Here is a 288358-nt window from a genome sequence, read left to right as displayed (position 1 = left end):
AAGAAAAAATCTCATAGAATGGTGAGCCCACAGAGATAAGGGGGAAGCTGATAACTAGCACTGAGGAGGTAAAGAACACCCTTGGAAAATTTTATAAAAATCTGGGTATCGCAGAGTAATACTCAAGTCAATAATAGAATAGCAAAGAAAATTACTACCTCAAAGACATATCTTTTCTTTATTCAAAAACAGAAGATAGATAAATCCTGCATAGTTTGTACCGTAGATAAGAAAAGCAAGGTTTTTACAGGGTTTTTTATGCACACATTCATTTATTTATTTAACAAAATCAAACAATGAGAAGTATCTCAAGTCTTCTTCAAGCAGCTTGATGCCTAAAGAGAAGGGTTGGATGCCTAAAGAGTAGGTTCAGATGCTTAGAGAGGAGGGAAACTAGACTAGCTGCTTTCAGCATGAGCTGATTTTATTAATAAATGTTGACACAGATTCTTGCCCATATGTTTGGCAAATAAAGTGAGTATATCAGGGTTATGTGCAGCCAGAGAAACCCAGGATTTGTAAGTTGCTGACTTTCTGTGGAGTGCAGTAAGAAGACCCTTGAGCAATACTTAATTTTCAGGAAAAAAATTTTCAGGGTATTTTAGGCTCTGTCTGCATGACTACTTACCCTGTTCTTATGCACTGAGAAGAGGGTGATAAGCTGTCTTCATGGTGTTTGATCCCAGGCATTCAAAAGTATATTGGTACATGCATAGTAAACACAAACTCATTCTTGCCTAAAGCAGAAAAAACATCTTTTGACCAAGCAGAACCAGCAGTGAAGTACATAGACAGCAAAAAACAGCATTGTTGAGGATTTTAATTTCTGCCTTACTTAAGGATTCCAGAACTTCTCTTTTAGAGAGTGAAATTATCTCAAATAAATTTAAGTTAATAAAAAGTACCTGGCAGAGTGCTTTCTGTCCCCCTTTGGGGCATATATCTGAACCATGAAAACTCTTGCTGTAGTCATACCCTAGACCCTACCACATGAGGAATAAATATTGGATCAGACCCAGATCACAGTTTTATGCAAATAATTGCTACTTTTTGTACAAGACCCTTGTTCTTCTTGAAAGCAGTAACAACCTTGTTAGCTCTTAGTTTTGGTTCAATTCCTATTTCACTGCAGATCCCCCAGTCATCCACACTACCCACAGTGGTAGGTCACTCAAATCTGCCTGTAAACTAGGCAGTACTCGGCAGGGAAACTTGGTGTTTGAGAATGAATCACATCATGTTTCACTCCTGCCACCTGAGACTTGTCCTCCAGCAACATCCCAGGAAGTCCTCTAACCCATTGATCTCCTTGCTATTGGCCAGCATACAATTAGCATAACAGGATTTTTTGGAAGTGAAACAAGAATTATGACCAGATCAATTTTGAAATCTAAAGGTGACTTACCAATGAAAATATTTACACCACAGAACACCAGTAAAATGGTGTTCTTATTTAAGTCATGTTAGGTAGTAATCCAAAGAATGTGAAGTCCTTCTATGTCTCCATGTAATTAATGTGTCTGATATTTTCATAGAATCATAGAATCGTTTAGGTTGGAAAACACCTTTAAGATCATTGAGTCCAACCGTAATAGTTCATTGAATGATATTATGCTTTACAGCATTATGCTTACTGACAATTAATCTGCATTCACTACTAATACTGAAGTTACACAACCTAAAATAAGGTGAGAAGTTCTCAAAAATCAGGTTATTTGAATGAACACACTAAGGCTTACATTATAGTGGTCGTTAGTCCAAGGCATAGTAGCCCAGACTTCACTGAAATAGGTAAAATTGTTATCTCTAATAAAAAGCCTTATGAGATATATGAAAAAAAAAAGGTTTTCATAGAAATAATTTCAGGTCTGCTACAACTGAATCACTCTGGATTCTTGCAGAGCTAAGAAGAATTGGTTCTTCCTTCATTATGTCATTTGATTTGTTCATACAAGTAAATTAACCAAATCATTATATGTGAATGAGTAATATGATGTTTTGGAAAAAAGCTATTCCAACAAGAAAGAAGGGTGTTCTTTCTGCCCTAACTTTCTCATGCATGAGAAACAGGCTCAGCCACTATTCATTTGCTTTACTATTCCCGAATATGCCCCTACCAGCAATGCAAAAAAGGTAAAATCTATTGACTTAGCGGATTGTTAGTGAAAATTACTATTGTTTATTCCATTTTTTGTAATAATTTATTCTGTGACAAAGACAGTCATTAATATCTTCTTCTGACAGGCGATGGTTACAAGCACAAGAGTTTGTTTAATGATCTGATCTTCCCCTGTGAATATCACAGCCATTACAATTCTAGTCAGAGCTAGCAAGTACTTTTGACAAAATCATTGTATCCACAAACAGCTTATTAAATTCTGTTAAAATGACATTTGACATTACCAAAATGTGTTGCTTTCCTTTAAACAATTGTGCAGGCCAGGTTCTTTGAGAACAGCGCTCTGTTACTGCATCTATCATTCAAACACCACCCTATAGAGAGACTCTCTGCTCTGTATGCAGCGCACAAAAGTCCCCATCAAGACAAAGGGTAGGGCATGTCTACTCAGTTGGACCTGAGAAAGATGATCTGACACATTGGGAGCACCGCACTAAGATGGCAGAACTATGTCCACCTGTAGCGCTTGGCTGTGGAAGCTCACATGAACGAGACAGTCAAGAAGTGCGGCTTAAACACAGCACTGCGAGTGCAGGGAACTTGCCAGCTCAGGTGAGCATGACCCCATTGCATGGTGTGCAGGCAATGGGCAGTGCTGGTGATTCACCCAAGCCCATGCTGGAAATCAGGAACAGGGGAAAAAAGCTGAAGTACGTAACAGTTGGAAAAGCTTAACCTACCAGCCCATACTTCCTCTTTCAAATGAGAATCCCAGGTTTAGGGTGTCATAAACTTTTTATCATGAAAGTTGGCAGGTAGTGCAGGACTTCATAAAGAAGGCAATATTGTCTTTTTTGGGCTGGGCTGTCCAAAGCCACTTGGTGAGGCTTTCATTTAGTGGGAGAACTCAGCAACTGCAGGAGTAAGATTAGGCCAATGCTGAGCATTTACAGAAATTTCACTGAGGTTTTTAAAGCAAAGATTCATTCGCAGTCAAGGGTATTTAGAAAAATTACAGTCTTTGCATGGTGAGGCCATTTCCGAAGCTGTCACAGACTGACCCAAGCCTCCCCGACTGAGGTTTTGCTCCCATTTGCACAGAGATGCTCTGGTTGCTGCATTATTTCACCAAAAGTTTCTATATGCTTCAACCATATTTTCAAGTCAAATTTTAATGTTACTTGAAATGAAAACACAGATTTGACAAACAACTGATGAGGTCGCTGTACTAAATGAAGCCAGTTAAGGTTTCTCCCAGTTTTTTTAAAAAAATGCTGAAGCCTGCTGTCTAAGCATAAGCAAAGAAATTTCACCACTGTGTCTGGAGAACATTTAGTTCTTTTATGAGCTTCTGGTCTTCCATTTAGTTTATCCAGCTCCATCTACCCTTTTTTACTGCTGTATTCCGAGGCATTACAAATGCCTGAGGAGTATCATCTTTAGCAATAGAATAACAGATAAAAGTTTGTGTAATTTTGTCTTTTTTTCAGTGAGTAAATGTGTATGATCCTTTGCTTTTCAGTGAAGATTTCTTCTCTCATTTTAGAAATGTTCCCTTACTTCATTTTAAATCATATTCAGACTGCATAAAATACAGCCCTGAAAGCTTCAGTTAAAACAGCTGTCCTCATCTGAAGCATTTGCTTTGATCATGACCAATGGCAATAACGAAATTAAGGAAAATTCTTTATAAGTTGGCATTGTTTGTAAAATGATGATTCCTACAATACTAATGCAGAGCAGCAGATCCTTCTGCTTCCCTTCCCTGCCCAACAGTGTTATTCCTAAGGTAGAAGGTGTGAAGCATTTTTTTACTATTCTTTCCAGTTACATTGAGAGGAGGTAATAAAAAATAAATGGCACTTTCATGATCTTATTATTCTTGCTTCATGTTCCAAGAAAGAAACTTAGAAAATTCCTCAGCCTAGGCTATGTATGAATAAATAATATACATAAGATATATGAGAAACACCAGAAACAAGCCCGAGCTGTTTTGTCTCAGAACATTTTTATTAACATGACGTACAAACGGTGCTCTTTCCCATCATGGTTTCACATCATTCCAATATTATAAAGCAACACATTAAAATGACTATCAGAAAGAAACACTGGGGGAATAAAACCTTTTTGGGATGACATCCTACCTACTCCACCAACCTCCTTTCTCCGGGTTTGGTGTGGTATGTGTGGCATGTGAGCAAAGGAATCTCTTTTTTCCAGTGCTACTCTGGGAGGGGTGTCAGGCGGTGATAAATCTGCGCAGGGTCAGAGCAGGAGGCCCACCTCTGGTATGGACCAAGGGAGGGGGTGTGCAGCTGGGTTCAGGAGTCACCAGGACCTGCTGCACCAGCTTCCTCCTCCAGAGAGGGCTGCATCTGCTGGAGTGGGCCAACAAGGAGAGGGAAGACCTCAATCATTTTTCTGACAGTGGCTTTTTCATCAGCCTGCAGGACCTCTATTCTTTCCCCCAGAAATGTGTATAGATGGAATGACTGGCACTGTGCAGGTGCCACCCTGAAAACACATCCTTGCTCTCTAGTGAGGAGACCATCCTGTGGAATAAAACCCATTGAGTCTGAAAAGACACCAATGGTTGAGCATGATAATTAAATGTGAAGTCTGGGTGAAGACTTTCATCACATGTGCACAACAGGATCAACCTCTCTGCAACAGCTCAAAGCAAAGTAATCATTTGGACCAATTATTGTTGAGGATTAGAAGAAAGAAGCTCTGAATTTCAATAATTTCGTCATCCATCTAGGTTTGCAGGCAGGTAAAACAACACACTTAGTTCACCCAACATCAGAAGGACTCTGTTTTTCACCAAGGGAATTATATAGTCATCACTCATAAAAACGTTACATTCGAGAACTAGCCCAGTCCAGGATTGGCTGTGGGCACACTGGAATTCGCTGCTGTTTATTTTAGTTTTAGTATGCACAATAACCAAGAAAAACATTAAATTAATTCACTGGGGAGGAAATGAAGGAATTGTTATATTTCAAGATATTTCCACCTCTAAGAATATGTTAATAGAACAGAAGACCTCTTCACCATCTTGCACATTTATCCTTGATATGGCATAGTGACCTGTTCAGATATAAAAAAATTTCCATGGGCTCAGTACACAGTTTTGTATAGAATGTTCTGAAGTACCAAAAGTTATTTAGGACCTGTTTCTCAAGAGCAACTCCAGTAATTTCCACAGTGTAATTGCTTTAAGCTGGTATTTTGCTGAAAACACGATCTATCCATGTAATGAATGGGACTATTTATGTATGGAGAGTAGTATTTGGTTTCAAAAGTGGTCTTGAGCAATGAACAAACTGTTTTAGTTACAATTAACGAGTAGCTTTGGAACAGAAAAGGAGCAGGTAACAAAACAAAAGCAAAAACGATGGTACATATAATAAAATATCAAGTTGTGGGACTGCAGAACAAACATTTTTAAAGTGTTTTCTGTAATATTTTTACTGGGATGATATTACACTAAGGATTAAAAAACCCCTTAAGATTTCACCATTAAAAAGTTTATGTAGTCACCCGATTGAAAAGCTGTGCAAGAGCCTGTAATGATCACCATCTGGGAAACAGATGCAGATAATTAAGGAAAATAATTCCTTGAGTTTTATGTTGCCATTCATTAGAAATTAAGTTTACTTAAGATGATTAAAGCACAAAATAATTTTCAGCAGTAGAGCATCCTGTAAATTGTAATCATGCAGTAATGCACCCTGTTTCTGACTAGGTCTGGAAGTTTTTCTTGGGAGAGAAATCCCCAACCCTTTCAATAGAGAATGGAGAGGAGAGGGCTGTTCAACCAAATATGGTGAATAAATGTTAAGTAAGAGGAGCTTATTTAATGTGAAATAGAAGGTGGCACTACTAGGTCAGCAAGAAGATAATATAAAGATCAGACTGTCTTTATGTTTCTTAGCCAGACGGTCACCATAAAAGGAATTGATCTAGCAAGTATCTAGTGCAGCTGTTTTTTGATTCCAGTTCAGCAAAGCATCAAATTCATCCTTATATTTAAACACAGGCTTTAATACTTTGCTGTGTTGTAGCTATTTGGATTCATATTTTGTCCTGCAGTTTCTAGTTTTGCGAATATAAGCATGCAAGACCATCTGTATGCTGACACCTATGCCACAGTTGTTCCAAACCAATCCACAATCAAATCTGAAATAACCAGTTTTGTTTATATGTGTAATAACCACAGAGGTAGTTTTGTAGTCAGCTCCATGTTTGGATATAAATACCATCAAGAGGCAGAAAAAGGAGTAAAGGTTTTAAGAAGCCGTAGATGTCATGAAAAAGGGCAGAAAAACAGTGAAATGGAATAGTAAAAGAGTTTCTAGTTCAGAAGAGGATGTACATAAGTGCTTAGCTGTATGTGCTTAAGTGGGGCTATGCAAGTGCTTAAATTTAGGCATATTGTGTAATGTATTTCTGGATATGTCAGAATGGGGACTTTTTCTACATGAAAGCTAAATTTCAGACACTTATATAAAAATATTATCACCCATAAGCTGCTAGATATTGTGACTTAATGTTTTCTCTTTCTTTGAAATACAGCTAATGGGTCTCATGTCTAGACACTCTGTGCAGAATCCGACTCTTTGATAAGGATCATCTTGTGTAAATCACATCCCCAGGACCAAGCTCGATGCTGCAAAAGTGAAATGCGCTTGCTAGAGCTTCTGTGCAAAGGCACAACTAGAACCCAGATGTTTATTTCAAAATTTGATTTTACAGCATTGAATCTTAATTCTGATTTATAGCAAAGTCATTCTTTTTACTATCAAATCAATAATTCACAAGGTAGTACAGATACCAGTTCATGCTACAGTTTTCATTGGATTATTCATGGCACTGTTTCAGGGGCTACTCTGAAAAGCTTTTTGTTGCTGCTCCAGCTTATATATGAAAATACCACTTAAGATTACTTTGATCACCCACCCTAAGAAGCCTCCTTATGAAAAAGAACAGTAGGATCTTAGTATAGTTAACAGTAAGGACAAGCAGATCCACTATAATTAACTGACCCATGTAATCAATGAAGAAAAGATAATTAAAAAAACAAGTGTAATATGCAGGAAGTATATTCTCTTCAATCACTTTGACATGATTTTCTTAATCATAATACAGCAGAGTGTAAAGGGGAATATTTAAGTTTATATTTATATGGGTATTTAAAATTGAATCTAAAGAGTAATAACCAATTAATATGTTGTTCTTAGGGGATAACCAGCAGCAATATATTCCACTGCAAATCCAAAAGAATCCATGAAAACACAGTGTCAGACTGGGCTGCTGTTGACAGGCAATTCTGTGGGTCTGGCACCCATCCCTCTCACTTCTGGAGATCCTTTGGGGTGGACAGGGACCAGGAACAAAATGCAAATGTTGTTGGGTAGCAGACACCTCTCCCCAACTACCCTCCCTCCCCAGTGCAGCCAGTGCAGAAGAAAACTATACTGTAAAACCAACCTTCCAGGTAGCATCTGTCTTGCTGCACCGGCCCAGGGCTCCCAGGCCAGACTGGGCAGCTGCCCAGCACCCCAGGGAAGGGAGGCAGCCCTGCTCCCCTGGAGCCAGTGAGCCCCTCTGTGGGGGGGCCCTGCTCCTGCCACACTGGGGACTGCAGAGAGGCACATGGCTCTTTTCAGCCACTTAAAAACATTGATACTTTCCTGGCCAAAATGCTGGCCACCACAGACCTTGAGCATTTTCCACTGATGCATGTAAAACATGCTGCTGAAATTCCCAGCTTGCTATCAACAAATATTAATCATTGATTATCTCTTTATAAACCATTTATAACCTTAATAACCCATGATCCATGCCACCAAAGGACGAGAATCTGCTTTGGCTGTAATGCACAGGAGAAAAAAAGTGAAGCCTTACCTAGAACTTGGTAAACTTGGCCATCATCATCATCATCCTCTTTGTGCTGGGGCCAGACTGTCTTTTCAATAATATTTGCAAAGTCAATACATGTACAGGCTGTTACCGATTATATGGCATTGCTACAATGCCACTCCTCTACTACAGCTCTTATTTTGGGGGGAGGTAAAACATATGAAATAGAAAGGGTAGATTATTTAGACAAATGAGAAATCTTTCTATTATAGAAGTTACTGTGGATGATCAGCTCTGTGAGATTCCGCAGGTTTTTTTATTGAACCATCCTTGCAACAAAATAGTAATAAATATCGTTTACCAGTTAAAATGTTTGAAGACCTTGTAAAGGAGGGTGAAGGTAGTTTGCAAGAAATATCACTAAGATCAATGACTATTTTTAGAAACAGTCATTTGTAATGTTACTCGATTCTCTTTCAATCAGCCCTGAAGCACAGACAGTGTTCTTAAGATTTGCTATGTCTAAATATAAATGTTTCTTATACTACTCTATACTTCATTAAAAATAAGGGTAGAAAATACTTTCAATGCTCAACATGAACCCTCTCATGTAAAACATCTGGTCAGTTCTGTTTGTAATAAACAAAAAATCTCTATCTTCAAATGCAAATAACCCTGGTTTGTTTGGCATAAGTGGAGTATATGCCTTGTATGTACCCTGACCAATTCCTGCAAGTAATACTAAAGTCATAAAACCTTCCATGTCCCCTCCTTAATTTCTATATCACCCATCTAGTTTTCACAACAAAATTTCTGTCGGAGTACCTTCAATCCCACCACCAAATTAATCTCTTTATAACTAACTTTAACCTCTGGCTCACATCTCTTACAAAACAGCAGCAGTGTTATTCTTTCGGTTCACAGACATGCACATATAAACCTTCTGAGGCTTTCTGTAACAACCACTTACATTAAAATACACTAAAAAGAAAAATAACACAACTTTTTGGAACCATCATTTGGACCAGTTGTGCCACAATGTGATACCCAAAGGAATCAAACATTCATTACTTTTAAACAAGTTCTTGAAGCTCAGTTATAAGTTATAAAAGAAGTAATAGTATTAGAGTACTTGCTGCATGCAGGGACTGTCTTAACCTTTTTTTGACTGCTGAATTCTATATTGTGTGGTGGTCAATAAATTTGATTACTACATTCTGATTTCTTCTGAGTTTGGACAGAATTGATGAGAAAATAGCTACTGACCGGCTGCCTGTGATGCTCTTAAGTATTCTTCTGAGGGGAGAAAATGACAAATTAAGAACTTGGAGATTTCAGTAGCAGCAAAAATACATATTAAACTGTGTGTAATTTTGCCAAAAAGTAATCTGCCTGGGGTCACTGCCAGTATAACAGCTCCATGTCTGAGCTGCGAATGAACATCTCTGCCACGCTGGTGCTGTATGCGGGGTGCTGCGTTCAGTAGTCGGATGCCCCCATGGCCACCTGGCCTCTGCAGCATGGGGAGCAGAGCCCACTGCCCAACAAAGCTGCACCCCAGGGGCACATACTGATGGCAATAGCGCAGGGCTTTCTGGAGCAAGCTTACTGTCCTCTGACAAAAGTAAGGAGCAGTTATGGTGAAAACCCTTGCAAAGTCAGTGGAGAAGCCATACTGCTCCATGAAGAGGGTAGAAACCAAACGGTGTTACAGCAGTGACAGTTTGCTTCCCTACTCAGCATGAGGAAGAACTTCCTCACCTCTTTCCTCACTTTCTTTGCTTTCATCTCTCCCATCTCAGCTGAGTCAGGTGGTGCACTGCCCAGTGAAGGCTCAACCATTTACACCTTGGAAAGAGTAATTACCTATGAGTTGCTGTCTTCTTTACACAGGAATACAACACAGGGCTATGTAAGGTCTGGCAATGCATGCGTCCCAACGGGAGTGAAAATTATTCAGAAAATGTTCTGAAAAATTAAAATCCAATTACTTTCTCAGTATCTGCAGGATTCTTTATTGCAGAGCTCCTGCTTATGGCTCAGCAACACAATTAAACAATAGAGATCATTCATTATCATAACCAAAAAGCATTTGCTGAGCGGAGACGAGGTATTTGAAGCGTGTTCCTGAGCCACACAGGTGAGGACTGATCCTGCTTCATTCTCAGACTGCCACCATGGGTTGCAGGTCCCCCAACAGTCCAAAGCAAATTGAATTCTGAAAATTCTGATGACAGAAATACCTTAAACTTTGTAATTGCCTTGTTCAGTCTTTTGCCTTAATAAAAAATGTTGAACTTTTCATTCATTGGCATAAAAATCATCTCATTTACTGAATGCAAGCCAAACTGGTGACATGGTCATACTTCTAAAGACCATGTCAGAATGTGTGTGTCTTGGAGAATCAAAAACTGGGGTACATGTCTCTGAAGGGCTTACATGCCTTAACAGAAAGTGATATGAGACCTCTGCAGTTTGTCCAGAAATTTTTAGAATCCAAAATCAGTTAAAAGACCAGTATGCCAATACTCTTCCCAATACAAATTTTTCCTGATCAAAATATGAAAATAATTTTTAAGTCTGAAGTTGAAACTGTTATTTTTAATCAAAGGGGTTTGCATTGGTATCCATAATTATAACAGATATACCCTTTTTTCAGTGGATCATTTATTTTATAAATAGATCTTTTAGAAAACTAATAACGTCATTATAATGCTGTTAATCTCTCAGGTTGACAGCTATAATGCCCTCAGCCCTGGCATTAGAAGGAAAATACTTCTGAACTCCTAGCTATAAGCCATCTTATCTTTATTTTCAAATTGTATTAAAACTAAGAAAAGGTTACTCTGTTTATTTTGGAAATATTACACCCAAAGGAGAAGTTTAAGCAGCAAGAACAAAACCACCAGGGTGCAACCTAAACAAAATTATTCTTAAAAGCAGATGATGTATTATTTTACTGTGAGCAAAATGTTATGCAATAGTAATTTGTGTCTACAAGTAAGGTCATAGGGCAAAAATATCAGTCAGACTGTGAGTCATGAAGTGAAAACTGAGCAAAATTACTATAGGGACTTCTTCTGAATTAACTTGGATAAAGTAGTTCTTAGGAAACTCATTAACTTACTTTCAAGAAAACAGCAGTAAAAGTGATATTAAGTAACTGCTTCATGTCGTTGATCCTGGATCATGTGCAGAGGGCCAAAGCAAATATTTTAATGAATAAGATACAGTACAGTGGTAGAGCCTGTTTGGCTCAGTGGCCTGCAGAGCAGCAGCCCCCATGGCCAAAAACATCCCTCTCCCGTCAGGGCCGTGCAAGCCAAGGGCAGGCCAATCTGGCAAGATGTTTGCTGGCGCAGACACAGTGATAAACAAAGCAACATTAGCAGGTGTCTAAAGAAACCTCAGAGGAAATGGAAAGAAAAAAATTATTATTGCTTCTATGAAGAGAACTTCTCTCAACAAATCAACTGCAGATGAACTGGTTGGCAGTCAGTGAACAGGTCACCATGTTTGCTTCTCTCCAGGCAGTGGGCCAGTCGTTCCCATTGTAGCCCAGAAAACCATGGTCTCTCCAGATATCACCCTCACAGAGCAAATGAAAAAGCAGTTTTATTCCACAGAGTCATGGTAAACACATCGAGAGTCTCATTGGCACAGTTGCACAATAGATTTTCTTGGTACATTAAGGTTCCTCTGCATTCGGTCATTGAGACAGTGATAGCTTAAGCTCTGCAGAAGTTAGTCACTGAACTGTTATAACATTTTACTACCTATATATTCCTACATTCAATATTATTTTGAGATAAACACTTCTTGCTTTTAATTACTTATGTAGATTTAATTATTGAATTCAATTTATTATACATATTTATATAGCTACTCATTAAGAAGAAAGGGCTTCTTCACATGAAGACATGCCATGAAATTGATCAGAATTACTTTTTAGAATGGGCTGATTAAACTGAACCAAACCTCTTGGGAAATTGTGCTTTTATAGGGAATTAAGGTGAATTGAAATAATTCGGGTTTTGCATTGGAAATAAAATATAGCCATTTCATTTCTCTATGACATACAAAACATAGTGCAGCTTTCCTGATCCACTATAAATTCTTACTGTTACTTGGTACAGGGAAATTTTCCTATGTTACACCCAAAGTACCTACTCCTTGTGCCATCAGTCACCAAAAAGCTGTGTAGTACTAAACAGTCAATACACAGGCAGTTTGTCAATATACCACCTTTTCTTTTTAAAAAGGCAGTAAGTAGTACTAAAAAGACTAACATTTTCTTTTCACTCATTGATTTGTCTAAAAAATTATGAGAAGGGTCACACTGAGCAGCAAGATTATTGTATCTTGCAGCATTGTGCAACAGAAGGCATTTAAAAGTGTATATTCTTCTCGCCCCTTAATTATGCAGCCTAAATTTTGCCCAATTACCCATCTGTAATTAATGGGAATGGTTGTTAGAGACTGTAACTTATATCTTTTCAGGGTATCACAGCAGCGCTGGGATGGATGATCTTTGCGCCCTTGGCTGTGATTCAGCTGAGTTTCAATTATGAGCATTGTCCCTCTTTTTCTTGGTCACGGTGATAAAGACAGGTGCTGACAGTCATGTTCAGAGTCCTTTCTCCTTCTGTGGTCAGCAAAGTAACTAATTTCTTTTGTAGAGCCCGAGGTGCTTTTCCTGAACTTCTGATATTGTGTGCAACTTGTTGAACCCTTCAGAAACTGCCTTTATTTCTCTAGTAACTGTAGCTGTAGAGGCTTAGGTTTTCAGTGACTATACAAGTCAACAAATACTGGCTGCACACAGTTATTCTGTATGATAACTCAAAATCTAAGCCTTACTGATTTTTATAGTCACTAGCCCATTAATTCCATTCAATCTAACTACCTAGCTGTATAAAATTTAAAAAGACAGTATTTCCTAATTATTGCTACTTATACTTGTATGTCAGGCATTATGGTTGTTTTCTTGCCTAATTATAGAGAGAAACCCTACCATATTCCACACATATTTAGAATTTTGAGTAAATATTAATATTTGCGAAATTGATACTGTATATCCAACTGACTGGTTTGTTAACCTGGGCTAAGCTATTTATAGTAAATACAAATAATGGGGTTGGCGTTTTCCATTTTCTTATTGATTTATCATATTAGTAAGTCCTTGTGGGAAGATAAGCTATCACCCTTTGAATGTCAGAAACAAATGCAGCAAATAGCCAAATGACATACTGTGTCTCACATCAATACTCTGACTCCCTTGTGTCCATGCTTCAATCAAATCAAACTTCAATTTGTATACTAAATTTTGTATCCAGTCAGACTATGCTCACAGGACAGCCACTTGACCTTTCTGTTATGAATGTCAGAGTGAAACACATCTCTCAAAGGAAAGGAGCCAGAAGATCCACTAGACCACTGGGCATTCATGGCAGTCCACATAAACCTAAGATTGTTTCTGTCTTAGTGACTGATTTAAAATACCACGGCAGAACCAAATCATTATGGAAGGCTCTTATGAATGTATGGGACCTCAACTAATTTTAAATCTTTTTTGAGTAATTAGAGTCCAAGGTTAATTGCAATCACCCTTTCTTGCAACTGGGGAGACTGAACAAAATCAAAAGATCCTTCCAGTGGAGACAATGCCTGCAGGCAGGGACATGCAGACCTGCACCCTGCCTAGAGGTAACAGTGAAAATATTTATTGGAAAGGTGCTTGTTCTCATGTGGCACAGTTTAAAAAGTCCTTCATATCAAGAAATTTGTCCAAACCTTCAGCTGCCAGCCCCCACCTTGTGTTTCTCTCCAGAACTAGCCACGTAACAGCATGCTTGCTGCAGGGAACGGGCTGTCAGCATTCACTTTGTGTTTTTAATTGGAAGCTGCTTTAAACCCATGATACAGCCCAGCTAAAGGGCTTTAAGGCAGTATTTAATTGATTTGATATATCAATTAACAAGCCTCCTCTTGAATGTTCAGATATAATTTAGTCCCTTTGTCCTCAATTTTCCATAGCTGGAGAAAGGATACGGATCAGGCTGTAAAGTCCCAACAGCAAAGGAACTGTAAGATGATTTTGTACATCTTGTGGCCTTTCTTGAAATTTCCACCATTCTTGCCTAACAGTATTGTTTGATAAGCTCAAAAACGACCAGCAAGCTCTTTGTTCAAAAACAGAGTTGGCCTTCTGGTTCTTCTTTGGCAGTGCTTGGTACTGTGCAGCCAGGGGTAGCTGGGAGAGTTGCTGTTAGATCAGAGGTGATGAAGAACAAATATTAATGGTGTTACTAGAGGATTTTCTACATTTCACCTCATGGATTGCTCTAAATTGCCATCTAACCTATGTTACGTCCTATGGTACCTGGCAGGAGCCAGGAAGCATCACTGACAAATTGTCTGAACTCTCCACTGTCTCCTCTGCTCCACTAAAGCAGCTTAGAGATAGTTTCTGTCCTCATAACTGCACCCAAAATAAAAATGATCCTTTTTTTTTTTTTTTTTTTCTCTCAAGAAAGCCTTCAGGTCATGAACTTTTTTTGGATGGGAGGGATCAGACTGGTACTACCACCTACTCACATTTATTTCACTTAAAAAGCTTCCATTTCCTTAGTTATTTTTTCCATTTTCTATTGGGAGATTATAACTGGATACCTATGAAGAGCCTCTACAGTTAGGAGACAAGTTCTCCCCTTAGAAATAGCAAGCCGTGAGCACAAGGAAAATGGGTACTTCATGATTTCAAGATGTGTTTCAGCTAATGCACACCAAGAAACCTTCTGGTCTCACAAAATGAGGGCCTAGAGAGAGTCAGAAAAGAAGAAATGGTCTACAATATCCCTTACTGACTGTTATTTTATTTATGCCTGGACAATTTCCAATACTGGGAGCATTAAGTTTGTAACAATCTGTTGCAGGGACAAGGACAACAGCACAATGCTTTCTTAATATCTTGAGAAAATTGAAAACAGAAAACCCCATTCCTCTAAAGAAATTTCTGAACATGGAGGAATATATAGCCGCAGCTTGATTTCAGTCTCTGTAGATTTTCTAAGCAGAGTTTCTCAATCACCAGGCTGGTTGAAAGAGTGTATTCTGGTTTTGGTTTTGTCCTGCTGTTCTTGCTTTATTTATCTTGTACATCTAATGGTTTGTGTCTCCAATTCTGAGTTGCTGAGCCTTTCTTCAGAAGAAAAATAGACTGAACTTTCCCAGAGGTGTCATCACAATATAAAAGCAGAGAAGCTCCAGAGACAGCAACATCTATGGTACAGCTGGCAGTAGGAGGATGGAGTTCAACCCGACATTTTTGTTGTATTCCTTGCCACAGGGAGGACCTTCCAGGGCCTCATGCTCTCCTTCAGCTGACTCCCAGATGTTGAGCGTCTGTCCAGTAAGATGTGGCCACAGCACCTAGCCTCAAGCATGATCTTCCCAACCCACTGTTCTCACTTTACCTCCCTTAGGGAAACAAAGTTGCCTGTTCTGAGACGACTGTTTCTTCCTTGTTGAGTATGTTGAGTGGGTATGTACCCACCAACCCAGATGGATCCATCCTTGCTTACAAAAATTGGTCTCTGCCAGATTTGCTGGAGAAGGGAAACCTGTGTAGGCAGGCTGTGGAACACCTAGAGCACCTGAACTGCCCTTCCACCATCTGGGATGGAAGTGCAAATACTTTCCTCTTTTGCTTTAGCTTTCATCAGCCTGGCTGTCTCCCTAGAGGTTTTTATGACCTTTGTCAACACAAACTCCTCATGGAGAAGAAGCAAAGAGAGCTCTGCGAGGACAACTTTTTTAAAAATGTCCTGCAGTTTCAAGATTTGGCTAGCATTAAACAAAATCTTGAACTCAGTATTAATCTAAATATTAGTAAAAGTGCTTGGCATTTTCCTCAGAAAGCCTATGTAGCAGTGAAGATAGATGAAGCTGGTAGCCACAGTGGAGGCAGGAGGCAATGACTCAGTTACAATGACTGCCAGGTTTGGTTTTCATCCCAAGCTGCAAACAGACTGAAGAATCCTAATTAATGGCCTTGTAGACCTTAGCACAAAGCACAATGATAATGTCTCTGTCACTAAAATATTCCTTTTCATTATAATCATCTAAGCTTAAAAATACCTCAAACATTAATTTTCTTTCTATCCTATTTATGCTGAGTTTTTTCAAAATCCCGTTCAAATTGGTGGGATTATTATTATGTGATTTTAAGGCCAAGATCTTAACACTGACTCAGAAACTAACAGCCACCCTGATGCTCAGATAACTCGTAGTGTACCCAAATAGTTGCCTTGCTGCAACAACCTTTATGTTGTATTAGTACTGATAACTCCACATGTTAATGGAGGGTATACTCCAATGATGAATATCTGTAGGGACATGAGGATTTAAGGCATTGGAAACACCTAAGTCCTGCTTTTTTCCTATGTCACAGTATTCTGAGTTTCCTTTGGTCTTCGGTACTAATGTACTAAAGTACAAATTTCTACGTATACAAAAGTACCTCATAAGATGTAAGAGAAGTAAGTGGCATAGTAGTCTGTAGTTCTCCTTTGAGGTGAGGACAGAGCAGATGTCCTGCATTTCACATCTGTGTTGACTTCCAGAAGACATTTGTCTTTAATCACAGAAATCTCAATTTTATGGTCCTCTGCTTTCATGTTTCTATTCTATCCTCTTGTTATGTGTTTGCATATGATAGTATCTTTGCATCTGTATCCCATTCCATCTGCTGTATAAGGACCGCAATCTGCAAAGGAAAAGTTATGCAAGAGTTCCAGCACACAGCAAGAGCGATTTACGTGCTTATCGAGGATAAGGGTCTCTCAGTACTCATGCATGCTATGTTTTCATCCTTTATAACTAACCCTACCAATCAGATTGGACTGAGTGACTTCAAAGACCACAAAACACTGCCTTAAAACTGCAAGGTACTGTCTTTAGATACTGCATTTCAGCTGTCAGGAGAACTGCAAATTCATCCAAACAGTAACATTTTGAAGACTTTTCTTCCACTTTTCTTTTAATTTTTTTCTTTATTTCAAAAACAGATCAAGTGAACAGAAGATGGTGCAGAAGAAGGATGCCAGAACTGGGGCTGAAGGATCTATAACTTTGAAGTTCAATGCCTTTGAAGTAGTACTAAATAGCACTAGTTCATGGCAGTAACTAAAAAAATCACAGTTTTTAACTGTTTATGTGGAATTCTACTTTTACTAGCAAGAATAAGAATACAGGCTGTCAGGAAACATTCCTGTAAATCTGTGTTGCTAAATACTGTTTTCCATTTTTTGTCCCATCTCAATTCTCATTAATTTCTCTTCTAAAACTTGAAATTATTCTATCTTTTTCTTGCAGCTGTAATCTTCTCATGTGGCAAAAATATTTTTTTTCTTTTGACTTCAGAAAAGGTACACAAATTTCTGGTTTACACATTTCCTGGTTTGTCCATCAGTATTTTGAAGAGAACGTATTTTTTACAGCCAGGATTTTCAAAGTAAACTTGGACTGATAGATGTGTGAGTTCTGATGAAAGTCTTTAAGGAATATTGACTATCCTCACCTAAGCGTCAAAGCAGGCCGAACACTGATTATTGGATTTTTTGTGGCAAAAGAGCAAATATAATTTTGTGATGCATTGGACTTCTAATCACTGTTAGCATAGGGGAGAATAAAAACTACAATGGGTAGATAGCTACCCTAGAGTTACAATATTTTATTCCTAGTATAAACATAGAACTAGGCAAAAGCAGATCATACTCAATTACTATTGTGGGGGTTTTAATTATTATTATTTTTATATATAACAATAACTATTATTTCTATTATATAATTATTATACAATTATTATTATTTCTAAGAACTCATTGTTGAAGGTAGCATCTTTACTCTTTCAACAATATCGTGTAGTCTTCATAAAGTCCCAGCTGTTGAATAAAGAGACTGCCTGAGGATCTTTGTTTTCAGAGTCTCCAGGAAAGACTACGAGTTCTATTTTGTGAAGATCATAGTATTTGAATGGGGTAATTTGCTAATATTACCATATAATACAGAAACCCAAGCAAACAGAATTAACCCATCAGTATTTTGCTGTTTCAGTCTTAATTTTTATGTAGAAGTCTTGATTTAGGGGCTTTACTTATGATTTTTCAACTTCTAGGGTTAAAAAACCCATATAAATATGACTTTACACCTCACTGTTTAGTCCACCTTTAATGTTCCCTTCTGTTATTGAGAAGATAGATGACACTTGTACCAGAACATGGATCTGTATCTGTGTCTTTTGAACTTAGTAATATACCATGTTTATTTAATTCTGCATTAAACAAATTGTGTACAGTTCTTTCAGCTTCTTAACTTGATTGAAATATGCCTTTAAGAAAAATGTAGCAGGCTATGCTTGAAAAATATGATGTAAAATTTCTTTGAACATGAAAATGCCTCATTAGCTCTGAAATGTGTTTCTGAGTAATAACAATTAAACAATAAATCACTGTTTGAAGTCAGTTGATTCTCAAAGATACTAATTAAATACAATCTGTTTTCCTTTGTGAAGAAAATTAGATATATTTGAACATAACCATTACATTAGAAATTATCCACATCTCAGTAGGGTATATAAGACCTAAATCTTGCTCCATTTAAATTTGTAGCTAAACTTCATTAAACTTCACAAGTGCAAAACTGGCTTTACAACATATTATAATGTTTGATTCTTCTCTTTTTAGTATTTTTATGCATGTGACTGGATTTGCTCCATAAAAATATAAAAAGGTATTCTAAGCAACTGAATAGCTTACTTCTACTTAGAACCACTGCTTCACTTCAACAATACTGTTGCTAGTTGGAGGAAGGTTTTGCATATATTTTTTTTGTGCAACAGGTACAAGTTTTTGTAAAGGATGAAAGTCATCAGGCTTAATTTGATTAGCTTGGCACCTCCCCTAGTGTGTCCATTTATTTCCCTGGTTTCACTGAAAAGACAATTCAATTGAAGTCCTCATCATTCAGAACACATAATGAAACATTAATAACTATAGCATGAAGGAAAAGTCATGTCTCTTCCCCAACTAAGGCTCTCTGAAGCAAGGAAAGTGTTAATTAAGATGTCCCAAAGCTCATTTCTGATGCTTGACCACAAACTGTCTGCAACTCAGATTCCAAAAGAGGTTGATGTCCACCAGACCAGCTCCTTGGCAGCCACCAGTGATGGTTCCTGACAATTTGACCTTTGATTGACTCTTTCTGCCCAGGAAAAACATCTGGAGATAAATCCCCACCATGGATTATCTGAACCTGTATCTACATTAGACACCTAACCCTCCTCCAGGACAACTTGCAAGTGTTTCTCAGTGTCAAGGAACTGTGACAATGTGAACGACAACTCCAAAAATAAGACAGTGTCTGCAAGCATGCAAATGTTGAATATTTCTTATAAGCAGAATGGCAAAATATGACGGTTCTGTACAGTTGTGGGTTTATTTGTTGAGTTGGGTTTTTTAAATAGTTTTTAAAAACACGCATGGTGCATTGTTTGAGCTTCTTCACTAAAAATCACCTGGAGTTGAGGCTGAGGAAATGGGGAAGTTATTTTGTTGCTGGAAACAGAGAGAAGAGGAAAGATCCTACTCTTACCAGTACCTAAGGAACATCTCCAGATTAATCAGCCAGACTCAGGAGTAATTGGAGGAAATTGGTCAAAACAGTCAAAGTTGGAAAAATATGTGGGTTGTGACTGACAAAAGTCCTGGGTGTCTGCCCTCGTGATTTGCAAAGCCCCTCCAGCTGCTTCCCCTCTGTGGACAGTGCCAGTGATGGGGAAATTTCCAGTGTTACCCAGCACCTACAAATCCCTCTGACCACAGATGTTTCTCCCTCTTGCCTATCAGGTCTTTCCCTTGCAGGCCCACATCCCCAGCAGGGAGCCCAAAACTCCAGTTTCATCTCTCCTCTCCTTTGCCTCCTCAGCACAGTTACCCAGTTATCAGGGAGCCTCTCTGGGCTTCAGCTGCAGGCTGGACATGAACTCCAGGTTTACAAAAAACTAAGCAAGTTTAGTAAACAGAAGAGATTATTTATACCATCTGCACCTTAAACGCCATTTTGAGTGTTTCAGGAAAGGTCATCTAAAACTGTCAGACCAACACCAGCTCTATATTTACTGGGGATTTTAGTGCATTTAATCACAGAGTGCATAAAATTTACACCATCCTAATTCATATGTGCAAGATTTTTTTTCACTGGTCTCCACTTAGCATGAGACTTCCAGTATTTTAAAATCAAATTACTTTTATCATTGACCTGTAGAATAAATGCTAACCAGTGGTTCCTCAAAGCTAGCATGTTTCATTACCAACCTTTTGCCAGTGTTAGCTTTGAGAAAGTCAGATCCAAAGGGCAAATCCAAATATGCTGTATGTTCTCTTTGGGAGAGGTAATTTTCAAAATGGACTGTAAAACTGGACAGAGTTTTACTGTTAAAGTAAATATTTTCATGCTTTAAAAATATTTCTATACTATCTTACATATATATATAAACCCCAAAATATTAGTATACACTTGGTTTTCACAATCTGTCCCTGTAAAATGTTTCCTACTAACTTTCTGACGTTACAGAAAAATGCACAAAGTTGAAGGTTGTGATGTTTCTTTATTCGGGTGTATTTTTAGAAGGTAAAAGGTATGGAGTGTTTGGGGGCTTTTTTTGCGTAGTGGGTTAATGTTGAAATATGTATGTGTAATCCCTTCTCTATAAAAAATATATGTATAATGTCTAGTCTGCACACTGTCCAGTCTATCATTAACTGATGACACCTGATGGGAAGCACAGTGCAACAAAAACTGTATTTTGAAATTTTATTTTTTTTATTTTGACATGTGGTCCACAGGGATACTTCTTTTTGTGTAGGTTTATTGATCATAATCTGGTACAAAGAAGAATCCAACCACAAGAAGATGAAATAGGACATTCAAATGGAAATGAGAAACATAATTTTAATTTGTGAAGGGCACAATTAGCATATTTTATCAGGCAATAACATGTTTAATCTGTTTCAACCTAAAGCTATTAGGCTCATGTCATTTACTTTCAGAGCACAGCAGAATGATTTCAGCTGTTGCATGTGCTCCTGTTGGAAATTTCATTGTCCCTTAACACTTACACTTGCTGGATGACAAAGTGATCTTCTGGGGCTTTGAAATCAATGCATGTAGGCTCTTCAGTGCCATCCTAATCATCAATGAGACCATTAGGTCTTACCTTTATATAAAAAAATACTTACGGAAAATATACAGAACAATATCACTCTAAGAAAGATCTCAAAGAAATATCCAAGAGGGACTGGAGGAAATAGTTCCAGATATGAAATCTCTGATCTAACACCTATTGAACAAAATAAAAAGTAGGGAAAATAATATGTATATAAAAGGCAATTAACTAAACCACCCTAGTCTCTACATGCAACATTGTATCTTTATAATTTCCCAGTGGAGTTGTGAAAGCATGACTGGCAGAGTTTGCTATTTAGGTGTTCTCCCAAACTCAAGAGAGTTAGCATCATGGAGTATGACAAGCAAAGGAAGTAGAGAGATTTCTTTCCTTTCCCCCATTTTTAAAGAAAAATTTGCTAAATTTCAATCCTAGGCACATATCACCACTTCGTACATTTTTCTTCATACTGCAGTCAGTGCCTGAGCAATGTTAAGAAATCAAATGAAAGTAAGAAGGAAATCAGCGTAAGTAGAGCCAATATATCAACATAATTACTGATAACAATGACACCATGTATACCACACTGGTTATCACCAAAAAACAGTGTTCTGAACCATGTCATCTAGAGCACAGTAGATAAATTGTTCTTTTATTCTTATAATTAGGGAAAAAAAGAGAAAATAGCATTCCCACTATCGGAAGTTTTCCAAAATAGTGTACTTTATTCCTCAATGTACAAAAGAAATCTTTAGCAAGAGTTGCTAAATATCCCATCCCTTGCACAGTATCAGGGCACCAGTTATACACACTCTTAGGCTTTTAAGTCTGCATGTAGATGAAACATTCTGAAACATCTGCCGTATGGAGGGACCAACCTTCATCTTGGATGCTGTCTCACAGTCCCTACTACCCCACAGACAAAAAAATAGTATCCTAGAAATTACAGTCAAAAAAAGTAAGGGAAGAGCACTGTGTGATTAACCTTTAATGGTGAAGGAATAACACCTCTAGAAGACCTGCTATCAGAGTTTTACCATAAATATGCACAGGGAGAGACATGTTGGTAGGAGAAATCAGGGAGGCAGCAGCAGCTCCTTCTCAGCTGCTGGGCAGGGCATTCAGCTTCACAAGGTTTGAGAGGGATTTCTGTGCTGATTGCTTTTCTCAGAGCTACTCAGGCAACTCGTCTAACCCAGTCTCAGCTGCAACTTCACTCAGCTGAGAGAAGGATTCCCAGGACAAGTCCCTCAGCTGACCTTGGGACCAGCAGCTGCTTGCCCAGGTAACCACAGCAGTACCCAGAAATGAGGTGAGGGTGTGGGGGAGAGGATTTTAAGAACAAAGAAACTGAAGAAAATTTAACACATTTTTTTTGTAAATATCTTCTGCCCAAGTTTGTGTCAGAGGTAACTAGACTGACCTTTGCTGTGAATGGAATAATAAGGAAAGACTTTTTAAAATAAATATAATTAAATACGATCAACCCCAGATAAACTTTCACCCAGCATCAAACAAATACACTTGTCCTTCCATGATGGGACCACACATAGCAACCCAGGACCATATCTGTGACCGTTCATTCTTCATCTTACCTTTCCTCACGCTCCTTCTTTAGGCTCTCAGTAGTGCCTTCCCATATATAATCAATTCCATTGTGCCGAATTAATATTGGGAAGAATATGCCTTCCTTCTTCTCTCAGAAAAATTGATGTGGTGTCATAAAGATGAGTCCCCAAGCTGAAAATCCTGTATAGTTCAATATTAGGGGCTCTCACCTTGAACTCAGCTGGAGGCCTGCATCTTCCTTCAGTGTAAAGTGACAGTGCTCTGAAAAGCCACAGAGCTCTGTTGTTAGCATCACATACTAGCTGCATTAGTTTGCATTTTATTTCCTAGCATGATTCTCTCAGAAATGCTGTATGAAATTACTCATGCTAAGGTTTTACTTCCAATAATGGATGTAAATAAAGACATTAGTAATTCAGAAATAGGTATGGAGGAATTTGGCTAAGAAAGTCAGAACCAGTAATAACATTTATAGTCCAGTACTGGAAATGTATCCTTTATACACTAAAATGCATCCATTTTAAATATGACAATGAATAGAAAATCATTTCAGGGACTAGTATTTTATGAGCCTTTCAAAAAGAGTTGGTGAAGAGCTCCACTGGGTTCATTCTGAAGAAGAAGCAAAACAGCTGTTAATTGATGTCCAGGGACCACCTAGCAAAAGGAGGAGAGGTTCATTCTCAGTAAATCTGGGACAATCCAGAACACTTCACGGCACAGCATTATTCACTGCGTGTGTTTGTTTGAACAGGGTTCATTGCAGATAAATACATTAAATCCACAACTTTCAGCCCAAAACCATTCACTTAAATTTAATGTGCTCTTGCCAAAAATACAGCAAGGCAGGCAAAGGGAAATTTTTTTTGTTTGGAAGTTGTGCGGATTGCAAGGGGGGTAGCAGGTCTTTCTTTTTATCCTCCCTGATAACAATTATATGAGGGTTAGAGGCACTTTATAAATAGCAACAGAAAAGCATTTAATCATGGTATCAACTAACTAAAATGCCAGTTTATTTGTCTTGGGTGATGACAAGATCATCCTTTTCAAAGCACAAGATTTAATTATTCAGTTGCAAAACAGTCAATTTTAGTGAACGTCTCCTGACACTCTCCAAAGAAATCCATATGCTGTGAAGCTGCATTTATGGACCAATTATTTCTAATAGAAACAGCCTGCATTTGACAAGACAGCTTGAAATCATCTGAAACAAACCCAGCAAACCAGTGGAGAAAGCATCCCCTTGCTTTTAACGCTCCCATGAAATATATCCAGCAGTGGAGTATGAGGCTGTGTTCTTTAAATATGTTAGAGTACATATTTCATACGTTATATATATATTTTTAGAAAATAAGTTGTTCTTTCCTTAGGGCCACAACAAAACTTAGGAAAAGTCAAGTGAAAAAGCACTCATAGGCCAAAAGTTCATCTTTTTCATCCAGCTGTATAAGACAACTTAATAAAAGCTATTACTTCTCCTTGCAACCTAAACCCCACTAAACATACAATAAACACACTTTTTGAAAAGGGGTAGCAACCTCCACCTGCAATAAATCTTTACAGTTTACACATAACAGAATATGTTAGGGCTATTTGTGAGGGTATTTGTATCCTTCTGGCTGGTATCTTTAACAGGCAAAATAAACAGGAAAGAGGAGGACAAACTCCTCCTGGTTCCTAACAGTCATCTAGGGAGCCGTGCAAACACCTTGTCATTTCTGGATGTCAGTCTGGCATACACAGCCATGAGCTGATTATTGAGTTAATTATTCTACAGCCAGACGGTACAGTATGTGAAGGCTGTTGTGCCGATTGCTTTTAAGCATTATTTTTTGAGACAATCCCCCACTCCCAAATTCATTTGAAGAATCACTTCAAATATTCGGGGTGGTTTTGACAGCAAGTCTGCAGGGGAAGTGCCCTTTACAGGCTGTAAAGTTAAGTAAAATCATCAAACCCAAACAATTAAATCAAGTCTGTTTCTATGCACAACTGGCAACAACTCATTTCTAAACATTTTTCACTGAGATAGAGGCAAGAAATTTATATATTTATTAATAATGCTGGATGAATGACATCCTTATTCTTTTCTCCATGCTGTGTTTCTTCACTGGCTGCAGAAGAGGGAAGCAGCGTGCAGAGAAGTGCAGCCCCCCCAGTACAGTCTGATGCTTTCTATACCCAGCATGGGCACCAGCAGAGAGAACGTAACATTCCATTGTATTTTAAAAGAGTGTTTTCGGCAAGAGTCTCTGCACCACATACCCTAGTTCTGTGCCATGCTGATGAGCATTGCAGGAGCTGGAAACCCAGTTAGGATGGTGGTGTGCACTTCTTACAAAGTTAGAAAAGCTTCAAAATGTGCATGTTGCCATCAGGCTCAGAAGGCCCCAGTTGTGGGTCTTGCAAGCATCACAATTCAAACTTCCATTTTTTAGTTTAATTTTCACTGTTTTCTGTTTATACCACAATGGAAGCTGTCATCCAGGGAATTAGTATAACTGAGGAATCAATTAATTGAACACTGATAGCAGTATAATCTTCAAAGTGTACTTCTAAACTGTTACGAATCTGAAGACCTTACTCATACAGAAGAAATTGATAACTGAAGTCTTCTCAGTTGGTTTGGAGTCTGACGCAGGGGCTGTCCTTTCCCTCCTTTGCCCCAAAATCACCCCCGCGGAATTAACTGAGGGTCACTGCCATGCTAGATGCTGCTCTGTGCTGCTCTGGCAGCCCTGTGCTTGTCTGAACTGGCAAGAGAGCCAGCCAGCCTCCAGCTTTTTGTGTTGCCAAAACAAAGTAAATTAACTACAGTGAACAGTTTTCCTTGCTCTGTATTTTTTGTATATATATATGTAGTCCAAGGAGTCAAGAGTTTTGCAATATTCATATTCTTTTGCATGTATATATTCAATGAATTGACTAGTTTTCCTTGATTCATTGTGTGTGTGTGTGTATGTATATATATGCCATAAAAAGTCATCCCTGCTTGTCCCGCCATTTAGGCAGCAGACTCCTGCTGAGGTGAATCACTTGCATTGAAATCAAGCAGCATAGATAACGAGTGGGACTTAGACACCTGTATGCCAGGAAGATCTTGGTTAAAGCTGCTGAATTAAGTTGCTAAGCACTGTTCTGGTTAATAACTGACTAGTAAAATGAAAAGGGAAACAGCAAGTTTTGGCAGACTTTCACAAGCTGGGTAAATCAAGCACTGAGTACACAGAGGGCTTTTAGACCATGCCAGATGCTCACAGCCAGGTCCCCCCAGCCTGATAGCCCTGTTAATGGATTAAACTGTCACGATGTGGCCAGATATAAATACCATGCAAACAGCAGAGCCTTAAACAGCTGGTGCCCAGGGTTCAAAGACCCTGAAGTCCTAGGGGTGACAAGGAAGACACTGAGCCCAGCTGTGCCACCCTCCTGCTGCTGGGTGATGACCCCTCAGGCATCCCATGCCAGAACCCCTGGAGGGACAGGGGCCAGGGAGGGTCAGTCCAGGCCCCCCACTGCCCTGGCATGGGGGGGATTGCTCTACTCCCTTCTCTAACCCAGCAGATAGCTTCATCTCAGCCCCATTAACATTAACAGTAGCATTATTAGCACCATTGGTATCCACCTGTATAAAACTGAACAGACTATTTGCTACCTTTGTTCTTCCAGTTGCTGGCCCTCTTCTGAGGACAGAAGCCCATCAGTCCATTTCCTTACCCAGTAGTCAGAAACCTGCTGAGCGACAGCACACATCAAATCTTATTACAGGGAAGCAGAACCGATGCATGTTCTCCTCAAATGCAGTAAAAGCCAAGCATTGTTTCTTCTGGGTGTTAGGGAAGGCAATTGATGGTAGCCTTTGACTGCAGGGCTCCATCTTCTGGTCTTAGGAAGATATTGTAGGGCATAAGGAAACAGCTCATTTTTAAAATACCTAAGAAATTAGGACATTATTCATATATACTGGAGACATACTGATTCATTAGGTTAAAAACCTATGTTATTCTTTATTTCTGAAGTAGTGCAAACATTAGCAAAATTTTATGATATTATATGCTGCTCTGTGTAGCTTCAAACTTGCTTCCTTGAGATGAACTGAAAATCCTTTGACCGCGTAGGATATTCCTGCTGTCACTGAAGCAGTGTGCTAAGCTGGAGGGGAATTCTCTTCCACCTTAGCCTTTGACTAGTTTCTGTAGCTGATCTTCAAAGGTCTCTTCCAACCCAAATTATGGGTTCTATGATTCTATGAAATCATAGAATTCTATGATTCTATGAAAACATTGCAAAGAGGCATTTTGCTATGTTTTCCTTTTTCTAGGACAAGGTTGTGGGGGATACCACCTCAGATGTGGGGAGTGGAACGACTCCTCTAGGACATACAACTTTCCAGACCTCCATCTCACAAGCACCCCCAGCTCTGTCCAGACATGCTGGAAATACTGACCTTTAGCACGGTTGTCCTCACAAGCTCTCACTCACCAAATAATTTTGAAATGCACTCATTCATTGGGGTTTTGTCTCAATCAAATGAAAAGAATGGGAGAACCCTTTCTTGTATTTAACACCCGCACACTACTCAGAGACAGATAAATAGCAGTGCATTCAGGTCACAGACCCAAAGCTGGCTACCAGTGTACAGATTGCCACGTTTCCCTGAGCTGCTTCGGTGCAAAGGCCAAACAACTCCAAAAAAATAATCACATCAGAGCATAGAATTTGGGCCAATCACTCTAACAACAATCCTTCTGTAAGAAGCGAGACACAGCTTTACTCCCAAATACCATAGTTCAAAAGCAGTTTTACACATACATAAAACATACCTAGAAGGTGGGATGAAGGTCAAACCTTGAGGTGATCTGCAAAGGAAATGTCAGTGGAGGAAACGTAGCATTTGCAGTGAAATGAGTAAGACAACCTCATATATAAGAAAGTGGAGATCACCCAATGTAAAATTCCTGCCCATTATTTTTAATTATTGATGAGAAAGATTTTTTATTTCAAACTATGTATTATTAATGATGAATCACAGTGCAGTATCAGAAGAGGCACTCAGAAAAGCCAGCATTCGTCACAGTCATTATTTACAGTTAATATTTGATCATCAGCTTAAAAGGCAAATCATGTCAAGGAAATACCAGATCCCTACATCACAGACTTGAGGTCTGAGTTTCTCTCTTCTTATCTGTCATTCACACAGCCAGAAAATTCATAGAATCATAGAATGGTTTTGATTGGAAGGGATGTTAAAGATCATCTAGTTCCAACCCCCCTGCCATGGGCCGGGACACCTTTCACTAGACCAGGTTGCTCAAAGCCCCGTTCAACCTGGCCTTGAACACTTCCAGGGAGGGGGCATCCACAGCTTCTCTGGGCAACCTGTTCCAGTGTCTCACCACCCTCCCAGTAAAGAATTTCTTCCTTATATATAATCTAAATCTACCCTCTTTCAGTTTAAAACCATTAGCCCTTGTCCTATCCCTACAGTCACTGATAAAGAGTCCCTCCTCATCTTCTCTGGAGACCCCTTTCAAGTACTGGAAGGCTGCTATAAGGTGTTCCCGCAGCCTTCTCTTCTCTGGGCTGAACAACCCCAACTCTCTCAGCCTGTCCTCATAATGAAGGTGCTCCAGACCCCTGACCATCTTTGTGGCCTCCTCTAGACCCACTTGAGCAGGTCCCTGTCCTTCTTATGCTCTGGGGGCCCCAAAGCTGGACACAGTACTGCAGGTGGGGTCTCATGAGAGTGGAGTAGAGAGAGAGAGACAGTCACCTCCCTTGACCTGCTGGCCACACTTCTCTTGATGCAGCCCAGGATATGGTTGGTTTTCTGGGCTGTGAGTGCACACTGCTGGCCAATAGTCAGTTTTCCATCCACTAAGGTCTTTTCCAACCTAGATGATTCTGTGGTTCTGTAATACCCCCAGATCCTTCGTTGCAGGCCGTCTCTCAGTCCACTCATTGCCTAGCCTGTATTTGTGCTTGGGATTGCCCCAACCCATGTGCAGGACCTTGCACTTGGTCTTGCTGAACTTCATGAGGTTTGCACAGTCCCACCTCTCAAGCCTGGCAAGGTCCCTCTGGATGGCATCCCTTCCCTCCAGCATGTCGACCACACCACACAGCTTGGTGTCGATGGCAAACTTGCTGAGGGTGCACTCAATCCCACTGTCCATGACTCCAACAAAGATGTTAAACAGTGCCGGTCCCAACAACAACCCCTGAGGAACACCACTTGTCCCTGCTTTCCACTTGGACATTGAGCCATTGACCGCAACTCTTAGAGTGAAACCATTCAGCCAATTCCTTATCCACCAAGTGGTCCATCTGTCAAATCCATGTCTCTCCAATTGAGAGACAAGGATGTTGTGTGGGACAGTGTCAAATGCTTTGCACAAGTCCAGGTAGCTGATGTCAGTTGTTCTTCCCTTATCCACCAACGCTGTGACCCCATCAGAGAAGGCCACCAAACTTGTCAGACATGGTTTGCTCTTAGTGAAGCCATGTTGGTTGTCATCAGTCACCTCCTTATTTTCCATGTGCCCTAGCAGAGTTTCTAGGAGGATCCACTCCATGATCTTGCCAGGCACAGAGGTGAGACTGACTGGCCGGTAGTTCCCCAGGTCTTCCTTTTTCTCCTTTTTAAAAATGGGGGTTATGTTTCTCCTTTTCCAGTCAGCAGGAACCTCACCAGACTGCCACAACTTCTCAAATATGATGGATAGTGGCTTAGCGGCTTCATCCGCCAGTTCCCTCAGGACTCACGGATGCATCTCATCAGGTCTCATGGACTTGTGCACCTTCAGGTTCCTTAGAAGGTCTCAAACCTGATCTTCTCCTACAGTGGGCATTTCTTCAATCTCCCAGTCCCTGCCTTTGCCTTCTGCATCTTGGGCAGTGTGGCTGGAGCACTTACTGGTGAAGACTGAGGCAAAAAAGTCATTGAGTACCTCAGCCTTCTCTGTATCCTGGGTAACCAGGTCTCCTGTTTCCTTTCAGAGAGGCCCCACCTTTTCCTTAGTCTTCCTTTTATTACAGATGTACCTATAGAAGCTTTTCTTGTTGTTCTTGCATCCATGGCCAGATTTAATTCTATCAGGGCTTTGGCCTTCCTAACCTGATCCCTGGCTGCTCAGACAATTTCTCTGTCTTCCTCCTAGTCTACCTGTCCTTGCTTCCACTCTCTGTAGATTTTCTTTTTGTGTTTCAGCTTGTCCAGGAGCTCCTTGTTCATCCATGCAGGCTTCCTGGCATTTTCACCTGACTTCCTCTTCGCTGGGATGCATAGAGGAAGTTCAGTTCTTCCTGCACAATATTCTAAGGGGCCTCTCCTTTTCTTCCCACTCTCCCTGACGTCAGTGGAAATTTCCTTCTTAGCAGTGGTGATGCATTTAGTCCCATCTCTTTAAAAGTACCACTACCAGCAGGAATGATTCCTCTTCACAACAGATAATACTCCACATGGATCTGACATTTTCAAAGGCTGGGGAGGTAGACAAGGCAGGACTTAAAGACCTTTGATGGAAATTTAATTTTGCCCTGTCCTTCTCACAGTCTCCCTGAACATCACACATTTATCATACAACCATGGATGCAAAAAATTTTAATTTTCTGTCATGAGGTGGTGTTTTCACTATGTTGCCAGGCATCTGTTTTCCCCAAATAATATTTTGCCTGTCAATGGATGACATAAATATAACCAATGGTGTGGTGTTGAAAGGCAATTTCAATGTAAATGAGCTACATGAGAACAAAAAGATTTTACATGTAGCAGCTTTACTGCATCTGTAATAAATGACAGGTTAGTCTGCCCAGTGATCTCAGTATATGTTGAGGAGTATTGTGGCAGTTAAGTATGTCCAGATTTCAGGCATTTTGCAATGCAGTAAAGTGACCATTAACAAATACTTCAACAAACCCTTCTGATCAGGCTCTGGTACGCTTGATCAGGCCATGCAGTGTTTTCTGCTGCATCGTTCGCATTGAAATATGAAAAAAAGCAAGGGAATGAGTCAACATATTGTACTTTTTTATATTTTCTCTTTTTTTTGGAGGATGGTACTTATGCACAATCAGGTTACAAAATATTATTTCATATCACCAATATTTGAAAAAAAAATTTTTTTCAAATTTTGTTAAAATAACTTAGGCATAAGGCAAATGGAGGCAAGAGCTTGATAATATCTTGAAATTAGACCAGTCTCAGATTTGCCTACATTTAAAATGGCAAATGAGCCCCTGGGAACCAAATCCTCCCAACTTTACAAAGGCAAAATTTTCATTAACTTCACCCCCTACACAGCTTCCAGATATTACCATGAGGGTATTGCACATGACTACCATGTTCCTCTAACTTACGGCTTTAATTGTTGCCTAGGGTGGTGGCTAGTGGTTCCATGCTTTTGTGACTCTCTGGAAACTGTGGCAGGGCTGGCTTCAGCAAGGCTATGGCTGAGAACATGGGTGTAGGGCACTGTGCTCCCTTGCACACCATTCAGGATGTGCCCTGCACAGACTATGATAATGGTAAAATGAGGGGAGAAAGGCTCTACAGGCATGGTGGGTTAACCTTGTCTGGCCACCAGGTGCCCACCAAGCCACTTTCTCACTCCTCCTCCTCAGCAGGATGGGGGAGAAAATATGATGAAAAGCTCACAGGTCGAGATACGGACAGTGAGATTGCTCACCAATTACTGTCATGGGCAAAACAGACTTGACTTGGGGAAGATAAATTTAATTTATTGCCAGTTAATGACAGAGTAGGATACTGAAAAATAAAAATAAATCTAAAAACACCTTCACCCCACCCCTCCCTTCTTCTCAGACTCAACTTCACTCCTGATTACCTCCTCCACACCAGCAGTGCAGGAGAATGGGGAATGGGGGTCAATACCGGTTCGTAACACATGGTGTCTGCTGCTCCAACATGGGGTCCCTCCCACCAGATACAGTCCTGCATGAGATACTCCAGTTTGGGCCCTTCCTGCAGGTGGTAGTTCTTCAAGAACAGCTCCAGCGTGGGTCTCTTCCATGGGGTGCAGTCCTTCAGGAACAGACTGCTCTGGTGTGGATCCCCCACAGGGCCACAGATCCTGCCAGCAAACCTGCTCCAGTGTGGGCTCCTCCCTCCATGGAGTCACAGGTCCTGCCAGCTTCCTCCAGGGCATATCTACCGGCTCTGGTGTGGGGTCCTCCATAGGCTGCAGGGGCACAGCCTGCCTCACCATGGTCTTCACCACGGGCTGCAGGGGAATCTCTGCTCCAGTGCCTGTAGCACCTCCTCCCCCTCCTTCTTCACTGACCTTGCCATTTGCAGAGTTGTTTCTCTCATGGTTTTCTCACTCTCCATCATAGCTGCTGCTCAACATTTTTCACCCTTTCTTGAATATGTAATCACAGAGGTGCTACCAACATTGTTGACGGGCTCAGCTTTGGACAGCAGTGGGTCTGTTGCAGAGCTGGCTGCCGCTGGCTCTGTCCAACATGGGGGCAGCTCCTGGTGACTTCTTACAGAAGCCACTTCTGCAGCCCCCCACTGCCAAAACCTTGCCAAAGAAACCAAATACAACAAGCAACCCCTTCAGCAGTCCACCCTCATGATGAATTTCAGTCAAGCCCAGACCTACCATATTTAAAATCTAGTTATGGGAATTAGTATCAGCTTTTGGTCAATGTTCTTAATGAAAAGGAGCTGCTGCTGTATGAATACACAGCTGATGTTAGGAACAGCACCATCACTAGATACTGTGAAGAAAAAGGGAGTCAGCTGAACAGAAAGCTGGAGACTGAATCCTAAATTTTAGGAAAGCAGGTAGTCCATGCTTCAAGCCAGTAGAAATCAAATGTGTTAACTGCCATGAATTTTCCCACTTCATTCCCTAATTATATTTCTGACCCATTTAAAGCTGAATTCTGAAAATGATTACAGCAATGTATGATGCTTAATGCTTCATGTAGCCTACACAAAATACTATGCTGCTTCTTTTGTGGTATGTGTTTCTTTGTTTAATTTTTTCCCTTTCTTTTTGCACACATTTTTGTATGCATCTTTTTCTGTACGGTTTTGAAATGCATAATGAGATGCCAAAGTGCAGTGAGGTCACAGAATTATAACCTCAATTTTCCTGATTTTATTTACTATTGAATTTCAGAATCCACATTTTCTACTGCTCTGGGAATAATGAAATTCAACAGAACTATTTAAAAAAGATGGGGAAATCTATACAGTGTTCTGGTTTGTTCTAAGGAAAGCTGCATCTATGAATCACTACATTTCCATTATGTCCCCAGACTATCATTACTTGTCTTTCCTCTCTACCATGTATTCTTCTCTGACTTCTTGGGTGTACTATAAGGATCAGTACCTGTTTCTTGAAGGCAGGCAAGAATTTTTTTATCCTCCAGTTGAAAAGGGTGGTGTATCATCCATGCCTGCATTGTCTAAAACAGTGTTTCTCAAACAAGGGACGGGGGCTGATAAGGATGTGTGTCAGTCTCCAGTAGTTGAGGCCTTTGGTAGTTGAAGCCTTTAAGTAGGTCACTGAAGATTTCGAGGCAGATACCAGCCTGCTTTTCCAGGTATAATCCCCAGCACATCAGCTGTGGCTTTCTTACATGTAAAGGTATGGATCAAGCTCACTATTTTTGTCCCCCCTTCCCAATAGCTATGTTACTATTAAGAGGAGTGGGACATGTTGTGCAAGTTACATCCTATTTGTATTTGGTGCTTGCTAAAGGAACAGCTCCATTACCTACAAGCAGCTAATTCCACATCTAATATGGTTACAAATTTCCCGCAAGCAAGTTTTCCTTCATCATCATTATCATGTAGCTATGGACAGTCCCCACCATGCAGATCCACTTCATGACACAGGCAGGAGGAAGGGGGTGTCTCAGAGAGGGTGACATGAGAGGCTAGCATGAGGCTATGTGGCAAGTGTGTGGAGCAGGTCTTGCTGTGAATCCCTGTGCCTCTTCACAAGCGCTCACCGGCACCGGAGAAGCACACCAGGGGGGGATTGGGGAGGACCTGCTGGAGAAGATGGGGGAGAGAAAGTCAGGCTGAGGAAGTATGTGGCTCTTATCTGCTCTTGTCTGCATTCATAAAAAATGTTGATCCTGTTTCTGTCACATACCTTTGACACAGGAATTATCTTAGAGGGATTTTTGCTGCTTTTCATTAGACACCACCTTTGCCTGATGTACACCTAATTAATTTGTTTTGCTTCCTAGTGAATACAAAATGTTCAATCGATAAGGATGAATATTCTGAGGCCACTTTTTGTGTCTAGATCCACGTAAACTAGTTTTAGTGTACTCAGGGCTCTGGCTCTGAGGTCTATTCCCCCAGTCAATCATAGGGCTTATGGAAGGAGCATGTAACTCATGGCCTGAAGCCAGGTCTTTTTAACATCACCCCCTTAAGAGCTCAGTTTGTTGGTGGTGAGTAAACTTTTAATTCATAGTTCATTTCCAGCATAGTGCAGAGTTAAAACAAGCCAGAAATTGCTATTTTACTTTTATGAGACCAAAAACTTGCTGCTTTAACAACAGATGATTTGGGCTATTTCATTATACCACCATAATTTACATAACTGCTATTGAAACTGATTCACACAAATACCTTAGGTATGCAGGTAAGTTCTCATATCCCTTCCAACAAAGAAAAAAATTATTACCCTGAAGTGTGTAGAAGGGTAATTTTGCTCAGTTCACTACGAGACTTGCTTGAGCTTAAAGATGCAAATGTGAAAATAAACAAAACTTTTTTTTTTTTTTTTCTGATTCTGCATGACTCTTGAAGTTTCCAAGAGGTTCCATTGCTTTGCTCAGATAATTTTGCCTCTGGGAGAAAAGGATGAGACCACTGAGAGTTGATGGTTCAAGACAGGTGGGAATCTCTCATAAATGGCTGTGTATTTCCAGCCTCCTGCAAAGAGATGATTCCAGTCCTCTCTGTGTGTCATTCAAATGCCAGAAACAACAGAGGTAGGCAGTAGACACTGAAGACATCAGAAGGACTTTTATGAGGCAGGGTAGCATCCCTTAAATGCCACAGTAGCTATGATGAGAGACAGAACATAGCATACACAAACATAATTGAGTTCCAGTTTTACCACATGACATGTTTTATTCATAGGGTATGCTACATATTTTTTAAATTGCTCCTTGTCATTTAAGCAGGTTTTTCAGGGAGAGACCTTATGTTTTTTTAAATAGTTGATGGAGTTGGAAAAAGTGAGCAAGTTTTCTTGTTTGGATTTCCTTCATTAGCCCTGACAAGTTGCAAGTCCCTGCTATTGCTTGTCCAAATTACTTTCCTTGACAGTGAGGGGGAGGAGAGAAGAACATGAGGAAAGAGAAAGAAGGGTCATGGAAAGGTGGCACACAGAAACACACTGTCTGCATTTCTATTGTGAAACCTTCTCATTTCTTGTTATCTACCTACCAGAAACTGTCTTTCCCAAATTTTATATATATATATGTTTATTTCAGAACCCTCAGTGGAGTATTCTCATTTGATTAGAGCTGCAGTTAGTTATATAGTGTATATAAGAGTTATATACAAGTGTACAAAAACACTTATATAAAAATATGAACAGATCTCCTGTCAGTCACTACTAGTTCACCCCAAAACTCAAGTTCTCAGGAAAATGTAGAAAATGCTGTGTCTGAGTTAAACATGATACATTTCTGAATGCTCAACCCTTCTCAGACTTCAGAGAAATATACTGACTGTGAGCCTGCATCATTGCTGCTAGCCATTTGAGGACATCTGAGTTCATGCACTGCCATTAAGCTTTGAGAATTATTGCTTCAGCTTCGTTACTCAGTCATTGGTCTACAGTGTTATGCTACAGTTTTAGGCAAATCACACAGAAAAAAAGTGAACTTCTTAGTTTCATGCTAAGATCTCTACTTCTTCTCCAGCCCTTCATGATACAAAAGAAGGATGCAGATCATAAAGGAGCCTTCAGGGACCGTGGCAGTGCCATGGCATGAGGCACTGCAAAATGTTGAGTATTGCTGCGAGACAAAGGGAGCAACATAGCTCACACCAGGACTCTGTTCAGCCACAGCTTGACAGCAGAGAGGCTAACGGGCCCCTCATCTACCAGGGCTGTGGATCAGGGCTGCACACTCACCCAGAGTATTTCCAAATGTTAGTGTCCTGTACATTGTCCAAACAAATATGAAAGGTTTGCATCCTGTGTGTGATGCAGAATTTGCAGAACAAAGAGAAAAGACAGGGTTTTTTACTTCAGTCCATTTCAAGGCAATTACTATATCTGAAGGCATTTCCCTTCCATACGTGACATGCTGTGATTGACATTTTCTTGAATTCAGTGACTAGAACAAGCACAGCTTTCTCCCCAAATGTAAGCTGTCTTTTCCTCAGACAACCATATGAAATTCCTCAGGGAGCGAGTGCCTCTTTGCTAAGGGAAATGAACCACTGGCCAGGATGAACCAGACACCAGATCTCACCTGGCTACACCACTCTCCCAGGTACTGCACGAATTCAGCTTCCTGGATGGGGCTTCAGTGTGCAACAGCAAAAACTGAGGAGCCAATGTGCAGAAGACAAACCCGGTCACAGAGAACAGCTTTACACAAGTTGCTGTCATTTTCCAAGCCTGACTTTGTGAAAGTCATCTCACAGGACAAAGCTTGTTCTTCTTCGTATTTAAATCCCTAGATGAATTCCTATTGAATTCCTAGATGAATTCCTACTCAGCAGGAGCAAAATCTAGTCACTGCTGTACACATGTACTCACTGGCCTCAGCAAAGAGTTGTACATGGTTCTCTATTTGTAGTAGTCCTAAAAGGTAGCATTTGAGGGAGAGGCACCACAGCCTCAGAGCTCCTGTATCTCCCAGCAATATCATTAGGACTATGAATAGCAATTTAATGCTGATGAGCAGAGCCCTCAAATTTGAGTGTATTTAAGTAGAGGAGAGAACCTATATTATTGTGAAGCTTACTTCAGTGAGGTCTCTTATTTTTGCCCATCACACTACAGGAACCTGGAAGTAGAATTAGCCTTCAGTTACGGCATACAAATGTAAATGTTAACTTAAAGGTCTTAAAATGTCCAACATACTCCATGAGGATCTCGTCAGTGGAGGTCAGAAGGTGATTCAGCCCTGCCTGGGGCTCGACTCTGCTGCCCATGCAGAGCCATCACCTGCTGTTTGAGATGCCCGGAGGTTTCTGAGACAAGTGCTTAGGCCTTGTAAATCTAAGGCACAACCTACACAAGACCTATGCTGCTGCAGGGTATCTGCCGGTTGTCATGGTCCACTCAGTGGACTCGTGATGGTTCATTTGCTATGATCTCAAAAGTGCAAAATTAAGGTGACCAACACCAAAGGGGATAGCAGTAATCAAATAGTAAAACTTTATTGTGTTGCCTGTGAAGCGACATGCGATAGTTAAAGATGGGTGAAAGAAAGGAGAAAAGTAAAGTTAAGTTTAGAGAGAGAAGGAAGAGAAGTTATAGCTATCACCGCTGATCTCAAGACGTCCTAACAGTCCCGGGTCCAGCTGATGCTGCGTCGTCGATCGTCATGATCCTTGGTGGGGAAGCTTCAAGTTTTCGTGGCCAAGAAGTCATCTTTTATGCTTAGTAACACACCTTGCTCCACCTCTGCCTCAGGGGTCTCCGGCCTTCTCAGAATTCAATTATCATATCTCCGCCCTTCTCGAGCAAGGTTATCATGCATGCACAGGGGGGAGTGTCCGAGGCGTGGTCAGTCTTGGAGGCAGGTAGCCTTCAACCAGGACGTGTGTTTTGGTATTATAACGAAGGAAAGTTCGTCTAAAGTTCATGATTTCTTCATCAATGTTATGGCAACAGTTCGATCCATCTTTTCTGACAGTAGCTATCTCTAACAGCTCCGGCTAGGCCCAGGTACCGAACAATAGTACTCTTTGTACTATACGGCTCAGGCACCGAAGAACAGCACTGCACTGCCTGTACCACACGGTTCAGTACTCAGGAGAACAGCACAGCACTCACTGTGCCACACAGATCTGCATTCAGGAGCCTTTGAACCACATTCCACTCCAGGGATTGGCAACTGTCTTCCAAACAGGCCGTTGTCGGGTACCTTACTATCCATGTCCCTGATGACAATGTTGAGACAATGCTGATCTTCTGACCGACTCTTACACTGGTGGCCACTCAGGTGCGCTCACACCCTTTCAGGGGCACTAGATGCTCATGTGTTGGCTGGATCTCACAGACTCTGCTGGGAGCTTCGATACCCACATACCATCTCCTATGTTTAGGTGTGTGAGTCCCACTCCAAATCCTGCTTTGGCAGTTTTTATGGACTGTTTGCCATGTCTCCCTTTGCATGACTGCAGCTCTCCTTGAAGGGGGATTTTCAGTTTTGATTATTTTGTTAATTCCTCTTCACTTTACCTGGATTCATGAGGATTTATGAGGTATATCAGGCATCACTGTTTCATTCATCTTTTTATGATGTAAAAGTACTATAAAATATTCCTGTCATGTTATCACATGTTATCCTGTCAGTATGTTATCACATACTGACTTACTGCTTAATGCAGCACAAAATTCAAATTATAAAATGAAATTAAAATATACTGTTGTAGGCCCAGAAGGGAGACAGTATTGTCAGAACTAAGCTGACATCAGGAAATACAGATGTAGTGCGTTTCTGTCACATGGCAGGTAGCACATCAGCTGCATATCCAAAACTCCAGTCACAAACTTATACAGTAACAGCTTTTTTCCGTTTCTCTGCCATCCTGTTTATGAAAGTGAGCAAGCAAGGGGAAGTCTACTCAGAACCTTTGCTTGTATAATCTGCTAACAGAGCAACAACACAGTGGTGGTCCAAGTGGGAGCGTGGTATTGTGGAACAAAGCACCAGCAGCCAGTACAAGAGGGCTTTGCTCTACTCATCTGGCCAGCCCGTAGGCTGTCAGTGGGTAGCCACAGAAAGACTACTGGGTAGGAATGGTGGTCTTGAAAGAGTTTCCGTGCTCCAGAGGAGTATTTGTAAATTATTTCATGGCCAAAAGAGCACCAGATGAGTTTCAAAAGAAGAGACAAGTGTTTGAGGGAGTGCTGCCCTCCTATAACACTGTAAGTGCAGCAAGAACTTGTACTTTTTGGCAACTGGTGACATTACAAGATCAAACCCTCATTTTTGTTATAAAATGCCTTGTCTGGGTAATACTTCAAAATGAAAAAAAGGGTCATAAAAGACACTTGCTTCTATCCTTGTTACCTTTTATGGTATTAAAAGGGTATTTTATCATATTATGTGCGTACCATATTAATTCCTGTTACTTTAACATAGGACACTGCATTTTTATTGAAAAATAACCGAGGTTTAATAAAATGAAAAAACCCCAAAATCTTCAAAAGTAAATAAAACTGAAAACACCATTATAGCTGTTATGGTTTGCAGAAGCTGAATAAACAAATAACACGCACTTCTATGCTGAAAATAACCCAATTGCTGCTATAAAGATATTGTCAGTGCTTTCTGTTTCACAAAGAAACCAATGCTTTATTTAAAGATATTTCAGGCATTTTCTTCTTCACTGCATCAACAGTGGCTAGGCATGCATTAGTTAAAATGTAAATAACCTTTTCCCACAGTCTGTATTAACTTTGTGGGAGAACCCTGATGAGACCAATGCATTTCTGCACTGGAGCGTTACACATGGTACATGTATGCAGTGATGCAAAAATCATCTCTGATAGAAAATGAGAAAATCTCAGAATTAATGAGCAGCTGAATTTTGTCTGTATCTGAGCTTTTGACATGTAAGATGTTTGCATCCAGGATTTCAGCTCATTCAGAGAGAGGGATGAATGCGAGGCATGTACCTCAACTGCCAGAGTATTCAGGAGTGATGAGATCCAGTGTTTTGACCTCAACCCAAGTTTAATTTGCCAGTGGCTGCCAGGTCTTTTATACAAGATTGGACCTCAGGTGGTGAGCCTCAGAGGTCACAGAGGAGCTACTCATTTCAGTGAAGACAGGTTGTCCTCACCATGGGGCAGGCTGCAGAGGTAAAGTTTGGTCACTAATGAGCCATGTGCAATTTAATTTATTTGATGAATCTTAATCTATACCTGTTTCTATTTTGACTTTATTCACGACTTGAGCTCTTTCTTCTGAAGTCTGTCCAGTGAACTTCCAAACAGCAAACTCTCAGGGCATCCTGATGGCATATAGTACATACCACTGTAAGCATCTCAGGATCAGCTGCTAGGATCGTTCTAGTATAAGCAAAATATTGAGACTTTAAATCAGAAACAAATGATCACAATATCAAAGATTTAATGTAACTCCTCCACATTCCCTGTCAAGTCTTGAAAATGATAGCTTTCTTTCTCTTGTGTTCATGAAAATGAAAAGTTTGTTGAAAGCAAGTACCCTCACTCCTACTGCCTGCCTTATCTAAACATAAGAATGGAAAAGTCAGAGACATGTTCACAGACCTCCACATCATAAACACTGTTATCTTCCTCATGTCATTTCTAGACTGTGTATGTGATTAGAAGATTATTATTTCTAAGAATGTGTACACTAGCAATAGCTGAGGTGAAGAAACTTTCCTATCCAAAGTGAAAGAGAAAAGAACCTGTGAAGTTCCAAAAAGTTTAGCAAAGTTCTTTTTCACTTCATTTTCTCTGGTCAAATTTAATCTGAATCTTAATGTATTAAGTGCTATTAGCATTAATCTCCAGGCATGTGAGACAGATGAGGCCTAATCAGTTTCTATGCCATATCATCTAGCATTCATATGCAAATGTGGCCGGGATCATTTCATCACATAAGATATTGTTCCTTAATCAAGCTACTGAAAACAGGAACCCTGCTAGAGGAAGGAAATTATCCCCACAGATCAGACAAAGAGAGATATTTTCTATTTCAAATTTTTTTTTTTTAAATTTTCACTCAAGAATTCTTATGAGTTATTTTAGAAAACAGGAGAGCACATATCCTATGACCTTTAGATATTTTTCCTAAACTGTCTTTTAAACTGGTCACTCTTTTCCTTTGTCCCAAGTTCCTGAATGATCAAAGGGAGCTGGAGCTCTACAGACACACCTCTGTTTGCTGTGGGCCCTGGGGCTATACAGCATGAGAGGGAGGTTATCAGAAACATCCTAACTCTGTAGTTAAAATGAATGATGTTTAATTAGCCAATCCACAGTCCTACATCCTAAACTCAGAAATGATAGTTTACTTTGACCTCCACTGTAGCACAGGTCAGTTCTTCCCTGAATTAATTTTCATTTAACTAGAACATCGTTTCTGAAAGATAGAAAATCTCAATTCAAATATTTGCAGTATGAAGAACCTATCATTATTTTTGTTAAATTATTGATGTGATTAATTTTCATAATACTAATACATGTAATTTATATTTCTGAATGTCTCTATTTTCAACTTCCAGGCACTTGATCTTGTTATGTTTGTGCTTTTGAGACTGAAGAGCCTTCAATTATCAAATTTCTATTCCTCCTAGAGGTAATTAGAAACTGTGATCAAGGCACACTTTATCCTTTTCGTTAAGGTAAACAGACTGAACTTCAGTTTTCCACTAAGGCGAGTTTTCCAATTCTTTAATCTTTCTCCTGGTTCATCTCTGAACCAGAGATCCAATTTATTTCTTTTTAAGCTGTGAGCGCTAGTACTGTGCAGAGCATCTCAGAAGAAGACTTGCCAGTGGCATGTTGCATAACCTTTCTAACCCTTTTTGGTGTTATTTTGCTCATTTATCCCAGGACTGGTTTTTTGTTTTGCTGTTATTCCCCTTGCATAATGCACAAGGAGCTGATCTCCAGCTGAATGACATGATGCCCCAATCATTTCAGTTACTGTTCCCAAGATAGTTTCTCATTATCTCTATAATTCCTGAATATTGTTGAATTACAATTATCTGAATTGATTCACATGTCATTTGCTTGCAGCAGCTTATCAACTCATTTGTTTCAGTGTACCCTCTTCATGTGTCACATGTACACTTTAATCAGTAAGGATTCTCTCATTTCTTCCATATCATTAATAAAAATGTAAAGGCCAAGAACTGACCTCAGTGTGGCCTTAAGGATACACACCCTTAATGAGGCCTCACTGTTTACAAGTGTATTTTGAGACCTGTCAACAGATTTTAAAAAATAATTTTCTGTGTACCACATTGCTTTTGTTTTAATTATCAAAATGTTGCACAGTGCCAAGTTATAAAGGATTCTGACTATTCCATATAATGTCTGTTCCCTTTCTCAGTCACTGAATGAGAGTTCATTAATTGTGCAAGGAGTGAAGAAGGCACCTGGTGGGAAAAAAGGATGTGATCCTGTAACTAAAGACTATCACAATGCACTGATGTAAAACAGGTGAATTAAAGATGCTCAAGCCATCATAATCCCCACATACCTAAATTTTTTGTATGTTGGATTTTAGGTCCTAAATTTTCTAATATAAAGGGCTTCTGTGTATGAGAGAGAGAGAGAGGAGAGTTGATATACACAAAAAAGGGGGGAGGTGCATCTCACCAGCTTTAAATATTTACAGATGAGCTCGTCATGCAGTCTCCCACTTTACCTAATTGAGGGAAATAGGCATTTCCAGAATATGGCTCACTCATTCAAATGTAAATGTATAGAATAGATTGCATGAACTGCATTCCCCAAGTGCATATTTTTTGCTGCTCACTAGAGAAAGACACTGTATAACCAACTCAGATGTAAATGCTGATGTGACAGCCAAGGTTAGATAAGATGGATCCCAAAGCGCATGGACTTCCATCATGATTCTTGGTTTTCCGTTTTGATAATGAAGTCTATAAGCAAATTCAGTTTTATGAAAACTAAAAAAGAATTCTAAATGTTTTGCTTTACTAAACAGCATTTTATTTATTAATCCAGTGGCTATTTACTTGCTGATTGGGGGACCCATGTCTTATTTACAGTACATTATTCAAAACCTCATATGGTTACAAAATATTCTTTTTTCATGGAATTTCTTTTACTGTATTGTTAGGGTGCTGCACCAACATTAATCTGTACAGCAAGCCAGTTCAAGATGGAGGAGTGGAATCACTGGTATTGTAGGGAAAGAGCACCAATGTGAGATTAAATTTGAAAGCACCCATTAATTGTGGATGCACAGTTTGAAAGGCTTGTACCTGATCTTTCAAAATAACTTGAGCTTCTGAGTACTTCACGTATTTAAAACACAGCTCCTACCAGCATCAGTCATGGCTCTGAAAGCTTAGTACTTCTGCAAATCAAGCCCTAGCAATTCACATGGAAACTCAGAAATGAAGATCACACGGTTAATGACCACTTCGGGATGAAAAATTATTTCAAATGATTCCTGCAGTAGAGAACTGCAGGAACTCAGTGTCCAAACCCAGTTCTACAGGGCAATGTTCAAAGATTTAATTCTGAGATCAGTCCTTCCTATTCTGGAATCTCCTCCTTCGATCAGTACAGACCTTTTTGGTTCTGTAATGTAGGAGACAGGGATAATTAATAACAGTCCCCTTCACTGCACAACTCGAGTTCATCCTTAGAATATATCCTGCCACCACAGTCAGTCTCGTAAAGGTCCTATGAGGAAATGATGCACAATGAGGAAGTAAAGGTACAATATAAAGAATATCCATGAGGTTGTAGAGAATTTTTCTGCAATTCTGGTACTTCCTAGTTATCAAGAATCTGAATTTGCAATCTTGGTGCTTTTTCTAACAGTTTCTATTTTAAATGTGTCAATTCCTGGGTTCTTTTATCTTTTGAGAAGAAAAAGTATCATTGCCATTTTACCACCTGATTCCTCAATGGAGTAAAAATATTTAGACCCAGCATGAAGAATTGTGCTGTACAAGCTAGATGAGGAATGAGCTCACACTAGGCAGCTGCCATCCTTCTCTATCCTCACACACTTTCTCAGTGGTTTTCCTACATGATCGTCAGAGAGCTCACAAATCACTCACCCTCGTACCTCAGCATGCCCATCCCTCCCAACATATCGCTGGCCTAGACTCTTCATGGTTTCTCCCATGGCTTCCTATCCATCCCTGTGCATGCACATGGGTAGAGATGTAACTGTGAGCTCTTGCAAGTGTAGAACTAAGGGAAGGATCTTCTTGGCATGTATGTGTCTGTGTGCAAGGAAGGTAGGAAACCAAGAGGAAGTCCACAAAAAGATGGAGGAGCATATTCCTTAGGCTGCTAAGCCCTTAGGGTTGCACTGGGTGCATGGAGCAAGCTGAAGGCCACAAAGAGCTGGCAGGGGCCACCAGCAGGCAGACACCAGGCAAGGCTGCTGCAAGCCAGGCTCTGCACAGCCTCTGCAAGGCAAGCAACAAACGCTTCCCAAAGTGGGCTGAGACATGTGTGCTCTATCGGTGTGCATGGTCGAAACATGCATCGGCAGCACTACAACAAGGGGACACAAGGCTGTTCTGCCATCCTGGCCTGACTCACCAGATATGCTTTCTTAATTTAACTACTTTGTATAGTGCCTAATTTGTTTTAATAGCGTGGAGGTGCCTGGGAGGAAGAGACTTTCTCTAATATGCAGGGAGTATATTGTGCCTGACTAATTTTATGGGTCCCTATTGACAAAAGGCTTTATCTGTGCTTTCTATCCATTTAACTATAAATCTCTGTATTTGTGAGTTTTGACTCATGAGGACCTGTATAATTTAGTTTGATGAATGATTCTGTGGTTTATGATACTGCAATGAAATCTTTTGGTTAGATGTAGAAATTCATTTTCTCATAATTAATGGGTGACAGACAACACAGTATAGAAATAACAGATTGTTGAATCAACAGACCTATCAAGGTGAGCCAAAGCCTACACAAGCTGCCAGTTAAGAATTAGACAGTGCCTTTGTAACAGTATAAAGTCCAACACAAGGTGTAAAACTCAATTGTAAACACATGCAGTGTTGGTCCAAATATCTGCTGCCTGTGGCATCCCTCTGGGACACCTTTCCCTCCTCCTGTGCCTTGTGTACACTGTGGTGCTGCACACTGTATGCACATATCTTGCTTTTCCCAACTACAGTAACATGATCTTTCCATCATATAATAATCCTCTTACATCTCCTGAATATTGAAATATTATGAAAAAGACACAAGCCTTCCAAACCACTTTAACTTCCAAGAGTTAACTTCTGAGATGAAGTTGAATAATGGAAACATTACCAGTAGGTATCCATTTATGGGATTTAAGGTCTTTAAAAAATAAAAAAAACTTTTTTTGTTGCTTTTTAATCAGGATTTCTCCATCATCTATCCCGGGACATTTCCTACTAGAAAAGGCAGAGGCTTGAGAGGAATACTGATGATTTGCAACTACAGCAGTAAGCCTACTGCAAACTGTGAGGGATCTGAAGTTGGCAGGCTGTCCATTTTCAGCAAGGAACTGTAATCAGCGATCAACGCCTTCACAGTCAAGATTAATTACAGGGCTCTGCATCACTGTAATACATTAGCAAAGCACAACCTGCAAGGGGGCCTTTTGTAAGTCTTTCCACAAGAAGTGTGCCCCTGAAATTGCCGATAGTGTTGCAAGCCTGTTCTTGCAAGACATCTTGCGTTGGGCTGGTGCATGTAAGTATTTACCATTTCCCTTTTTGTCTAATGTTGCTAAATGTGTGTGGCAGGTTGGAGGAGATGGGGTTTACAGAGGGTGTGAAGACAGAAAACAGAGAACAGAAATTTGGTACAAAATCCTCCATATCAGCCTTGACAAAAGCAAGGGAAATCTACCCCTTTGACAGTGCAGTTTCTCAGAGGGTAGTAATGGAAATGGCAGGTAGCACTTCTGCGGTGGAGGCACTGACCCCTTGGCAGCAGCATGCAGCTTTGCCCAAGCAACCAGTGGAAGAGCTTCTGGTTACCAGTAATGCTTCTGCTCCATCAACACCCAACCTCATAGACCGGGGGGCTGGATTTGCTTCAACTTGTCCTCTCCTTCATCATCACCTCATATGCAGAGGTGCTGTGTCTGCAGCCAGCTTGGTGATTTCTAAGGACCTTTCAAGTGGTCAGTATTGACCAGAGGATCATGGGGATAGCTTTGTTTGCAATAGAGAAGCAGTCTGTCATGAGGGCAAATGCTCCACCCCAGAAACATTCCTGTGGCATTTGCCATCTAATTAATATGCCATTTGGGTCCTTACATGTTCAGGATTTCTAGAACCTTATATTTCAATCAACACTTAATGACTGTGAATATCAGTCTCATGGTTTATAATCAAAAGCTCTTTATTGTCTACATAGAGGCTCTCAGAGTGTTTCTTCGTCTTATTTCTGGAAAGGTCATCTATTTGGAAAAAGAAAAACTATAGACCACGGCTGACAGGCTAGACAGGATAACAGATGTTGATACCTGTAAATAGAACAAGCCCTCCATAATCATATCTTATTCAATTGTGAAAATCTATTTAAAAATACCAATGTTGCCTGTTTTCCACTCAGTAGCCCATGGTAGTGCTCCTACAGTTTATTAACAACACAAGCAAAAAGAATAAGCAATTTAGAAGCTTTTCTTGCTGCTAGAATATCTACACAGAGAGTCTCCTTATGATCAGAATAATGATTTGAAATTTGTACATAGCTTTCATCTGCAAAGATTTTGTCTGACCTGTCTTACATATTAACAGATGCTTCCCACTACAAGTGCTTGGCCCCTGTGCCCTGTCAGCTGGGACAGCTGCCACTTGTATTCTGAATATAATGGAAGATGGTGGTTTTAACACTTAAACCAGCCCACAACTTCCACAGCTTGGTGGTGCACAAAGGAGGTAAGCTCACATGCCTGATGTACAGGGAAAGCTGTAAACTCTACATTGCTAAGTTAGACACAGATAAATTCTGCTTACCTGTGTTTATCCTTGATGACATGCTGGCGGTGCGTGTCTGCCTGCCTCCTTGCAGGATGTGCTGGCAGCTGCAGCCACTGCGGCTGCTGATGCCATCTGTCTCTGGTACAGCAATGAAGATGGTGGCATGTGGGCATTTTATGCTGCAAGGTTAATGAGTTTTGCCACCTTGGATCATGCAGCTACAACCACTCTGCTGTGAGGAACAGCCAGCCCCACATACGGCCTCAGAGCCAAACTAGCTGCTGCTGTCAATTGTCTGTTGCAGGGTATGTCATGACATGGCAACAATGGAGAGGGAATTTGAGAATATTCTCTATAGTACTTCTAGGGTTTCCTTACTTGCCCTATATGTGTCTGATGCTCAATGCAGTGGCTGCCTGTCCTGGAGGTGACAACATCAGATAGTCCAGTGACACAGGGTCCTTCCACGAAAGTCCCTGGCCACTCCTGTTGGAAGGGCTATAATTTACAGGCAGTCTGGGCTGAGGCTGAATTCAGGAAGAACTTGTGTGGTTTTGTGCTCAGGAAGAAGCTAAGGTGCATAGTGCTCTTCAGGGTGGTCTGTTTAGCGCTGCAGACAACTTGATAGAGGTCTTACAATGTCTCAGCTACTGACCTTCATCACTGGCAGGATACTTGACAAGGTGAATCTTTTGTCTGATCCATACATGGGCAACCTTGTCTTTGGACATATTGAGCTTTACAATGTACTGCAAGAGAGGCCTTCCCAAAATTTTATAAAGGAATGGAGGAATCTGTGAACGAAATTTGGAAGTAGAGGTCATATATTAATGTAAATTCCTTCAGTGTAAGGGCAGGACATGTGGTATAAGGGAGATATTGGGAAGTTAAATTTTAAATCCCATTCATTACATTAAAATTACTTTTACAATCTGCTTAGAATAGTATCAAGACACAATAAAGACTATTTTTAAGTAGAATAAATAAATGAGCTGTAAGATAACTATTTTGGGAAGTTCACCGTAGGACTATCATACAAGGGAAGTGAATGTCTGTGGTGGGGTTTCAGTATCTGATTAAGAAACCTATCAACAGTCACTAAGTCTCGGTCTTTCCTCCCAAGACTAGCAGCTCCTGCTGCTGTGGACTCTATCCTCAGTCTTTCTTGGAAGAAGAAAGCCTGAAAGAACAGGTCAGCCCCTAGATAGGAGTGTCTGAGGGAAACCCCAAAGCTTCGGTCTGATTCTGGGGTCTCTTACAAAACAGACTGCCTCAAGTCAACTTCCCCATTTTTTTCTCAATGAACAAATTAGGCAGGTCCCAGTCTCAAAGCTACTCTTGTCACAGGCAATATTTATAAATGCTTTTTAGCAAACAGAAATTTCCTTTAATAGAAGCATCAACAAGCAAATCTTTACCTACAATCATGTTGGTCTGTGCAAGTGGTCTCAGCATTAACCATGGAAAAATTTTCTGCAAAAGTTTTTTGCAAACACCCTAGGTTTGACTACTTATGAGCACTACACGATTAAAATCAATATATTTTAGAGGTTCATAATCCACTTCAAAAGTTACATTGCGTCTACAGCCACCAACAGCCAAACCAGACAATTTGCTACTCTGAAATTAGTCAGCCAGGCTCCTGTAGCAGTCAGAGGTAGCCAATATCTATTTGGCTTCTGTGTCTCTACAGAACAGTTTCTCTCTTGTGAAACTGTGAAGCTTCATTCAACACTCCAAACACATGTACATTATCCTTGTTGTATTATGATTCCTGCAGGGGGGTGACACTAAACAAGAGTCTGAAAATGATGTTGATAAAAAGGCTAGTGGATGCCCAGAGAGGAATTGTGGTAGGTTCCTAGTCACATATTTTTTACCATTAACAGTTCAATTGGACAGATTCATTCCTGTGAAAGTACCATGTATTTATTCAGAGGCAAACTGATAGTAGTGTTTTGTTTTCTACTTCTTCCCTAATGATCTCTAATGTGAGGCCTTTTTGAAGTTCTCTGAGCATTACATTGATGATTTTAGAGCACTAGCTGCAATAACTGAGATCTTTTCTCCATGAATCATAACAACTTATCGGAGTCAATTACTATGCATCCCTAGAGAGATTCTTTCTTTATTTCAAGCCAAAAGCATTAACTGCCCTTATTGGTACTGAAATTCATCTGCCATATTGCTGTACAGTTATTCAGATGCGGTCTTCTCTACCTTAAATGAAGCATATTGTAAGACATACAGCAAACAAGCAATACTATGTAACTTCATTGTACAGACATCATGTAAAACAGCAGAACCAAAGTCAATGTTAACATAATCTCCCTCTGCTTTCTATCTTGGCTGCCTAGCTTGTATATTTGCTATCCAATTTTCTTGATTTTTGACCATTTAATTTCTTATGACAACCACTGAGCTGATCTTTTACCAAATTTGCAACTATACTGTTCTCAGAAGTCCCAAGGACATCCAAATCAGGAAGTACTGGAAAAAACTCCCTAAATATTGTATCAGATTCATCCACTTCTTCCTCAACAGCAGCGCTTCTCTCTGGACCACTTCCCTGTAGAGGCCTATGGACTAGAGGCACTGACATCAGGAACCTGTCAGCATGCAATCTCCTTAAACATTTGCCCAAGCCAGCAGAGGTTATGGATATTCCTGCCAAGACTAACACAGTCTCTGGCTGAATTAATCTCTCAGAAAATGGCAAGTGAATTAGTGCAAGCACCCCAATGTCAGCCATATTGACACGGCAACACCCACATGCAATTGAAATCAAACTCTGTAACCAATAACTATAAATCTGTATTCAAATGTGGGTATTTCAATATGTATGGGGTCCATTAAGTCAACAGGAAATATCTTTATGTTAACAATCTACTTCCCTGAACAGTGGACATGTTCATCTGAAGGTTTTTTTTAAATGGAGCGAATACATACAAGTGAATCAAATCTCCGTCACAGCGATGTAGCAAAAACTTCTCTTTAAGCTGCTAGAAATGTGGTAGATGGCTTAATTCAAACAGATCTTCTTCTTGTCAATGAAGCCTGAGTGACAAGTCACACAGCAGCATCCATAAGGTCTTTGCAGAGAAGAGATCCTATTACCTCTGACCTGTACAAAAGATGCAGTGTTAAAAAATCAGTATCTTCATCATGCCAGGATGCCTAAGCAGGCTCAACAGGAGAACAGATTTGGCCTACTTTTAGAGCATGCCCCACCCTATGGACAGAGAAGACAGGCAGAGCCCCCATATTAAAAGAGAAACATTCTGTTCTGGTTTAAATAGTTTCACTTCCCCCCTAACTTACTTAATCATTAGGGAACTGTGAGATTGCATAAATAGATGCCATTCAGAATATAAACACTGGAGTCACTTCGATTTGTGATTTGTTCCCTTGTGGCAGAGTACATCTGAAAGGAAGATAAGCAAAGATAACATATCTTGAAATTCCATCCTAACAAACAATAAATTACCCTGCTGAAAGCAGGCTTCCAAAGTACGATTCATGCAATCTCTCAGCCCAGCACACAGCCAGATGCCTTGAGGACAAGTAAGCCACTTTAGAAGCAACAGTAGATGGCAGGTCATGTAAATGGCCAATAATAAGAGAATCACACAAATCTCTGAAAATAGGAGCAAATGAATTTCTTTACAGAGTCATATTCAAAGTTTTAGAAGAGTAGGAGTTCTGAACCTAAAAAGCAGTTTTAATAGTCTTCCATTTACTATCTGTCCAAGGACTCTAAAAGAATTTGCCATATAATTAAAACCGTTCAGTCAGATGAAAGAGCTCAACAGGAAAAATCAGATGCTCAAAAATAAAAAGGTGGCTTCTAAATATAAAATCATACTACTTGTTACAGCTTTCATAATTAGCTTCTTTTTTAGTTCTTTTAACACACTTCCTACTGGGATATATTCAGAAATCCTAGGGCTTCCATTATTTCCATGTCTAGCAGGAAAAAAATGTAAAAATTAGGAAGATAAAATAGACACAAAGGATTTGATTTAGACTGCATACATAAGAAGAAGGGCACAGCTGCACTTCCTTAGGTAATTCTGGTATAAATAACTGAAAGCAATGCTCACAATCACAAAAAAGATGAGTTAGTGTTTCAAAAAATGATCTTTCTTCCGCTGAAAGTTGCTGCATCTCAGCTAAGAAGCAGTAACTAACTGATTTTCTGTGTCTTCTTAAGACTTATACAATGGGAAGTAAACAAGATTCACTTAAACCACCTTCAGGCTGACCACTAACATGAAACCCAAACAGAGCTGTAACAGTAACTCTTTTTGGTAGCTAGCCCAACTAACGCATGGAGGAGTGAAGGAAGAAGAGAAGTTTATTTTGGTTTCTCTCAGAGTATTTCCCTCTGTTTTCTCACTACAGATTAAAAAAAAAAAGAAACCACAAATAAATACCTTCTCTTCAAAATGAATTTTTGAGCACAGCATAAAGCAAGCTCATTCCAGAAGGTAACTTATTTCTTTGCACTGTTATTTTGAAATGATAAACTAATCTGTTAATTTAAAACATGTCAAAACGTCCACAATATTCCACCATTTTAAAAGTTGTTAAAGTATTCATAGATAGTTTCAGATTCATGAACAGATTTAATTAATTGACATGTGCCATTCTCAGTAAAATATTTGAGTGAAAGATTATCCATGTGCAATATCTTCTTGATTGTTCAAATGGCACGAAAAAGGGTTGGAAGAGAGCATGCACAGCAATAATTCATGCTGTGGTGGGCAGCAGAAGATGAAAGAGGGGATGAAACCTGATAAACAGTCATTGTATGGAAGCACTCAGAGAAGTCATAAATGATAGGAAAGCCCAGTCCTTCCTGTTCGATACAAAAGTCTATGAGCTGGAAAAGAATATGGTTCCTGTCTCCTTCTTGGAGAGGAAAAAATTCTGAGAAAGAGGTCAGGGACTAAAGAGACATTCACAGGTGAGAAGCACAGCCTCCTGGGCTTTAAAGAGGAGTGTGAGCCTTTGTACCCTGAGAAGAGAAAGACTGTGAACCTTTCTGGCAGAAAAGGTCAAAGGGAACAGCAGGAGTGTTATGATCACAAACAGTCATGGAGGCACTACACTTCCTGAGCCTTTGACAGATTATAATAGGTGAAGTTTCATCCTGTTGAATCATAATATCTAGATCTACCCTTTATGATCCTTTCATGGGTGTCTGCTGCTTATTAAGCATATAAACGTCCTTCTTCATCGATCTACAGGTTATAAGTCATTACCTCTATGTTCTGATCTCGTTCTTTGGTCATCTTCCATTCTGTTTCTACTTATATGATGCATTATTATTTTCTTTGGGATAGTCCTCTGTGTAAAGATTGTTTTCTGCTTGTCATGGAAGTTACTTATCTATTGATTGTATCACAATTTAGTATCATATTTTTAAAATAACAAGATTATGACTGCTTTCACCCAAAAAGGAGAAGTACCTTATCGCAGTAATTGTATATGGGTATTACAACAAGCTTTTTCTAACCTCCTAAAGAAAGCAGGCATGAAATGGTTTATATGTACTTTATGATACTACAGTAGTGTAAATAGGCTGAATATGTGATACACCTTGTCCATGAGAACTTCTGCACTTCAGCTAGAATACCGATGAATTTACAGCTGCATGTTACATACCCAGCCATTTGACAGCATGGGAGCAGAGGACCAAGCCAGGCATCAGGTACAGCCAAAGCCAACACCCAAGTGGTGAAGCCACATTCTCAAGTGTACTGCCAAGCACACAGCAGCAACGAGTCTCAATATGTCAGCAACGCTGACATGTAATGTAACATAATGGCTATGTGCCTGCCTAACATTAACTCAGTGAAGGAGCAGCTTCTTCTGACACCATCATTTCTAATCAGTTGATGAGACAAAGCGTGGACAGCTATCTGCATCAGGCTGTGCTCTAGTCCAGGGAGAGACTGAGCAGAGAGTAACCTGCTCCAGAGGTGAAGAAGGAATAAGGTGCCCAATCATTCTTCTTTTTATTTCCCCTCCCACCAGCTAGCAGGATGCCACCCTTTTGCCAAATAGTATTGGCAAGGGCAAGGCACACAAAAAGTGGGACCATTACTGGGGGCCAAAGAGTACATTTGAGTTGGTACCTGGGTCTGTTTTGGGAGACTGGTATAGGAGCCATACTGCTGCCAATGAGAAGTTGAACTGGTTTGTTAATTTGTTCTCTTCCTGGGGTCAGCAAAACTAAGTTCTGCCTACATCCAGAGCTGGCTCTGTAAAGGTTAGGAGTGACAGAACTGCTGTACCAGCACTGGGTACCAGAATTTCCCTTAAGCTCTAAGGTGATTGTCTTAACTTCAAGTTGCTGTAAATCACATGGGGACAAGCTGATGCTTGGATATCTTTTTCATTCCTTGCTCAAACATGAACTAAATCATCACTTTCCCATCCTTCCTGATGAAGGAAGTGAAGTTTGACCTCTGCTGCAGATCCAGTCCAAGGTGCTCAGTACTCCCAAAAGCCTTTATTCTAATTGCATCTGTTGAAAGGTTCATTGCACAGTGAACAGGCACTGGTGAGAACATCAGTGTTGGGGAATAATCACACTTCATTCTCAGAATGTGGTTGCATTCAGACACATCTATAGTTACATTTGAAACTATATTCTTTCAGACATAGGAAAGGTCATTTCAAGGATAATATTTCTTCCTGAAATTAATTCACCAACATGGTCTTTAAAAGCAGACTGCTTTTATATCTTTCATATCAATCAGGAAGAATATGCATTTGTTATAGCACATCATCCCTCAAATCATAGCAGCATGATAGCACTCCTTGATGTTGTGCTCTTTGTCATGTTTTAGAGAGGTGATGGTTGTCTGAGCACTTCCACATTGGCTGATAAAGGATTATCTCCTGAAAAGATAATACATAGTGGGTTTGGATTTATGTGCAACCACATAAAACATTACTCATAAACTGTCCAGCATGAAGAACCCAAAATAATAGCTCTGATCTTTGAACGCACATGAGGAGAGATGGAGCAGAAGTAGCAAAATGGATTGGCAGTCACAGGACTGCTCACATCCCAGGAAAGGTCTCCAGCCTCTGCTACTGCTGTCCTTTGGAGAAAACCCAAATGAGACAAACAGTAATCCGAGCTCCTAGGTAAGTAAGCAAGATTTGGAAGAAGCCTAAGGAAGGCTCAGATCAGATCTGTTTCAGAAGATCTTGATTTAAATGTAGAGATGGCAGCTTAAAGAGAATGTTTAAAATAAAGAGACAGGGAGCCCTTGAACACCTAAGTTCTTCCATTGTATTTTTTTCCAGTCAGAGGCCAGGTATACTGAAATCAAGATGAGTGAAATGAAATCTCTAGCCCTGTGCTCAGCATTGAGACTAGCAAAACTACAACTTGTGTTAGCCTGTCTTCAAGTCCCAATAGAATTTAATTCATGCAACTTTTGGCAATGAGGTTTTGGGTAAGACACAGTGCCATATATGCAATCCTTGTGTCTGTTTTCATGAGAGTGAAATCAGATTTCAGCAACAACAGATTCTAACAAATTAGCAACAGCTGATTCTTCCTCTTCCTCCAAACTGCAAAACTGTCATTACTGATGCCATTAGAGAAATGTTAAATCAGAAGTCACCATGTAAGAATGACCAGCTACTACAGGGATGAGGGGATGCTATCTAAAATTTAAGCTGTATTTAATAAGAATTTAATATGACTCACTATCTCAGAGCCCTCCTCCAAATATCTGTGTCCTCTATATAACGTATCTGGAGGTCCGGATTTTAAGATTAACAAAAACTGAATCTTAGGTATTCCCTACGTGCTTCACCTCAAAATAATTAGAAGCTCATGGAAAGAATCATAGAAATCTTGGTAGGAAAATACCTCTGGATTTCTCTAGTCCTATCTCCATCTTACAGCAGGACTATAGCCAACACAAGATCAGTCATGGCTTCGCCCAGTTGAGTCTTGAAAATTTCCAAGGATGAAGATTCACAACTTCTCTGGGTAAACTGTTCCAGTGCTATACTACCCTTCTAATGAAATGGTTTATCTTAATGTCCAGCTTGGACCTCCTATGCTGCAGTCTTTGGCTTTCTCACCTTCTCTGAGTAATCTGCCAGTACCAAGAACATTCTAGCTGCAGCATCTTTGTAACTGCCCTTCAAGTAGTTGTAGGCTGCTATTAAATCTCCCTTTACACTCCTTTTTGCAAAACTAAACAATTTCAGCTCCCTAACCTCTCCTCATTTTTTGTGGGCTTATGTGCTGACCTCTTTGCAGCCCTCCACTGGACCCTTCAGTTTCTCCACATCCTTCCTGAGCTCAGGGTCTGTGGCTTCCTCAATGTCAAGAAAATGTATGACTTCCCTGGATCTGCTGGTCACACTTCCCCTAGAGCTGTCAAGTATGCAGTTCATCTCATTTGTAAGGAAAACATTCAGTTGAGTGATAGTCAGTTTGGCATCTACTGTAACACCCATGTTCTTCTGGCAGGGTTCCTGACAGCACATACTGACACACAGGACTACTCAATCCCAGGTGTGAAACTTTTCACTTCTCTTTATTAAACTTTACATGATTTCTGTTGGCCGAATTCTCAATTTTCTCAAGATCTATCCAGACTGAAAGTTCAGCATGCCTGCCACCCACCCTCCTCCCCAGATTAGTAGCATCTGCAAACTTGCTATCTCATCATTCAGGTCATTAATGAAGAAATTGAACAGTATAGTCCTTGTTATGGATCCCTGTGTAATTTTGCTTATTATCAAACACTAACTGGGCACAGAATCACTGATTAGTACTTCTTGAATACTCCTTCTTTGATTTTTACTTCATTATAAATCTACTTTTTAGGCAAGAAGGTCCTCTGTTGAATTTTAGTCTACCTGCACAAGAGGATAGTTTGTTTCTGAGCGCTTAGTATGTTTTCCTTAAAAATTAGCCTGCCATAGTGAGGGACCTTTCCACATTATGGCGGCTTCCCAGGTGATTCTCTCTAGCAATATACAAACAGAATTCTGCTCTCCTAAAGACCAGAGTCCAAACTCCACTGCTTACCATTCTAGCCTTCCTCCAGCTTTTAAGTAATTCATTGCCCTAAATAATTTTAGAAAGACATTTTTTAAAATAACTTGAGATTAAGAATAGGCAAAATTCTTCAGTACTGAAGTCATCAGCCAAAGAAGTGTTGAGTCCCAAAATCCAGAAACTTTGACCAAGTTCCAAACCAGATATGGATGCAATTTCACAAATTCACATATTTCATGAAATATTTCTCCACTTACAGCTAACTGCAATTTCCAAACCTACACTGAATGAAGCCTACTGCAAATCCTTGATACCCAGCCTATAAGTCTTTGAGCCAGAACAACTTTCACACAGACCTGCCCTGTCTCCTGGTAAATCCCCAGATACAGGCAGTGAATAAACTGCGGTTCATATGAATTGTTCAGACAGGTCACACACTGCTGCTCTTTGCCAAGTGATCTACATTCCTTCTCTTATCACCTGTGTAACTGCCATGTAAATGAGGCACATACATGAATATCACAGGAGAAAGTCTAATCAAGTGCCAGAAGCACAACTGTTCATGTGCCAGAGGGAACCACAAACTACAGCTTTAGAATTCCTCCATGAGAGATTACATTGCTTGTGTTCCAGAAATTAATTTTTAAAGAAATTGCAGTTTCAAGTGATTTTTAAGTGGCACAGCAACCACCTCCATTAACACTGTAGACTTTAAATGATCCCTTCTTTCCCATGTAAGCCATGTGATACAGAAACTCAGAGTGACTCACACCACAGTGTGAGGTGCGAATATAGTTTTATTTTAAAATACGGCCAACATTCCTGCTAGTATAAAACCTATTTGTTCTTCCTATAAGAACAAATTCTTTCCCTTGGAATCTGTTAGATGAATGTGATACACAAATATGTCCCTTTATGCTACTCAAAGCAAGAATGGGGGGAGGAGAGATTATAATCCCATCTATCCACAAAGCAATCATTTATGTTATTGAAAAACCTTGAAGATTTATGCAAAAGGCCAATGTAATGGTGCTGGTTTTATAAATATATTTATCTGTCTTAGATTTGTACTTAAGATTGTAAAACCAATGTTTTTTAAGAGGGTTTTCTTTACCCTATTACAATAGCAAATGAGCCATAAGGCTTTTATCTGGGTCAAAACATCCAAAGAAATCTTAAAGGAGCAGAGAACTGACTTTACTGCCTTCCTTCATTATACACTAACTTAACAAAAATACTGGTGATGTGACAGTTATGGGAACAAGGGGAAGCATGGTTGAAGGTAGGCATGGCTAACATCAAACCCATTTGGGTTGTTGGAAAAGTCTAACCTAGCCCTGATACAGACATTAAAAAAGGTGTAAGACATGAAACAGTCTTGGAAAGAGCAGCTGTAAGTCCTTTCTTTGTGTTACAGGAGGAGTCACAGTGTTTTGAATGGCTTTATGCTTTGAGAATAGAATAGAATAGAATAGAATAGAATAGAATAGAATAGAATAGAATAGAATAGAATAGAATAGAATAGAATAGAATAGAATAGAATAGTCTATACAGACAACAGCCTGGAGATACTCTAAATGTAACACATGCCACATGGGAGGAGAACCCTTTGATATCTAAAGAAGTCTTCAGATAGGTATGTCTTGTACCTGAAAGAAACACAGAACTAAATACAGCAGTTGGTTTTCTCATTTCATTAGGCTTAAAAAAAACACTTTATTTTGACACTCCTGCAGTGCATTGATTTCTCAGGAAGAGGCTGTTCTCATTTAAACCAAGAAGCTGCAAGACCACAGGTGGACACCCTCTTCTTTGATCCAGCTGTACCAAAAAAAGAGGTCATTGTCCTTAATTTTTTACCATTTTCAGCAGTTCCTTACCATCACCTCTCTGCCTCAGGCAATCACCCCACTGAGGTGACAGTTCAGCCACTGTAAATTAGTTTCAGGTAAAAGTGAAGTTAACCTGAGCCTGATTCTGCCTGAGGGACAATGTCAGGGTGTATGTGTAGGAACCAGAGCCAGAAGGAAGAAGTATTTCTATTAATCAAGTGGTAACGAGCAGGGGCCGTTACCTTTCTCGTCACAAGAGACCTATCCAGCGAGCAACCTCTGCCAAAGCCCAGGGAAGGGCACTGTCATCTGTGGCCAGCAGAGAGGCCTCTCCCTGGCTTCATATCTTTAATTGCCTCCTGCAGACCTCTCCCTTTCATTCAGCCTTGTATGGTGCAGCCTACCAGGAGACTCAGGCTTTTGTAGAAGAAAAATTGTAACAGCAGCTGCGTACTACGTTCTGCAGGTGGCAGTAGAAAACTCTGCAAACTTCTTAATGAAAACGGGACTAATACGAACAGTAATTATACCTCAGAACCTTTCTGCAGGCATTCTGGCAAAAACTGTCCTCATTCCTAGAAGTCTAACCAATGCTTTCTTTCATTCCTAGCTGTGCTTAAATCCTTGCTCAGGTCTGCATATATTACATGTTGGTCAACACAGTTTTTTAGAACTTCCCAGTGATGTCTGTCAATCAATTCCAACCCAACAGCCAATGAGCAGAGACTAAGATAAGACAAGTAATGCCACAGAATTTAACAACAGGTTTGGTTGGAAGGGAGAAACAGAGACCAAAGAATGATTTATTGTAGGCAGTCATGAGTAGCAAAAACAAGTTTCAGAAAGTGTTGTTTTAAGCATATGTGCAGAAATAATTACTTCTCACAGAGAAAAAAAGCTTTCTTTTACGGCTACTTACTCAAATTACCTGATGTACAGAAGAATGTATTTTGACTTAGGCTTTCAGCCACACTCACAATCTTAATTTTGAAACTCCAGGTTAATTTTCATTTGTTGCAATGAACTCTTGAACAGAATAGGCATTTGTTGAATGTACTTGACGCTTTTGTGCTTTTTTTGTTCTTTTTCCTATCTCTAAATACAGATATTGAACCTGATGATACATCTTTCCCCTGTATCTTTCAATTTACAATGCCTTATAATGGAAAGAACTTGTAATGTTTGTTTGCTGCTCAAAGTCCTTGTAATTAAATAGATTTTCCTTTTTGTTACAACTCTTCCTGTCTTTATTGAGTACCTGTCATTCAAAGAAAACTTTAACTATTTTGTATCAGCTAGGATTCATAACAGTCCCAGAAGTTCAGTTACGAACATTTTATGAGGAGTCAGATGGAGCGCCATAAGACAAGATAATTTGCCACAAGATCATACAGCAAGCTGTCTCAGAGCTAAGAAAGAATCTGTCTCCTGATTTACCAGATATGGGTTCAGGATTTTTTCATGTTCAGCTGCTGCTGTTGGGCTTTTCACCCTCGTCTACACTGTAGGACACGTTTGCTTCTTAATATAAACTAGTAGATATAATTATCTTGTTTGCACAGAGGTCTGAGACATCAATGATGCTCTTGATGTCTCCCCCCTTCTTGTGACATATCACTTGGCTTTTGGTCTTCTACAACACATCAGAAGTTTGTTACAGAGTACTAGGAAGTAGTACTTGCTAGGCCTTTGTAAGCCCCCACAGACACTGTGTATAAAGTACAGGCATTTCCTCAATTCGGTACCTGCTGCATGGTTTTCCATGATTTCAGGGTACTCCATGGTTAAGGTGGTTCCTTCCAGTTTTATGTTCCTATAAATTTTACCTCTGTAGTCCCTAGACAAAGCTCCTACTCTAAGATCTTAATTCATGTAGGCATTCTGTTAAGTCCATCCCCTCACACCCTCTTAGTATATTCTTATCATTAAATATATTCTTAAATCCCACTAGTTTCTATGGGACTTGAGTTTGCATTATAGGAAAACCATTTATCTGAGTCTGTCCTGAACTGGCTGGATATTTTGAACAGGAGCCAAAGCTCTTTTTATAAAATGAATATGCTTTTTTACATTACATACAGCTTTTTCCATCCTGTTTTGCCCATGAAATGAGCCAATGCAACTTGCAATATATACAAGGAATTAACATGAGTAGGAAACGTAAGATTAAGAAGTTATGCTCAGAAAGTATATGCTATTCCTTCTCACACATTTTCACTTCTGCATTTGAATTTCTTTGCATTTGAATTTCTTTCCAAATGATCAAACATTGACATCTACTACAGTTGTTCTAAGACTTTGATTGATATTGCCTGTTTACCACTTCAGTTGGTATGCCTTTCTCCTCTGCTGTAAATAAGACAACTGTATCATCACTATTGTGAAAGTCCCACTGAGCAATGATCACCACTGTTCCAAATCCTGTTCGCTTTCTGCATTTTTTATTGAAATGCATTCAAATGCAGACTTTCAAAACACTATATTTATGAAATGGTCTATAATCCAAACTCTTCTTAGATTAATCCTTCTTGACTTTTTCTTTTCAAGCCTCTTCTGTCATTTTTATAAGAAATTAACTGCAACTGTGTGGGGAGAAGAGAGAACGTTCTAATCATCTTTCAAAGCAGTGCAATAGGAAACCTGTGTTCCCAAATGATTTAACATTTACTTTCTTCTTTGCCCTTAATTCATTTCTATTACCCTCTTCTTTCCTTTTGGCTTTATGTTTATCATACTTTCATTATCATATTCTGTTTTAAATTAAAGTGTTTGTACAAAGGTTTTCTATGAATTTTTGCAACTCAGCACACAGATCCAGTTACTGATACAGTCTAGAAAACAGACTGCAGTTAGAGCTGAAAACAAGTTTAATATCAACAACTATAGACATCATGTCTCTGATGTTCCTGAAGTTTGTGACTGTACCACTTCACTGTGCATTCATACAGACACACTAAGCTAGACAGGGAGGAGAGAAGCTCAGTCTTCATTTCAAAAGCATTTATCTGGTGCACTTTTTCTATAAAATTATAAATCACTATAACCAAAGCAAAGTGGCCATGATGCCTAACAGGAACAAGTGCATTGACCTGCAATTCTACAACAGGTTACTGCTAGTACTGACAAGAGTCATCTGCATTATATGCAAGTTTTAAATGAGTAGGATTTCAATATATAAAGGGGGCTTATAAGAAAGATGAAGAAAAACTTTTCACCAGGGCCCATAGTGACAGGACAAGGGGCAACAGTTTTAAACTGAAAGACATTGGATGTAAGGAAGAAATTTTTTACAATGAGGGTAGTGAGGCACTGGAACAGATTGTCCAGAGAAGTTGTGGATGGCCCATCCCTGGAAGTGTTCAAGGCCAGGTTGGATGGGGCTGTGAGGAACCTGATCTAATGAAAGAAGTTCCTGCCCATGGCTGGGAGGTTGGAACTAGAGGATCTTTAAAGGTCCCTTCCAAATCTTCCAATCCAAACCATTGTATAATTCTATGGTTCTATGAAATCAGGGTTACATTCAGAATTAAGAGCTGGGCTGGAAGAAAGTGGTGACTCAGGCTAATGCAGCCAATCAGAAAGGGATGTCAAAATAAAGGACTCATTGCTGCCACTGTGGGTCATCAGGCTAGATTTCTAGTTCAGTGAGTGTGTAAATCATTAAATTAGATTTAGGACTTGGCAGTGGGATGACCGTAAATTTATTTCAGAAGGGCTGCTATGGCAACTAGTTACATTTTGGTTTGGAGCAAACAGAGGTCCATCAAATAAATTTTAGGTCAGGGATAGAACAAAGTTTTGTGTTTATAAAGGTAAAAAAATTGATCAAGAAAGAATTGCTCCAGTCCAGAGCAGACTGCAGGGTTGTGTTGTGTTATAATCTATACTGTTCTAGACTCTCTGCTTTGGATAGGTGAAGGTCACTGTGACTTGCGGAAACACGACTCCACAACCTATAAGGTTATAAAGTAGGTATGTTTATTCAGCGCTGAGACACACGGGGGATCGCTCCACCACAAACGTGTGTACCTCTCATGGCACCTTGTCTTGGCTTTATGCTACAAAGCATCACATATTCATAATACGCCTATACATATGCATGACCTATCCCCGCTTCGTATTATAATGACCTGAAAGTCTTTTTCATATGTTCCGCCCCGGTCTCCTCCTAGTCGCATCTGTGCAGTGTGTCCCGGTGGTCATGGGCTGGGGTCGCAGAGATGAAGTAGCTCCTCTTCCTCACTGTTGAACTTTTTACCTCGGTTTCTTGCGCAGTCTCTGTAGCCTCCTGGACTCAGGCCGGACCATATGGTTGGTTTTGACCAGTTTTTAGGGCTGTCTTCCTACTCCATCAGGAAGCGTTCCCTCACAGCTTCCATTAATCAAGGTTTCCATATTGTTCTGCTCTCTGGCCCATAGACTGTGATCTATTATCCTATTCAATCTTAGTTATCTTTTAACTAATGGGCCTCTAGCCCCTAGCCTGATCTCTAAGTCTTCCATCTTCATCTCTAAACTAAGTTATACCTTCATTTCTTGAGTGCCTAATTTCTATATTCTATTTTAATTTCCTAGCTCCTCGTCTCAGCTGTGCTTTTGGCTACATTAGGATCACAGTGTTTGAAAACTGGCTGGTAGAGGCTTTACAGAAGTTGTAACATCTAGCCTTAAAAAGGGCTCAAGGATAGCCTAAAATGAACTTCAACATTCTTACTTTGTGACATAACTCGGCTCAGTCAGTCCACAGCTCTCCTCGTTATACAGAGCTCCCACGACTCGAGAGTGCTGTTCACCCATCCATTTACAACCCGGTTACAGACCGCCAGCACACAGCTGCGGGCAGAAGGCGGCAGCTGCTCAGGACCCCCCTGCCTCCCGTGCCCCCCGAGGCACCAACCCACCGGGCACGGATCACAGGAGCTTCCGCCCATGCCGGGACCGTACATCCCGAACGCTAAAGGCAACGGGCGTTTAGGTACATTGGGCAGCCGGAGGTTGTCTGGCACTCCTGAACCGATCTCCCGTGCCTCTGGATCCTGTGCTGCCGACAGCCGTGCGCAGCCCCCAGGAGGAGAGCACACCGCGGCTGCGGGCCGCTCCGCGCCGCTGGGGCAGCCCCCGGCACCGCCCTAACACCCCGCGCCAGCACGACCGGGAAGGACGAGGCCGGCAGTACCGGGCTCTCGGCGCCCAGCCGCCACGGGACAAGTGTCCTCCTGCTTTCGCCGCGTACCTGAGGCTGTAACGGCGGCGCTCGGGGGAACGGGGTGGGGGGCGCTGTGGGGCAGCGGCAGGTCACGTTACGAGGGCTCCAAGCCTCGTCAGCTGGGGACGATGCCCAGGGCCGCGGGCGGAGGCCCCTCCCGTCCCAGCGGGCGCGGCTCCCGCCGCCGCCTCACGGCGCCCCCCGCCGGGGCCTCCGCCCGCGCCGGGCGGCATGCGGGGCACTCGCAAGCGGCTGTGCTCCGCCTTGATCGTCGCTTACGGCCTCTTCTCCCTGTACGCGGCCTACACCGTCTTCCTGCGGCCCCGCCGCCCGGCCGCCCCCCGTCCGCCGCACCGGGACCGCCGCGGCCCGCGAGGTGAGAGCGGAGGCGGGGCCGCTCCGAGCCGCCCTGCCGCGGGCGGGCGGGCTGGCCGGGCAGCTGCGGGGACGGGGGGGCGGGCTGGTGCGGGGCCGACGCCCTTTGTCAGCTCCTGACTGCACCGGAGAGGCCTGGGCGCCCCCGGAGCCGGGGGAGCGGCGGCGCCACCCCGCGCTGTTGTCCCCGGCCTGGAAAGCCCGGGCCAGGCCGAGAGCAGCGCCTCGTCTCCCAGCGCCTCTGCTCGGCAGCGCCGCGGCGGGCGGCGCCCGGAAGCAGCTCCTGAGGGAGAGCGGGGCCACGGCCGTAGCCGGGGTCCCCTTCGCCGCTGCCGGGGCCCCGTTCGCCGCTGCCGGGCCTGCGCTGTCGGCGGCTATTTCCCCAGCGCTTCGTGAGGCACCGGGCCGCGGGGTAGGCGGTGTGCCCGGCCCGGGGCGGCGGGAGCGTTGTCAGGTGCTGCTTGAAACGGAACTCAAGAAAATCGGTCATTTTTCTAAACTCGGAAATCTGTTCTTTTTTTATGTAAATTACGCTTTTGGTTTCTTAGATCATGTTGCCTTGGGAAATGAAGAGTGGAATCCGTGGGAAGGGGACGAGAAAAATGAACTGGTTGCTTCCCAGCAAAGATATGAAGCTAATCTTAAGATGATAAAAAATGCAAGATCTCACCAAGAACAAACCAGGCTTAGAGTGCAGATTTGGGGCAAAGCAGCAATTGGTAAGCAGATGTAATCAATGTCTATCTATCACAACCTTTCTGATACAGTACTTTTCTCTGCTTTTTTTTTAATGACTAAAAGCTATGTATATGATTAAATAATATGGGTATCTGTACATGAAGATCGTGAAAGAAGTGGTAGCTGTTACTCCAGATTTATGTTGATACCAGTATAGGAGCAGTTAGACTCCAGCTTCTTTGTATCAATTCTTTCCAAGGCTGTTTTTCACATCTGTCAAAGAAAATGGCTCAAATGGCAGAGAAATACAGTTACTTTTTGAATCCAATCTAGCTGACAGTACTTGGCTAAACCAGAATATTTGTTTTTGTCACATTTACACTTTGTAAAATAAAGCATCGCACAGTGAGAAACAAGGCATTTTCTATACTGCAGTACTACTGCCACTGATGGACTTGGAAATTCTTCTGTTGTAGAATACACTGAGTTTCCACTCTACATAAACAGGGGGCCAAGGTCCTCTCAGGTTCTTTAACTACTGCTGAAGACATACCATTGTTCTTATTTTAGCTTTTTTGAAAATGTAAAATTTTCAGCTGCAGTTGAACTTTCATGTAGCATTGTAGAACACATTGGTATGTTACATGGTGACGCAGTCTATCACAAAAATTGAATGTGTTTCACAAAAGCTTCAGATAAGTATGCTTGTCCTTAAAATGCTGATTAATATTTGCTCATTTTTAAGTGGTATGTGTATGAAAAGAGATGATAACAGAAGTGGTAATGTGTTATATTGTCATCGACTGATGCTTTGACAGCCAAAGAATCTTTTTAAATGCCCCAATGTGTGAAAAATTCATCCTAACTAATTTGAAGTCATACAGAATTTGGGAAGCAATGAACATACTATATAAAAAGTTCTGACATTTCTTTCCCAAGTTCTTATGTTGTTATGCTTTTTTATCTCCCAGAAATACTTTTATGTGCTAGGAGAGTAGAGTAGGCAAGATCCGTGCGTTCAAATTCTCCATTGTATCTTCATTTATAGGTCTTTACCTTTGGCAACATGTTTTTGAAGGGCATCTTGAGCCAGCTAATGTGACTGCACAGTGGAGAGAAGGAAGCCAAAAAGCAGGAAAAACGTATTTCAGGTACTAGCTGCATGATGTTGACTTCAATTGTGTTAACTTTAGCAAACAATGCATTGGAAAGCTAAAGAACATGGTAAGATGCACTGGTGCATTATTTTGTGTATCTCAAAGTTGCAGTTATTTTAATATCAGTTGCAAATACTTCAATTTTGTCATGTTTTGATAACTATGGAGTATGCACACAACTTCTCATTCAAAATTATCATATATTCATGGAAACACATACTTGATAAAACCAGCAAATTCTAGCCCAAACGTATCATTATTAAAAATAGAAAACTAGGGAGCAATTTCATCTGATGTTTTATGAAGATTGGTGTATTTGAAAGAAGTGTGGGAAGACTTACCAATGCTGAGAGGGAGGGCAGCCAAGAGACCTCAGGGGGGGAGGGGGAATACAACCCTGATAAAAGTCTTAAGAACTGGGGTTTGGAGCTGACAGTTGATTGGAAGACGCTTGGGGTTTTGAGGCAAGAAGATGTCTCCTGCTATTTGGTTTCTGTTGTATTCAGGGAAGAGGGACTTCACTCATTCATTCATAAACAGGATTGTATCAAAGCAATAATTTGTTTCTATTTATAACAAAAACAATCTGTGAGACCTAGCATCTAGTTAACTACTTGATTTGCAAAGCAAAATTTTATATGTAAAGGAAGATTACATTTGAAGCCTTGTTTGCTTTAAAAATGTATTTTGATCTGTGATCATGCATGTTTTAAAACTATTGTCAAACATCTATATTATTTAGTGAATGATACAGAACTTTTCTCTAACATCCTATTTAATACCATTTTTAAGGCTTTCTGATAAGATACAGTGAAAGCTGAAGGATTTTTCATCTATTTGGCCAGTCTGCCAGTCCTACAACATTTAATCACTTGCACCAGGACCCATCTGTTTAAGTTTTCTTTTAAAGCATAAATGACACACTTAAGTGAATTTAAATTCTGAAAAATGTGATGCTTCAGTTTTTTCCTTGCACAATAAGACAGGGTGTTCTAGATGAAATTTGCAGATAATGTTTGAAGTCAATATGTGATTGTGAATTGAAAGGGTTTTTTTAAGAGATCACAGAAGTTATCACTTCGAATTGTTTATCAAGGTATCTGACTGTGTACATGGTACTGGCCATAGAATCTTTCCAGTAATGCCTGCATCACATTCATAAGTGATTTTAAAACATGTGTTCTAGAAAGACACATAGACTTGATTTAAACATAGTAATTATTAAAGAGTCTGTCTTACATCTAAGAAAATAGAGGTAATGACATACTGTTTAAAAAAAGTAGCTGTATTCCTTGTCTGCAAATACAACCTGATCCTACAAGATTAGGGAATCAACTATGAATGATGCTACTGCATCTTGGTAGTCTTCCTGACAGAGAAATAGAGCTTTCCATTCACGGATTTGGAGAAAGGATACAATACTTTCTTTGAATAGAGAGCAGTGCCTGTAGTGTTATCTTGATGGGAAGAGACATTTTTGTTTCCAGAATTAGAATCTCAGAAGCTGTAGAAATCAATGACACTCTACCAGATAGATTGTCTCCTTGGTAAGGACATGAGGATTTTTTTCAAGCCCTTGCTTTTCATGTTTATAATATGAAAATAATTTGCTGCACTTAATGAGTCTGTCACTTGACTGATTATGGTCATTTTCTCTCTGGTGTGCCTGTTTCAGATGAATAATAACCTCACATGGTTCCTTAGGGTAAGCACGTCTCAAAGAAAAACTTCTATACTAAGCATTTAAATATCTTCTTGTTATGTTTAGAGGAACCAGGGAAAATAGAGTCTTTGTTTTAACTTCAACTTGGATGCTAGATCCCATAAAAATATAAAGTTTTAAGTTTGGTACCTACAGAACAGAGGTTAAAATTTGACAGACTGGTAGGAACTTGTGCAAAGTGTAGAAAATATGCAAATATAACTGTTATTTTAATCATTAGGATTCTGAAATTAAATAGCTGAAGTTCGACTTCTTACTGAAATTAGAAATGTTATTTTGTATTTTTGTGTGAGGAAGAATTAGTACATGATTTTGGCTGCTCACTGGTTATAAGATTGTCTAGAATTGTTGACTTCTTTGTTGCCTGGCTGAGGTGAATTATCTCCATTTGATTACTAGATGAGGCTAGAGGGAACTAGCTGAGGTGACATATTTGGAGAATATGTGCTGCTGTGCAGTTTTTTTGTGGTAGGTTTAATGATTGTTAAAACACAGAACTCCCATGAATATTTTTAAAGACTATCAAACCTAAAGACACAAAAATGCCAAAATATCACTTGAACACAGTTGCATGAATAAACCCGGTTTGTATATTTATGATGGAGAATACATATTTAATATAGATTTTGATGGCTTTGACTTTTTACTGAAGAACTTACATAAAGAATACTAGAAGTATCAACTTCTACATGAAATGCAGGGACATTTTTTTAAAAACATGGGTGAAGGAACTGCATAGCTGTGGATTTCAGTGACGTGCTGGTAATTCATACAAGAAGTAGGAGAGCAGAGTTTAGCACTTTTCTTGACCTGAAGCAATTCATATCCTTCTCTCCTGTCATCTAGGAGGATGTTGTAGAGCAGGGAGTTTCAAACTTGTTACCTCTTCTCAGTAAGTTAGAACATTCCTAAATTTCTGTTCCACTGAGAGTCACACCCTCCCTGTTTTAACATTCAGTGCTGCCTTCCCCCAGTCCCTGTTAGCCCCAGTTGTTCAACAGTTCTTCAGTCCCATTCTCCTGTCCTTCTTTCGCAAATTGCAACCATCTTGATTCATGCCAGAATGAAACCATGTTGGTCAACAAAGTTAACGAGCGAAGGTTTCTTTACTTGTCAGAGGATTCTGCCAAGGATAGCTTGTGGCAATTTAGTTTCCTTAATAGCCTTTGGTGAAGCATTTTGAAAATCTAAATACGCTGTGTCTACTGGATCCCCTTTATCTGTATTCTTACTGACCCACTCACAGGTTGCCATCAGATCAGTGAGACAGGATTACTCATTTCCAGCATTGTTTATCCACATATGTGATCAGTGATCTTACCTTTCGGTAAGACCTAGTGGTCTTACTGTTTATTACAGACTCTTCCAGAGAGGGAGTTCATACTGACTGGTCTGCTCCAGAGTCCTCTCAAGTTGTTTTTGTAGGCGGGAGTGACACTGGTGGAGCCTTTCTCATCAGTCATAGTGGCTCTTCATAATGATAGCTGCACACCTTTGGCAGTAGTTCTGCAATTTTGTTCCTTTAGAACTCTCAAGTGAATGCCATCCAGGTCCAAATCCTTCAGTCAGATTAATACTTGTGGTGTTTTCTTGCTGAAGAGAATGAGTTAGGTGCAGGCATCTTTTCTGCTATGGCTTTGTCATCCCATTTTAAACACTTTTTAAACTGTTGTCCCCCTGGTTCTGTAGCTGTCTTTTTGGTATACTTTCTATATATTTTGGTTTTCATATATTAAAAGAATCTTTACCTGTCAGCCAGAACATCCTTTTACAAGGTGTTTTTCAAATTGCTTTTAGCCTTAATTTTCTGTTTGCATTTCATAAGCAGTATTTTATGAGCTTGGTGTCCTCCTTGTTTGGGCAAGCTTTTCATTGTTTTCAATGCTGACTTTTGCCCTTTGACAGTCTCCCTAACTTTTCTGTTAAGCCATACAGGTTTTGGGGGGACTGTTTCCTTTTTGGATTGAGGCACACAGCATGCCTGGGCTTCTAAAACACTGGTTTTGAACAGCCTACAAGTTCTTTGCAAGCTTCTTGTTGGGCTACTCCTTTCAGAGTTCTCTTCTTGATTCTCTCATTTTTAAATAATTTCTTTACTGCATATGGAATATCTCTACTCTGGATGTATTTGGTATGTTCTCTCCTCTGCCGTGTTAAACTTAATCATATTGCTATTACAGAATGGCTGTCTGACTAACACCTTTGGAATTAGGTCTGGAAGACCCAGTCTGGAATAGCTTCTTTTCATATGGGTTCTACGACTAGAAAGGAAAAACAAGGACTTTATAGGAAGCAAGTCATTTATTGAGTCCAAAAATATGTAATCTCCCCATACCATCCTTGATCTAGCCTTCATGTGAGTAGTGAAAATCTCTTATTACTACTGCCTTAATTTGACAGTTTCTCTAATCTCCCTTACGTTTCCCAGTCCCAACTGTGTTCTGATGGGGAGTTAATAGTACAACCTTAGCACTGTGTTTTTATTATTCAAGTATGGGGTTTCCATAGTGTTTCTTTTTTTCCCCACTGTAATTTTATGCCGTTAAACTTTCCTACACACAGGTTATTACACATCCTGTTATTCCTATAAAGTTGATAGCCTCGCAACACTGTGTCCATAGATAAAAACTCTTTTCCTCCAGGTGTCTTTTAACAAGGTGGTCACTGGATTGACTATGTATCCTATTTACTATTTTAGGCATTCTGATGCTCTCTTATGAATCCCAGTGATTCTTTTGTCTGTTAAACCGAGTGGAGTCTTTTATCATTGTCTGTTAAACTTTGGTTTTAAGTTTTAACCTGACTTACATTTAATCTCTTAGAAGTCCTGATTCCAAATCATGATTCTCATGAATCTTGGCTCCAAAATATCCCACTGCCACCAAGTGAGCAGCATGTTGGTTTGACTCAGATTTAGAATATGCTTGCCTAAGGTCAGTCTGCTTCAGATAACCTCGCTGGAGTAGTTTTTACAGCTTTTGCTGTGAATTTCCTCAATAAGCCCACTTGAACTGGAACTAGCTGTCAATCTCAGCACTTCATGAGTTAAAACTCATGGTTATTCTAAATTAGTTAAAACTCATGCTCATTCTAAATTAAGTTTTGCTGGTAGCCAAAAACCTGTAGTAATGCAGCACACCTAGAAAACTAACACTTAATTGACTCCTGGGGAAAAAAAAAAAAGCTTTTTTTCCTCTCCCCTCTTTCCCAAGCTGTGTAATCACTAACGGTTTGAGTTCAGTCAAAAGTCTGTTAACACAGCAGTTAACTGAAGAGCAGGAGCTGGCAAATGTTGGCTTGTTTCATTGCAGTCACAAATGGTTGTTGTCAGATACTTGTAAATGATTAGTGATTTAATGATTTTGCTACATGATTGAAATTTCTGTGTTAAATACATTGTGAAAGATCTAGAAATGCAGTTTTCTACCTAAAATGTTTGTGCTTATTAGCTTCTATCAGAGCCTCAAGTTTTGACCTGGGTCACACAAGCAACATAATTTTCCATTGAGATTAATACCTCTTGTGTTAGAAATTCTACTCGGTATCAGATGACGCAGTGGTTTTTTGGTCTAACCTAAAAGTAGTATGCCAGACCAGCTAACTGTCCCTCATAATGATACCTGGTTTTAACTCTTACAGGTTTTTGGGAGGGCCCCTCTCTTGTTCTAACACAGTATTCGTTGGTTATTACTGGAATTAAGAAAAAGTTTGAGCTTTAGTGAACATCAGAGTACATCCTTTTTTTAAAGTTGATTGATTTACCCATATTTTGATGTTTGAATATGGTAGTAGTTCTGATTTATTGACAGAATATCTTATTTTCATTTAAGTCTAAATCCCCTTTTTCCTAAATAAAGATGAAGTCAGCTTCATTCCTGTGTTAAACTGTAGATACTATCAACAGAAATGGTTACAGTTGCACAGTTACTTTGCAGTATATTGCATTCACTTTATTGAAGAAAAAAAAAATATCTGGAGTACAGATTGTATAGTAAGGATGTTTAGAGGATTATGGTCAATAATTTTCTTAAGGGTGTTTACTGTTTGTATTTTGGTTTTCACAGCTTCATCACTGGTCCGTCTGTAGTTCCTGGCTACTTCTCAGTTGAAACTGAAAATGTTGTGCTAGTTCTGAATGGAAGAGAAAAAGCAAAGATCACTTACGCCACTCAGTGGTTGCATTATGCACAAACATTAATTCAGACTCACAAAATACAGCATGTAGCAGTTGTGCTGCTTGGAAATGAGCAGTGCAGCAACGAATGGATTCAACCATACCTGAAAAGAAATGGAGGATTTGTAAATCTACTCTTTGTAACATATGACTATGCGTTCGTAAATGAAGAAGATATTTTCCAGTGGCCTTTAGGAGTGGCTACGTAAGTGCTATAAACACAAATTACAATTGAAACTTAATTGTTATGCATGAGGTATGGAAAAATATATCTGAATGTTAGTGCTGATACCCAAAACAATTCTAGTAAGTAAACTGTAGAACATGATCCTATTAATGATTTTCTAAGTGAAGTGTGGGAATCTTTGGGAATTGCATTTAGCAATAAAAATGATAACAGGAAAAGAATGCTAGGATTTAGGGAGCTTTAAAAAAATGAACCTGTGTCTGGTGGGGTTTTCTGTTGTTTATTGTTCCTTGAGTAGATTTGCTCCTGAGATTTATAATAAATGCTGATGTAATATGTACCAATGACATGGGAATTTAAAAGATATTTATGTAATTAAGTTCCAACAACTGCTTGTTTAGGAAAGGAAAGGGATGGTACTGGTGGTACATTTTTTAACCCCTGTTATGACTCTCAAAAGGAAATTGTATGCCTCCCATTTGTAATTAGTATACTCCAGTATCACAGTAACATAACCTGGCTTAACTGGTTACTCACAAACCATTTTTGTTATACTTACTGCTCAAATTATTTATGTGGAGTAGATAAAGGTTTGGTTCAGTCAGATGCATTTTTACTCCTTACAGAGTTAATACTGTTTTAGCTACTTATCAGAATACAGAATTATTTTCATATTTTATGTTGAATTTGAATTCAATATCCTGTATTGAGCCAGTTGGCAAATGGATGGAGTTTTTATACATAGCTTGAACTTGCTCACAGTGTCATTGAAATACACTAAATTTTGATTCCTGATGGTGTCAGAAAATTGATGGCATTGTAAGTTCCTAAGCAAAAAGAACTTGAGTTTTGAGATGCACAGATTAAGGTGACAGATAACAGAAAGCAACAACAGTTACAACAGTATACCAGGGTGCGAAGCTGTGTGGAGAAAGATAGATCAGATATCAATCAGAATGGGGGTTTTCAGCCCGTGATCACCAACAGTTTTAAAAATTGTGATTAAAGGTATGCAAATGTGCCAGATTTTCAAGTGAAGAGGGAAAATAAAGGTGTTGAATCCTGCAGAAATATTTGGCATGAAGAAGAAAACGGTTTTCTGAAAGTTAATTAACATTCATCACACAGGAGGAGAACAAGGAAAGGACTCTTCCATCAAAATTTGGGAAGGTGAAGAAATTGAATATGTCTTCAGAACTATTAAAGGCAATGAAGAAATTACTGAGATGAAGTAGAGACTGCCTTTGAAAGCAGTAAAGAATTGGGATCAGGGTATAGTTTTTCTTACAAAAAAGAAACAACAGGGAAGTATAACAGTGATCCATCAAAAATAGTGACATCAGAAGGAATATGTATGTTAATTTGACAATGCAAAGGAGCAGAAACTTTCTTAATATTCATCTGTTCCAGAAAAAATACTAACTTTATGTAATGAGAAAGTTAGTGTCAACTCTTCAGCTGAAACAGTGTTTCACTGGTGACTAAAGTAAGTGGTGTAAGATTTGAGGAACCAGTCAAAAAAAAGAAAAATGCCTGATGTGATGAAACATGTCTAAAAGGATGGCATACAGCTTACATTGGATCTCAGAATGTTAAATTGGTTTTGTTGAATCCAAAAAGGCAAGTTAAATAGCTTGTATGATAAGCTTATTTAGTAACCAGAAGGTTAGATTAATGAAGTCCACCCAGATCAAAGTGAGATTTTCCTTTGAGAGGTTACCAGTGGTATTTTCAGTTAAGTGTGCCTAGAGATTAACATAGCTGAGACTTAAACTCCATAGTTACCATTAGCCTGGCCGTTTCAGTCAAAACTAGTGGTTGCGTCAAGAACAGCTGCTTTTGAAAAAGCATGTTTCTGAAGGACATTTTATAACATGCACGCATAATATCTCTGATGTTGAAAGCAGACATAAGTATTCTGGAAAGCCTCTGAGAGAGTGGAGGGGCTCAGTGGAGAGAGTAAAGGGAATAAAAACCTTTAGGACAGGACTTGCACTGGTTTGCTTTTGGGTCTGTCTGTTTTTCTAGATGTGGATTGGCAACAAATAGGTGGCTTTAGTCTTAGAATCTCCTGCAGTAAAGATGAAATGGTGCAAACTATTTTTTCTTCGACATAAAAGCATACAGTCTAATGGTACATTGTTTTTACAGGTACAGAAATTTTCCAGTTATAGAACCCAGCTGGTCAATGCTACATGATCCAAGATCATATATATGTAATTTCTTAGGAACAGTTTATAAGAACTCTTCTAGAGAGGCTCTAATGGAAATTCTGAAGCAGGATGGGCTTGACAAACTTTGCTGGATTGCAGCCAGAGAACAGTAAGACTATGATTTACTTCATGAAAATACTCAGACTTTTTTGCCTGGTTCATTATTACCAATCCTTTCTTGAGTGTTAAAAAATGCTACAAATAAAGGTACCCAGTCATAATTAAAACAGAGAACATTGCTGAGACTCTTTGTGTAGGTCTTCATAACGCAATGGACTTTCTGTTGCTATATTTTACCTAAAGTGTATTTTTAAATACATAGAAAAATGTCCTATGTATACTACATATAAGGACCATCTTTTTTTTTCTTACATACGTTTGATTATGGTGGGTGAAGAAATATTTGTCTTGCACCTTGTGTGTATTAATATCTTAGTAGAAGAAAAAGCTGTGTTTTGTTGGGTTCCATATAAGAGTGGATTTAATCTGTACAGTGCGGCTCTTTTATTTCAAGTAGGTAGAACAGATCTTTTGACCAACAGTAATAGGGTTCTGATTGTATTTCTTAATTTTGCCAAGCAACACCTATAAAATGTTTGATAGCAGACACAGTAGTGCTTAGGAAGACCTCAGCTACCCTGATAAAGAATCTCAAGAGACAGATTGTATCTGTGACATAAACTCTTATTTCACAGATGTTCTGAGGCACTTCAGGCAGATGGATTCAGGTTAATGGATTGTTTTACATCCTAACTTTTGAAGAGACAACCTCTACTGACTTAAAGTATTTGAGGCCAAAAACTTCATTAAAAAGTCCATCAAGTGTCTCCCTGTATGTCTATTTCTGAACTGTGCTGTGAAGTAAATTGACATATGCATCATTCAAGTCATGCAAAAGATGTAAAGTGGTGTTTGTTTGCCTCTTACACTTCTAAGTATTAATAATTTCCTAAAGGGACCATATGTAAAAAGTGTTACAATCTATTTTTAATAGTGACATTGTCAATACATCTTTAGAAGACTCTTTAAGACTAGTTAGGACTAGAAGTAAAAGCCTATTGATTATGTGTGTAATATAAAATTCTTGCATTTTCAGTTTTATAAATAATTGAAATTAAAGCATATCTCTACTTTTTCATTGCAGTGCCTGAGAAGAATGTTAATTTTGAACCCCTTTACTTTCCTAGGTGGCAGCCTCAAGAGACAAATGAAAGTTTCAAAAACTATCAAGATGCCTTGCTGCAGAGTGATTTGACATTGTGCCCAGTGGGAATAAATACAGAATGCTATAGAATTTATGAAGCTTGTTCGTATGGATCTCTGCCTGTTATAGAAGATGTAATGACACCGGGTGATTGCGGAAATTCATCAATGTACCACAGTGCTCCATTACAATTATTAAAAACCATGGGGGCTCCATTTATCTTTATTAAAAACTGGAAAGAGCTTCCTGCTCTTCTAGAGAAAGAAAAAAAAATGAGCTTACGAGAAAAGATTCAAAGGAGAAAAAAGCTTATAGAATGGTATCGAAACTTCAAAGCATGGATGAGACAGAAATTCATTAATACTTTGGAAAATTCATTTCTGTCCAGTGATAAAGGATAAATTGTCCCTTTTGAAAATCTAGAATAGATTGAAAGCTTAATTTCCATTAACCTTCCAAGGAAGCTTTTATACAAAAGAAATCTCACAGGGCAGATGCATTCCTTTTGAAGTCAACAGAATTGCTCTAGCTTGGCCAGAGAGCTATGTTTGGCCCTCCATCCTTAGCAATTTTCAGAGAGATTGTTGACTTAGCAGGATGGTAGTCTGTAAGGATGACAACGATTTTATGACTGTTTTTACAATTTTCATATTGGTGTGTGACCTGATAAATTTTTTTTTAGGAGAGTATCTTTGAACATGTGAACTTGTTAAAATCCAACATAAGTACAACAGTTGTGTTTGAAGAAAAGAGAAGAATGAAAGCTGTATGGTACAGAGTAATTTATTATGTAGATTAAAGAAGAAAAGTATGATTATAGCCAGAGTGCAGGTTTAGCACAGTCATTAAGATATATCCTGGTAAGTGCTTGTTTTGAAAATTAACTGTTTCCTTGATTGACATTTCATTTCCAAGGAAGTGGTCATAAAGCTAATTAAACACTGTGGAATAAAAATATGTATTTCAAGGTAAAAATCGAGGACTCTTTCTTAAAAATGTTTCATAGCAGTGTGTTTCTCCTTTAATGACAGATACCGAAGTTTCCTTCTACCATTTCCATTTAGTCTTGGGACATAACTTTTTGAAGTGCCGCTGCGGGAGCATTCGTTACCTGCAGTTACAGCTGCACATTCTGAACACCGGGCCTTAAACATGAATCTGTAGCTTCTCTGATTTGTCAAAATCTGCTGAAACTTGTCAGCTCCAAAAGATGGCAGAAGTATAATATTGCGTGTTTGTGATACTACACGTACAACAAAGTTTCAACAGTTTTCGTTAAATGTAGCCAAAGGGATCTGCTACTGTCCTTGTACATGAGAAATGAGTGTGTGCTATTATCTCCAGTGTGTTTGGCTGGTCAGGGTTACTGCATACACAACACTGGTGTACCGAAGGGGGAGGTAATAACCAGTCTTCTGTCTTTGAATATCAGCGTGCCATGTGGGTTCATTCTCATGCAGGAATTCAAAAGCCAGTGCAACTGTACTGCTAAGTAATACTAATTTGTGTCAGGATACTATCTAGTTCTGGAATATGTATCATACAAGAGCACTTCTGTGGGGTGGTTTTTCAGTTTTCTTGCATCCCTTCTGTGTAAAAAAAAAAAAAAAAAAAAAACAAAACCACAAAAAAAACCCAAAACATATAAAAACACTGGGATTTAGTTTGCTAACAGTGGATGATATTCCTGGTGGCCGCTCTAGATCTGGAATAAGGTATGTTTCAGAACACCTGGATTTTTAGGAGCTTGCATTCCATATGCTTAGAAGTTGCTTTCAGAAAACAATCTAAATCCAAATAATCTGAATTTTTGTGTCTTACATGAATTTTCTCTGATTATCATCCACCCACTTTATCTGAAGCATAATGCAGTTGCAATACAATGCAAACATACTCGTCCAGCTGAGACTGGAAGTACAGCTGTCACAACTCGGCATCAAGTTGATGAGCCCTACTTAGAGGTGAACCTTGCTAGTCACATTTACAATAAATTTCCATACTGAGGATCTGAAGTAGCCATCTGCACAGTAGTACACAACACTTGGAGGGTTAGAGGAAGCTCGAGTATCTGCAGTAGTGTGGTGTCATTGCTGTAATTCCCCTCTAGGAGAATCTACGCAGGCTACAAAGCTGTAGAGCAATGATCTAGAGCAGTGTTTTTTCAACCCGTAGTCAGCAGATCCTTCAGCACTCCTGCAGGATTTCAGGGAACTGCAAAAAACAGCTGAGAAACGAGTCTTTACCAGTCAGCCTAGATTCTTATAAGAGAGGCTGCAGCTCCCAAAAAATGTTAATAGTATGCAAGTCAAAGACTGAAAAACAGTTCAGTGTGTTACTTGATCATCAATAGAAGAAACATGCTGCTATTCATGTGTTTATTTCTAAGTAAATGTATGAATATTTCCAAACTCATGTGGCAATTATATCTTAAGGGAGGCCAAGACACGCACCGAAGTTTTATCAGAATTTCACATTGCAGCTCTTTGCTTGCTCTTGGAGTTCAAAGGGAAGTAATTTGCATTTTATCTATATTTAACCAATTCTTGACACTTTAATTTCACCTGCTTCAGTCCAACAGGAATTAGCCCTAGAAGTTTTTTTCTGTGTTCTATTTCTAGTGCTAATGGAGCAAAGAGAGCAAAACATCTTTAAGTTAAGGAAGGGTTCCTAACACATTAGGCAGGTTTCATTATTTCCTTGTTCCACTGTCCAGTATGTGGGAGAGATTGTAGTTCTCCTGTTTTTACTTCCTAATATTTTCTCATTTGGAAAAATTGTGCCCTGTTTGGATCCAGAGATGAACAAGACAACAAAAGGGACCTTGGCAAAAAAAGCATGAGACCGAGGGAAGAAAGACAGTGAGGGGTGCAAGAAATCAGAGAGGAGGTCTTATCAGGGGTAGAGGAAACTGGGTTAAAAGAAGGGAAGCAGTTAAGCCACTGGCAAAAAAGATAGTTTATCCCCTGCATGATGCATCCAGGCAGGAGGAGTTAGTGTCTACTGTCAGTGAGAAGATGAAGAATCAATTGAGTTGTTTAATACTGAGAGGAGAATGCATGCTCTGTTTTTGTGGTTAGCCCTCTGGTTTGAGACTGGGATGCTGAAGTACGGTTTTCCAGAGCACAAAACAAGGACTTGAGGCCTCTTATAACCACACATGCTGTGTCCATCGGAGAGGGAGTTGTGCATAGAACCAAGCCTGTCTTGAGTCACGAATGCCAGCTGTAACATCAAATGTTATACAGATTGCTAATTATGCAGTATTTTGCATCATACTTAGTTTTGTATGCGGAATACATAACTACCAGTTTCATTATCAGAGGTGTTTCCTGCTGATGAAGACTTCACAAATTAAGCTGGATTGCCTTGCTGAAAGAAGAAACAGATCTGGCTTCTCACAGTGTAGTGTAACTCTATCTCTCCTACAGATTTCTGAACCATTAAGAGTGGCTGTGAACACATGGTGTAAACTGTTTAAAAGATCAACTTCTAGAGAGCAGTATGGTTCCAAAGAAATGTAACCAGTCTTTATAACTGTTGGTGATCCTGTAGATAATGAAGTGGCTTGCAAAGGATCCAGCTGCCAGTAGCTTACCATTTTTGGACATTTCAGTTGTGATAGTGTATTTCAATAGGTTTTTTTTATATTTTAGTATTTTTAGATACTGTCTTTCAATGAGTGAAACTTATACAAGGAGTGATAGAACTAGGAGTTTTGTAGACGCCTTTCTCACAGCAGTTATTAAGTATGAATTAGAATTGCTATGTGCTGGAATCACCAATTTCTGTCCTGGCTTATTGCCCTCACCAAAACACTTGCAAAACCACAGAAATAAAATCCTGTTACTTCTTGGCAAACTTTGCATGTTAATAATAACCTCTAAGAGCTGGACAAGCTCAGAAGCAGCTTTCATGCTAGAGAGTCCTAAAATATTTCCAGGAATTCTTCCTACTGGGATGGGAGAATTGAATGACGGTTGATCAAGAATATGCTTATTTTGGCATGTTCATACTGACTGACGTTGGGAGAGACAAAAGTATTTCAAATGCAATTCCAACCGTGCCTAAGAACTGTTGCTTCCAAGAAAATTGCTGCCATAATGCATGTTGGGACTGCCATCTTCTGGTAGCTAAGAAGGAGTTTAATGCTTATGTAGTGCTGTGAATCCTACACAAAGGGTGCGATGAAAAAACAAAAAAGCTGAGCTGATGAAAATGTGCCTGAAAGGATGACGCATAATTTACAATGGATCCCAGGACTTTGTGGTTTGGGTTTTTTTGCTTTCTGAGTCCACAAAGATAAGTTAAATAGTTTGTACAATAAGCCCTTCTGGGATCAGTCCAAGGTGATGTTATGAAAACCATGCTGTGCAGCAAAAGCGGCAGTGGTTCTAAACTCTTCATCTCATCCCAGCAGCTTGTGCAGTTACAAAGAATTGCATAGATTTCTTACTAATTACCAGTCCATAAATCATGACTGATAATCCTCTTGATAAAGAAACAGCTTGCAAAAGGTGACGTTACCAGTTGATACTTATGGGTGAGTCAAATTTCAGGATTTCTTCAGTGTCTCCTGAACAAGAAAAACCACTAAGTGGGTATGTATTTATATCTTGTAAGTATAAATTCTTTTCACGTCTTTACTACTAATCTGAGCATGGAAGACTGCTTTGAGTGTTAAAATCTCTCCATGTGACTCTAGTTTTAAAGAATGTAAAAGCTGAAAATGTACTAGAGGTGAAATCCGAGGGCTAAGAGGAATGCTAATGAGAAAAAGATGAATGCCTGTGTACATTTCTGATGTATTTAATTCAAAGTGTTTAAGAAAAAATGCATCTGAGAACTGGAACTGCACAGCAGTAAAATGGTGAGCCAAAGAACTTCAAAACAGGCTCTGTAACGTAAGTCCCCTAGGGTCTGGTGTTTGTGTGTGGCTAGTATTTTAAGTGTCTCTGATTCATATGGGATCTTCTGATTCAAGATCCCATAAAGAGGCCTCAGTCTTTAGAAAAAACATCTACACGTTTTGAAAATCAAGAGCCTTTTAAGATTTCTCTGGTTCAGTACCCAAAAGTCACTGTCCAGTTTTGAGAGGCTGGCCTCGCAGCCAGGTGTTTGTACAGTAACACCTCTTACCTCCTAACTGTGTTGAATGCCCTGGCAGCACATGCTTTGCTATCCACATTTTCTTCCCTGAACACCCTTGGGACCTGAGTGCAACTCAGTGAACACTGCTATACCAGAATACAAGATGTTTCTGATCCAGTCCCGCAAGACAGATGTGTTTTGTCAAGCATGCCATGAAATAACATGACTCGTTCTCTCAGCCAGTCTTACAGCAGCTTAATCATAGAAGGATAGTTTTAGGTAAGTATCCTCAAATTGCTTCTGAGTTGACATTCTGCACAGTCCCGTCTGACAGTGCAAAATTTCTGGTTTTCAGGTGACAGCATTCCTATGGTCTTCATTTTTTTCCATCTTCAGGAATATGTCATTTGTAGCTTGGGCTGCATTTTTCAAACAAACAGAACAGAACTGAAGTATTATACACAGTTTCCATTAAATGTGTGTTTTCAGAAGATATGAGATGCAAAATAAATGCATCAAACAGAAATGAGTCATTCACTAAGATCCAGATGAAGACACAGCCCATTGAAAGACAGCAAGTTGTGCAGGTGGCCACAAATAAAGAAAAATGAATCTCTGAATGACTGAAATTAGCCTGATTCTTTCAGATGAAGTTATTCAAACAGCAAAAATCTGTTAAATGTCATATTTTGAAGTCTGCTATATCAAAAGAGTTTTGTTCAGGGCCCAAAATGAAAGGTTTCTACAGAAGTGATTTCTTTCTTTTCATGTTTTTCCCTCTGCAATGGAGTTCTTTTCTGAAGAATAAAGGTAGTCCCTAGCCATGAGCAGAGATCCACCTTAAGTAACGTTTACATGGGAGATGCTGAAACATCTTCCTGTGTGGCTGCTTATTTACTACTTTTTAGTATTTGTGACAGCCCTTGTCAGCAGTGAGGCTACCAAGGTGCTAGATGCTAGTGCACAAAACACTCTGAGATGTGAGATACGCGGGTTTGATCCAGCCTGGGCAGAGCAGGGACACTGCCACCGCCACTGCCCAGCTGCCATTTCAGAAACACGATCACAGGGAAGGCCTCTGTTGAATGCCTTTTCTCCTACTTTTGACTGGGAGGGGTGGGGAAAAACAAGGTTTCCTTTGTCGTGGTGGAAATCTGGGAATAATAAACAAGTCTTGAAATTTTGTATGAGACATGAAAACAGTCTTATGCTATAGAAGGCAGAGTAAACCGTCTTTGTCTGAAGAAATTAGAAAGATCCAAAGAAATAACTCTGACACGCACAAAAACATTATTTTTCTCTTCTCTTTCACTTTTGCTTTCTCTTTCTCATATTAATGTTTTATGTTGAATAGCATTTCATCAAAATCATATTACACTAGAATCAAACTATCTGAACAGTAAGATCTACACTGTAATGGTGGAACATAGCAGCAATGTTTGAACCTTGCTTGATGTTAAGGCATTTTACAGGAGAAGCAATACTCCAAGATTAATTTGAAGATGTCCCACATTCAGGACAGGATTGTATCGCTATTTAACAACCTTTTATTCATCAAAATGTGCAATATCATGCATATATTAGGAAAGGTGTCATTTCACTGAAATTTAGTATAATAGACATGAGCAAATTTAGTAACTGAACTAAACTTCAAGATAAAATACTTAGTAAATTTTGATAGGCTTATTATTTTGTTTGTTACTAACATAAATTAGGTAATCGCTACTCCAGGTGTAGTACAAAGATTTCTTTATATCCTTAGACAAGAAGAGTTGTATCAGAAACTATATAATTTTTTTAAACAATATTCTGTTGTCTGCTACCATTGGGTGTGTGAAAAGTACACAGTTTAATTTCAAGAGAGTTAGTCTTAATTTCCACACACACAGCCCAATGGACTCATGGATTCTTTTTTTGAATATGGATGTCCATTCTCTCTGAATATGGAAATGGGAATTAAGGACAGCACTGTTTCCCCTAAGGGGAAATGGAATGTACTGATGAATTGCTGTAGGAATTTAAATGGTGCTTCACACTTCCTTCCTTCAAATGCTAGCATAGATTTAAGACAGCCAATGACATGTGCTCTCTGGTATACAGTCTTTAATTGCATATTCCTTATTGCTGGAGGGTTCAGTTTATTCATTTAATAGTGATTTATCAATCTCCATCAATGCAACCCTTTGCTGATGATTGTAGAGTATCATGATTGTCTTACAGTGAAAACTAAGTAGTCTTACTAATGCTAAAACTGAAGACAATATACCATCTGATGAGTATACAAGTAGGAATCTGCAAGTTATGCCATGTTGTACCAATTTTCCTTCCTTCCCCTGTCTAATCAGACTCTGATTGTTTCCTTTTGTATGTCTCTTTTCTCTGCTTTTTTCTCCCTGTGAACTGATTTTACCCAGCTGACCCTCTTTTCACATTGTTATTTTCAGATTATAGCAAATTGCTTTCTATCTGGTAGGGATATAATTTCCTTGTCCCCGTGGAAAATTTCTACCAGGTACCCAATCTCAGTGTAGATGTAATTAGGCTTTTGCTGAATTTCTGCCTTAGCAAAGATTTTGCTGTTACACAGCATGCTGACAAAATATCTCTCTGTAGGATACTATGTTATCTGAGTGCTTGTTTCTTAAACATTTATAGTGTTGTTTAAGATTTTTGACTGTCTGTATTAAAAGTTCAGTGAAAAGGATCATGTTTGTATGAGCAGAGAAGAGGACTACAAACATCTCTTTGCTTTCCATTTTACAGCAAGGAATGCTCTTCATAGCCTGAATGAAACTTCACATGCAGCTATAGGTACCTGAACACAGCTCATGCTGTTTGACCCCTAAGTTTTAGACATTGGCCCATGACTTTTGAGATCTGAATTCGGTTCCCCACAAGGTAAGTTACCGAGGGCCAAATCCATCAGGATATTGACATCCAGTGTAAAACCTAGGGCAGGTCAGTTCTGCTAAGATTGACTGTCCAAAGGATCAATCCTTTAAACTACTACTAGACAGCCTGTGGTGCTTGGCCTGCTGGTGAGCTGTGAAACACACAAAGTGGTCCTTAAAACTGTTAAACTGTGTTTGTTTCCCAGTTGCAAATGCACATTCCCTACATGCAGATAAATAAAGAAGTTCCCCCTGCTGCCAGTGTTTGTGGTGAAACAAGATCACTTCGCTTGCTACTGATTTTCAGTAAAGCATTTACAAACATGAAATACAGCTTTGTTAAAACATTATTGATACGGTAAGTATTTTACTGTTATTTCCTCCATCATCGAAGAGCAGTATGATGTAAGGTGGAGGCTAGGCTCTCCTCCCACTCTCCAGCTGCTGTGTGCTCTCTTAGTTTAAAACTTACTGGTTACTCCAGAGCTCCCACACTCTCACCAGGGAAACTCCTCTACTTCTGTGCCTCCAAGTGCCCCTGAGATCCCTGGTCTGGTCAGGGCTGAACGACTCCACGCTTTATCTCCAGCCAAATGTTGCTCCTCAGACTATGTATTCTCATGTTCATTTCCCTCAGGGCCCATTACACATGCCCACAGCATGCCTAATGCACACCTCTTGGGTTGGATTCTTCAAAAAGGAAAGGCAACCGGTTTTGTTCAGAAAGCAGCACCTCAGGAGGAGGGGATTATGCCTGTTCTTTCATGTCACTGTTCGGGCATGAGAGCACTTCCCCAAGACGTGTGAAAACTGGGCTCTGTTCCCTTCTACACCTGTGAAAACTTGAACCCACATATTCCAGCTCCCAGAATGAAAAATGCAGTAAGTGTCAGCATAGATTGGAGATGGCCTTTCTCCATTTAAAGTCACCCCATTCTTCACAAAACTTTCCAGTATTCACTGGGATAGCAAATATGTGTGTATTGGTTATGGCACCCACCAGGCATCGTGAGTTCCTGTCTCTGTTCCCAATGTTCATGGGATAATCGTTAGATAAACACCAATTTCCCATCAGATAAACACCAATTTCCCGTCACTTGTTGCAATCCCCCTTCCTTGTAAGGCAACCCACTTTTGTAGGGCCTGAGTTGAATAACAGTACAAGGGACTCCACTGCAGAGATCACACACCTAAGTTGAACACTGTAACACTGACCATAATGCCACATCAATGTCCTGGAAAAACCCAACCCAGCACACCTCTGTGCCTCTGGTCTGGTATGAATGAGAGATGCTATGCCAGTATAGCAGGGTTATAAGCTTAGATCTAAAAGCTGCAATGCTACATCCCTCAGGTATCCAAATGTGGTGGTATGTCCACAAGCCTCTCAGAGGGGCTCACGAGGAGCAGCAGCACAATGTGCACAGCAATCCCCTGGCTAGCATGGTTGCCACTGGCTCCTGTTCTTGCTACTCACCCTCAGTGGCAATGTAAAGATGGAATCAAGTTAAATAATGTTAATAAAAATTATCTTCTAAATATTTTAGAAGGAAACAGAGCAGCACAAGTACTGTACCTAAATAACAATTTATGAACTCCTGAGTTTAGGTCTGGTTCCCCAACTCTGCCAGTTTCCCTATTTGTGGAATAGAGATGTCTCTCCCACTTCCCATGAACATAGCTGTTGTGAAGCTGTACTGATCTGCTGGTGTTTGGTCAGCAGGCTGATGATTCAGATTGTTATACAGATCTGTATATGCAATCCTTGTGTTGGACAACTATACATTTTTAAACTTCAGGAGTTTGAGTGTGCCTTGCTATCAGTATCCCAGCAACTTCTACTCTTGGTTTGTATTTTCTGATTGTGATTTTATATATGGTTTACAAATGCATTAAAAAAAATTTTCTTAAACAGCGCTAACAACTGGACATAGTACTTTTCTGATGAATATTTAAATCAAGTCCTTAACCTGCTTCTGGGCCTATAATCAACAAGACACTTCTGCTGCGTAGAGCAACTACCAATCTCCTCCTTTTTCTCTGTTGACTTTAATTAGACTGTTTCAGTTACTGATTGAACCTCCTTCACACAACATTAAATTGTTTTATCAAAGAATCATAGTTTCTCCCTGTTGAATTCACAACCTATGAGTAACACCCTATTCTCCGGTGTCTTGATTGCTCTGGCCTTTCATTAGAGGCGGCTCTTCTCCTGCAGGGCTTTGGCTAGTTTTGGTCCCTCAGACTGCAAAGTCACACAGTGTAGACACCCCACCATGGTCATGGCTATCCTTCTGTTGCCTTCTGCTACAAATAGAGGTAACAGATGATACTGAAGGGATCCATCATTTTGTTATGGTCCAGAATCCTGGGATGACCATACATCACTTTGATACACCTAATCTCAGTATGAGAAGTATAAGTTTTTTAAAAACTTTGTTAATTTTTTTTCAGCTGCTTAATGTAGCAAGCATAACGTAATGTTCATGTGAAGGGTGTGTTACACAGCAAAATGCAAACAGCTGACTTGCAACAGTTCTGTAGGCAGAAAAGAGAGAGAGAGACAAATACACTCACTGTATATTTTATGAACTTGCAGCAACACTTGACATATTCAGGTTGCTAAGAAACAAATACAACTGCTCCAAAATAAAGATGAAGTTTTCACCTTCAAGTTATCACCTTTATCAAATAGCAGTCTGAGTTTTGGTGACCTTATTGGTAGTGTTTTGTAGCTTGCATTTCATGTGGATAGGACTAGGGGACGAGACTGAAGGAGCGGCAGAAGAAAGAAACCTGAGGCTCCAACAGCATGGGAGAAATAAGGACTGGGGACAGCAGTAGCAAGGTCTGCTTCAGATATCTTCAAGCACTGTCCAGGACAGTAGCTTCACTTCCCACTCTAAGAAACTTGGCAGTGTGATCCTTTTACTACCCACATTAAGTGCATATCCTGGACTATACCAACAGTCACCAGTGAAATGACAATAATACAGTGTAAATACACTCTTGCCAGAGACAAAAGACTGCCAAGGACTGAGGCACTGAGGATTTGAGTAGATTTTCCCTGGGTTTATCCCAGACATGTTTGACATCCTGTGTTGGTCTTGTTGAAAGTTAGATAAGTAGGCTCTGAAGGGAGCTGAAATCTCTGGGCAGGTGGGTTTTATTTAAACAGTAAATACATGGCATGGTGACAGAAGTGGAGTGAAATCAGAAGCACTGAAGACAACCACAGAGACACAGGGGTTCTGGCAGTAGTAATATGTCCTGCTACTCCAGTTTTGTAGAAATAAGATCTGAGATCTTTCATTTCCAAGGCTGTTGATGACTCGATGAACTGGAAAACAAAATTTGAGCATTTTAGATGAGGACCAGCCCCTAAAGAGCAGAACAAAAGAGAAGCAATGTGTCTGACAAGATTACAAGCTAAACTAATGCTGTCTTTGATTCTGGTGATTAAAGAAGCAAATTTTTATAATATTTTAATTAACAAGTTTGAATAAATATTTTATCTCCTCCTGAAATATCTTCTACCTCAACTTCAGAAGGATTAGAGGACTCTGTGCAAAATTTCAGCATATCTCTCTTTAACACAATATTGAAACATTACTGGCAGACTGAAGTGACGTATACTAGAAAAGCTACAGTTTGTTACTGATTCAACACTCACAGTAATTGCAAATCAAGAATGTGAAGATGTAACAAGAGATGCTGTGAGGTCCCAGTAATCCCATAGGCAATCTTTATGTTGCTGCCCAGTGCTGGGCATTAAAGAAACACCAAACATCATTCTGATAATAACCCAGTCATCCTGAAAAGACCCAGATGGGTACAGGTAGGCAAAAAATATCCCAAATCACTGCATGCACCTGGTGTTGACATGTCATTAGACATGTCCATAATGAATGCCTCTAAGAATGTCCCATGGAGCAGAAGTCACAAAAATGAGCCAGTGGCCCTGAGGAAGGCCAAGTTCACAGTCCAGAGATAATTTCTGCCAACACCTTCTTATGATTAGATTTGGCAAATAGACCTGAGCCAAGTCATTGGTTCTCGGACACTAAGACACTTCAATCTCCTTCAAGAATCACAGAGGAACAGAAGTCATGACCAAGAAGTTGTATAAATCTATTCTGGTTTTCAATTTAAGTTCTGTCCTACTGACAAGAGACTTTCTGGACATGAGAAGATGCTTCTGCAGATCATCAAGATGTTGAACAAGCATCTGCAGCAGAAGATGTTATGTGTGCAGTCAAAGATCTCACATCATCCCTGCTGAGCTGCAGTGGAAGTGAAAAAGAAGGTCTGGTCACACATTGAAGTTCTGGGCACACTCGCAGCACCCTGTGATCCCATTTCCCTTGGGGAAGACTGTCCACAAACAACTCCAAGTAATGGTCCACGAGGGAGTTATTGATTCAAGCAGTGAACCTTCTGAATGGCACATGCCATCTGCCCTGATGACTTGGAGCTCAAGAAAAATATGAAATATATGTGTAATGCCAAATAAAACCCAACTGCACTGGCTGGAAAATGGCAAAATTCCCAGGAACTCAATGCCAAACTTTGGGTTTTGGCAGATATTTCTGTGGATAAACATTCTGTCTGAGAGATTAGGTTGCCTGCTGTTTGGAATTTCCTCATCCTCTGAGATCTTTCAGAGAGAGATAGTTGTTGGAAAGCCTGGAAGGGATGGTCTATCATTTTTACAGTATTCTGGTTCATAATTCTGTTGTCAAGACTAATAAAAATTACCTATGCAAAACATTGCAGATACTTCAGGAAACTGTATATCATCTGATACACAGCAAATGTAAGCTTCAAAGAGACAACATTTTGCTTTCTGGGCTTCATAATCACTGGTGATGGTGATTGTTAAAATAAGCATAAGAATGAATCCATTTTAAAAATGTTAGCTAAACCAGCTCGAGTCAATGATATGAAAGTTGCCTGTTTATACTAATTTTTAAGGCAAAGCAGTACCTGGAACCCCTGATGCCTACAAATTTTGCATGAGCTTTACACTGCAACAGTGGTTATTGACACCATTTTAGGAGAAGGCATTTTATTAGATCAGTGAGATTTTTATATCCATTCTGAGTTTGGTCATTTCGATCTGCACAAAGAAATCATCACTTTGACTGATGAATCGTCCAACATTAGATACAGCAAAACGATAAGGTGAGCTCTCTACCATACATAGAACTTCTCATACAGAGAAAATAAATTGCCAGATAAACAAAAAAAGATCTGGTCACTGCCTCAACATGTGGATACTTTTGCGACTCTGTTGTAGGTTTTGGTGTAACCAGCAAAAATAACAGCAAACCACCCTCTTTTGGAAATGCCTTGGATCACAATAAATAAAAATTCATCAATATTTTATGACTGATTATTGGGTTTGTGATCAATCCTCATAAATAACTCTGTACTCATTTATGATCCACTATACATATTTGCAGCAGATGCACTGTAAATAATCCTTGACAGTGGTAACCAAGAGGAGACTGATTAAGTTGTGGCAGGTAATCCTTACTGCTTTACCAGCCACAGATCAGAAGTTATCTCAAATCCAGCTGGATGTGAACCATAGTTGAAATTTAATCAGCTCAGCAAATCAATAAAACGTATCATCAACTGGCTAGGTGGTAAGTGATTTGGCCTATCAAATATAAAGTGATTTCTGATTACAGATTGTAATGGGGGCCTGGACAATAGACTATGGTACAAGAGGGGCCACTGATGAACAGGGTACTTTTGATCATCCCTGCAATCCTGCAAGCTATAATTCTCGGGAGGCTACATGATGCACAGCATCAAGATATCACATAATGCTGAGCTCTGCAAACCATCTAAAGGCCAAACCATATCCCAGGTAAGTAGTCATCAGCACTTCCTGATATGTCTGCATAAAGAGAACCACAGACATGGACATGGACAGTTGTTGTGGGTTGACCATGGCCAGCAGCTAAGCACTCACACAGCCTCTCAGCAGGACAGGGAAGAGAACAGGAGGAGTAAAAGTGAGAACACTCATAGGCTGAGATAAGAACAGTTTCATAAGTGAAGGAAAAAACAAGTAAAGCAACAGCAATAATTCACCTTCTACAAGCAGACCAATGTCCAGCCAGTCTCCAAGCAACAGCTGCTTTGGAAGACAAAATTCCCATTTTTTAGTGCTGATCATGACATCAAATCACAGGGAATATCCCTGTGGCCAGTTTGGGTGGTCATCTCCCAATTTCTTACCCACCCCCAGTATACTGCAGGGGAGGGGACAGAGCGAGAAAAAGAGAAAGCGTCAACACTGTGCAAGCACTGCTCAGCAATAGCCAAAATGTTGGTGGCATCAACACTGTTATAGTCACAAATCCAAACCACAGCATCACAGGGGCTGCTATGCGTAAGGTTAACTCTATCCCAGCCAAAGCCAATACAACAACTTCTGCTGTCTACATTGCCTGAGCATCCTCCTTCCCTCAAATAGTCAGCGACAGCTTTTCATGGCTGACTGCTATTCATGTTATATCAGTTAGAGAAAGTCAAAGAACTTTTGCTTCAATGCAGCTATCACACGAATTTCATCTCTGCCAGATGTGATTTCCAAGAGACTGTGGTGAGAAGCAGTACTGGAATCATTCCAGAGATGTCTCTCTTCATCGCAATAGCAAAAGACTAGTCTTACCAAGTCATTCCTTGCTGTTCACTGGGAACTGAGTCCACTGAGGCTGCAGTGAACATAATGGCATTTAGAGAAGGCCAGTGATCCAGGCAAGGCATTACTAGCTTATCATAATACCCATGTGCAAGCGGTTTTGGCCCAGCTCATGAAGAAGTGCTTCTGCACCACAGGTCCAGCAGTAAGTCTATTACAGTTTATACATCCCTGGCAATCACAGGAAGGACAAACACCACTTGGAACAACAAAGGAAGAGTTATAACAGATGTTACACAGCATGAGATCTTTGTGGACTGGTTTAGACTAATCAGACCAGATTATCAGTAGGTACATTGAACAGATGGACTGTTTGTCACATGGACAGCACTGTATACGCCACATGCTTGTATGCCCTTCACTACAAGTACCTGAGGGAGCAATATGGACTCAAAGAAGATGCCAGGTGTACTCCTGCATCCATTCTGTGTTTATCATCCAAGCTTGTCATTCATGTTGTACTTCTGGCTGATAATTCTGGTTTGTGTTTCTCCTGCTGAAAGCTGACTCAGAAATGAGGGAAGAAATCCTCAGGGGTTGCTTTTTTAAAGTCACATTTAATTCCTTTCATTGGAAGTAGATGAGCTCTTGCTCACCCTTTTTCCCCCCCACAGACTTTTCACAGAAAGTACCGGTTTGCTGGAGAAACTGAATAAACACAAACTACAGAAAGCAGAGCTGTAGCTAGTTTTTATTTAAGCAATAAAAAAGCAATATTGCAATCCTTAATTAAAGGAAGATTGAGACAGTTATGTGGTTTAATGATCTGGTAGAACCTTTTTTATTCCAAGAAAAGCTACATTTGTCAAGAAAGGAACAATCAGGGAAATATATCTAGTTTATCTCACAACAGAACCAGTATAATCTCCTTAAAATAGCAGAGTTCTCCATTTTAAGAAGTGCATTTACAGTTAGCTTCCCAGTTGTCTCTTTGTGCCAGTGAGTAAATGGGGGGGGGGGGGGGGGGGTGTGTGGTAATTCATACAGGAGTACCCTCAGAAGACATGGAGCTGGCATCACCTATTTGGTAGCATCTATTTTCATTCGTCACTTCATCCCAGTATTTTAGACATGTCAGATAATAAATTGCAGCACTGTAGAAGAGTATTGAAAAGAGCACTTGGCAATTCTGGACTACTAATCTGTGTATTTACAGAATTATTTCTCAAACCCTCCTTTGCTTAGCAATCTTCAGCTCCTATTCCCCCAGGTCATATATGTACAAGCAGCTTCTACACAGCAAGGTGACCTCTGTCTCCACATTGGTAACATATTCTCTACCTCAGATTCATGATTTTTTATCAACAGCAACTTGCCTATGAAGGGAATGAGAAGGGACATGCAGAAAAGCACTAATATCCTGCTTTGTCTGGAGATTTTCCCCTATGATGCCCTGAGAAGTTATGACTAGCCAGAGCAGTATTATGCTCCCTTAAGATCACACACAGACATGCCACAACTACGGCAACACCTTGTGTTCTTAAAGGTTGTTCTATTGAATTTGGGTCTTACTTTTTGATAAGCAGGATGCCTTCCTCAAAGCAGCAGGTGACTTGAACCATTTAGTCACGTTTGTTCCAGTAATTTTCCTCTGATAATCACATTTCCTAATGTTTAACTTCTGGAAAGCTAATGAGACACATGCCCATGGTATCAAGAGCACTCTGCAAAACATTGGGAGGGATGCTCCCTGCCTTCATGTTTCTAAAGAGCAGAAATGCAAGCCAATTCTGCCAGTTTCAGCTCAGATAAGAGGCTTGTTGCTGGAATCACTCAATACACATGAAGAGTATTTTCAGAACTGTTTTATGAATAGGATATATGAAGATCATGAAACACATAGCAGGACAGGATTTTTTGTACTATCCTTTTCTTTTTGCGAATCCCCACAACAGATAGGATATTGGACTACAGGTTTTTCCAGGTGGTATGAATAGAAAAAAGGCATTTTTTAGTGGTTACAGCCTGGTATCAATCAGGACTATTGAAATGCAGGTGGTGTGGGTTTCTTTTTACCCCCAAATTTGCAAATAGAGCATTTCTGTGATGACTAATTAGAAAAATGATGTGTAGCCAGGCCAGTTTTCATATGACATCTTTTCACCCAAGGAAAAAAATATTTTATGGTATGGTGCTTTTCAAAGGAAAATGTGTGTGTCTTTATCTGGAAATTGTCTTTCAATGTATATTTTGGTGTAAACCTCATTTATCTAATCCATATTTACATAATAAATTCAAGCTGTTTATTTCAGAAAGCTCTCGCAGATAACAATTCATCCATACAGTGGAATAGAAAGACCCGAGCAGACCCAATGAAACATATCTGATGGGCATCCTGATAAGGCCTGAGATTAACGTCCACATCTGAAAACTAAGCAGTTAGTTAGGTTAAACCAAAAAACAGCAAGGCTAAAAGCTGGATGTAGTGTTCACCAGGGAAACTCATGAGATGGGACACAATAAGCCACAGTGAGAGGAGAGCAGAGGATCCATGTTGCCAGATGCACGCAGGATGCCCAGCATGGAAACTGCAAGTAGTAACTTTGGAGCTGGACACCCTGTGCAGAGCATGACTGAGGGCAGCTGCTGGTCAAGCAGGAGACCTCTCCTGGGTGTGTGTTCTGCTAGAAAGAGCAAACAAAATCATCCTGGATGGGATGAGCAGGTAGCAGGAGGGTGCTGAGGGGTTCCTGGGGCCAGCTGAGGCAGGCCCAAATGCATTTTGAGATGAGTAAGCAAGGCGGCGCTGGTGGCTCTGTGCCATGGCCCCTCCACACAGCCCATGCCCTCAGAGGAGCGTGGAAAGCAGAGGAATATTGAGACCAATTTGAAGCTTCATCTGTGACTCTGTAATGAGGAAGATTAAATTCTTTCACAGTCTCTCCCCATAGGATGGAAATTGTTGGTGCAGGCACAGCCTGTGCTGGGGTCATTCCTGACTCCTGGCTCTCCTGTTGCACCTTGGCAAAAAGAAGGAAAAAATGAGCTCTCACTTCACCTGAACTAATGTCGAGAACAAGAACTGATCTAGATGCCAAGGAATATAAAGAAAAGAAATAAAGGAATTACAAGAGCAACTAAAACCGTTCCTTTAAGAACATAAATTCTGCCTATTTGGTGTTTTTCAAACCTGTAGGATGATTCAGATGATCAGACTATTAAAACAACGGCTTACAGCCTGCCGAATAAATATAGAGAGGGCAAAAAGGAAAATGGAGTAGGTCTCTGTGTCAAACATGTCACCATTTCTCTCTGAGTTACTAACAGATTGAAAATAAATTGCCATGGTTACATCTGGATCGGTGCTCTGTGAAGGCAGAAAGCGCCTTGCAAGTTGGTATTTGCCACAGACCATCATATCACTTTGGTAAATACAACCAATAGCACACGAACAGCTGTCTGTAACATGCAGGGGAAAAAAACAGCATTACTGTGAGGCATTTCAGTATGAGTGATTTAAACAGAAGACTCATAAAGCCAGAATGAAATATCCTTGAAACTCTTCAGTATTATAAATGTTGATTTGCTAACCAGCAAAATACTGCATCCAATATCAGGGGATTCTAGTATTGCAAAAACTTCATCTTGCAAAGGAGAGGAGAAAGGACTGTACAACAAAAAAAGCAATAGTTGTTTAGGTTACACTGACAGTGTTTTGGCCATAAACAGCCCATTTGCTGTGGAGCAGAATCTCAGCCAGCACTGCAGGCTCTGGTGATTGCCCCCAGACACAACTCCGTCTGGGTTTGGGGGCGTTCCAGCACTGGAAGTATTTAAACCAAGATTGGACCTTTTTCTGAAAAACATGTTCTGTTTCAGTCTGAACTATTGGATCTGAAGCGGCCATTAATTCCTGAAATTTCATGCTCTGTATAATGCAGCAGAACAGCGTAGGAGATCATAGTGGCTTTTTCTTAATAACTCAGCCTTGATAACTATAAGCATTAATGTAGGCTAGTCCCATAATTTACTGGTGATGCCATATGCCCAAGCACTTGGTATTCTCAGGGTAAACACTGTAAGCTAAACTTTAGAAATGAATGAATTGTAATGTTTGAGTTTCTTTATGCACTTTTGCCTTTAGTAGGAGGCACTCAGCTTACATTTTTCTGTGTATGATGTATGTTACTTAGATAGAGATCAGCAGACTTTTCTAACATCCAGATGATGTGGAATATTGTGGCAAAGATAATGAGAATTCTTTTCATGTAAGTAAGACTGAAGAAGGGAATTATCATCCAGAAAGTCAATACTCTATCAGCAAGTATCCCCCAGGGACCAGGAGCCAGCATGTTTAGAAAAATAAAGGAGGAACTGGCACGGTGTCAAGCCACTCTAGAACGTACACTTGTCTGTCACTCGCTTTTGATCACCTTCTTTCAACAATTTTATTTTTTTAACTCCTGGTCAAGACAGAATGTCAAGTCCCCAGAGCTGTAACCAAATATTTAGAAACTATGTGCTCTGTTAGCATAGCTGAATAATAATATGTAATTAATAATAATGATGATTCTGACAATAATAACATTAATTGCACTAAAATAAGATATTGGAAAATACATCTTTTTTTTCCTAGAAGAAAAATTGCTATAGTCTGACATTGCAGGTTCAGCATTGTGAGGATGAGCTAGTTATAATTCTGGTTTGGCACTGAGACTCCTAAATTTTATAGAAAATCATTAAATAAAAAGCATGTGAGCTTTACTGTTATAGATAACTATCAAAAGTAGAGTTGGTGTTTTTATTCTGCTGGCAAAACAGGATCCTATTGACCAGATCAGCTAGTCAAAACTCCAAACTGTCTTTTATTTCTGTAACTTTGAACCATTCTTTGAGAAGATACTATTATATTAGTCAGTCTAGTGCCATGAGAAATACTGCTTGACTCTTGTAAAAACATATTATATTTCTCATCAACTGTACTTCCTGAGGCATTTTTATTTAATCTGTCGCAGGAAAATATTAAAGCAAAGTTTTCTATAAAACACCCAGGTTGAGCTAGTTTGAAACAATCAGGAGTATGTTGATAACGGTATAAAGAAACTAAGCTTTAAGCTAGCACTGAAGTGCATTCAGACTCACTTCTTGCTCAGTAGGGTCTCTTAAATGACATTTGTGGGAGGAAAACTCAAGTCACCCTGAAGTGGAAGGAAAAGGATTATGTCCTTTCTGGTAGAAACACTGTTCAAAAGCTTTTCTTGTATCTTACTGATAGTATATTTAACAATACACACTGGTTTCTTCTTTTTTTTAATCTTGTATTCTGACTGGTTACTGTAGGCCTCTGTGCTACTTGCAGTTTCTGTTCTCATTCAGGTGCTTACAGGAGACAGCATGGCATTTTCAGCTGCTGAGGAACCACCTTGCTGTTATATCTCTGTAAAGAAAAAGACTGGCTGCAAAACAGTCAGTTTATCACTACTATTTTTCAGTTCTGTGGGGCTGTTTTTTAAATATTACATTTATCTGATTTAAACTGAGAAATTCAGTAGATTTCCTCATCTTAGAAATATTGCTTGTGTTGTGTATTCTTTAGAGTTTAATGCTCTAAACCCACTGTAAATTATGACAAGATATGTGTAATCTAACATTGACACACCTCAGTGCCCCAGTCTTGGGCATCTCAAGGACTCAGCATGTTGCTCTTGGATCATCCTGTTCACTCCCTCACAGCTCAATGCTCGAAGGCCCAAACTGCCCCCACTGAAGTGGAGGGCAAAGCTCCAGCCTTAATCAGTGTTTGCAGAAGTTTAAGCCTTTTAGCTATGGAGACATTTTTGTTTCACAAGAACGGGGTCAAATTAAACACAGGGAAGAGTCCAGTAGCTGTTCGTCAATGTGAGGAAGAATGAGATGGTGGAGAGAGCCCCAGCCTAGAAACTGGGAGATCTGATGAGAGTTTGCAGTTCTGTCATGGGCTTTCCATAACTTGGATTTACCGAGTATGGCTACCCTGCTAATCCAAGCCTGGGCTGGCTTGCTGTAGCTGTTCAGCTGTGCCAGCTCTCTCTCAGCTTCTACTTTCAAGACAGTTAAATTTGCATTCACACTATAGATGTTTCATTGCACAACTTTCCACATGGCAGGTGGTTTTCTAGTGAGATGACATTTTGTTCTAGTGCGATGACATTTTGTTCCTAATTAATGTATGCAGTTCTTTGCTCAGGCTAGGTGATCAAACAAGCCCTGCCAAGAAGAAAAAAGCATCCACAGCTTGAACACTGGGCCAGTTTTCCTAACTGTTTCAGACAATTAGTCCTGAAGCCAACATAAAATGTGTCCTTTCTTCCTGTTCCTCTTACATCTGTTAGATTATGATTACATTGCCTTCTGCAAGATCATGGGCAAGGTGAGACCACTGGAGAGCAAGATGCTCTGGGTGATCTAAAAGGGGAGGAAGCCTCTCTGTTCTTTCTCTTCTTCCTCAAGGAATTTTCATTCTTGTATAGTGAAAATTAATGCTGAGCTGTCATGTGTCATGAGAGAATTTACAAGTTCATACATGGAAAGAAGATCTTGAAAGACGATAACCTTTGCAAGTTCATGATCCCTTTTGGATAATGGAAACCAGAAGACAGTAGGTGGCAATAGATGTCGGCTGAATCAGTGGAGCTCTGCAAAACTACTGGAAACAAGGTTGGGAGCCTGCATCAGTTAGTTGTGAAAGGAGAACTAGTGGAATAGTTTGTTTACCGAGTCCTGGATTCCAACCCTGACTTTTAGATGACCACTGCGTGGTTAGGAGGTGCTCCTGCTCAGCATTTGCATTCACACCACCCGTACAGCCCAGTGCAGGCTGCTCATCAGGAGCAATAGTTTAATTTTCTTGCCAGGAGCTCAGGTTCCAGAAAGCAAGCTAGAAATGGCTACATACAGACACAAGACATGTTATGGCATATTTTGAAACAGAAGTGCAGGTTAGTCTGCATGCATGGAGACAAAGCCATTATTCACATGCAAGCATACAACATGACTCTGATACAGCCTGCCTCCAAGCTCTTCATGAAGGGAAAGTCCAACACTAGCACAGGCCCAAGGTATCCTCCTCCTGCAGTGCAAATGCAGCCAGCCCCAACTGTGCCAGGTACAGTACAGGACAGTAAATCATTTGACTCACGCTCAGCTTTAAGTAATAGCAAAGACATTACTGCCAGGCTGACAGGTCCAGTCCAGATGGAAAGCACACAGTAATGGCTTGGTGTTCTCATGAGGCCAAAGCACTAACTAACACTGAACACATGACTTCTGTGTCTCTGATGGCTGTTCCTAAATGGGACATTGCAGAACTTGTCTCTCATCTCCAGGCCTCGGCAAGGACTGCCACACAGAAAGAGCTTCATATGCTCAGGAGGAGCCATGATAAGGGCCATGTAGGTACCACAGATACAAAGTACCTGCATTGCTCCTTATGTTCCAAGGTTTGTTGCTTCCTCTGAACTGTTCCTCAGATGGGGAGTTTGGTTTAGTGCCCTGATTACTGACATTATTTCTTTGTAAATACAGCTGGCCACATGCTCCCTGACATCTGACAAGCAAAGCCTGTGCCACTGTGCCCTGAGGCTTGTAATTTTTAGCCAGACACTTGGAGGACACTTTGGGTACACCTGCATTAGCTCAGAGCATCAGCTTGCAGCCAGCCAAAGCTCCCTGCTCCCTATCATGCTTTACCTCGCCCTGTGCCCTAGTCCAAAGAGAGCCAACTGCTGCTACCCTCCGTGCAGCTCAGATAGCCCAGCAGAGAGTGGTACTGGCCCATAGGTGTATTCAGCCACCCTGGCAGGATGGATGGACCTGTTTCTGCAGGTTTGTACCTGGTGAAGCTGGCTTAGCCTCTGCCCTCCAGACTAGCCAGGCTGGTAAAGCAACACAGACACATTACCCTACTCACTGTTTCTGCACCGTTGAAGCAGGAATGGTGGCTACTGCAGCGATGGATGCAACTTAGTGCAAGTAGCAGGAGTCCTCATTTGCCCCTAGAAAGTGGAAAACACTTCCTCCCCTCCCAGGGAAGGATGGTCCTTTGTAACACCCAGTGAGTGAAGAGGACAGGGTAGGTGTGTGGTGGGATAGATATGGGCCAGAAAGGGTCAAAAGAGGGATTGAACTGACTTTCCAGACCTGATTACTTGGGCTTATCACATACCTGGAAAGTATGAATGGCAGGAGTGTGCCTGTGGAGGTGCAAATACCCATCAAAAGGGAAAATACACAGTGGGAAGGGCAGCACAGAAGAAAAGTGAAGCCTGATCTTCGGATGAAGAGGAATTGTTCTTCATCTAACTCTGAAGCCTCTCCTCAAAGAGTTTTTTTCTTTGATTCCTCCCACTACAGAGAGAAGTTATTAAAATGTGAAAAGATGCTGGGATAAAGCACATACATCACTGTGTGCTCAGTTAAAAAAATCTACACCAATATCCTAATGAACTTTCAGCTAAGGCACAGCAGTGTCTTCTTCTTACCCTTCTTACCTGGTACTGTGAGGAAAATTATTTTATTTGTTCTCACAGTATGAGTCATCTACAAAAAAGGAGCTTATTGCGTGTGTTTGCCATAATTAATGACGCCCACATAAAATGAGACTTTTGCCCCCTCTGTGAGATAAAGCTTAACTTGCAGAAGGATCCTTTTGAACACAGTGGCACTAAACTTATCAGTGGCTGAGCACAAAGCATTTTCATCTTGCTTTGAAGCTGTTTATGAGGGTCTTGCAGCAGCAGAGAATAAAGTTACCTTTCTCTCCTACATGCTCCTTCATTACAAGTTCCCCAAGGATCATAGAGAAGCAAGGAAAATAATAAATATTAATTTCAAAAAGTTTAGTTAACACCTGTGCATGAAGACTTTTAGTGGATTTATGCAAAAGCACATTGGAGACTTTGCTGTGTTTCTGTATATAAACTCCAGAATATCAACCACTCAGAAATAGTCACGGCTGTCACTTTCTTTAAATACTGCAAGACCTTATTCCACCTATATTTAATCTTTTCATCCTGAGACAGCTTTAAATAACCCTTCATCTTGAGAAAATTACAGGATACAGTGGACTAAATATGACATGCAATAATCCTTAACAACTTTGTCGTAAGACTATGGGTAAAGCTGCCTCTTTTAAATTATTTTTATACTTTGAGGAATTCCTTCTTTAAAGCATATGTGTTGTCTTCCTCATTAAAGTTAGTAACCATGCTGAATCACATTTCTTTTTCTAGTCATATATTATGCAAAATAGGATTTTTAAAATGTGACTTTACCTCCTGTTTGATACCTCACCTGCCTGGGTTCAGTCTGAGTGCCTAAGCAGTACAATCATCTACTTATTCTTTGCTTTCTTCCCAAAGTCACCTCTAGCTTTCTCTTTTTGAGGATGAAAATAATGGAACAATATTACAGATTCTGGTATTTTTACCTTTTTCTTATTGCTTTCAGTAGTAAAGAACTTCCAATTTTCATCACCTAAGCCACTTTTCATAGAATCGTAGAATCATTTAGTTTGGAAAAGGCCTTTGAGATCCTACAAAATTGCAGACAGAGCAGAGTATTTTGACCTGGGCCTCCATGACATGCCTACTGCCACCACCATCACACACTTCCCTACCTGTGAGGTGGCTGCTCAAGCAATGGAGCTTCCTGATGTCTCCAGCTGGAATCCAAATGTTTGACATCCAGCCCTTCACTCTTCCATCTCTCAAACACGCAGGAGCCCTGTCCCTGGCTGATGGTGACAGGGCCACCACCCCCAGCATTTTGGGGAGCAGGGGTCTACAGGTATGGCATGTCTGAGCAACAGGTCAGGCTACAGGCAGAAATCCAGAGGGATAGAGAGATTGACTCTGGCTTGGTGACAGGGTAATTTGTTGGGGGCACAGTGCAACAGAAAGGTTTAAGGAGAACGGGACAGTTGCAAAAGCCCTAGACGTGCAGCAAAGTGGGGATTGAACTCTGTCTATGGGGCAGAGTGCCAGTGCCAAGAGCAGTGGAAAATCCCACTCATGGGCTCTGCTCCTCAACAGGGTGGTGTCAGGGGAAAAGAAGGGAGATGGATCAGAGCTATGAGAGCTACCTCCTGCCTTCTTCTCATGGACACTCCAGGATCTACACAGCTTTACCTCCGTACAGCAGTGCTGGGAAGACAGGAGCCTGTGTCCCACTTGCCATTTGGTTTCACCTCACCCACCAGCAATCCATCTTGAAGAACAAGAATTAAAAAGGCTTACTTCTTAGTCTTATGGAAGATGAAAGAAAAGATACTTTTTGGCTGCTGTATAAGAGTTGAACTTTGAAAACATTTGAACAGTTCTGAAGAGCAACATGAAAATTGTAGTGTTGTGGCAGGACAAAGAAACCGAGAATGAGATGAGGTCTCAAGTAACTGAATTGAAGCTAAACAGAACAAAAGCCCTAATCCATCAAAGCCATCTCACACAAATGCTGCAGTCCCATGTTCTTTTCTGACAATGAGGTTCAGCTAGGATGTTGTGATTGCCATTTAATGTCTGGTTTAATATCTGAGGGAATAAGCTACTGACAGCATAGCTGAAGGGGAAAAATATGTTTTTCCCAGCAAAGACAACACAGAATATGGACAAGTAGAGAACTGTTCTCACCAGAACGTAATTATCTCTTCACCTTTGACCCTGCTTTCTGTAAAAGGCATTAGCTTCATACTCCCTTGGCAAAGTCAACCGCAAAAAACATCCATAGTTTGAGCTGTTCAATATATGAACTTTGAAATGTTCATTTTCAGAATAGTTTTTCCACACTCACATTAAAATTTCAGTTGCCATCCAAAAAAAGGTTAATGAGAGATAAAATGCTTTCTAAACATTAGATACAGACTTCTTGTATTCCTTTTTAGAAAGGAATATCAAGTCAGAATACCTGCCCTTTCTTCCCAGTTCAAGATAAGTTGTAGCCACTCTTTCAGAGAGTTTCTGGGTTGGCTGATCTCAAGTTAACATATGAACTGCTAAAAAGAAAAGTGACAGAGGGTTTTTTCGCTATTTCTGGCTTTTCTGAAGACAAGCTGGTCGAAATTCCATTTGCCTGAGGCAAACAGTTTTTTTGATGTGTGAATAAAGTATTATTAGGGGTTTTTTCATCATAGTAAACATCAGACAAGTAGAACTGTGTGCCTAGGCTTGCAAATTTTCATGACGGCTTTGCATACTGGAATGATTCATGTAATGAAATAATGCTGGAAGTTAATAAAAGAAACACAGCTTCTCCCATCATCCAGATACTCACCAAGATACAGAATCCTACAGCTTCTTGAAGTCATTAAAATGATGCCAAATTATTTCAGCAGTTTTGGAACATACACATAAAGACCAATTCAAATTTTCCTTCCATGTTGGTACCTGCTTTGCATGGTGACTTATCCAGGGCATTGTTCTAGCAGAAGGTAAGTAAAATACTTGCTTAACCCTAAAGATAGAAGAATCACTCCCATGTTTCATTAGCAAAGTAATGAAAATCTGGGAAAAGAGATGATCTAGCTCTAAATACCAATCTCAGCACAGTCCTGTCCTAGAAGAGGTCTAAACAGTTGGCCAGACACCTAACCTTGCTGCATACACACTTGTCTGCTTGACCTAACCATCCCCTCCATTCCTGCTTTTGGGCACACAGAGGATCAGACTCATCTCAACAGCAAAACAACGGTTCTGGACCTGTAATTAAACGGATCCAGAAAACAGAGGCTGCTTAGCCAGAGAAAGAAGAAAAGGAGACAAGAGATTTAATGCCTACAATTAACACAATGAGCTCAAACTTAAGCACTGCAGGGCTTAGTGTTGGATGTCTGGTCCCCAAAATGGAGTTCAGAAGCCTGTGCTACAGCTTTATATTGAATGCACAGAGGTAGTCAGACATCCCACTTCCTAATGGCTACTATTATGTTGGTCTGCTTATGCACCAGTTTTATAGCTCTCCATCTTGATATAATTCTTTCTCCCATGCACTTCATAGCTTCATACCTGACTTTGCACAAACTTGGGAAACACCTGACAGAAGCCCTGAGACTCTGTTTTGCATGCCAAATACCCAAAGGGCAGTACATCATCTGACTCACCAGCACTGAAGTCCTCCATTGAATTCAGCCAAAGGAACTAGCAGTTTAAATCCATCAAACAGAAAATTGGACCCGAGAAGAAGAAGATAATTTTAACTGCATGGATAAATGTCAATATGCTGTGGGGCATTTTGGGAAGGTGCAACTGAAGTTGCTGATGTTCTTGAGGAGTCGGCAAAAGCTGCAGCTCTGCAAAGTGAACCTGATTTGACTTGCTCCCTGTGGCTCCCAGAATTGAGTCATACTATTCAGTATGTCCAGCTTTGGTACAAAACCTGTTCATTACATCACCTCCAGATCAAGTACACAAGTAAAAGGAATCTGGCACACATTTTTAACTTGCAATGATTGTCTTTGCCAACTTTTCCTAATTAGTGCAGATTCTCTCCATGACCTGTTTTCAGGAACTGAGCAATTCAGTCAAGCCTGACTGATAAGAGCCTGCACTTTTACTTCTATAAAATAACAAAAAGCTCATCTGTAACTTCAAATTTTCCTTTAGCTGCTGCTAAAAGGTTATAGGTACAAAACAGGCCACTTATTTTCAAGGTTAAACCTTGAAAGTCCTTCAAGTCCTCAGCACTGCAGACATTTTTAATCAGAGAATCTCTTCTCTACTTCATGTCCCCATTACTCTGTATCTATACAGAGCAGATGTGACTCCCCCACCTCAATTCCTCACTAGAATGCAGAGTAAGACTTCCTCTCATTTTCTTTCTCTTGTGGTCCTGCCTGTTTTTTCTTCCATGAATCTTATTATCCTATCTGCTTTTTCTTCAGTGAGTCTTATTATCCTCTCTGAACAGGGTAGAGCAGAGACTACTTCCCTGGACATCATTGCCTAGAGTCTAGTGGGCAGGACACTTTCTTGGGCAGTAAGACATGTAGCTGTGAATCCCCCTGGCTATGGCAAGTATGCTTTCTGAGGCAGTACTCTTAACCTGTAGGCAGCTACGTAGTGGAAAAGACCAGACTAGGTATCACACTAGGTATCAGACACTATCTGCCTTGTATGGCCAAGACACCCGCTCCGATGCTGGAGAGCTGAGGAGGGATTCCAGGCTTACTCCCATGCCCATGTCTCCTGGTCTACACAAGGCAGCTCCCACACAGCACAGTCAGCAGTCGCTTCTCCCCACACACTGTAAAAGGGAAGTGAACAGCTAAGACTGCATTTGGCATTAGGCACTGCAGTGCTTGATTTTTAGGGACTAAAATCTTACTCTGATGTATCTAAAAGACAACCTCTGAAGTGTGCTGATAACCCTATATCAATCCTTCACAGTTCTCTTTATGAAAAGAGATATAAATTCCTCCCAGTCTAACACAATTTCAAACCAAAGCAAGAAACTCTCCAACAAAAAAAATATTGTGCTAGATGGTTCTGTCCTGCTCTGTCCTGACTGCTCAGATGGGATGCAGCAGCTGCTGGTCCCCCAGCTCACTGTGACTGCTTGGGAGCGGCCCATAAGACTCTAGATTTAAGAACTGGCTCTTTGCTCTGCTCCACAGGCTGAACTTGCCAACTTCTGAGTCATGTCCTATTGCCATGGGTTTGGGTTTTGAGACTGATTTCTTTTTTCTCTGTAGATACTTTCAAGTCAGCTGAGAAGGTTTGGGGGAAGGGAGGAGAGAGAGACAGATAGTAACTGGGTCTTCTGATTAGATTCCCTTCACTGTATGTTTCACAGAATCACAGAACGGTTGAGGTTGGAAGGGACCTCTGGAGGTCGCCCGGTCCAACCACCCTGCTCAAGCAGGGTCACCCACAGCTGTTTTCCCAGGACCATGTCCAGATGGTTTTTGAATATCTTTGACAATGGAGACTCCACAACTTCCCTGGGCAACCTGTTCCAGTGCTGAGTTTAACAATGTATGTGTTCATATTCATAGTAAGTTTGGTTCATTTCTTACATTTTACAAAATTAGGTGAGGACTCCATAACATATAAGGGGGGGAAAAAAGTGTAATATGAAATTAGTGTTCTAAATTCTGAGTATGAAGTGTTCTAAATTCTGAGTATGAAGCAGTAGTGCTTGAGAAAATCTGGCCTTTGTTGTCATGTAACCACACAGTGAAAAAGCTGTACAGAGCTGAGTACAATATGAGGAAGTACTATTAAGGCCATCTTCTCTCAGATGATCTCCCAGGGCTGTTTTCTTAGAAGGAGTGATCTAGCAGTCAGTTATTTCTTGAAGGTTCCTTAATAGGCAATTAGGTGTAAAAACACCAAAAGAGCACAATCTCAATAGGGACTTGGGCCCATATATAAAAATAAATAAAAACTAAAATAAACCAACAAAAAATAAAACAAAATAAAATAAAACAAAAATAAACCATACCAAACCAAACTAAACTAAACTAAACTAAACTAAACTAAACTAAACTAAACTAAAATAAAATAAAATAAAATAAAATAAAATAAAATAAAATAATAAATAGACTAGGGATTTGAAAAAATATAGAAATATGGTAGAACTGAATACCTATGTCCAAGATTTCAGTTCAAAAACTCTGCAGCAGCTGGTTAGTAATGCTGGAGGCACCTTACCTCACTAGAAACTTGCCCATGCAACTTGAAAATTCTTGTTTGGTGTAGCTGAATTTCCACATGTATCTGGGATTTCTTACCTATAAGTGACTAAGCATCTCCTTAAGTCTCTTAAGAGGTTCAGTCCAAAAGACTGTATCAGAGTTTATTTAAGACCCTCATACGGGCAGGAGTCCACAAAACAGAAATGTGAAATTGTGACACCCTTTCCATAACCCACCTTCTGATTAGAGTATTCACCCCTAAAATAGGAGAGTTAGTCCTAATTCAGTCCATCAAAGTGGGCTTAAATAGAGGGGTGACTCTGACACTGCAGGGTGTCACAGATAGTGTGCTTCAGGGAATCGTTGACACCTTTCCTGCTGAAGCTGGGCCTGCAAAGATTTATGAGACTTACAATTTCTTCTCTACATATGTTCTTCACAGAGGCTAGTGCACTGAAGACCATAGATCAGAGTGTGCATCAGAGCTGTGATTTTTAGAGTTTTTACTAATGTGTTCCACTCTCAGTCTTTTTAAGATACAATGCAGTAGTTACAGTTTACAGAAACCTGGGAATATAGTATATATTGGATCTAATTTTTCAGGTGTACTTAGCTTACCTAAATGCAGATAAAGTATGTTGTAAACTACTGATATGTACCAAGACAGTCTGCATGTTAGTGTCTTTCCTTACCCAAGGTAGAGGTCCAAGCCATAGGACAGCAAAAAAGCCCCAATTTCTTGTCTCTGTGGCTATGGAGATGTAAGCACAAACTGATAGGGAAAAAAGAAGGAGCAGCAGCCCCTGACTACTTGAAGGATGCTTTATAAATCCTATAAATCCTGAAAAAATCAAGAAAACAGCTCCTGCATAATTATCCTTGAACTGCAATACTGTAATGTGTACTTAGGAACAACACCAAAAGCACAGAATGCTTGATTAAGGCAAGGCATATTGATGATTCGGAAAAGGAGTTCCTTTTTTTAATAAATGTCATTTTAAAGCGAACAGGCAGAGTCACTCTTCTTAATTCTGTGGTCATGCAGTATCACAGGGACATAATTAAAAACACTTACTTTGCCGAGCTGGGAGACATGCAGTTGCCAGGCAACATCTTATGTACCTTGAGAACATATAACAATGCACATGATTTATGTAGTGCTGCTGTTGTGTCTCCAGATGCTGATAGCATTGTATCTAATACAAATCCTTATAGGCTGAGCCACCACCTAGCTATAACCATCATGCTGAGTCTATTCCTTGGTTTGCCAGCACCATCCATCAGCTGCAAGCCCATTTTTAAACCTACAGTTTGAATCACTACTTAATATAGTCAGTAATGTAAGCAGAAGTTGGTTGGAAAGGAGCAGTAATGAACTGCATTAAACTCCATTAATTACTTTTTCTCATATAAAATTATCAATATAATAATATTAAATTATGTATGTTATTAATATAGGTGGTGGTTTTTACTGTATTTGGGAAAATTAAGATATTTATAAAATGACTATGTCACAAGACATCATCTCCCCAGAAGCCACAAAGATTTCTGGGATATGAAAGTCACACAAAAAATTACACCCAGATTTAGAAATATTGGAGATCTCCCAAAATAATTGTTCTGTGTTTTCAGGTTCTTGGAAAGAAAGAATCCATTCCTGTTCTTGATCTGTAACTTAGCCTGGGCTAGACTTTGTCATTCACATGGACGTGGCTTCATCCACTGTCACTCTTGAAAAACCCATAAAAGGAGGCATCAGATTCTGTAGAGGTTCAGAAATACCAATAATCTGTGTTATGAAAGCAAACCTACACCAACTCACATATGTTCAAATGAATGAACATTGTGTTGTATTTGTCACAGTTATTTGATGTTGGAGAATGATACTTGCAGGATGTTAATATAGGAAACCTTCCTTACCCTACTACATATCAGATGTTTCATAAGCCATGTCACCCTACTCAACATGAGTAAATGTATTTACATGGTAATCAACAGGAAATAACTGGTTTGAGTCTGAATGAAAATCTGGTCCATGTAGGTTAATTTTCTCAGATTTTATACAAATTTTTGGTTTAAATATTATATTGTGAGGAGAGAAGGGAGAATCAGCTGCTGTATTCAGAGGAGAAAAAACCAACAAGGTGGTTTGAATATTTTCCTTTTGAGGTTTGGAAGCTTTGAGCTGGTGTCTGCAGAAACTTCCTCCTGGCAGTAGTCCGCTGCCAGCATCTTCCCACTGGAGGGAGCTGTGGCATCTGAAATACATCAACAGTCTCGGCTGGAAACTGCTCTGGAGGTCCTCACGAAGGATTTTCTACACATCTTTTGTCTTCCGCACTTTTGAAAACTATGGATCATCTTAAACAGATATTGTCAGTTACATTAAGTCTTTGGTCAAAATAAATTTTTGAAGCAGTTGGTGTTAACAGAAAGCTTTCAGTTATATGCGTGCGTATGAGAAACAGAGAAGAGTTTTACAAAAAATATTATTCATCCGGAGGCAAGTATTTGTGTATAGTTTGCAATATCTGCACACCCAATTATTGTGACATTAGGATGCTGAACAGAAATAACAAAAGGAAGCTAAGACTAAGGAAAGTGCAAATGCCAAGAATGAAAGGAAAAATTGCTCTTGAACTCCTTACTGATTTTCTTCCATACAGGACACATCTTCTTGGACACTGGAACAAAAGCTTAAAAGCTTTACTTTGAAGCCACAGTTGTGAGAGTAAGATCATTATATTTTACCTTTGAACTACTGTGTGTCTCCTTTTGATAAGAGCCAGCAGCTCAAGTGTGCAGAGAGGGTCAGCTGCAACCTGAGGATGTGACAGAAAGCCAGGTCTAATAAAGGACATGGGTACCCACAGCATCTCTTGCCTCCTGGCCCCCAGCGAGTCCACAACTCTGCAGCAGGCACTTGGGCACTACCTGAGGAATCACAGGCACTTCAAAACTCACCCAAAACCCTGCATGCTACATGAAGAGACTCTCACAGCCAGGTGATAAGAAAAGCCAAGGACAAAGAAATATCTGAAGTCTCCATCTTGCCCAGAGCTAGGTGTTTAGCACAATTTTGAGGGAGACTGCAGCAAGGACCACCTTCCCACCTTCCCTTTAGAGAGTCACACAAGTACTGAGTCTTTAAATTACAGTGTTCAGCTTGACCCTTATCTTTTAAAACCCGATGGCAGGAGAAGGACATTGTGACTCTTTCTAATACAGGGGAGCAGCAGCCCGAGAAGCAGAAGGTCTGGATTCAATTGCTTCTGCAGCCTGACACCATTCCAGCTGCCACCACGCAGGTCACCCTGGAGTGCTCTCAGTCCATGCTAGCAGCTGGGATTTTGAGTGATGTTAAACTGGTATTAAGCAAAATGTAAAAATACCAGGTGTCTCCAGGCCCAGCTTGGTGCCTGTTTCCCTTCCTACCTCCATTTGCCCAGGTATCACCACCTTTAGCCATCTGACACCCCTCCCGCATTATTCTGGTTTATCTTTTTACAACAGTGAAGGCAAAAGTAGCTGAGGGAAGAAAGAACTCAGGAAAGCAGCACATTGCTGCTATCAATAATCAAAAGAGAAAATGCTACAGAAATAGCCTTTCTTTTTCCACTTTTGTTTCTCTCCACATATGCCTTTCTCTTGGGCAAAGGCTCCACCAGAGGGTGGGCCAAGAGGCTGAATCATGCTGGGTAGACCATTAATAGCAAGGCACTTTTTTAGCCTGATAGGCTGCAGCTGTTCCCACCCCTCTAGCCCACACTAATGAATAAGCAGACTAGCTAGATGTTTCTGCGAAAATGAACAAGGCTGACATTTGAAGTGTCATTGCTAGGCTTCAAAATTAATGCCCTTTTGAGATAAATGAGGGCAATTTGCAACCTTTAAACTACTGGCATGGATTGAAGCAGCCCAGAAAGTTGAGATTCTGTAAAATCTGGACAGCCCATGAAGGCCATATAAGGATAGCAAAACCAGGAGTTGCATTCCCTATCTGAGGGTACAATCCAGCAGCCTTATTCATATAAGTATTCTAGTTAAAGTCAGATAACAGCAACATGCTGAAGTACATAAGACTGATTTTTGAAAAGGCAACATTCTTAATTCTCTGATGCTGCTTCAAGTAGTTTCTGCTTTTTAAACTCAACCCAACTTCTAATGTTCTCTACACAAAACCATTAGCATGAGAAGGTCAGGAGTAATGAAGTAAGCAGAAGTATTTCATTTTTTAGCTGAGAACTGATGAAACAAACATAAACAATGCAAACAGAAAATTTAAAGCCAAAGGCTAATTATCAGAATTGCATTTATCTGCTCATCAAAGACTTGAATTACTACTAACAAAGCCCCTTAGGCTCACTTGGAAGAGTTCTCTCAAACACACTGATGTTCCCTCACCAGGCCTGAAAAGAAAAGCTAAACCAAAAACCACCTTAGTGCTTCTCTGGACAATATAACTGTTAAATTTAAGAAGTAAGATAAAGTTTGAGAATAATGCTAGTGCATGTAAGCTGGCAGGTGTAAGGCACATGCTGTTGCCTAAATTTAAGTGTGTGAAACTTAAAAATTGGACATTCAGCTCATTACGTTGAGAAGTGGAATGTGAGTCTCAAAGGCTACGAACAGGACAAAAGTAGCCCCAGAGAGACCCCAAACCCTGCAGTGAGGATGCAATTACTTCTGTATTTCTTCTTTTCAAAATGGCAAGACTGCCTCAGTCTCTTCTCATTAAGTGCAAAAGTTATTACTCAGAGTTCATTCCTCCTTGTAATTACTAATTGGGAAGTGAATAGCAACACCATATAAAAAAAGGATAATATTCTTAACAACAGTAAAAAGCATAAAGTAGCCTCATCACTTTCTATATATTAGTTAAGTCATTAGTCTTATTAGCACTGCTCAAAATGAACAAGTTAACAAGGAAACATTAAAATGCACTTCATGACAGTAAAGCCAAAGGTCTAAATATTGACATACCAATTACTGCTTTAAGTCTCATTAATTTCTTCAAACAAAATAGTAATGAAACTAATGTGCGGAGGTTTGGGTTTGGTACTTTTCTTTTTGCTTTAGAAGAAATACAACACTTGTTCATGTCCCAGACTGTATCAGTTCTCCAGGGCTGAAATCTTACCTTATTGAGGCAGAAGGATCTCTTTCATTTCAAGTCAGTGATTTCACCTGGAAGATTTTTTTTCTGTGATGTGAACAATTCTCCACTGGATTCAGATGGATTTCATGCTGAGAGCGCTATTACATGCACTTGAACATGGCAAATTGGATGGATATGCATGCGCGCGCGCACACACACACACACACACATACAGAAGGTTACCCTTCAGATGACAGGCCGACAGGATTACTTTCCAATGTGACTCCAAATAGTAAATGAACAAACGCAATCTGCATACATTTGGCTGTGCATTTTATTCAGGAGTAAGGGACTATAAATAATAACCATATTCCTAATAGACTGTTGTTAACATTCAACATATTACATTCAGGTTTTATGAAGAGGATTTCATTCCTGCCTTATGTGACCCTTGGTTATGGTAGTAAGGAAAATTGGAACAAAATCCATACTAAACAAAGTGTCTAGAGTAAGTGAACTGTAGTGATCACCACCAAGGACATGCTCAACTCTCTTGATTGACTTTTGAAGGAGGATAAATGACTTGGTTATATGATTCATTTAGATTAGACATATAGACTTCAGTTGCCTAAATTTTGGTGTGTGAAGCTCACGAAATGGACACTCAGATCCTTATGTCCAAAAGAAACCCAGCAATTGCTCAACAGGTGAAAACAGTAATCTGAAGGAGTACATAGTAAATGCCTAAGGCTTGAAAATGGTTATGGACCCAGGTCTAGCATGAATTTAAAGCACATTACCAATTCTACCTACTCCACCTGTAGACACTCTTACTGTGAAATAAGAATGCCTTTTCTTCCTTTACTCTGCATCTGGAAGAGATTGTGTCAGCAGACCATTACAGTGAATACATCCATGCCGGTGGTCAGAGTACTGTTCCTGGAAACGAAAGGTTAGTGACAGCTTAGGCTCACAGCGACACTCAGGTGAGGGAAACCTCTTTCCTGAACTACTGAAGTTTGGGCAGCTGGTGATCCTCATTTCATTGCTGTGAGGGTCCAGATGAATGCTTTAGAGCCACTCACTTTTGGGTCAGTCAGGGTGAAATCCTAGCTCTTCTGCAGCCTGTGACAAACCGCATAAGCCCAGATTTCATCTCCATGTCTCCAGAGTTTATAAGCATGGAACAGCATTAAGTGCTGCACTGCTTGGGGCACAGGAGAGAAAAAAATCCTCGCTGGCTTTATATCTTAGATAAGCAACTGTATTTACTAAAATAATCTCATGCCCAAGAAAATAGATTTGATTCTATAGAAATGTGCATCTTATCAGTGACAAACATTTGAACAAACTCTATGAATTTGATTCTTAAATCCTGATTTTTTAATAACAATCGAATGTTTCATTGTTTCAATTAAAGCTTGGTTTTTCATTTAGAGACTTACTGTCCAACTGTAAAATGATTGACTGTAATTATAAAGCAAGATGAATTATTTCTGTCTTCAGCCTAAAGAAAATTAGTATAGGGTTTTGTTGTTTAAGGGGGTCAATGCGTTTCATTATGTGCTCACAGAGAACAGCTCAGTGATATTCCAGCAATCAGTTATATGGGCTATTTTTATTAGCAGCACAAGAAAGCAAATACTGCACAGCTCATCAGGCTGTGTAAATGAAGTGCAATAATGAAGTTCTCAAGCAGCAGAATCCAGCATGCCCACGTTATTCCCTTTTTGCACTGAGTGCATGAAGTATTGCAGGAACTGCTCTCTGTATAAACACATCTCTGTTTTATCATACATAATTCAGGATTTCCAATTCCCCAATGGATTATCTAACTCCATACACTGACGTACGGTCCACAAACCCTGCACCAGTATTGTACTGCTGCAGTACCCTACCACACTGCATTATTGATACAACTCTACCCCTTGCAACAACCTATGTGCTCTCAATCAGCTTTATCCTAATACCTTCTAGATGTCTATAGTGTCCTCCCTGCCAAGACCTGGATATGCACTGCATGAAATAACTTAGAGTTCATCGAACAACATTATGGATAAACAAGAGTTTTCAAGCATCATCCACGCATGCACAGGGGTTCATATAACAGGACTGTTCCACAGCTCCAGCACTTGCTGCTCTTAAAATTGATGGGAAGTCTTTGGGGACCTCTTTGAGAACAGGTCTCAAAAGACAGGCATTTCTGTAATAATCTTCTGTGTCCTGTAAGTCACCTCAAACCTGGCATTGCAGAGCCCAGGCAGGGTCTGTTCCTGTGCAATCACTATCCTCACAATGGGATTGCAGGCTGTGTAAATCAGTGCGGAATTGAGTCCAGAGACTTGAGCTGTCACTAACATCTTAAAAGAAGATTACACTCATGTAATAACATGCAATCCTTTGCCAATCCCTAAAGAAGGGCAGGGAGGGGGGGGAAATCAGATTTATCAGCCAGCTCAATCCTGGTTGTCCTGGAGGCCAACCCTAACTCAGGGATCCAGAATCTGTGCAGCTCTAAGCCTGGCACGCTCGAGCCTGCTGGGACATGGGTCCATCCTTGGTTGATGGTCCTGCCATGGACACATAGCCCTGAGGCAAGCGGCTGAATGCAGGCAGATCAGTCTCCAGAGCCAGAAGATGGTTTCTGTATCTTCACAGGCAATTGCTTTGCAGAGTAACAGAAATGCTCCATAGGCAGCCTCCGGTTTGGCTCTGTGGAGCCAGCCAGGCCCATCCTCTGCTGCAGCATCTAGTGCAGAGAGAAGGGACGATGTAGGCATGGGTGTTCAGTCCCTCTCCTGGGGAAAAAGATCTGCATAGGCTCACTGGGAAGAGGGGGCTGTGTCCTTCAGTCCCCAGGAGAGGAGGAGGCAGATAACTTAATCTCTACACCTCCAACCACATCTCAGGCATGATTTGCATGCCCAGCTCCTGGGCAAGGGAGATGGGGCCTGGACTGACCAAAGGTGCTAGCCTGCATAGCCTCACACAGGGCACAAGGACACTTGACCACAATTCTCTGTCCTCACTGTTTGCAAAAGCACTGTGCTCTGCAAGACCAGGCAAGACTCACCAGCTTATCTTCAGCTAGTGCCCTGTGTCCCCTGGGAACAGGGCCCACTGTCTTGTAAATCAACCTGTCCCCAGCCTAACAGGTGGACTGCAACAGCCAAGAGGCAAGATGTGAGCATCAAAGGCTGAGATGAAAATCAGAGTTGGGTGGGATTACAGAGATGACTGCTCTTTTGAGGCTGGGATTCTTATTCAAGGGATGTAATTTGACCATACAGCCTGAAGTTAAATTGCCTTCAGACAATAACCTCCTGTACTAAGATTGCTTTAGTGATCTGAATTGGGATCAGCGCTGGAAAGAGATTGTGCTAGAAGGGCAAGAGGAAGGAATGTATTAAAATTACAGAGAACAACATATGAAGAGGGTAATGGGAACAGGAATCCTGTTACCCTGATCCTGTAGCAGGGGAGAGCATGGTACCTAATGAAACTGAAAGACAAACTGCAAAGGGCAGATGTACGCTTTCTGCTGAAACACAGAGGTGTGGAAGCGAGTGACTGCAATGTCAAGTCCACGTGTTTATAAGAATTAAATATAAACACAGGCAAGAATGTCTGCATGAGTACAGTTGACTGTGCTGTTGCCCTCCAAGCGCCAGGTCCCTACAGCACTAAAGCTCCAATCCAGCCAAATTACTGGGCAGCAAGCTTCAACTTTACCAGCAGCAGATGATCCCACAGTTCACTCCTGTTTGTCCTGAAGGGTCAGGTCCTGGTAGTGTCAGGACTAGCTGTCCAGGATAGGATCTCTGGGCACTTTCACCACAGAAATAATACAGCAGCCATCTTTGGAAGCTCCTTGTGAATAGTTTGCAACTTTGCCTAATCACTCCTGGACAGACCTGACATCAGCAGAGCACTCTGTGCCTCTACAAATTCCCCTGCCTGCCTTTAACCTCCTCAGAGCTGACCTCCCTGCAGCCCAAAGCCTACAGCTGTGGCCTTAAGGTTTGACTTTTGGCTTTGATTCATGAAAGACAGCCACATTCTTTGCCCATCACAAGGCAGCCGTGTCCATCACTCTGCTTTTGCCATGTTTTTTTTAGCAAGTTCTTCTCAGGCAAAGTCTGTTTCAGGGCAGCCAGACGAAAGAGAAAGGGGTTGTGCAGCCTGAGTCATGCCTGACTCCTTTTGCAGGTGACTCCCAAGTTTAGAGACTGGGACATAGAAATGTGGCTAAGAGGTCTGTGAACCACTGTGCTCGACTCCTGGCATGCACAGCCTCATCTCTGCCTGCAGAGCTGGCAGCCAGCTCATCCTCCGCAGCCCCGAAGGGCTGAGACAGGCGCCAGCTCTGCAGGCAGAGAAGGAGGCTGTGCCCATTGCTGGTAGAGGCACCCAGGAGCAAGGGCATGCCTGGGCCAACTCTCCCCTTTGGTGACTCGCCCCATGCTCCCAAATTCAGCTTTTCCAGCCCTTCTGGACCACCTTCTACCCCCCTCATAGCCCCAGCTTCGCAGGGAGGGCTGTGCACCATCACTCACAGGGCTGGAGTCCATCCTTCCAACACCGACATTGAATGTGACCATCTGACAGGGCCAGCCCGCATGCGTGTCACACACAGCAGTTCAAGGGAGCAGCATTTTGGACGGTCTCCCACCTTGTTTCCCCCATGAACTTCGGGGAGTGCCTCACACAGGGGTGCTGGCATTCCAGCCCTCGAGAACAAGCTGCATCCAAAGGGGAGCACCACGGTGGAAGCAAGACCCGCTGTGCTGAGAGCTGTGGCTCTCCCCTTGGTGCCGCCATGACCTGGCCCCTCTGGGTCCTGGCCCCGGCGCATGCCGGTGCAGCCGCAGCCCCGCTCAGCACAGCCGTGCCCTGCTTCCACAGAAACAGGGCAGGGAATGGGGGTCCCCAAAGGACACATCTCCCTCTTCCCTGCCCGTGTGGCTTGGCGGTGGCAGCAGCGCGGGGCTTTAACTCTCCCCGCCGGATCAAGGGCTTTCGGCCACCATATCGCCGCCTCACACCCCTGTTCCCTGAGGGAGCCCGGGCGCCATATGCTCGCTACGGGGCGGGGTCGGCGGCGGCCCTTTCCCTCCCTGCCGGGCCCGGGCCCGCCGGGCCTGCTAGGCCTCCCGCCGCGGGGCAGCTGGGCGGCGGGGCCTGCGGGCTTGGCCCGCGGCGCGGCGGTGGGCGGCGGCGGGTGGCGGCGGGCGGCGGCCGCGCTCCCGCCCCAGCTGCCGGCAGGGGGGAGGCGGAGCGGGCGCCACCGGGGACGAGGCGAGCGAGCAGCGGTAGGCGGGCGGGAGGCAGGAAGGGAGGAGAGAACGGCGGGAGGGCGGGGAGAAGTTTATTCCCGGAGACACCTCTCCAGGGCGCGGCGGAGGTGCCGCCCCGCGCCGGCCGCTGCTGGGGCTGCGGGGCTGGGACATGCGCCTCCGCGCTGCCGCCCGGGGTTAGTCACGGCGGGGCGCCGGCCCCGAGTCCCCACCCAGGCGAGCGCGGCGACAGGAGTAACTAGTGCCTCTGGCGTACGGACCGAGCGCGGTCGCCTGCCTCCTGCCCGCGCCCGCCTTCCCTTCCCCTCTCCCGGGTGCGTGAGGAGAGATAACAATGGTGGGGCGCAGCCGCCGGGCCCCCGCCCTCGCCTAGTGGAAGCGGGTGCCCCGCGGCCAGCGGCAGCTCCGCCGCCGCCCCGCCCTGCGGCGGCCCCGGGCCGCGGACCGCGTTGCTGCCGGCGGCGGCGCCGGGAGGCGATGGTGCCCGCGCCGGGGTTAGTCTGATCGCCGCCTCCCCGCCTCGCCGCCTCCGGTGCCGGCGGCGCTCCCGCGGGGCCAGCCGCCCGCCGCCGCCCCGCTCGCTCGGGCTTGTGGCCACCCGATACAACTTGGGAGCCCCTCCAGAAAAATAATAATAATTAATAATAATAATTTAAAACAAGGAGAAGAAGGGGGAGAAGCGGAAGAAGCAAGTGGATAATGTCAACCCCGAGCAGATTCAAAAAGGACAAAGAGATTATAGCAGAGTATGAAAGTCAAGTGAAAGGTAAGCGCGGGGGGCGCCTCCCCGGCCTCAGGGGCGCGAGGCGGCGGCGGGGCGAGCCCCCGCGGCGGACCGGCCGCCCTGCTGGCCCCTTCCCCCGGGATGAGGGCCGAGGCCGGCCCCGCCGCCGCCCGGGCGGGCGGGAGGTCCCGGCTGCCTGAACTTCGGGGCGGCGGTGGAGGGGAGCGGGGAGGGGGCGGCGGCCGCCGCCCCCCCCGCACTCTGAGCGGTGCCGGTTTGTGTGAGGGGCTGGAGGGGGCTGAGGCCGAGCGGCAGCTCCGGCGGTTGTCCGCTGCCCGGCCCCGGCGGAGCACCTTCCCCTCCGTCCACCGACTTCGGTAACACGGGGGAGATGGGGTGCGGGGGGATAAAAAAATAAAAGGCTTGGCAGTTAAACTGAGGCTAGAGACAATAGTAAGCCATGCCCCTTTCTTAAGGCACATGGCTGGTGTCCCCCACCCTCCCCTCAGGGTTGTAGTTTCTGCCGTTGGCTGTAGAAGATGGCTAATAAAGAATTATCCTTGACTATTGAATGAGCCCTTTCAGCCATCCCAGGAAGTATTTCAGCCTCGCATAGACCGGTTGTATCGCATCCAACTATTGTGCCAAGGACAGTGCCGGCAGACCCTGGCTTGAGCCACCAGCGCTTCCAGACCCTCGAGTTTCCGCTCCTCGCCTGGCGTTTTCCCATCCTCTGCCAGCGTCTTGGGTGGAACAGAGGATGGAAAACTAGCGACATGGGCGGTGGGGTGTGGGTCTCTTGGTGCACATCCTTTTCTTCTGGGTGCTGTTGGGGAATATATTGCATAATACACAAATTGCAATAAATCCAAGCTTTGAGGATGGAGGTGAACCTGAAATGCAGTGTTTAAAAAGCTATGCAACGCCTGAACTCTCTTTACTGAAATTATGTGGGTGTGCTCTTTATATACCTGGGGTGGACCCTCCTTGATGCTGCCCGTGGTCTGCGATGTGCTGAGACAGAGCATGTCCCCACTCAGGTCCGTGGGCTTCAGGAACCCTCCTGCCCCACGCAAACAGGGGCTGGGGACCTTCAAACTGAGGTGTCTGAAACAGGGTGAGAGGAACTGCTCAGCTGTTCAAAGATTTGTTGACTTTCTGTAATTGCACAGTATTTTTTCCTCATACTTGATCCTGCAAGATCAAATTTTCAAGACAATTCTTGGAGTCTCACTGTTGTTTTTTTTTCCTCTTAAAAAGAGGTAGTTTTTGAGTTCTCTTCTTCCAAGGCTTAACTTTTTATGAAAAGCACCTGCCACCAGTGAATGTCTGTCTGGGTCCAGGAAGGGCTTAAAGCTTAAAATAAGAGACCTGCCAGATAGGTGGGCAGTGGGGAGTCATCTCTGAGCTGGCAGGTAGGCCATGCTTCAAGTGTCTGTTTGACATGGGCAGGGCTGAGACAGCTCTCACATAGCTGGTGGATTCACTGCCATTGTGCCCTTGGAGGATTGGTGTTTCTGCCTCTCTGTGGAGATGGTGCAGATTTGTCTTGATCACTGAGCAGAAAAAAATGTTCAAGATCGTAAGCTCTTTGCAGAGTGTGCAGACTGTTCTTTGCCTCCTAACGTGATTGTTAAGGGCTCAGCCTTCATTAACTACAGCCGGTTGCTATATAAACTGTTCTTTTCTTTTGAATAATGAAGAAAAAGTGCCATGCCCTTCAGCTACATATATTGAATCATTTAATAAACAACAAAGATTGAGGTAGAAAGCACTTCCGATAGCTTGGCTCTCGTTTGGTGTCATGAACCCCCATCATAATTGTAGAGGGAGGTGGCATTTGTAAACACAGCTTAGTAGGAATTTTGACTTGCTTTGTGCCTTTGTGGTGGGTCTGGGGTGTGTACAGTCTGGTCCCAACTGTCTCGCCTGAATTATTGATTAGCAGCTGTTTGAAAAAGTATGCTGGGCTAGAAATTGTAGCCAGAGATGCTTTTTCTTTAACCATCATCACCACAGTTGTATTTTGGGTGGCAAGAGCTGTCTGTACTAAGACATAATTCTGCTCAGTGATACTATAACGAAGTAGTGATACCATTGTGTAGTACCTTGAAAATCTTTTTGATATCACGGGGTTCAAGGGCTAAGGAATCAGTCCTAATTAGCCAGCAAGGTAACTTAAAGGGAATGTAAATGTGGGAAAGGCAGGTCCCTATGTACTACCTGGAATTTCATATATTAGGATAGGAGAAAGGGTGTGGCCAAAACGCTTTTGCTGCTTATGACTTCTGGTGTTTGCAATGGCTAGCTGATTTCTCACTGCTGACATGTTTAGTTGCCTGAAGGATATGGACAATTTGGCAGCAAACTGGCGGTTTGAGGTCCTATGGACAAATGCGTGCAAAGAAGTGTAACACCACATATGTCCCTTATCTTGTTACGAGATTGCATGGAGCCTAGCATGCTGAACACCAGTGTTGGCGATTCAGAAACCATACCACTGATGTGTGCATTTGTAAATCCTGTAGTAAGATGTCTGAATATTGATACTGAAGAAAGAGGGGCCTCTAATGTACATGGCCTGTAGGGTATATATATGGTGCCATATTTGGAAATGAGGATTTAACAGTGCCATTCTTCACATAGCTTTTCTGCTCTTAACTCCTCAAATAGGAAGCAGTAACAGATGTTAATTGTTCTGCCTGGTTCCTGGGTGGTGTAAACTTACATCTTCTCCTTGGACTTTTAGCAGTATCAGTAGATTGGCTGTTGCTTTAGTGGAGGTCATACAGGAACAGTAGAAAGACTGCAGATGTTACCTGTTTGTCAAGCTGAAGTGGACAAGGTACTTCTGGCTTGTTGGGCAGAACATCTTGCACATTTTTTTTGCAACATCCCTGATCTTCAGGATAACTTCTGCCAAGAACTATCCCAATTGTAGCAGTAAGGGAATTGTGTTCACTTCCATGCACATTATATAGAAAGCAGAAGGACATTTCTTAAGGGTGTCTTAATACTGAAGTTAGATCTGTCTAGATGGATACCTATACCCATTGTTTTGGGGGATATAAGGATATTATGATGACATAGTTACCTTAATTTGTAGACCTAAAGCTGTGTGGGAAGTATTGCTTGGTTCTGTAACTCTTACTTGTTGGAAGTGAGCTATCTTGTTATGCTTCAGTTCCAGTATGACCTTGTTACTTGATTTTGCTGAACCACCCTACTTTTCAGCAATATTTCTAATTCAGAAGCTTTAGGAAAGGCATCAAGAGCTTGTTTATTCAAGAACATTTTGACAGTTCTGAGGAACAATTTAGATTATTGTTGAAACGGCTTGGGCAACGTGCCTTGTAGACTTTCTGCAGACTGTATTGGATTACTGAGTAAAACTGCTTCTTAAAATATCCCTGATCATCCAGACTATCAATTGTATGTGTTTTTTCTGAAGAATCTGATAATTTTATAGGCCCTCTGAAGTCATAAGAGGTGGGTTTCCTACCAACCTTGCAGCTGGGATGGCGGATACAACTAGAGCTAGAAAGTGGAGGGAATCCTGTTTAAATGAATGATAGACTGGTGGTATAGTTAGTTGAGTAGTAACTTTCTGATACATGACCTTACTTAGATTTATGCACAGCATTCCTTAACTCAAAGCTCAATTGACTATAGTAGCCTATTGTTGACCTACCTTTTGTGTTCTGAGGACCAGCTGCTCCTTGGTACTGCTGATAATGTAAAGTAGTGTCTGTTGATAAAGTTGCTGAGCAATCCACAGTAGTGAAGAAATACTAGACCATCCTCTGATGCCTGTGTGGGTATCTCAGCTTTGGTGAAGGGTGAGCTAGTGAGATCTTGAATACTTGGCTTACTTCAGAAATTTATCCCCCCGGGAGAAGAAACGTGTAGAAGTAGCAGAGAATCAGGGATGCTGCTTGATAGCTTTCAGGTCATTCAAGTGTTAAACTGGTATGTTTACCTTCTTAAGACTTGTAACTGGCCTTCCACGCCAAGGACAAATGTGCTTTGAATAGGTAAGCATTGTGCTGACTGATTATCTGGGCCTGTCTATTCAGTGAGAACCTCTGTATGTTTGAACTGTTGAGGATCTTTGGAATTTAACAGTCTCTTGGCCTTCCTACCGAACTGCATCTCCAACTGAAAAGGGCTGAGGGAAGAGCTACTTAGATGCTTCCTTTTTCCACCTTCATTTTCCAGTTGGAAGTGACTGAGTGGAAATACGAGCCCAAAAGCAGCTTTGTGAAGGGAGATACTTCCCTAAGATCAATATTTGCATGGTGTTCTTCAGAACAAAATATTTTCCACCAGAAACAACTTGTTAGCATGCTGTATTGCATTGCCTAATAATTTTTGTGGAAAAATGAAAATTCTAATTTGTGAAACTCAATTTCATTTTACTTCAGATTAAAACAGTCTAGAATTAAAACAACAACAGAAGCCTCTCTGAGGAAAGGCTGAGCTCTGAAATACAAATTGGGTTGACTTTTTAGTAAACTTATCTGATAGCTATTTGGAAAAAAAATCTTTGTAATGCAAAATTTGGTGCCTTGGATGATGCCAGAATTCTCAAGTTTTATTTCAAAAAATTCTGGTGAATAGATGTCAGTTTTCAGAGTTCAAGATTATCAAGTGTGGTTCAGTAGAAATTTTTCTGATCAAAGACCTTGACCACAGTGAGTTTTGTTTTATACAGAAAGGATATTTTTCTCTGTGCTGTTTTTCATGTGAAGTTACATGTTGTTTGAGAGAGAGGTTAATGAAGGATAGTCACTTGCCTTTTTCCCCCACTACTTTTTTCCTGCTCTGATCTTTCCCTTCAGAATACAAACTTCAATTGTCCAGGTAAATATTAATAAGATTGTAGCTGGCTGTGCAGCTGTAATGAGTATCTGCAGGTTTAGATATAAGTTCAGTCATAAACCGAACAAATTTTTTTTTTTTAACCTACATATTCAGTACTCTTACTCTTCTCACCGCTTTCTTGGAATGAAAACTAAGGAGCTTGTTCACCAAATTATTTGGGGGATGGGCGAGCCCTACAAAAAGCCTACTTCCCAAAGGTCATGATTGAGAAACTTCAGAGGTTTTGGCCTCTTAGTCTTTCTATAGAATTAAAGGAAAAAAAATGCCTTTTCTTGGTACCTTTTTGAAAATGTGGCCAACAGTCAGGAAAGTAGACCTTTTTTCCTGGTTTGACCATATACTGCAGCTGGTGTCTCCCAGCACTGCAGTGAAATTACATTCATTATTTTACTTTAATTTAAAGGTGAATAGAGTCCTAATTTCTGTAGCACACATGAAAGGGTGAGCAGCGAATGGATTGTCTAACCAGTGTTTCTGGCCATATGGCAATCATAATGCATACTTAATGTGCACGTTTTGTGTCTACCTGTGCTTTCTTTGTTAGTCTCTAGGAAAGCTTTAACTCGCCTCTGACTCTGAAGCAGTCTGGATCCCTTTATGATCACTTCTTTGAGGCTTTTTTTCCTTTTCAAGCCTACTTTCTGAGCAGTTTGCTGTTGCAGAGCAATGCTCTAAATCATGCTAAGGTTCATTTAATTTCCTGCCATTATCTTTTATTGGTCACTCTTTTATGAACTGAAGTCCTAGTTGCTAATAAAATTAAACTTATAGCTTTGAAATGGCTGCAGTAAGACAGAATGAGATCCAAATTTCATCTCATTTTCTGCCTCAAACTTTGCTTGGGTTAGGTTTTGCCTTTTGTGAAAACTGGTCTCCTTGTCAGTTAGAGGTGATGGATGGTAGCACTGGAAAAAAGTGGGTCAGTGCTGTTGAGACTGGATAAGAAATCCCCTGCTGACCATTACACAGCCTATTAGAAATCACTGACCATGACTTGACGGTGCAGCACATCTAATCTCTGTTCTGGACAGGGCTGGACATGGGGGAGAGCAAGCCAGGCAGGTGTCAATGGACGCTCCTGTGGTGCTTGTTCTTCCCTTTACTGTTTTTTCAAACCCCTGCTACATCTAGCTGTCATGCTATCCCACGTCTAACCTTTCTGGTCTCCCTAGTGGAAATTAGTGCTACCTTAACTTGTATTAATCCCTATTAGAGTCTAATCTACTCTTAGTGCTTGGCTTTCACAGGCTTTGGTGTGTGGGAGTTTGGTTTTGAGTGTGAGCCATTAGTCTAAATGCGTACCAGGGCTCCTTGCACCCTGTGTGCTTCCCGCTATGCCTGCTCTGCTTCCTGCAGGTTTTAGTCTCATGGCAGCATTTCCTCTGACTGGCCTCTCCTACTTTGCCACTCACGGACCCGACGTTCCTGGGACCCCCCTGTGCTCTCTGCTCTGAGCTATCTGGGCTGATCCGATCAAGTGCTGGCCGTCTCTGAGGCAAGGCTGGCTGACCTTGCTCTGTGCTGGTCAGTCCAGGAGCTGTGAGTCATGAATAGCCCGTTCTGTCTGAAGTTACTTTATGTCTTTTCCTTCCCCACATCTCGTCTCGTGGACACTGTGCCAAATACCCTGAGGTTGAAGAGATTGTGGGCGTATGTATGCATGCATGCAGAGGAAGAGCAACAGCTGAAAACTGGGGGCAGTGGTTGAAGGTGCAATGCCTGGCATCACTGCTTGTGCAATCCCTTGTGTACCACTGACAGAGATGAGACTGGTGGGCTGTGCAGTAGCAGATACTTGGCATGAAGAACAGAGGGCCATTGCTGAGAGCATGGGACCATCTCCTGGGTAAGGGGCAGAGCTGTCTGCACAGGAAGACTGCTTGCTGCGTGTGTTTCACATTACCAGGACTATATCTGGCACCAGAACCAAAGGAGTTGGTTATCACTGCTCTTTTTTCTTTGTTTCCAAGACTTAAACAACTACAGGCTGTTCAGGCAGTTTGTGTGGTGTCTTGGTCCTGTGGGAGTGTTTTAAGACAAACAATTCACTTTGATCTGTTGTAATGGGAGCGGTAATCCTGAGGCACCACTTCCTCAGGAATCTACTGTTTTCTGCAGCTTGTGGAAGTTATCTTCTGGTAGACATGGAAGTGTGTCACAAGTCAGTTAGAGCCGCCTGGTAGGCTGAAGGTAGTGTATTATGTTTTACCTATGCTCTGCCCACTAATCTATCTTGTCCAGACAAAACACTGGTATTCTCAAGTCATTTTCTGTTAGCTACGGCTTAGTAACTGAACAAGGAAAATCTCTTCAGTAGTCCCTTCCCTCTCCTCTTTTCATGTCACTATTTCTTAGGCATATACCTGTATGAATTTTAAGGTGCGGTATTCAATCTTTCATTGTACAGCCCGCTGGAAACCTGGATTTTAGCTGGAGGTGACCATTTGATAAATCCTGAGATTGAGATGCAATCTCTTTATGGAAAATGAAGAATGAAGAAATAACCCCAAGTAAATCTAATGTTCTGTTTCCAAGAACTGGCTTGTATGTAGTCATGACTCTGCTAGTCAGTGAGTGCAAACATAATGAACAGTTTGTCTTCTCTAGAAGGAGAAGATGCTTGTTTTAGTTCATGGTTGGCACAATAAAATAATCCCAGCTCTAAGTGCATGTTAATGAGATAGGTGTTGCAGGTAGGAAGAAAAGGTGCTCTTCATAGACTTTCACTTGAAACATTTGGGCAAGAAGAGGGCCAATACTCCTATGTCAGAAAAATCCCTAGGAAACAAACACCAGCAAAACCACTAAATGCTCTCAGAAAGTGCTGTGGAGAAAGTATATGCGTTATGATTTGACTCTGTAATAATCATATCTGTGAAATGAGTTAAGGATGAACTGTGTCATTAACTTCTAGCTCTATGCAGTGCAGGACAGTGCAGTTGATCTGGTTTTAATGAAGTCCTTCTGAAGGTGTGTGGGTAATTGATCTGCATTTACCTTGATCATAGCATCTGGGGGATTGCTTTTAATTACAGAGTGGTGAGAAGGGAAAAAAGTCTTATCATTTTTCTAGAAAAAGTTTCAGTACAATTTGCTTAGAAGTGTGATCATAGATTCATCAGTTAGAATATCCGTATTAACTTTGTTATGTTATCTATTATTGACCGATGAAACCTCTTTGAGTTTCAGTACAACCTCCCGAGACTTCCCATTACAGATGTAGATGTGCTGACAAGCAGACAAGAAAGCTGTATTAGCATATTAACCAAAACATTCTCAAAATATACTAGACATAAAATTATTTTTTTATTGTGAAATAGAAGTTACAAAAAATATAGTTAGAACACTTATGGTGTATTATTTCTTGTTAACTATATTGGGGATAAAAAGCAAATGCAGCTGGCTTACCGGATGGTGACTTCCAGGAAGTAATGATTGTACCCCTTCACATAATTAGCTGTTGTGGGAAACATAACTGACTACTGCAGATTCATGTAAATGGATTGTCCAGACTCCTTAACTGACTCAGTGCTTACTCATCTGAATTACTCTGTGTGTGGGATCTGCTAGCAGTTTGTTGGTGCTGTCTTGTGTCGGAAGTCTTCAAGATGCTGCTTTGACTTGTTTCTTCCAAGGTGTCAGAAGTGGAGTGGTGCACAGTTTGGGCTTTGCTCTGTGTGTGCGTTAAACTAAATAAGGAGGTGTACTGATCCCCTTTCATTTTTCATGTACGTTCGTTCCTTCATATGGTAAAAGAAACCAGTCTCTACTGTTCTTGCTGGTTCCAGAGTATCTGCTTCCTGAAGATCAGAGGAATCCACTCATATTTACAGGGTACAGCAGAAGTCTAATAAGATTCAGTTATAGCTCTTGTATGGCTCTGTTCTTTCAACAACCTGTCTTCTTTCAAGCCTTGCTGTTCTCTGCTTTTCCCCTCTGACTCTGTTTATCCTCTCTTCTCTTAAAAAAAAAAAATCTAAAGCGTTAGGTCAGAGGCAAGATAAAATAAGTGTTCATTTGGTACCAAGATGAGCAGGCATCTGAACCAAAACTTTCTAACTCAACAATTAAGTTACTGTGTTAGAAAGTAATAGAGAAATTGAAAGGATTACAAGTCACTTTATTTATTTTTTTTTTTTATATTATAGGACAAGAACTTCTATTATTCTACTTTTTCTGCTGGAAAAAAAAACCCTTCAGCATTTCATCATTAACTTTTTTTTTTTGAAGATGCCAACTGTCCAGTAAATAATCTTTTAGGAAAGATTACAAGATAGGATTGTCTGTGGTAACATCAGACTGGACTTGATGATCTATACAATCCCTTTCCTTAAAGTTTTATATTGTTGGTAGTTCAGGGCACTGTGTCAGACAGCTTTCTGATGCCTCTAGTCATTGTTCTCCTTGCTTGCTAGGTACACTGCAATACAAGTCTCTGTGCCAGAACATGCTGCAACTAAGTTGAGAGACATAAAGTTACTCTTATTGCTTTGACAGTATTTCTGCAGGCATTCAAAAGGTATACTAAAAAGAAAGAAAGGTTCTCACCCTTATTGTAGGATACTTAACACACCAAGGTTGTTATAAGTGTTTAGACGGCACAGCATGCTCCTCGTCTTGCAAATCACTGATTTGATGATTAGTAGAGATGAAGATATATACGCTGTTGTTCATAGATGCCTTGTGTATGTGGCAAATGGGTGTCTCCGCATTCTTGGCATAAATGATATCAGCTCCATGAAGAACCAGCTCTGTAGTGGAAAGCTAGCTTGTTTGGTTTGTGCTGAAAAGGGATAATTGGTATGTTTAAGAACTTGATTTAAGTTTAAGAACTTGACAACTATGCTGTCTTTGCTGCCTAACAGGCTACTTGAGGTTAAGACCCAATGTAATAGTGTTGTGTGCATTACGCGCCTTTTTTTAAGGCTACCATCATGTATTTGTACCTTCCTAATTTTCAAGTAACAGTGCATAAAATTAGTGAGATTCTTAATGTCACAACCAAAAAATATAACAAAAATGTTAATCTCCTCGGATACCCTTGCATTGAAGTCACAACCATGTTCAGAGTGGGAGAAGGTCCCTTGTGCAGAAGAGATGAGGGAGCCCAGTGCAGCTAGCAGGTCCCCACCTGCTAGGGGTCCTCTCCTCCCAGGATGCTATGGAGGAGCAAGTGCTGTCGTGCATGCCCAGCATGGCTTCTTCCCCGGCAGCCTGCCGTGAGCAGTGTGTGCAGTCTGTGAGCTCATTGGATTATCGTTGACTGTACTGTAATCCTTTAATTGCCAGCCACTTCTGATGCCATGATATTGTAGTTGTGGGTCAAATCCCGTGCTTCTTAAGCAGTACTCCCACTACTGTCTTTAACTTTACCTATGGAGTGGTGGAATACACTGCCCCTCGCAAACTTCATCACATGGCCTTATTGAGAAACAAGCAGCCAGGAGCATCTTGAACGATTCTGTTCCTTGTACCTGACTAAAGTTACTGACCTTCACTGGAGTCTAGGCATACAGCTCTCTGTCAACAAACTTGTTTAAGCCAGAACCTATAAATTGGGAATGTGGAATAAAATGTTAGTTTTTAGGGTTTCTGTTGGGCCTGAGAGGTTATGGGGTGTGAGAGTTGGGGAGTTTTTCCTCCAAACCTCCTTTGAGACTTCTTCCGGCTTCTTCCTGCTTCAGGTGTCTTCTGCCAAGGTTTAATGCATTAACATGGTAACCATTCTGATTAAAGGCACCTTAGGGAGGCACGATATCTGGTCTTGTGGAGATGTCTCTGGTACTTTACGTAAAGAAAAATATGAAAATGTTAATGGCAAAACTGGACCAAAAAAAGTCTGTATTTGAGCAGGGCTTCAGTGCTGCTTCTGTCTGCTAACACAGCAGAACAAAGGGAAGTGAGCAGTGAATTATGTGTGCCTTTGACTCACTGTGCCTACATACAGAAAACTGGAGCACATTTTCCTTATGAGACCGCTTTTATGACTAAAACCAAACCTGGTGAAATACATGTGTGTTGCACTAGGCTGCAATGAGTCGTGGAGTACTGAGAGGCTGGTGAAAGAGCAAGGATAACTGACCACCAAAGACCAAGTAGTTAATGTACATTAAATTTGCTTAGCAGCTTTTGCCTGTCTTTCAGAACATCTCTGGGAAACGTTTCTGGACAATCCCTGATAACTGGTTTGATAATGCTGAGCAAGAAAACCCTCTTTTTCATATCAAAAGCGAAAAATCCATGAAAATAAGAGCAAAAGTGTAATTCCTCCAATACGTATGACCCTGACTAGTAAAGTAGTGAATGTAGAGGGGATGAGTTGCCAGGGGGACTGTTCATGAAGATACCAAGTGTATGCCTTGCTGGTGACCCACCAGCCAGTTCAGTGTAGCTCTGTGCTGTTTCCTGGTGATTGCAGGACGGCCTCTGTGTAAGGGGGGAGGTCTCTGTTCAGGCCTGAGAGAACAGACTTTCCGGCTACAACAGCAGTTTTCACACTCTTCCATATGGTCTCAAAGAGGCTTAGGGTGAAAAGTATCCCATGGTATTAAATCCATAAAAGAAATCTAGCTCCTGTGTTTGCCTTTCAGATGACATGTTTGGTTCCCCTTTGGCTGCTGTCTTACTTCAGAGGTGTCTGTGGGTATGTTTATGCGACTGCATACACTGGCCTACATGTTTGTTCTGCAGACTGATTGCAGGAGTTATAATTTGAAGCACAGCTTCTCACTAACATAGTTCCCTTATTTATAGACCAGAAACTGCCTTGCCTCCAGCTGGCAGAGGCAGGAGATAAGCGCCAGCCCCATCCATGATGATATCATCTGAGTTGCCACCATAGAAGACCTAAAAATGTTAGCTTCCTTTGCTGAGCCATGTGGAAATATGTATGAAATTGCACCATTAGGAATCTGATCAGTGCATCCTTCCTAATTGTCAGAGCATTTGCATGAGGAGTCTGGTTTCACACCTTGCTACCTTTATCTCACTCAAAATTGTGTCTTGTACCCAGCTCTCCCTCCTTGCAAGTGATTCCTCTGAGAACTAGGGAACAGAGTATTCTGAGACAAATATCCCTGTTTACTTGTTTGTTGAAGCTCTCCTGCTTTTTTCCCCACTTAATGAATATTTAATTATTTATAGAGTGATTATGAATGCATTGCCTGGTAGTTAGAGCAGTCACCTGAGAGATACGGGTCTCACTATGTATGTGTTCCAGCAAGTGTGTGTTCCTGTTCTACTTCATTTTTTAAAGAAATAGAAAAGGGAGAGGGCTGTAGGATTAAGATATTTGTGTGATCAATCTAAATTAAGAATACTTATTTATTAATCTGGAGGGGGAAGTATTCAGAGGATACCTTTTTTTATTCATTGTATGTGATCATACAGTATACAGAAAAACCCCGACTCTTTACTTTCTATTGATTTTTAATCTTAATGCTCTGCCAGCATTTAAGGCAATTTTTGGCAGATTGTCTCTAGTTTTGCTCATAGTCTCTATGAAAAAAATGTTTGTTCAGAGTTTTTTGAAATGTTTACGAATGAATGTTTGTTTGCATGAACCTCTGTTCCAATGACTCTTCCTGCAGCACTTCCTTTGTAAAGCATATTCAGTCCTCTGTCCCATGGTGATTCTCAGGGTGAAAAGGAGAGTTTACAGCCTTTGGAAGAAGGGACTAGCCACTCAACAATGATTACAAAGATGCTGTGAGGCTATGCAGGGCAGAAATCAGGAGGTCTGAAGCCCAGCTAGAAATTAATCTGGCTTCAGCAGACAAAGATAACAAGAAATGTTTCTATAAGTATGTGAGCAGCAAAAGAAAGACCAGAGAGAGCCTCCATCCCCTGCTAGACGCAGGAGGAAACATGGTAACAAGTGATGAGTAAAAGGCTGAGGTGCTTGATGCCTTCTTTGCCTCAGTCTTTAATAACAAGACTAGTTGTACTGAGGGAATCCAGACTTCTCAGCCAGAAGGCAGAGACTGGGAGAAGGACCCCCCCACAATCCAGGAGATAGTCAGTGACCTACTGCATCACATAGACACACACAAGTCTATGGGACCAGATGGAATACACCCGAGGGTGCTGAAGGAGCTGGCTGGGGTGCTCGCCAAGCCGCTTTCCATCATTTACCAGCAGTGCTGGCTGACAGGGGAGGTCCTGACAGCCTGGAAATTGGCCAATGTGACGCCCATATATAAGAAGGGTCGGAAGGATGATCTGGGACATTACAGGCCTGTCAGCTTGACTTTGGTGCCCGGGAAGCTGATGGAGCAGCTCATCCTGAGTATCATCATACAACACATGCAGGACAACCAGATGATCAGGCCCAGTCAGCATGGGTTTATGAAAGGCAGGTCCTGCTTGACAAACCTGATCTCCTTCTACGACAGGGCGACCCGCTTAGTGGATGAGGGAAAGGCTGTGGATGTTGTCTACCTTGACTTTAGTAAGGCCTTTGACACCGTTTCCCACAGCATTCTCCTGGAGAAACTGGCTGCTCGTGACTTAGATGGGCACACACTTCACTGGGTAAAAAAACTGGCTGGATGGCCGGGCCCAAAGAGTTGTGGTGAATGGAGTTAAATTCAGTTGGTGGCCGGTCACGAGTGGTGTCCCCCAGGGCTCGGTTTTGGGGCCACTCCTGTTTAACATCTTTATTGATGATCTAGATGAGGGGATCGAGTGCACCCTCAGTAAGTTTGCAGACGACACCAAGTTGGGTGGGAGTGTTGATTGGTTCGAGGGTAGGGAGGCTCTGCAGAGAGATCTGGACAGGCTGGAGCGATGGGCTCAGGCCAACTGTAGGAGTTTCAATAAGGCCAAATGCCAGGTGCTGCACTTGGGCCACAACAACCCCCAGCAGCGCTACAGGCTTGGGGAGGAGTGGCTGGAGAGCTGCCAGTCAGAGAGGGACCTGTGGGTGTTGATTGACAGCCGGCTGAACAGGAGCCAGCAGTGTGCCCAGGTGGCCAAGAAGGCCAATGGCATCCTGGCCTGTATCAGAAATAGCGTGGCCAGCAGGGACAGGGAAGTGATCTTACCCCTGTACTCGGCACTGGTGAGGCTGCACCTCGATTACTGTGTTCAGTTTTGGGCCCCTCACTACAAAAAGGACATTGAATTACTCGAACGTGTCCAGAGAAGGGCAACAAAGCTGGTAAAGGGTCTGGAGCACATGTCATACGAGGAGCGGCTGAGGGAACTGAGGTTGTTTAGTCTGGAGAAGAGGAGGCTGAGGGGAGACCTCATCGCCCTCTACAACTACCTGAAAGGAGGTTGCAGAGAGCTGGGGATGAGTCTCTTTAACTAAGTAACAAGCGATAGGACAAGAGGGAATGGCCTCAAGTTGCACCAGGGAAGGTTTAGACTGGATATTAGGAAGCATTTCTTTACAGAACGGGTTGTTAGGCGTTGGAATGGGCTGCCCAGGGCAGTGGTGGAGTCCCCATCCCTGGAGGTGTTTAAGAGTCGGGTTGAATTAGCACTGAGGGATATGGTGTAGTTGAGAACTGTCAATGTTAGGTTAATGGTTGGACTGGATGATCTTCAAGGTCTTTTCCAACCTAGATGATTCTGTGATTCTGCTCCCCAGTTGCCTGAGTTGCAGATCCACAGACAGCTTTCACTGCAGCCACCAGTAACTTACTGTGCAAATATTCCTGACATTTCGTATCTGTGAATAGTAAGGTGGGGTTTTTTTTAAGGGTCGAAAAACTACCTCAACTGATGTTTAAGGAGGAAAGAAGGGGAGTGGGTCTGCAAATATTACTGAGGCAAGCCTACAGTTGTTAGTCAAATAACAGTGAATGTTTTGGGGTTTAGTGACTAGAGGGGAATGATTACACAGCATTAATATAGCTATAAGAAGGAAACCTGAGAACTCTATCAGTAATGGCAGTTGATCAGGTTGTTTCCTTTGCAGAACTGTTTTGGAGGGCAGCAGACAGTACTTCAAAAATCCAAGATACTTGTAGATACTGGGCTTTACTTGGCTGTATTAACATGCCTATTCTTTACTTGTACTACTTCGGCTGCATGTGGTGAAGTCAGGTTGTTTGAACAGCTGTATGCAAAGTACCGTAGCTCAGAATCAGGCAAGAAGATAGAAATGATGGAAATGTCCAAATTCTTTTCAACTTAATTTAAAAGGGGATTTAAGAAGACTTTTCAGGTATGTTTCTGAATTTGTGTACTGGCATATTTTGTGTTGGAAAGAAAATTTGTTCTTAGTTCTGTTCTTCACTCAGTTACCTGGTAATTTATCTAGCTATTCATTTGATTACTTTTTTTTTTTTAAAATGTAATTGAGTGTTGTATTAAATGAATAGCTAATGCATCCTGAATCAGTAGCAGTTCTTACTGGATAAGAGGATACTTATAAGCTTGTTAAAGATACTGTAAATATGGAGTTAGAATATATGTGAAGACTTAGGGAACTGAAGTTTCTATTATGTATTTACATGTAATCTCTTGGTTTCTCAGTTGTAACATCTGACTTGCAGAGCATATGTTGTTTACATTATGTGGCTTTGTTTTTCCTTCGCTTTGCTTGTGTTATGCTATTTGAAAGTAAATTTAATTCCAAATACTTTTTTTTTAGGTAACATCTCTGTGATTACTTTTTTCTCAGTTCATAAATTATCAGTAGTATGTGAGATTATGGCATTAGCTGTGATAACTACCTCTAGTTGAGGAACCTCTGCCTTGTTTGTAGGGTCTCTTTACAAGATGCTCTGAAAGAGAGATTTTTAAGTTATGACTCGCACATTGTATATCACAGTGGGGATTCAGACCTGTTACTGGCATCATATGGGTCATTATTCCTATTACAGTGTGTTTATAACCTTGGAATTACCCCTTTGAATCACATCTCAAGAGTCTGTGATTCTGGGAAGACATACCTCTTCTGTACTTCTTGTGCAAAAGACCTGACAGTGAAAAAAACACTTTTGGTCTCTCCTTCTCCAAGTCTGGGACAAGACTCTGCTCTAACTTGGGCAAGAGCACTTAAAGTGAAGAGAGATCTTAACTTCAGGTGACTGAATACACTGACAGGTTTCCAGAATTGACTGACGGTGACCTTACTCAAATCAGAAACCAAGTACCAAGTTCCTTGTAATTTGATGCAGACTTCACAATGATGGATGAGTATTGATGAAACTGGTGGTTCCCTTTGTGAATTTTATTTTTCCTGTAATGGCTAATATTTTTGCCAACATCTGGTAATTAGTCAGGTCTCCTTTACTTTGCATGTGTTTTCCCAAGCAGTGAGGGGGGCCTTGCTGAAGCAGTGCCCCACATAGATGGGGTGGAGCTGGAGCACTGCTGATACTCCTCTGTTGTGTATAGACATGTCAATTCTCTCTAATGAGCCTTGGCTACAGGAAAAGCTTGAGACCCACTGCTGTAACATTTCAGTCAGTTAAAGCATTAGGCTTTGTAATGTATTCAGTGCTCTCCATAGTTGCTAACGAGTGCAGGGCTGGAGGGGTGAATGAAGTGGTATTGCTTTTACAAGCAGTATAGTAGCTGCCGTGTGTGTCCTGTTATGCACAGCCTTGTTTACTTTACACACATGAATTTGTTGACCTCACCAGCGCTCTTAACCTTCGTAGGGCTACTAATCTCCATAAATGTCTGCAGGATTTGGCTTAATTTTGGCATGGAAATATGCAAAACGAATGAATCAAAATGTGAGTCATCGTTTTTTACAGTAAAACATTCTGACCTAGTCCCACAGTCCACGTGCCTGGCTGATGCTTGCCTGAGAGCTTGTAGGATCTGACCCATGCTTTAGGAATCCTGACTTCTTGTAAGTGTAGCAGAGACTGTTCTGAAACAAAGGAAATGTGGTGCAGAATACACTGAAGCAAAACAAGAGCTGTCACTTGATTCAGATGCAACTCTCAAGATAAAATTAATGTAGGTTGTGGACAGGATTATGCACACATTACAGAATGTGTCAGTAGTACTCAAGATGCCCTGTGAAAACTGTAGGGGAGATGTTTTCAATTTACTGAGTGTTGTTTTCCTTATTTGCATGTAGCTTAACTAAAATATGGTACAATAAAATAAACTCACTTTTAGAATTTATTGGAGGCACTGAATTGTAGAGCTAATGCAGATAAATGATGTGAATGTCACTTTCATGTCTGCAAAATGCAAAAGCACAAACATAGTAACCACAAGGCTCTTTTTGATATTTTAATCTTTTAAACCTTTGAAATGTTGATGTGCTTGAAAGGGCTTCTAAATCCATTGGTTAGTCTGCACTGTCTCGTATTGTGTTCAAAATCATAGCAGATAAAGGAAGAGTGATCAGAAAGCTTAATGCAGTCAGAACGTCACGACCTGTTATGTAAAGCAACATTTGGCAGGGCCTTCCCAGCTGCTGTAAATGAATGTTAACAGCATTTTATCGTCTGCTTTCACTGTCTTTATTACATAATCTGAATATTTATGACCCTATTAATATGTTTAGCTGTGAAATTGCAATATTGGTGGAGTGAATGTTCCATAGAAGGTTGAACGAGGAGAATGATTTTTGCCTCATGAACAGAAATTGTATTAATATTAAAAACCTTTGAGTTCATATTTCAAAGAAGTTTGCTGTATTGCTTTATGGATGTGGCATGCTATTTCCCTAAATATTGTCATTGAAAAAGTACTTTGGTGACAGGATAGTGTTGCCGAACATTGTGTGTGCCTGTGTGTGTATAAAATACAGATCACTAACCAGAAAGTAGTGATTTATTTTTTTTTTTTTACTTTTAATGCAAGTCCCCAAATCCGTAATGATGATATTCTGTAGCTTGTACAAACATAGCCAACCTGTGGACCGTAGACGAGACCCAGTTTATCAGAATCACCTCCACCCAGAGAGCTGTTCCAGGTAGGATTTTGTGGCAAGCTGTGAGCCAAGTTGTTATTACAATGATTTTTTTTTTTTTTTTTTTTTGGTGACCAAGATCTTGCTTTCTGCCCCACTTCCTCACTACCCTACACTCCCTTCTTCTGTTGTGACTAGATATACTCTTGTCTTGTGGCCTGAAATGCATGTCACACAATTAGAGTATGTGTGCACCGCATTATATGGCTGGGGACTGGTTGCAGATGCTGTCCCATTGCTGAATGCACACTTGCCTGTATCGTGATCATATCTGAAATGTGTGGGAAGGTAATATGCTGGGTCAAGAGATGAATAAGGAGCTGTAAGGCATGTCCTTTGGGAGTCTCTTAGATTGTATTATGTCTCCAAACAGCTGAACACCACCATTTCAGTAGACATCTGCAAGTTTCTAACAAGATGATGTTCAGAGGCCTGACACTGTTGTGTTCAGTGGCTCCCACCTTCGGAATTTACAAGTCATGTTGGTATCGTGCTTCTTTATCATTCTGCAGGATAAATAGCTCAGTTAGCTGCAGGCTTGTGTCTGCAGGATGCCTACAAAAAGCTGAGCTGCAAAAGTAAGTTTTTCATTTATTTTGAGTGGGATGAGGTTGTTGGTCACTTTTATCTTTGAGTGCGAAGCCTATAGCCTGTCTGAAATCTACTGTCCTCCATGCCTTGCCGCTGATTACCAGGGCTAGAGTTTGAGAAATGCAGCTGTTTGTGGAGGTCCCTTTTGTCTGCAAGAGTCTCATGGATGGTAGTGCAAATCCAGTGGTGTGTTCTGACACTATACCTAATTGCAAGTAAATCTGTCTCTTAATGGTCTCTACTTCCACCCTCCACAGTTCAAACCTCATGAGCTGGTACAGGAGGCAGCTGCACGTAACTGTAAGTGTACAAAATGTTAGCAACATAAAGATAATTGAGTACAGGGTATGGAGAGTCAGGAAGAAAGTTTAGATTAATACATATTTTGTAATAGTATTTTGTCCCCAGGCAAGTTTGTTATACTTACTGCAGAGCTCCAGATGATCTCTCTTCCTTTGTGGGGATTAGAGATTTAAATATGTATTGTTCTTCTGGGCAACAGTGTTGAGCAGTCAAGTAAGGTTCATAATAGAACAAAGAAACCTTTAATTAGGACAGGAGTTTCAGCTGCATTCTGTTTTGCTTTGTGTAAGAGAAACTTGCATTAAATCAGATAAATAAATAAAACAATGGATGTGGTAGAGGAATTTTGGAAGAAGCATATCTGTTTACAAAGTTAAGTGCTGAGTTTACAATAAACCAATAATTTTTACTTGGGAAGCTCTTAAAATAAGATTCCCCTTCTCCACATCCCTGAGCATCTGAGTCAAGATATTTTAATGAAATATTTTTCAGCTTATTCGGTGGTTTGGTTTAGGGTTTTCTTGCTCACTTTAATTTTTCATACAGGAAATACCTTTATTGCAACATAAAAATTAATAGCAATGTTTATACTCTTACCATATTTTGGTTTTAGGTTTGTACATTTGATCTAAATACAATGCGATATTTGCTTTAAACATGAAGAATGACAATAAATCTTTTCTGGTCTGTTCTGGGATGTACATTGCTCTGTGGTGCCAAGGTCTTGAAGTCAGCCTTCTGCGCAGCCTCAGCAAATTGCCAGTGTGCAGTAAATTGTAAAACTGGGACCTTTAAGGAATAATATGTAGTATCTTCAAGGGTTTCTTAATTTGTCTCTGAAATTACCTTTGGCAAAAATATAAGCTGTGGTCTCCTCTTCTCAACAGATACTGGTAAGGGGAAGCCTAGCAGATTTGACGCTGTTTTTCTTTTGCACTGCCTTATCTAATGTTTACTGGCTTGCTACAGGCAATGATGCAAGGGAATAATCTCCTGTCTTAAATGAGTTTTTTAAAGGAACACTTTAAAAAGATGATTGTGATGAAGCTTTGGCCATCTGTCCTATGCCTGTCCTCTGCAGTTTAAATGCCAAATCCAACCATGGCAAAAGACTGCTGTTGTCTGGGAAACAATTGATTCTACTCCTTGTTAGGGTAGAAGAGCTCTCAGATGTGGCTCAAGATAGTCCATTTCCCTAATTACCTATCTCTTTGGGTATTTTACAGCCTCCTGCCCTTTCCTATCAAGAGAGTGCTTTCCAGTGCAAAATCCACAACGTTTCTTCAAAGGACCTAATCAAAACTCAATAAATTCAGAAGAAAGCTACTACTGACTTCAGTGGACTTTTGGTCAGGCTTTTGGAGAGGAAGAGTATAGCCCTTTGCGTTAAATAACTGATGTGATCATCATTGGTCAAAATTTTATTTTGTGGACTGTTCTAGAAATAAAACATTCCAGTTTTACTGGGTGAACAGTAAACTCCATTTTAAGTGCAGAACACAGTGCATCTTACTTGTGGAGGTGCAAAGGATACTTCACAGTTACTTGGAACTTGTTGAAATCTCCTGCCCTGGCCCACATCTTGCATCCCCTTTGCTGCATCCCATATGAGTAATCAATTTGCAGAAGAAAGCTATTGTCCTCCCTCTCCTTGGAACAACCTCAGCTGACCTGTTGGATCCTTTACCAGGAAGGAGAGGCAGGCACATTGTGTTGCATTTATAGAATGTGCTACTAAATGACTTTTCCTGTTGCCTGACTTGATCATGACTGGTTCTTGTTTGTCACAAGGATCAGTATGGTAATCTCACATAAGGAAGATACTAGTAACTTGACAGTGGAAATTTAAAAAGGTCTCTTTTTCCTGAATATTAATTAGTGCCCATTGCCTCCTGTCCTTTCCTGAACATCACCGAGATGAGTCTGGCTCCCATCTTCTCTCTTCCTCTCCCCTGTCCCCCATCAGATATTTTTAGACTTTATTAAGATCCTCCTTGAGCCTTCTCTTCAGGATGAACAGTCCCAGCTCTCTCAGCTTCTCCCTGTATGTCAGATGTTCCAGTGCTTTAGTCATCTTTGGTAGCCCTTTGCTGGACTCAGTCTAGTATGCTCATTGTACTGGGTATGCTCATTGTACTGGGGAGCCCAGAACTGGACACAGCACTGCAGATGAGATCTAACCAGTGCTGAGTAGAGACAAAAAAAGTCACCTCCCTCAATCTGCTGGCAATGCCTTCCTAGCGCAACCTAGGAGGCTGTTTGCGTTCTTTGCCACAAGGGCACATTGCGGACTCATGTTAAGCTTCGTGTCCCTCAAGACTTTTTTTTTTTTTGCCAAGCTGCTTCCCAGCCAGTACTGTGTACTGGTGCCTGAGGTTATCCCTTGAGAGGTTCAGGACTTTGCTTTTCCCTTCGGTAAATTTCATGAGGTTCCCATATGTCCATTTCTCCAGCCTGTTGAGGTCCCTTTGAATGACAGCACAACCATATGATGTATCAACACTGCTCTTCCCAGTTTTGTATTATCTGTAGACTTGCTGAGGATGCACTCTGACCAGTCATCCAGGTCATTAACAAAGATGTTAAACAGTACTGGCCCCAGTATCAGCCCCTGGAGTACACCACTAATGACTGACCTCCAGCTGGACTTCATACAGCTGACCACAAGCCTGTGAAATTGGCAGTTCGGCCAGTGTTCAGTCCACCTCAGTGTCTGCTCATCTAGCCCATACCTCTTAGCAGTTTTTCCATGAGGATATTGTACGGAACAGTGCTGAAAGCCTCACTAAAGTCAAGATAGACAACATCCACTGTTCTTCCCTCATCTGCCAAGCGAATCATCTCATTGTAAAAGGCTATCAGGTTACTCAAGCCTGATTTTTCTTTCATAAATACATACTGCCTATTTGAAATCACCTTCTTGTCCTTGGTATCTTTGGAAATTATTTTCCTTCACCTTCCCTGATATTAAGGTGAAATTGGCTGAGCTGTAGTTCCTGGATCTTCCTCCTTTTCCTTTTTGAGAATAGGAGTCACATTTGCTTTTTTTCTAGTCCTCAGGAACCCCTCCTGATAGCTATGACCTTTTGAAGATACCCAGAGTGGCCTTGTATTGGCATTAACCAGCTCTCTCAGCATTCATGGGTGCATCCCATCAAGTCTAGGGGAGCTATGTAAACTGGACATACATGTTCCCTAAACTAATCCTCTTGTACCAAAGGTAAGTCTTGCTTGCTGCTGACTTTCCCAGTGGTCTCAGAAACCTGAGAATGACGAAGGCAAGTCTTGCCACTAAAGTCCAAAGTGAAGATGGCATCGAGTACATCTGCATTTTCTCTGTCCTTTGTCACCATGTTTTCTGCTCCATTCCGCAGCAGCCCCTCATTTTTCCCTAGTCTTCCTTTTGTTGCTGATAACACTTGCAGAAGCCCTTCTTGTCACCCTTCATGTCCCTAGCCAGATGCAACACCAGACAGGTTTTGGTTATCTTAACTTTGACCCTGCATGCTTGGATAGTGTCTCTATATTCTTCCTGGATCGCTTGTCCCTGTTTCCAGCTCTCATATAACGCCTCCTTATGTTTGAGTTTTGTCAAGAGCTCTTTGTTCATCCATATAGGCCTCCCGTCACTCTTGCTTGACTTTCTACTCATCAGGGCAGACCATTCTTGAACTCGGAGGAGGTGATCCTTGAAAATCAACCAGCTGTCCTAGACCCTCTTCTCTCCAGGACAGTATCCCAAGGGCTGCTAGCAGGTCCCTGAACAGACCAAAATCAGTTCTCCTGAGGTCCAGGGCTCTGATCTTGCTGTTTGTGTCATCCTCTCCTCATACAATTCTGAACTCCACCATCTCATGGTCATTGCAGCCATGACTGCTCCAACCTTCACATTGCTGGCCAGTTCTTCCTTATTTGTACGTATGAGGTCCAACAAAGCATCTCCTGTCATTGGCTCCTTGATCACCCATGTCAGGAAACTATTATCAGGCTGCTCCAGAGACCTCCTGGATTGCTTGTGCTGAGCTGCCCTTCCAGCAGTTACCAGGATGGTTAAAGTCTCCCTTGAAGACTACAGCCTGTAAATATGAGGCTTCTTCCAGATGCCTAAAGAAGGCCCAATATTCTCCTTCCTCCTGATAGGGTAGTCTGTAGCAGACACTCACCACAGTGCTGCCCATGTTGGTCTGCACACTAATACTGACCTGTAAGGTCCCAGCTGGCTCATTGTCCATCCCAAGGCAGAGCATTCCCACTGCTTTCTCACATAAAAGGCAACTCCCTCTCCTCCCGCTTCCAGCCTGTCCTTGCCCAAAGAACCTCTATCTGTCCATCGTAATACTCCAGCTATGTGAGCCATCATGCTGCATCTCTATGATCCTGACGAGATTGTAGCCATGCAACTGCAATCAGACCTCTAATTCCTCCTGTTTATTCTCCACGCTGCAAATATAAGTGTACAGGCATGTCAGAGAGGTATCCCAGTCATGCTGATTTCACAGAGTAGGTGTGAGCGTCCCCCATGATACTGTTCTTGTAGGTACTTTCTTATTTCTGTGCATGCTCTTGAGGTGGTCCCCTTTCAACCCTGTTTTGTTGATTACAAGGTCTCTCTTGTCCACATTATGCTGGCCCCTTTGCTTGTCATCCTGGTCTGCTGCTTCCTCACTGCACTGTAGTTGTGTTCTTCTTCCTCCTCTGTCATTCCAATTTGAAAGCTTTCCTCACCAGATTGGCTAAAGATCCTTTTGCCACCAGCTTATTTGGGATTGGGATACAGGGATTCTTATGTGACGGTGGCATTGTGTGCTTAATGAAGTGAAAATACATTACATGAGCGCATTCAAGGACTCTACTGTAAAATGACTTGGTATATTCTTTTACCTTAGTTACTAAAACTTTCTTAGCCATCTCTTGCAGTTTTCTACTTCTTCCACACCCCTGCCTTCTGGACAAGCAGTGGGGAAAAAATTTGGTGTAGTTTTTGCTTGAAAGTGGTTTTGTTTCTAAGAAGCATTTTCTTTGGAAATGAAGTGCAAATATGTTTCCATGATCGCAACCAGTTAAAGATTGCCTGAGTCTCCTAACAGCTGTCTTGAAGCTTGTCTTCTGTGCAAAACAGCACCACTTACTCTACCTATGGGAGAAAGAGGAAGACCCAGGAAGCTTTCCTGATCTCTTTCTGTATCTACTGATTTAAGGTCTATCAACTTTTCCCCTGCTCTCCCACCCAGACACAGAAGGGGTACAGAGAAAGGGGGTGGCCTACAAATTCAGGGGAACTTAGGAATCGATTGCTGTCAAGTCTTGATGGCTTTCTGTGTTGCTCTTCTGGAGACATTTTGTCATACCAGGGCAGCTCTAACACGAGGTGGCTCTGCTGTCGTTGGGTAATGCCCAAAACTGCTCCGTCCAGAGAGAACAGAGAAGAATGTGTTGCTTGTAAAACTCCCTATGACTGCTCTCCAAGTCATCTGTGTAGATTAGATTTTGTTTGTTTGTTTGTTTTTTCCTTAGCTCCAATTTAAAATCAGTTCCTCGCCGTGATCCAAATAGGACGGAACATGTGGTGAAAATGTACCGGCAGCAAACATGTTCTTATGATGGATGAATTTATGGAGCTAATTAACTACATTTAATACAACTTAGATTACATAATTAAAGCAATCAGGAAAACACTAGTATATAGCTATTAAAAGTCTGGACTGATACTAAAGATTTCATGAATTAACTTTTTTGGTTAAGCAGTGATATTCTTCTGTAAACTTTTTACACCAGTCTTGTAGTGAATAATTCTAGAGTAAGTTCTGCAGGGTGGTTTTAGGACAAGAATGTCCCTAGGTCGGTGTCACATGCTGACTCTAGTCTTTGCAAGAATTTTCTCTGTGAACAACCAAAAAAAAAAGTGCATCTTCCATCTTAATTGAACCCTTGAAAAACGTGCCTACAAACCAAATGAAAATGGAAACTTTATACGTCTTGTCAGCAAATTGCAAGCTATCAGTCACAGCTACAGATGAAAGCTAGCACGACCTACATCTGTCGTGTTGCTACAATGGTGCTGGCATTACAGTTCCATTGTTTAGGTCTAGGGTCAAGCCTGTTGAGACCTCTTTTTATTCAGCTTTGAATGTATCCATTTTCATTAAGTTTTTCAAAGCCATATGAAAGACTCAGCAGGGCAAGATGTGGCAATGTTGAACCTAAGTTAGTCTTGCAGCTATCGAACTGTCTCATAGTCACAGATGGTCACTGCGATTGTCCACAGCAGTCTACCACCGGAGCGGCTATTGAAAGGGCACAAAAATGATGGTACAAAGGGACGCCTTTTTTCCCGCCAATAAATGAGGCTACTGTTGCTCTGAGCTGGCATTGTCAGAGGTTTTGTAGAGGAGAAGAATGGCTGTTGACAAACGAGTTTCCATGCTGAAAAATGCTACTCTTATTCCTCAACTTAGAGATCTTTCCTTGGGTGAATAACTCTGTCTGACTAATATCAGAGTGGCATTTTGCAGACTATTTTCATTGATTATGTGGATGACGGCTGTACTGGGAGGTCTAATACTGACAGCAGTAAATGCAAGCTTGTTAACGTGCTAAACAAGGCATGCTTCTGTTTCGTAATTCCATTAGAGGAAAATCTCTTTGGCTGTACACTGTTAAAAATATCGGGGGGCATTAATTGCTACATTTCTGTGTTTAATCCTCAAATGTTAAAGTGTCCTTAAATAGATTGAAGGAGCTTGGTCAGTTGTCTTCCCAGGTTATGTAACCAAGTACCAAATATCTTACTCTTCACGCTATAAAAATGTAAGGTTTTAGAGCTGGTAAGTAAATCTTCTAAATCCTCCTCATTGACAATGTGAATGTTCTTTTTGTTTTGTTTTGTCTTTAAACAGAACTGCTTTTTTCAAGTGTTAGCTATAATTTTCCTTCTTTTCTGGTATGGTGGGGTGAAAGCCTCCATACAAATGACCTGCCTGTTTGTAAGCAGCCTGGTGAAGGTTCTGGTGAGATTAAAATAGTTCTTGCCTGAAAGAACAATAAAAAGCAGTAAAGCTGATTCCTGTTTTATGGGATCCTTTGTGACCTCTGACAGATCAGTTTATCACTGGTGAGGGAACCCTTAAAATTCAAGTGACCACAGTGATGAAATGGATGCTTGTTCCTGGACAGGAAATATCAAGCCTCTATGGAGACCAGTTGAATGATTCACCCCATAACATTTAGAATTCATACTTTAATAATTAGAGTGTGCGGTTTTGTGGTTGATTTTTGGGGGGGTTGTTGTTTGGTTTTTTTGCTACCCTTATCCTACTGAAGCTGTCTGTTGGTTAGCCTCTTGTGCTATAGTGGAATTTTCCAACCCCCCAGGGCCCTCCGTAATTTCCGAGTGGCCTGTTGCCCCAGGAATTTCATAGTTGAGTACATAAATATTTGTTTGTTTTGTCCCTTTCTTTGGCCTTGGGAGTCTGTTGCTACATGAAATGTCTTAGCCAGACAGATATAAATTACAGAAGAGTATATTTCTACATGTTAGAGGTAATGAACCTGGGAATTACTTTGACTTGCAGTCACTAGAATTAAATACTTCTGTGCCAAAGATGGAGCTGAAAAAAGAGGAATATTTTTCCCATAAGATGAAAATCATTTGAAGAGGGATGGGTCTGACTGTTCCAGAAAGAAACTTCCAACTTTCTTCTGCCTGGATTATTCTGTTAACAAGGGAGTCTAAAGAATGAGACTTCTTGCCAGGAAAGAGATGAATATTGATGATTTTCATGATTCTGAAAGAACCAAAAGGAATTTGACACTGACCTAAAGGCGAGTCATTTGTGCAACTAGTCCTTCATAATGACTTGAGTCAATGACCTCTTGTTTCAATAATCGTACTTTCTGCTGCCTTGCTTGGGCTCAGCTCTGGCATTATTTTCCCATTTCTGCCTTACAGTATACTACATGCAAATAATCCCTAAACAAACATGTAGATTATTAGAATTTGTCAATAGTGACTTCTTGGAAGCTGCATCCTGTTTAGGGGGTGGTTTCTAGGCTGGTGGTTTCCTTTCTCATAGCTAGCCTGCATTTATCATGATGTCAGCATAGTTTATGCTGTATATGTTTCAGGCAGAAGGTTTTTTCCTGTTGCTTCTAATGTAACAGGTGCTGGTAGACTGAGCAATAAATGTACTTCAGACCAAGCAGTACAGATTTCACAAATTCAAAGCCTTGTGCAAAACCAGGCAGCCTCTGCAAGCCATGGACTGCAGAGCTCTGAGGTCTGGGAGCGGGGAGTGCTGGGGGTGACATGGGTGATGTCAGCCAGAGCCTGGTCCCGCCACTGCGAGGTGGAACCAGCTTGGGCAAGTGCTGGGAACAGCTATAGCTGCCTCAGCAACCTCTGTGCCAGGCAATCCTGCACCTGTCTGGTATGTGGAACGGCTCTTCAGACTCCGTTGGTTCTGTGTTTTGGGACCCTACCACCTACAGATAACCAACCTGTCAGTGAACTGGTGAGGCACTGGTCAGATTTAATTTGTAGTTTGAATGATACTGAAAAAGAAGTGCTTCAGATTTTCCATAGTTGCTGTCAGAACAGAAATACCACTTCAGCCTCCCTTTTCAGCTTCAGTTTAACTCTACGTCCAGAAAGAAATCAAGGTCTGCCCTGTCAAATGCACTAGAATCAAACAGAGGATCTTATTGACATGTCCATGATTTGTACCAACACAAGTACTTGCTGAGTTTCATTTCAAGATGTTTTCTGACTTTGCACACAGTCAGATTTCTAAGGATAAATAATCTAAAGGAATAACTTTGAAGTACAGTATACTCTGCTGAGGGAGTAGTTCCTGGTGCGTTTAGACCGGTTGTACCTTCTTTGTCTGGTTTCAAATATGTCTGTAAGTTGGATGGAACAGCAAATCCAAAACCACCATTAAAAAACCTAAGGGGTTGGGTGTGGTTTGTATGGTGGTGTGGTTTTTTTTTTTTTCTTTTTTAGCCTTATATTACAATTAAAGGAAAATCTATCCCATTAGTTATCCCACAGAAGTTAAGGTATTAAATAAAATGTGCTGGCTGCATATATTTTATTGAGGTTTGAGGTTTAAGCTAACAGCAGCATCCTGAAAAACAATGGGCAGGCTCAAGCTTTGGATGCCTGAAGAGAAACCTTCCTCCTTTGTGACGAGTTACTGCTCTGCACTTCAGTGCAAAGCCAATGTGTTGCTGTTCATACTGCAAAATTAACGTCATTTACATTGTCCCAGTGTCATAATTCTGCTGATTGTCGATGTAAATGCCCAAAGTGATTCTGTATGCACTTCCTTACTATTCTAGTGTTTTAAAATGTTACTTTTTTATCCCATGCCACTTCTAAAAGAAGATACTCGTAAAATCAAGTTTGCAATTCCACACACAGCTGACTCTACTGTAGCTTTTTTGTAGATTGTAAAATGGCTTCTGGATGTTCACAAAACCCAGAACAGTATAGGATTTTTTTTACCTTACCTGATAATAAAGCTCCATCACCTCTAGAGAGGTATCACGTTCTGTGACAGAATTAAAATGTCTGGCAAGTGTTCTGTATGCTGATTATTACCATTGTCATTTCCTTCAAAACACCTATTTCCAGTGATCTATCCTGTGTTATGGCTTTTCTTCAGAAGAAAAGGAGAGATTCTACCCCAGGTAATTGCATTCACCCACACCATTTTCATACTGTCTAGGAGCCTGGGGAATGTTTTAGCATTCCAGCCTGGCAGGAGGCTACAAGATCCTAGAATTCATCAGCTTGGGGCTGTTGCTACATGAGAGCTTTCAGTGTGAGGACACTTGGAAGCTTGTGAACTACTTCTGCAGCCAGAAAACTAGGAAGACAAACTTGTTGATAATAGGCTTATATTTGCTGTGTATGTACCTCTTTTAGAAAATACTTGTGAAGTTGCTCAACTCAAATGGCATTAAAATGCAGTGCAGCCAGGGTGCTGCATATTGCTGTTTGCCTCAGCCTACAATTTATTTTAACTGCTAGAACCTTTTTTTCACTGCTCTGTGATGCTTCCTTTCTTTTGTGTTGGTTCCTTTTGCATCCTGTGTCTCAAAAGTGGCTGTTGCTACCCTTTTGCCTGAGGAGTGCTGACAGAGTCTCACCTTTGAGCTCTTCCACCTAAATTCTTTATCAAACAATCTGTGGCAGAGGCAGCACACTTGCTCTCACGGGTCTCGCCTGCCAAGAGCACTGACCTGATGTGTTTGTCTTTCTGTGGTGGCTGGACTTTGCCTACTCTGCATCTGTCTGGCCATGGAGGGGCTAAGCATCTTAGTTTTAAAGGTCTTCCTATGGTTTTGGGGTGTTTCCTATTGGTTACCAGTTAGATAGTTCTGCATGACAAACTACTCCTACTTTTAAAGGTCCTTTTTCTCCATCCCTTGACTTCCTTTCAAAAATATGCAAAAAATAAATGCAGATATTTCAGGTACTGCTGTTACTATCAATGCAAACCTTTTAAAGCGTTCTCCTGAGGTAAATCAGCAACACCTTATTCATCAGTGTACCTTATAGTAGTCTTGCTGTGTTGGGTTGCTGTTGTTTGGTTACTTTATGTTCTGGTACAAAGGGTGGGGAAAACTGTTTGCATGATTTGTGAGTGGTTTATATCAGGAAGAACTGGAATTTGCCTTCACTCTTTAAGTGTATAATTCCTTCGTAAGTTGCTTATTAAGCTAAAGAGTAATTACAGCTGGAGCTTTACATAAAACTGAGGAGTGGCACAGTAAGAGATTTCCAGTAATACCTTGAAAGCAGTACTTGCAATAGGGCTGGAATTGAGCCCCATACTTCCCAAAGAGGTGGCAAAACCTCTGAGCTTTAAGTTCACCTTTTGCTACCTTGGCTCAAGAAAGAATGGATTTCTTTCTCCATCTTGCTGTGTGGTGCTGTCTGAAAGTAGCTGAAGGTTGATTTTTTTAATGGTTTTTTTTTTTTTAGATGGAGTTAACCTTAAAGCTACTTAGTACATTTTTAAATAAATGTTTTTAGTAAGTCTGTGGTATAAAAATCTCAAAATAAAAAAGCACAAAGGAACTTTTAACTGCTTGAGCTGCATATGCTTAAAGTTTATGAAAAGAGGTATTCAGGGACAGGGTGCAGTGTTGTGTCTTGCATCCTTGACACAGCTGCTTAGCAGCGATAAGGAAGCAATGCTCTATTCATGCTGACCTTGTTTCCAAAGAAGCCTTGTCCTATGAACTACTGAAAATAAGGAAGAATTTCCTGTGACATGCTGCTCATGTTGGCTTTTAAAGGGGAGTAGAATGAAATCTCTGAGCACGACACATACTGTATCTAACCACACAGGATTTCCTGTGCTGGAATGGAAGCTTAGTGGAAGCCACGTTTTTCTCTTCCTCTTAATTCATTCAAGAAAAAATAGAGGTCAGCATCATGAATTGATATGGCTGTAGTCACTGTTAAAAGCTGAAATCAGCAATTGCTAATGGATACATTGTGATGCCAAGAGGACTGCAAGGCAAAATTGTTTCTCTTTAACACAATAAAGGCTACACATGCTCCTGATTACACTTTTAAACTCTCATAAGAGAAGAGTTGTGGAATTAAAAATTCCACCTCACTGAAGGTAAGAAAAATAATACATATGTTGCATTAGACTTCAGTGTCTTGGTAGTATGCTTTTTTCTCTAATCAGAATGAATTAAGCTGTTGATGAACTTGCAAAGGACACAGATCAACACTTGGATTTTGAGTCTGGAAACATTGCTGAAGCTTAAGAGGGTTAAAAATACTTTTTTTCCTTATATTAAACTTCATTTTATAATACTTAAGTTAAATAAAATTACCAGTGTTTTTTCTGTCTGCTTCTGATTTGTAACATTATCTACTTGGGAGTGCTTCGTTGGCTTTAACTAGTAAGATTGGAGCTTCCTGTCATAACCACAGTGAAGTTTGGAGTTATGCAACTGATTTTGATAGGATAGAGTGCATATATTTTTAATCCTGTTTTAAAAGGTAATTACCCTGTTTGCAGTAGATCTTCAGAGAGTGAGCTAACAGCCTGTGCCTTTTCTTCGCATCCTATCTGTGCTTAATGGCAAGTCATCTAGACATGCTCACACTGTGCAGTGGGACCATGCAAGCTCTCTTTGCTCCAGAGCTAAGCTAACCAAACAGCCTCTTGACTGTGCTGTCTTGGTGGTGAATCCAGAGCCTCCTTGGTACTTCTTGACTTGGGTTCAGTGGTTTTAAGTCACTAACATGGTTTTATTCTTCCTTAGTCCAAATTGTGGACTAGTGTTATCCTAGAATATGAGAAGAATGTGTTTACTGACTCAAGTTGCTTGTGTGTACTCTGTGCAAGTCTTCTCCCCAGCTATGGCATTTGCAGTGGAGACTGATTAATTCAGCTATAGTTTTCACTTTTACTCAAGTGATGTGATCTGTATTACTCTAATGTCCTCTATCACAATTCTGAGACATCTATCTTAAAGAGCTCTTTTTCAAATGGGAAGAAGTCATCTCATGGCACACCTACACCACCCCTGCTTGTTAGGGTCTCTGTACTTCTTCATTTTCTTTCAAAGTATTCATAGCCTGGTCCTGCAGTCCCTCAGTCTCATGAGAGTCAATGAATGTTATATGCAAAATGCCTGTATGGATGTACTATACCTGCTTTTTAGCCCAGTCCCACTTGATATGTTTCCATGTTACGCATACCAACCTAAATGCATCGGCTGTTTCTATACGATGTCTCTGCAGTTCAGTTTTTACTTATGTCAGGTTTTCCATTTTTATGTTACTGAGGGGATACTTAGATCTTGTATGTTTCACTTATTTAATTGATTAAATAGTTTAATCTCAAAGCAAAATCATAAGAGGCAAGCTATTAAGGAATTTTTGTGCATGTTTTACATGAGGACTTCCTTCTGTGCCACTTTACATATATTTTGGTTGTGTATTTATCTTGAAAAAGCAGAACAGTACCCTGGAGCCACTACAGACAGATGGGTATGTAAACAGTTTGCAGAAGCAAATAGAACTTGTAGATCAGAACATTTCCACTCAATTGAATGATCTGTTAAATAAGGCAGAATTTAAAGGCACTTCTAAACAAAACGCAGTGGGGTTTTTCCTCTATCCTTCTCTTCCCACAACCCCCAGCTCCTCCCTGGATAATTGTTTGAACAAGCGTTCTACTTGTTACTGGAACTGAATAGTTAGAGAGAATTTGATCTTTTTTGAGTTCACTGTAAAGCATCTTGAGTTGCGTAGAGAAAAAGTAGCATAGCTTTTAAAAATATATTTACTCAGAACACAAGGTATCACAGGTTTTTAAAGTGACAACAACTTAAAAATACCATATATCTTGCAGCACATTTGAAAATTGAAGTAATAATGTCTTTTATCTTTTTACCCAAAAGGAAGTATTGTTCACCTTTGGTTTTTGTATCGTACTGCATGTTGTACTCTGGGTGAGGATAGTAGTATATGCTGTTCAGTCTGAGCAAGACTATAGGTGGGTTGGCCCAGAAGGAATAGTTTGGCAACTCAGGGTAAGTCCAAGAAGTACTTCACCAAGAGGAGTAAAGTTTTCTCAACTCTTTCAAGGGTCTTACTAGTTTTGGCACTATTTCCATGCTTCCTGTTTCTTTGGACACCAAAGGAACCAACAGTTCTATTCATCAGGTGAATTTCCTCTCCTGAACAATATTTATGGATTTGCACAGCACAACCAAAACTAAAATTCAGTATTTGTGAGTCTGCTGTGCACTGCTTACCTCAGCCTAAAATTTCTTTTACTTGCCAGTCACCTATAATACACAGCTAAATTCCAGTAACAGGTTTTACCTGGTCTGTAGGAAAACACCTAGTGCATTTATGCTGTATTTTCTGAACCTTTCCATTTAACTAAAACTTAGGTGTACTAAGAGGACACAGGCAGCCCACGTTTCAATTTTTGGCTCCTGGGCTTCTGCCTGACAATTCTTTTGAAGTTCTGCAAGCGATGGCAGACACTGCTGGCATACTCTTGTCTGAATTACAATTTTACTTTAGTGTAAAGTTTTGCAGCTGTATACTAAGATAGTGTGATAATTATGCTCTGTACCTGCCTTTAGGGAAGTAAAAGTAGTTTTAAAGTGGCAATTTGCCATTAGCAACAATCAGGTAAGGTCCCAGAGCTGATAAAACCAAAAGGGAGATGTCTGAAACTACATGGTGTGTACAAGCCTGTGTGTGTCCTACTGGCTTAGAGGGAAATTCTGCTATATCCTGCTTACCACATGGGCTAAATTTATATACGACAGACATCAGTGTTTATTACCTTGGTCATCGGTCTTTCTTTCAGTGCTGCTTAATGAATGAGTTGCAAGCAACAGCTTTGCATCTGCAGGTTGTGAATGAAACATTGGAATGCATATTAACATGATGGCCTTCCTGTGTGGCATTTTGGTTGCTTGGACACACTAACCACACTTCCTTTTGATACCTAATTTAAATACATATATACTTTTGTGTGTGTATATATATATGAGGTGAGGATGGCATATATATGGTATGAGGATGGCATTTTAAACATATGGTCATCTTTTACTATGTTTGTGGTAACCCAGAAAACTAGGGTTTTTTTAAAAAAAAAATCTAGTGTACTTGAGAATCATACTGTAAGCCTGCTGCATCAGCACTTTCCTGACACTATTTGGGTGCCTGCTGAAGGCTGCATGCCCAAAGGCTGTGAAGGGGAAGGTGGGGCATGTGCTGACCTTCCTAGGTATCAGACAGACTGTTACTGGGCAATAAGGCTTAATGCTTGCTGTGAAGATGCTGAAGGGCAGATGCTGAAGATTATTCCAGCTCACCTTTCTTTGCATTTTTTCCCTCACTTGTTTGAAGACAAAAGAAATTTTGGTGGAAGCCCAAGAAGCCTGTCTGACAGTGACTTGTCTGCTTGCTTGTTAAATAGTTTATCACTCATGCCCATCTGGGAAAGGTACACTTGCAGTTATCTGCAAAAGAAACACTTATCAATAGAATAGACACAGTGGAAAGACAACAGTAAATATTTTAAATTTTATTTTAAGCCTTTTTAATTTGAAAATATAAAATCATTGCTTTTACTTTGTAGTGGCAATGATTGTTTCATGTTGCCTGTAAACAGAAAGATCCATCAATAAACATGTCGGTCTACTAGCAACTGCATTTGTGTTTTGTGCAGGTACTTACATATGATAAATGGAAGACAAGAAAATATCCCTGAATTGATGTGTAGGGATTAGTAAGGATATATTGCCAGAATTAAAACTGGAGAATATTTTGTAGAATAATAAGTGAGGGAAGAGGAATCTTTTTGTGTATCCACCACAATGTGTGTTGTGCACATGCAGAATAGGAAAAATTGTACTACTGAACATCTGTGATGTGAGAGCAACTGATAAGGATTTCAGGACTTTGAGTTAATACTTTGTATTTTCTTTGCATTTCTACCGAATCTTTATTGCTACTGTAATGAAAGCAATTACTAATCTGCCTAGAGAGTCACTAGTTTTGGTTTGTTTAAGTAGACCAGGATCATGTCCTTATACCAATTTCCAATTTTAATACTGGGTTCCCCAGTAAATTCTGCAAGGCCCTCCACACACACACACACTTTGATACATAACAAGCAGCAGGTGCAGCTGGTCACAGATGTTACCAGATTTGGCTGTCTGGTCAGATTGATGATGATATTTTGAAGCCGTGACATGGAGTGAAGTGTTCACTGTGTCTCTTCAGAGAGCTGATGCCTGTCAGGTGCCAAAACGATTTGGCATGCTGGAGTCACAAAGTACATGTGGGCTCCCTGGAGAAGAGAAAGTCGTCATACACATTCAGGGAGGACTGCATCTTCTGGTAGATTGCTTGTTTAAGAGAGATGCGAAATATTCTTTTAGAAATGTTCTGGTTTAGGAGTAGTCATTTTACCAAAGTAATTCCCAGAGTCCACAGCCTGCATCTTTCACCTTCTCTTTTGGACCAGGTGGAGAGTAGCCTGCAGATCACAATTAGTCATCATGGACCACACCATGGTTCCTTCTGTCCCAGGGGACCTGTTTCCCTTCTGCCACCAAAATGCTAAGGCTCTCCCATTTTGTGCTGGACAGGCATCTTATTACAGGACTAGATACATGTGCAAGACTCCCACATTTGGGCATATGGTAATTACAAACAACTTCCAGTTCTATGCCCAACTGCACCTCCTGGCATGGCTGCTGCGTATCTGGGTACAGGAATGCCTACAAGCTATAGAACTTAACACTTATTTCTCCAGAAGGTTTTCCCTAGTGGAGGAATATCTACAGCACCACTACTCTAGATAAAGAGTTAGAAGTATCCTGGAAAAAGAAAATAGACTTGTTACACAAGTGTTCATTTTCTTTCATTACCTGTTATTTGTTGCTACATCAATTAAACAGCTACAGCAATTTTTAAGAAACTTTCAAGAACAGAAGTCACAGAAGCTATTCCAATATCATACTGAATTACTTCTCATATATTGACCTATAGCAGGCCTTTAATGTCTTCTAGCCTTGAATTCTTTTTATCTGGCCTTCAGACTCTTGCTTAATTTCTCATCTTTAAAATGATAAAGGTACCTATTGTAGTCTCTGGGACAAACAGAATCAGGATTGAGGAGGAGGAAACCCAAACAAAATGGCAACAACCTTGTGGTAGGAACTTGAATAGATCAGAGAGGTGAAAAGGACCTACTGAACTTTGAATTTTACCTGAACTCTTGAAATTAAAATGTCATTGTATACTATTATTTTTAGCATGTTAAAGATAGGGTGGAAAGTGTATTCTCTATTTTTGATGAGGACTATGAAACCATGAAGACATTCTTCAAAAAATCTGGCTTTGCTTTGTGAATCAAATCATAGGAAAAAAAAATATGTGGTTTTGGCACTTGAGAAGGATCCAGTCTTTGGTAAACTATTTTATTCATTCTGCACTTTACAAGAATTCATGAAAGTTCTCCAAGTTTTTTGGGTGTTTCTACTTCAGAAGTGCAATTAGTGTCTAATCAAAGATGTAGCAGAGGTGGGCATGGTTACTGTTGCCTCCAGCTGAAGAGATTCAGTCTCATACTTCCCCTTCCCTCATGAGAATGCCCTCATCATCAGACAAAAGCCTGTTTTGGGGCAACAGTCTCTTGCCGTCCCCCTGGCAGCATTTAGCTTTATTTCTTTAAGACAGAAAAACTTCAACCTAGGTTGTGTCATAGTTGGTGATCAATCTTCTTTTGAATATCTTCTTCTTTGTCTGTCTTTCTTTCAGGGAAGAGTTAGAAGTTTGGATCCTCTCTTGAAGTGAGTGCCTCAGGTGTGTGTATCTCAACACAGGGAGCTGTTCCTGAGCTTCATATATAACCTGCAAAGTCCCTTCTGTATCACAATAGAAGGCAGAAATCTTCATTCTAGGGTCTGGAAGCAGCAGAAATGCATTTGCATGATGCTGTGTTGTAGCAAGTAATTCTTGCTTCTCTACCCAGTCCTCTCCCAACCTAGAGACTTGGAAAAATGAATGCAAATGAATGTGCACTTTGGGATGATGTCTCTCCTATAGTAGAAAATAGAAGAAATTCTCTGAGAAGAACAGGTAGAAGTCTTATCGGGTTGTAACAAGAAAAAACCTGTGAAGATTTTTTTTTTCAGAGCATATAAAAACAGTTAATCAAACCAAGACCCAGTCTGCAAGTGCTTCTATACAAATGTCAGACCCTTACAAGCTAATACAGATGAATTGGAGTGTCTGTATTTCAGTTAGGATACTTCCACAGTGAATATCCCAGAAGTTGTTTTATTGGGTTATGTGTCAGAATAAGAGTAAGTTACATGGTTAGGATAATGGCTTGTGCTTTAAAGAAAGTGAAACTGGATAGCGTTAATAAGCCAAAAGTATCAACAAGGGTCTCAGTCAGTGTGGATAGAAATTCAATGAATATGTAGGAATGATCCTGGAAATACACTGGCAGTTATAACACAGAGTGGTGTTAATGATGCAGAATACAGAGGAAGATGAGTATTACTGTGATGCTAGAAAATAATGACCAGAGACTTCAGTTACTTCTACATACACAAGGGAGAAGTCACAAAAGGTATGATGTGGAAATAATGGTCAAGTATAAATTACATTCTTGGAGAATCCACAAGAAAAATTCTGATTTTGTCCTGGGGTTTCATTCACAATTTATATGCTGAAGAGTTGTATAATAGACAATGCAATCTATTTTAATTCAGTTTTCTCATTAAAAATGAAAAGGCCTCCAAAAAAAACCCCACTTCCCCCATAACGTTTCAGAAAGGAAATAGATAAAATTGAGGAAACAATCAAAGGCATATTAAAAGGAGCAGCTGAAAGGGTAAAATACATAATAGACTATGGATTAAACCATGGATTAAGCTATTAAACCATGGCTAGGGTTTAATGTGTTGTCTTTAAGTGTTCCAAGTTAATAGTATGCTACTATTAATATAAATCCATATAAATATATATATATAAATATATATAAATTCATGGTGCAGAACTTCTCAAATGCTGTATATGATTGTAGTTCCTCCATCTCAGAAAGAAGGTAGCATCACTAAAACTGTACAGAAGACAATCAGAAGTATGGAACTACGTTGATGCAAAGGTGATTCCGGATAGCCTGGGGAAAAAATGGTTGGGGAGGGAAAGGGGAAGTTGTGTGTAACTGAAATCAGCAAAATAATGAAGGTCATGGAGAAGATGACTAGGAATGACTGAAGTGGTGATATTATGGAACACATTCTTCCTGGAGATTGTGAGTACAGAGCATGCATAGGATTGAGAAGGAATTGGAGAATTAGTAGCCCCTGTTAGAGGTGTCCAGTGTGAAAGGTGGTGATCTCTAACCTGGGAAGCAACTGTCAACTTGCAAGTTCTTCAGCCAGCAGTGGTCAGAGATTGGAATCACATATAGGAGCCAGTCTGCATTTACTGTTTCTCTGCTTACCCTGGCTTTTGTTTTGTACAGGGCTGCACAGACTTTCGGACTGAGTTGTGGTGGCTGTCCTTCTATTCTTAAGTAGCATTTATAATGTTGAGTTTCATTATGGATAACCTTGGTTCCTGCAGCCAGTGGACATGAAGCATTGCAATTTCCAGGTGAAAATGATGGGCAGATGGAAATTTCTTTCTCAAGAAACTCTTAATTCAACATTAAGTAGGTAGGAATATCTTTTGACTGACAATTGAAGAAAATGCCTGTGTGCCCTATGAACAGGATATAGTTCTGTCTTGCCGTGTTTAAGTCCTTATTAAGAAGAAAATATTCAGTTCAAGGATGAAAACAAGTATTTGGGATTCTGGAAAGCCTTATGCTGTGAAAAATGTCACCAATTCAAAGGCTAAATTTAATTCTTTAATTTTTTTCACGAGATCAGTTTTTCTCCATCTTCCTGTATTTTGGGAAAGCCATTTGCTTGACATGTTGCTTAAAATAACTTTCATAGTTGTTAGCATTTCACCAAATTGTCTGAAAATATTGCTTCATAATAGAAATGTGAAGGAACTGGTTCTGGACCTCTTAGGATAGATATTAAGGCAGCGGTTGGGCTTTCTTTTTAACTTTTTTTGGTTTTTAAATTGGTCTTCATTAAGTAATTTTGCTGGTATTTCCAGTATGTCAATTACATACTGGAATAGTAAAACTTAGAATATATATCACTTAAACATGAATGCATTGATATTTTTATTCCTGAAGAATTTTATTCCTGTATCCTGAAACTGTCCTACATTCCTGCATTGACGTTAAGTTATATGAAGAGAGGCAAATATTTTTTCCCTGAGTTTTGTTAGGCTGATCTGATCATGCTTACATTTTGGATGACACTTCTTCCAAAAAGTAATACACATAGCAGCATCAGTCAGTGGCTATTGACCTTGTCATATTAAAAATGTCCAAAAGAACTTTTAATCTACCCCAGTGCATGTCAGATAAGAGTAGTTAACAGACATTGCCTTTACAGAACTCTTTGTATTCTCTCAGGGAGAACTAGATGTCTTCCTGATCCAGGCAAATTGTGTGTACAACAACACTGAGGTGTTTTTGAGAATGATTTTCTTGTTTCCAAATGAGTTTAGCATATGATTTTGTTTATTTGATCAAAAATTCTTACTTGTCTAGGGGACTGTCTAGAATGCAAGGAAGATTTTAGTCCTGTAAAGTTTTCTTTAACTGTAATTGTGTAGCAAAATTATTTATTGAGAAGTAGTTGTATGTGAAGAAGAATAGGTGCATTCACTTTGCTGGTGAACATGCAGATTATCTTTTCAGTGTCTGTATAAAATCGTGGTATAATTTAGGTTGGAAGGCATGTCTGGAGGCCATCTAGTTCAGCCTGCTCCAAGCAGCCCCTTAGATGAGGTTGCCCAGGGCCATTTCCACTTAAGCTTTGCATGTGTCCAAGGATGAAGATTTCTCTGCCTCTTTAGGCCACCTGTTCCATTGTTTGATCATCATCATGGAGAAAACTTTTTTCTTTCAGCTAATCAGAATTTCCTTCATGCAGTTTGTGTCTACTGGCTCTTCCCCCTGTCATTCTGCACCTCTCAGAATAGCATGGTCTGTCTTCATGGTATGCCTTTCCATTAGGTAGTTGAGGACAGCCCTAGTATCTTACCTTGTATTTCAGTCAATGATTAAAAGTGGCATTCAAGTTGCCATTTTTTCCTGTGGGAATTGTAATATGGAAGTCTTTTGCCTCAAAAGTCCTCTGTCAGCTGAATTTTCTAATTATAACAATTTTTTCCCTCTCCTTTTAAGGGAGTGTAGTCCAGTTGAAGTGTCCATTAGATGGTAGTGGAAAGTATAAAGCATTTTAATTACATCTCTGAGAAATACAGTTCCATTTTGAATCTAGATATTTTCAGCTTGAAGTGTTTTGTTCTTTCAGGCTCTCTTCCAACAAAATATCAAGATCTAGTGTGTGTAAAGTAGTCTTTTATAAGAAAAACTTGAGCTTTGTCATTCAATAAAATTTGGTTTTGACTTAATTTTGCCAGAAAGCTTTTAAGCAGATGTTTAATACTTCTAATACATCTGGATGCATTTCTGTGGCTGCTGGAGGAATTGTACCCTAGTGTTTTCTGAAAATTATGGCTTTAATTGTGTTTTCCAAGCCCTCTGAAAGTTCATCTTTGGTGTATTCCAAGTTGTGGCAGTTTCTGATGTTCCAACCAATTTTGATTTGGTTGGAATTGTTGACTCTCTTTAATAACCAACTAATTTTCCTTTACTACTGCACCAACAAGCATAAAATGAGTGTAGGTTTTGTGTGGTTTTCAAATATTAAATTTGAACTTGCTTTGGAATATCCGGAAAACAAAACAAAACAAAAACGCAGGAGGAGTTGTTATATTGAACTGTGGTGTTTGGTTCTGATGTATCAATTCAAACAGGTTTAACTGCTCAAAACATAGATAAGCAGGCACACTGCAGTGCTTTGACAACAGGACCTTACTGCCTTGGTGTTATGGAACAAACATTTAAACAAGACAGTTTTGTCTTCTAAGGTTTATAAAGAAGCATTTTGTGGGTTGGAGGCATGTATGATTTAAAACACATAAAATGCTGGTATTTTCAAATTAGTAAAAAGGAGAAAGAATTGAATATGACTTATTGTGGCCTCTCAAACAGTGTAACTCAACTTGTTCAGATGTGTAAAATGCAATGAGATTCTTAGGGCCCAGTGTCTGAAACTGTTGAACGTAGCCCCATGGCTTTTCTTTAGTCTCCATCACACCTCGATGTGTTTGACCTGGTTTGAGCCTTTTAAAAGGACAAGACACCTTCACCTTCTCAAGCTCAGTACTTGGATGGCAAGTTTTGAAGAAGAAATCTTTTAATCTTGGAAAGTTTTAAAATGGCTCATTGTGGCAGGCACAGGCAAACCCTATCCAGTGCTCGGGCTTGGATTTCTGAGGGAATTAAAAATTGGAAGAATTTTACAACTTATTTTTCAGGGGTAACAACACTGATAAAAGTTAATACAGCTGAGGTTAGAAGGACTGTGTGAAAGCACTGAAAATTTCTTTTCAAGTATTTCTCATGGCACACACTGAAAGTGTTCGTAGCAACTATCACCAGGGAGACCAGTGAAATCCTGAAAAATCCTAAGGTCAGATGTGAGCACCAGGAGATATTCCATCTGGGCTTTGGACTGAGCAATCCATTCCCCCTCCATTTCAACATTTTTTAAATGGCTGAAGAGCACCATGCTTTAGAATAAAGTAATTCTTCATTGCTGAAAAAAGTTACACAGACAGTATTACGTAAGACTAGGATGGGGCTCACATCGTAATGATCTCAAACCTCAGAGTAAGCTGTCAGGATACCAAATGGCTGTGAAAAGCAGTTGTGATGGACAGACTTAATGCATATTAGGCAGTCTGACAGCTTGCAGCTCTTTACTTTTTCAGTGTATAAATGGCCACCTCCTGCAGGCACTGCTGTTATATAGGTAACATTGACAAGTTTCTGTTTTGGGTACCATGACACAGAGTTGTTAAATGCAAAGCTTGGAGATATGCTGAAGGATGTGTTGTTTTTGTTTGTTTTATTCTTAGCTTGTAAATTGAGAGGAAGTATTTCACAATACTCTTATGAATATTAAGTAAAAAAGGATATTGGAAATTCAGAATACTTAATTGGCAAATCCTGGGACAATTTTTCCATGGTTTTTGAAAGAGTAACTGCTGGATCCAAATGCCCCGTTTCTCTAGAAGCACTTACATAGTGGGTATGACATCCTTGGTGGCACTGTCAGAGATTTTCCATTTGTTTTTTTTTTCTTACGGTTCTCTCTTGAAAGAGAGTACCTTTGCATCTACTTCTTCATACCTCTTAGTTGCCTCCTTTTTTTTAGGTTTATTTTGCTGTGTCCAGGACTTCACTCTATTGCATTATAAGTGTAAATGTATATTGCTGGCTTGGGGTTTATCTGTAACTTCTGCCAATGTTATACTTGGGTTCTGGGAAATGTGCACTGATGGACGTCACACCCTGACTCGCTCTCCAGCCAGTTGCGTCCTCCACTCATCTGACACATCTGTTTTGTGACCTTTTTATTGCTGCTTTTTAAATTGAGAGCAATAAAGAGGCCATTGAGCGCAAGAAGTGGGGATAGCTGCTTTCTGCTATTGATTAACTTATGCATGACCACACTTTTTAATTTGTGTGGATAAACAAAAACGAAGCAGCAGGACCAGCAGCTCAGTTCTTATATAACATTTCCAAATGAGTTTGGGCTGCAGCCTGGATGGGTCGGACTGGGTTGTATTGATGAAACTTAGCAGTAGTGAAAAGATGTGGCAGCTGTTAGTGTTGGAACTGACATCTCTGGTCTGTGACCTGATGAGCTCTGCATAAAACAAATGGGTAGAAAAGTCATTTTGGTTTGTTCTGGGGTGGGGGCATCCTTTAAATTCTGGAATAAAAGATCTCACTGTAGTAACTGCTACTGTTTTTGCTAAGAGGGTCTTCAAGATGACCTATGCTGCTGTTAGCAAAAGGGTGTGAGACCATATGCAGACCATGCTGTTTGAATGCCAATGCACTTCTGCTGCTGCCTTCCTGATCCCCACATATATGCCGCGATGAGCTGACAGGGTTTTGCAGTTCCTGTGGAGCCATCACCAAGTGGCTCTGCTGGCTGCAGCCCAGCCAAACCCATGGCAGTCACAGGGAGAGCGCAGCTCCAGAGACGGTGCTTTGTGCAGTGGGACCTGTCCAGGCAAGGCCAGCCTGTGCAGGAGCAATGGTGAGGTGGCAAAGAGGATGGCAGAGGGTGTGAAGATCTGTGTGGGAACTGTGACTGCCCGTGCTGTGTTCCTAGAGGGTCGGAATAGATCCTCTTTCCTTGGGATGGCGGTTTTAAGAAGAAGAAAACAACAAAGGAAAGCAGGATGCATTCCTATAGAATGGACCAGATCAAATGTCTCGGTGTTCTATCACTTGCCTAGTGTCAGGACGAGGTGTATCACTAGAGAGAAAAAAGTATCTGTTTTAAGAACTATGCCTGGTGATGCTTACGGTTGCAGGGAAAATACCAAAGGTTTTATGGCATTTTCCACTGGATTTCATGCTTATACTCCTAAATCATTCATCTGTGGTATAAAAAAACCCCAGTATAGTTCAGAGCTCTCAATGTTTACAAGGGATTTCTTAGTTTTAAATTAGCAAACTATCCCTAATATTTTAAGTTTTGCCTTAAAACTCATAATTCTGTGGCTTTCAGATGCTGCTGGCACCATCCTAGTTGTGTTATATCATATCCCTAGCTGCCTTTGTGCTGAACTTAGTTTAAGCTGAAACTAAGGCTGAAACTTCAGTTAATGATGCTTTTAGATATACATCAACTTAATTCAAGCTTAATGAATGATTGGAAAGTTTTCAAGGAAATAATTGATTTTGTTCTGGAAACAAAAATATTTTTAATACTGAACTTTCGTACCATATGAAAGAACAAATTGATTTGACCTTAAGTTTTGATTTATGTAAAACAGAAAAAAAAAAATCTGAATTTTTCAATACCTTTAATGTAATTTGCAGAGCTTTGGGGTTTGGATGAGGGGGATAGATTGTTTTGTTCACCTTGGGTAGTCATAGTAGAATTGCAAAACACAAGAGTAGGAAATAACTTTTTATGAGACTTCTCTAAATGTCTATAATATGCCTTTAATAATGGTATCCATGCCCATCCTAAGCAAATAAATATCATGGCATTTGCTGAGAAATACATCCTGTACCATTTAATATTTTAGCTTCATAACAAAATACTCATGAAAAGAATCCAGAATTGGGTAAGAATATGCTGTTTGCTCTCAATAATAGGAGGAAATGCTTGTGCCTTAAGAGACGTTTTTTATTTTTACTGATGGTGATGGTGGAAGTATGTTCTGCAAGATGACAGTCTGCTCATAGAACATAGGAAAATAAATCTTTCATTTCACTAATTTGCTCGTAAGCCATCAGTTTGTTTGTCAGGGTTATAAGATTCAGAGAATCTCAAGATGGAAATAATTATTTTGGTTCGTTAACTTTGCCTTTTAAGTATTTGATTCTTTACTGCCTTGATTCTTAATGGGGAAAACATGGTAATTCTGCATTTAAAAAGGACTGGACTGGCATGTCACCTTACTGGATCATTTATAAACATTATAAATTACTTAACTGAATTAATTAGATAGATGATTTATATGTTCCCAATTCTGGTGACAGCAGGGATGGTTTTGACTTTGGAAGATTGCATTTGTTCGGACTTATAAGCTGTATCTCAGGTGCTTTTCACCACATGGGCTTCCACTGAAATCTTGCTAATCAGGTTACCTTCACACCTATTTATAGCAGAGTTCATACAGGTTGTATGCTCATTTTGATTGCCTCAGATGATATTGTGTGGTGCAGTGACTACCACAGAATGCACATCCTGAAAAACCTTGCTGTAGTCAGTGCCTTGATTGCTGGCCAGGCAGCAGCCTCCCTGTGCCTTCCTGGCATCTCCAGTGATGCCCTATCTGAGCAGGAGACCTCAAACCCTCCCATTTTGGGGAGGAAGCCTGCAACTTTCCCTCTCTTAAAACGTACCCTGAGTTTCAGTCCTCCAATTATAGGTTGTGGTTTCCTCACCAAGCCTAATTTATTCCTTAGACTGTGTAATTTTGTTCTTTTTTGGAGCAAGGACATGCTGGATTTAGAACAAAACCTGTACAAAATAAGTTTTAGCTTTGAAAACAGAAAAATGGTTTAAATGCAGTGCATGTTTACTAAATGTTTAGCCAACACTGGATGAGCTCAAATCCTTCTTTGGAGGTTCTCTCTTTTCTACCTTGTTTCTGGGAGTACTGACGCTTTGGGAAACCCTTGGCAACTCATCCAGCCTTTGCAGCAAAGGTGCTGTTTATCCTGTCGGGTAGGTCTTTGGTCTGGTTGTATCAGCTCTTGTAAAGCAAGATTTGCATCAACTGGAGATAGAGGAAACCAATTCCTTGAAGCTTACAGCTTGGCCCATTGTATTTCAGGAGTATGCTTAAACATTCTTATCTGGGAACCCATTGTCTTGCTTCCATGTTTGCTCTTCCCACAGCCCTATTGAATTTTGGCATTAAGACATACAATAACTGCTCTATTAGACAATGCTGAGTTATGGAGTCTCAACTGGTTTATGCTGCAATGCCTTAACTATTTTTTTGCATAGCAGCTTTCTTAGTATTCATAGCTTAATTGTGTATCACTTCTATTTCACAGCTTATATCTTTTGAATCATGGCTGATATATTGATATGTTTGTTACTCCAGGGGCAGAATATGGTTCTATCATGGCATTTCTAATAAGTGTGCTGAACTCAGACAACACAATAGGTTTTTCTTTATAGCCACTTTGCAAAATATGTGATACTTCTTTCTTTGAAAAAGCAAAGAGTGATCTCTGTGCATCTACTGGAATTTTTTTAAGACCTACCTCTACAGATAAACTGCTTCCATTATCTCTAATAAAATGGATGTTAGTAACCATTAAAATAAGCCCCTCAGAGCAAAAGTTGAAACACTTGCAGCTAGAACAGAACTTGACAAAATCACAATGAAATGTATGATATGTCAGTGGTAAGTAGGGAAGAATTTAACGAGACACTTGGCCACTTTGAGTTGAACTACTGGTGACCCCAGAATGACAGATGACTCATTAGTGGGCTACTATTAAAACAAAACAAAACAAAAAAACAAAAAAAAAAAAAAAGAAAAAGAAAAAGTGGGCTGCCAGTACAAGGGCAAAAGGGGTGAAGCAGATCGTACCTTGTGAGAGTTACTAGAGCACTGAGGGAACACCTGAGTTTGATCCTGACCATGGCTGGAGGCAGATACCATGGTATAGTTAAGTATCTCTGCATACCTGGATTCCTTTTCAGTTTCCTTGCATGGCTTGAACAATGTAAAGGAGGGATGGTACTTTCTTTCTCATCCTGCTGATGGTAAACTTTGGGGGAATGTTGTGGGTTATTCTGTATTTGCACATCATTTAGCACAATGGGGTTCCTTCTCAGCTGGGGTTTCTGGGAGCTTTTATGCTTAAGGAATAAAATAAATTTATCTAATTATTAAACCATGCACTTCAAAAAAATGAAGATGACAGGTAACTTCTTTTGTGCCATGGAAATAAACTTAATACACTTAGCTTTCTTATTTAAATATACAGTTGATACTGAAGAATATTAACCTTGAACAGAAATATCCCACCAAATCTTTTATGCTCAAAACCTGCTTTGAAAGAAAAAGAGTTTATAGTCCTCTAATGTGGAAAGAGTTAGGATATTAAATGCTATTCACAAATCTCATTAAAAAAATAAAGTCAGGATGCCATCAGTATCAGTGCACTCCTCAAGTGCTCCTGTCAAAGATGTTCTTTGCTGGCAAATGTTCAAGTGTAACTGTATTCTGTGTTTTAGCAAGTTTCAAAGAGGTTGATAGTAACTGTTGCATTAACATCTATGATCCTGAATCTCTGTATTACTTTTTGTCTAGGAAAAAGAAAGGTAATGACACTTGTAGTGTTGATGGCCAGAGGCAAGACCTAGTTCTGGGTGTTACTAGACCTTATGAAGTCTCTACAAGGCCTGAGGGTGAAGAACCACAAGTGAGGACCCAATGCCTCCTTCAGCAGAGTCAGCAGTAGAACTTGCTTTGGTTTCATTGGTGCAAAACTGGATCTTAAGTGAACTGTGGTCTCTTCATTCTTGTATCTTTGTCTTGACTTATGTTTTCATTGTTTTCTGAACTTAAAAATTTTAATTTAATAATAATTCATAGCTCTTAAAAAAAAAAAGGCATCAAAACACAGCAAGAACTGTAACCATCCTTGAAATACTGAAGAAACTGTGCACTGGATTTATACTGAACTGTTAGTGGTGCCTTTTGCAAGACTGTGTTGTGTCTCTGATTTGCTTGTATTGGATCTTACAACTGTTTCTGCATACATGAAAACTGAGAGGCTTAGTGATCTATCTGAGATTAACTAAATCCAAATGCATGGAAAAGTTTCCTTTTCTTAAAAGTAAACTTTCAAGGAAATAAGCCATTACTATTTTAATTATTCTTGTTTTATTTACTTGACATTTTATATAAAAATGTAAACATAGTGCTGCCTGGGGCACTTGGACATCTGGTCCTTTTTTGCTCTCATTGCCTCATATTGATACATGGTTCAGTTAAAACCCAAATATTCCTGTTTGCAGTCTGGAGCATCCTCTTCTTGTACTGACTGGGGAGCATGGTCGTCTTGGTTTTGTGGGGGTCAGACTTTTCTGAGTCATTGACTATCTGAAGAGTGAGCTTATGTTTCACTGTAAGTGCCTGTAGTCCTGCCAGTGCCAATATGACTAGTTGTGTTATTCATGCTGGGAAATGTATGACTCTTCTCAGGGTCATGGCTGTGTAAGAAATTTTTATATTATGCATGAAAGTTTTTGTTGTGGAAACTGCCAGTGGGTTTTGGTGACACTACTGCTATGAACATCAGAAATAAATTATGGTTTAGAAAATGTGCATCACTTCAGAGTTTACGTTCATAATTGCTTTTCGGACTTCCTCAATGTATTGGGATTTTACTGACACAGTTACGCTGGCATTTTGAGAAGCTGTCTTAAAATTTTGAGTTCTTAAATATGCAAAGCTACCCATCAGCATGCCAGTTTGCCTTTCTTTTCTAGCCAGTTCCCATTTCTCTCTTAAATACCTCAGAAGATAATTTGTTTTCACTTGGTATAAGAGGAACATGTTTACATTCCTTTATCCTCCAGATTTTTTAACCTGTTTTCCCAAGGAAACATGTACCATGAGATCCTGCTGTGTCAGTCCACCTGGCTGCCTGCACTTCTCTCTCCAGCACTTTTTGAACTGGTGGGCAGATCTCAGTCACATGGGTCAGAGGGTCAGCAGTCTGAAAGACAGGATGTTTCTGTGAGCTTTTACAGTATGCATATCTGTCTGCAGGAGGGAGGATTTAGTCCCATTCCAGCTGAGGGATGTGCTAATTAGCTCATCTTTCATTAGCTCTCAGGAGACAGAAGCAAAGAGGTTTCATCACTTCCGCTTTTATTTTTTCCTTTCCTCTGCCCTTGCCTATACTTTTCACCACTTGCTTCCCCTCTCCAAACAAACAATGTCGCTCTCTTGGGAGATTCTGTTGTTTGTCATCCTGTTATTTTGACCAATACTCTTGTCTTTGCTCCACAGCTGCTTATCTTTTGAACTTTGCTTGCCTAAAAATTATTGGAGATGCTGCAGGGAGGCCAGCTGGGAGTCAGAAAAGCCATCGGAGCTGTGAGGTCTGTCAGGAAACAGGAAACCTGAGTTGTACAGTGGGGGTTCTCTACCGCAAGGCTGTGACCAGCGGAAAATCTAATCCTGCCATTCTTTGCTCAAGTGACTAATTCTAGTTTGTGTGCTCAGGCTCTGGGAAGTCAGCAGAGGCTATCTGTGTCTGTAAGGAGTTGCTGGACCAAGTCCTTATTTTAAGAGCCAGCTAAATTGTTTCTTGCCTTTGAAATTGGTGCCAGCAGAAGCAGTCTGCATGCTGAAAAAATCATGTACTTCGGTGAGCTAATCACTTGAATGTTCAACAAATGGCTAAGTGGTAAACTTTAAGCAGATTATGTTTCACTGAATTGTTTCCCCTGTTTGTTTTTTAAAATGTCAAATATATCACAATGTAATTTATGAAGACATGCCTTTGAGTAGAACCACAAACACTTACAGGGACACTTGCTTCAGACAGCATATGGCACATCCTATGAATTATGCACAGTCGACATACGGAGAATGGAGACAGCCTAAGGAAATGATTAGACCTGTTATCGTAGCAGTGACTGTACATTATTTTCACTTGACTGGAAAAAATGCAATTTTACTTCCAAGATTGTTGCTTCCAGGTGCAATATATTAACAATGCATATGAATATTGAATGGTTGCTAGGAAATGTGGTGGTTTAGTTTGGCTACAACATTAATTCATTGAAAAGCTAGTTCTCTTCTGTGCTGAACCCTGTGGTTCTGATGACAGTGTCACTGCAAGAGTAGTGACATAAAAATAGATCTCAATTTTTGTAAGTGTTTTATTGTAAAACATAAGCTACACACCAGCAAATACCACACTCCAGATCGATGACTTTCAGCAAGTTTGCATTTACCTACTCCTGCTTTTCTTGATCTGAAGAGTAGATTTTAATTTTACACTCATCTCCAGTAGAAATGTTATTAGTAAAATGCTGGTAATGCAGAGATTGGACTCTTTGGGGGTGAAAGGTCTGAAGGTTTTTGATTAAAATCCTGTCTCTGCTTCTGAGGGTTGTCAGATGTCTTTCATAGCATTTACTTCCTGGAAGAAGACCTAAAACTGACTTGTTTCACTGCAGCCTAGCCCACAGCACTTCCCTGCAACTGTACAAGTGCCCATGGGTGACTGACCACCCAGGACATTTGAGCCAGCTGTAGCAGTCAGTGTTGGGTGACTTTGCTTCTCCCAAAATTTCTGCTACAGCTAAAACAGAAATCCAGAGGTAACATTTTATGTTTAGGTGGTTCTAATTTGCATTGCAGAGGTGAAAAGCTTCTGGAACTTCATCTGTGTGATTCAAGTATTGCAAAACCAAAGAAACAGAAGTCACAAAAAAGAATGAGCTGTTTCTGTACCCTAGGGTTTCCAGCCAGACCTGCTGTACACTGGAACCTGACAAAAGCTTAAGCACTAGACCGCTGCTCTCGAGCCTATCTGAAAAGCACTTGTACTCTCCATTATCTCTTCTTTTCTGATAGGGTTAGCCATTTAATTCTTCCCAGCTGACTGATAGTTAAATAGGTGTTCTTCAGCCTCTTAGATATGTTTCCAATGAGGCTTTCTCCTAGCCAGCCTCTTAGGAAGTGCTATGTGCTGATAATGAGCTAAATCAGAATCCTTACTCCATGTTAACAGTCTTAACTTCTGCCACTGTTGTTTTCAGTACCCTGTATATTAGGTATGTGAAAGTATGTTGGCTAAAGACATTGAAGCATCTAGTTTGTACACACTGTAAATCCATAAAACTTCTATGCTTCTGAACCGTTGATAATGCTTTCTGGCTTTACCTTTCCTGAAGACATCTGTCAGAGCACTATTACAATAGCTTTCACCATAGAGAATTAACAGATGCTTCACAACATTTATATCTAGAAAAATTATGGAAAAGCTTTTACCTTTTCTGTGGAGGAAGAAGAAGAAAGGGCAGAAAGTGTCTCAGTCAAATGATGAACAACATTACTAGTTTTGGAAGGGGAAATTTATAGGTAAATCTTCATGTCTTGTGACTAGGCTATATGGTAAAAGGTATTTATCTGACTGATTCTCTTTCTGGAAATCCAGGGCACCTTCCTTTAAGAGAAGTTGGAGTGAACATGACTCTTCTTTTGAAATTATTAAGATTTAGAGCAGTGCTGACTTGCTCTGCATAGGTGCAGGTTAAGGCAAATATCCCCATAAAGATGTGCAAGACTGATAGATTTGGATGTCACATATGCATCTGTAGATGATGTAACTTAAAAGACATTGAACTTATTCAACTTGATGCCTCTAAAAATTGGGATCAGGGCTTCATCTTAGTTTTACTATAAAGGAGTCCAGAATCTTGGATGTTTTCTCTTTCTTGTTCATCATATCAGCATCTGCAGAAATGAATATCCACATTGCAGGAAGATTAGGCAATTCTTCCTTGTAGTATATTGAACAAGATCCCTGTACAGTTGGTCAAAATTCAACATGAAATTTAAAAGGTTTTAAATCAGAACAGAATATTTTGATAATGTAATTTTAAAAGCTCTGACTGAATCAGCCTTCTCCTGTGATATGTTTAGCGAGGTCAAGATTTTCTAAGAAAAAATGTATTCCAATGTCTTTTCAAACACCTTGGGTTTTATCTGTTGCTCCAACACTCCTGATGATCTTTGACTAGCCTTAAGTTGTGGATCACTTGAAAAAATCAGTTTCTAAAATGGAGCTGTATGGTAATATCTCAGATATCCTGATCACTGAAAAAATACAGATGTGTTTTAGGATGTAAAGATGCAATGGACTTGGAAGTGAGTGAACAGGAAGCTTATTTGTCCGACGACACTCTTATTAAGAGCCACAATCACCTAGGAGCTTAACCCTGCAGCCCTGCTGACTGCTACAGCACACGTCACCAGGCAGGCTTGTAATCAGAAAAATGTCCTTTTACTTTTGAAGCAAATATGTTTTTCCTTTTTCTGATGCAATGAGAGTGTCACCCTACATTTTAGAGGTACTTTTTAATCGAGAGTCACAAAAGGCTTGATTCCTTTGAGTGAGGATTTGAACTTTAACTTAGGGATTTTCCACAGTACTTTCTCCATTCCATAAAATGCAGTCACTGCGCTGAGTTTCTTTTAAACGAGTTGAAAAGTTTTAGGAGGACAGTTTAATACTAAATTTTATTTGTAAACCAGAATTGGCTTTAACTGCTGCTTTTCATCTCACCAATGTATGCATCAACTACTTTCTGGATCAGATAGCATTTTTCAGACAGGAAGCAGAAAATAATAAAGCAACTTCTTACTATTCAAAAGCACCATTTGAATTTCTAGAGTTAGAATTTTAGACTTGCAGCCAAGGTAATACAGAATAGCTACAACTTCATTTTGGAGCCTTCAAAGATGAGTAAAGTTACAAATTATGAGCAAATCATACTGTAAATGTAGATTGGTTGAAATTTGGCCAGGCAATTTACAGCAGCTTTTCATTCTTCAGATATTTTTACATGACTATAGTCTAGTTGTGTTGTTCCTTTTATTTTTTTCTTCTTTCTTTCTTGTTTTTAGGCATTTTGCCTTCTGTAATGGAACCTCTTGCACTCTCCACAAGGGCAGCACACACTTCCTCTTGTAGCCCCAGCTGCTGAAAGTAGATGTAGACAGCTGTAAGGCTCTCCTGCTTTTGAACTTGGACAATAAACTGCTTGTGACTATGCAGATGTTTGTTTTGCACACTGAAGGCAGAGTTGCACACAATTTCCTCTCTTCATCCTACAGATGTCTGCATATTTGAATTGTAGAAATGGGCTTCTTGACACCTAGAACAAAATGTTTTCCTTAGGAAGCAGAAGGAAGTTATTACTATGCAAACCCACAGCAGAGCTTTTATATGAGCTATTTCAAAAGTACTAGTATGCGGGTAAATGCATCTCATATTCTCTCTATACCCTCATTGTTCACTCCTCCTGGATTTCCTTTACCATCAATGCCAGGCGTTGTATCTGTCAGTGTGCTATGTGATCAAGCCTATAGCCAGCTGGAGGAGGTGGTTTTGGTGTCAGAAATCTGCTCTCACTCACAGCTCCTTGTCCTGCTACTCAGCTGTTTCTTCAGTGCTGTGCCCTTGTTTCCTCGGGTGGGACCTCAGACCTAAGTCCTCCTGCCCATGCCTGTCTTAGTTCCCCAGGCACTGTGCTGGCGTACCAATAGCTGTTTCGCTTTATCCAGTGCTTTGATAAAGACAATGTAGAAGTTAACTATGGTATTAATTGTATGTTGTTCTAATAAGGGCTGCCTTTGTGAGTCATGGCAGATGAGCACCTGTAGCTTGGAGGCTCATGTTAACTGCAGGAGACTAGAATAGAGTCATGATGGGGGGGAGCAGCTGAGGAAGGAGAATGGATTGTGAATTCTGAGAATGAGATGTACGATAATCTCTGTAGCTCTTAGGTCCCTTGTGCCTGACTTCATTAAGGTCAGGAGAAGGAAAGAAGATGCTCTGATCATCTCAACACCTTTCCTCCTGTACTGCAGTGTGTATGGAGTGGCAAAAACACGCTTTCCTCCTCAGCATGTGATGGCAGCAAGAGGAGAGAGACCCTATCATCTCTTTTTTACTCCCTGGCGGAATGCAGGAAGAGATGAGATGTATAAATAAGCCTTCTACCACACTCTCTCCATCCCCATTCGCCTGAGAAAGTTGAATAGGAAAATTGAGGGGGAAGGAGGCATAAGGGACTGAAAATGAGCTTTCAAGAAAGATAGACAACTGTGTCTTTGAAGCACAAAAAGAAGAGGACATGAGGGATAGGAAAAGTAACACTGAGATGGGAACAGCAGTGTAGCACCCACTGGCAGTTGGCTGTGTGGAATAGGGCTGCTCTGAGCCAGGGGTCCATCACATGCTCTGCTTTGAGGACCAGCAGCCAGTGCTCCTTGAGGGGGAACACTTAACTCAAAAGGTCAGAGGGAGAAATGCTTTTCATTCTCTTGGCTTTTGATGCCTGTGCATTTCACACCTAGTTAGTTTTTCTCCTTTCTTCTATAGCATTGATTCCCTGGAAGCTTTTTCATTTTTTGTTGGAGAGGATGTTTTTAACATGTTAGCAAAAAAACCGGAAAACCATGAAGTTAAAGTCACAGATCTTAGCCTGGGTGAATCGTTCTGATGACTTGGAGATTGGCTGAGTTGACATTGGTGGTATGCCTTTAAGATTGGAAATCAAGCCAGGCCAGCTGAGCTCTTCCAGAGGCAATTCTGGGAAGATTATTGCCCCATTAGAGCTTCTCATTCTGCCATAGTTATGGACTTGTCATTACTGTGGTTTTGCAGCTATCATCTTACACCTGGAAAACATTAACACAGGATTCAGTTCCTTGTAGAATTCCCTCAAAAGCATTTGTTTGTGGAAGTTATCTGTTGCATTTGATGTGACATTTATAGTAATTATAATTCCTTCCTCCTGAGACAAATCCTTCTTCTGTTCTTGTGTATGGGGTTTTTTTGCCATAGCGTTTCCTTTCTGATAGATTTGCTTTATAGTTTTAAGTCCCTTTGAGCAAAGAGATATTTGGGGTTGTTCCTTAAATTGCCGTAATTGCACTCTTTCCTGACTAGTATGTTTGTAGGCATTTGTAATTTCTCTTGTGTTAGCATTCCAACATCTGGACTTAGAGGTCCTTACTAAGTGCTTCTGATCCGATCCGTAATATGTGCTGGGTGTCATGTTCTGTGGAGCTCTTACTTAAGCAGTTGCCTTGGGACATCAAATGTATTTCATCCTATCTTCCTAATAGAGAAAAAAACAAGTTGGAAAGACCAGTAGCGATCAGGGAAGTGTTGCTGTAGTTACAAAAGACATCCCACTGGTGCAGGAGAGGTTGACTCAAATCAGTCTGCTGTGGCTCACAGCAAGGAGGCATGTTTCTACTCCTTCAGAAAAGAGCAGTATGTGTCCCTGTATAGCATATGTGTATTAGCCAGCTGGTGGCCTGGCCAAGCTCCTGCTTGGCAAATCTGTCCTTTTCATGCACTGATGCATTGGGCTAATGTTGTATCCAGCCCTTCACAAAAGGGAGAAGTCCTGAGCAATGCCATAGATAGATGTTCTACCTCTCTGGGACTGGCCATTTCAGAGAGCCAACTCCTGTCATAGGAGTCTTTTCTCCCTCCCCAATAAAAATAACCAGACCTACAGGATAACGTATTTCCTTTTCCTCACAAAAGAATAACATCCTGACACCTCTATGCCTCAGGTTTAATGCACACATGAAGAAGCAATTATATGACAGAATGTTTCCTCTCCAGCTTCCTCCATGATTCAACTGCTTCACATTCTCACGTACTCTCAGCACTGGTTGACCTGTCTCTTGTCACAGGTGTCCAGAACCCTTGGGACCAGTGACCTGCACAAAGCAGGGGGTGTGTTGTACCTGCTCTGAATTCCCTGCTGGAGGACTCCTTTTGTAGTTGACTAAATGAGGAATAATTAGGTTCCTGAACACGGGTATTGTTATATCTATTTTAGATATCTAATACAGGTGCTTGCCTTCCTGAGGCACAGCATCCTGTGGATTACCGCTCTGTACCACTGCAAACCCAGTAGTGAGGTGTATGCATTAAGTGATGGTCTGATCCACAAAACCAAAAGGAAATTCTTCCACAGGAAACGAGGTGAAATATGTGGTTGTGTCTGCTCCAGACTTTAGGCAAGAGAGTCATTTATCAAGGAGGAAGCTATATCATCCTTCTTGTTAATGCTTTACACATGCATTTTTACTCAAGTGCTTGACAATATCCATTGTATTTTATGGCTGACAGTAACAGAAATCACCCTTGTGCTGTAGGATTTGGACTGGAAGACAGCGAGCCCTTGACATTAGTGCCATTACTCTTGCCAAGGCATCGGAGCATCATTTTTAGGGAATTGTTATCTTGCAAGTACTTCACCGGGGTGCCTAATGCACAGCTGACAGATAAGACAGCGCCTGTGCCAGGCACTGTGAGAAATGGTAGAGCATGCTATTAGATGACAGTGTATCATGCAGGGCAAAGCGGGCTTTTCTTGACCCTTTTTTTCTGACATGTGTCAGCACATCTGACATGTATTCAGCACATCTGAATAATTTAAGTGATTTTTTTGTCCGTGTGCTGCTGCACCTGTGTGCAGTTGTTCTTTCTGCCCCTCCCTGACTCACTGGCATGGGGGCTGCCTCTTGCCATTTCAGATGCTACAGATCTGTTCACTGATGCAAAAATGGATTATACAGACACTAGTGGTTTATAGTCATCAAATCTTTTTGGAAAGGGACTGGTTTTTCTGGGTTTGCTCTGTCAGCAATGGAGAGAGGAGCAGCTCTCCCAGGGAGCAGGCCAGCACGTGGCACTTGGCTACTGCTCTGAATTGGTGGCTGAAAGAGAAGCAGGGTGGAAGATGAGCTGTCCTAGGCCAGAGTGATAATGCAACCCTATTATAAGTGTGGATGGAAAACAAACCTTACTCTCAATTCCCTCACCCACTTTGGTTTTTTGGGTTGGATTCAGGCCTTGGTCTGATAGATCATGCAGCCACATGCATCTTGTCTCTGGAGGGGCTAGAAGGAAAGAGAGGGGGTGAGCAACCAGGGAGAGGAGGGAAGTGAGATCATGTATTTCCTCAGCATCCCACAGATAATCAGCTAACAGAGATCAGCTGAAGCTTCAGTCCATCTGTATTTTGGGTCCCATGATCAGTCTGGTTTGCAGTAACCTTCTTAGCTTCTGTCATATGTTCTTGCCTTCTCCTTTCTCTCACACTGGTTGCAGTGAGAGCTGATATGAAGGATAATATTTTTTACCATGTTAATTATTAGCAAGATCAACACCCTGAACAGGCATAACACATGTTAGCGCAGAAGTGCTGCTCTAGATCCAGTTTAGGTCAGCTTAAGTTGCACCTCTGCAGTGTGCAAAGGGCAGAGTCAGATGGAGATTGTTTATCAGCAAGTGCAGATACAGGCAGTAAGGTTTCTCCTCTCTCATAACACCAAATTTGATATATTACTAACAATTCTGCTTTTGATAGTACCTGTGGTAGATAGGATAGCTGCTGGGTTTTTATTCTGCTGGATTTTCTTTTTCCTCAAAGAATTGCTTAGGTCTTGCTTTCAGAACACAAAGGTGGACTCATCCTCCCCCTCCGTTGCTTTGTCTGAGTGTCAGAGCTTGGCTTTGCCTCCCGGCTGTTGTCTGAGGTCAGCTGGATTTTAGGCAGTGATAAGTGGCCCATGGTAGGGAAAGCGTGGCCAAATACAGTCCTGCCAAACTGAAGTTTTTTGCTTTTATTCACGATGACCATTCCTAGACAGCTTCATCTTGAGATAATACTCCTTCATTTAAAAGCACTTTTTAAAAAAACTCCAAACAGCATGAAGGTAGGTGGTTGCCTGCTTTAGGTTCTTTGTAACAATCCAACTTTGTACGGAAATGCCCTTCCCCTTATTAAAAAACACCAAACAAACAACTTTTTTTCTTTTGAAAAACTCTAAAATTTGACAATACAAAAAATTCTTGAAAAGGATGGATAAGTTACAGGACCACTGCAAATTCAGTCACAGAAGAAAGTGAAACACCTTCTCCTTAGATCACATGAGAATTTAGTGAAAGCTGAGAATAAAAATTACTATTTCCCAGGTGTTGTGTTTGTACCGTTTTCACCCTCAGCCAGGCAGCTCCTGTCGTGCCTGCATAGGTTCTGGCATGAGATACTTAATGCTGCATGAAAAACATGTTTTTCCTGTATGTGCAGCATTTGTCAAACAGTGGTTTGAGATTTAGATGGACATGGTTGATAGAAAGGTCACCATTATGTATCGCACAAGAATGAGCACAACTGCACATCCATTCATTTGATCAATACAGCTGCTGTTGTGAGCTGTAAATGGCTTCCTTGACCAGATCTTAACAAAAGATGTCTCGTATTGAAGAGGGTGCAATATTATGGCTTTTTATGCAGGAAAGGTACGGCTTTCTGAGCTGACCTGACCTTTACTATATTTTTTCTTAAGTAGCATACTCCTATTCAGATGTTTATGTCTACAGGCTTTAATAAGGAATGTCCTAAATATCACAAAACCTTGTTCTGTATTTTTGTAGAAGAGTTTTTGAACTGAAAGATCTAAAATCTCATATATTCATCAAGTAGATTCTTCTATCCTCTTTGCTCTTTCAAATGTTTCTCATATAAGCTGCCTGCAATGGAGCAAATGATTCCACTCCTCCAAATTTATTTAAAAAAAAAACCCAAAACATATGGGGAATACAGAGGGAGCATATGCCTGCTAAGTAAAACATCTTGGTAAATAGAGAGGAGCATCCTGCAAATCAGTGTGTTTTAAATGTCTGTCTAGTGCCTGTGTAAAAAGATAACGAAAGGATTTCCTTTTGCTCCCGAGCACTTAAGGTTCTTGCTATCCCTCCCTCCCCACATTCTGAGAGCATCAACGGAGGCTCTTGAGTGATGGCAGAAGGTGTTGGGATGTCTGTCTAGGGCAGGGGGAATACAGGGAAGGCGTCCAAAAACCCATTTTCAAAAGGAGACCTAAAACTGATACCAAGGCAGTTTTGGATTCATTTGCTTGGGATCACCATACTGAAGTCACCCATGTACAGAGGAGTTCAGAGGAAGAACATAGGTGGTGATGAATCCAACCCTCAGCAAAGGCAGATATATTTGGCATTATACAAGCAGTGGCCGGCCAGACAGTATGTTCTCTTGCATGGCTAAGATGTGAACGAGTGCAGGTTTCTAATAAGACTGAGTGTCTGAGACGTGCCACAGCGCTGAGCTGATGGAGTATGTGCTGAGTGACAGCATAAGGAACAAGTACAGCACTTTTCCTTATTATATTTCAGTGAATAAATGCGTAGATCTGAAGGTGCAAATTGGAAAAAGTCTGGGACTCATGAGAATGCTGACAGGTTTTTGTCAGGTATCCCCCTGCCAGATGCAGCCTCTGCAAAGTTGCTGCTTCTCCTAGATCCTCTGTTGTTATGTCAGTGAAAACTTTTATTTCTTCCCTTAAATTTCCTTTGGCAACAGTTGTTTAGGTCTTTTTACTTGGAGATTTAAATTATACCATTTCTGTCTAAATCATACTGACTAATGATATATTAAAAAGAAATCATTATAATTTCCCTCCTGCAGGAAATGGGAATTTTTTTAACTTTTGTTTGCATCTTAGTTACAAGCTTTTAATAAATCAAAAGACTGAAACTTTGCAGAGGAGGGAAGTTTTAATTAAAATCATTAGGTGCTTTAGAACTGGAATGTGTTTGTTCTCCTTTGTTGAATAGGAATGCTTAAGGGCTTTCTTGATTTATTTAGATTGTGGGTTTTTTAAAATCACCTCTGCCTATGCTGTTGATGAATCTTTATGGGTTGAGATATGCTTTGAAAGTGTCTTTCCTTTTTTTCCACAAACCTGGTGGATCTGCAGCACTGGTAACGGTACTGTCTGTGGGAGTGAGCCCTGTGCAGGCAGTGCCCGGGAGGAGGCAGGCTGTCCGGCTCAGTGTTCCCAGCAAAACACCTGAGGGATGGGGGCAGGTTGAGGTGAGCAGGCACCCTTGATAGGATGGCACTGAGGAGGTTTCTTGAGGGGAAGGATCCTTTTTCAAAGTTGTAAGTGTCCTACCCTGAAACTGAAATCTGTTATGTTTCTATCAAAATGCAGTTTTTGCATCTAGCCTTAATGATGATTCAAGAAACAAATAATTATTCAGAAGAATTAAACTGTTGCAGATGTGCTTCTCACTCAAAGGACATGACATAGGTCTTCAGTCATCATCTCCTCACATTGCTTCAGTCAGAGACTACCCTAATTCTGGGTGGCTTTTCCACCCACTCTGAGGAGCTTGAGCAGCTTGTCTGGCTCGAGTGTGAACTGCTTGTAGGTCTGCTGGAAAACTTTTTCCTAGCAAGCTGGCTTACAACCAGCTTTTTCTGTTTGAGTTACTGTATTTTCTGATCTGAATCTCTCCTTCAAGAGTGCCGTATACCTGTGTGGTTAGAGGACTCTTTCTATGGAAGTGGGAAAAGCTTGCTCAGCTCAGTGAGAGGAGGAGGCTGAGCTCAGCAGCCTGGCTGGGTGCCATGTACAGTGACCTCCCAGTCCAAGGGAGGTTTTTACCAGCTCCTGTCTCTCAATTTTGTAAATCTGGCTCTAGGGGGAAAAAAAATGTTTAGCTGTAACTTTTCAGTAGATTTTCGTTATATTTGCAGACAGTTTAAGAGTGATTGTTTGTTCTCCAAGCAATTTTACTATTGTTTGGAGGTAGGGAGAGGACGTTCCTGATAAGGTTAGGTAGGCTCATCTGCAGCGGGATCTGGGTGTTACAGTTCTGTTGAGTTTTGTGACCGGATTTTTTTCATGTATGTAGTTCATTTGTTTTCTTGTGGGTCAAAACCAATGCTAATTTGGGATGAAACTGGGTTTTACAGACAAGGAAAGAACTGTTACCTGAAATAGCGTGTCAGAAGACTTGACGTGCAGGATGCTTAATTACTGAGCACTTATGTCTTTGTTTTCCATTCTAGATAAAGGATTCATTTTTTTCCTCCTATCAGCAGTTTGTTCCTTCAAAGTAGATAAAAGCAAATTATATTCAAAACCGTCCTTAGCATCTCCTGGCTATCTTACTCTTGTTCCTCATAACCTGAAAGTCTGTGTAAACAAGTAAAAATATATCTCCAAACTTTCTGATGAGACTACTTGGTTTAGAATTTGTAACTTGCCTTTGGACTTCATACATTTGGACCTCACTATTTGTAGTACAGTAGTGTTTAGAAATACAGTGTGGAACACAAGGATCATACAGTTTCCAGCCCCATGCGAAGGTGGAACAAAATTTACAGTGATAGTCTCGTACCTTTCTGAATGGTATTTGTACACATGCTCACAAACAGATCATGCCACCTATATAGTGGTGAGTCAACTACAGACCACCATGGCTTCACCGTTAGTGTTTGATATGTGTTTTGTTATTGTCTGCAGTCGCATCTGGGCTTGGTGCTTCATTCAGCACTGCACAGGCATACAGTAAATTGGAAGTAGAAACTGGGTTATAGATGACTGTCCTGAGGAGGGTACAGCTAGTTGTGAAATGGTGGCCATTGGATAGAGAAGCCACAGAGGAGGTCTTTCAGGTAATGCCCACTTTGGACATGCGTAATCTACAGTTTTGGTGAATGTCAGTGATGCGTGTATGGAGTCAACTAGGATGACTTAAACTTCATGCAAATGTAGTCTTCATTTCTTTGTGATTTTTACATGTCTGGATTATGACAGATTACCACTAAAGTGGTATAGCAGTAGATTAACGCTAAAGAATGTATATCTAGGTAGGGAGGACAGGACTGATTCTTCAGTAAATACTCTCACTGAACTTTGACAGACTAGGTGCAGGAAGGAAGCTGCGGCCAAAATGCAGGTTTTGTGGAAACTGGAAAGATTAAATTCTTTTTATCCAGGTTATCTATATTTTTTGTGCCCTTTAAGGTTTGTTGATAAATTTTAAATGGAACAGGAATAGAGAAATTTGAGGCTAAGGACTGCAGGTAACTTGAAACTGAAGGTCAGCTGGGTTTAAGTTATCCACTGTCTGTTGATAAGCTCAGGTAACTCCAGTAGCTTGCCATCATACAGTTTTATTTTTCAGGAACTGCCATGGTTTCTCCTTCTCTCTCTACCTAATTTTATAAGTATTCCTAAGGAGAGCTTTGGTAACTTATTTGATGCAGAAGTAGTGATTTGCTTGCCTAGAATATGCTGGCCTCTCTTTCTGTTCCCTCTGCCCCTTTCCAGGAGATGCTCTCCAGCCCTTTGGTTACAGCAGCCCCTTTCAGGGATGGGGCACATGTTCTTGTCAGCAGTTTGGCCACTGCACCTCTGGGTTCGTCCAGGCTGAGTGGGTGTGTACTGCCCACACCTCATGACTTTTTTGGTCCTTAGTTAATCACAGAATCACAGAATCATCCAGGTTGGAAAAGACCTTGAAGATCATCTAGTCCAACCATTAACCTAGCACTGACAGTTCTCAACTACACCATATCCCTAAGTGCTATGTCAACCCAAAAAAAATCCTTTTGTTTAAACTCTTTTCCTAGTACTTCTGACTGACTCTAGCTCATCATTGTTTCAAAAAAAAAAGAGCAGGACTAAGGTAAACATTTGGAAATATAGTGCTGTTGCAAAACCAGTATCAGGAGTATTCCTGTCATCCTTTACTGAGGATAAAGCCTCCTTTGGCAAATTGCCAGAAGCCTATGAGACTCATATCACTTGCTGGTATGTCTGGATTGTCCTTCCAACTACCCTTGCTTTTTTCCCTAGTTGGTATCCATGTTTACTGCACTTATTTTTTCAAAAAGTTCCCCTAGTTTTTTGCTCATGTCTGGAGGATGGGCTTCTTACAGAACGGAGATTTCTCCGTCATAGGTGTCATGTCTTCACTAAGTTGTGAACCGCTTTCTGTGAAGAATGAATAGCTATTTCTGCAGGTTACCACTTTGCCATCCAGCTGCTATGGCTGTCGACGTGCTTCTCAGAGCAGGCACTTTATATGTATGAAAATTAAGTGGCTCAGGTCCAATTTCAGTTTAGCCCCAGAAGGGGCCTTGGAGCTACTGCTTCTGCCCTGCCCATTGCAACCCTTCTCCTTTAATCACTCCAGCAGGGCTTTTGCTACCAGAATGTCTACTTCCAAGTGGAGCTAGGCTAAAAACATAGGCAATAATAGGTTTTTTACAGCCTTTTTTTTATAAAGGGATCTAAGAAGCAGGTGAAGGATTCATCTCTTGGCCTTTTGCTGAAAGTGCCCTAAGTGGCACATCTGTTTCCTACAGCTGTTCTTGGTGTCTTTGCTTCCATAGAGCAGTCATCAGAGCCCTGCTGGAAACCCTAACCACCCATATGTCTCTTGGAGACAGACATTTGCAGAATAGACGAACCAGTGAATTAATGCAGGAAGACAATGCAGAGAGTGGGTACTACAAATCATCAACTTTAAATTTTGCTGGTTTTGACATTTCATCTCATAAAAAAGAAATGTGAGTGATCTTTTTCTTTTTTTTTTAACTTCTAACAGATTGAAGATTGTGTCCGGGGGAGCTGGAAATATGCAAATTATTTTAGCCCAATGTTCACTTACTAGCAGATACAATTCATCTTACTGTTGAGTATGTGAGCAATGGTTACCTACAAACAGTCTCACAGTGGGTATTTTTTTTCTATTCCCATTAGCAGGAACCTCAGGGGGGGCTTTCTTCTCCTCCTAGTGTAACAACTGAAGATAAATTTAATTAAATGTGGTCCACAGTCCAATTTATACTTCCCCATAGCAGGAAGGTGGAATAGAGAATCTGCTCTGTGACACTGAAGGATTTGTTTTTTCCCAGTTAGTGGAATTTGGGGATCTGCCTAATTGATTCCAGCTTGTCAGAAAACCTTCCTTTGGGGTAGGCATTGTATTTTCTCACTTAGAAATTACATCTTTTACCAAATCAGAGCAGTACATAGACAAATGTATTTGAAATTTGGCAGAATTTATATTGTCTTACTAATTCAGTGACATAAAAAATTACCTGGCTGTTACTACTATTTTTTTGATAGTTATAATCAACTGACATGGTGGTTATCATTTTACATTTTTTAGAATTCCCACAGACAGAAGTTCTTCCATCATGACAGGGATTATTGTTTTGTTTAATTAGGAAAAATACTAACTTTTTCTGCTCAAAGTTTGGTGTACAAAACTTTTTTTTTCATTTCCGGAATTCGATCTTGTCATGTTTCTTAAATCATCTATTGAGTCAAATTCAGTATTATTTACTATGTGAAATTGAGACAAGACACTGAAATATATTTTTGGGTAATATCATAGTCATGCTCAGAGGACTGGTAACCACACACTGGGACTTTCCTTTCACAGACTCAGGCTACGTCTCTACTGAAAAATTAAGCAGATTGAGGTCTGTCTGGTCTGACAGACATATTCCCCAGCAAGGCTTGCATTTGTACAGATAAATCTGTACAAGGAGTATGAAACATGGTGATATGATTTAGTTCAAAGATTTATTGGATGGTAGACACCATCCTTTGCTCAGCACTAAGTGGGTGAGGGAGGAGCTCCAGTCCCCCACTGCCATGGGGACACCTCACCGATGCAGAGTGATGGGGACAGGCTTTGGTCTGTGCTGTCCCCTGAGGCCTGCACAGCCGGTGTCAGTGAGGGAGATGCTCATGGGCAGAGGCTAATGCTGTGCCCAGAAGTGTGCCAGCAACTAAACCAGACTGTGCAGCTCTGGCATGTTGCCCAAGACAGTGTGTTTGCCCCACTTGGTTGACTCGAGTAGGCAGGACCTTATGCAACGACAAGGATGTACTCAGGTGGGTAGTTAGCATGGGATGTGAACGTAAAGTTTTACAACTGGTATTGAAGTCATCACAGTGACATAGTCATTTGTCTCAAGAAGAGGAGCATCATGGATCTGTCGCAGCAAAAAAATATGAAGTTGTTTTAGAAGAAAAACACAAAAGTGCTCAATAGGTTAAATTTGTGGGTTTTAAGGAGTTAGTTGTGTCAAAGATGAATGAGCAATAGTGAAAGTATTTTGCTGCATGTCAGGCAGGTTGGGCTGAAAAAGGATGTGGGTAAAATCCTGGCACACAGAGCACAAATTGCGGTTTCCTTTTTGTCGTTAACTGGACTGTGACTTCACCTTGGGACTTAAAAAGCTGTCACTGAAAGTCATGGCTGGGTCAAATGCATGCTCTTATTTATGGCATGCAGTGGGATGTGTGTCGTACTAAAAATGTTTTACTGACCTCTTAAAGATGTGCCATGCACAAAGAATCATTTTCACAGGATGTTGGGAGGGCATTTTCTCTAGTTATTAATTCCTGAATCTTATCTTAGTGGTAGTCATCAACATACAGGAGAGGCCATATCTGATTGATGGGCAGATTTCATGGCTTTCCCACTCGTCCTGCTGCTCGGGAGTTCCTGCCCTGCACTGCTACCAGCATAACTCTCATCTTAACAGCTGTGTCACCTGCCAGAGGTTCAGAATAATTTATTTTTTGTCAAGAAAAGACACATCTTTCAACATTTAATTTCTAGAACAAGCCTTCAGACATCTTCACTTGTCAGCTGTCCACCTGAGATATTAAGAAGGAAGGGTTTTATTGTGGCAGATCTTAACAAAATGACATGGTGCTCATGTCTGTGTGGTAGGGAGGTTTCTGCTTCTCTGGAGGTAAAGGATGTGTGCCAGCACCAAGCCTGGGGTCATTTTAGGGAGGCATCAGCAGATGGGTGATGCAGTCTCTGTCAGAGAGCAGACACTGCTGCACTGCCCAGAGTCAGCTCCATCCTCAGCCTTGTGGCAGCCGGGGCAGGGACTTAACCTGGCTTCACCCGGCTTACAAGTAAGGAAGCTGATTAAGATCATTAGGTTTTCATTACTGTTCGGCTTGTGACAAACTGATTTTTTTTCTGCTGCGTACTTGCCTTTATATTATGTTCTGCACTTTGAAGAAACTTTAGAAGAACCTTTCGAAAGAAGATGCTGCAGCTACCAAATATTTTGTGCTTAGTGCCCAGTCTCTACAGCAAGAACATACATATGCTGCTTGCTGAGGTACTGGTGCAGCACCTAGTAGTTGACTAGTTGTTTCTGCTTAGTCTCAGCTAGGGCAGAATGGTGTGAAATGTTCTTTGAATTGCCATGTTACATCTTTCAAGAAAATAAACTCTTGGAGTTTGGGGAAACAGGGAGCAGAAGGGCATCTAAAATTAGGGTGCTGAAGGACTGGAGTTGCCTTGAATTATTTCCAGGGTAACTGGAACTTGCTTTCACTACAGATCTTATTTTCTAGCTGGCACTTGGATATTATTCTGATAAATCATAGCGCTTATGGAAGTCTGAAATCAGTTTTAGATATTTTTTACCATCTAAATTTAATTAGAGGAGTCATGAGTTAATAAAAACAGTACAATAATTTCTGAGTGCTAGAGAGGAGTGAAAAAAGTGGACTTAAATCTGCCAAGTTGGGATAATTAAGCAGTGTCAGGCAGGACTCAAGGTTCCCCAGTGCTTCAGCAGCTCTTGCACACTCAGAACACCATCTCCAAAGTGCAAATTAAAATTGGAAAGGAAAGGACTACCGCGTCTTCCATCTGCCTTACAATTTCCTGCTTTTTCCTACTGCTTACAAGGGAAATTGTGAAAACTAATCTTGCGCTGACCAAATATGGTTGCAAGTGGGAAACAAAAGATTATCAAGAAGTCCTCCATGGCAAGAATGGGTTTGTTTAACAAGCTTGTCTGCATTGTAGTACAAAGTCAACAATGGTGATCCCAGGGTCTGTAAACCTGCGTACATCCAGCATTGATTTTATTACCAACTTTAAGACTACCAGCTGCTGCTCCTTTTCTCCATTTCTCGTCTTTTGTTGCTGTAGTCCAATGGGTACATCACTCATCTCAGAGGGGCCCTTTGGAGGGCAGCAGTCCACACCACCTCTTAGGGAGACTCTATGGCCAGTTGGCCACCGCATCTAGTAGCTGAGAAGCTTAGGGCTATGGGCCCAGAAATACCCCCAGAGGTGGGGCACTGGGCCTGGAAGTTTAATTGAAATCAGACTGTTTTGGGGAATGAAAAAAGAATGCAAAAAAGAGAGATACATTTCTCGACTTTTTTTCACTCCCATGGTCATTTTCCATTGGCAGAGGCTTGGTGACGGTTCATGTTATATTGCTTATTTAATTGTACAGGTAATTAGCTCTATAAACAGTTCCCTGAGCAGTAGGAAGCTTTGTAACTATGTCTTCAAGTCTGTTCTGGCTTTAAAAGAAAGTAACAAAACACAAGCCAAGGAGAAATTATTACACTGATTTTTAAAAAGCAAATGTTATGAGTTCTTCATTAAAATAATGAATTCAGAGGTAGAGAATTTCTACAGAAATAAGGAGAATTTTTTTTGGAAGTTCCAGGTGACATGAAATAAAAGCACAGCAGATAAGTTTTATACATACAGAAAGATAAAACCTGCCAGCAGTTCGTCTGTGAAGAGCAAAAGAATTGACTGTCACCCAGAAAAATGATGCCTTATAGTTTGATTTAATTTGCAGAACAGATACAGCATTTCAGGAGCAGTAAAAACACCCCATCTGTCCAGCAGTGGCGTGTTCACTTCAGAACAGCTTCTCTGCTGATCCCCAAAGATCATCCTGTTCATAAAGCTGAGTTTCTCTCACAGTCCCAGTCTTGTGGTGATGTCACGTGTGTGGCAAGCTGTGCTGCTCCCCAGCCTGCCATTTCCACCCTGCCCACCTGCACGCTGCCATCAATGCAAAACAGGCAGCCTCTCCAAAGAGTTCATGCATGCTCCTGCCGAGCCTGGTGAGAATGTAGTATTTCATTCACCAGTGTAAGCTGCTGCTGGAAAATTATCTTGGCTGTAGCTACCAACTATTGGGAAGATTTTGAAAGAAGCTGAGGCTGATCTGTAACGGCACTGACATGAGTGGTCTGAGCTACGCCTGCAGTTCTCTCCCCTGCTCTGACAATACCCGTGGAGCATAAATGACAGGAAACACTTCTTTTCCCTCTATGAGTTAGTCCTTCTGTCTGTAGAAGTTCTGGTACTGAGATGTGGTGACCTGGGAGAGTTGTGTAGCCTGGATGTAACAGGCTTTGATAGCAGGATGTCCGCTGGATGAGTGTAAGCTTCTGGTAAATTTCAGTAAAGATAGTAATCCCAGCAGGAGTAACATTAGTGACGAATCGCTACTTTGGTGAGGTCAGAATTTAGCTTATAGGCCTTGATCTTTTGCTGACATGAATTTTCTGGGAGATGTGAGCTTGACCATCAGTTGATGCTAAAACTGCTTTCATTGCTGTAGAAATGAAGGGGTTCTTTTGTTCAATTTTATGAAGTGGCATAGCTGAAATAACATTTCCTTAGGTGCTAGTCAAGATGTAGAATTTACGATCTAAATGCAGAAGAGCAAGTATGTAACAAGAATATAGCATAGAGCATGTACTGGATGAATTCTGTTGAATAGTTAAGAGACAGCCTGTGTTCTGTAAAGGAAGAATTTTCTATACAGAGAAAATAACCAGAAGGAAGGATACATTTCATCTACGGATTAAAGCAATCACAGCAGTCTATAATAACCAAATTAAATAATAGACTTATAGAAATCTGTGGCCAGGAAGGGGTTTTTTTCTTGTACAGTGCTTATGTCAATCCAGCATTCCAGACATTGCTGCAAAGAATTATTCAGAGAAGAGCCATGAGTCATTTTTCTGTTCTGCTGGCGGATAGCTCATTGGTGAGAAGAGGAGAAAGATTTGGGCATATTGAGTTTCTTTTTAATTTTCTCATGTGCCCAAAATTTAAGTCTGCAAGGAAAAGCTCATAGTATGCTTAACAAGCATAAAAAACCCCGGATGGTTGAAGCCCTTCAGAAGCTTCAGAGTAAGTTGTCACATAGAACTTGACAGTTGAGATGACCTAAATGGGTTTTTAGACACCTACTGCATGATCGCCTGTCTGCTTGGCAGACAAAGATGTGCACAGACTCCTTGTCTGTCTCTCTTCTTTTTCTTCTCTTTTCTTTCCTCTCCCAGGCTACAGACCTTTGCCATGAATGCCTTAGTTGGGGTAGTTTCTGCTTTGTTTTGTTCTTCTTAAATGTGTTTTGGGGCTTATTTGATGTGGATTCTTTGCTCTTCTTCTGTGTGCTGCTTGTTTGCAGAGCTGATTTGCTCGTCTGGAGGTGGGGCAGTTGGATTGTAGGAGAGCATCTGCTCCCGCAGTGGGAGGTGAGGGCTGGATCACACTGGTGAAAGACCTTACATCTGACCATTGAGGCAGGGGAGGCATCTTGTGCTTTGCTCTCTTCTCTTCTGGTTGTTGGTATTTTGGGAGGAGCTGGGATTTTCCTGTTGAGCAAAACAAAGTTTCCTATCCTATGAGGGATAGAAGTTTTTGTTCTCAAGAGTCCCAGCTCCTGTGACCAGAAGGACAAAGTATGACATGCTCAAGGTTTGGTAGGACGTAGTGCCAGCACTTACTTATGGGTGCAAAGGAGCAGTTGCCGCAAAAGCGCTGGCACTCAAAATGTAGTGCAGGCAGACTGCCTGCTTAAATCCACGGTCGCTTGGCAGTAGCGCTGTGGCAAGAAGTGTCCTGCCAAGTTGTGAACTGGCGCACAGCCCTCCATTCAGGCTCGGACTGTAGGCAGCCAAGTGACCAGCAGCTGTGGCTGTGAATAGCAGGAGGGCGTTAGTCCAAAAACAACAAGAAGAAAAACTTCTTCAGCTACATATAGAGGTTTTCTTGGCTCTTCCAGACACGTCTTCCCATTTCAAGGGGAACTGGAAGATGGAAAGTGCCCTAATGCAGCCACCCCTTTTGGATCCCATCCGCTGGGATCCGCCAGTAACACGGTGCTGGTTGGGGGCATATTGTTGCTCAGTCTGTGGCTGCAGTAGGTAGGAGTGTGTTTGCTTGAATGTGTAGAATTAAGTTTGCAACAGGAGAGAATTCATTCTTTCTCTGCTCTTTGTTTCAGCACGATAACTGAAGTGACCTGTCTTCATCCTGCAAATGGCTTCTACACCAGTTTTCCTGCTAGTGGCTGCATGAGGACTGTTTTTAAGTGTGCCAAAGTGCTTGAATGAACGAGGTTTACCGTTTTTGAAGGGGTTGACAGATGTCAACAGGGGCTTCAGATTCCTGACCCTTTGTACAGCCCTTCAGATACCAGGCATGATTCTCACTCCCCATCCATATTCACAGGCTACTACAGCCTGGAGATGTGTTCTGTCTAAGGCAACCTCAACCACATCCCCCAAAACCCCCAAACAAACAAAAAGTCTGAAATTAATTCTCTGGGAAATGGCACGAAGTCAAACAGTAAATTTAGAGCTGGGGTGTGCATTGCATAGGTTTCACTTTAAGTGGGAACCCGTGTAAGGCTGTATGCTCAGTTTTCTAAGTGAAATCGGATAGGGGGTAGAACAAAATCCACAGAAGTCCTGCCTTCAGAAGCTCAAGGGCATCACTGTCGATGCAGCCACACTTCTTACTTGCAGGTTAAACACAGGGAAGTGATTTCCACTAGTCTGTCATAGAAAGTTAATGTTGTGGGGACAGGGTCATGATCTATTTAAAAGCATTTCTGCAGCAGCCCTGCAGATCCTCACCCCAACATCTCTCCTCAGCTGTCAGGCTGGTGGAATTTCCTGGCTTTTGAAGTGGAATTTCCTGCTTGTGGTCAAGGAAAATGGCAGCGAGGACCTGGAAGAGAGCGTGAGCCAGACTCCCTGCTGACCACAGAGCTTCCCTTGCCATTTGTCATAGAAGCTCTTAAATAGCTTTCTAGCCATGGCTCTGCGAAATAAGAGCTTGTCCAGCACTAGTACCTTTAGGCTGTGTATCTCAGAGAGGAGTATCAGCAGCTGGGCCAGAGAACCCACCACAGGGCTGATACCTCTCATCATCGTTATCTTCTTGTCTGTTGAGAGGAAGGATAATGTCCCTGGGAGGCGTGGGAGCACTGATCCTAGGGGTGATGTGGCATTACAGACTACTAACTGTACACAAGGGCATCTCCAGGCCCCTCTTAGTGATTCCTGCTGCAGTTTCTCTGCTGTCAGCATCCTCGGTGGGCTGGAGCTAAGCGCTTTCCTGAAACAAAACCTAAACTGCAGATGTTGGCCAACTGCATTCAGCTGGACCAAAGCTCTGCCCATCACTACAGAGAAGCCAAAAGCAGGTTCTTACAAAGTCAGAAGGCTGGGATGAAACTGGAAAGATCAGTCCCCCAGTGCAGCACACCAGCTTCTAGCAGCAGACTCAGACATGAGCCATTCTTATGCTAAATAACTGAGGTGCAGTGCGAGTCATGTAAGACACAAGTGTCTTCAAGGAGGAATTGAAAGACGGTTAATGCTCCAATATCTGCTTAATTGCAAGTGCATGTTGGTCATCAGATGGTATCTAGGCTGAATTTAAAGGCTGAATCTTTTCCTATGAAATATGATCTGGATATCATAAATGTGAGAATGAGGGATATGTGTGTTGAAAGCTCACTGGGGTGAAAAAGTGACCGAGTTGTAATGGTTTGGAAATACAAAGTCTAAGATACCATGTATTGTCTTTAGTGGATTTGATGAGACATTTCTGAGTGTTTTAAAACTAATCTAAAATCTTAAATTTTTTGTGAAGAAGGTATTTAAAGAAAGATGGGAGGTGATACAGCTTTGTCTGAAGTTACCCAATCAGATAAAACCTGCAAACATAACTATGCCTTTCTGTAGCCTATTTGTACTCTCAAATACTTCTGATGAGCTACTTGCTTTTGTAATGGTTCACAGGATGGGACCCTGAGGCAGTTTGTATTATTATGCTTTAACGCTACTGGATTAATGTGTCTGCGTAGTTTGTGTATTGTAATCATGACTTAAATATAGCTCTTTGCTGGGCAGGGTTGAGGGAGCAGGTGGGAGGCTTGCAGTGCAGCTGAGTGGGTGACCAGGGAGAGGTGTCTGGCCCTGTGGCACCTTCCAAAGCTTTCAGCAGACACCAAAAGCTATGGCAAGGCTGCTCTGTGAGCACAGAAGTTAATTCCACTTAAATGGGACAGCTCTAGGGGTAGGTCAGGTGGGAAGCAGCTTTGAGCAGGTGTGTAACAGCACCACAAAGCGTTCATTAGAGTTACTTTTGTCGAGAGTTGGTAATGAGGGTTCATGGTGGTCCTGGAAGGTCTCCAAGGGCTGACAGGTCTAGGCACAGCCTAGTGCAGTGCAGCAGGAGCATTGCGGCATCACAGGACAGGGATGTGGGCGTTGCACTGGGGAGTGATGTGGCGGGGTGACAGTCTGCATGCAAAGTGTTGGTCTGGCAGTGGGTTAATTTGATTAATACTGTGTATTTATGAGGTGTTTGACTTCTGAGATCAGGAGGGGGTCTCCCATAGCTTTTTGGGATGTTTGATGGAGCCTGATGCTTTGGTGTGTGTGGAAGTGAAGATGACGAGTTTTGTTCCTTGCTGGTGTGTGGTCAGCACCATCCTTGTGTGTCACATTGCAGTATATCTCACCATGGGTGCTTTCAGGTGTGGCACTCGCCTATAACTGGTTGAACATATCTTCTCCAGGGTGTATTATTGCAGTGCTAGATAAGACATTATTTGTAATACTGTATTGTGTGCAAAGAGGTTAGCTTGATGAGTTTATTTCTGATTATGATTTGGATGATGTCAGTAGTTCAGCTTCATCCACTCTGTACTTAACTCTCAAAACAGCTATAGTCTTGTCTCTTTTTGTTTTTTCATAGTGCACTGATTTAACCTCTTGTCTGAAGAAAATTAAGATTTGTTGAAAGGTTAGAGTTATATCTTGAAGGCTGCCACAAACAAAACCTAATTTTGTACTTAATGCAGTAATTCTAGAGGATGGTGTCAGTGAGGGCATAATTGAAATAATTTTTAGGATGAAAATCTTTAGAAATAAAACTTTACTCAGAGGTTATTGATTTAATTACATGAGCTACTTCCTTGCTTTGGTCATGTGTGCAAATCCTGGACAAAGGGTAGGGGGTTTTTTTTATGCTTGATGTGAATTCAGACTGTTCAAGCTGCAATGTGTAAATGGGTGGGATTCCTTTTGAACCAGCCCTTGGCCAGAGGGCCAGTGAGGATGACTCAGAGCTGCTGTACAGAGAAGAAGGTGTTAATTCGTCCAGGGTTTAAACATGTGTTTTCTTGGCACAAAATAACCTGACAATCATTTGACATCAGCCACCTGGAAGAGCAAAATAGGACGATGTCATTGTCCATTACAGCTGGTATCAGTTCGACTTTGAATTTAAATGTGCCAGCAAAATAAAGACAGGCACCCTTCTGTTGCCTGCTGCACCTGTCTCTGTATCTGTGGAGCTTGGGCTCTGCTAGTTTTTAACTTGGCACCTTCTCGGCATATTGGGTATTTACTTCTTTGAATACAGTGCAACAATTTTCCATGCCACTCTATGTAGCCCTAGGGAAATCACACATGTGGATTGGTTAAAGAAGACATTGCCTTGGTGCATTTTTCCGTAACTAACATAGGCTACCCATTCCGTAGGTAATGGGCAGCCTATGTTAGTTAATAGTACTTGGACAGTTGGGACTTTGTGATGCACAGCCACTCAGGCTGGCTGGCTGTTATGTCAATGTTTGTTGGGGGTTTTTTGTTAGGGTGGGTGGTTTTTTTTTTTTTAAATCCACAGCTTTCTCTTATCAGGAAGTGAAAATCACAGCATTTGCTGATCTGATTTCTTATTCATTGCCATCTACTCAGCCTGCCATATGGCGTTACACACATTATTAGTAAAAGAATTAAAAAGTGCAAGAGCAGAAGGACATGAAAGACTGGAAGGAGAGCTGCTACGCTGAAGTCTCTTCTGGACAGAGTGGTCAGCTGGCACAAGTGGGATGTGCATCTCCCCTTTTTCTCCTCCAGTGGGAGGCCAGAGGCTCAGCCTTTTGGAGCCAGCAAGTTTTTTCTCTTTGCCGAGACGCAAATAGCCAGAAATTGTGGAACTTCCTTCATAAAGCTGCAGTTCCCCTGTACCCGTAACTTACCTTACTTTACTTACCTTGCTTAGAGCTTGGACACCTCCAGCCACCATCAGCTTTCAGAGATCATGCTCCAATTTTGTTTTCTAATATACAAGTTTGAAGGAAGCCACTACTGTCCACTGGAAATCCAGACAGCATCAGAAAGCTAATGCAATTTCTCATATTGTATCTGTCGTTCCTTGTTCATTGTTTCTTGTATCTCTATTCATATATTCCTGTTTCTCTTTCTCTTTCTCTTTCCTGTTGCTATGGTAAAAGCCTGCCTAAAAAGGGAGAATTACAGCAGCAAGATCTACTGACCTACAAAATAACCAGAACGTAGTTGCTCTGTACAGAGCTCTGCTTTTAAAGTAACTGGTAGAAAATCTGTAGTGGGAAAGGGAGAAGGCCAAAGTACAGGGACCATGTACATGGATTTGTATTTAATCAAGCTGTGTGGTGCAGTCAACACGCTGGAGGGAAGGGATGCCATCCAGAGGGACCTTGACAGGCTGGAGACCTGGGCCTGTGCAAACCTCACGTGCAAATGTTCAACAAAGCCAAGTGCAAGGTCCTGCACATGGGTTGAGGCAATCTCATGCACAAATACAGGCTGGGCGATGAGTGTATTGAGAGCAGCTCTGCAGAGGAAGGATTTGGTGGATGAAAAGCCCAGAAAGCCAATTGCATCCTGGGCTGCATCAAGAGAAGTGTGGCCAGGAAGTCGAGGGAGGTGATTCTCTCCCTCTACTCCACTTTCCTGAGACCCCCACCATGCAGTACTGTGTCCAGCTCTGGGGCCCCCAGAGCGTAAGAAAGACATGGACCTGCTCGAGTGGGTCCAGAGGAGGCCACAGAGATAATCGGGGGACTGGAGCACCTCCCTTATAAGGACAGGCTGAGAGAGTTGGGGTTGTTCAGCCTAGAGAAGAGAAGGCTTCGGGGAGACCTTATAGCGGCCTTCCAGTACCTAAATGGAGCCTACAAGAAAGCCAGAGAGAGACTTTTTACAGGGGCACGTAGGGATAAGACAAGGCGGGGAATGGCTTTAAACTGAAAGAGGGTAGATTTAGATTAGATATAAGGAAGAAATTCTCTACTGTGAGTATGATGAGACACTGGAACAGGTTGCCCAGAGAAGCTGTGGATGCCCCCTCCCTGGCAGTGTTCAAGGCCAGGTTGGACAGAGCTTTGAGCAACCTGGTCTAGTGGATGGTGTCCCTGCCCATGGCAGGAGAGTTGAAACTGGGCGATCTTTAAGGTCCCTTCCAACCCAAACCATTCTGTGGCTCTAGGTTTCTATGAAAACTTCAGCTTATGGGCAAAACTGCTGCTTCTGATCAGTGAATCTGTACAACTGGTTTACTATATGCAGGAATTTTCCATGATTGCAATATTAAAAGTAGTGGACAACCAAAAAAGCAGTCTTGGGTTTTTGTTTCTGTTAATAGCCTTCCAGCTCTGATGTGATTTTCTCCTCTATGTACATGAATGTCATTGATACAGTGTTGTACTAGAGTGCCTCATCCTTGCTGGAGGCATTAGCATTATCCTTTTCCAACAAACTGGTTTGAAATGAAATGAAAACTAAACCATGAATTTTTTCATTCACCTCCCAGACTATAAAAATGGATGGTCTCATTAATGATTAACACAGCAGCTGGTAGCTCAAAAGAGATCTGGAAGAAAATACTTCAGTGTCTTCCTCCTCCAGTAAATATATTGGCTTAACAGTTTTCTGTGCTCATACTACCTTATTTCAGTATACACATTTGAATCCCAGCAGAGTGGATCTCTGCCTTCATACATGCTTTAAGATCAGTAAGGATGCATTAGTCCCTAGTTGCATCAGATAATTTTTTGCAGTATTATTACTACTTACTGATTTGCAGTTCCCTGTGATGTTAGCAGTGGTTTTTAGAATGGTTTTCTCTTTCAAACCAGTGAGGCATTTAAGATTTCCAACATCATCTTGCCCACAGCATGGTTACATCATTAGGAATCAAGTAGTTCACAACAATTTTGCATTTACATGGACATCACTTCTGACATGTTGTTTTGCTATTGATAAGTCCTTGTTATAGCATTAAACTGTTTAAAAAATATATACGTATATTATGGTCACAAAATGTTTACTCCTATGTTTACTCCACAATATTAGATTACACTGTGCCTCAGCAACTGACAAAACTCTAATGAACCAGTCTCTCAAAAGAACCAGAGGGATGTTTTTAGACTAAGTGTTTCCAGAATGTGATTAACTGCTTAGCACTCAAGAAATAAAAGTGCTTAAATAAAACCCTAAAACAAAACCAAAAAACCCTACCACATAGCAGTTGTGCATATGACAAATAGTGGGAAGACATGTGGAGGCTTTCCCCTGTTACTCTAGATGATAACTATGAGCATATAGTCTCTTCTAAATTGACTGATTTTATTTTAAGTTAATAAATATACCACAGTCTCTGGAACCTTGTGCAAATTTTCAAATAGCTAATTCTAAATATAGGTACACTTTTTTCCTCTGTATTTGCTGTAAAATAGTGGTGAACGCATGTATAGTACACCACTATAGTTCCCGCCCTGGCAGAGGTAAGGCAAATACACAAGCTCATCTGTGCACAGTTATGGTGGATAATACCTCCAGAGTTTATCACAAGGTTGTTTCCATGGTGTACATGATGATACCAAGCAGCATGGTCCACCTGGCAGTCAGCAGGCTGATCCTGGCCCAGAGGCTGCTTGTTTATCCTGTCATTTTTTAGGACAGCAGAAGGAGCTGCTGCTCAAATGGTTGCACACCACCTCCTGCAAGATCACTCCAAGCCAGGTGTGCTAATGCCAGAGGCCAGGAAGAGGATGAGAGAGGAAGGAGGAGGGAGGTCTTCTGCTCACATGAGCCCAGCAGAGTCCTGATCCCCTGACATAGCCCTTTGTGAGACTGACAGTGGGTGGGAGGATGCTGGGGCATAAGCATATGGTGGCAGAAGTGAGAGCTGCCACTGTTGCATCCCACCACAGGACCTGAAATACGGATCCAGCTGGTGCAGCTGTAAGGCTGAAGTACGCTGGAGTGTTTGTAATTTTGGTTGGTAACACTCAATTCTCATTTGCTTTCACTGACCTGAGTGGATATGTGTTTCTTTCATTAGAGATCCGAGCTCAACTCATCGAGCAGCAGAAATGCCTGGAGCAACAGACTGAAATGAGAGTTCAGCTTCTTCAGGATCTGCAGGATTTCTTCCGCAAGAAGTCGGAAATAGAGATGGAGTATTCCCGAAACCTGGAAAAACTGGCAGAGAGGTTCATGGCAAAAACAAGAAGTACAAAGGATCATCAACAGTACAAGTAAGAGAGATTTTCTTCCCCCTCGCCCCCGTGTTAGCCAGTGCTGGAGTGCTATACCGCTCTTTGCTTCTGCTGGTTTTGAGTACTGCTAGGTTGAGCCCAGGTTCAAAGGCATATTTAAAATTCCCACCCCTGTTTAGCAGCATAGCAGCTCTCATTGCAGTTGAAGGTAGACAGGTGCCTAAATACTGTTTTGTTGATTTGGTTCTCTGCAATTATTCATGTAAGCTTCTGACAAGTGGTTTCAGTTTCTTAAAAGGTAAGCTGCACAAATGTTATCCCTAACCTACCACATGGAATTTAAACCACCCAAAATACAGCCAGTATCTAGAAGAGATGCAGAGCCCCAAAAGGGCTTCAAAGCTGTGTGCTCATCTGTTGCAGTGGAGTTGATAGGATTTGAAAGTGTCTAAATAAAGGTCAATCACCATTACAAAAAAAGGGGACAAGAATTTTGGCAAAAAAGGCATTAAGAAAGAAAACTATTTTTATTTGTTGTTGCATGTGAACTTGTGCTGCCTCTTGACCCTTCTTATTCCTGGAAATGAAGATGATGTGAATGTTATGCTTTGCTTACAATTTAATATATCCCTTTCACGACATAGTAATTTGTGTGCAAAACAAAAGTGGTCAGGTAGTATCTGGCAAAACATGCATACAGCAAGGTTTCTAAAGTGTTTCAAATGCATTACTTGCTGGCATAGTCTCATCTGGTTATTTTCCTGATTTGAGTTGATTAATGAGTGCAATTGCCTGGCCCTGTTATGCTCAGGGGCATAAAACAATATTTTGTGTTTGTAAGACTGAAAACAAGTGCCTTTTTTGACTGTCCAGCCAGTGCTGTGCTAGAGATACCCAGATAAAGCTTTTGTTTCAGTACAAAAGTCTTTTCCAAACACATCTGGCAAAGAAAAGGTTAATCCAAATACAGCTTGCAGAGTTCAAAGAGCAGTAATATATATTTCTTAAAATTCAGTTAAGTGATTCAATGATTCTCTGAAATAACCAATGTGTGCATATGTCACCACTTCAGAGAGAGCCCTGGCTTTTATTCAGTTTGTGGCAAAATCTTTTTGCCTTGTGCATAGAAATCTTTCCTCGTTCTTAAACATGCTAAATTCAGACTGGCAGATGTGCACAAGGGTTATGACTGGAGTCCTGCCTTTGGCTTTGTTCTGCAATTCTCTGCTTTGAGAAGATGTTGCAGCAGAAGTCACTTTAACTGTGCTCTTCCCACCATTCCCCCCACCCGAGAAACAAGCAGGAAGGTGTGTGGGGTTGGCTCTGGGGCATGCAGAAGCAGTGAGAACCAAGTAATGTCAGCAGGGACCTTCAGGGCTGCTCAATTTTGGCTGACCCGGCTGATAAAACCCTGAAGCTCCTTGCTTGTTAGTAACACTGTTAAGATGTCCATCTCAAACAAAATGGGGAAGATTCCATAACTCACTTCTGATTCATAGCAAATGATTAAGAAAAGGCTTTTGTCTGTTAATCATTCATTGTTGTTTTGATTCTGAGGGTGAAAGCTAAAGGTAGATAATTAGATGAGGAGTTAAAAGGCATATTTCTAACAGTGAGAATAGTTAATTATTAGAACAATTTACCAAGAGTTGAAGGAGTTTCTCAATTCATCACCACCTCTGGCTGTTTTATCTTCATGTGCTTGATCCCTTTGACTATAGGAGAATCTCTGCACAAGAGAAGAAAAAAAAAAAGAGCAGCAAGTTTCTAGAGCACTTAGTTGCAAGGCAAACTTGAAATTAAAATTTCAATAAGATCATAAGGCAAATTGTATAAATAGGTTTTTGTTGTCTGTGAAATAGCTGTTGAACTACATGTATTTTTATTTTGCTTTGTGTAAAAGAAATGAGAACTCATCTGTGATTTCAGTTTTTGCAATACTAAAAGCCTGGAGTGGGCCCTACAATGCAAAAAGTCTGTCAAGGAAATTCAGAACTGAACTACTGTGGAAAAAGTCCAGTCGTGCTGTTTGATTTGTAATTGAACCATCTGGGACTGGCAGTAGCAGTGTATTTATGAGTGTTGTGAGTTTATGAATGCTGATCACAGGATATGTATGCTTGTGACATTTCCTTCTACTTTTATAGCAGTTATACAAATCCATTGCAGTGAAACAGCTACACCTGCAATTTTGCTCATGAAGGATTTGGGTTACTCTTGCAGTGCTTGTTTATTTCTAATGTCAAAAATTAATTACTGTTACTCTTTCAGCAGTGACCTTTATTGATTTTGAATATTTACATGTACTCCATCAGTAAGCTTTGTGGTAAGATTTTTTTTATACTCTCAGGTGACTTGAAGTGTTCTGAATCCTTATGTTTTTTCTATACTTTTGTATCCATGCCTCATGGGATTTGTAGAATGTGTCTTGAAAGTGATCTGAAGCTTGCCTAACCCAAGTTATTCCAAGAATGGATTGACTGACTGTTCAGAAGCAGCCAGACACACTTGTTACATAACAAGTTATGACTGTAAATGTCAGAGAGATGTTTGCGTTAATAATGTAACTTTTTCATTGCTATACATAATACATGTGTGTATCTCCTCCTTAGGAAAGACCAGAACCTCTTGTCGCCAGTGAATTGCTGGTACTTACTCCTGAACCAAGTGAGAAGAGAAAGCAAAGACCATGCGACATTGAGTGATATCTACCTGAACAACGTGATCATGCGGTTCATGCAGATAAGTGAAGACTCCACCAGAATGTTCAAGAAGGTAATGCCTCTCCTGCAGTCCTCCAGCTGAGCTTGTAAAATGCATGAGAGAGGCAAAAGTGTCCTAATAGGTAACATTTGAGGAGAAAATTCAGCACACATAGCCTAAAATCTGTTTTAGCACACGTATAAATTCTTCATGACTGTTCTTACGGAGCAAATCCTTAGTGCTGAAGTGCCTGGGAACCTGCTGTATATGCTGGTGACCTTAAGAGCTGAATCGCAAATATCCAAAAGGAAGGGAAAAAACCTGTTCTTCTCTCAAAAGCACGCTTGTCTACCCATGCAGAAAGGAAACAGTTTTCACTTAGGACTCCCAAAATAGTAATGCTGTATTAATGAATTATTTGTAAAAACAGTATTTCATTGTAACTCTATCATGAGAGAAACGGATTCAAGCCAAAGTAAGGGTGTGCCTTGTAGTGCCTTGGCATAAAGATGGTAGCTTATGCTGCAATTCTCCCAAAAGTGTTTCCTTTACTTCCCAATATTAAATATGAACATACACTTTTGATAACATAGCTACTTCTATTAAATCATTTAAGCATTGTCTCTGTACGTTTGTCCTTGTACATGCCCATTATGTGTTTTCATAACACATACAATGTATAAATCCCTCTAGTGCTAAGCAAGCACTGTAGGCAGCCTTAGTTCGAGATCTATGCAATGTGTTTGCAGTCATTGTTGTTACAATGTTCTGAAATAAAAATAGATTATAAATGCATATCCGTCAGTCACAGTGTGATGCTGGCAGGCAAAAACAAAAGAAGAGTTCAAAATGAATAAAGGTTAAAGAATGTAAAGTGTATGACTGAATGATGGCAAGGGTACCAGATTAATGTTTTCAAAATAGGGAACTGATTTCACATATACCTGACCACAATCCTAGACAGATAGCATTGGAATAGGGAGAAGAATCATTTAGGGAGCACATAGATTGTACTTGGAGGATAAAAAAAGTAAAAACATGAATCAAATGTCTTGGTGTGCATTAAAACCTGTAATAGTAATAGAGTTGAAATTTATAGTTTCTCAGTAATGGTCTGTTCATATAATATGTCTGATGCATAAAACTATAGTTCACAAACCACTAAACTTACTAATATGGAAGATTACTACAGAAGTCGAAAAAATAGGAAAAGCAATTTGAGCATGCTTCGGTACTGTCTATGTGAAGATATTTCAGACTTGCTTGGACCAGTAGAAATTTTTCAGTATTGAATCTGGAGTAGTTTTTCAGTTGTTCATGTCATATCTCAGAAATCTCTTCTTCACTAGGTATGTATTATTAGACTAGCCTGTTTGCTTTCAGCATGGTTCAGTTCTTTAGCACTGGAAATCTTGCCTTTCCTTCCCTTCTCTCCAGATGGACCGTACAAAATTATCTAGATAAAGTTTTCTGCAGAGACATGTGTGTCCTTCTTTATTCTCTCATAACTTATTAATGGAGATTGCTGCAGTTTATCTCTCAGAAGGAGGAAAATACGTAGACATTTTCAGTGCATTAACAGCCATATTGTCCCATCTTTCTGACAGACACATCTTTTTCCTCTATGTTGTGCCCAGGAATGTGCAACATTTCAAATTTTCTCTTTCTAGCATAGCTTTCTTGAAGAAGAGCAAGCAGCTGCTCTTGCTTTTTTATTCCTAACTTGGATCTTCTACAGAGGAAAGGAGAGAAAGGAAATGGAGGGAGTCCTGCTGTACGTAACCTGGAACTCACATCAGTGGAGCCCAGATCCTCAGCAGCCCTATGGTACCTTTAGCAGGGTTTGCCAGCTGACACTCAGTGTCACATCAAACAGCTGTTAGCTGAGGTGGAGCATGGGCAGAGTGAGCTCACCAAAGGCTGTGTGAAGGGATCTGAGCCAGGCTGGCAATGTGAGGGGGAGGGTGGCAGGAAGACACGTGGCAGCTCGGCATGGTGTAAGTGAGCTTCTTGGGCATGTGGCCTCAATATGACAGTGGTTGTTCATCAGTATCGATTCTGAGTGCACAGTTTTAGGACAGTCTGTCAGGAATCAATACTTGCTGGAGAAGGTTGGTATTTCCACTGAGTCCCAGTGTGCACAGTTCTTGCTGGGGTGCTTGCTGCAGAGTACTGGTGATTTATTTGCTGTTACTTCCCAGCTGCAGAACTGATTATACCTTGAATGATGATGAAGCTCCAGTTTCTCCTCTGTGAAAAGCAAAGGGAGTTATAAAATGAGGTGAACAATGTTGGATAGAGAGAAAACCAAGACCTGTGCAGTAGGTGAAGCTGTTAGCAAATTGTCTTGCTTTATTGATGAAGAACATAAGATGTCAATGACTATGTTTAGTCCAAATGGGCAACTTCAACCATAGTGGTCTTTAAGGATCCCTTCCAACCCAAACCATTCTATGATTCTGTGATAATTTCTGTCAGATGTGAATGACCAGTCTAACTTAGGGTATGTCACAGACTGTCTCAGAACTGTTTAATGGATGTCCACCAGGCAACAGAAAGAGATAAGATGCAAAATACACATGTCCTGTGCTGCAGTCCCCCTTGCAGGAGGGAGGTCACAGGAGCAAAGAGAAGGTGCACATAGAATGAGAAAGGTGACATCCAACACTCTCCTCCATCAAAACTGTATTCTCCGTAAAGAAAATGGCATGGAATTTGATGAAGATCTGTAAACATCAAATAGAATATTTTTAACCAATTTCTGTCACTTTCTGTAGGTTGCTTCTAAAAAGACTGGATTTGGAATAAAATTCTGTTGGAGAAAAGTATAATCAGTCTCAATGGGTGTCATCCCTATGAAAGTATGTGGGATTTGTTCACTGTTCACAGACTTAAAGTAGAGACAAACCATATCCTGCAGATACTTCTACATTGGAGTCTCATCATACTGTTCTGTAAAATATGTGCCCTCTCTCTTAAGTAATAAATGTAAATAATAAGAGCAGTTGTAATATGAAGATTTCAAAAATAAAGGCTAACAAGTGCATGCTTAATATCTTACTGCAGTTCATGGTCAAGTGCAGGAAATACACCTATCTAACATATCTGTACTCCATTGGCTCTCACAGCATTGTATATAGGAGCACTTAATGTCTAAGTAATTTCCAAATACCAGTTAATCAAGCTTCTCTATATTCAATAATTAGATGATTTAATTATATATCTTCCAGTTTATTAACCTAATACTGTTATGCATCACTATTATCATCTTGTTTTAGTTCTCCCTTGGTCTTGCAGCAGCAACTTCTGCATCTTCAGAGGTGCTTTAGCTCCACTTCCATGTCTGGAGAGTAACTACACCAAGTGCATAATCAGAGATCTCCGTTGTTCTGCTGTGAACCACCAATCTGCGTGTTGCAGAAGGGGAAAGTGTCTCAGAGTGGATTGCCCCATTGTTCACAAGCAAGATACAGGGAGACAACAGCAAAGTCACTCTGAGCTTCTTGGCTCTTTCTGTCCCTCTTTTTTCTCCCCCTGTCTCCTCCCGAGAGGATTAGGCTGCCCGTTCTGCTTCTCAGTGGTAGCCCTTGCAGTCTTTTTCCATCTCTCTGGTGGGCATGTAGGTCCTCAAATGAAACTTTTCCATGAAGTGAGCCCAGCATTTTCTAGAGGGATACTGTTTGTATGCTGTCCTAAGATTGGCTCCAGCTTGAATTATAGTAATGAAAAGATCAAACAATTTTCATATTTCCTGGCCATGCTTACCAGTAGAGTATTGTTTTGTTCCCTCTCCTGCTGATGTCTCCTATGTGGGATGCAGCACAAAGTCACGAGTCTGTAGCAACTCCTTTCTCTCGTCCTTCTATAAAAGGTGTATGCAGTACCAGTGTTGGTCTGTATGAATGTACTGATGAGGGGTGTCTGTGAGCCTTGGTCTTTGTACCTTGTCCTTGTCTCACTGTCTGTTCTTCCTCATGCTCGTTCTTCCTTTTGTGTGCATCTATACATCTGTCTCAACATTTGAATTGCTTTGGTGAAATGATCCCTATTGGTTCTACCTTACATGTTCTGATGGGCCAGGAGATACTAAATTCAGATACCTGATTGTACATGGCTTTCCTGTCTAGGCTGGCCCACTTAACATGTAAATTTTCATTATTTTTCTTCTCCCAGGAGCTCTCTGTCATTCTTTTTTCCAGGGGTCAGGAACCAGCATCTGTTTAAATGTACTAAATGCAGGACAAAGTAGGATCTAGTTCACAGATTTTGTGGCATTTATCTGATGATACTATGTCAGGCCTCATAGTTCCAGATAGGCACTTAAGCTCTTCTTCTTTTTAGTTGCTGGCATATAAAAGCAGTACAGAGTGCTGTTCATGCCTGGCCTTCATGCTGCACATAAAATTACAAACATAAAGTAGCAGAGTTCAAACCTTGCATGCTTGCATGTTTCTTCAGGCAGATGGGGTAGATGGCCTCATGGGAACAATTAAAGAATAAAGTAATAAGGAAAAATGTCAAGCAGAAGGGAAAAGTATTATGCAGAACATTTCATGCAGTGATTCTGGTTACCCCAGCATTAATAATCAACTGTATAAACACATACCCACAAAATCCTTAAGCAGATTTGTATATTTATAATTTATAAACATGTATTTTCTTTGGACAGAAATCATAACGAGCCAAGATGAACATATCTTCCAGTGTTTACAGTAAAAGATGCTGGAGAAGCCAAGCACAATAAATATTTTAGTTCCATAATCTTGCTATTAACAAGGAATATGACTACCTGCCAAATCTATTTGATGTTATAAAGATTGTGGCACATACAGAGATTTTTTTGCATTGTTTTCTTTAGCATTTAAAGGTTTAAAAGGAAGGCAAAGCTATTTGTTGCTATAGACTGGCAAATCTGGGACAAAATTTTACTATGAGTTGGTTATGTCAGTGTCACTGCAGCTCATGAAAGCTCCTTAAAAGAAGGGTTTGCACTTCCCTTCCCCCAGGGACCAGCAGCAGACTCTTTTAAAAGCAATAGTCACAGAATATTTTCCCTAAATGATGTAACTGAGAGTAGCACTGTGTGTGCTAAATACAGACACTAAAGAGTTCCAGGAAGAACTGAACTGACTCTTAAATTTCAGTAAAAAAAAAAAAAAAGAAAAGAATAAAGTTTGAGTGCTCAATTATGCTATAACTGAAATGGATGAAAATATTGTTATAGACTTCAATGAAGGGGGATTAATGTGAAATAAAGTTTTAAGTTTCTCAAACATTAATCCATAAAAATAAATCTTGATAACATCAGTAGGGCCACTGATGTGTTGAATGCTGAGCACATACTGAAAGGGTAGTTTAGGTACACTTACTTGTCTGTTGCATGGGTGTGAAAAATCCACTACTGTTTCTCAATGCTTTGATTAGTAACATATATAATATTTTTAGCAAGAGTTTGCATGTGCTCTAAAATTTTTATTGTGTTCTTTGTCCTTTTGGTTAATAGATGCTAATACATTTCTCTAGGACACAGTGAATAAAGAAGCACCTCAGTGATTGTTTGTCAGGTTTTAATGGCCTGATTAGAGATACCTACTCAGCTCCAGGAAAATGTGTGCTGCGTCTTACGTTCTGTTGTTTGGCTACCCTGAGGATAGGCTCCTAGAGGAGCACACCATTCAAACGTGCTGAACTACTGCAGGGGATAGGTAGCCTAAAAGAGAAATAGGAGAGCCATTAACCACTGAAAATAAATGCACTTCTTATCTGGTCCTCTAACGTGCTATGTATTACACACTAAAAGCTGTATCGCTTGCCACTTGAGTCAGTATTTCTTGATCTTAAATGCTAATGTAAAATGTGTTGGTTCTTGAAAATAAATCCCTTTTATACTGCTAAGGTTAACCAAATTTCCTGATTTTTATTGGACAATTCCTAATAATCTCGCATAAGAAAGAGGCAGCAACTGACATGTTATCCATCACTACAGGCACCCTCTGCAGGTTGGAGTCCCCAGATGAACTGGTGGAAGGATGACTCATCTGTGATCATGTGGCATTGCTAGGCTGTCTCTATCTAATTTTTACTCTTTTTGCTGATCACCTCCCTCCCTCTCTTTTTGCCTCCCATTTTAAAACCTAGTGTCCTTTCCTATAACCATCTCCCTCTTTTCTCTACTGTGATCTCTTCCATTTACTTTCAAATTTACCATTGATCAGTGTGTTGTTGCCTGGGGAAGATCGTGTATGCATGGTGGTGAGTAAATCTTGAGGGCTGGACCACTTGTGCTTCAGTGCTGGACAAAGCTCTATAGGAGTAAAGAGAAGAAATGGGTCCTTGTAAATAGTGATCATTCCCCAAATCCTCAACTAATCTGGTGTCTATTCGCATTAAGGTTTAACTGAAGAGCAGAAAAGGAGGGTGTGTCTTTCAATAAACTGCTGTGTGCTTTACTTACAATAAAATCTGCAAATGGTAAAGAGAAAATTGATTTGGGGTTTTCTGTCTCACCTCAAATAAATTTTTGCACTGCCAGCTTAAGGCATGCTGCCTTAGAATTGGTATTGCTGTGTTTAGGTCTTGATTTGTCACCAGTTTTGAGATGGTAGTGACCAACAGTTGAAATGGATAAATTGCTTGAAGCTGGAGTTCATCTACAGTTTTTTCCCACATGTGTACGCTTTCATCTTCCTGCCTTAATGTCAACCATCTTATTTGTATGTTTTGTCCTTCTTTCTGCTAAAGTAATTTAAAAAACAGACCACTCATATTCAGCACTACAGAAGCAGCTATCCAAGATAAAACAGGTGGCCTCCACTTCTTGGAGCTATGAGATGTGCAAGCTGTGTCAGAGCTGTGCTGCTGACTTTTAAAGGCAGGGTGCCAATGTAAAGCAATGAAAAGCAATTCAGAATTTTTGCTAAAGCTTTTACTGTGTTTCCCTACAGCAGCTTGCAAATCTGCAATCCTTTTCCAATTCTTTACAAGCACTCTGTGCACTGTTATGCATATGAATCTTTGTCCTTAATATTAGGTGAAAATAATCTGTTACTTGCAAAGAAATGGAAGTAGTAAGCCTTTTGTTCTAGATAGTTCAGTAGTAGAGCATACCTCATGAAAAATACCAGACTTTGAAAAGTATAAGCAATCAGGAAAGTTTCATAATAGTTCTGTTTAACTCGGCTTCAGAGCATCTGTCTCACTGTGCCTTAGCTACTACAGCTAATGCTCTTGGGAATACAAGAATTTCACTGAAGTGTTTTTTAATTTGTATTTCTAGCTTCTTGTCAGTTAAAAATCATCTTGCATATAAGGGAGTGAATACTGTTAAGTGATATGGCAGGTTCCTTCAAATACTGCCTAGAGTAAGGAGTATGACAGTAGGAATAAGAGAAAAAATTCAAAATTTTCTGTTCCAGCTACTGTATGTGTCTGTTTCATCCTCCCGGAAGACGCAGTGGGTGGGATGTGTGGCGTGGTTCCCACTCATACGTGGGCATTGCACTGGAAATTCTCATTCAGAAACCATTACTCCTGCAGGTGTTTTAGTGATGGCCAAGTATGTGTCAGCGGCTTTGGAGATGAGTTGTCCCTGAGGATTTTCCTTTGGCTTCTATACAAATACAAAGTACTTCTCATAGCTAAGGCCATTATCTATCATGAAGTTGGAGTTTTTAGAAGCTGGGCTAATTATCAGTTTATTCACGGGAAAAAAAAGCTGACATTTTCAGCATGGATGTTACAGTGCTGAGCATTGCAGAAGAAATGTAGTCAGGCAGTTTGCCAAGTCCCGTAGCTCTATTCTATAGCTGTTTTCCAAAGTCTGTGGTACAAATGCCTTCAACTCTTGCACAGTTGCCACAATTTTCATCTGATTGAACTGCTGTGGACAACTAACAAAGGAATATATTTGAATGAGACTCCAATTAAATACTCTTATTTTGACATACTTGCTTTCGTTAATAACTACTGCTAAGCATTTCTTTTTTTCTGGGTCAGAATGAAAGTAAAGACACAGTCCAGAAAAGCTAAACAAAGCTGTTTCAGCAGCCCACTCTGTGGAATATTATGCAGTTGGGTATCTGTTTCAAAGAGGAGCCATAATTATTTCTTTCATAAATATTTAGATAGTTGCATGTGCTGAGAAACAAAGACTGTTCTAGATGTAAAAATTGGGCAGGATGTCCCTCTAGAATATCACATTCCACATGGTTTAGTTTTTGTATATATCATTTCAGTTATAAAACAGTGCACAGTCTGTTCCATTGAAAAGGCTTATAGCGTTAATCCTGAACTTCACCCTTTCTGTTGGCACCAAATTTCCTGATGCTTCATGGGAGATTTTCTCAAATTACTTCTAGGCTTCCTTTTAGAAGTCTTCTGTCCAGATGTTATCTATCTACCTCTGCATCCCTGAATCATTATTTTTAGCGCACTGTAGTTCTGTTGGAACGGTGTCTTTATGAGCAATGTTGCATTCACTGTCTAGGATGAACAATGAGTACAAATATCAAGAAGCAAATGTATGCTGCAGTTTCTGCATGCCTTTTTTCTAATGATTTCTTTTTAATTACAGAGCAAAGAGATTGCGTTTCAGCTTCATGAAGACTTAATGAAAGTACTTAATGAGCTTTACACAGTAAGTACAGTTACTTACTTAGCTTATCGTATACAAATTCCATATCAGACTTCTATAAGCTTTAAGTGTTCTTTTATCTAGCAAGTTACCCCCCAGTGGAGATGCTTACTTTTGTGTTTTTACACAAGTCTAAACTATCTCTTTTGGAAAGACTCTGCTCACTTGTTTACAATACATATGCTTTCAGGATTACTCTTTACATTCAACCGTTTTTCCCCCTAGACTATGCTAAGCCAGTATGTTATAAGTTTTGTTGATTACTAATGAAGCATTTCTACTTAGAGCTTACAAGAGCAATGCTTCTTCCTTTTCTGCCTTGTTTTTGTCCATGCTGCCATCTGCTTGGTTTGACTCATGGACTATACTCAGTAAAAATCAGTAAATGTTACTTATGTGCCCTCCCCTCTCCCTGGCTGGGATAAGTAAATAATAATAATAAAAATAAAAAAAAAGAGGATTGTGTAGGCTTTCTATACCATTCAGAGAGGTCAAGAAATAAACACTCTAAGCATTCTGGCAAGCTGCTGTTAACCCACTAGAAAATCTGAGAGAAGGTAGGTCTGAACTTCTTTTCCTCTTTGAAACTCATCTACACAACTTGTTACTAGAAGATGATGTCTTGTCTACCTAGAAAATATTCCCCAAAATATTTTTGGGGGGATATGTGCTGAGAAAGAACAAAACAAGAATTACTTTTGGTTTTAAACATAACTATACAATGAAGAGGAACTGGTGACATCCACCTCTTACAAAACTCTGTTGATTTCTGATGGTTGAGGAAGTTGGACATCTAAATTCTCCCTTCTGTCTGGAAGAACTGAAACATCTGTGCTCCAGTACCATGCATAACAGTCTTTAGAGTGCTCCCTTCCCTAGCCTCAAGATTTGGGAGACCAGGGAAAAAAACCCACAATATCTATATCAAGAAACAATTTGTGGTTTTAAGGAAGTTTAGGAAGATATCAGAGACCAGCTTTCCTCAGGGAGAGATTAGTCACATATTACTTCTGTGCATCTTGTCTGTTTTTCTTTTGACCTAGGTAAAATTGTGCACCCATCAGTGGATGGGTTGAAGAACATTTAAATTCAAGAACAACTTCGGTGGCAAAAAGAATATCCAAATAAATTTAGACCTGTCTCACTGTCCTCGGTTCTTTCGGATTGTAGTTATGGACACAGATTCCTAAAACCTACCTAAACGCTTTTATTTTTTTATTGAGGTCTTTTCTTCGGGATTTTTTTTTTCTGAAATCACTACTGATTTTGTAGGTTGCAATACCACAAAACCTTGTTGGCTCGGGCCTGTAGTCAGTGAAGTATGTTGGGATCAGCTTCTGCAAAGTAGTGATAGCTGCAGACATTTCACACAGCTACAGGGAGTCAGCGACTGTAGGAGCCATTGCACAAGTGAGCCTTCAGTGGTGAGTAAGCCCTGAAGATACAGTCTTGTTTCAATTGAACAGTTGCGTAAGCCCAGTGCCTGGTGAGGCATGGGATTAGTGCCAGTGCTCCCAGGGTAGGAAAACAGTGAAGCATGTGCTGAAATATTTTGCTGAATCACCAGTGAAAATCTGCAGGACTGGATTTTGGTATTTTCACTCTTTTTCTTCACTCTAGTGCTGTGTCTTCCCACTGATGGCTACAGATTTATTCAGATATTAAGTTCCATGGGCTTCCTGTGAATGCTAATTCCTTTCTCTGAATTTAAGGGGTTTGTAAAATAGATAGTTTTTTGAAGTTAGTAGAATACAGAGCATGTGCAGAATTTGAATTAGGTTACTGCTGCAGAATAGTTTCTTGGGATGGAATTTACTTCACCTAATTTTCAGGCATCTTCAGTGTAAGTACAAATATCTTAGCTTGCCATCTAGATTCCAGTTATAGTCACTGGAAATCTAATATGGGGAGATCAGACCCCTTTGTCTGATCAGATGCAAGCATCTGCTTCAGATGAAATTATCTATACTGTTAACTCCATTGAACAGCTTTTCATTGATGGCAAAGGTATTGGTCAGCTGTAGATGCCCATATTTAGCCAGATACAACCCATTCTTAGTAAAGTGACAATATGGTACAGAATAACATCAGTTCCATTGACTGCATCTTTAGAATGATCATCAGCATATCTCTATAATGTATGTGCTTGTGTACATATAGTGGTTTGAACTCAGCTGGTAGCCAATCACCACACAGCCAGTCGCTTCCTTCCCCCCCCCTCCCCCCCATCCCTGGTGAAATAGGGGAGGGACAAAAGAAGAAAATTCATAGGTTGAATGAAAAAAATGTACTTAATAGTAACAGAACAACAGTAACAATAACAATCCAAATGGATAATATACAATGCAGTTGCTCACCACCCGGCAACCGGTACATAGCCTGCCCCTAGCAGCGATCCCGACTGCACCACAGATCCTGCCACGCCAACCAGAAAAAGTAAATGAGAGAGCATGCGTCTCCTTTATATACTGAGCATGATGTCACATGATATGGAATACTCCAATGATCGATCCGGGCCCGGCACTCTAGCTGTGCTCCCTCTCAGCCCAAGGAAAGTTAACTCTATCCTGGCCAAAACCAGGACAGTCTCCACCCCTTTTTCCATACCATTTATGTTATGCTCAGGTTCCAAATACATTCTAAGGAATCACCACCCATTTTCCCAGGTCTCACAGATATCATTCCCTCAGTCTATGGGCCATCCTTCCAAAATGTCTGCTGAGTTCACTTAGTCCATAACTTGGGTTCCTTCTGTCGTGACAGTCTTTAAGGCTGGAGGAATGAGGTGGAGTTGGCTCAGTTGATGGAGCAGGAGGCTTTGGATGTGGCAGGAGGATGTTGCGGGGCACCAGTTGCAATAACAGTGTTATTTGACAGTTCAGTTCATTGGCTTTTTTCACGTAAAATCAACTCCCCTTGAGGTACACATTGGACTTTTCCATCCTTCTGCATTACCCACCAAGTGCACCCAGGTCCTCAGGCAAAAGTAATCCCACGCATGGGTTTACCTTTACCCAATGCAGGAGTAACCCAGACTGTCTTCCCCAGCATATTTTTAATGCGCGCTATGGGGGCTTTATCCCCATCTACAGTACGTAGGAGGTTTGATTGAGCAGGGCCAGCTTGCTTGGCAGATCCTCTGGTATTGACTAACCAGGTGGCTTTTGCTAAATGCACGTCCCAGTGTTTGAAAGTTCCACCACCCATTGCTCTCAGTGTAGTTTTTAGCAACCCATTGTATCGCTCAATTTTCCCAGAGGCTGGTGCATGGTAGGGAATGTGATATATCCACTCAATACCATGTTCATTGGCCCAGCTGTCTGTGAGTTTGTTTCAGAAATGTGTCCCATTATCTGACTCAATCCTTTCTGGCGTGCCATGCCACCACAAGACTTTCTTCTCAAGGCCTAAAATGGTGTTCCGGGCAGTGGCATGGGACACGGCATAAGTTTCCAACCAGCCAGTGGCTGCTTCCACCATTGTAAGCACATAGTGTTTGCCTTGCCGAGTTTGTGGAAGCTGATATAATCAATCTGCCAGGCCTCCCCATATTTATATTTTAACCATCATCCTCCATAGCAAATGGGTTTTAACCGTTTGGCTTGCTCGATTGTAGCACATGTCTCACATTCATGGATTACCTGTGCAATAGCATCCATGGTTAAGTCTACCCTTCAGTCACAAGCCCATCTATATGTTGCATCTCTTCCCTGATGGCCTGAGGAGTCATGGGCCCAGCGAGCCATAAATTGTTCACCCTTATGTTGCCAGTCCAGATCTACCTGAGACACCTTAATCTTGGCAGCTTGATCTGCCTGTTGGTTGTTCTGATGTTCTTCAGTGGCCCAGCTCTTCCGTACATGAGCATCTAGATGGCATACTTTTCACAACAAGATTCTCTACCTGAGCAGCAATATCTTGCCATAATTCAGCAACCCAGATGGGTTTGCCTCTGCACTGCCAGTTACTCCGTTTCCACTGCTGTAACCACCCCCACAGCGCATTTGCCACCATCCATGAGTCAGTATAGAGGTAGAGCACTGGCCACTTTTCTCGCTCAGAGGTATTCAAGGCCAGCTGGATGGCTTTCACCTCTGCAAACTGACTCGATTCACCTTCTCCTTCAGCAGCTTCAGCAACCTGTCATGTAGGGCTCCACACAGCCTCTTTCCACCTTCAATGTTTCCCCACAACACTTCTCATTATCCAGTAGTTTATTACATGGTGGGGCCTCTTCAGTATGTGTTACCTCTTCCTGTGGCACCATTCCAAAATCTTTGCCTTCTGGCCAATTCGTAATCACTTCCAGTATTCCTGGATGGCTGGGGCTCCCTATTTGAGCCCGTTGTGTGATTAATGCAACCCATTTACTCCACGTGGCATCAGTTGCATGGTGTGTAGAGGGGACACTCCCTTTGAGCATCCAGCCCAGCACTGGCAGTCGGGGTGCCAGGAGGAGCTGTGCTTCAGTCCTGATCACCTCTGAAGCAGCTCAGACCCCTTCATATGCTGCCAATATCTCCTTTTCGGTTGGAGTATAGCAGTCCTCAGATACTTCGTATCCCCAACTCCAAAACCCCAGGGGTTGACCCCAAGTCTCCCCTGGTGCACTCTGCCAGAGACTCCAGGTAGGGCCATTCTTCCTGGTTGCAGTGTAGAGCACATGTCTAACATCTTGTTGTGTATGAACTGGCCCAAGAGCTACTGCATGAACTATTTCCTGTTTAATTTGTTCAAAATCTTGTTGTTGCTCCAGGCCCCATATAAAATCATTCTTTTTACAGGTCGCTTGATAGAGAGGGCTTACAATCTGACTGTAATTTGGAATGTGCAGTCTCCAGAAACCCACAACACCTAAGAAAGCTTGTGTTTCCTTTCTGTTAGTCAGTGGGGACATAGCTGTTATTTTATTAATCACCTCCATTGGAATCTGACGACGTCCATCTTGCCATTTTACTCCTAAAAACTGAATCTCTTGTGCAGGTCCCTTGACCTTACCACGCTTTATGGCAAAACCAGCTCTCAGAAGGATTTGGATTATTTTCTCCCCTTTCTCAAAAACTTCTTCTGCTGTATTACCCCATATAATGATGTCATCAATGTATTGTAAGTGTTCCACGGCTTCACCCTGTTCCAGTGCAGTCTGGGTCAGTCCATGGCAAATGGTGGGGCTGTGTTTCCACCCCTGGGGCAGTCAATTCCAGGTCTATTGGACACCCCTCCAGGTAAAAGCAAACTGTGGCCTGCATTCTGCTGCCAGAGGGATGGAGAAAAATGCGTTGGCAATATCAGTCGTGGCGTACCACTTGGCTGCCTTCGACTCTAGTTCATACTGAAGTTGTAGCATGTCTGGCACAGCAGCACTCAGCAGTGGTGTGACTTCATTCAGGCCACGATAGTCCACTGTCAATCTTCACTCTCCATTAGACTTTCGCACTGGCCATATGGGGCTGTTAAAGGGGGAGCACGTCTTGCTGATGACTCCTTGGCTCTCGAGTTGATGAATCAGTTTATGGATAGGGATTACAGAGTCTCCACTGGTGCAGTATTACTGTCGGTGCACGGTTGTAGTGGCAATTGGCACCCGTTGTTCTGCAACCCTCAGCAATCCCACAACAGAAGGATCCTCTGAGAGACCAGATAACACAGACAGCTGTTTAATTTCCTCTGTTTCCAAGGCAGCTATACCAAAGTTCACTGATACCCTTTTGGGTCCTTAAAATACCCTCTCCTGAGATAATGTATGCCAAGAATACATGGAGCGTCTGGGCCAGTCACAATGGGGTGTTTTTCCCACTCTTTTCCACTCAGGCTCACCTCGGCCTGCAATACAGTCAACTGTTGAGACCCCCCATCACTCCTGAAATACAAATGGGTTCTGTTCCTTTAAAATTTGATGGCATTAGGGTGCATTGAGCACCAGTGTCCACTAAAGCCTTATACTGCTGGGGGTCAGATGTGCCAGGCCATCGAATCCACACAGTCCAGTAAACTCGGTTGTCCCTGTCCCCCGCCTGGCTGGAGGCGGGGCCCCTCTAATGTTGGTCATAATACCCGCTAACGACAAATGGGTTAGTGTGGTGTGCACGGGTTTCAGCCTCATCTTGATCACTCACTTCTTGTGAATACAAATCAGTTCTTACAGGATCGTGAGCAAAGTTGACCTTTTTGCTCTGTCTGGGCACTTGATTACTGGAAACCGGAGCAGCATTTCTCCTAGAAGAACCCCATTTTGTAGTTATTCTTCCTTCCAACTGACATACCCACTCTTCTAGGAGGTAGGTAGGTTTTCCATCCCATTTCTTCATGTCTTCTCCATAGTCACGCAGGCGATGCCACAGCTTCCCCCGTGATGTGTACCCGTTCTCTCGAGTAGGGAAACAACTGCTCCTAATAGCCAAGATCCTAGTCCGTGCAGGTGGGGAGTAGGACATGTCCTCTTTAAATTGCTGGAATTCTTGAGATAATTTCTCCACAGCCGCAACCAGGGAGGAAGAGAGACTTTCTTCATATTGTCATAGTCAGCAAGCCATTTCATCCACTGTTGGTCCCTCTTTGTCTCTCCAGTCCGTTACTGCTAATGCATTGGCATATGATGATGGTGTGCTCCATGCAAACTTCCGCCACATGGGCCAGGTGCATCGGACTTCATCTGGATCTGTGGGTAGCCGTGCATTATCTGGGTCATAGTAAACTGTCTCCCGCACAGCTAGCTCCCTCAAATATTGAATACCTCTCTCCATAGCGGTCCACTTACTTGGATGACACACAAAATCTTCCTTGAAGGGATACCTCTCCCTCACGCTTGACAGGAATTACCTCCAGAGACTGAGATTTTGTGTCTTCTTTCCAATGATTTTGTCGATGTCCCCTTCCCTAGACAGGGATCCCAGCTGCCTGGCCTCCCTACTCTCTAATTCCACACTACTGGCCCCACTACCCCAGCATTGGAGCAGCCACGTAACGAGTTGCTTACCTGGATGGCGGCTGAAATCTTTTTGCATGTCTTACAACTCGCTCAGGGATAAGGATCAGGTGACTATCACTGGCTCTGCCTCCTCCTCCTCCTGTTCTTGTGACAGGCCTGGTTCATCATCACCCTGTACGCCGCGAGGGGATTTTCTTGTGTATTTCTTCTTATGTATGGGAGCAACTGACACCGTCATGGGTCGGTCCTCTGGTTCACCTGCAGCGCCCGTCCTCGCAGTTGTAGTGGCTGCAGTTTCTGTTGTGGACTTTGGAGTGGCTGCAATGTCTGTTGTTTTGTTACCAGATCTAGAGCCCTTCTCTTCTTTTTGAGGGTACTGAGTAGTGTTTAATAGCACTCGGTAGGCGTGGGCTAGGCCCCAGCATGTTGCAGTGAGCTGTGCCTCTCTGGAATTACCCGGGTGACAACATACTTTTTCCAAATATTTTACTAGATTTTCAGGATTCTGCACCTGTTCGGGAATGAAATTCCAATACACTGGAGGTGCCCACTGTTCTAGGTACTTGCCACTACTCCACACCCCCAGCCACTCATAATTCTCCAACCTTGGGATAGATCTCCAGGTGATTCTTTTAAATAGTTGCTTAACCCTGAACAAAACCTGAACACATGCAGGAACACACTGGCTCCTAGCAGTAAGACGACCATGTTAATGTCAACATTCCAAGGATATTTGCAATTACTGAAATTCTCAAACACAATTGTAAATAGCCCCAGGACTGACAACTGCATCATGTCATAGATCAGCATTACGTAGTACAGCAAAAACAAAATTTTTGAGTGATGGTGGTGAGCAGCAGCGTGGGGACTATGTACAGCAAATAATGGTGATAAAATCTTAAGGAGCCGAGCAACAGACATTATGACCTGATCTGTCGATCTGTTGTTATCTCAAACCTCAAGCCCCATGTTGAGCACCAAAATAGACTGTTGCGGTTTGAACTCGGACAGTAGCCAATCACCATGCAGCCAGTTGCTTACCTCCCCCCCTCCCCTCCCCGCTCTGCCGGTGAAATAGGGGAGGGACAAAAGAAGAAAATCTGTAGGTTGAATCAAAAAAATTTAGTAATAGTAACAAAACTACAGTAACAATAGGAAATCCAAACAGGTAATATACAATGCAGTCACTCACCACCCGGCAACCAGTACACAGCCCGTCTCCAGCAATGATCCCAACCACACCAAAGATCCCACCATGCAGACCAGAAAACAGAAGTGAGAGAGCATGTGCTTCCTTTATATACTGAGCATGACATCACATGATATGGAATACTCCAGTGACCGATCTGGGCCTGGCCCTCTAGCTGTGCTCCCTCTCAGCCCAAGGAAAGTTAACTCTATTCTGACCGAAACCAGGACAATACGTAAAGGTAGAAAGATATCTAGACACATGGAAACCTCATGCGTAGCTTTTAATTCTGTGTGACATTCACTGTTTACAGAATAAGATCACAGTGGCCTTACCAAAACAAATATCTACAATTTTAAAATCCGGGAGGTATGTTTCTCAGTCACTTACAAGAAGGAGAAGTCATCTTCCTCTTTGCCCCATGATTTATGGAAAGAAGAAAAAAATTCAGTTTTACTATTGTGAGATATATCTTTGTGTCCAAAAGAAAGCAAATTAATTTCAAATCAGTGAATAATATACTAATATTGAAGTCTCTCCCTATTACTCGGTTCTGGGTTTTTTTTAAAGAAATAGTATGTTCATGAAGTGTAACCATTAAAATGTGAAGCCTTATTGGAGTTTAAATAAATACCTCTAAAGCCTTTGAATGAAGAGAAAGTACTGGGGCTTTTAATGAACTGAGGGTGTGTGTGAAGAAGGGTTTAATAATCCGTTTACTTCTTCTCATCATTCTTTATCTTACAAGAAAGGTTTGTAAATTAAGGTCACCCTCCAGAAATAAAAAACAAACAGTTGTGCGTAAAAGTGTGTTAAAGAGAATGAGAGAAGATAATTAAAATCATTAAAAGCTGAAATAGTAAGAAGTGTTTGTGCTGAGGCACAGGTGTATAGTCAATGTAAAGAAATTACAATTTAATTATACTTCTTGATACTCCTTAGATGAGGAGTGGGTTCCCTAGGCAGAAGTATTCAGGCATACACAGTAGTTCTGCTGCTCCACAGTAACTCTTTCAAGCCAACACGTTGTTTGCTCTGCTGACAAGGTTTAAGACGTTACTTGCCTGGATTTCCCTAATGCTATGTGGTCAGGGGCTGGATTAAATGTTTCATTCAAACCCAAATGATGAGAGGCTCTACCCACACATGTCCAACATGCCAGCCAGACCTGAGGCTTCATAACACCTGCTTTCAGACTTCTCAAGCACCAGGTATCTCAAATGCAGTTTATCTGGAACAATGCAGAATAAATGATCTAAAACCTGATGTAGTTAGGGAGTTGTGTCCATTGGTTTTGATGGTTTTTAGATCAAACAAGTCAATAAGCAGTGCCATAGATTTTGCAAAGAATAAACTGTTCTAAGAGAAGAAAATAAGAAATCACTGAGGAATTGAAGAGACATGCCACCTTCCACTAAGAGTGCATTATGAAGATTTTCAAATAAAAAAACTTTCTGCTCAAAGATATTTATTAACTTGTGGAAGTTTGAACCTCTGCCTTTTGAGAGAGAGAGAGACTAGAAAACATTTTGACTGATTTTTAAAAGCTCAGAACTGCAATGAAATGTCAAAAAAAATGTCAGACACTTCAGAGTATTAAATACCTACTGTTCTTTAAAAATGCACACCGATAAGAGACCTTTCTCCTTGCTTTCACTTTATGTAATTAATTATTTTTCCTGTTTTCATTAGTAGGAATTAACATGGAAATATGAGATTTGTACCATAGGTCTTCATTTACTCCCTGGGAGTAGCTTACCTTCTGTTGACGTTGGGTTGTGCAATCCTCATTAAAATTACACATCATGTACAGAATTGTTGAAAAAATAAGAACAGAGCAGGTGAAGTGAGGCTTCAGAAGATGTTCTAAGAACCTGTGAGCAAAGCAGGCTTATTTTACTGGAATAATCAGGAGTTTGTAAAGGAAACTTTACTTTTTCAGTTTCCATCTCTTTCACATAGAGGTTTTCTTACCTGTTACATTACATAATCGTATGCTTTCTACATGTTACACGACTAGTGAAAATGCATTTTAAAACTCTATATTTTCAATTCTCAGTATTTTGTGCACTGGTTCTTAAATTATGACTCAAAACATCATACTAAAAAGAACTGAATAGCTAAGCTTCAGTCTGTATCTTTGTGAGTTCAGTAAATTATGAGTGGCGAGTACTTTTAATTATGTATGGCTTCTCCCTGGCTGTGCCAGCCAGTCAGTGTGTTCAGGTCTGCAGCATCCCAGCTGCCACATTCCTCTCTTACTCCTCTCCCTATTACACTTGCAGGCAATGTAGACTAGTAAGTAGTCCCATGTTTTACGTAAGGATATAAGCTGTTGAAACTAGAGCAAGGCCTACCTTTTGAGTGAGTGGGGATGGGGAGAGAGGAGCCCATTTGGTTATGTGAGGGTCACAAAGCAGAGGTTATTTCTGACAATTACAGGAAAATAAGTTGGTCAAACTGAAAACTGCAGGAGATTTTGGTTGGTGTTTTTTGTGAACGAAGAGATTTGGAAACCTTCTTACATGTTGATTTAAAGAGGCAACGGATTATTGATTTTACAATAGATCATCTTTGCAACAGAAATTGCTCCCCAGTCAAACTCAAACTCTTTCTTCCATTTTACCAGAAAGCTAAAATATCTTGTATTATCAGATCAAATACTGGAATATGACAGTTAACATCTGAATGATTGGGAATGGTAGGAAACAGAAGGTAGGCAGTCTTTTCTTGCAATGGAGGGAGGTCTCCACTGGATTTATGTAGGGGTGAGGGCATATTCATAAATGACCTCTAAAGGAGTCAGGGAGGGATCAATGAGGTGACAAGTTTGCTAAAAATACAGAGCTGTTCTGGTAATAAGGATGGGGGAAAGTAGTGGAGAAAACCAATGCACATCGTAAAAATACATCTTCATGGCTCCCACTTGGTGTTTCAAATTACTCCTACTGACATCACACTTTTCACAAGCAATACAAATGTAAGGCTTTCAGAAAAATAAAAAAGTAGGGACAGTCCAAAGCAAACAATTTAATATTAAATAAGACAGAGCTGCTGTGCCGCTTGCATTTTCCATTGCTTTATCTTACTCTTTAAAAATCTTGGCTGTTTAATTTCTCAGGGTATTTGCTGCCAGATTTTCTTTTTTCTTTGCTGAAATAAAACAGAATCTGAATTCTCTGTAGAAAAGTTAAATCCAATTTACTGTAGCACACCAGAGATCTGAGAAGGTGAAATCAGTAATTCTGTATTGGTAGGAATATATCAGTGGCAATTCCTGGAACCACATCAGAGGTTGGTTTGGAAGTGAACAGGATGCTGAAAACACCTAATACTGAGCCTACTTAACTGCTAGAAGCCACTGATGTAGTAAAGTTGGCATAAGATTTTACTTATTTCTTGGGGAAAGTACTAGCTAACCTGATTTAATGAATCCCTTGCAACTCCACCTTCTGATAAGAACTCATGACTTAACAGAGACGATTCTGAAACAATTCAGACACAGTAATTGCAACAGGGATGAACTGCTGTTCTGTTAAATGCCTATTTCCTGAGAAACACTATGAAAAACCTCTTAATTACTCAGTTTTATTATAAAAATGAAGCACATGGTAACACATGGTAATTTCAATATATTTTAACTTTCTAGCATTCAGTCTTAGTAAGTTGGGCTAAGAAGCTTTCTAGAAAAGAAGTATGCATGTAGAAAAGGAAAGCCAGCATCTTACTATGGGAACATTCTTCTCTTGTAGCCCACAGAAATACAGCACTAATTACCATCTCGTTGATGGATTTGCCCAGATAACAATTGTGGGTTTAAATAAAATAATTATCTAAGGGTTTACTCTAATGTGCCCTTCCCCATGATAAGTGCTATCTTCTGCCCTGAGCCTACTTGCTGAGCTCTTATGAGTGATGCTGAAAATTTGGCACACAAAACGAGACATTTATATCACTAAGTGAACAGTCTGTCACCTACAAGTGGGAGAGTACACAGTTTGGGTAGCACAGTCTTTTTCATCTGCTTGTAGTCTGACTTAGTTATCTGACAGAAATCTATATTTTTACATCACTGGATCTGCAGAATAAACCTACTAAATTAATAAGAGATAAACTTACCATTTCATTTTAGAAAGGGACTAGTACGCATTTAACAATGCTTTTTTCACTACAGTGGAGAAGTGCAGCATATGTCATGATGACAGTTCAGCATCTGCAAAATTACGACCTTGCTCTCTCTTTTCAGTGCATACTTGATGGCTGATCAATAAGCACTTTGGGGACTAATTAAAGTCAGTTCAGTGATGGATACTCTCACAGGACAGTCTATTCTTCAACAGTTTGGTGGACATTTGAGAAGCGGTATTGCTTATTTCATCAGATTATTTGTCATTTGAATTACAGATCTATGGATCTGTTACATATTGACAGATCAGAGATCTGTGAATCTCAGAACTCTTCATACAGTAAATCTATTTACAAGAATTAGGCAAGCCTGTTACTGTCTTCTACTGTATCTAACAGTCTTTTAAAAGCTCCATGGAGAAAAGATGGTATAATGTTAAGGGCAAGAGTCATATATGCAACTTAGCATGCAAATTCTAAGCTGATTTGTTGAGGAAGCGGGCACTGAAATACTTGGAAGCCAAATCCCTAGCTAGTTCACATTTATTTTCCATACATGTCTGTCTAATGCTTTCTCAAGTTAAGTTTAGCTGCTGCAATATCAGCTCTTAAAAAACATTGACAAATCATGGAAAAAGGCTGGAGCTGTCAGCTTTCTCCAGAGGCTTGAAAAATAATGATGTCACTAGTGCATGAGATAAGCAGTGCTGTCAACATAACAAACCGGACAGGAGTCAAATGCATAGGCTGATCACTGCTCTGTACATGGTTTGTATTGATTTCTAAACCAGCATGGCTTGGGTAGGACTGTTGTCCAGCCCTGAGTATACTGCCAAGGGGAGGGCTTCTTTTTCAGTTTTAGTTACCTTAGGAATCATTTGTACCAAGAACTTGGTGCAGTTTGTTGCAAGAACATGGATTTCAAGGAGACTTCTTGGTTTTCTATAGAGACTATGAGCTCCATGTCATCCTCACACAAAACTTGACATACCATTGGTGTATAGTGAGACACTGGAATTGGTAGCATGTGCTGTAAGCAAGCAATGAGAGGAAGAAATACTCTTCAGCAGTGTGAGGTTAGCAGAGTCAGCATGGAGGCATCTGAGCTTCTTGGTGAAAGCTGGTAGTGATACACTTATTCACTCAACAGGGAGGAAGGCTAAAATGTCACAGCCGCTGCAGAAGGACATTTATGCCTAATCCACTGGGCTACATAGCACTCAGAAAAAATGCTTCAAAAACCTCAGTGCTTACTGTTTTTGTCAAGTAGAACAAATCCTTGCTTTACCACTTAAGTCAGATGCTTTGAGATGTGCTGGTAGGAAGCTCTGAGATATTACTATTCCCTCTTTGCAGGCAGAAAAACTGAGTACCAAAGTAAATAACTCTCCTAAGTGGTAAGACACATGAATTAGACTTGTCCCACCAACTGAAAAGCCTCTGGAGCTGACACAGAACAAAAGATTAAAAAAAGCAAATGCCTGTATACTTCTGTAAAGAACCACTAAAAAAATTGAATAAAAAGGCCAAAAGAGAAGGGCACAACCTTATTTTTAATTTCCTTTTCCCATAATTTTTAATAGAGCCATATCACTTTCTGTGCTTCTCAGGTTTGTTTTATAAATCATTTCTTTAAGTGCATTTTTTCTCTTTCAGTAGTTCTTTCCATGTGGCTATACAAGTTAGACTCCCCAGGTACAGATTATCGACAACTATAGAAATCCTTTGATAACAGTATTAGGGAACTGAACGTGCCATTTGCTTAAGCTGAGAAATGTGCAGATCTAGGCTCTGCAGGCTTGCCTTCTCTTCCCAACTTGGCTTGTTTTGTCTTTGGGGTTTTGCCTCATCCATGTGGACTGTGAGCTGTTGGGGCTGTTGCTGACGGGTGTAGGCAGTGCTTGGGCAGGGAACTCTGCACTCTGGTCGGGTCTTGGAGAGCAGCTGTGCTGTAAAATAGCAGCAGTGACAATAACACTAAACACTGCTCCAGGCAGTTTGGGTTTTTTCAACAGAGAGCTGTAAACACATGTTTTTAAAAAAAATAACAAGGCTACTCTTTTTGATGTGTATCTCCAACTGGTTTACCTTGCTACAGGAAGTTAGTGAAGAGTTGCCTGTTTCATTTTTAATATCAATCCTATTTCAATTGTATCAACAGCATGGCATCAGTATTAAATAGTGGCATACACAGTTATGGTGTATAAGATTATGCATAACGTGATTATGCAGAATTGCAGTTCTCTAAAAGCTTCTTTCTTTCTGTTGCACAAGACTTTAAATATGCATCATTTCAGCCATCACCTGACAGGGCATGCGGTTGGTTTGTATCAATCCACACTAAGCCATGCTGCAGCAAATTCGCACTCTCTAGCTTTAGTGTCCCCAGTGTTGCCACTCTATGGATGCTCCTTAGGCTGACCTAACTACTCAGTTACAAAAAGTACTCCTCTCTCTAGGAAATATTTCATGACAGCCCCCCAGACTACTCTGTCTCCTCCATGGGTCACACACACAGCCCATCTGATTCCTCCCTGGCTGTGTCCTTCAGAGGAGGTGAATGGCTTCCGTGGCCTCAGCCCAAACATAACATCTATCAGAGAGAGCACTCTGGCACCCTGTGAAGAAGAGAGGAGGCCACTGGCTGCCCAAGGTCGCCTTCATGCTTTGTTCCTTGCTTGAAACTTAAGACAACAAACAAAAGGAAGGAAAAAAAAAGGCTGGGGAAGGTGGAAAGTGCCTTTCTGTGCTGGAGGGGGGCAGAGACAGCCCTCCCCATCAGAGGCGGGTGATTTGTGGTTGCTTGCTGCCCACTACACAATGTTCAAGCTGAGGCTTTTCTTGCTTGAAGAAGAAAGGGAGGAATGGGCTGAACCAGTCTCTCTCCCTCTTTGTGCTCTGTGCGAGCATGTATTTGCAGGCTGGCAGCCCAAGCTCTCTTGACTGCAGAGCCAGTGTGTGTGTAGGGGGAAGATAAAGGTATTAACTGGGGGACTATGAGGAAAGCATCTTCACAACTCATTTATCAGGCGGCTCCTCTCCAGTTCTAATCTGGTGCTAGGTCGCACCCAATCAGCTCGCTGCACAGTTGGTAGCTACTTCTTCCCAGGCTGTGGACAGATGTCCAGCTGTCTGGAGATGAGCGCCCAGACAGAAGCTTCCTGTTGCCTCTTTCTTCCTCTTTCCTCAGTGCTGAATGGGTCCTTCTGCTTTCAAACATTCAATGTCCACAGCCAAGCTGTTAAGTCAGCACTGAAGGAGTCAGATAGATACGGCTCTGACATAGATTTAGTTTTATTGCTCATTATTTTGTGTTTTCATTCAAAGACAGGAATCCTGCAGTTTAATAAGAAAGATTTTGCTTTTTTCTGTCAGAGCAATGAAAAAAGTCCCGAAAAAAATTTCTACACAACTTTTGACTGAAATATTTTACAGCTTACTGCCCCGTTGTCTATCACAACATTTCAGTGATGCAAGGCCCTTCTGAGGAGAAATGAGACAGGGTGAGAGATGGTCTCACATGCTTACATTACAACTAGTTCTCCATCACCTTTCTCTTTATTCATAGTGCTTGGTAAAGCACTCTGAACATTTAGAATTTTAGATACATAAAAATAAAAATGCACACAGAAATCCTCAGTCTCTGTTGGCAAAGAAATTTATCCAAGCTCCATGTTTATAAGAGAATGTTTTACTCAAAGACCCTGTGATTTTTCTGTAGATACCTTTGTTCATTTCGTCCTAACTCTCCTTTGACTCTATTTTCTGCAGGTCATGAAAACATACCACATGTATCATGCAGAGAGCATCAGTGCAGAAAGCAAACTGAAGGAGGCAGAGAAGCAAGAAGAAAAACAGATTGGGAGGTCAGGAGACCCTGTTTTTCATATTCGACTAGAAGAAAGGCACCAGAGACGGAGCTCTGTGAAAAAGATTGAAAAAATGAAGGAAAAAGTAAATAGTCCTTTTATTTAGCTTCATTTGAAGTAAATTCAGTGCATTTCTGACATTCTTTAGCATGATTTTAGACAGAGAAGTCTAGCTGGGAAAGAAAATTAAACAAGATACACGTATAAACTAGCAGTGGGTTATAGATAACTTGACTTAATTGCAGTTCAGAGATGGGAATACTTTATTCCCAGTATAATTCTTACTATATGGTTTGTCCCATTTGAAACAAAACACTAAGTTATCACTTTGCATTACATTTGTTATATGCATAACAGGCTGGCAGCTAAGATTCATTCTTGTTAATAGGAATGTGTGCTTGAATTGTTACCATTTTTGCTACATACCAAAAATGAAGTAATTCATTATACATTAAATACATTAATATACAATCTTCTTCCTAGCGTCAAGCAAAATATTCTGAAAACAAGCTGAAATCTATTAAGGCCCGTAATGAATACCTGCTCACCCTCGAAGCAACCAATGCTTCTGTTTTCAAGTATTATATTCATGACCTTTCGGATTTAATTGATGTAAGTATTGGCACATTTGTTTTTATGTTTGTTCTGTTAAGCAATAATACTTTCCTTTTTTTTTCGTTTTCAAAGGAATACGTTAGTCATATGGGTTGCCTACAGTATGCTTATAATTTTAATATTGTATGGTATAATCAGGAGATTTTCCTTTCAGCTTTATATTTCACAAAATAAAGTGTCAATAAGATGCTGAACCCATTCTTTTAAAGTTAGAACATTATGTTTTCTCCCCATGTGCCAAGAGAAAATATGACAGGAATAACACAAAAAAGAAGTTGTCCCTACTGATTTCCTGATGATGATTTTCCTGATACTGCTTGAAGTATGATGGATTTTTAGCTTCTAGTTAGGTCGTGTCTGATGTGAACTTTATGAGTTCTTCCTGGCTGCTGGAAGGAAGGAAAGGTCCCTTTCCCTCTCCTCTATTCCTAGCACCCCCACCCCTTCAGAGGTTGGAAAGATGCTGATTTTGTTTCTCCTGCCTTCTCTTTCGGAGCTCACATTTCCCAGTGAACGTCTCCAGTGTGTGTTTCTACTTGGTCAAAACTTTCTCAGGTTGGAAAATGCACCTGATTCTTACCCATTTCATTGATGTTCACAGAGGTTGCCATAGCAGTGACAGCTGAGGAGAGGAACTGCAGACCTAGAGCTTCACAAAGAATTTCAAGGGGAGGAGAAGTGAAGCTCTCTGTGCATACATATACAATGACAACACTCTTTGGAGTTAGTGTATGTAAATATATTTACAAAACCATGAAGGCTAGAGCTTTCTCACTGCTAGTTTTTAACAGAAATATACATTCTACAGTATTTAGTAACGCAGGAAAATGATACCTACTTTGTGTGGCTTTTTCCAAGCTGTGGGCCAATGTAGACAATAGCATTCTTTTAACAAAATGGCTGTAGAAATTACTCTTCCCTAAGGAATTTAAATGGAAAGTCTAGCTGCCCTTTGCATCACTGTTTTGTAGAGTAGGCTGTAAACATGTGCAACCAGAATTTGTTTCAGAGCCAATTTAATCCAGTTTGTGAGCTTGTTTAAATGAAGTGTCTTTCAGACATTTGTATTTAATCAGAATATGCTGTGAAAGCATTGGTATCTAGACAGAGTGTTTGCTACTTGACAAAGGAAATGCTTTTTGTAAATGCAAGAGTCTTGGCAAGATTTGGGGGTTATATCATTGGAATGTGAGACATGCTTCCCACTGGCCATATGTTGCAACAGTCCAGACTATCTTATTCTGTAAATCTATTAATGTCATGGTACAATTCAGAGTTTTCAGAGCAGTGGTGGCAGTTTTATTCTTTGCCCTGTCTATTTTGTCCCCATCCGCCTGCATGACTTTCTGTGCTTCCCTGAACTCTCTCTTTACCTGTACAGAAGGGGATTACCTCTCCTCTGTGTCTGAATTCCAGTTAGCATGGAAGGGGTTTAGGTGTCCCAGAGCTGTTGGTGTTGCCCATAAATGAAACTGAAAGTTTTCCTACATTACTGAAAAATATGTCTGATTAAAAGTGGGATAAATATATGAAGGAATGCAGTGAACTAACTGTTCAATAAATTTTTAATAACAAGGTTGGGGAGGGTTGTGGAACTGTTTTTTTTTTTACAAAAATTTTACAAAAAAAAAAAATCCTTTTTTCATTTGGATTCCACTGCATTTTCCATTTATGAGACTCATATGGAAAATCCTAAATTGCAGTTCCTCAGCTGAACTCAGTCTGAACTATTCAACTCCTTCATTTCATTAACAAAGATCAGGGCTTCTGACTTAAAATGATGATGTGCTGTTCATCTTAAGCCCTTGAGATAAAAGCAAGATAAAAATATTGCTGCAGTCTTAGCTGGATGTTTTAATGCATTTAGTGAGCTGAGGGTTGGGACCAACATTTGCAAAGAAGTAGGGAGATAAACAGGATTTGATCTGCATAGTGTATTTCTGTCCTCTGTGTATTGTACTAGAGGAATTTGAATTTTCTTTTGAATAATTCTTCTCTGCTGACTATATAGTAGGATCTAGTTCAAGTGGAGGACAGGATTAGTTTTTTTTTCTTTATTTGTATCATGTAAAAAGTAGTGAAGATTACTTTTTAGCTAAATTAAATAAGCTTTACCTAGTATGCAGAAACTTTTTTTTAAGACTGTGGGTTTCAGAGGAGCAACAACATACACACCCCTGCTAATCTGACTGTTAGTACCAACATCTGTCCATATGGCACATACTACTACTCATACACTTAAAGATTTCCGTGTAATTGAGTTTATTAGATTTATCTGGATATAAGAGGAAGGTAGGGACCTTTTTTCAGACTTATCATGCAGTCATATGATCTGAAGATAAATGCTAGGAAATAGTGATCAAAACAATTTGACTGTAGTTCTGCTGCTGGAATAAATAAAATATTCATGTGTTGGTCTTTCTTAGAGTAGTGTTTCTGAATCTCTAATTGCAGTCTGCATGCTTTGGATGGTTAAGAAGTTAGGGAACATTTAGCTATTATGAACTTAATATATTCTGTAAAGGTTCTTAATCATTCATAGAACCAAGTTTAAAACTAGGGTAGAGTATGTGCAGCTCACAAGCTTTGTTACATAAGTTCTCATAAATATGATACGTACAGACAGATCCCTTTGATTTGAATGTTGATGTCTGTGTAGCAGGATGATTAGAAAGTGACTTATTCAGAGGTTAAGGCTTTTTTTATGAATTTCTCCACTGGCATTAGAATTTTATTATTATTATTCCTGAAATGAAATGAAGAGCAGCTTGGTTGTTTGGTTGAAGCTCTGTGCTAAGCACTGCAGTTTGTTTTGTTCAAGCCTAAACATACTCTGGGGTACAATAAAGACAGTAAATGCTCTTGAGACTGCTTCAGATTTAATTCCAAATAAGAATGAAATGCAAATTACAAAATTAATTTTTCACACATATCCCAAATGCATCACTCGTCTCCCTCCACTTTGCCCAGCCAAGTCTTTATGAATCCAGAAATGCAATAAAACTCATAGTCTATTACTTCATTCTCTCATTTCTCATCTTCGTGTCTTACTGCACCAACTGACATCTCATCTCTCCAGCCCATAGATTGATAGCATCCAGGCTGTAGCCTTGGTGTGCTGATTAGTGAACCTCAAAGATTCATGTATATTTTGGCTAACAGTGTAGTTGCTTGCTTGAACTTTACACATCTTTCTACAACTCTACAGATTTTTCCTGAAAATCATGTGTACGTGCATGTGTGTGTGTGTGCATGTGCGTACATATGTACCTTTTTGCAACACCAGAAAGGTTGGTGATTTTTTTTCCAAGCCTTGTCAGACAGGATGTGGTGGGGACAGCAGTTTAGTGACAGTACCTTGAAGTTTTAGTCTTAGTAATGAACAAATACCAGAAATGCCATCTCCATTATATACAACTCTCTGAACCATCACTAGTACTAACAGATTAAAAAAGTACTCTTCTTTCTGAGTAGCCATGAGTTGATATTGTAACAGAGCCATTCCCCAGTTAAAATTATCTTTGTCTCCAAATTTTGGAGAAAGTGAACTATATAGTCTGGCAGAAGTAAGAGTTGTGATGTCTAATAAGTGTTTATTTTGCTTTTAAAAAAATAACTTTACTTATACAAATTCTATTTTTACTTAAATCGTTGAAGCAAAATTCCAAATTCAGGCATTTTAAATTCCACTCAAAGAGCCATTGGTGATAAGACATTAGTTCAGGTTCTGGATTTAGTTCCTGTTTGCTCTGCTGGCATTGGCATTGAAAGTAAATGCCTTAGTCTGGCAGGATATTCTGCTTCACTTGAAGAATCCTTCTTGGCTGAGAAGCTGTACTTGTTACCCTGTTAAGCTGCCATCACCTGCAAAAGATGACCACGGGGATAGTTTCTAAGTAGATTAAGGGTTAAACAATTAAGTCCTTAGTACTGTCACAGCATAAAGGATGTTCCAACTTGCAAAAAAGCTGCATCAGAAACCGCCACAACTCTAATTGAAAATCAATAAGCTTTCTATTAGTACTCAGATTAATCCTCTAGAGCTGAAATTCAAGCTCTAGATGCCTGTAGTTTTATAACACATGGATAGCTGGCCATGCTAAACCTGGCATTGCCCTCTATTTCTCATTTCCTCTCTGTTTAATCTTCCATGAGGTCTCTCTGAAACTAATGCACATAAATAAAACAGCTGTCCCGATCCACTTTCTTATCAGCACTTTCAGTCTGTCTTTTTCATCCAAGACAGTGAATTAAATATGAGATCTGATTTGACACAGAACAAGAGAAAAACACCAAGAGACTTTTCCTTTTAGAAACAGTATTTTTTAGGCTGGAGATCTTTGAAATATGGATGTGCTTTAGTATAAAAGTTGAGTGGCTGTTTTAGTAAGTGTAACACAAATTTCCATTCTATAAATGCAAAAGAGAGAGGTTAAGCTAGGTGTGTTTGATTGAACATGACATCTTTTTTCCTTTTTCTTTAAATGGTTCAGCAACTGGTTTTTGGAGAGTCACTGTCCCATCTGCAGTAAGTACCTGGCATACTCACTAGGACTGAAAGCTTAGTCTTTCTGAAAGTTTTGTTGTGAGTAAAACAGCCCTCCATTGTCAGATTTCAGAGAGCAGTTCGATCACTAGTCATTAGTATCCCTAAGGCAAGGTGTGAGGACTTTCTCTTCTACACACAGGTTTAGGTATGGTAAACAGACTGAAAACTCTTTCCCATGCAGTGTGTGCATCTGTCTGTCTGTCTGTCTCCCTCTCTTTTTCTCTCCTTTTTCAAACAAGTAAGAGGAAAGGGAAGGGAACATGATCCTGTGAGTCCTAAGGGTTTGTAATAGCTGTGAGGGAGGTACGCATATAAACATAGTCTACAGTAAACCTTCAAATTGCTTCTTCACCCAGCTGCATCGCCTAACTTGCAAGTCCTGCAGGGAAGGATGATTTTAAACTGCTGGTGGGCACCCAGGATTGGGGGGGGGGGGGCCTGAGGGATTCCCTAAAGCAGCATGCTCCCTGACTGCCCTAGCCAGGCATCGGCCTCTGACTGGGACAAATCTCTCCTGTTTGCATAAAGAACACTGCTTTGTATGCAACTGTTAGCAGACTGATGTGCCGCTATTGGGGTGACAGAGAGGTTTGTGATACATCTGCCATTACCTGGAAGCTCACTGAGCAGAAGCTGAGGATATTGTTTATTGTGTAATGTGGGAAAAAATTAAGGAAATGATCACTTGATACATTACTGCTGTGACATTTTAAAAATATATTCAGCTGTTCCTCTAAAATATTAACCAATCATGAATAATGCAAACCGAGGATGTTTAAAATTCAAGAACAAATGCAACTTTATGTTCTACCAATTAGGTTTCAATTACATTCCAGTGTTATTCTCACCCCTAGAAAAAAAAGACATAAATTATGACTTTCTGCATTTAGTAACATGATGTACATTGCTGGCTCTGTCTGAGCATGGGAAATAAGGTGTTTACAGTAAATACATTTTCATTATCAGGGGAAAGGTTGTTAAACCATTCTTGTTGCATCAAAAAGTGTCTTAGATGGGTCACTAATGCTAGAGGCAGTTGTGCATTTTTTTGTTAGGGCACAGACATGGTGAGCAGGAATTGCTTCATTTTCAGTTGGTGCTGGCATTGACTTAGATGGGAGACTTATGTCAGGGTGGGTTTAAATAGATGATCTGAGGCTTACCTATGACAATAATACTAAAAAGCCCACTTGTGTGTGGAGTTCCAGCCTTTTTCTGTGTAAATACAGTGACTGCATATCTGTATCTGATAAACAAATGCAAAGATATTGCCGTACACGTACACTTGATCTCTTTTCTAAAATTGTCCTTTAATCTTTGCAACAGAATGAGTATACTAAATGCATATTGTCTTGACCCCAGTATTGTATTTTAATTTAGAAGATAATTTGTTAAATACTTCAAAAACAGAAGAATTCAGGACAGATAATTTGTGGCTTCTGATTTTGGAATGGTGTTCCTCCTTTTTAATTTGTTTTCTTTTCCTTTTATTGTGTTTTTAGTGTTGCGATCTTGGATACCACGCTAGTCTGAACAGAGCCCTAAGAACGTACCTTTCTGCAGAGTATAACCTTGAAACTTCCAGGCATGAGGGCTTAGACATCATTGAAAATGCAGTTGACAGCTTGGAGCCACGAAGTGACAAGCAGAGATTCATGGAGATGTACCCCACTGCTTTTTGTCCACCAATGAAATTTGAGTTCCAGTCTCATATGGGTGATGAGGTCAGTATACTGACAAGTATCCCCACAGTGACTGTTTCTGTTCCTATATACCAAGACAAAGAATTTATCCCCTTTTACAAAGAGATTGGTAAAAACTGTTAATTGCTACCCAAAAGCAAGTGGATCAGCAGTAACATTTTGCAAAACTGGCAGCACTGTTCTGAGTTTCTTCAGAGTTCTCAAGAAAAAAAACATTTTGTGTTACTGTACTCTGTATTACCCACAATGACACTGTTGCAAATTTGCTGGCCAGCCTGTGCTCAGCCCAGCACCGGTATAAGAACTGGCTTTATATCTTCACTGCTTGCCTCACCCATAACAGAGCTTGTGGGTGCTATTTGAGAGCAGCTGCAGAGCTGCTCCAAATTATGCATGCTGAAATGCAGCCTTTTCCCCTTCTTCCTCCCCCATTTTATCATCTGGAGATTTCAAGCATACAGGATGCCCCAGCTGTGCCCTGTTCTGATACACCAAAGGCCAGTAGCAAAGTAGAATGTAGAATCACCTGTGTACATCTTTTATCTGAAGTTAACTCCAGGGTTTGCATTTCTGTGTGATAGAGCAGCAACACAAAGCAGCCATACAGCAAGGCTGTGCTCTGTAGTCATAAGATGCGGTACACAGTTCCACACCTTGTAACACATAAATACTTTAGATTTAGATGGACTAATTTTATTGTCTGCTTTATTAAACTTTTAATAGCTTTGGCAGGAGTTCACCTAGTTTTAAGGAGAGCAATCAAAGACTGTTAACTGTTTTTTTAATTCCTGGCATCTTACAGCTCTTTTTGATTCTTTGTTAGGTTTGTCAGGTCACTGCCCAGCAACCTGTGCAAGCAGAGCTTATGCTTAGGTATCAGCAACTACAGTCCCGACTGGCCACACTCAAAATTGAAAATGAGGAGGTAAGATCTGTGTCTACAAGGTCTATGCATTGAACACCATTTTCAGGAAGGTGCAGTGTTTTCTGTCTTGTCAGAAGCGCGTAAATGACCCTGAAATGTCTTAAATCTGTATGAGCTGTTTTAATTATAAAAATCAAATACTGGCAAATACACTAAGATAGATCCTTGTCTGCTTTATAGAGGTTTGGAAACTTCATCTTTTACCTGTCCGGGCATTCACATTACCGAGTTCTGTGTTTTGCAGATGCTTCAGTGTAAACTTGTTAGAGCACATATTTTTAAAGTTTTGTGGCAGAAAGCCACTGAGCACAGTTATTGTATTGTGCGACCACCCTCTGTTCAGTCCCCAAATTGCTATCTCTGTAGTACAAAGGATTTTGGACGGTCTTTCGTGGTATGTGAGTCAAAATCTCTTATGCTCTCAGCTACAGCTATTTATAAACACAAGTACTGAGTGCCTACAATGGGAATAGTTCACCTGGTAAAATAAAATGTGTTTTTTTGTAAAATACAGAAAAGCTATGCTGTTCTTTTTCCCCCACTCTGGCAACAGAGAGAGGCCTCCCAGTGGGTATAAATTGCACTTTTATGTCATTTAAGGCAGTGTTAAAGGCCCTCGGTTTAAATGAGAATCTGTTCCTAAATTAAAACATAGGGATAATTTAATTTCTTGGTGTACTTTACTGATAAGTTTTCAGGATTCCAGCTTTTTTCATTCTATATTATGTGCTGAATGCCTAGAACAAAGTGTTAATGTCCATGAAACATGTACAGTAGTCTTTAAAAAAAAAACATTTGAATTCAGAAAGTATCTCAAGGTAACAAAGACAAAAAAGGAAGAAGAAAGATTATTTCTTTCAGTAAAGTGAAGCACAAGGTCATAGGGGGAGAAATCATGTTGTCTAGCATGGAAGGGATATTTGCCTACACTGGAGATGTCTATAGAAGTGTGAATGATTTGGTTAAGCTGACTCTACTAGAGATTCTTCTGAAGCAGAACTGGGAGGTAAATCATATCCCTGTGAATCTTGCCCATTACTTTACTGTGTTGTGGAAACACTGCATCCTCTGTTCCACGGCCTCCATACCCTGGTTTTCACTATGAGCAATGGTGCTCCATCGCTCATAGGAAGTACTGTGGGGCTGGTGTAAATCATTCTTTCTCCAGCCCCCTCCTCCATCTGTGTATTCTACTTCTGCAGTCTAAACATCACTGTGGTCCTTACCATAGCACTCTGGAGAACAGTGTAACAGATTTTTATCTTGGAAGAATATGTTGTTCTGGCAGCCAGATCTGTGGATGTACATATTCAATCTAACACGTTGACCACACTTATGAGAGTTGACCCTTCAGAGCAGTGTATCATCTGATTGCATCCCAGATTAGGGACCATAATCAAATCATATCACATTTCAATTCTAATTTCAGAAAACAAATGCTTGAGAATGCTATACAGCAACAAATGAGTACATCCATGTTTGTGAATTGGACCATGGTAAAGCAGAGAACTAGATAGGAAACCTAATCATGTCATTTTCTGTTACATAGGTATCTGTTACAGTGCACCTAATTTTTCACATTCACACACCAGTTTGTTTGGGGGAGTGTGACAGAGAATTATTTTGAGTAATGAGTTTCCCTTCTAAACTGTTCTGATATATATTTATCTTGCATTTGGCAAATCATGCTTTTAAACACCAGGTTAAGAAAACAACCGAGGCTACCCTGCAGACAATACAAGATATGGTCACCATTGAAGACTATGATGTGTCAGAGTGTTTCCAGCACAGTCGCTCAACAGAGTCTGTGAAGTCAACAGTCTCTGAGACATACCTGAGTAAGCCTAGCATTGCAAAAAGAAGAGCTAACCAGCAGGAAACAGAGCAATTCTATTTCATGGTATGTTGGTTGCTTCCTCATTCATGTGATACAGACCAAACACCTGAAGTAAAAATCATGCAGAAGTTCCTGGAATTTATGTGCCATACATAGTAATAGATTGATCTGCATCTCTACAGAAATTCAGAGAATATCTGGAAGGTAGTAACCTCATCACAAAACTTCAAGCAAAACATGACTTGCTGCAGAGGACACTCGGAGAAGGTAAATATCACACAATAAACTGAAAAGTGATTTTCAGACTATACAATGAACCCACTAAAATGCCAAAGGTATGCAGGAAAAAATTACAAAACTTAAAGCTTAGCTGTCTATGTCTATGTAAGCATAGATTTGATTTTTACCAGCCATAGTTTTGGTGCAGTGGCAAGAGTATGCACTATAAATTGATTTTATTTCTTCAACAGATATTTATTTCCACTGTGCAGACATTTAGACAAGTGACTATATTTGGAAATGGAACTGTTGAATGAAAAATCTCGTGTCTGAAAGGAGAGCTGACACAGTCAGTGGAGGGTGATTTAAGAGCTGTGACAAATGTACTGTTTCTACTTCCTAACAATTTCTGTTGACTTGAGGGTTTTCTAAGAGTTGGGAGAGAGTGATATTTTTTAAGCATACAAAATTATCCAGGACACATCTCTTACAATGGACTAGCTAGTGCAACATTTCTGACACATGGACATGAATGTCCTTCTTGCAGCCTAACAACTCAGTGGAGCATTCATGAAAGGTAAAAGGTGAAATCCTGACCCCACTGATGTCAGTAGCAAGATTCTTACAGTCTAAATTTAATGTTGAGTTTCTACAAAGTATTTGCATATTGTGAACTGGAATGAATGAAAACTTAATGAATAGCTCTATACCTGCTGATTGTCATTATTGCATATAAAATTATTGCATTACAAATTATGATAGCAGAGAATTATCTGTTGTCCTGAACAGTCTCCACAATTTTTAAAAATACATCTTAAAATATAAACCAAGACAGCAGATGTCCATGATCAAATGAAGTGAAGCTGAATTAGGGCAGTAATGAATCAGGCACTATACACAGCTCCAGCCCACCTCTTACCAGCCCTCCCAACAGGCACTTCTTCATGGACCAATGGGAAAAGGAAAATCACACTGCAAGCCTTGATGACTAGCCACATGGAGTGTTACAGACTTGAGAGGAAGTGAATTACACTGCAAAGAGTACAAATCCTCTCCTGAAGGTTAAAGTCTGTGATTCAGAGTTCAGACTCAAGAAAGGAAACTTGTTCTCTAAAGAGTGTCTCTAAAGGATGTGTCAGTTTATTTTCTTTTTACTGCCAAATATCTGTTGCTAATCAGATCTCTTCTTGCTTTTAATGTGATTGCTCAGATCCACAAATCCAGTTGTGGAGGTGCCTAAAGAGCTATTAACAGTTCAGTAGCTATGACCCAAACAAAGCCCCTGTCCAGGGAGTGACTGAGGTTGCAGTAGGAAATAAACAGTGTTTTCTTGCAAGGCTGGACTGTATAAGATGGTAGCTGGTTTTAGACAACTAACTACATTATGTTCTTTCTCATGGAAGTTTTCATTTAATAGGATTTTTTCTTGAATGCTTGCATTGAACAGTTTATTCACACAGAACAATGTGCAGCTGATGTTAGTCAAAAAAGAGGAAAATTTTCCTCCAAAAGTTCACAGAAAATGTATTTGAAAAAATAAAGTGAATGTTTGTTATTTGGAAGCTCAGTAAAATGCATGATCATCTACTGAAGGGAGAAATATAAAAGGCAACAGAATCTTTTACTAATGCATGTTGGAAAGAAACAAGGAAAGAACTGTATGAAAGGAAATCCAAATAGAAACTTCTCAGCAGGGTGACCTAAGTGATAAATTGCCATCAGGCTCTGGGCCCTTCTGCCATGCTCAGACATGCTTGGACCATTTTGTTTGAAGAGTTCCCTTCGACCCACCAGCTGTAACCCCAAATAGTTAATCTGTGTTGCCCACAGTGTTTTTGCACATAGTTTTTGCATCATCATAGCATAGTACATACAAATAGTACCCCAAATGTATACATCCCATTCAAAGCTGATACTTGGGAGAAAAAGGCATCATTCTTGAAGGTTAAAAAGTTCCAAGTACCCTCTTCTTTTGAGGCATGTGCTTCTTTACAGTGTACATGCCTGGGGAGGAGGACCTGGATTCTGTACATTTCTTGGATGGAGATTGTTGAAAGGGTAGAATTACAATGGAATCAAGAACATTCGTGCTGTAGCTAGTATAGAAAAGAATTTGTAGGAAGTGAACTTCTCCCCTGCTCCACTCAAGCTGCCTTTTCTGGCAGCATTAATTTCAGCAACACAGCAGACAAATAATACAGGGTGCTGTATTAAGTAATGCAGAGGAGAATGGGGGAAGAGGGAGAGGATTGTCTCAACTGCAAGTTTTCCTTTGGCACCCTCTCTTGCTTTTATTCAAACCTGTACAGTGTAAGGATGTAGGCTGAATAAATCCAGATTCCAGTCTGGTGTCCACAACATTGACAGCTTTTGGCTTCTGTCCCAGTTCATCACCTGCCTGCTACAGTCTGTTGCTGTTTATGGACACAGCAGATACATATCCACGATCTGCACAAGGGAGATAGATGAAGTGCTCTGTGCTGAGTCTGCATCTACAAATTTGGAAAAATAAATGAGAAATACTCAAATGACATTGATACTAAACATAGGAAGCTCACTGACATGCATATTAATTCTGACCCAAGGCTCATCTATTGAATGAACAAATGAACAAAGCAAAAGGAAATGCAAGAAAGAGAATAAGTAGTTGTAAAAGAAATTGCCCCTGTGTCCCAGATAGTTTTTCCCTAATCTGTTAAATATCAGAGATGTGTTTAAAATTGCCGAGACTCAGGATTTATAACATCTTTTGTTTTAGTAGGATTTATTATTGAGATTCTTGGTCTCAATGAAGTTGGTTACATGAGTAGGGAGAAGTTCCTGGTTTACCCTTTTTCTGTCACAGGTTATTTTACATACTCTTCTTTCATCCCTCTTTTTCACCTCTCTAACATAGATGCCAACAATCTTTACATGCCTTATTAATGCCAGAGATTTTTCCCAGAGCTTATTCTTTGTACCATCTTCTGAGGATCCCCACTCTTCTGGTATTGCAAAGTATATTTTCAGATTAGGATTTTCAGTACTGTGCAGTGTTTCAGGTGCACCTGGTCATTGGCACATAATATTATGTTTTGCATATCACTGGTTTTCATTCTTTCTGCAGTCTGACAAGCTTTTTTGGTGTCACTTTCAAATTGAGTGGTGTTCTTAGACCTAGCCCAAGTGATGCTCAGTGATTTTCAGAGTCAGTATAATTATCTGTAGTTCTGTTACCTGCATAGGTATTTAATTCTTTCTTCCCTAATATCTTACTTAATCCTGTTAATACTGGATTTCATTTGCCATTGTGTGTCCTGTTCCTTAACATGGTTAAACTCCGCTGAAGGGCTTCACAGTTTTGTTAGGACTTGATACAAAAGTATTTCAGTCATCTGCACAATATTCCGCCTCCTTAGATGCTGTGATCTCCCCAAGACATTAATAAATGCATTATCTATTACGTTAAATGGTCCTAATGGGGAGGCTTGAGTAAATGACTGTTACACTTTTGTCATGATGAAAAAAGACTGTTTAATTCTGCTCAGTTTCCCTTTTCTTCACTAGTTTTTGATCAATGAGAATATTTTGCCACTCAATCCATGGCTGTTTTGTTGCTTTAGTCGCCTCTTGTGAAGAAACTTATCAGGGGCCTTTGAACGTTTAAGTAAATTAATTCAACTGATTCTCCTTTATCCAGTATTTTACTGACACATTCAAAGAATGCTAATAAATTAATAGGGCACAATCTCCCTTTTGGAAAACTGAGCTGGTTGGAATTTATCATACTGTGACCTTCGTATTGTTTCATTATTTTGCTTTTCATTATCATGAGTTGACATGGTGCACATACCTGACTTACTGGTCTGTTCTCCTGCAGAGGTTACCCAGAAACCTTTCTGCAATACGGTATTTGCTTCTTTACAATTCTCGGCAGTTCTCTGTGGTGTTTCCCAGTGGTAGCATTGTATTTTTTTCTTGCAATACACAGACAAAAGAGAGGAAGGATTCTTTCAATAGCAAGCCATTGGTGTCTAGAGCTCTGTGTTGTCAGCACTGAAGAGGGTTTAGGCACAAGGGGAGATGTAATCTAATCTTGATGCAGCTCTATTTCCATATCGATTTAGCCACTAAAACACATGAGCACAAACAAGATACATTGTTTGGAGTTTTACTTCAAATTATTTACAGTATCAAGTGACTCTTTAATCTACAGACAGGCTTCTTAAAAGTCGTTCCATAAGGAGTTGTGTTTGTATTTTAAATGTAACCATGGAGATGGTAGATAACTGCACTGCCCTGTTTGTTGTATAATTGTATATCTTTTGCTGGTAACATGAAAGTAAAGGTTAAAAGTAATTTGCGAAGTGTAATTTAGATACAAAAAAAAAATCTACCTAAAACCTACAAATGATTGTTTCCTGTTTATTGAAATTTTCTAGGTCACAGGGCTGAATACATGACAACAAGGTAAGATATTTTGATTTGGTTTGATTTAGACTTACAAATGTAATAAAATCTTAGAAAGTATAAATTTTAGAACAAGTTTTTAAGGTTATATAACGTTGTTACATAAATTGTGTACAGGCCCTGTGTGGTTTAACATTCAGCGTTTCTGTTTCTGCATGCTGATGGGTAAAGGACCAGGCTGTTCATCTTCCTCATTCTTGTGAGCTGCTTAGGCCAGTGTCTAGGACAAGCTGGAAGACCCTTAAAAATATTTGTGAATCACACATCAGATTTGGAAGTAACAGGGGGCTTTTTGGTGCTGAGAATAATTTTTTTTCAGTTGCTAAAGATACCTTGCCTCTCATGGTTTGTGATTCACTTGGTCAGAATACACAGTTCAGAAGAACCTGATACAGAGATGAATTTATGTGACAGGCTGCATCTTTGATAACCTAGCTCTGGACAGGAATATCTGCCTCCCCCAGCATCCATGTGTTTGATACTTAAATGGGTCTATATGTTCACAGAAGAGAAGGAATGCAGTGTTAGGTCTCCCTGCTTTGTGGAGTACATGCTTTTTCAGTTGTGTAATGCCACACCTGCAATGCTGCCTCCAGACATAAACGCAGAGGAGCTCTGCAGCCCCCAGGGTATCGAACTGTGGGGGGCAATGACAACTGTTTGGATTTGCAGCTGCCACTTGTGTGTATCACTGCTATGGGTGCCACCCTTCCCATCCTGGTGACGGCAATAACATCCAGCCCAGCTTTCCTGGTCTCACTCTTCCCTTCCCTTTCCATGCAATACATACCTGCTCAATGTCTTCTCTTTCTCCATTTTGCTTCCTGGACAGGAATGGCCTCACCACCACCCCTCATCTTTGAATTTTACAAAAGAAAAAAAAGAGTCTTGCCCTCCCAGATCAGCAATTTGGATCTGGCTTCGGCTTTGCCTTTGCTGGATCACTTGGTTTTGTATCATTTCTTCTGCCTGGCACCTATATTCCTGGGAACATCTCTACAGACTTCAAACCAACCTTTCACTGACCACTCCACGGTCCATTTTACCTCTGTAAATGGACTTACTCACCTTCTTTCCTTACACAACCCCAGTTGAAAAGCAGTAATAAATCGGAGCATTCTTCCCAGTTGCTGACATTAATTCTGAGATCTGTGCCTTAGCTCTGCCCCCCAATACTACCAGGAATGCATGGAAGTCAGCAAGATTATGTCTAATGAGAAAAACATTCTTTCTTGACTCCAAAGCAGGTGACTCATCAGGCTCACATCATCCTAAATTCCCTCCTGTGTAAGCAGCTGAAAGAAGATGATGGATTTAGGCAATGATTGTACCTTAGTAAAGTGGGGGAGCAGATTGAAGCCAACTTACCTTTTTTCTCACAGCCGGTCACTTAAAGAAACTCTGAGAGAGTGGGGCTTGACTGTCCATTCCTCAGCACCAGTTCCCCTGTTCCAGCTGAGACCTGCCTATTGCCTCAGGGTTCAGTTAAGTTTCCAGGCTCTAAGAAATGCAAACAAAAATGTTCTTCAAGGTCAAAGTTAAATGTAGAAGCGAAGAAGATATCTTTAAAGATGAGTTTAAAATAGCAGGTAGTACCCAAACAGACCAAAGTCCCATCACTTAGTGTTCTATGCATTATTGTTTCTCACTGTTTCCAAAACATTTGATTTTTTGCTAATTCCTGAAAAACCTATAGAAACATTGGACTACTGGTGCAGGGGAACTAGGAAAGCTGTTGACATGTAGCTTGCCCTGACATTCACAGAATATATTGTAACCTAGAAAACAGTATTTATTTCCTGTAATCCCTTTCAGTTGTAGTCATCACATGTAACACACTAGGTAAACATTGTGCAGACCAAAGTTCTCTGTGTTCTTCCTTTTTTTTTTCATTATGCTGCTTTTGTTTATTTGTTTCAAGTTGATGATATTATTTTAATTCCTTTAGCTAATTTGCAAGGTGTTTCTTTTCTTGTGTGAAGATGTTGGTGGTTGGATGTGGAAGGCTAAAGCTATTTAACCTTCCGGGCTCTAGTTGAAAATGCAGTCAACTTGGTTTTGAAGCACCTTAGGAGTATGCTGAGCAGCTTTAATTTGCATTTGAAGCTTCTCCAGCACAAAACAACTTTTCTGCTTGATAAGAGGTGCTTCCAGTGACCTGTGTTCTGCTGCAGCTGGCAGGATGAATTCCAGTGGTTGCTGCACATTTCATGCATGACCACAACAAAAAAGGCCATTCTGATTGTGCTGTGTTTGGAATAAATGTATATGTAAAACTATAAAGGTGTCAATATTTATCTATAAGAACATCAATATTTATCCATAAGTAATGTGTTCTTAATAGGAGAGTTCTCCACTCTTTAATCACTGTTACACTTAAATTTGATGGAATATTTGATAAGTACTGTGTTTATTTCTCCCTTTATAATGTTCTGTTGTTTTGCCATGAGTTTACAGACGTTTCATTTTATTGTGTGACTTAATTCTACCTTGCTCAGTAATCATATTCCCTTCCCTTAGGCCTCCAAATCTTCCCCCTAAGCCCCAGAAACACAGGAAGCCCAGACCCCGATCACAGTATAGTGCTAAGTTGTTTAATGGTGATTTGGAGTCATTCATCAAGGTACTGGCACCAGCCACCCCAGTGGCTGATCTCAACACTTCTTACTATAATGGTCACTACCTCACATGAGCTGAGGCAGATCATTATGTTTAAGTCTGTCCTGGGGCTCTTTTCTTTCCCAGTTGATCAATATAATACTTCCTGAAGTCAGAGAGAAAGAGGGGCATTAATTTCTCATGTTAGCCTCCCTACGATTTTGTTAATCAAGTAGGGACAGTATTGGCAGCCTGGTTTTATTAGGAAACTTAGCATCATATAGAGGATAGGATGTAGTGGTGCATCCCACGACTTAGCACTATTTCCTGCTTGCCATTTTCATTACATTCAGTATTCAAATCTGTGGAGAAGCAGTATTACCCTGGGTTTGATATCCAGCTTTTGATTTCCTATGACTTTAGGAATTTATTATATTGTGTGAAATTGTGATCACCGCTATTCTGGATCTTGTATCTTTGCTGTATTTACTATCTTCTTCTTTTTCATACTTTTATTTCTAATAATGCTTCTAGCCGAGGCCGAAGGAACTCTCACACAAGACATCAGGTATCGTTCTGGTGACAAGAGAACCATCTCCACCTCACTCTCGGGTTGCATTCACGCCTGGCTCAAAATTAGTTCTTTCAAAGACCTGGAGGGAGAAGTTTGCATTAAGAAATGAGTGTATGAGTACAGCAGGCAAAACTGAACCAGAGCACAATTCTGCAGTGGTTGTAGTCTTAAATGATGGATTTTTCCTTATTGATTAACAAGCACCTGCCCATCACAGTCAATTAGTGCCTCTGGATACTAGCTGACAGATCTAAGGGAAAGAAGTCTTCAGAAAATATGTATCAAAATATTTATAAATGCAGTGAATTATATTCCTAACTGCAAGCTCTGTGAACTGGGTTTGAATGTTACAGGGATTTTCTTTTCCTTCCTGTGCAACATACCTAGTGGCAAATATTTTGCAGAACAAATTCTGTGCTCCGTGGCACCATACCAGTTTACCTGTCTTTGAATCAAGCATTCAGCCACCCTCAGTACAACTAATATTATTATGCAGGCTGTGAGGTGCAAAGACTTTCAGGAAATCATCACATGATGCAAGAGATGAATATCATGAACAGTTTCTTTCTCAAGGATGAAAGTAAGCAAAGAAGCAGAAACTCCCACAACAAAAAGCCCCTGGATTAGAGAAGCACAGAGCAAATCAGGAGAAATGGTAACCCATTATTTTCTCTCACAGAGAAGAGGGTTATGCTACATGACAGGGTGGGTGACAGGGCTTACTTTTGCAAGTGAAGAGTCCTACATAGTTAGTCTCTCAAAAAAAAAGGGGGAAAGAAAGCTGGTAGCCTTGTGACAGATTTGCCAGTGTGGCAGCTAACCTAGGAAAACATCCATGCCCAAAGACCATGTCATTCCTGATAGGAATGAGTCATTTTGACAGGCACAAAAGGCTTACAGCTAGTGAAATACAGTATTGCACCAAACTGCTTTTTACATTTTTGCATCATAAGAAATGGTAATTAGTCCCAAACATACATTCACTGAGTACACACATCAGATTAAATTCACAGCAATGGTAGGGTCACTGTTCTTGACATTTCGTCAATGCAGATTGTTACTGCAAATTATTTTTCTGTCATGAGATCCAAAATCCAAAGGCGTTAGTTTAGATTATTTCAGGGAATTACTTAACTACAAAGTGGTGTGTGGTTCTGAACAGATTCTCCAAAACCAGGTATGAAAGTAATTTTTTTTTTTAATTTCTTACTGCAAACACTATCTTTTCTGAGGCTTTAGATTCTTTGCATGAACCAGTATACTAACAGGAGATACGGGTGCATGTTGTGCATGTTTTCTAATACTCTGCTTTTTTGGAGAGCCAGGCTGCTCAGTGTTGGTGAAGATGACAGTATTCCTGGGTTTAGCAGCTGACCTGTTCCATGGGGGTTTTTTTATTCAGCTGTTACTGAATCATGACACAACTCAAACAGAAAAAGCTCATCCAGACATTACTGGTTCTTGGCTAGCCAGTCTTTGCTAGGCTTTAAATTAAAAGACAGACAAGCCACAATTTAAGTAGCATAATTAGCGGTACAGTCTTTTTAAGCCCCACTAAAACATCATGGAGTACACAAAAGATCAGGGGTTAGGTTATCTCAGTAAGTGCATTGTTTCATTGCTTCACTGTGTGTTATTTTTCAAACTTTTTTTAGTAGTTGGCTTTTCTTCTACTTGGGCTTAATTCATAAACTTCCCATTAGTGTAATTTAGTATGAAAATGAAAGACTAGTTTGTAACAGGAAACATGTATTCTGAGTTACAGGGTGCTTTTGAATTCATGGTTTTATAGTACACATGGTTTTATATTAAACTTTCAAATGAATTAATCAGTTCTCTGAGTGCTTACATATTTGAAATTCATATGGAAAGAAAAATTACAGCTTCCAAGACAAGAATTTCAAAGGTACCTATTATTTATGAAACAGTAATTTTTCCAGTGTAAGCACCAACTTTTCCAAACAATTTTTAATCATATGATTTGTGTCTTTAATAGATATTTGATGACTTGTAGTCCTTAATGTGCTTGGGATAAAACATCCATTTTTTTAAAGTGCCAAAACACACAGATGAAGGACTGTGACAGTTCTTTTGGAAAATCAGCAGTTTAAAAGAAAGAAACAAATAACTCACTGAAAATTAGTGTATAATCATCTTCTCTCCCTCCCATCACAAGCATTTATTCCCATTTATTAAAACACCTCTACTTTACTGAAGATGTGGCTATAGACCTGCTGCTGTATCGTGGCTGAGACCACGCTCCCCTGAGCTCTGCTAGTTGCAGGCGAGGAGGTGTAGGCTGTGACCTCCCTTTCCCAATACGTTTGTGCCTACAGAGGAGGCAGCTGAACCACATGCTCAGCTCGAAGTGGCTGCAGTTCACCACCCAGTGTATTACCAACTAGTTAGAGCAGCCTGAAACAACGTGCCAGGTCATCAACTGCTCTATGTCAGGACACGCAAAATCAGCAGAGCACGTAGGAGTGCTCTCAGGTCAGGAGGGAGACACCTGGTACCTCATGCAATGTCATTTGGTGCCTCTTCTCCAAGAACATTTCTGATAATCCAGCAGGTCCAGTAAGGCCTTGTCAACTCTTTGTGATCAACATTTTTCACAAAAAAAAAAACCCACCTCAGGGAGTTAGGTCCTATGTATTTAGGTCCATGTAGGATTTTCTCCATCAGGAAAAGAAAGGTAAGTTAAATGGATGCAGAGGGAGCATCTTCATCATGAATTATTGTTCTTAATAGCAAACTTTTTGAAAGGAAAATTCACTGCTTTAACTCATTTTGCTTCAAAACCCTAAAATATGCATGAGCTTAGATGTCACATACAGTGTTAGCCAGATACAGTGGCAGAGGTAGAGAATGAAGTCTCTGAATTTCCTGATTCAGTTATTTTAATGAAGAACCATAATCCTTTCTCTTCACCTGTTCCTTTCCCTTCCTCCCTAAATGGGAAGAGAACTCTGTTAGAAATATTCTTTTCTTACATGTTTTTTTGCCAGCACTGTATGTCCATCTGGATTGACCAAGAAAATGCATTTTCACATTCAGTCCAGAGTAGGGAGGTTTCCTCTTTCCAATCTGCAGTTCACTCTTTCTGCTCTTGTTTTTCCAGGATTCAGGACAAGTCATTCCTCTCATAGTGGAAAGCTGTATCAGATTTATCAATTTATACGGTAAACTCTGAAACATACTATGTCATTTCATTGTTGTGCTGACTTTTTTGTGTATCTTCTGCATAATGCATTTACCACCACAGCTTTGTTTTTAAAATAGAGTTTAAAAGTATTTTAAAAACTAGATTCATTTCTCACCACTGTCTCCCATCTTTGCTGCAGGTCTTCAGCATCAGGGAATTTTTAGAGTGTCTGGTTCCCAGGTGGAAGTCAATGATATTAAAAATTCATTTGAGAGAGGTAATTGCATTTTCATTTATTGGAGCACCTTAATATCTGACATTTTAAAATCTTTTAAATTGTAATTAATTTCTTGGGTGTTTAAGCAGTTTGCATGCACTTTGTGTACTGCACAGTCGTATGCTTAAGATGAAGTACTATGTTTTTCCCCTGTTATGTCCTATGAGCTTGAGATTGTTTTTCGTTTTGCTTAGACGAGGCATATGACTCCTGAATCAACTGTAAACTTCAGTCTTTTGTTAATGATAAACTGCAAATAATAATTTGTCTAGATTTTATTTTAAAGATCCTCAGAAAGGAAAGATTATGGGTTTTAATTAGATTCAAGAGACTACTTAACGCAATTTGAGAACCCTGTTACTTGATCTTCCAGAATACAAGTGCTCAACTTTCTGGTCCCTCTGCCAAAGTGGCACGATCAATGAGAATACGGGCTGTGAAAGGATTGTTCCATTTTCAACCATTGTTTTCATTCCCGAGAGAAACTTCAGCCTCAGAGGAGGAATCATGGGAGAGATACCAGGAAGTGAAAACAGCTTTTTAAACATGAGTGGTGTGCAATACCCAGCCTAGGATTGCTCTGCTAGGGGAACCAGGATCCAGCAATCCACTAACTCTGTTAAAACAATACTAGTTACAATTTTTTTTACATATTACATTCTCTTTTCTTGGGTCTTAAAGCTGTTTTTTTTTAAATTTCCAGAAAAACCTTTTTCAGATCATCTGCTAATGAGAAAACTCTTGGAGCAATAAGTCTTGTGACTAAAAGCATGAAAAAATATGCACAGGATTTTTCTCCCCAGGATTAGTTACATACCTTGTTAAAACCGATCTCATCTTTGACAAGATACATGAAGCAACTGGTTTTACTTGCAAAGTGAAGCCACATCCTCCTATTCTCCAGCTGCCTTATTGTTAACGGCTTATCCTAGGTAGTGTTATTCTGGAGGATACATACATTTTAAAGTGTTTCAAAATAAAGATTAAGTCTTTAAAATTGCATGTGGTTCACTCATGGCTGAGGTTTTAGTTAGGGTTTCAGTTCCTATACAGTGTTTTCACAAAATGGTTGCACATATTCCTAAATGTTTTAAGTTTTCAGAATGAAGACAGATTTCCAATTCAACTAACTCAATTTGCCTTATGTAAGTTCCCAAGGAATAGTCTGAGAAACTCTATACAATTAAGAAAATTTGGCTTTTTTATTTTACTAACTGTAAATCACAACATGTCCATAAATACCTAGTTGGAAGTTCAGGACCTAAGAGATCACTAGGTTGTGTAATTTAAAGGAAGCTGTATTTAGGCTGCCGGTTTTAGTTTAATCACAGGCTGGGATTTCTAAATCAGTGTTTATTATCTTACTTGAATGCTTGCATTGCCACCTCCCACATACTAAAAACAAAAAACCCCAAAAATGTCACTCACTTATAAAAATGTTGCATGCAAAAATGCTCCTGCATGTGTGTTTCATTCACTTTATTTACTTTTTAAGGTGAAAATCCTTTGGCAGATGACCAAAGTAACCATGACATTAACTCAGTTGCTGGAGTACTGAAGCTCTATTTCCGAGGGCTGGAAAATCCTGTCTTTCCTAAGGAAAGATTTAATGATCTTATTTCTTGTATCAGTAAGTAGAAATCTCTGTTTCTTTCTCAATAGAATTTTACTTTCATATATACAGTAGCAGCCTGAAAAAAGAGCTAACTTCACAGATTTTTCTGAGACAATTTGTTTGCCATCTGTACCAGTCTGGGTCAGTTATTAGTCATACTCACAGCTGTGGTTGTTCCCTTTTTCCAGTGGGATTAATGTACAGTACAGCTCTTTGTTTAATAGGGCAGGAAGAATATCTTTTGGTGTACAAGAGAGAGTTAAATTTAAATGCATTATTATTTTCCTCTGTGCATTGGGGCAGACGGAAGGGGATGAAGTCATGACCGTGCTAACAGGGTACATTACTTTCTGCAAAGGTTTTCATGCCCTGCAGCTTGGAGTCAGCACTGGTGAATAAGTAACTAACTGCTTGACGTTGTGTGGTTCTGGACCTTTATTGTGCTCAGCTTAAAACCCCCGATCCAACTGTTGGGAAAACCCTTCAGTGCAGGAATGGAGGAGAGCAGCTGAATGTTGTCTGTGGAAGAGCCCTGTCTGCCTGTCAACACACAGGTTGTAATGGGATGCCTTGGAGGAGCATTGCATGGGTCTGTACACTGCTGGTGTTCGCAACTGGACATAGAGAGGTTGTAGTAATTTAGAAAGTTCTCAGTGGATGAGTGAATTGCTCTGGCATGCACAAAACCTCTTCCAGTTCACAGATCCCTGCAGATGTTGAGGAGGGGTGAGGCCAAGCCAACTATCAGTAGGCTTACTGTTCCCTGTGGGTCCTTTGGAGTGGTCAGAGGTGCTAGCTTTGTGGAAGAATTTCCTCCTTTCAATCCTTCCTTTATAACTTGCTTGCTTCAGCTGAATGGAGAAAGAGACAGTTTCACAGGTAATGAGGGCCAGTCCTTTGGGATATTAATTAGGGCAGGCTCTCTCCAAACTCTGTTATTTTGGCAAAGGGGTCTCAGCCTAACAGGCAGAACCGCAGACTGATGTGTGCACAGTGTCCTGGGCCAGCCATCAGATGGCCGCCCCTTTCTGTTCGCTGCTGGGGGAACCCAACATGTGTGGTTTCCTTCCCACATAGGGAGGATTGCAGTAATTCAGCCTGGAGGTTACAAATGCATGGATCACTGTGACCAGGTCTATGTGCAATATTTCATGTTTTATTTTTTGTGGGGTTTTGTGCAGCAATTGCTATTTACAGACTCAGTGGTACTGAGGAGTCCTGAAGGACCTCAAAACCACAGTTTAACAGTCTGATTCCTGATGCTGAGGGGGACACTGTCTCTTTAGGAAGCATAATCTTGGTTCTGCCTGAGTTTAGCTTTAGCTAACTGCAGTGCCACAGCCCAGAAAATGTCTGCGAGTCATAGAAATTGAAATCTAAAAGAGGATCATTTTGACTGAGTGATTTTCTGCATGACAGGGATGATGGAACTTTACTTAATAATCCTGCGCTGATTTCCATAACTTCTGGATTAATTAAAGCATGTCTGCTGGAAAAATTTATTGATTTAATGGCTTCAGTTGACAGAAAATCTACCACATTCTTGCATAAGCTATTCAAATGATTAATCACTTTCATCGTTAAACATTTGTACCAGTTTTCTTTTTCAAAATTTCTGCTGTCAGATTCTGCCCATTGGATCTCTTCATGACGTTATTATTTTGACTAATCATTAAGAAAAATATAAATGGTGGTTCTTACACATGGAGGTGGTATTGCACTCCACTGTGTTGAAGAGCTTTAAATAGAATTGTAAAATACCAGGAATGAGTATTCAGTTTACAGATTATACAAGTGAGTGCTTAGGAGATGCAAGAATATTTGCCCAAAAGAACCTTTTAAATGTGTTCCAAGAAGAGGAACCTGAATGATTTCAAAGAGTTCCCATTCTCTATTGAAACTTCTGAAGACAGGGTGGGGTATTTATTTGGAAGGAGGGGTAGAAGTTCAGTGGACTGAGTATGTGTGCATGACACCTGTGTAGGCGGGAGAGATCCACCAACCTCTTAGAGCGTCACTGTCTGAGAGGGATCCAGTTCAGTTATCCCAAAATGGTCTTCTGTTATTAAGAACTTGAAGAAAAATGACAAGGAATACTAGATCCCTAGCACTACGCCTTGGTTTCCTTAGAGGATGTCCAACTATTGCATGTTCAAACTAGGCAGCGGATTATTTTTTTGCAAGTGTTTTTTTTAAATAATAGTATCATCCAGCAGAGCTGAAATCAGTAACAACCAATAGCCTGGAACAAAGTTACTGCTTTTAGCAGCCACATTTTAAAATGGGGCAGTTATTGAGAAAGAGGAGTTGCCATCTGATCCTGGTGTGGACTGGCTGTTCTCTGAAGCTGTCATAAGTCTGGAGTATCATGTCTATGACAGCTTGTCAAAATGAGGTGTAATGACTGAGTAGTTCTGCTAGGTTTGACTTCTGCTGTTGCTGTTACAGAAGAAGGCAGAGTATTTTCTTCCTGATAATGTGTTGTAAGAGTTCCAGATCTGTTTCTGGCAGGTTTTGAAGGAAGCTGGAGAGGATGATTTTGTTGTTTGGTTTGGTTTCCACGAGGTTATTGTTAGGGGCACTCTGAAATGGCATGTCAATGCTTTCCTTCAGCGGAGGGAGGAGAGGTGGGTTTGGAACATGGGAGGACAAAAGGGGTTTTCTCTTTGAGCACATTGGGGTGAGTTTACTTTGTGTTGTCACATTGGGGGGTTTGAATGTGGTGTGAGGAGAGAAAGAAACAGCTCTTGTGCCTTGAAACCACAGCCAGCCCCAGAACCACACACTGGGAACAGGAGGTTGTGTGTCTGCATCTTCTGATGAGAAGCCTGAGGTGGAGTGTTTTTACAGCTGTGTACCTAGTCTGTGTGTTTTAAGTGGCCCACCACTTCAGGGAATAAGATGCTTTTCTTTAAAAAAAAAACAAAAGCAAGCAACAAGCATTTCAGAATATACTACCTGTCACAGTTTAGTTTAAATAGCACCTATATGGCACATGCTATCAAAAACTCAGTCTCAAAGACCCTTTCCATTGCTACATTTTAACCTTAGCGCTTTGTGTATCTTGCAAAAAGGAAGACAGTCTAGGCAAGATTTTTCTCCCACTTCAGACATTGAACCTGTCATAGTTGCTTTAGCTTCTTTTTCCGTGCTCATGTGGCCTTACATATTAAGTATGTTGGTCTTCATGTTAATGGGAGCAGGGCCTGACTCCCTTTCCTCTTGTGAGAACACACATTACTGTAACTTCTTTAGATCACAGTTGATATGTAAAGTCCAGAAAGCTTTTGCATTTTTAATTAAGAGGGTTTAAATACTCTTAATTCATATTGCATTCACTGTCTGCTAAACAGTGAGGAAAGGAATAAACATTAAGTTGCTTTCAAATAGTTTTTCAAGATAAATGTGGGTTTTTTAATGATTGGCAGAAATTGTTATAAAAGGGGGGAGGGGAAAAGCAAATTCATAAAGTTAATGTTCATATAAAACTGTAACAGGGCAGAATGTCACACATTTTATATGGAAATGTAACGTTGCCAGTAAAAAACCCCTTGAAACTGAAGTACTTAGTTATGGATGTCAAGCATAACTGAGGCTACAGCTGCAAAATGAACCTTTCCTCAGTACAGCCACTGAGGAATTCCTTTGCATTTATGAATATATTTCCAAATAAAATAGAGCATTGTGATTCAATGCTTTCCCTTTTGCAAATACAGTGGAAACAGTGCAAAATTACTGACTTTTAGGGCAATTTGTATTAAATAGACTCACGAGAACAATGTTATTCTGTTTGGGCTTATGAACTGTTTTAGATAAAATTTGGGGCAAATTATTACTTCTCCAGAGTAGGCATGAAAGGTAGGACAGAACGTAAAGAATCCATCTGATTATGGGCCATAATTCTGCATTCTCAGCAAAAGGAGTGTCTGCTATTGCTCCCAGCAACACTCGGCAATCCAGAGGGTAAAATAGGGTGTTGGGGAAGGGAGGAGAGTTGCACTACACTTCTTCTCTGCCCCTTTGTAGAAACAGGTTGGGCCAAACGCAAGCGAAATATTTGTAACAGGAGTTACATGGAGGCAGAGGGTACTGAAGCTGTGCTTAGGGCTGGCCATAGTTCACCTTCACTGCTGGGCAACTGCAGTTCCTCTCCTGGTGTGAGTTCTTATACACATGAATTACAGTTCACGTTTACATACATAGCTGTGCAATGTGGCAGGAGATACATCTCAACTACCCAGACTGCTTAGCTTCTGCTCAGGTCATTATAATTCTTTATGGTTTCATCTCCCTTGCCTTAAATTTGATATATTAAGATGCCAGGATGGATGAAAACTTACATCTTCTTTCCTTCTGACTTTCATCATTTCAATCCCTTCCTGCCAGCAGTGCCCATTTACCTAAAGTCATAAATGTTATGAAAGGAAATTACTTTATTGCTTTTCCAGACTATTGCCCATTACTTAAAAAGTAAAAAACTATATTCTGAATTGTCAACTCTTCCTAAAAAAGTTTCAATAAAATGACAACTGTTTCCTTCCCTAAGTGACAGTGGAGACCGTTGTGTTTGTCCTCCTGTAATGGCTTCTTAAATAGATCTGGAAGAGCTGTAAGTGGCATTGCTGAGTTAATATATACATATCTTCAAGTTAGATTGCACTCATCTACCAAAGTGGAAAGAGGCACAAATTGTTAACTTCAGCACTAATACATATTCATGTAGATTACTTGTCAGCTGCAAATTGACCATAAAAATTACATCTGCAAGTGTAACTCAGTCCCATTTGATGTTCAGCGAGTGTGTAAAATATGCATTAGGCATTCACTCTGTTACTAGTAGGTACCACACCAAGTGGAAGTAGCTAGTGACCCCCACATAGAGATACCACATTGGATTTAATCCTTCAAAACAGTGGTCCTAAAGGAGAGAGATATCTTAAATTACCATTGTTTGCTTTCTTCTTCCTCCATTGCGCTACCCTTGCCTGTGAAATATGCTTAGCTTGCATAGCACTGGCTGTTAGTGTAGCACAGTTCATTTATTGCTGACAACAGGTTTCTCCTTCCACATGTTCTGATCAATAACATCTTCCCATTGCCAAATGTTTGCAATTCTTTTGTTACTACTGAGATTGGCCCATGGAGGTTGTCTGTTAACAGAGAGTGGCAGAACATACGTAATACAGAACTCATGTTTCTGAGCTCTGACTGCTCCCAGGTTGAATCTTCTCATTGGATAACCATATCACATCACCAGTGCAGGAGAGGCCATGTGTAGAACCAAGACCAGGAAAAATACAGTGCTTTTGTAGCATTTTTAACTAAACCAGAGTGTTAAAGGCATGTAGCTGTCCAGTTGGCCCAAAATATTATGAAACCACCAGCAATTGCTCTCTTGCAAAAGTCTTTTTGTTCTCCATCACCAAAGCACTGCATTTATATATTTGAATATTTATTGCCTTTTACATGCTCCACTACTTCAGGATTGTTGCTTATTTAAACTTCAGTTTACATTTTCTTAATGTTATTTAGGATGAATGCATCCCTCTCTTCAGTTATAATTTAGTTTTGTTTTATTAGTATTTGGGGGCTTGTGTTATTAACTGTGTTTCCTCCCCTCTCAGGTTTCCTTTACTCTTCTGAGGCAGATTGTTCACTTTTGATCTGTTTCACTTTGGAGTCTGCCTTTGCAAAATTCCCATCATGAGTCACCAGGTGGTTAAAACATGTTGCAAATGTGGACATTCATCAGTTCTGTATGTCTCTGCAGTAAGCAAAGGTGACACTGCCTCTCCAGAACAGGTTCCAGTGTTCTTGGAGGCTGAAGATCACACCTTTTAAGGCTTGGGTAGCTAGGATTTATGCCTATCTCATGCTGTTGAGAACTGGTCCTTAGGCCGTGGCTGACAAAGAGGCAGCTAGCTGATAAGTATTTATGTAATGACATTAGTCTCATCTGGATTCATTCATCCAGTTCAAGGACAAGGAATGTTTGCAGAGGAAGTCCATGGGAGATAAATAAATAAATCTTTTCCAAGAGCAATGCAAGATTACACCTCAGCAGATCTTCTTGTGGAGGTTGTGATCTGCCTCTTTGGAGGATTTTATGAACAGGTTGGACAGACATCTCTCAGAGGTGATTAAGGTAAAGTCAAAGACTGTAGACTTAAATGACCTCTGAAGAGTCCTCTGAGCTCTCTGTTTTTAATTTTTTGTAGTAGCTGGTGGAGGCTCCTTAGATCTCAAACACCTCTGATGCTTAGATGCCTAGATAATTTTATGGATACACAGAAAACCAAGCACCTTATATTATTAGGGTGCTTTGCTCTATTATTGTCTGATAAAAATACAATATAGTTCTGGGTGTAGGTGCCCAGCTCTTCCACAGAGTGCTATAGTCATGAAGCCCCAGAAGCTGTCCTCTTCCCCTTCTCTTGTTTCACCCCATAAATGTCTCCTGTGCTCTGAGCTGCCCTGTAGCTCCACTTTGACAGGAGTACAGTGTTCTCACACCAAACACTTTCTCACCTGGCTGGCAGGAAACTCTTCTGCTTGTGGGTTTGACCCCCATGGCTGAGACGGGCCTGGAAGGGAGGTGTGTCAGACCACAGCTCCAAATGGTTTGCTCTGCTCTGAGAACTGGGAACTAGAAAGTAATAACCGTTTTCTATTTGTGATATGTACCTGACAGTAGTCTTGGTTTGTGGTTGATATTCATGTGTCCTTCACACAGATCTCCATTCCCTCTCTCACTCCACAGTCAGATAAACCACGTTCGTTCTCAGTGTGCTTGGCCTTGCCAGAGGCTTGTCCTGTTGCTTGTGAGTCTCATCATATCATTGGAGTAATGAACCAGTTTTTAAATCCCCTGATTTCTGTTTCTCTTGGCAGCTAATTGCGTTATTAGGACAAGTCATGTAATATCAGCACTTAGCTGAGGAATGGGTAATACCTCATCGGGCGCTGAGGTAGGGCTTATTACAGTTCTCGAAAATCAGTGTAATGAAAAGAGGGTCTTCAACAGAAGTGATGTAAGAGGGAAGACACAGCCAGCTTTCTGCAGTGTTGGGATTGCCAGTGGTTCCTTGCAGCAACCAGCTTGTAGCTTGGATGGCTGTTCTACCCCAAGGCTCTCTTCAGCAAAGCCAGTGGAGGCAAAGCAATGCTTTCTCTTCCCTCTGCATGGGAAGCAGCAGAGCTGCAAATTCTTTCGGCCCCGATGCAGAAAGATGGCTCTGTATTCATTCCTTCTTTCCTACTACCCAAACACTCACACACTGCATACACACAAGCATCTATGAATTTTGGCTCCTCATTTAAAAGCAGCACTCAAATATGTAACATTATTACCTATCTCCTTTAAACCAAATCAGTGCTGAGAAAGAAAAACAGGCCTTTTGAGACAATGTGGAAAGCACATGAATTTACCGCTTGGCAGTAGTTTGGATTTTCAGTAAAGGGGTTTTCATGGAAACTGGCACTGGGTTACCAGAAAGGTATTGGAAATACACACACCTCATTCCAGCATGTATAGCTTGTAACTGCTTTCAGTACAGAGGTGACCTGCTAGTACTTAGTACTGATCATGCTCCTAGTAGGGCAGCTTGGATAGCTCATCACATGGCCATACAGGCAAACTCTCTGTACCTGCTCTGCGTGTCCATGCTGCCTACTGGGACCAGTTTCTGGCTCATGCATCCTGTGAACCATGTCTAGGAACTGATTGGAAGACTTGTTGTTGGCACAGACCATGAGCACATTGGAGAGTGTGATAACTACTGTGTGGTAGCTGCCTGCTGGTGTTCAAGACTGTGCTCCATCCTGGTTTAGCTCACTAGTTTAGTCAGAGCTATTGCATCCAGATAGGCAGCACATTTCTGAAAGAAGCTGCTGGACCCACCTGGGAGTCCGGCCAGTGCATTTCTTGGGTCTGATTTGAGTTCAGTGGTGATTGAACCTGGTCCAGGGCCGGTCTCCAGAACTGTCTGGAAGAGGCTGGTCTGCAGCACAAGGCATTAGCCAGGAAAGGCTGTAATGCAGATGGCAAGTCCTGGTGCTGCATCACAACTTCCCTCCACCTTCCCACATCCAGCACACAGGGCAGAAAGGCTGGAGAGGAGTTGTGCCACAGCATGGCTCAGCAGTGCTGCTGAGGCGGGGGTGTTGAAAGACTTAACCAAAGTGCCTTTGGACTTTCCTCACTCAGCCCCACTCCATAGAAAATCCACCTGCACGCATGCACACAGGCTCAAAATCACCCAGACCTACAGGTCTGTGTGCAGAGACTCACAGACAGGCTTGTCAGGGGGAAGGTCAGCTGAGCTGGAGACTCACAAGGTGCCCTAGCTGTAACAGCAGCTGTTTTTGTTGGAAGAACAGGAACTGAAGATATAGGCAGGCTCCTTCCACTGGGAATGGCTTAGTTCAGGCAGGTGGAGAAAGGCCTTGCACTAAAACTGGTGTCTGTGGGCTGTGCAGAACAGCAGTGTGACACTACAGTGCAGAACTGAGAGCACATAGCATTGACATCTCCAGGATGTGCTATGCACTGGAAAGGGAGAGGAGATTACTCTGTGGTTACTCTGCGGATCCTCGCTGTGCAAGCAGCTCCCAGGCTTAGCACGTCCCTGCCATGGACTCCAGTTCTTAACCAGTAACCAGAAATACTCCTTCTTGATTCATGCAGTCCACATTTAACAGAAACATCAAAATAAATTTCAAGTCCCATACTCCACTTGAGAAAGTGTAATGGCTTGAACTGATTTTCAGCTAGAGTTTGGGTTCAGTGTGACTCATTAGGTTATAAATCATACAACTTTTCAGCAGTCCTTTTCCCCACCAGCTCTGCGACATCTCACCAGGGACACTGTACCAGCCTCCAGCCTCTCTGCTAGAGAATAGGTTTTTACCCCCTGCAGGAGTTTTGCTTTTCTGCTCCCACAATAGACACCACAATCCAAATGGACTTCCTTCATGCAAGCAGTGGAGGGCTGTTCTCCTGCAGAAGTTCTCGAGATGCTGAGTTTCACCCCATCCCAGAATCTTCTGTTCCACATCACACTAGTGGTACTGAGCCAGTGGAATCTCCTGTAAATGCAGATGCAGGAACACAGAATAAGCTTTCTCCTCAGTTCACCACACTGGCATTTCCTAATGAACTATAGCACTTCTGCATGGTAAACAGAAGTCTTGCTGCCGACGTGCTCTGTTTATGCTTAGTTCTTGGTACCAAAATACTAATTACTAGACACCGGTTGTTCTTCTAAGAAACATAAATCAAAATTGCATCTGCAAATAAATGCTGATTAGTACAAATAGCCATACCAAAGAGCACAAATAAACACTAGGAACTCTGTTTACGGTTAGCACATTTTCATGTAAGTAATTATTTTAAATGTGTACTCTTAAATATCATGTTCTGTGGTACAAATGGCTTTTCAGCTATTGGAATCAGCTCCTGTTTCTCATTTCCAAATTTTCAAATATCCATTTCACTGCCACTGGACAGTATTTCTCATGTAATCTGCTAAGATTTCCCCTAGATATTGTCAATTGCAGCATTCTTTCTTGGCTGACATAAAAAGCATTACTGAAATTTTAGGTTGTTTCTAACAGTATCACTTACACAGAAAACACGTTGAGTAAGAAAACTGAGATATTACTTATGCTGAAAAACAATTTATGCTTTTTTCTCATCATTACCCCCCTTGCAGCCACATAATCTTTTTGAGCAACGTACAAGATATTGCATCCTTTTTATAAGACATTAGGAACTGATGCTTTTATTAAGCTGACCTTGTTTTGCCTGCTTCAGAAGAATTTTGGTGGACTGCTAAAAAATCATTTGGGAAAATGCATGTGATCTTTGTGTTTGTTGCTTACACACCATAAAACATAAGGCCTTTCTCCTGCTTTGCCATTAAGAGAGTTATAGCTGGACATTGGATTAAGGAAGCTCATTAGAGAAGCTTGGTGATTGAAATATTATATCTGATGTGAACATTCAAATGAAGAGAATGAATCCATATTTGAAACTGATGGCAAACATCTCTCCTTGGTTCCCTCAGGTTATTAATGTACTGATATTGTGGTTTTGTGGGCTGTCTACCTTAGCAAGTGGCCAGGGTTTGGCTTAGGCAGATTTGTAACTTCTTATATTTAAAGGAGTTACTTTTAAATTTTGTGGTTTTAATGAGAGGAAGAAGGACTTTTAGATCTTATTTTTCTAATAGGCCAAAATGAGAAGATATTGGCTAGGGACATGTGATGGTAAAGAGTCAAAGTAAATTGAGTAAACTGACTGAATGCTATTTTAGACCGTCATATGAAAGGGAACTTAAAATACTTTCTTCTGTTTGCAGGAATAGACAATCTCTATGAGAGGGCTCTTCACATCCGCAAACTCCTCCTTACTTTGCCCAGATCGGTCCTTATAGTGATGAGATACCTCTTTGCCTTCCTCAACCAGTAAGTGCTTTATAATTCCCTGAGGTACTGTATCTTTATCTGCCTTCCTCTGCTGGTATTGAAGTTCTTTGAGTTTACTCATTCTCTATGTAGAATTTATATTTAAGCTCCATTTAACACAAAAGATGATCTAATTGACAATGAAAACAGAAGGAAAAGACCAGTTTTCATTAAAATTAGAATTCCATTTGTCCAAAACTCAGCAAGGTTGTAATAAGACAGATTAAAGCGTTGTCTGAAATGAGAAGTGCAGTCTGAAATGAGAAGTGCAGGCTACAGCATTAAAGCTAATAACAAAATAAGCTGATAAAAAAATAACAAATACAAACTGTAATTACATTTAAAATAGTTTATGTAATTTAAAAGTGAAGATTTTTTTTCCTTATCTCAAGCTGATTTTAATCTCCTGATGGGAAAAATTAGTATATTCAAGCAGCACAGGCACTATTAGATGCTAGGCACTGTCAGGGTGAGACTTTGTGTTGCTGCTTCTATTTTCTGGTAATAGAGCTACCAGTATAGAGAACATACATCCCCTGTGTATGCTTTGATATAAAGTACCTTGGTCCTCACATTGTGAAAGACAGGCAGCTGCTGGAAGGAGGGTTGTGTGAGAAAGGGAAAGTGGTGTTCATGTCTTCATCATCTCAGAAAAACTTCTTCATTCTCAAAGAGAAAATCAAAGACAGGTTGGGCAATTGCACTATGTTTCTTCTTCCAGTCCTTCGCAGCCCTCTCCAGTTTTGCTGACCTCAGTATTTTCCCTGCAAATTTTGCTTCTTGTGCACTTTGCCCTGATTCTAGCTTTTCTCTTTCTGCTGCCATATTGTCTGTTTCCTGTTATATCTGTTTTCATATTGCTTTTTTCCTCTTTTTTTGCTAAATTTGCCCTCTGCTGATTCATTCTGTCTTTGTGACCTTCCCCATTTCATCCATCCTGTTCCTATAGAAACAGGGTCTTTGCAGCCAGGTTATGTGTGCATGGTTGTATTCACAGCTGTTCCCATTTCCTTTCTTCTAGCAATTTCTGAGCCACTTTCAAGCAATATTTAAAAGAAGGGCAGAAATCTAAAGTTTTATGAAAGTAACCATTCATTTGAAACATGAATTCATCCCCCAAAAAGTGACACTGTGAATGTCTCAAAGGCTTATATCACAGCTTCTTCTCTACTTAGACATACAGATTGACCAGAATTATACGAAGTTGTACTTGTTACATGGTCGTGTCAGCTACATCTGTGCTCTCCACAGGAATGCAATTTAGAAAGCAGGCTAAATCCCTTACTGCCTCCAAAGTGCTCCTGGTACATCCACAGGAAAAACATCCCCATAGTTTGACTTTCTGCAAATCCAATTCTGATTTTTGCATATGCAATTATGCCTGCTTGGCCAAATGAAGTCATGAAACCTCACGGCATACCTCATCTGTCTAGCCTCCTGCTTAAAGCTTCTAAAGTTAGATCAAGTTGCTCAAGACTTTGTCCAGTCAAGAACCTCAAAGGGCAGAGAATCCGCAGCATCTCTGGGCACGGAATCACAGAATCATCTAGGTTGGAAAAGACCTTGAAGATCATCTAGTCCAACCATTAACCTAGCACTGACAGTTTCCAACTACACCATATCCCTCAGCGCTATGTCGACCCGACTCTTAAACACCTCCAGGGATGGGGACTCCACCACCTCCCTGGGCAGCCCATTCCAACGCCTAACAACCCGTTCTGTAAAGAAATACTTCCTAATATCTAGCCTAAACCTTCCCTGGTGCAACTTGAGGCCATTACCTCTTGTCTTATTGCTCATTACTTTGTTAAAGAGACTCATCCCCAGCTCTCTGCAACCTCCTTTCAGGTAGTTGTAGAGGGCGATGAGGTCTCCCCTCAGCCTCCTCTTCTCCAGACTAAACAACCCCAGTTCCCTCAGCTGCTCCTCGTACGACATGTGCTCCAGACCCTTCACCAGCTTCCTTGCCCTTCTCTGGACACGCTCGAGTCATTCAATGTCCTTTTTGTAGTGAGGGGCCCAAAACTGAACACAGTAATCGAGGTGCAGCCTCACCAGTGCCGAGTACAGGGGTAAGATCACTTCCCTGTCCCTGCTGGCCACGCTATTTCTGATACAAGCCAGGATGCCATTGGCCTTCTTGGCCACCTGGGCACACTGCTGGCTCATGTTCAGCCAGCTGTCAATCAACACCTCCAGGTCCCTCTCTGACTGGCAGCTCTCCAGCCACTCCTCCCCAAGCCTGTAGCGCTGCTGGGGGTTGTTGTGGCCCAAGTGCAGCACCCGGCATTTGGCCTTATTGAAACTCATCCAGTTGGCCTGAGCCCATCGCTCCAGCCTGTCCAGATCTCTCTGCAGAGCCTCCCTACCCTCGAGCAGATCAACACTCCCACCCAACTTGGTGTCGTCTGCAAACTTACTGAGGGTGCACTCGATCCCCTCGTCTAGATCATCAATAAAGATGTTAAACAGGAGTGGCCCCAAAACCGAGCCCTGGGGGACACCACTCGTGACCGGCCGCCAACTGGATTTAACTCCGTTCACCACAACTCTTTGGGCCCGGCCATCCAGCCAGTTTTTTACCCAGTAAAGCGTGCAGTCATCCAAGCCGCAAGCAGCCAGTTTTGCCAGGGGAATGCTGTGGGAAACGGTGTCAAAGGCCTTACTAAAGTCAAGGTAGACAACATCCACAGCCTTTCCCTCATCCACTAAGCGGGTCGCCCTGTCGTAGAAGGAGATCAGGTTTGTCAAGCAGGACCTGCCTTTCATAAACCCATGCTGACTGGGCCTGATCATCTGGTTGTCCCGCATGTGTTGTGTGATGGTACTCAGGATGAGCTGCTCCATCAGCTTCCCGGGCACTGACATCAAGCTGACAGGCCTGTAATTTCCTGGATCATCTCTCCGACCTTTCTTATATATGGGCGTCACACTGGCCAATTTCCAATCTGTCAGCCAGGACTGCTGGTAAATGATGGAAAGTGGCTTGGTGAGCACCCCAGCCAGCTCCTTCAGCACCCTCGGGTGTATTCCATCAGGTCCCATAGACTTGTGTGTGTCTATGTGATGCAGTAGGTCACTGACTGTCTCCTGGATTGCAGGGGGGTCGTTCTCCAGTCTCTGCCTTCTGGCTGAGAAGTCTGGATTCCCTCAATACAACTAGTCTTGTTATTAAAGACTGAGGCAAAGAAGGCATTAAGGACCTCAGCCTTTTCCTCATCACTTGTTACCATGTTTCCTCCTGCATCTAGCAGGGGATGGAGTTAGACCCAGTGCTTGGTCAACCTTATAGTGAAGAATTTTTCTCCTGCTTCCAGTTGGAATATCCCTTGCTGTGAATTGTGTCTGTTGCTTCTCATCCCTTTGCTGTGCACCTGTGTCTGATTCTCTCTTTTTTGATAATTTTGATAGTAGAAGATTGCAGCTAGATTCTCCACTAGCCTTCTCTTCTAAAGGCTGAACAAACCCAATTCTCTCCACTTCACTTTAAAACCCGTATGCTCCAGCTCCCCAGCCATCTCAGTAGTCCTTTTCTGGACTTGCTCCAGTTTGTCAGTCTCTCAAAACTAGACACCATACCTCATGTGCAGCTTCATGAGCACTAAGTGGAAGAGGAGTAATCAATTCCCTTGACCTGCTGGCTCTGCTCTTCCTAATAGAGCCACATATGCAACTGGCCTTCTTTGCAGGAGGACCCATTGCTGAATCATGTCCAACTTCCTGTCCAAGAAGTGCTTTTCCCAGTGCTTTTCCTTGGGAGCTGCTATCCAACAGTCAGCTCCAGACTGTAATAATACATGGGAGTATTCCATCTCACAGGCAGGACTTTGCGTTCATCCTTGTTGAACTTGATGAAATCCCCATTTGTCCGTTCCTCCATCTTGTAAAGGTCCTTTTAAATGGTAACCTTGACCTTTAACATATCTACTGCCCCCACATAGTGTGGCATCATCTGCAAGTTGGCTGAGTGTGCCCTTCATCCTGTTGTCTGGATCATTCATGAAGATGTTGAACAGTATCAGCCCCATGAGCCCTGAGGAGCACTGCGTGTTACCAGGCAGCAGCAGAACTTCAGATGTTTCACGATGATAGTTATAATCTTTTTCACACATTCTTGCACATATATAAAGGCTGAACCACCTTGTAAATCAGTACAAGAAGATGTCTCCAATTAACACACAGGATGTTATAAATCATGACATAAGGAAGAGGAGAGCATGATTAGTTTTACAAGCTAGTTATGAGGGGAGTCATTTAGAAGGTTTGCCTCTTCAGTTTGTATTGCTTTTACATGGAAAACACTCTCTAAAGTTCCCTTTCTAAAGGGAATATGATGCTGTATTTAAACACAACCAGACATAACAATTCATATGCTGCTTCAGAGTGCCAAACAACACTGAGGTAAAGGACTTCCCAGCACTTCAGGTTTTGTTTGACTGGCCCTGCAGAGAACCATTCAAAAGCCATCATTTCCACTAAAAGCTAGTAATGTTGCGTTTTCTGGAGGAAAGGAGAGCTTGCAAAAGTTGATTAATAAGAACAATCAAAGCCTTTTGTTTGGATGCTTCCAAAGTGAAACTCTTGTGGGAGTTTGTGGACAGAAGGGAAGGTGCTCAGGGATTTTAGGTTGTATGGTAAAAACAGAAACCAGAAGTCACAAGAGTCTTTGCAAGATCCAGGAACTTAGTTGCCTCCAGAAGACAATTCAGTCTGCCTAAGTTATATAGTCATTTGATGGGAGAGATGCATCAAGGTCTGATGAGAATGATAGGCATGTATACCCACTTTGCATCAAGTCCACTTGGGCCTCCAAGGATAAGCACTGATGAGATAGAAGCAGCAGCAGTTGATGCATTTTACATTAGCCCATTAATTAGGTCAGTGTACACTAAACACAATAGTGTGGGAGCACTATATATACATACATATATGTGCTATAAACTCACTTTATAATGTGTATATAGCCTATTGAAGAAATCCCCTTTTTTGTTTTGTTACTTTATGTGGGATTAAGTGTCAAGGAGGACAGGAAATCTCTAAATTGTGATGGAAAATAAAGTTCCTTCAGTTTTCAGAATAAGGTTACTCAGTGGAAAAGTAAATTTTTCTTGATTTTTCTTATAACAGCCTTTCACAGTACAGTGATGAAAACATGATGGATCCGTACAACCTGGCCATTTGTTTTGGGCCAACCCTGATGCCTGTTCCAGACATACAAGACCAGGTGTCTTGTCAGGCACATGTGAATGAGATAATCAAAACTATCATCATCCATCATGAGGCTATTTTTCCAGATGCTAAAGAACTTGATGGCCCAGTGTATGAAAAATGCATGGCTGGAGATGACTACTGGTAAGTCAGAACATTACCCTTCTATCTCCTTAAAATCATTAGTCTGCTTGTCTGGATAACTCCTGTGATACAGAATTACTTTCGCACACAATAGAAGTATGAAGATAAATGAGAAGGGCATTTAGGTTCACATAGTAAAATGTTAGCTATAAAAAAACCAAAGAAGCAAAGGCAACTACAATGAGGTTCCCTACAACATTTTGTGCTGGAGGCTACCATTGTGTTCAGCCAGATACAGCCAGTGTTCCAGGTGTACTGTGCAGAGCACACAGCCAGGTAGGAAACTGGCTCTCTGGCTGTGAACCACCTTAACGAATTTCAGCTTATGATGCCTCCCCCCTGCTCCTTTCCTCTTAGCAACACACACACATTTTTTATAAATGAAAGAATTCAGAGGTTCTGGAAACTTCTTAATAACTGAAGATGTTGTTTGAAGGAGAGTTGTGTGGGCTTCTTCAGTAATTGTGCATTCATAGCACATCATGAGAATTATGTTGCAGATAACTTTATAACGTTATAAGAATAATTTAAAATAATCTCATGGAGTTGGCATATTTTTGATATGTGTGGTTTCTCTCTCTGCTCAACCTTTTGTTTTCCTTCAGTGACAGCCCATACAGCGAACATGGTACATTAGAGGAAGTGGACCAGGATGCTAGTACAGAGCCCCATACCAGTGAGGACGGTATGTCTGTTGCATTACTGTGCCTTTGATGGGAGTAAGTTTTACAGGTGTTTCATGCGGGAGACCTTCTTTCTTTCCTAATTATGTCATATTTGAAAGAAGGGTATTTCAGTCCTGGTGTTCTGTAGCAAAGCCGGCATCTTTAATCTCTGTTTGTGTGCTTTTTCACTCTGATTCATCTGTGTTTGACCAGCTGTTTCCTTGTTTTCTCCTGATTTGCCCAGTCACAGGAAGGGCAAGAAAGAAACTATTTCAGTCAGCAGATATTATTTTCTGATATAATGTTACATTTTTAGTGACTCTTTATCTGTTGTCTGCAAAAACTAATCAAAAGTGTCTCTTTAAATATTTCAGCTAAGGGATATTTGCCATTCAGTGGGCTCTATTTTGATACAAATTTAAAAGCTGTTCCATCTAAAGGATTTATAACTACTGAAAAACATGTGTGTATCCCCCCACAGTGAAACTTCTGAACAATAGTCATTTGCTGTAAATATTAATCACATATACTCTGACAGTACTGGGTACAATAGATATCCATGAAAAAATTAGTACATCTCTATTATATCAGTTCGTTTTAGTCAGGTTTCCTGAAGGTGTATTTGACTGTGATGTATTTCAGTTGGACCATCCTTCAGATGTGCCTCCTGGTAACTTCTGCCCAGTTTCAAGCAAATGTAACATATGGAAGGAGGTGTCAAAATTGTTAAATAACTACCATTTTCCGGACAATTAGTAGCCAGTTAGAGGTGAAGGATTCAGAATAACACTCCCTGTAGAGAAGACCTGCAGTGTAAGCTCACTGAATATCAGGCAACCCAGACAGAGCAACCACAACACATGCACTTAGCACCAGCAGAAACAAAAGCTGCCTCAGAGCATGTATGGAAGGAGAAAGAGGAAGAGACAGAGAGGGGGAAAGGGGAGGAAAAGAACTACAGCACAGGATTTTTTTTTTTTTTTAAATAAAGGATGTCATAAGGGATACTGGTTCGGAGCTGGGACAATTGCCACAGGGAAGGGGAACAGGAAGGTGTATCTATAGGAAACCTGGCTACACTGGTCCCATTGCACACAGAACAATGTAAACAATAATTCCACTCTAGCTGTACCCGTCTGCTTTGTCACGTAGACAAGCTGTCAGTGACAGATTGCCTGTCTATTGCTCTTTGCCGAGGTGAGGAGGGACAGGCAGACTCTATCCATGCAGCTGTTTGGAGAAGAGGGACAGTTGGGTGGGCAAGCGTCACAGAAGGGGGAAAAACTGAGAATAGGAGAGAAGTCAATGTTAACCTTCTCCCTGGGGTGTATACCTGTGCTTGCACCAGCAGTAGGGAATACTGACAGTTGTACAAGACAGCCTGTGCGTGGGTTCTTCTTGACCAGCTCTGTATAGCTAAACCCACTGTCTTTCTACAACACAGCTTTGCTAATTGGGTGTGAACAAACTCATAATTGCTTTTTTTTTTTCCCAATACAGTATAGGTATACTTTATAAGAGCTCCTTCTTCCACTGAATGCCTTAAGCAAGAGTGGAAGCTGAAGAAGTCTGTCCATCTCTCATTTAGAGCAGAAGTAGTGAAATGCAGGTGACACATCACTTCAATATATTGGGGCCAACTTTGGGGTCCCGTGACCAAACTGAGAGATAAAGGCCCAAGTGGGCATGGAAAAGAAGTACAGCTTTTCAGCAGCAATCAAAAGCAGTTACTTCAAAACTGTGCCTAGGAGATGTTAAAACATCAGCAGGATCCAGAGGAACTGTACCATGGCATCTCATAGTGCATCACCTGTGCCTTGATAATCATGGGCACTACACCACCACTGTGTTGTTGTTGTAAAAGTTTTACATTCGTGTTGTGGTGCTACCTGTGTTACAACTGTGTCACTGGTGAAGACAAACCCTGAAGAGAATAGCTGTCAACAGGTCAAGTTCTGTTAAAAGATTTAACTGTTCAAGACATGGTTTTTTGTTCACCATATTGGCCAGCAACTTAATTCTAGTTGCCCCATTGCACCTTCTTAATTAATGCAGTACTGAAAGGAAGTGGACATTTGTGTTTACAGCTAAATAATTGTTAGCACAAAAATATTTGTAATCTAGGGAAATACTGCTGCAGAGATAAAGGTTAGCAAGCCTGAATCACATACAAAACGTTGTTGGTCTTTGGTTCCCAGCCTGCAAGCCCAAACCCATTTTTTTCAATGGATACGGCTTTCTGTTGTAATAGCACATTTTTCTAATGTAGGTTACAGGCTTAAAATTAAATGTATTCACCATCTCTGCACATACAGTCATGTGTTTGCCCTTTGGACAATTCCTTTTAAAAAATGTTCTTGACACCAGACATGAGAATAGGTGAGAATTCTTCAGTTTGTATATTGAACTTCGTGAGAGTCACTGACTGACCTGTGATGGACAGAAAAAAGCTTTACTAAAGGGTCTGGAGTATTTTGGGTGTTTAACGTGATTGATTCATTGATTATAAGCTGGATGCATCACTGCTAGCTGTATGTGGAGAGAGAGAAAGGGAGGCGCAACATTGCTGCTGTATTGATCCGACATGTGGTACTATTCCAGCCAAAACCAGGACAATATATAAATACTTCATAACTGCTTAGATTGCCTTTTTTTTCCCCTAAGGTTACAGGTATTCATATATTTCTGTTGATCCTGGAAAGGGAAGAGAAAAGAAGGAGATGCATTTTACTGTAGTGTTTTCAGTCTTTTTTAGATGTGCAGAAAGTATCCCTGTTAAGTAAAACATATAAATTCCTTCTTTCTCCTAAATCTGGAAATGAAATTTAATTTGTGAAGTTCAGAATATTTGTACCCAAGCTGAGATACAAAAAATATCTATCTGTAATTTTGCTGCAGAAGAACCTTTACCTGCAAGTGCCTCTGCAGTAAAGATTCAAAGGATATTGTTCATGTTTTGCTGAAGCACTTTTTAGTGTATTTCCTTTACCTTCAATTTGCTGAAGATTTTTTTATTCTTGTTGGAGGCATGTGGAAAAGGGTGACTAGGTTTGTTTTCCAAGGAAGTAAGAGAGAATTTCCTGAGGAAGTTAAATAGATGGGTTTCTCCTGGGAAAACATACATACAATTAATATCATACTGTTCATAGATATCTCATAAAAATAGGGTAAAAACTGAGATGGTAGTTCGGCAGGAAACAAAAATTACAGGGATATGTAAGACTGTAAGTTATTGTTCTGTCCCCAGCACATCGTAATTATCCTGCTTTTCAGTAGTGCATGCTGTGATCTACATTTTGCCAGATTCTGTCAACACCTTGCAACATTTCTTTGCTTTTGCTATTCCCTAGTCAGAGAACTGCTGTCCAGAGGACAGGACTTTGAGATTGCAAAGTTGCTGTTCTCTGATGGGGTGCAAAAGAGGATAAAGACATTGGGAGATAGCATCTTCCCACAGAGTTCAAGGACATACTCTATTCCGGACAGCCAGGGTACATCAGGGAGAACTGAACAAGAGCAGAGCAGAGCAACAGCAAACCCTCCCCAAAGTGCAGTGGATCTTTTCCTTAGCTCCTTGTGCCCTGAGGCGTAGAGGGCAGTGCAGTGGCACTTCAGTGCCATCACCTCTGTAGGGAGGTTAGTACTGCATCTGGCATCCCAATCCCAAAAGTAAAATTAGCACTTATGTTTCTTCTGCCCTTTCTGCTCTTCCAAGAAGTGGAAGTTTTTCCCACAGTTCTTCAGTTTGACCTAATTTTTCACTTCCATAGCATTGCCTGAGTCACTAGAGATGATAGCTGGTGAGATCCTATGTCATCAAATACTTCTTGATATTGTAGGCGAATACCCCCAGGTATGGACAGAGCAGTGCAATTACCATTTCCTTCTGAGCTGTCAGTTTTACTGTTAGACATTCAGTACCACACAGAATTTGAGTTACAAATCCCAAATACAGCTTTCATCAGCTTTGCTTTTTTGGAAATGCTTGTCTGTCATTCAGTAACCTTGATATTAGATGGTTTAGCTTTTCAAAATGCATTTATTTCTAAGAGTAACTGTCATGGTGCTTTGGTTTTAACTATTAAGGCTTGACCTATAACAAGGTGAATTACTATTTAAGTACAGTCTCAGTACTGTTTGCTACAGGAAAGTTCTCTCCATGTGAAAGCAACATTCAAGCAAAGAAAATGCCCCTTTCAAAATAATAAAACCTGTCTGAACTTACTTTTGGTTCTATTAAGAAAACTGTGTCAGATCTAGTGGGCACTCCTCTCTGAGGAGGTGGGTTTTGTTACCCAGGCAATCTAACGAACATGTCTCAGAAGTCACATCCGTTATGGTTACATTACCGATTCATACAGCTGGTCCAGTGGGGCAACTTCCTTCAGACCTCTGAGAAAGTATGTGAGTCTTGCAGGCGATGGAAGGATACAAAAAACAGATTCCCATTGTGCACCACGCTTAGATTAGTGTAATTCCACTGAGGGAGATAGAACTATTTCTAGTTTAGCCCATTAATTTGTAAATAAAAAGATCTGTATACTCAAATGTGGGATAGTATATGATCTGTTGAAATTAGCAGAGAAACAGGAAATCCCATAGCTATTCAGTGTAGGGGTTTATCAATCAATCCGGTATCCATGACCATTATCAATTACAGTCAGAGAATGTCAAAGGAAATTCTGTAGAGGAAATTTGGGATTTTCTTACTTGCTATAAAGCTTTTTTGTTTGGTTGGGGTTTTTTGCATTTTAAAGTATTACCTGTTAGTGACTGACTGGCTCTCTGAAACCTGGGAGCTTTTGCTTCTGAATTTTTGACCCCCTCTTCCATAACCCATAACATAACAACTACAGTCTGAGAACAGCATGTTCATACAGCCGTCTGCTCAGTCCTACCTGATCCCAGTAATACCTTCTTATAATGAATTCCACAAGCAACGCGCATGATATGTGTAAAAACAGCATTCTTTTGTCAGTGTTACATTATTGCCATTCAGCTTAGTATTGCCCTCTTAAACATGATGCAAGATAAAGATCTGTTTAGTTTTATTTCTTTTAATTTGGCAATAGTGTCTTTCCATGCCTGTAGTCTCTTTGTCACATCCGTACTTTCTGTTAGAAAGACTGTAGACAGAGCATCTAGAAATGAAAGCAAGATTGTATATTAGAATATACACACCAGCAGGTTTAAAGGTTTCCTAGTTTTCCAGAATGATTCTTTCTATGTCATCTTTACATTTTCTTTGCTTAAAAACATAAAACCAAGAAACCTGTCACCCCCCCACCCACCCACCAGGGAATGCCTGCCAGCAAGCCATCCAGTTGGGTGCATTTTCAGGAATTAATATTGTTATTGCTATATACTGCATTTATATAATCAAGGTCATTTCTCCCAGTGTACATTACTTTTGCATGTGTAACAGTGAATTCCCCATACCACTGTATGCCATCTCTGGAAAGTTTCCAAGTTTGTAAGCCCTGAACACCCTGCAGTTCACCACTGACAAGAGTTCTTAGCATGACTGCAGAAGCAGCAAACCACAAGACACCCTTCTGCAGGCTGGGCAAGTTATTTAAAAAATGAGCTGCAAACTATAACCTCAATAAAGGTGCTATCATTATGTTTTCATGCTGCAGGATGAAGTTAATTTTAAAAAGACATTCCTGTGCAAAATGTTGTCATAAAGGCACAGTGGCTTTCATTACCAGCCTGGTTCTTTGGGGAATTACAACCTCAGCAATTTTAATTTGCACCAGACGGAAAGTTGCTATGCTAGTCATTAGCCCAGATGTTAATTTCCATCTAAATATTGCTCAAATTATGTAAAGAAATTTGTCATTTGGGGGACTCTGAGTTATTGGAATCAGCAAAGTGTGATTTTTAAACCTGTATTTTGCAGGTTTTTCTTATGTTTTGAGTCTGTGATGACAAATTTTTTGATCTATTTGAGCTCAGGTGGTTTTGGTTTTGTGCAGAAGAAACTGGAGGTTGTTAAAATCACAGCTGTTTCACTGATGCCTGGGCACAGCTCTGAAGATACCTGCAGGCAGACATTCAGCAGGGACCCTTCACTGACATCAGTAGGTTTCCGACCCAAGTGTAGGTTACAGGATGGAGTCCATTACCCGTGTAAGGCTGAATTTACTAGCATGCTGACCGATTAGTCAGGACTGCTGTAATCAATGTTTGATTTCAGAAAACAACCAGCCTCCCCTGCAGAAACCAGAGGAATGCGGGATGCTGGAGCAGGCAGAGCTGTCTTAGGCAACTTCAGGCCACACAGGGACTACCCCTGTGGAGGAGTCATCCTTAGGCAGTCTGGAGCTGTCTGCCTCACTCTAAAAGAGTGTTAAGGAAGCAGATTAAGTTAAGGAAGCACTAGGCTTCAGTGTTGTGTAAAACACTAGGTTTTCACTAGGTCTGCATACTCGTCACATAAAAGAAATCTCATAGCCCAACTGGGCAGAGTAGCCCTACTCATACACAGGGAAATCCTGTCTTCCTTCCTTTGCCACGGCAGATGTTAAAGGCACTCACAGTTACTTTTCCTTTATCACACTTCCTTGGGCCTCTTGATTATTCATCTGAGTTTGTTCATCTTGTTTTCAGAGGTCTTCATTGCCTGGCCTCCATCCCACTCCCCAGCCATGAAGGAGTCCTTGCAGCAGGAGGCAGAGGCCTCTCTCCCAGCAGCAGCTGTTGTAACATTTGAATATGCTGTTATGTTTTCTGCAGCTTGCAAAGCAACCCAGATGTTTCACACCTGGGGCACAGATTAATTGTGTTTCTTTGTAAGGGATATATTATAACTACAGCCTGAAGTCTGCCTTAGCTCAGCTGATCTCTGTCAGCTCTGCTCAATAAGAATGAGCACTGAGAAAATGTAATAAATGGGTTCTATGAAACCAAAATGAGCAGGAAAGCCAGTGTGGAATCTGGTATCTGTTCTTCTTCCCTCCCTACCCAGAGTGCGAGCCCATAGAAGCTATAGCCAAGTTTGACTACGCTGGAAGATCTACACGAGAACTCTCTTTCAAGAAAGGAGCTTCCCTTCTGCTCTATCACCGAGCATCTGAAGACTGGTGGGAAGGAAGGCACAATGGAATTGATGGCCTTGTCCCTCACCAGTACATAGTGGTGCAGGATATGTAAGCAGTGTCTGGTGTGACTAGGTTACTGGTGGGGTGTAAAGCATGCTGAAGCAATTAACAAAGTGATTTCCAAATGGGACAGAAATTTGAAGGCTCAGATAGATTAAACATTTGCCTTCTATGCAGGATGCCTCTGTCTTTATTGCCCTGAATTGACAGCTCTTAATCAAAAGTCACTACTAGGCTAAGATACTTTGTTTATGGATACGTTCCCAGTACATTAAGAGACAGATGCTGCTGCACCTATTTTAATTTGACTGTCTCTTTGTAGCAATTGCTGACGTTTAAATTCAGAATAGCAGGGGCTGGAGAAATGCAGCCCTGAACTCCTGTTTTACAGCATTAAGCATGTGCTTTGCCAAGGGTGACAAAATTCTTCTTTACAGAAAGGTTACACTCAAAATATAAAGAGTTCAGTAAACAGAAGGATTATAAGTAATTTTTGGAGACATGAAGGAGCTGCAGTGCATTATAACGTGCCTGCTTTTCTTAAGGGGATTAAAATCTAGGAGTGCCAGGATGCTCTTTGTCACATTTAACTGGCTGACTTCTCATCTCACCATGTGTGTTCTGTTCAGGGATGATACTTTCTCAGATACACTGAGCCAAAAAGCAGATAGTGAGGCCAGCAGCGGACCCATAACTGAGGATAAGTCATCATCAAAGGACATGAACTCTCCCACTGACCGTCACTCTGACGTGTATTTAGGAAGGTAAGCTTGAGCATAACATGTTTTCAGTAGTACTGCTCACAGCTCAGGTAACACAGCAATTAATTTTCCATGTGCTTATGGTGGGTCACTACAACTTGTCCCATAACCACTTCTTCATTGGTGCAGGCAAAGAAAGAGATCAGAACCTCCACCTCCTTTACGACGCCCCGGCAGGAGCAGTGACGGTCACTGCCCCGTACACCCACCTCACCCTCTCTCCAACTCGTCCGTGGAGCTAGGTTCCCCCAACCTGGCAACTCACTGCAGTCCCAGAGCCCTCCTTCAAAATCGCAGCTTCAATGCTGACAGCCCTGAAAGGCGACGTAGACCTGGACATGGCAGTCTCACTAACATCAGTAGGCACGATTCTCTAAAGAAGATTGATAGCCCTCCAATTAGAAGATCTACATCATCTGGTCAGTACACAGGTTTCAATGACCATAAACCACTGGACCCAGAGTCAATAGCTCAGGTTTGTGTCTTTTTTATTTTATGTCACTCTCTGATTTTCTGAGGAGCAAGTCTCGGTGAACAGCATAGCAGAGCACATACACTGGTAGGAGTGGGTGTGCAGGAGAATATCCTACTCAGCTTTCTAAAGAGTGTGTGTGAAAGAAGATGCATTAAGGGATCCTGGATAGAAGAAGCACAAGGGGAAATAGACATTGCAGAAGCAATAAAAAGAAATTATTTTCCATTATACTGTAATGAAATTGCCTCTGCCACACGGAACGCTAGGATAGTGTATAATTACAACAGCTACGTAAATCGCTGTGCTCTGATGAAGGCTGGCCTATTCTAACTTGCATGTGATTAGTGTTCAATTATTTCTCAGTATTACGGTATGCAGAAGAGTGCTCTGACTGGCTAGTAGCGACCATTGCCATTCACAGCACAGATTTACATTCCAGGGTCTTGTGGATTTTACGTAGTTTTCATGTAGTTCATATATAGTTCATACCATATGTTGATTTGATGCTTGTAGTTGTGCCTAAGAACATGATGTGCAAGATGTTGCACCTGCATAAATCATGGGCCATCTCACCTCTGTGTGAACACTCACCTGTCTCATTCCTGGCAGGGAAGAGGTGAGGATGGAATAGGGAGCACCCTGATCATCAAACTGGTCTGTTGTACAGAGCTGGTAACAGCTTTTGAGCAAATAGATACCACCATCTTCAAAACTCACATTTTGTCTAGGTAGAATAACATGATTACTAGGGGCACCCTGAGGGTACAGTATGATTGCAAAACTATTTTACAATAACACTAACACTCATGTTTTAAAATCTAATGTACTGGCAATGCTTGCTTTCAAACTTTGCTTCCAACAAGGGATAGAAGGGACTGTCATGCTTGGTCAGAAAGCTGAATCCAAGTATTAGAGTTAGAAAGCATGAATGTTGTTACTGTTTTATTTTACTCTATTATTTGTTTACCTTCCTGGAACCACATACAGTGCTGATTGGCTTAAGCTACTTTTTTTTTAATGCCTAGACTAGTGATCATTCCACAATAAAAGAACCCAGATTTTGATTAAACTATATGAAAGTCACTGTGAGCAAGCAGGGAATACCAGATATTCTAACCTTAGTTGTATCTCAGTACCACTGAAAAGTAGTAAATTAATGTCTTGGTGCATTCTTTTAGCATTTGTGCCAGAAATTCTGTTGAAAAAAAGAATTTCTTAGGTAAGCTCACTGAATATCTTGCAGTTTATTCTGCTTAAGATTTAACTCAGAGAAACAAGAGGAGAGAAGAGCTGATAGACACACAGGCTTTATTTTGTTACAAAACCAGGTTTGATAATCCGTATGAGGGAATACAGATCCTGAACATCTGAGGTACTAGATGAGGAGAGCAGTTAGCTAACAGTTAGCAAATGGACTAAAATCTTTACATCTGTCAGTACCCAAGAGATGACAGAAATCTTCACACTTAAAAACAATGCTAAGCAAATATACATTGTCCTGACAGTTACTTAATAAAATGGCTTGCAGGTTTTGGTTTAATGGATTTTTTTAATTCTCTCATGTAAATAAGTTAAATATTTGTAATGTCCAGCCAAAGCTGCCATGTTGTCAATCGTAGTGTCTTTCAAGTAAATCTGGTGGAAATTGGTTTTAGCACTATAATATTTGTTAAAGAGAGGATGGTTGGCAAATTAATTCATGCATTTCTCACCCCCTCTCCTTGCTCCTCCGGTGCTTTGCATTCAGTAGTGATTCGAATGACATGCCACTTTCTCTGTGCTCTGACCCAGGACATCGAGGAGACAATGAACACAGCGCTGAACGAGCTCCGTGAGCTGGAGCGGCAGAGCTCGGCGAAGCACGCCCCGGATGTCGTGTTGGACACCTTGGAACAAATGAAAAACACCCCCACCCCTGCCACCTCCACAGAGTCACTCAGCCCTCTCCACAGCGTTGTTTTAAGGAGCTCTGAGCCTCAGATCCGCCGTAGCACTAGTTCTTCCAGTGACACCATGAGTACTTTCAAGCCCATGGTGGCCCCTAGAATGGGAGTGCAGCTGAAACCTCCTGCTCTTAGGCCAAAACCTATTGTTCTTCCAAAAACAAATCCTAGCATAGGGCCTTCCCCTCCTTCCCAGGGTCCAGCCGACAAATCTTGCACAATGTAGACAGCTCAGCCACCCACAGTGCCCGACTGGGATATGCTAGGGAAAGGGATGGATTAATGATAGAAGTCAGGGCTCCGTAACATCGTTTGTTCATGTTTGTAACTGGAGAGGCTTTGTTTTTCAGTGTTTTTGAATGTATTGTCTGAAACTAGCTACATTAACATGGGCATTTGTATTTTGTATGGTTTCAATTAAAAGAAAAACTGGACAGTTGTGCATCATTTTAAAAAACAAACATAGACTTACTTGAAAACTTGATGCTGCACCGTTTGTAATAAAAACAACACGGATCACAGCTTGCCACATTGTACCATACTTCACAGTCTTACTGTAGCTATATAATAACAGATCCTGCACAAAACTATGGGGTGGGTGGGTCAGGGGAGGAGGGACCTCTCATTTCTGGGTCACCAAACCAAATCTCAAGCAGGTTAGTAAGAAATGAAATATAGCATGTGAGGATTAAGTGTCTGTGTGGAATGTCTAAGTCATCTCAGTCCACATTTCTTATTTAAGACACACCAAAAAAAACCCCACCAAACCCTCACAACTCATAATTGGCACTGAGTTTTAGCTTTCTTGTTGGCAGTCTCACTAGAGACGAGTGTTGGATGGATCTGGAGATCACACTGCTCTCACCAATGAAAAGCAGCATTCCAGGTCACAGCCAAAGCACATCTCCAGGACAGTATCTAGAAACTCCTTTTGCTGCCCTCTGTAATAGTGTACCTTTTCCCATGAAGCTAGCCCTTCGTTCCCCAATACCACATTTTTCACAAAAGCTAAATTCATTTAGAGTTCATAGTTGAGCGAGCCAGGCTCTGGGGAGTACGTGAACCTGTTGGTCCATTAGGGAGGCTGATAGGCGATTAAAAGGATCAACTACACAGTAATTCAGCAAAGTATCCCATTGACTTTATTGCTCAGCGTCCAATTAAAGACACGATTTGAGTCATAATAGTTGGAGTTTCGAGCTGACCTCGCTCCGCTGGCTGCCTTGCACAGCGCAAACACGGTTTGCTGACGGCAGCAAGACAGGGGCTCTCTGAAGAGGGACTACCTCCTGCCAGCGATGCCGGGGTCACTCACGGGACAGACGGCTGTGTTTCTACCACCTAGATTCAAAGCCGACGAAAGTTTTCCATAACTGCTTTGCACCCCTTCCCCTTTGTTTTTTTAAATGACAGAAATCAGTACCTTTCTTATGTCTGTGTGAGTGACAACTGTCAACTTTGCTTAGCGCTCTGTTGTTAAACTTTGTTAGGCGTGAACTAAATGTACAGCTGTTTTGCACACTGCAACAGTAAGCCATAACATTATTTCTGTGAATATATTTTCTGGCATCCAATCCATAAAATAAGTTTCAGTGAAGAAGATGGGGAAAAAAAAAAATCTGTTGTGGTACAGTACAACTGACTTTAAGCAAGATCTGTCTTTCCACATATTCTTTAAGATCTCACAGTTGGAAAGCTTGAAGTTTACCACTCGCTATACATAAACAATTGAGTTTGGGAGGAGAAGAATAGTGATAAAATTTGATAGGTGTGATTACTGAGGTGACAGGAGCAATTTCCTGTTGTTACTTAGGAGCAACTTACTCCTGCTCTGGTTTACACCCTGTAGATAGGTACTGCAAAGCCCCAGGTGTGAAGTACCCCATGAACCGCCTCTGAGAACCAAACTGCTCCTGGTATTTGCAAACCTTTTTCAACCCTGCCACAGACTTCACAGGCATCTAGGTTAGAGGCAAATTCTTAATCCACCACAGCGGATTGTGCAGCATTGGTCAGTGAACCTCCAGCCCTCTCAACTGTACTGCCTAGTCCTAATACCAGGGCAAGAGCCTAAGCCAGGCCAGCCCCAGCTGCAGCCCAGCACTGGTCTATAGGGTCTGTTCACTTGGTTGGGACCAGAAGATATTTTCAAGTAGTTCCCCAATTTACTAGAATCAGTGGAACAAACTGGAATTTCAGCTTTCATCTACATGCAGTTTTAGTCTAGCATTTTTAAATTAACCCACCTGGCATAATTGAGATGGATACCTGTATCTTTAAATTGCATAGGGAATTTTGTATGTTTAAATAACTGTACTGGACTCCATAATGCTTATATTAGAAATTGTTTAGCAAAAGAAAATATTAGAAACAGTGCTTTAGTGAATGCATCCACTTAGTGCATTCACACAGTTAAATGTGTAGTTTGATGGTTATTATAGATACTTAAAAGTATAGTAAGTGGATATGTAACAGGAAAGACTGCTACAACTACAGACGTACTAAAGGGTAACTCCTGCACACCTAATCCAATCAGTATTGTCCCTTACTGTCAAGGTTGATAAACTGCAGTACTGGTAGCTTCCTGCTTGTTGACTGTTACCTAATTGTGTCAATGTACATCTGTAGTATGTACATGTGAAAGTGCCTTTAAATTTTAGAGGAGCTTTAGCCTTGCTCTTGTACTGTTGCATTTCCATTGCATCCCTCCCTGTTTGTGTATGGCTGCATTCCCATTGCATTCCTTCCACTCTCAAAGAACAAATAAAAACATGGAAATTTCACGGTTCTGGAAGAGAAATGTACTGTTAATCTGTTGTGACAATGCACTTTTATGTATAGTACTGTACATTTTTGGCATGTACCATTACAAGCTTCAGTATACATTCAGGTTTGTTCCTCATAGTGTATCTTTATAATAAAGAAGATTGTTCTGTCTGTGCGTGTAGTTTTGCTGGGTAAACTGCTGTATCTTCTGACGTGGATTGCCAATCTACCTTTACCTTCCACATAAAGGGAAAACAACCAGCATCCCCCAGCCACCCACACCCCACCCTGCATCAGGTCCCATCACCATCTTGGCCTGAAGATGTGCTTGTCCCCAGACAGGCTCCTACCTGACTTAAAGAACACCATCCCCATAAGCTCACACAGGTCCCTCCGTACCTGAAGACCCCCCACAAAGAGCCATCAACCTCACACAGTTCTGCCTTAGCACCCATCAAGGGCGGCCAACCCCACTCCTGCCGGCTGCGTGACACCCCTGACACCCATTCGGCCAACACTCTGCCACAACCCTCCTGTTCCCCGCGGGAGAAACTGGGTGGAAGAAAAAACAAGACTCCAGCTTCCACATTTTAAAAACACTGTCCCAGAGTGAAAAGGGAAAAAAGGTCTCCCTGGGGGCATTCCTTACAGCAGAAGAAGGGGGGACGCAGAGTGCCACAGGTCAAGGTTATCTTTAGTGAACACATGTCTGAGTGGTGGTGGCCATACACATACCTCCAGAGCTGGCTCCAGGAACCAGGGGCTGTCAGTGTCAGGCTGATGGCTGCAGGAGGGACCGTCAGCCATGGATCAGATGCTGTCGAGAACAATTCCTGGGCTTGGACTGCGGCTGCCTGGACAGGCCCGCCGTGCTGCCCAACTTATATGCATTGAGGGTGAGAAGAGCTACTTGGAAATGCACTTCCAATCTTTGCTTAAAAAAAAATTAGGGGCAGGAGCTGCAGCTGAAGGGGTTGGTTTTAAAGTCATCTCTGGTTGTGGTTGAGGATCACCACCTGCCAGAGGGGAAGAAGGAGATGTATGTCAGGCAGTGTGGGGTGGTATGGGAGGATGGGCACGCCAGCCACCTCGACTCAGAGTAGGGCTTTCATTCTTGACACTGGGAAAGCTGCCGTAATGCAACTGTTCGTTAGTGGACTCATTGATCAGTCTGTGGTGGCAGCCTTTGTACCACAGTGTCCAGTGACCTACTTTGGGTATTTCTTCTTGTCCCCTACTGCACAAAAGCTGACTTAAGAAATTCAGGAGGGAACAGCAAAGGTCATTCCTCATTCAAGGTTCTGCACAGCCCAGAAGACTTGTAACCCAATTTCCACAGTCAGCCCCTACACTCTTGAGGAGAGAGGCTTCTGTGGTGGCTTTTAATCTGTCTCAAAATAAATAAGAAAACACAAGAAGCAGCATCTCCTCCTGTTGTGTAATGTGAAGTTTTGCTGTTGTGCTGCGCTGACTTCTTAGCTTGCTTCTAGGTTTTGTAGTGGAAAAAACTCAGCTCTCACGGAGACAGCCAAAGGTTTTGGCAGGTGACTAGGGAACGGCTAACTTTACTGGCACTCAGAAAAGCAAAGGGATGATGAGTTGTTTTGCTTAGAAAAGTGTATTAACTGTGCGGACAATGAGCAGCAGTGGCAGCAGGGTGTTCAGTTCTCGGGCCACTGCTGAAAATTGCTGTTTCAAGCCCTGTGCGTCTCCAGGACACAGCACTGCCCTGGCCTGCACAAACGCCTCCTCAGCCAGCATAAGGAAACCATGAAGGTTCAGCCCAGGTTTTAAGTTCTCTTTGGAAAAGACGCATGGTTTTTTTGCTTACTTTGCATCTCAAGGGAACTTACCCTGCCCAGAAGGAGCCACAGTCACTCTGCTCAGTCACTGCTACTCCGTGGGACTAGCCTTGATGTTAGTCTGGATAGTACTGGTACATGGGGAACAACTGAAATCAGACAAAGTATTAACTAGTGATGGTACAGGATGAAAGTACCATTCTTGTAGCTAGGAATATTGCTTTTTTCATTAACATGGCTCTTCGGGGAAAAAAATTAAATATCTATGAAAGCCCAAATAGATCAACAATTTAGCATCTTAAAATCCAGTTAGCTAAAACAGTTCAATTACTGTTAAAAAACCCCAAACCTAACACTAAGTTTTAGACATACCATTGTAATTGCAGCTTCTCCCTTGCTTTCTGTTTCACTTGAGGGTGTTTGCAGATCATGCTGCTGACAGTGCCAATCTCTGCCAGCACTATGGCTCCAGCAGACCCAGCATGAGCAGGTTTTCCTGCCAGGGGGCTGCAATGCTGGGATCCTTATGACATGGATGTGCCACTCACTCTCTCCACCACAGTGCCACAGCCTGCCTGGACTGCAATGGCCTTGGCCTCAGCCTGGATCACACTGTCCCCCCCTCCCAGGCCCCCCAGCACACAGCCCTGCTGGATACCCCACCTCCCTCTGACAGCCCCTCTCTCCCCCTGGCCCCAGCAGTGCTACTGTAACCCTAGCACAGTATTTCAGTTCCTCTCATCCAGCCATCCTACTGATCAACAAGGCCAAAACTGGTGGAAAGGAAAATAGAAAACGGCAGGTCAAGGGCCAAGCCATCTGATGCACCATCCCAGCCAGACAGGAGAGCAAAATTTGTGTAGTGGCACTAAGCCGTACTTAAGGGAGAAGAGAGCGATGTATTTCCTTACCTTCTCACTCACATGACAGATATGGCGAGAGCTGGCAGGCCCACAGGCTGGAAGGTGACATGCAGAATGCGATGCTGACTGAGGGATAAACTAGGTCCATCTGAATTAGACAAGTCAGCGGGTTTTCTCTCACCTTTCTCAACGCATACATACAAATAAAAAAATGCAGGAATACAGTTTTTATGCCTAACTCTGCAGTCAGCTGAGCCTGTGCCCCATGGCTGCACAAGGACAGTGCATCCCCAGTTAGGCTGCAGTCATCTCCCAGCAGGGTCAGGCCACACTAGTCACCACTGACACCCAAGAGAGGCTTTTTGGTCTGGGGTTAGAGGTTGGTCCTTTTTCCTTTTTTTAATTAACAAACTGCATTGATTTATTTTTCTTTTCAAGTAGCGTGGCAATGGAATAAGTGTGAAGTACAAGGCAACACAAATTCAGCTCTAAAATATGAAGTTATGCTGTACAAAGGAGGTCAGACACTTGTGGGATTGAAATCAATAGTAGCTGCACTCAGTACAGCAGCATGGGTAAACCAAACGCAAACCCTGCCTGTTCTTATTTCCGTGGAGCAGATCGATTCCTCCCTTAATATCTGCCACATGCATTTTCAGTAGTGTACACTGACACCTATAAACACTGACCAAACAACATAAAATGGTGGTTTACATTAATTTGAATGAATTAGCCTCTGGGAGGGACAAATCATGGGGACCAGCACTGCTCTGGAGGGAAATAAGACAGTCATTGAAATGGTTGTTTTTCTGACAGTGACTTCCTGATTGCAACGAAATAGCATTAACGTGGAGATTGTTACCAGAGCCATGAACAGTGAATTTAAATGTGCTAAAGGTGAAAAATACCTAAAATTCTTCATAACTTTGACCAAGGACTGCTAAGTACTGTAAAACAACTCAGTGCAACACATTTTGTTTTTTCCTGTCTACAACGTTTGCAGAGATAGCCCTTACAGTAGTACACCAGCACCCTTGGCAACCAGCACCAAGGTGAACACAACAGGGTTATCCACCAATACCTTTAGGTTTAAGCTGCATTTCACTTGAACAGTTTTCTCAGCTCTTTAAATATTTTTTCCTGAACTCCAAGAATGTGTCAAAACTTAATTTCAGACCTAGTGTCAAGACCTTTTTTTAATTTGTCACACACATCACAAGTCTTATTTTATGGCTAAATTAAAGTTAGTCTGAACAAAATCGGTTCACGTACAAGGTTACAGTTGGGGATTAAAACGTGGCTAGGCTGGGGCTTCCAAATCACATAGTTAATTCTGAACTCTCCTCCATTCCCTTTCCAAAATTACAAATTTAAAATAAATAAATAAATAAATACGCACATGTAATTTCTTGAAAGCATAGAGCCAGGCATATTGCAAAATTCCTACTGCGTGTTTTATTTCTGGTTAAGAAAATACAGTAATGCAGCCTGTTGGGGGGGTAAGCCCTCCCTCCCTGCACAGCCCCAACAGCAGGTGAGAGGGGAGCACAGTGGCAGACAGGAGCATGGGGGACACAACCCAGCCCCATTGGAGGGACCCCTATTTTCACATACCCACAGGACCACCTCTCTCCTGCATCCCCAGGCTGGCAGCAACGCGGGTCCTGCCCAGCTTTCTCCTGCCAGACCCAGAGCAATGTTTTACCCTGATACTGTCATTACACCTCAGTCCTTCAAAATGCTCCCAGTATTAAAAATGAACTTACTTTGTCAAATACTAGAAGTTTAGGAATAATATAGTTTCTTATGTACTGTAGGCCTAAATGCCATTCATATCTGTGTACATCCATGAGGTGTACACATGAAAATTTATGTTCAGTGAAGCAGCAGCTGATTTACAAGCTTTTCTATAGAAACCTAAGTTTCTTCTGTACCTGCATTGAAATATTGGTTCTCTGGTTTGACCTCTATAGAAATATCTTGATTTTCTGTTTAAAAGTCATCAGTTTCGGTGTTTGCTTTTTCACTGGCTTTACTTTTTCCTACTTCAGAGGTGTACCAGCAGGCTCAAGTATTTAAATGCAATTTTTGTGTGCACTATAGATCCATCTTCAATAGCAGGTACTTTTATTATTACTTTAAAGTAAACTCAGTTTTTCCAGAAATCTATTAGCAATGCTAGTCATAGAATAATTCAGTTATGCTTAATGTAGTTTTCATTCTTAGTTAAATAAAATTGATGAGAAGGCAATTCCTGCAGATATTTAACTTTTTCCCAATATTTCTCTTTTTTTGGTGAAAAAATAAAGAGTTCTGCTCAGGCCTTACAAATTTCCCAGCAGCTGCCAGCCATCCCAGATGTTAGCTGAGCAAGGAGCCCTGTTTGAGGGTGCCTGTGCTGGGTGGCAGCGCTACCCTGGTCCCTGCACCATGACTTCTGGTGCTCACCCCACCAACAGCTCTGATCATAGCAACATCAGTAGGACATTCTCCCGCTCTGTTAACCTGAATGAGAATATCACATCTATACATCTCCCTTAATACAGTCCGAATCCCATGTGGTGTAGTCCACATAAAGCAGCATTCAAATGCTGCAGGAGTCAATCCTCACCTTGCTCTCTTGGAGGAGGACTGGAGGCAAATGTGCAACCTGTGCCATCCCTACAAAGCTACTGAGTGTCAGACATCACCCCTGAGGCTCTTTGCCCTCCTTTGCTAAAACCAACACGAGCATCTCCAGTGCCTGCAGTGGCTCAGGTTTCCCCCCTACATCCAGGGCACCCACTTCTTCAAAGCGCTGGGAACAGCCATGTCTCAGCTGATAAAAGGAAGGATCCCATTATCAAATAAAATCATATCAGGCAGGAAAAACATATTTGCATGTGGCAGAAATCCTCCCAGAACAAGGTGCTGCAATTCTGTGAAAGGAAATATAAATCACTTTGCCATTATGCCTACATGCAGGAATATTTTTCAGTGTTTCTTGCAGTACCCTGAGTAGCAGTCAGGGATAATCTGGTTTGTTCATAACTTCTGTCAAGATAGCACTGAAGTGAGATCAGTGCTCTTCTCTCCCTAGGCATTTGTAATTCAGTCCTGATCTCTCAGAAATGTTATTCGTTACATCTGCCGACTGCACAGCCGCAAGCCCTGGTGAGGAGATGCTGGGCAGCCCCTTTCCAGCCACTGTGTTCTTGGGGGAGGGTGTCCCACTCCAAAGGAGGCAGAGGTCAGCCAAGGGAAGGACCCGGGTACAGGAGGCTCTTAAACTGGTCAGAAGAGGATTCTGCATTAGAGTGGCAAAAATACGGGACAGTCAAAAAGGGAAGCTGATGCGTTATGCATTAGCCAGACAAGACTCTTCTCCACATCGCTTCTACAGCATTCAGCAAAATGGCTACCTGTCTGCAGTGCCTGCCCTACTATTATTTATAGCAGCTCTGCTTCTCCCCAGATAAAATGTTAGAGAGAGAGATGGAGAGATCAATATAAGCTGTACCTCACAGGATAATGTCCACATATCTGCATAAACAAAAATACAGCACTTCAATGAGTACCAATATCAATTCAAAAATAAAAAGAACCAAAACGTATCTGCATGCAAGGTGCACTGAAACCAAAACACATTTCTTTCAGGTGGTAAAGCCAAAGACTATGAAAGCCATCTCTTTGTATATACTGGTTTATTCCACCAAGGTTTAGGATTTTACCTCTTTAATCTCCACATCTCTCAGGGAAAAAAGAGGGGCTGTGGAAGGGTGGGGGAGAATCTGCTTTCTAACGTGGTAGCCCAAAACAGTAATCTTGCTGCCAAAATCGTTCACTTTCCATGAGACACAGACATTTGAGACAGCAATATGGGAAAGCCACTGCACATTGAATGGCACCTGGGCAGTCTCCCAGCTGGATGCCCATCCCTGCCCTCCCTCCTGCCCACTCCTACCCTCAAACTGCTCCATGTCCCACACTGCCCATCAACCTGGGGGGGTAAAACAAAAGACAAAACTGCCCAAACACTGCAACGCTGGGCAATACCTGGTTCAGCTTTCTGTGGCAGCAAACATTTCCACCAGAGAGTTCTCACATGAGCCCCAGATTCCCACTCCCTGTTTCTGCTGTGGCATCTGATGCTGTAGGAACCGTGACAACAAAAACAAAGTTTTCTGACCATGTTTTTGGTCTACTGCTGATGTCTCAGCATTTCCTTACAAGGAGATTATTCCAGTTTCTATGAAAGGTGAAACAAAATCTTTGATGAAAGCTGTTGGATCTGTCTGTGGCAATACACTCATTTAGAAAGAATTTTACATTTTTTTAGCAAAAGATTCAGCCAAAGAGGTGATGAACGGAGTCCAGCTTACTCTTGTGTACCCAACATGCCAGGAGGTATTTTGCAGCTGGGTCTCTTCCCTACCAGGACAGGGAGAAGGAAGCAGCACAGGCTGGGGGAAGTTGCAGAATACTTCAAGCCCTGGTTTCTCTGATGTTTCAACACTTAAAAGAACAGGGAGGAAAAATCACAGTAATTCAGGTGGAAAGGGATGCTTCAATTCCTATCAAGCTTCCTCTCCACCATAAGTTTTTTTGGTGTCTGTTAGCTTGTTGTTGAAGGCAGGAGTGACAGGTCACGCTGCAGCAGGCCACCAAGGCCATGCAAGAAGTGACCAAGCAGGAGGTGGGACACCAGACATGGACAGGCAATGAAAGGCACGACCAGATTATTTCCCCATGCCCAGATCTGGTACAAACCCATCTTCGAGATGATTATTTGTAAAACTGCCCAGTTTAACCCAAAGTAGAGAGTCCATTGGAAACTTCAGTTCTCTTCATGTATCATTATATGCACTACTCAGAGTATGAAATACAAAGCAATTTATTTTAATCTCTAGTTTGTACCTCAAGGTATCTGAATATTAAAAAATCATAGTTCAATTCATAACAGTTACAATTTGTATGGGTTTTCTGTAGAGTTTACCTTTTAAGGAGAGCTGAATGCACATTTCATGGCAGCAGCACTGGTGTTCAACCCACCCTCGAGCAAGAGCCCAGCCACCACCAAGTTAACCTATATAAAACCATAGGACTCACTCTATTGGCTTCTCCTCCAAAATACACCCTCTGGATTTTTATAAATCAAAAACCATCCAAAAGGCCTAAACCAAACTCTCCAACAGCCCCTGAGTAGCTTCTGTTTAAATTCGACTCATTATTTCACAAGTGACACCCTCTCTTCCAGACTTAAATACCAAGCCAGTGAGTCCCATGGTCCTTTAGCAGATTCAAGTATTAGAGTCAACCGCATTTCTCATTCTATATATTAGATATTAACTTTACATTACATCTTTATGAAGTATTGAACACCTAAGTTATAATTTTCAGAAGGCTGGACTGTAAAGATATCACAGTAAATAATTTTAAGCAATCAAAAAGTCAACCACAAACTGAGGAAACGTTATTTCTTGCACAGCTGAACACCTCGTTAATACAAGACATAAAACAAAACAAAGCAGCACAGAGACAAAAAACAAAACTGCTTGTAACAAAATTTTCCCTTTCATAGCAAATTGTACAAGCTTAAATATATTTTCATAGATACCAGGTTGGAAGGGACCTCAGAGGATCATCTGGTCCAACCTTTCTTGGCAAAAGCACAGTCTAGACAAGATGGCCCAGCACCCTGTCCAGCCGAATCTTAGAAGCGTCCAATGTTGGGGAATCCACCACTTCCCTGGGGAAATTATTCCAATGGTTGATTGTTCTCATTGTGAAAAATTTTTCTCTTGAGTCCAATCAGAATGTCTCCAGGTTAACTTGTACCCATTACCCCTCATCTTTTCCACGTGACTCCTTGTAAAAAGGGAGTCTCTATCTTCTTTGTAGACACCTTTTAAATACTGGAACATGGTGATAAGGTCTTCCCTAAGCCTTCTCTTTTCAAGGCTGAACAAACCCCATTCTTTCAGCCTTTCCTCATGTGGCAGGCTTCCCAGTCCCTTGATCATCTTTGTGGCCCTTCTCTGGACTCTCTCCAGCCTGTCCACATCTTTTTTGTATAGCAGGGACCCAAACTGAACACAGTATTCCAGGTGTGGCTTGACAAGCACTGAGTGGGAATTTTCTGTAATAGAAATGGACAAAATCTCTGTAATTTGTCCCTAAATGATTTTTTTAATTAAAATACTTTGTTGCAATTTTTTTCATCCTTATCGGATAAATGCATTTCATTGTAACATCTTATATAAAACAATTCTGCTTTAACATAAGCAAAATACTTTTTTCTGCTCTTTCTAGAATGAAACATAGTTACAAGGTATGTCTTCAGGAAATATTTTGGGTTTCACAAAGCAGCATTTCCTGATGGGACAACAACTTACAGGAAAATTACTGGTCAGTTCTGGCAAACACCTTTGGGATGTCTCGGTCCCCTCATGCACAGAAACTCCTGGGTCACACAGGGAAACACCAAATTCCAAGCCAAGGTGCAGCTGAGCAAACATTGCTATTAAAATCATAATATTTAAGAATGCAAAGAAAAAGTTGTCAGACTAAGAACTTTGAGAGAGATGGATGAAAACTTCAGCAGCCACGTGTTTTATTTAGGGAGTTCGGCTCAGTGATCTGAGGACACTGAAATATGACTGCGCTCCCTTCCTCCAGCAACACACACCACCCTCTGCTCAGCAGGACCCCAAGGAGAAGTTAACCCAGTGAAATATAAGTCATATAAATTGAAGTTTTCATAATACTCTTATTAGTGGCAAGTCTTACCTCAAACTTGAGCGTCTCAGTTCTTACCTACCTAAAGCTCCTTCCTACCCATTTCATTCAGGTTGCAAACAGCATGAGAAGGGATAGAAACTCATGGTCTTTTAAACCCCAGCTGTTAATCATTCTTGGTTTGTAAATGTCCAGCAGCCACTGACTTTTCACAAATAATACCTTTTTGACAATACTTTCTTCTAAATGTATCTGTTAATATCAAGTGTCCTTTGGTGAGCTCGTAGAGTGTTTTATAGAGAAATAATCCTCATATTTATTTTTTTAGCAGCTGCTTGATTAAACTGCTACAACACCATTTTTCGATTCTCCCATTTATTGTGCAACCAATTACTTTTGGATCCCTGCAAGGATATGATCAATAGCTCTTGGTTTCTCTTTCAAGTCTCCATTACACACGCACATGAACACACACACAAATTGGTTTCACACCCCTACCCCAAACCTGGAGGACAGCAGGTTTCCTACTCCCAAGGCTTTAGAAAAGTTCCCTAACATCTTTTCTGAGCCAAGAGACCCATGAAATAGGGATAACATTCCTCGGGTGTTTTATGGCTATACAGGTATTTACATATTTAGGAGGGCTGAAGGTGACGACGTCACAAGTTGAAATTCTCTTTGATGCAACGCATGTGTTTCCCACCATCGAAACTAGTTCATGAGCAGCCCAGGTACTTTCATGTGGATACTGACTTCTCACTCCCTGACGTCCTTCGCATTTTAGCAAGCAGCATTCTGCAGTACATTCATGGCAGAACATCAAGAGCATGTTATCTGTTGCTTGACTTTGGTCACAGAAGGAAAAGGATTGTGCCACAATGCCAATTTCTTTGGGTAGTTCTTTGTAGCATGCTGCAACACCTCCTTAACACTCCTTGCCATATAAAGAAGCAGTGATATACATATCAGAGGAGTTTTACTGCTGTTTAAAATTGCCTCCACTCATCTACTAACTACAATAGTTTGTTGAACACCTTAGAAAACGCTAGGACAAACATTCACTCAACAGAGCTTCCTGTTAAAATGTTTGCAGCAATTTCAAAAAACCTCCTTCTAGCAAAAGAACAAGTTTCTGAATCAATGTTGTCCCTGTAAATAAACACTTTCCCAAAAGATGAGGGTTTCGACTGTGCCTAGTAGAGTTAGTTTAACATAATTGAAGAGTTCCCTCAGTGCTCATGAACGCCAAATTTACTCATTAGTGAGCTTGCACATCCTCTAATCCTGTGAGCAGCCTTCGCTGTAAGAAGTTACTAGCGTGACTTCAAACAGTATCCTTCATCTCAGTGAGCTTTAAAGTTTCTCAGCAGCTGAACACTGCTAAATCCACCTCTCTCAAGATATGCTGACAGATATTGTGTCTTTCATTTGGGAGGGAGAGGGAAGTCTGGACATAAATCTTCTAATCTATAGCAATGTAACACCAGAGTTATTCATGATTTCAAAAGCCAGTTTCCTTTTATCATCAGAAAGACTGATAAGGTAGAAAAAAAATCACTATGCTATGAGACTTCTTGAGGTCACTTGCTGAAAATCACTCACAATAATATACCTGCAGAACAATAATGCAGTTTACAAATCTTCATTCACTGGCATCACCTGATCTGGGACCCAGCTGGATTCACATCACAGTTTATGCCCGAATAAATATCCAAATATAGATCCTACGAAGTCTGTCATACTTCATTTATTTGTAAATACCCCATGACCGCAGGCTTGCATTAACCCAAACAAAAGTAGATTGAGCAGATCGTAGAGGAGAACAGGGACTATCTGGGGAGGTTTTGAATGGCTTCCAGGGCTGATGCAACACCTGAAGGACAAGATGGGCACCACACAGGCCTCCCACCATGTGATTACTTTTTTTGCATCAATGGGACAACCTAAGGAGGCTCTGAATTTGAGTCCAGCACTTAAAAGATTCAAGGAACTATGAGAACAGAATATTTTATATGAAAAGCAACAAATGGTAGGAAGACGAGATGATACAGCTGAGGTGTCACATCTGCAAGATCTTTAATGTGATGGACCAACTAATGGCTCTGAGAAGCCTATGTTAAGAAGCCAACCAAGAAAGGCTGCACTGGGTTTGACTACAGATCCACGTAGCTCCGTATCTCATCTCTAACACGAACACCTAGATGTATCCAGGGAAGTCTGGAAAAACAGGACCAGCACATGGTGGTACCTCGCTGCTTCCCATCAACATGCGGATGAGAGTTTACCTCACCCAGAGGGCTGCATTGTTGTGCTTTAATTAATATATGGGAATCACAGCCCAGTGAGTTTCTGAAACCTTTGCTTCTTAAGTCAATGAGTTTAACATCATTTATGGGAGTAATTATAAAGCTGTGAACAAGGAAAAAAACGACTGAAACTATGATTTGTAGACATCTCAGCAATGCTGAGGAACTGGCCAATGGGAGCTCCTCACATTAGTCATATGCTGAAGCACACTGCAATCAGAGGCTCTTAAAGACTTAAAATGTATCTTTCCTAAATCCAAAGCTATGGAGCCTCAAGCATAACCCAGATTCCAACCCAGCACTGTACAAGTCCAAATCCCAAGACGTTTCTGAGCAAATATTGGCCCTATGCTCCCTGGCAATAAATACACTTCTGCTGGCACACCCAAGACTTACCTGCTAAAAAACACAGGACAAAATAAAATATTGAAGATACTTATGAAACATCAGTGCTATTAAACTGTACACCCCAAATTCAGATTTTCCATTTCCCAGACTCCCTGGTGCCTGCAAATGACAGTTTATGAAAGCAGCATGTACGCCTTGTTGCAAAACACCACTAACGCTATATTTCAGGCTTCATTTTGAGGTGTATGGTTTAGCACAGAAACTTACATGTATAGAAGGGTTTAGGGATTTTAAAAAGTAGATTATGAGCAGAATCTTTTGTTTTTTAAAAACAAGCCATCATCTTGAGTCAAGCTTAATACGAGATTTTTATCCTTACAAAACCGAATTGTTGAATACGCTCTATACGAGTTTACTTTCTTGCCCAACTGAACAAACATAGCTGATAGGTACACTCTTGGTTTCTATAGGGGTAAAATAGGAGTTACACCAGCTGTCCTAAGGAAAGAACTATTGAAAGCAATATAATTTACATAGTGTACTTGTCCTGTTGATGACCTATATGAAAAAAAAACCTGACAAGTAGGAACTTATGCATAGCTTATGAGTAAGGGAAAAAAAATGTGTATTGCTCTTAAAGTCAGAGAAGAGAAAGCAAAGGCAATTTAAATAAAACTTGAACAAAAAGACGCATTTCCAAGGCAGAACATACATTATTCTGCGCTAAAATGGAGTATTTGAAGCAAATTTACTTCAGATCAGCTTAAAATTATTTTTTCAAATGGGCACCTGATGTCCTATTTAATTGTATTATGGGCAGATACAGAGATGAAGAGCACGCACAAGATTAAGGATGGATCTGGAAACAGCCTCACTAGCAGAGGTATGTTTTATTAACACACCTTGTATAATAGTGCACATAATTAGGTTAGGCACAGCAACTTATGGCATACCAGAGCTGTTCTTAACTTTCTAAATGTGAAAGAAAAATGTAGCATCAGAACGTGGAAAACCAGGTGATGGTACTGAAAAGACAGGTAGGCTCACTGACTGCAGTGAGCGTGAGTGTTTCTACCAAGGAAAAAGATACGAGGCGTAAGGTCAGAGCCCCCCAAAATGACATCTATCACCCTCCTGCAGTAACGTGACAAAAAAATTCTGCTCCATCGCCATGACAACTCATGCTAAATTATTGCCATAGTAACCATGTGAACGTCGTTAGTTTTTAACCACACGCACAGTGGCCAACATGTCAATGAGGAGGAGCCACCACCATGGCCAGGCGCTGGACTCTGCCCCGCAGTTGGTCCCACCCCAACCCATATTTGTGGTTTGATCCAACCTCCTTCCACGTTTCCCAGCCCCATGTCACCGGACAAGCTCCCCACCATTGCTGGCTCTCCAAACCCAAGTCCATCTCATCACCAGAGCACTTATTTCATGCATTTTAATGTTGCTTTTTTTTCTTCCCTGAGTGATTTATCAGGCTAAGATTAAATGCAAGTAGAAAATTTTCATCTTCCCAATGAGTCACTGCAAATCTGTTCTATTAAACCAGCGCACCATGGGGTGGCTTTACACGCTGCATTTGCATCCCACGCATGCAGTCGCAATATCAGTTCAAAGGCACTGTCCTGTCCCCTGAAGAGCCACAATTTCAACATCGTCATTGCAAAAGAATGTGTTTACTGTGCACCACCAAAAACCATGCGATCGTCATTTTAATACACCAGCTCAGGCCGGGTTGCTGCCTCCCTGGCAGAGTTGTCATTGTGTACAGTGATGTAAAACAGCAGCAGCAGAAACAGACATTAACACTTTTCAGATCATATCAAAGCCCAAAAGTTCATGGCTAGATAATGCCTTTCATCCAGCTATCTTCCAACACGGGAAACGGAAAAATAAATACAATGATTACTGGGTTTCAACTCAGCCTGGGGGTAGAGGGTGAAGCATGGATGACACATGAGCTTGGCAGTCAGCACAAAAGGAGGTAGCAGATTTGGAGCAGTTTGTGGCAGGGCTCCAGGGGCCCCCCCTTGGCCCAAGGGCCTGTCCCCACCCAGTTCCTGGGCACAGCAAGCCTGCGCTCCTGCTAAGCGCTGCAGGTCCACCCTGCATGTATCAACCATGCTGAAAGTGCCATGAAATTAGCTTGTTCTCTGCTTGGAGGATGGGTGGGAGAGGACAAGGTTCCTGCCACTGCTTTGACCCTTGTGTCTCCTCCAATTTCCCTCCGCTTCTCATACCCCTCCTCTGCCTCCTGCAGCTTCTCCTTGGGGTTGATGCAGACTGCAACACTGGCAAAACTCCCCGATCTTGACACCAAAGGGCAGCCATGGGGCTGCACAGGTGCCCACCCACAGCCCTCGCACCCAAGCACCCCCAGCAGCGTCTCGTGGGGCTCAAGATGGCCCAAAGCAGCACAGCAACATCGGCCCCAGTGCCTGAGCCACCCAGCCCCTGCACCTCAGCCTCCACTGCTCAGGATTGGTATGGTTTACTTTGGCTGGTATGGTACGTATATAAAACATACATACAAAAAACAATATAACATATGGTTATACCGTATACATACACTGTGTACTATATATTTATGTTTATACCATGTATATATACAGTTATATCCACAGTAGCTCTACCTACATTAGACTATCAAAACCCTCTTACTCTGCATTCGTCTTAAACCCTAGCCTGACACTCCCTAAATGGACTTTAACAGTCATTTGATCGTACTGCATTGCTTGGTAAAAAGTAATTTAGTTCTCCCACTGCTTAGGAAGGACAAAAGAGGAAGGAGAAAGAAAAAAACAAAGAACACCATCTCTTCTAAAATGGAATGCAATTTTAAGTGAATGGGTAGTTTTCAACAGAAAAATCATAAAGGCTTTTTTACAGGTTATTCTGCAATTCAATAAAAAAGCCCCTCACAAAGAAGATGAAACAACATCATTTCAGTATTCATATATACATTAAGGTATGAAACCAGGTACCTGCTATTGCTGTTTACAGCTGAAACAGAACTACATAAATAACTCGATGGGGGAAAAAGCCAACAAGACTCAAACAAATCTGACTAGAGCAGTAAAATATATTCCGTGTTTATAAAATGTGTACAATAGTATAAACTATTTTATCCTGGAAAGAAACTGATTCCAAAATCACTTTTTTCTTTTTGTATTAACACTACCCTCTAGCGGCAGTTTTTCTGCTTTACTGAAGCAAAAATGTAGTTTAATATATTGATCTTATGCATTAAGAAATGGAATAAAAATTGCAAACAGCAATTTGCTTACCTGAGCTGAATTTAACGCCCACACTCTGCAGTTGCTGAGTCTCTGCAGCTTTGGAAAAAGTCGCATCTGGCTCATTTCAAACTTAACATATAAAAATAAGTGCCTAAGAAAATACTACTATGAAAAGCATGAAAAAAAAAAAAAAAAAAAAAAGTCCCTATAATGCACAGTTGAAGAATAACCTTCCAGATGGATAAGTTCCTAGTGCTTCGTGAGCAAATTACACTCTGAAGCATGAGCCTTATGCTTTTAATATATTATTATCTTATCAGCCCCCTGAAGATGTTTTTGTGGACAGCTTTAAAGATAGATATGGCAAAAAGTTGTTCAGTCTCTGGACTTGCACCTCCTTCTTGGACATACTACAAACTCATCAGTAAGGTGGTAGTGGTATTATTTTTTTTGTTTGTTTTCTTACAATTTCAATTAGAAACATCTAGAATGAGCCATTCCTAACCTAGAAGCCATCGTTTTAAGAAATTGTTCCCAAGTAGAGATGGGCCTGAGGCACCCATGGCATATTCAGATATTGAGAGCTTCATGTGTTCAGGTTTGAGTGAATGTGGGGTATCGTTACAGTTTACGGGGATAGTGAGAAAAATCAGATAGTGCCACAAATCCCACTAGGCTCGTCCAAGATTTAGACTCATCTATTTTTATACCAAATAGAGAGAAAGTAACACACAACTTCAGAAATTTGCCTCCCAATTTTCTCACTGCCAGGTACAGTCAGTAGGTCAACCAACTTGAGGCAACTGCTGCGTTGGGAAAACTCAGCGTATGAAATTTTGGAGTTCTCCAAGCAAAGCCAGCCTGCGTGCAGAGTATAACTTCAGCATGGAAATGGATGATCAACTACATCTAAGTGTATTGAATTTGCAGGCAAAATGGTGTAGATAAATTGCTTAGGAGGTTAGGGTGGGGACATGACTCATCGCACTAATTCTCCGCTCTGTAACAACAAATGAAGAACAGGCTTTTCCCAAAAAAACAGCGACAGTTGAAAGTAGTTTGGTCTTGCTCTCTCTGGACAGGGATGCACGAAGATAAGGGAAAGACAGCTTTCAGTCAGCTTACACATCTTGCTTTCAGCAGAGCTCCAGGCACTTCAGTCGCAGGGGAGCTCTACAAAAAGGCTTCCACACCTAGAATGGGACTTAATCAGTCAACTTTTAAAAATAGTTCAGACAGATTTGCAGCATCAAATTAAAAAGAGGAGACTAAACATGTCAGTGCTCCCAACCCCTCATCCCATCTCTCTGACAAATGCTGGCATCTCTTCAGGGTGGGAACATGGACTAGCTGTACTGCTGGGAGCAAAAGCAGCCTCAGCTCTCCCACTACAAGTCTAACATAGAGCCCTCAGATGAAAAGCATGGTCTCATAACCCAAGTTTTCACTCTAAGTCTTGTCTGTTCCTAGAGTTTTACCTCCAAGGGATATAGAGTCTCACGCAGTCCCAGGCAGTCCTTGGAGAAGCATCACTCCCAATCCCCAGAGAACCAGACCCAGCAAGTGCACTGGCAGGACATGTAACCTCAGGCTGCAGCAGCCACCACTGATCCTGCTGAAGGCCATGGTCATTTTACTACAGTCCACTGTAGTGGACAGTTCACACGGTGACAGTAGCCCAGTGACAGCTGCACCCACCCAGAAAATAGGTGAGTTTCTTCTCTTTAGGCTTGTTTAATCTCTCATCTTCCATTTGCCAAGAGACTGGCCCTACACGTGTCCTGGTGTTTAATGTAAACCCCTGCCATGCAGCTGAGGCTGTGGCACCCTCCAGCAAAACTTTGAAGTCCCAGGCCCAGGGAGAGGAAACCTAGCTCTCACCTGAGAGAGCAGGGAAATACCTGGAGGCTCTGCTGAACATCTACATAAACATGCAGAGAAGAGGGAAAGGAGACATCGACTTGGATTCCCCTGATCACAGAATCATTCAGGTTGGAAAAGACCCTTGGGATCATCGAGTCCAACCATCAGCCCTACTCTACAAAGTTCTCCCCTGGGTCTGACATTTGACTAAGCAAATGCTTCACAGAATCATATAGGTTGGGAAAGACCTTGAAGATCATCTAGTCCAACCCCTAACCTAACACTGACCATTCTCAACTACACCATATCCCTAAGCGCTATGTCAACCTGACTCTTAAACACCTCCAGGGATGGGGACTCCACCACCTCCCTGGGCAGCCCATTCCAACGCCTAACAACCCGTTCTATAAAGAAATACTTCCTAATATCCAGTCTAAATCTTCCCTGGTGCAACTTGAGGCCATTACCTCTTGTCCTATTGCTTGTTACTTCGTTGAAGAGACTCATCCCCAGCTCTCTGCAACCTCCTTTCAGGTAGTTGTAGAGGGCGATGAGGTCTCCCCTCAGCCTCCTCTTCTCCACACTAAACAACCCCAGTTCCCTCAGCCGCTCCTCATACGACATGTGCTCCAGACCCTTCACCGGCTTCGCTGCCCTTCTGTGGACACGTTCGAGTAATTCAATGTCCTTTTTGTAGTGAGAGGCCCAAAACTGAACACAGTAATCGAGGTGCGGCCTCACCAGTGCCGAGTAAAGGGGTAAAATCACTTCCCTGTCCCTGCTGGCCACGCTATTTCTGATACAAGCCAGGATGCCATTGGCCTTCTTGGCCACCTGGGCACACTGCTGGCTCATGTTCAGCCG

At 41.0% G+C, this 288358-nt stretch overlaps 2 protein-coding genes across 7 annotated transcripts; both read left to right on the top strand.

Moving 5' to 3' along the window:
* Positions 1-62849: 62849 nt before the first annotated feature.
* Positions 62850-75414, top strand: RXYLT1 (ribitol xylosyltransferase 1). 3 transcript variants are annotated; one of them, XM_074827328.1, is made up of 6 exons: positions 62850-63104; positions 63652-63822; positions 64830-64932; positions 70726-71040; positions 73174-73344; positions 74423-75414. In XM_074827328.1, the coding sequence occupies exons 1-6, from the start codon at positions 62960-62962 to the stop codon at positions 74838-74840; spliced, it is 1323 nt and encodes a 440-aa protein (XP_074683429.1). In that variant the 5' UTR covers positions 62850-62959; the 3' UTR covers positions 74841-75414. The 3 variants fall into 3 exon arrangements, with proteins under 3 accessions (XP_074683429.1, XP_074683430.1, XP_074683431.1); XM_074827329.1 differs by lacking the exon at positions 62850-63104 and adding an exon at positions 63314-63557; XM_074827330.1 differs by lacking the exons at positions 62850-63104; positions 63652-63822; positions 64830-64932 and adding an exon at positions 68859-69017.
* A 38731-nt stretch (positions 75415-114145) lies between these two features.
* Positions 114146-270518, top strand: SRGAP1 (SLIT-ROBO Rho GTPase activating protein 1). Of its 4 annotated transcripts, XM_074827315.1 has the most exons (23): positions 114146-114151; positions 114799-114902; positions 190707-190902; positions 193476-193638; positions 202139-202201; positions 218212-218394; positions 218793-218921; positions 224976-225197; positions 226000-226101; positions 227804-228001; positions 228121-228205; positions 232579-232606; positions 235739-235772; positions 238900-238960; positions 239123-239200; positions 240696-240830; positions 251177-251282; positions 256410-256634; positions 257240-257319; positions 264270-264450; positions 265032-265166; positions 265293-265638; positions 267430-270518. In XM_074827315.1, exons 2-23 carry the CDS (start codon positions 114836-114838, stop codon positions 267805-267807), a joined length of 3195 nt encoding a protein of 1064 aa, XP_074683416.1. In that variant the 5' UTR covers positions 114146-114151; positions 114799-114835; the 3' UTR covers positions 267808-270518. The 4 variants fall into 4 exon arrangements, with proteins under 4 accessions (XP_074683416.1, XP_074683417.1, XP_074683419.1 ...); XM_074827316.1 differs by lacking the exon at positions 114146-114151 and having other exon boundaries at positions 114272-114902; positions 264270-264384; XM_074827318.1 differs by lacking the exons at positions 114146-114151; positions 235739-235772 and adding an exon at positions 235127-235229 and having other exon boundaries at positions 114272-114902.
* The last annotated feature ends 17840 nt before the right edge of the window (positions 270519-288358 follow it).

The sequence above is a fragment of the Strix aluco genome, chromosome 5 (genome assembly GCF_031877795.1).
Source record: "Strix aluco isolate bStrAlu1 chromosome 5, bStrAlu1.hap1, whole genome shotgun sequence".
Classification (NCBI taxonomy): domain Eukaryota; kingdom Metazoa; phylum Chordata; class Aves; order Strigiformes; family Strigidae; genus Strix; species Strix aluco.
This window is presented reverse-complemented; position numbering and strand designations above follow the sequence as displayed.

Coding starts and splice junctions, on each gene's coding strand:
- RXYLT1 (XM_074827328.1), top strand. CDS start 62,960: ATGCGGGGCACTCGCAAGCGGCTGTGCTCCGCCTTGATCGTCGCTTAC. Junction 63,823..64,829: donor TTGGGGCAAAGCAGCAATTG/GTAAGCAGATGT, acceptor CTTCATTTATAG/GTCTTTACCTTTGGCAACAT. Junction 64,933..70,725: donor GCAGGAAAAACGTATTTCAG/GTACTAGCTGCA, acceptor TGGTTTTCACAG/CTTCATCACTGGTCCGTCTG.
- SRGAP1 (XM_074827318.1), top strand. CDS start 114,836: ATGTCAACCCCGAGCAGATTCAAAAAGGACAAAGAGATTATAGCAGAG. Junction 114,903..190,706: donor GTATGAAAGTCAAGTGAAAG/GTAAGCGCGGGG, acceptor TTCTTTCATTAG/AGATCCGAGCTCAACTCATC. Junction 264,451..265,031: donor TACATAGTGGTGCAGGATAT/GTAAGCAGTGTC, acceptor TGTTCTGTTCAG/GGATGATACTTTCTCAGATA.